The following is a 288,358-nucleotide window of genomic DNA, read 5'->3' as shown; positions in this document are numbered from 1 at the left end:
TTAGCGGCCTTCACTGCCATCTCATAGGTTTTCATAAAAACCCTATAAGATGTTCTTGAAGCTCCGTCACGGGCACCCCGCCATACTCGCTCTAGCCGTCTGAGGTCCCGCTTCATTTTCCGGAGCTCCTCGGTAAACCAGGGAGCCCGGTTTCTGCGGGGTCGCAGAGGGCGCTTAGGTGCGATCTCATTGATGGCTGCCATGAGCTGGGTATTCCAGCCCTCAACAAGCTCAGTCAATGAGTCGCCAGGGGGAGCAAGGTCTCGCAAGGCTTGACGGAATCTATCAGGGTCCATCAGCCTCCGTGGGCGAGCCCAAATCGGCTCGCCACCTAAGCAGGGTGGGGGTGGAACGTCAATCCTGGCTTTCAGAGCGTAGTGATCAGACCATGGCACCTTCATCGAAGGAAACATGATCACATCTATACCGACGCCAAAGATCAAATCCAGCGTGTGGCCTGCTTGATGTGTGGGGCCCGAAACAAACTGGGAGAGCCCTAGTGTCGCCATGGAAGACACCAGGTCCAGAGCTTGTGAGGAGGGAGTGGCATCAGCATGGATGTTGAAGTCCCCCAATACCAATAGGTTAGGGAACTCCAAGGCCCAGCTGGCCACCGCCTCCAGCGGTGTCAGATAGAATGGAGATATGGTTCCTGATGAACTTCTACTGGCAGGGAGTTCCACAGGGCAGGGCGTGCCACACTAAAGGCTCAATCTCCAAGGCCAGCTGACCCTCAGGGTGTGAGGAACCACCAGAAGTGCCCCTTCTGAGAATTCCAGCAATTGAGGTGGTGCACCAGGAATCAGGGAGTCCCTGAGGTATTGGAGGCCCAATTTGTTTAGGTCCTTGCTCATTAACTCAACTACCTTTAACCTGGCCCAGTTGGTGGAGAACTGCTCCCATCATCCCTGACCATTGGCCAAGCTGGCTGAGGCTGATGGGAGTCTAACAACAGCTGGAGGGCCACAGGTAGCTACCTCTGCTTTAACCAATGCACCTCTGCTTCAACCAATGCACTTATGATTTCAGTCTTAAGTGTTCAGCTACCTAGCATTGTTTTCCTGCTATGGTGGAACCTACACAGAATTTTCTTCTCCAGGCCAGAGATGAGGGCTAAAGTGATTATTTGTTCCTGTATCTGAAGTTCCCAGTTCCTTCTTTGGTTTGAAGGTGATGATGCAATCTAAATATGGAATTGGGAGGATGAAGCCCTCAACTTACACAGGGGTTACGCTCCAGGGATTGTTCCTAAAGCCAAAATCACATAGAATCAAAACCCATTGGATTCAATGGCAGGTGGGATTGTGAAAGTCATTTCCCCTGGAATCTGCCCCCTCCTCCATATATTACCACACACCGAAATCTGAATGTGCATAAGTTAAATGCAGGCTTACTGTGTTCACCACCACCAAACCAGCTTTGTTCATGCACAGTCATGTGTTCAACACCACTGGAAGAGGATCTGGCCCAAGAGGTTGCTTGAGCACATCGTTATCAAGCAAAGTGGCCCCAGGAATCCCACTGATTTCTTTATATTTATATATACATTTCCAATAATAAAAGATTTGAATATGTCTCTGCTGCAAAATAAACTTTGGACGACCACAAGCCATATTTCCATATCACGTCACAACCAGGTCTGTAAGATGCTGTTAAACCACAAGCCCGCAACACTATCTAGCCACGCTTGACTGCTAAATCTTATCTTTATGGCAATTACACTGTGCCCTCCCCAGTAAGGAGGTGGAGAATAACTGTTATCAATGGAAGGAGTGATTCATACATCACCAGATCCACTGATCTGATGAAGTCTGATTAGTTGGATTCCACTTTTGAGATGCCTTGCTTACTCACTTGGTATATAATGCCTCGGCTCACTCACCCCCCCCACACCGCGAACTTGAGTGGGCTGAAACCATGAGCCCATCCCAATTATTGAGGGAGACCTGTTATACTGAAACTTCCCTGTGCTGTAGTTTTGAAGGGACTTATTTGCTTGGCTAACACAGGAAACTTGCATACAAAAACATAAGAAGAGCCTGTTGGATCAAGCCCAAAGCCCATCCAGTCCCGTATTGTGTGCTCACAGTTGTCAACTAGATGCCTGTGGGAAACCTGCAAGCAGGATTTGAACACAAGGGCACTCTCCCCTCTTGCAGATTCCAGCAGCTGGTATTCAGAAGCACCACTGCCCCTGAGCATGGAAGCAGAGCATAGGCATTGTGGCTAGTAGCTATTGATGGCCTTCCCCTCCATGAATTTGTCCAATCGTCTTTTAAAACCATCCAAGTTGGTGACCGCCACTGCCTCCTGTGTGCATGAGTTCCATAGATAAACTATGAACTGTGTAAAGGAGCACTCCTTTTTGTTTGTCCTGAATCTTCCAACATTCTGCTTCATCGAATGCCCATGAGCTGGCTTCACACACACACATTTTCAGGCTCAGGCTCTGTGTATGGGCTTTGACTTTGCAATTCCATGTTCTCAGACTGCTCCTGCCTGGAACCCGTTGTCCAAAGCAACACCTGTGCGTTCCACAGTTTAACTGCGTGAATAAGCACCGTATTTTTCGCTCTATAATGCGCACCAGACCATAAGACGCACCTAGTTTTTGGAGGAGGAAAACAATAAAATAATATTCTGAATCTCAGAAGCCCTCTTGCTGTTCTGGCTTCTGGGATAGATGCGCAGCCTGTATCCGCTCCATAAGACGCACACACATTTCCACTTACTTTTGGGGAGGGAAAAAGTGAGTCTTATTGAGCAAAAAATACGGTACAGTACTTTATTTTATCTGTCCTGAATTTTCAGATGGGTAGGAGTTGGTGTGTGTGTGAGAGAGGCAGGCACAAGGAAACAAACAGGGTAATGTGCATCAGTCAAAGATATTCCTCTCTGTGGTGTATACAGCAAGCTAAAAATGCAACTTAAAACACAGCAGAGGAAAACAACTTTACTGCCTCATCTTTTAAGCTGCATGTGGGAACTGGACATGCCGTGTGATGATACCAGGCCTGCTCTGAGCTTTTCTGAATATTTGCAAGAGCAAGAGACAGACTTGTGGTAGCTCCCCGCCCCCCAGAACTTAATTCTGCTTCCTTTTGCCCCATATGAAGCCTTCTATAGGCTAACAATAGCAATAGCATTGTGAAATAAGAACAAAGAGGAGGAAATGCAAAGGGTTTCCGTGGCTCAGCTCTGGGTTGCTGCCCGCAGAAAAGGACTCCAGTGTTTCCAGGAAATGCTCTTGCAAGAGTTTACTTGTTTCAAACCATGTTGCAAAATTGAACAACGGTGGCCAGGATCCAAAAAGCTACTTGAAAGCACTTGCTTTTGCAAGCCTGCTTTCAGAAGTCAGCCTCACTATTCAGGCTGTGATCCTACTTGAACTCTAGAACTCTCTTCTAAGAAGAAATGTCTAGGACTGGGTTGCATGTTAACTTTTTTTAATTGTTTCTTATCTCCCTTGCATAAGCACTTATCTCAGCAGAGCAAATCCTGCCATTCAAGCAGGCAATCAAAAGCTGTCGGGCAACATTCCTGGAACTGACATCAACATACCTTTGCTTACTTCTCGGGAACATCTGGGATGTTGCAAAGATACCAGAGTAATATGAAGATTGCTTGCTTCCTCACAATGTGTCCATGTGACTACAGCCGGTCCACCTGTGAGGCAAGTTGAGGCATCTGCTTCAGGATCCACAGGGGCAGCAGATCCTGATGTAGGTCTTTGTTACCTCCTTTGTTACTGATGCAGATCTTCACTCACCCCTTCTTGGGTTGGCCCTGTTTGTCTCAACAAGGACACCAAATGTTTAGAAGGTAAAAGATAAAGGACCACTGGACGATTAAGTCTAATCTAATTCTAATATGGGGTGTGGCGCTCATCTCCACTTTCAGGCCGAGGGAGCCAGCGTTTGTCCACAGACAGCTTTCCGGGTCATGTGGCCAGCATGGAAGCCAGAGTGATGGAAGCCAGAGTGCATGGAAACGCTGTTTACCTTCTTGCCGCAGCGGTACCTATTTATCTACTCCCACTGGTATGCTTTCGAACTGCTAGATTGGCAGGAGCTGGGACAGAGCAACAGGAGCTTACCGCATTGTGCAGATTCGAACTGCCGACACTGCGATTGGCAAGCCCAAGAGGCTCGGTGGTTGAGACCACAGCGCCACCCGCTGTGTTCAGAACACAATATTGGCTAAGGGTTTTTATGTGGTGCATGGTGAAAATGCCCCAGTTTATGCTGAAGAGAAAGCAATTTCATGTTCTTAAAAAAATCTGAGGACCACTCCACACACAATACCTTCCCCTCCCCAGGTATGTGTACCTGAGATAAGTGTGTATCTAAAAAGGTGAACGTGGGAAGCACACATTTCCAATCTAGCACAAGGTACATATATTGGCGACCAGGGTGGACTGGATCTTAGTATCATAGAATCATAGAACTGTAGGGTTGTAAGGGACCTAAACCCCCTTCAACACAGGGGTCATAACTAAAGAATCCCTGATAGATAGCCACTCCATCTCTGTTTACAAATCTCCAATGAAGGAGAGTCCACCACCTTCTGTCTGGAGGCACCCACAGTACTGCTCTGATTCAAGGTTATAATTTCACAGTTGCTGTAGGGTTCCCCCCCCCCCCCGAGATGTATTTGTCGTGGGCAAAAGTCTTCTGCGGCCTCCTCTTGCTGCTGCTGCTGCTGCTGCTGCTGCTGTTATATTGAGGTTGTCTTCCTCCCCCTTTCTTTGATCTGCTGCTTTTTGGCGTCTTGAGGAGGGGGAGACTTAACTATGCAGCTGTTTTTGTTTTTACTACTGTTTGCTTTTTATCCTGCGGTTTTGATGGGGACCAGAGCTTATTGCTGCAATATGATTTCATTTTGCTGCTCTAAGCTCCTCTGGTTTCTTCTTTTGAAGAAAGTAGGCTATTTGCATTTCTTACGATAAACAATTACTCGGAGCTACTAACAACCCAAGTCTGCACACATCCAAGGAATTCTGGGACGCTGCAGTCATATCCCCTTTCTGATGCTCACTTAATCGTTCCCAGATCACCAGTGTCTTTGTGAGCCGCACCCATGACCTTCAGTGCTGCTGTGTATTTATCTCATCCCACCTTTCCCCACACTCCCTTGTCCGTGTGAGCCAGAGATCATCATCTTGTGAGCCAGAGGGTGGCAGTGGGAAATTGGGTATTTTTCTGTAATAACTCCCAGATCCATGGAATGTTCTCTCCAGGGAGACCCTCCTGGTGCCAGCTTTGCCATTGTTTTGGTGCCAGGCAAAGCCCTTTTTGTTTTCCTGGGCATTTGGACATTATCAACTGGATGTTTTTAATTTATGTTTTTTTTAAAACATGCATTTTTAGTATTGCACATTTACTCAGGGGTCAGCAAGGCTTACTGGGCATGGGCTGGATCACTCCCCCAGAGATCCTCCATGGGCTGGACTGGCGCAGCATGACGCCAGAAATCGCATCTGCACATGCCCAGACGCCTTAGGTTGCCGACTCCTGCTCTAGCTGTAAATAACTTCAGAATTTCTTCATAGTAAAAATAATACAATAAACAATGGTGTACTGCTGTAACTCACTAGAAAAGCATTTGCTTAGCATGCAGAATGTCCTAGGTTCAGTCCCCAGCATCTGCAGAAAATTTAGAGAGCTGCTGCCAGTCAGTGCAGACACTGCTGAGCTAGATGGACCAGTGACCTGACTCAATATAAGGCAGCTTCCTATGTTACCTAGCCAATAATAGCCTAACCTAACCTAAGAGCATCTCCATCTCCATAGCCTAGACAATGAGATTCAACTCTGAGGGTCTTCTGGCAGTTCCCTCACTGCGAGAAGTGAAGTTACACGGAACCAGGCTTAGGGCCTGCTTGGCCAGTTGCTATTTCCCCTTCAATGAATTACTGTGTGTTGAGGTTATTTTCCCCCTATGTGCATTCTGTCCTTCCTTTAAGCAGCATGCAGGAAAGTTCCCAGTGGTCCGTCTCAGACAGGAACACAAAACCAGGTTAGCAGCTGTGATGGAGCCACATTGGACCAGCTCAGGCAATTCTGTGTGTTTACATTCTTGTTGGTTAGCTAAGTTTCAGCTGGAAAGCTGGCTGTTCTTCAAAATGGTGAGATGATCTTTCAGGTGATTATCAGGAGGAATCTTGAGGCTATCATAAGGTTGCCATATTTCAAAAAACTTGCCTAAGATCCAGGACATAACACCACCTTTCAGAAATTCCCCCCTGGACATCAATTCCGCCTTTGAAATCCCGGTAATGTCCGAGAAAACCTGGAGATATGGCAGCCCTAGGCTATCAAAACATAATAACAATATTTCCTCTTCAAGTCCTGGAGTTTGCTCTGGTGTTCAATAAAGACATTGTGTCAGGGGTTCAGGGAGAGAGGCACAGATGAGGGAGGAGACTGAGAGCGAGGGGGAAGAATCCCGGAACGAGGAGGAGGAGGATGACAATGACTTGAGGGTTTCCATGAGTCTTTCAAGTGAATCGGAGGATTCCCAAAAGGGGGCGCCCCTGGTCAGGCCAAGGGGAGTCACAGGGGGGACTCGTCAGGAGCAGGGGAGCAGCAGGGGAACCCCGAGTGGGAGTTGGAGATCGGGGCCGGCTTCCCCGCCGGAACGGAGTGAAGAGGGTGGAGTTCCCAGTGTGACAGACGAAGCAGAGCAGGAAGCAGAGAGGGGAAGGAGATCGGGGCAAGACGTCCTGCCGGAAGGGGCGGAGAGTAGTACAGAGAGTAGTGTAACTGTCAAGAGGAAGGTCAGAGGTAGCGAACGCGCGCCAAGTTCAAATGTGGAGGCGTGCGGAAATGCGGAGAGCCCGGAGGAGGAGCCTGGTCCCAAAGCACGGAGGAGGGGGGAGCAGGCGTCTGGGGACTCAGCGTCAGGGGAATCCAGGAGGGGAGGAACCCAGGGGGGCAGAAAGACCCTGCGGAAAAGGAAGGACAGGAAGAGGTGGACCAGCACAAGCCTCTTAAACTGGTGTAGAGGCGGGACTGATTCAGAGGGGACTTCAGCGGTCTAAGCGTAACAGACGTGGGGCTGCGCGCCTCGGCTGTGGAACAAACAATGTACTTCAATAAAGACTTTTGTAAATAAAGTGGACTTGGCGTTGGTCTCTTGTGAGCTGGGACCTGAGGCGGCCCTGACACATTGGCTCTTTTTAATAATAATAATAAAATGTCTGAGGATATGCTATGTACATATAAAGTGACATCTTCCCATAACAAATTTCCATTCTTATAAGTGAATGAGCCGGAAAAAAATGTGACTTGTGCAAGGACACTTGGGATGAGACAATGGATAAACCAAACTTTGAAGCTCAGTCAACCAAGCACACAACTGAGCATAAAACAGCTCCTAAAACAGTTTCATTGTCTACTTAGGTGTTTCAGAGTGCTGGTTATGACCTACTAAGTCCTGTGCAACTTGGATCCCAGCTGTCTGGAGGACTGTTTCTCCTGATATGAGCCTGCCAAGACTTTCAGATCTTTGTGGGAGATCTTCTCTTATTCCTGCCCGCCCCCCTTGCAGCATGTTTTGGGGGGGAGGGGACAAGGGAGAGGGCTTTCTCTGTGGCTTCTCCCAAACCCGCTTCCTAGTGAAGCTAGACTGGCTTTTTCTTCGTTGTCCTTCCACTGTTGCATTCCACCTTCATTTTATAGTAAGCTACTTTGTGTATTTATAATAGAAAATGTGGGGGTGATATGTTCCAGTATGGTGTAGTGTTAGAGCAGGCATCCCCAAACTCGGCCCTCCAGATGTTTTGAGACTACAATTCCCATCATCCCTGACCACTGGTCCTGTTAGCAAGGGATGATGGGAGTTGTAGCCCCAAAACATCTGGAGGGCCTACATAAAATGTCTACACCATACATTTTAAGGCACATCCAATGCTTATTTAAAGCAAATAACTTTCCTAAAGAATCATGGGAACTGTTGTTTGAGCAAACTCGTGTGCTTTTGATATGCACTGGACTGTGCTTTAAATGCACGTTGAGATAGAATTTCTCTGCCATCTTGTGGAGAGGAGAGTTGGTGCACTCAGCATCGCTAGAACATGAAGCAAAGGAAGAATTCTCAGTGATAGGCGCTGCTGACATTTGATACAGGGGAGCAGATTTGCTAGACAGGGGTCAGCAAACTTTTTCAGCAGGGGGCTGGTCCACTATCCTTCAGATCTTGTGGGGGGCCGGACTATATTTTGGTGAAAAAAATGAACGAATTCCTATGCCCCACAAATAACCCAGAAATGCATTTTAAATAAAAGGACACATTCTAGTAATGTAAAAACACACTGATTCCCAGACCATCTGTGGGCCAAATTTAGAAGGTGATTGGGCTGGATCTGGCCCCCGGGTCTTAAGTTTGCCTACCCATGTGCTAGAAGGTACACAGATTATATAAACCAGGAGACTCAAGCTTGATTTCTAAAGCTGGAGAAATAACTGCTGCTGCTTCGGCTTATGTGTTTTTTAAAGCTTCAGGAAAAATACAAAACTGGTTTAGGATGACATTGATGCTACATTTATTCCACTTTCATCCCACCCTCCTCTAAGGAGCTCATGATGCCTCAAACTTTTTTAACCTAATGACAGCCTCCTCACATGCCTGTGAGTCTGATCTTGAGGGCAGCAGCATTCCCAGGTAGGACCGTTTCCTCATCTTGCACACTGAGCCAGACTCTCTTAACTTTTCTGCCATTTGCTTAATGATAGTGAACCTGCCAATTGTTTAATTTTCAAAGGCCGGGATCATCAGCAACTGACAAAAGCATCTCCCTGTGGAAGGAGACCCACATTCTTGGGGCCATCACCAAGAAGACCCTCTCACAAGCCCTATCCCCCCCACCCCAAAATCAGGAAGAGCTTTGTATCCAAGTAAGAAGTCCTTAGGGACGTGGGTGGCGCTGTGGGTAAAAGCCTCAGCGCCTAGGGCTTGCCGATTGAAAGGTCGGCGGTTCGAATCCCCGCGGCGGGGTGCGCTCCCGTTGTTCGGTCCCAGCACCTGCCAACCTAGCAGTTCGAAAGCACCCCCGGGTGCAAGTAGATAAATAGGGACTGCTTACTAGCGGGAAGGTAAACGGTGTTCCGTGTGCGGCTCTGGCTCGCCAGAGCAGCGATGTCACGCTGGCCATGTGACCCGGAAGTGTCTCCGGACAGCACTGGCCCCCCGGCCTCTTGAGTGAGATGGGCGCACAACCCTAGAGTCTGTCAAGACTGGCCCGTACGGGCAGGGGTACCTTTACCTTTACCTTTACTAAGAAGTCCTTAAAAATAGATGGATTTACTGCTTTTCTGAGTGGCCAATTGCAGAGGTCCCTCATCATATGGTGCAGTCCTAATCCATCTTGGACCTTCTTGCATCTTCCACTTATCTTTTAAAAGAAGCAGCCCCATATTTGCAATTTTCAGGGATGGGTTCACCATCTAGTTTGTTCCAGAAGTTCTCTCTGAAACCAGGCAGGGAGAAATAAGCATAGGAACCCACTTTTTGTGTGAACAGAACAGTAGCAATTTCAAGTTCACATTTTAGGAGTGACCCTATTGGAGCAGTTGGAAGGCAGGGGAACTCAATGGGATAAAGGAAGGAACATCCAGTGGCGGTGCTGAGCCCCATCAACGGCATTAAGCATTCGTATCCATGGTGCTGGATGAATCTCCAGAGCCTGTGCCTCAGACGATCGACATGGGAAACATAAGGCCAGCCTGATAAAGGGCCTATTGTGAGCTCCAAATTCTTGCGCCCCCAAAGAAAAAAGAAAACAAGATGTTTTAGTCGTCCCCTGGGGAGAGCAACCGCCTGACGGGATGAAGGCCATACAGTCACTTCCCTAGGGGGTACCATGAAAGGCGTTTGTGCTCACACAATGGGGTAACTTCTATTGGGTTTCTCTAACTTTACTTGCAGTGGTTTTTATTTTACTGCACAGAGAGAACTAGATCCTTGAAGGGAAAACAAGCTCCAAATTTGGGTGCAATGCACCTGCTATTTTTTTGGGGGGGGGCATAAAACATTGATGTGCTGTTTTCCCAAAATGCTTTACACGGATTGGACAGAGGGAGGTGGGGGGAAGCCACCAAAGTATGAAAAATAACCTCCCAATGTTTTGCTGGTTTTCATCAGCTAGAAACACCAACAGCCCACCGAGATGACCCAAATGAGACAGGGAAGGCTTGCAGATCTTAACCAAAAAAGTGGTAAAGAGAGAATTTTCTAATGCAGGGGTTGGATGGGTCTATGGCTCTCTCCAGCTGTTGCTGAACTACAACTCCTATCATTGCTGACCATTGGCCATGGGGCTGATGGGAACTGGAGTCCAACCACATTCAAAAGGCACCAGGTTTTCCCTCCCCTGCTTTAGGGCATCAACAGGCCCACCAGCTGAACCAATCTGGCTTCCTCCAAAGAATCTTTGGAATAGGAGTTTGGTGACCATGCCGCGATTTCAGTCTTTTCATTCTCTAGCTTTTCTCACAGATTTGCAGACCTCTCTGGGGCTAATTAGCCCCTTCCCTCAATGCCCTCTTGTGAATTCATGATGATTTGTGCTTATGGTGAGGGCAGTAATACATGATCCCTCTTTTAATACTCTTTGCACCCACAAATGTCCTGTTTCCACCTGCTTCGTTTCCAATTGACGCATGCCTCAGGACTTCTTCCTGAAATCGTGTAACTTTTCATACCACAAAGGTTCCACGTTGTACTAGAGTACAAGAGAGCCCCTCCAGGTGGCAATGATGTGATAACACTGGAGAAGCATTTCAGAACAATTAATAAAGTTGAATGGTCCTGTATAAATCCACCACTAATGCACTATTATTGTGCTAATGACAGATTGCACTCCAGAAATGTATGTATCCCCAGTTGTATATCCTAATCTGATTTCCACCAGTGGCTCCTGAGGTCAATGGTCTGAGACAAATGGAAGATATAAGGAAAGTCCAGCAAGGTTACTTGGCCAGAGAAGAGACTGGCAACTCATTTGGGAACTCCAAGAGCCAGGCCAAAATGCAATGGGAGAACATTTGTTTTGTATGCAGAAGGTCCCTGGTGCAGTCTCTGGCATCTCCACGTAGGACTGGAGAAGACCTTGCCTGGAGAAGACATTGGAGCTCTGCTGCCAGTCTATGTAGACAATACTAAGCAAGATGGACCAATGGTCTATGTACTGAAGCTCATACCACTAACTTCTTGTGGTTTGGGAAGAGGAAGAGGCATCAGTGGGGTATAGCTCACCTTACTAGCTCACACAGCTAGTAAGGTAATGTGGGAACCTGTTTATGGTGATGTCCCAGATGGAAAAGTTTGTTGAAGTTAAAAGTTTAACATGCATTAAATGTAATGTTTGCATGCACTGAAGTCAAAACTTACGTAGAAGTTTGCATTTGCAGAGCTGATAGGTTTACATTAAGGGTGGATCTACACAGATAAAAAAAATTATAAATAAACTAGGAATTAAATCATTGTAACGAAAGAAAAAAGCTATGGAAAACAGCAAAGATTTTTTTTGCTCTCCATCGCCATCTGGTGTCGCATGTTTGTAACGCATTCGAAACACTGTTTTTTTTACTAACGTAGCTGAGAGGTTCCACTGTAGGTGAAAGCGGAAGCCTGGTGTTTCTCCTTTTCATAGGGTTTAGGCTACCTGATGACTCACTGCTGGAAACCTGAGCTGCAGATCTCTTGCAGCAGGAAAGGAGAAGTCAGGGGTGGCTAGTTTTAAGTTAGTACACTTTGAAACTAAATTTTGGGGTGGATAGCGCATTTATTTCTACACAAGGTCCAAATGAGGGATTCCACTGAACAACTCTAACAAGGTAGCAGGTTTCCCTCTTGCCATTTTCAGGAGCAGCTGGCTCAGTGCACAGCTCCCCTTGGTGGTGAGCCTTTGAAGTGAAAGTGGTCCCTTCCCTGTGAAGTGCTTTCAAGTTTTGGACTGATTCTGCCCACCCAGGTTGGTCACTGGATCTTCCTGGGCAGTAAGGGGTATTAAAGCCTTCTTGTTTCAGTCGAATCTTGCTGGAGCAACATAGGTTTGGTGCGTTCCTGTATCACAGTCTGCCCTTCAGGCTTGACTTCTGCCTTGATCATAAGAAAACCTCTATGAAAATGATGGACTATGCAGAACTGGACAAATTAACTGGGAAGATTAGATATCTACGAGACCATAAGTTCATCGAGGACTGGGGAAAATTTGTTGAATATCTGAAAAGTACATGTGATGTGCAAACAACGCTAGTGGGATTTCAAGAAGCTCTGTGAAAGCTTGAGGAGTATTGTAAAAAAGGAAAAAGAAAAGAGAATGGGAGGGTTTACTAAAAGGCAATATTAAATTTAGGAAATGCGTAACTAAAAATTAATTATGGATGATTGGCAGAGAAGCTGAAGGAAGTCCAAAAAGGAAAATTTGTGATAAATTTTGATATGGGATTATATGTATATTTGTATTGGAAGCTAATAAAAAATATTATCAAAAAAAAAAAAAAAAAGGTCATAAGAAAACCTCTAAGCAGCTTACAAAAAATATAACATAAAGCAATGGAAGTACACTTAGAGAAAATATGTATAAAATGATGTACAGGTGGCATATCACACCTGTTAGATTAGGAAAAATGTACAGGAATGTAGACAAATCATGTTGGAAATGCAAAATTAAGGAGGGTAATTACTATCATATGTGGTGGTCCTGTGAGGTGATTAAAAAATTTTGGGAATCCATATACAATGAACTAAAAAAGATATTTAAATACACCTTTAAAAAGAGACCAGAGGCCTTCCTTTTGGGGATAGTTGGAGAAGAAATTAGAAAGGAAGACCAAACACTTTTCCAATATGCTACAGTAGCCGCTAGAACACTTATAGCACAAAACTGGAAAACATCGAAAATCCCAACTATAAGGGAGTGGCAATCTAAATTGTTTGATTATATAGAATTGGCAGAAATGACACAGAAAATAAGAAACCAAAAGACCACAAAGTTTAATGATGAATGGAATAAATTTATGTCATATATTGAACTAGACGTTAAAAACTTAAAAATCACAGTAGGCTAGAAATTAGGCCTGTGACGCAAAGAGATTTAAGAAAACGAAACTGCAGATTACAATATTTTGTATCATACTCCGAAACCAGAGATGAAGGGAAGTCATTTATTGTAAGTTTAATTTGTCGGTGTTTTTTGTTATGAAATTTCTTTTTTTTCCTGAGTTTGGTATGTTTTTCTTTTTTCTCTGTTGTTTGAATGTTTGTGTAATGAATTGAAATTAATAAAAAAAAAATTTAGGGAAAAAAAAAGGAAGTACAGTGGTACCTCTGGATGCGAACGGGATCCGTTGCGGAGCCCCGTTCACATCCAGAAGCGAACACAACCCGTGTCCGCGCATGTGCGGGTCACAATTCGCTGCTTCCAAGCATGCGCATGATGTCATTTTGACTGTCTGTGCATGCGCGAGCGGTGAAACCGGGAAGTAACGTGCTCCATTACTTCCAGGTCGCCGCAGCATGCAACCCGAAAATACTTATCCTGAAGCTACTTCAACCGAAGGTATGACTGTATAGATTTAAGAAGTAGTTAAATGCAGGCATTAAAAAAATATTGGAAAAATTATTAAAACCAACAGTAGCTAAAAAGAAACAAATGTCTGGATAGGCTTGCCTAAACAACAACAACAAAACCGTGAAAGCAGCTGCCTGGTGTCAATAGTCAGGGAGTTCCAACCTGTAGGTGGGGCAGCACTAAAAAAATGAGTATGAGAGTTATATGGCAACTGTAACAAAGCTAGTTCCACTGGTCTATCCAGCATATATGGGATAAAGTGATTCTGCAGGCAAACTGGTTCCAAGCTATTAAGGGTCTTATATACTAATAGCAGAGGGACGCAGGTGGCGCTGTGGGTTAAACCACAAACCTAGGACTTACCAATCAGAAGGTTGGCAGTTCGAATCCCCGCAACGGGGTGAGCTCCCGTTGCTTGGTCCCTGCTCCTAGCAGTTCGAAAGCACGTCAAAGTGCAAGTAGGTACCGCTCCGGCGGGAAGGTAAACGGCGTTTCCGTGTGCTGCTCTGGTTTGCCAGAAGCAGCTTAGTCATGCTGGCCACATGACCCGGAAGCTGTACGCTGGCTCCCTTGGCCTGTAAAGCGAGATGAGCGTCGCAACCCCAGAGTCGGTCATGACTGGACCTAATGGTCAGGAGTCCCTTTACCTTTATACTAATAGCAACACCTGGAAACCAGTGTAGATCTGTGAGCAGGCGTGTTATATGCTGACAGGGCTTCACTCCTCTTAGCAACCATGCTGCAGCATTCTGCACCCCCTGCAGCTTCCGGATCAAGTGCAAGGGATGCCCCACAAACAGTGCATTGCAGTAATCCAGCCTTGACCGATTTGCCCCTCCCTAGCCTTGTGAGCAAGAAAGAAGCAAGACACCTCCCAGCCAGTGCTTCAGTCAAGAGACAGGTGGAGGTGCATGCCTGATCTGTCACAGCACTCTTTCTGCTCCCTCCCTCATCACCTTCTCTTCCTTTTTTCCTGCTTGCAAAGAAACAAACAAAGAGGAAGTGTTTGACATGGTATTTAAAAACAAGGCCTGCCTCCTGGGCGTTGCTGACAGCTGCGGTAGGAATATGGGAGAGAAATTATGATTCCTTAATTATAGTGCACTGTATTTCTTTATTTCTTAGCTGTCTTTCAGCCCTTTTCCATCACTAATGCCTGTGTTTTGGTGGCTGTGCATTGATGCTTACTTTGGTGGTCCGAGCATCACCGGCATTAAGATTTTAGCCAGTGGCGATGAGATGCAAAGCAGACTTCTCACTGGCCAGTCAAATTGGAGGCTTTACATGCCCCAGGTTTGATGCAGCAACCATTGAGACGCCAAGTGCATGATTATTCTTTGCGACAATTTGCAGTGCAATCCTAACCATGTCTACTCAGAAGTAAATCCTAGTGAATTTAATGGACTTTACTCCCGGCTAAGTGAGGTTAGGTTTGCAGCCTAAGAGCTGCTTGCAAATTAAAGGAGAAATTCAGGATGTAGGCTAAGCTGCTCTTTCGAAACCCACTGCGTTTTCAATGAATCTACGCATGTGACCTGACACACATGCGCTCAGATCACTGGATTGAACACACATGTCCATAACTCAGTGCCTCCAGCATGAAATAGCCTTGCAGTCTATCACCTCTGCTTATTCTTCATAGGTCCTTTGGATCTCTTCAACCTTACAATCATTTTAATATCTTCTCTGTTGAGCTCCATAGGCTTGGGGGATTTCCCCACCATCAAGTGGATCGTGCTGTAGTCCTGCTTGTGGGTTTCCCACAGGAACATGGTTGGCGGTGCTGGATCTCCAAATAGGCAAAGTAGGCACTGGTCTATGGGTCCCATGCCTTTTAGGGGCTCCATGCCTTTTAGGGGCCCTGCAACAATGGATCAAAATAATATTGATTTGATCTTGAAAGAAAATTACTGACTTCTGTAGAATGAAAGTACAGTGGATGCTCGGGTTGCGAACGTGATCCATGCGGGAAGCACGTTCACAACCCACAGTGTCCGCAACCCACAGTGCTGCGTCTGCAGACGCGTGGGTTGCGATCTGGCGCTTCTGCGCATGTGGAAAGCACGATTTAGTGTTTCTGTGCATGTGCAAGCACCGAAACCTGGAAGTAACCCATTCTGGAACTTCCAGGTTTCGGTGCTTCCATATCCCGAAAACGTGCAACCTGAAGCATCTGTAACCCAAGGTATGACTGTATTAATTTTACTGAATGCAGTGCACTTAAAGCAAATGTGATGAAAATGATGTAAAGGTGGTATTTAACACCAACTAAACTTGCTAAAATGTATAGGACAAGAACTAAGGAATGCTGGAAATGTAAAGGAAAAGAAGGGAGTTTTTCTCACATGTGGTGGACTTGTAAAGAGGCAAAAGCTTACTGGGAAATGATACATAATGAGTTTTAAAAATGTATAAAAATACTTTTGTCAAAAAAATGGAAGCATTTTTACTGGGCATAGTTGGGGAAGGGATACCAAAGGGAGATAAAACCCCCCCACCTATTTATGTCTGCAACAACTGCAGTAAGAATTCTTTCAGCTCAAAAATGGAAACAAGAAGAAATACCAATGAAAGAAGAGTGGCAGATGAAGATGATGGAGTTTGTGGAACTGGGGAAGCTGACGGAGAAAATCCGAAACCAGTGATCAAGCATTCCAAAAAGACTGGAGTAAATTTATAAAATATTTGAAGGACCATTGTAAGCAATTAACAACCCTAGCAGGGTTGTAAGAAGACTTGTAATGATAACTGTTCTTACCTTTTTACATTTACTTAAAAACGGTGATATTTTGAATGAGTGAAACGTAAATTGGAAAAATGTATAAATGCTATGATATAAAGATTAACTCTGGAAACCAGGAGGCAGGAGGGAGGGAAGTCAATAAGCTCGTAAGAGCAAAAGCAGTTAAATGGATAACAAGAATGTGTATAAATACTGTAAAATGGAAACGCAATAAAAATTATTATAAAAAAAGAAAATTTTACTAAATGTATTAAGAGATCATTTGCGAGGGCCCCACCCTGAGAATTTGACTGCCTAGGGGCCTCCACAGGCTTTAATCTGGCACTGCTGGTTGGCCACTGTGAGAACAGGATGCTGGACTAGATGGGCCACTGGCCTGATCCAGCAGGGCTCTTATGTTCTAATGACTCCTCTGCTTTTTTGTTGCCCTTTTCCATCGTGGTCCTTCTACTCTCCCCCCCCTCATGATCTTTATTGAAACTTAACATACAGTGGTACCTTGGGTTACAGACGCTTCAGGTTACAGACTCCGCTAACCCAGAAATAGTACCTCAGGTTAAGAACTTTGCTTCAGGATGAGAACAGAAATCGTGCTCTGGTGGCGCGGCGGCAGCAGGAGGCCCCATTAGCTAAAGTGGTGCTTCAGGTTAAGAATAGTTTCACGTTAAGAATGGACCTCCAGAACGAATTAAGGTCTTAACCCAAGGTACCACTGCATATACATAATAACCAAAATTCCCAGTGATTCCCTCACATAATATATAATATCTAAATTACAACAGCTGCACAATTATACACTTAATTATAAAACCCACCCCCCACCCTCTACTTCCCTCCACAGCAATTCAATTATATTTCTTTCTACCTTTCCCCCCTGGCATTCTATAATAAATTATTTTTGTTAAATTCTGATTTTTCCTTCTTTATTGGTTTTGTTATTGCTTACATTTTTTTTATTCTAAGCCTATTAGCACGTCATTTTTAGAACAATATTTTGACATATAATCTTCGAAACACCCCCCCCCCCTACTTTCTGTGGTGTCTATTCACATCTTCAGCTGCCTCAGTCCTGTAAAGTATAACATCTATGTAGCAACAGTAAGGGACCTTGGGGAAAGTTTGTAGATCAGTGACAGGCTTTGCATGCAGAAGGTCCCAGGCTCAATCCCTGGCATTTCCAGGTGTGGCTGGGAAGGACTCACATTCAAAACCCAGGAGAACCTTTATTAGTCAGTGCAGACAGTACTGGCAGCTGGATGGACCAAGTGCTTTGATGCAACAGAAGGCACCTACCTGGGACGCGGGTGGCGCTGTGGGTTAAACCACAGAGCCTAGGGCTTGCCGATCAGAAGGTCAGTGGTTCGAATCCCCGCAACGGGGTGAGCTCCCGTTGCTCGGTCCCTGCTGCTGCCAACCTAGCAGTTCGAAAGCACGTCAAAGTGCAAGTAGATAAATAGGTACCGCTTCAGCGGGAAGGTAAACGGCGTTTCCGTGTGCTGCTCTGGTTCGCCAGAAGCAGCTTAGTCATGCTGGCCACATGACCCGGAAGCTGTACGCCGGCTCCCTTGGCCAATAAAGCGAGATGAGCACCACAACCCCAGAGTCAGCCACGACTGGACCTAATGGTCAGGGGTCCCTTTACCTTTACCTTTACCTTACCTGTGTACCTAAGACCATTTAGTTGCTATAAATAGCAAAGTTGCTGGGGGAACTTTATCACTTCAGATCCCTGGTGTGCAATTCCGGGAACTATAGTTTGCTACAGGTGCTGAGAGCTGCTAGAAGACCCCTCCCCCCCCAAAGAAAACTAAAATCCCCAGAGTTTCCTCAGAAGAGGGATTGCTTGTCAAACCACTCTGTAAATTGTAGTTCAGTGTGGGGAACAATGGCCTGCAAACAATTCATTCTCAGAAGCATTTATAAACTACAGCTCCCAGGATTCTGTGGAGGAAGCCATTGCTGTTTTAAGTGGTATGATTCTGGATAGGGAAAACAAAAAGAATTGAAGCTCCAATTTCATCCTCTGGGCTGCTGTCTTAGAACTCTGGCCACTAGGTGCCACTATTGCATTGCACTTGTGGGTTGTGTGGCACAGGATTTCCACATTAGAACATTTCCAAGGCTTCGGAAGGATGTGAAGGGCTCCTAACTCTGCAAACAGGTAAACAAGCAAACAAATCTACAGCTGTTCAGAGTTTTTGTTGACGCTTGTTAGGGGTCTTTCTCTCTTTTCTTCACTGCATGGTCCCAGCCAATCAGGGATCACAGACTGAAAGTGATGATGTCATGGCATGATGCAGCCAAGCAAATTTTGGTTTTCTGTTGACATGAAGGCAAATAAAGCCTTCTGAATGTGAAGAAGATGGAAGACATTGCCACTGCCAAGGCTATCGGGCCAAGGCTTTTTGTCCTGTATACCTGAAGCTGCGTCTCTACTCCCATCGTTCAACCTGGACAATGAGGTTCAGTGCCGAGGGCCTTCTGGCTGTTCCCTCGCTGTGAGAAGTGAGGTTACAAGGAACCAGGCAGAGAGCCTTCTCGGCAGTGGCGCCTGCCCTGTGGAACGCCCTCACAGCAGATGTCAAGACAATAAACAACTATTTTACTTTTAAAAACAACTGAAGGCGGCCCTGTTTAGGGAAGTTTTTAATGTCTAACGCTGTATTGTTTTTAATATTCGCTTGGAAGCTGCCCAGAGTGGCTGGGGAAACCCAGCCAGATGGGCGGGGTATAAACAAACAAACAAACAATTATAATTATTTATTATTATTATTATTATTATTATTATTATTATTATTATTATTATTGCTGCAATGTGCTGGTGGTGGCTCCCAGCACAATGACCAGCAAAACACCGGCCCTGTAGCAAGTAGGTATGCATGAATAGATGTGGTGGCCCATTTTTGCTCCACCAGTTTCCATGAAATTCACATGCAATCAGGTGCCTTTGCCTACTCCAACTTGCCTGTTCTGCGCAAGCGGATTAGGGCAAGAGAGTGTTGCCCAGTTGTGTTGGCAATGGGGCCACATTCCCTCTTTCTCCCCAGCTAGTTGGCACCTTGTGAACACTTCCATATCATTCTGTAACAGGACAAGAAACAATGCCCACAATGGGAGTTGCTTCTTGAAGGGCTGGAGGGAGACTGTCCATGACAGGAGACCTGTTGCGTAGAATCCCTCTTTGGTTCAGGACTTCTTCTCACATTTAATTCACTATTATCCCACTTGGACAAGCATAGCTTCCTCCAAAGGATCATGAGAACTGTAGTTTGTCAAGGGTGCTGGGAACAGTAGCACTATGAGGAGTCTTCTAACTACTCCAAGCACTCTTAACAAGCCACAGTTCCCAGAATTCTTTAAGGGAAAGTCATGACTGTTATATCATAGTGCTTCAGATGTGTGGTGTGGATGCTACCAAAGTTTTTTTTTACCTTGCAGTGAGAACAAGGAGTTACCCTAATTTTAATACAGGACTATACAGTGGTACCTCAGGTTACAGACGCTTCAGGTTACAGCCTCCACTAACCCAGAAATAGTACCTCAGGTTAAGAACTGAAGAAACCCCAACTAAAGAATCATGGCAAGAAAAACTGATGGACTATGTAGAACTGGCAAAACTGACATATAAGCTACAGGACAAGGATAACTGTGACTTTAAAGCATAGCTGTCAAGTGTCCCTTATTTGAAGGGACAGTCCCTTATTCCAGCGCCATGTCCCGCTGCTGTCCCTTATTGATGGATGTCCCTTAAATGTCCTTTAAATAATGTCCCTGAGATTTCAAAGGAAGCAGCTCCTCTCCCTCCCTCCCTGCCGGCCAGGGAGGAGGGAGGCTCCAACTGTGTTGCTTGACTGTGTTGCTCACCGAATAAGAAGTCTAAGAACGACTGGGGGGTGGAGCTTGCATGCCTTGTGTGTGGCTAGTTAATGCAAGCTGAGGGCTTTTTTGAATACTGGACGCCATTTTGTTGCACGTGCTGCTGCAAACTTTGCAGTGCAAAGCCAGGTCAGGGAGCCATCTTAAATGGAGGCTGCATAGGGCTTGTGGTGCATGTGATTCAGATTCTATTCAGTTGAACCTCTGGTTACAAAGTTGGTTGGACAGTGTTCTCGAAGCTACCAGCATGAGTTTGACCAGACTGCAGGAGGACAGGAAGACTGGAGTGCCTGGAACAGGTGAGGCTGCAGGTCCCTTATTTTGGCTGCTGGTCCCTTATTTTCAAGGCTGCTAGTCCCTTACTTTCAAATCTGTAAGTTGACAGCTATGCTTTAAAGATGAATGGGAACCCTTTACAAAGTATTTGAAGACACAACAAAGCAAACTGGACTCCTTGGCTGGCTTTGAATAAACATTCACAAACTTTTTATTGCTAATAATCAGCTAAATAGTTTGAGGATCTATACAACTGTGTAACATGCAGAAAACTGCATTCTCAGAGAAATCAAAGACTGGAACTGAGGGAAGCCGGGGGGTGGGGGTGGGTGGGTTTTGTGTGGGAGGGTGGGGGGAGGGAGGAAAAATGGGGGGGGGGAATAAGGATGATATGTTTCTGGATAATATGTTTTGTTTTAATTTTGAATAAAAAAAAGTTTAAAAAAAAAACACTTTGCTTCAGGATGAGAACAGAAATCACATGGCGGCAGTGGGAGGCCCCATTAGCTAAAGTGATACCTCAAGTTAAGAACAGTTTCAGGTTAAGAACGGAACTCCAGAACGAATTAAGTTCTTAACCGGAGGTACCACTGTATATGCTATTTTCCTGGAGAGAGATGCTAAGGGCAGTATCTAAAATGCTCTTGTTCCATTATCACTAGCAGGGCTTTGTTTTCAGCTGGAACTCACCAGAACTCAGTTCTGGTGCCTCTTTTTCTAGAAAAACAGCACTGATCACTAGGTTTCATGCTTGCAAAGCATCCTTCCCCAAATCTACTCCAGAAGGTTGAAGGAACCCCCAGAGCAGATTTAGGGAGGGGAAAGTTCTGTTGTGCAAGCAGGAATCCTTGGAGTAATGGAATGAGTTGTTGTTGTTGTTTAGTCGTTTAGTCGTGTCTGACTCTTTGTGACCCCATGGACCAGAGAACGCCAGGCACTTCTGTCTTCCACTGCCTCCCGCAGTTTGGTCAAACTCATGCTGGTAGCTTCGAGAACACTATCGAACCATGTCGTCAAAATGGAATGAGTTACTTGAGCACAAATCTCTAGTTTTCTTTTTAAAGCTTTAAACATTAATATAATAATATGGTGAAATGCAAAGAGAGGAATAGACTCAACGGAGCTCAGTGTCGCCAGAGATGCTAACAGAGAACTTCCTTACTTATTTCTGAAAGTGAGATTATAGCTATGAGGTGGCATTAAGTCTGAAAATGTGAATACAAACTAGATTTCACCAACAAGCTGGTTAAGAATGCAAGAGGGGCACTGCTTGATCTGAGGGCCCATCTAGTCCAGCACCTTGCTCTCACTGGGCCCAAAGAGATTTCCTACAGGAAGTCCACAAGGAGTACATGAGGGCAGCAGCAACACTCTCCCCACATGTGCTCTCCGGCAACCAGTATTCAGAGACTTACCTTCTCCGTCAGTGGAGGTAGAACATAGCCCCCATGACAAGTAGCTACTGATAACATGATCCTTCATAAAATTGTCTACTCCTCTGAAGCCACCCAAGTTGGTGGCCATCACTGCTTCCTTTGGGAGCAGGGTCCATAGCTTGGTATGTGATGCATGAAGAATTCCTTCCTTTGGTCCTACCTGAATCTTCCTACACTAAGCTTTGTTGGGTGTCCCTGAGTATTATGAGAGAAGGTGAGAAACACCTCTCTTTCCACTTTCTCCACACTACATATATTTTATACACATCAATCACGTCTTTTTGTAAAGTTGCCATCCCCCCCCCCCCCCAAAAAATGAAAAAGCCCCTAATGTAGCCAGTCCTCGTCGGGGAGTTGCTCCAGCCCCTTGATCATTTGGGCTGCCCTTTGCAGCACCTTTTCGGTATGGTTTCCATACTGGATGTCTTGGGGAGAAATGAGCTCTTCCTCTCAGTTCCGGCTTTGTCTGGTTGTACTTCAGACAGAGTTAATTTGTACCAGCGGGCAGCCCCCGGCATCTGTTTCCAATGCCAGGACCGGGGATTGGAATGTATGACATAAGACTAGCTGAATGCTCCTAAGCAGGTGCAGGGTGGGCTTCCCCTCACCTCTGAGGAACAACAGAAAACCCCCACATATCTGAGTTCATAGGGAAGAGCTCTTTCATTAGAGCATGGCTTTCTCTTCTTCTAGAAACACACCTTCTGTCCCAAGAGCTGTGCATTAGTATTTTATTTATTATCTCTATCCCACAATTCCTCCAAGGAACTCAAGGTGGTACACATGGTTCTCCCACTCCCCATTTTACCTTCACAACAACCCTGCAAGGTAGGTTAGGCAGAGAGATGATGACTGGCCCAAGGTAGCCCAGTGAGTGTATCTCCTTCTCCCCACCAGACCTGCTCCCTCCTCCTATGCAACCCAGATAACTCCAGGTGGTATAGGAGCCAACTCCTAGGGGCCGAGGTCCCTTCAGGCCCCCCAAAGTTCATAGGCATTGCCATTCAACTGGTGTGTATGCACTGCATCTTGTGATCGATTATGCGGGGTGAGGTTTACCTGTCCTCCCCCCAAATTTCATTCAAGTTGGCACCCCTGCTGAGTGGACCCTGTCCAATCCAGGGTGTTCTGGAGCTGCCTCAGTCCAATCCAGCCCAATTCCAGGTTCACCCAAGCTGGCCCAGTTTGGTTTGGGCTCTGGCCAGGTCCTGCGCACAGCCCTTCTTTAAGCTGCTTAGAGAATTCTTTGATGAAACAGTATACAATTTACGATACTTACATCAATAAATAAATGGGCAATGTTACTGCCTTCAGGATTTATACGGGTGCATCTCAGGCAGCATCTGAAATTCCAAAGGGAATGTGATATTTGATGAAATTCTGAAGCAGGGAGTCTTGACATAAGAAGTTAGTGTACTTGGTATACAGTCGTACCTAGGAAGTCGAACGGAATCCATTCCGGAAGTCCGTATGACTTCCAAAACATTCAGAAACCTAGGTGCGGGTTTTGATTGGCTACAGGAAGCTCCTGCAGCCAATCAGAAGCTGCGTCGGACGTTCAGGTTCCAAACCCAACGCTCACTTCCAGCGTTCGGGAACCAAAACATTCGACTCGCAAGGCATTTGGGATCCAAGGTACAACTGTACTTGAACCGATTGCAACATGTTAGACAGTCTTCAGACTTGAGGGTGTCTCTGCATTTCTCCTCATTTTATCCCACGGTGAATCACAGGTGCATTTGGCCTCTAGGTACGTGGACCTCCAGACTTTAGAAAGACCTTTCTTGAAATGGAGGCGCAACTGACATGCTGACCCTTTCTGGATCACCCGGGGCATGTGCCGTGATTAGTAAGAGTGTGGGAGTTTAAAAATAACCTGTGGAGGAGGCGCTTTAATGAGCAATTATCATTCCTTTCCATTGACTTCTGTGGCATGGATCTCTGTGTGCCTTGTCTTCCTCAAAAGAGAGAAAGAGAAACCTCACCAGATGTTAGACTAAGCGACTCGTTAGGTTCCGGAATATTCTTCCTACTGGTGCACTGAACCATTGTCGACTATTAAAATAATTGGGCTCTGAATATTCTGACCTGATAATGTGCGAGAATCTTGGCAGGCTTTGCTGCGGACTGCGATTGTGGAAGAGGAGGAGGGGCCGGGAGCCTTTGCGGGAACAAAGAAACACAACATTCTGTATGCAAAAGCTCACCTCCAACTTAATCCTAAGGGGGGGCGGATCATGTGGCCTGAGAAATTGGGCCTCAAAGGAAGGAGAGGAGGGGGAGAGAACCCCTGACTTTTGTATTTCAACATCCTGAACTGTTCCTCTTTAAGGAAGCTTTCCCCACCCCCTTCACACACAGGCAATGTTCTTCTCCCAAAAGAAGTAGCATTTTAGAAATCATTGGCAATGAGGCTGAAGGTGACCACCACACCAAGAGATGAGAAGTGTAAGGAGTTCTGGAAATGGGGGTGGGGCACTCTCCCCTCCTGCTCAGCCCAGGATGAAGTGGATTGAAGAAGAAAACCCCCCACAAAGCACTACACTGGGAAATTAGGTGGCAAGGATACTCTCCTTGTGGGTGGCTCTCCCCCGTTTTGTCACATTGATCAAACTCAATGAATTGCATCGCCTCTGTTTTCCTTTCGTCTTTTGGTGTCCCTCGGTTGGAGCTCATTAAGCTCCGAGGGGCTGCACTGGGGGACTAGCACGTCTAGGAGTTTTGACTTTGATCTGAAGAAGCCGGAGAAGAAAAGGACGGAAATTGTAGCGGACTGTGTGGAGTGGCTTGATTAGAAGGCCCAAACTGATATGTATATATAATTCCACCTGGTTTGCAGGGAACGGGCCCTTTGGAAGAAGCCCTGTAACAAAACAGCTTTGTAGCTGTGTGTTCCCATTGCCCCCCATTATTGTCTTGCTCTCGGATGGCTGAAATGAACCTTGAACTCCAAGGGTCCTTTGAGGGGGAGATACATGGGCTCCAAGAAGTCAACAAATAATTTCCCAGGCAGTCCATTTCTCCATGCCATCTCTAATACGATCCTTTTAAGCTGATGTGTTTCAGTGTAAGCTTTTGGTGTTTTGCTGCTGGCTGTGGGGGAACATTGAAAAGAATCCACTCAATACGCCTCTGGGGCAACCCTATGGCAAAATCTGTCAGGATCAGCACCTTAGGAGGCAGCAGATCTCCAGCTCAGCTTGCTGATTCCTGGGCTGAACCAAAGATGCCCTGGCATAACTTGCTTTTCCTGGCTCAGCTCGAGTGCAGCCGGCTGAACCTAAGCTTGGCTGAGCCAAGGCCTGTGTAGGTCTGTAAAGGGGTATTCTGGGTGTATGGCAGGGCCAAAACCAAAGGGGGCGGGGCTGAGATGGGATCCTAAGCCCAGACAACTTGGTCATGTGCCCGGCATAGAACACTACAGTGATACCTCGGGTTACAGATGCTTCAGGTTACATACTACTGTATTCAGGTTACAGACTCCGCTAACCCAGAAATAGTACTTTGGGTTAAGAATTTTGCTTCAGGATGAGAACAGAAATTGTGCTCCGGCGGTGCGGCGGCAGCAGGAGGCCCCATTAGCTAAAGTGGTGCTTCAGGTTAAGAAGAGTTTCAGGTTAAGAACAGACCTCTGGAACAAATTACGTAAGTACTTAATCCGAGGTACCACTGTATTTAAAAAACTTGATTTCCCTCTGCCAGGCTTATGCTGTGCAACAAGAGCAACTGAATATGGTTTGGATCTGGGGTAACTTTATACTGTCTCAACGCACACCAGCTTACTCAATGCCAGCTTCTTGTGCATAGGATCGCTCACTAAACCTAACACATCCTAAAACTCTGCAGCTGAAAACATGAAAACTTCATTGAACACAGCAAGGGGGGGGGGGGAGAGAGAGAGGCAGGACTTGGTATGAAAACTAAAGCAACCAATAGATTGTAATTAAGAGGTTTCTGAAGAACAGGAAGGCATTCACTTGGTGCCCAAAAAATCATGGCGTAAGTGCCAGGTGAGCCTTTTTTCTTTTGGTAAGTCGCTTTGTTTAGGGTTTTAAACACCAATATAAATGCCTAGGTACTGTAGGTGACTGCCTGGGAGTCACGTGTTGCTGCCTTAGGCTTTATGATGGAAGGAAGGCAGGATATAAATATAAGCGAATAAATGAATTGGATGGCTTTAGATAGGCTGAAAAAAGAGGGGCACCCCACCCCTAATCTGGCATTTATGAACCACTGTAACAAATTGGCTCTGGGTCATTTGTCCCGCCTGTGAGTCTGAACACACAAAAACAATCACAATAGGGTTTTTCCCCTTTTCAATGAAGTCACTTCATCAAATTCTTCCAACTCTTCTCATTTCTCTCTCTCTCCCTGTCTCTCTCCTGCACCAATATTCTTTCTCTGGTAAACTCCTTTGCTAGAGTATCACACATTGTTGTTGGAGTTGCGGGGGTTTCTTGTGATAGGGAGTGATTATTATTATTATTATTTTTTGCAATAAGAAACACATGACATGGTCCCAAATCAAAGGTGCTGCGCACATTTGCTTTTCAGGAAGTCGCCTGTATTATGTTTTGATGAAGCAGACCCCCTGGAAGGGAGAGGGGAATCTTTGAAAAGGAGTGAATGTGCACAAAGCATATTCACTGTTTGTCAGATGCAGTTGTTAAAACAAGGTTACTTCTGCAACTTGAACAGGAAGGTTGCAATTGGGATTGCACAGGAAATTCCCAGGATTTAGGGGAAGCTGTAGGGGAAGATTGTGTATTTTCAAGAGATATAGTTTCATTTTCATTGTGATGTGGTTACTTGTATGCTGCTTAGAAGCAATTGTAATTCAGTGGTATATAAGTTGTTGAAACAAATACTAAATCTACTATCCGTTTTGGAAAGTGGTCTGTTTTTCTGCCTTGTATGGGTTCGGCTTCTTGAGATATCATTAGGCAGAGGTGAGTGCAGCAGTTTTCACTGATGTTGGGACACCAGTCGCCATTTTGAATCAAGATGGCGAATGAAAACGCCACTGCCCCAAAGTCACCCCAGTGAGCTCCATGGTGGCAAGAGGATTTGAACTCTGGTCTCCCAGGCCTTGGTCCAACACCCTAACTCCTATACCACACTGAGAAATAGGGAGCTGCCTCACAAACTCCAGTGTGCCATCAGCCGGCCTCCATCTTCCTGCTTTCTCACTTACAACAAGTCCAAGGGGTGGCACTGCCTTACAGCTCCTTCCTCCTCCTTACTCTCAGTGTTGCCCTTGTAGAGGGCAAGGAGGAGGATGGAGAAGAAGACTAGTATTTGGTCTGCTCCCTCTGTTACTGGCTTGGGCTCCATTCACTGCGGGCCTCCCTGCTTTACACCCTACCAGCCTCAATGGGCACCAGCTGCTCCTGTAGAGTGGGTGTGCATATCCTAGATATCAAGGCAGAGATGAGCTTATTCCAAAAGGAACTGCCAGTTTTTTATTCACTGTGCTATGCCAGCAACAGTTCCTCCTACTCAAAAGCCCCTCTTCCTTTGCTGTTTTTCACTGCCCAATTTCCCAATTACTAGCTTTTTAATCTCCCCCCTCCTCCTCTTTCTTTCACACACACCTGTGTGTTTCCTTTACTCCTTTGCAATTAGATAAGTTTTAAACTCACTCTCCTCTCCCTTGCACAGATACACTGTGCTCTACAGCCATTGCAAAGAAAATGAATGGTCTTGCTGGCTTTTGGGAAATGCTTCGCGATTCCATCACACTCGGACACATGGGCATAGCCAGGATTTTTTTTCGGGGGGGGGGGTCAGGCTTTTTGTTGGGGGGCAGGCCTTTTGTTGGGAGGGGGCAGAAGCTCAGGTAGCTAGGTACAGTCATACCTCATGCTGCGTTAGGTTCATGTTGCGTCCTTTCGGCTTGCGAACGTGGAAGTGTATACTTTTGGGTTTCACTGTGCTGGTCCCAGGGGGAAGGTTACCGTTGATGTAGTCGAAGTCCGGTCCTGGGTCACTTGCCTGGAAACAGTCCGAAGCAGGAAGCCGAGCGGGGACAGGAACACTGGAGGGTTAGGTCTGGGTCCGGACAGGAGCAGGTACTCAACGACGATGACGACGTTGCTCCCGCAACCTGAGACCGGGCTGACTGGCCTTTATCTTCTCTGAGGCCAGGGGCGGTCCCGGCCCCCAGGAGACCCGCCTCTCCTGGCCTTAAGGCAAGCACTCCTCCTGGGAGAAACCAGTTCCCTTCGCCTCTCTGCCCTAAGCCTCTGCAGTTCAGGAGAGGCTGAAGGGTTACTGGGCCCAGGGGGAGACTCACCTGTAGGCACTGAGTCCTCAACCACCTCTGGAGCCAGAATGGATTCACCTGGTGCCTGCTCCTGAGGATCCGTCACGGGTGCAGGCGCCTCAGAATCAAGGCCCTGCCCCAGTTCAGCCGGCCCTGGAGGTGGGGACTCCTGTGCAGGCTGGGATTCCTCCGGTTCACTCTCTGAATCGGATTCCCAGGCCATCACATTCACTGTGCATGTGTGCGCAGAAGCGTTCTGTGCACTTTGCGCATGCTCAGAAGCTCTCTATTGTGCCACACACATGCATAGAAGCAGTGCTCTAGGTACAGACTTTTTGGGGTGCGAACGGCATCCCGGAACGGATCGAGTTCGTAACTAGAGGTACCACTGTATTTTTATTTGGGGGGGGCAGCTGCTCCTCCTTGCCCCCCCCCCCCGGCTATGCCCATGCCTGGACAATGCCCAGACCCTTCTGAAAAGAGATGCCCAGGTGTACAGCTCTAAAACAGACCCTCCCTTGCCACCACGAGGACAGGGTATGGCGTGCCAATCTCCCTTATCTCCATCACCGCGCTCCAGACCAAAAAGCTTTGTTGAACCAGATTTTGTCCCACTTCTTGTGAAATTGAATGATCCAGGCAGCTATATATAGTGAGTGGGGGGGGGGGGAAACCAGGGCATTGTGGAACTGTGAAAGTAGGCCAGTGGGTGTCAGGAAACAAGGACGATAAAAACAGGAGCATGTCATGATGCAGGGGCTCCACAAGGAGGATATCCAAGCCCAGGAATACTCTTCTCGCAGAACAACAGTGGATCAGAATGAATAGGGTCGGGCATGAGTTCAGTCTTCCCTGTAGAGCAATGCCACACGAAAGGCTGGCTGGTAACATGCTCCCATGGGTTTAGGGTTCTGGGGAAAAGGCTGTAGTGCAGTGGAAGGACTTTTGCTTTCAGGCAAGGTGGTCTTTCCCAGCCCTACCTGGAGATGCCAGGGATCAAACCTGAGACTTTTCACATGCAAAGCCAATGCTCTTCCATTGAGCGACAGTCCCACTTTATTTAAGAGAGGCGATAAAGCAGAGTGGATGGCAGAGTATTAGACCTGAATCTGAAAACCTGGATTCAAATCCCACTCCGGAAGAAAGCTTGAGTTCCTTTGGCAGGAGGGCGGGGCAGAGAGCACTGGCAAAGGAAAGGGGGAGCGGTGGGTGCGGTCTGTCTCAGGTGTCATCCCTGAGGGGGGTGACATCACCTTGTTGCCCCCCTGGGAGGCTCGATGTGGGTGACGGCCCCCCTGGGATGCTCACCCTGCCCAACAGGCAGCTCGCCCTGCCCCTGGGTGTACAGGATGTGCACCGCTCTGGGTGCCAGAGCAGCTAGCTCTGCCTCTGCCAGAGGACAGTAAAGGTAAAGGTAAAGGGACCCCTGACCGTTAGGTCCAGTCATGGCTGACTCTGGGGTTGTGGCGCTCATCTCGCTTTATTGGCCGAGGGAGCCGACGTACAGCTTCCGGGTCATGTGGCCAGCATGACTAAGCCGCTTCTGGCGAACCAGAGCAGCGCACGGAAACGCCATTTACCTTCCCGCCAGAGCGGTACCTATTTATCTACTTGCACTTTGGCGTGCTTTCGAACTGCTAGGTTAGCAGGAGCAGGGACCGAGCAACGGGAGCTCACCCCGTTGCGGGGAGTCGAACCGCCGATCTTCTGATCTGCAAGTCCTAGACTCTGTGGTTTAACCCAGAGCGCCACCCGCGTATGTAACTTTATTTGCATGAGGTTTCGAATCAGTTTTCCTTCTCCTAGGTTGACAAGCTCCATCTGCCCCGCACTTCCCTCTACAGCACACACAGAAATCACCTTCTTAACGGTAGGACCAACTATTGGTCTCATCCGCTCAATCTGCCAGAGCCTGTCTTCGAATGCAGGGCATGTTCCTAACTCACCAAGAGTCTGAGACCCATTGGCTGCCCTCACCTGCTTTAGCTGGCTGGTCAAAGGCTGCTATCACATGCCGACTGCTTCTACAAGCCACAGGTGAGAGCTGAGTGCAGCAGAGGGGGATCAATGGTGGATTAACTACCCAGAAGGAACATGATGTGTCCTCTATCAGTGGTAGTGCCCTCCCCTAACACTCCGTAACAAAATTAGTCATAAAAATATATATAAAAAACATTAAAAAATACACAGCCAAACAGAACAATTCCCACATAAATCACAAGAAGATCTGAAATAAAGATACCAATCATCCTCTTCCTCATCAGCAACAACTTCCCCTGCTAACAAAACACACCAGCCCCAAAGTCTGATCAGCAGCCTCAGCTTTTGTAGATTAATTCAATCGGGGTTCCCACCCTCTCAGGCCAGGTGCAAAACACTTGCAAAGCAGGGAGTGGTTCTTCCAGGACTCACAGCCAAGATGGTCAATAAGGTAGGAAATAATTTTTTAAAAATAAAAATAGCACTAAGTGGCCTTGGATCAGTTGCCACCTCTCAGGGGTTAACTTTGTGTGTGTGTGTGTGTTTAATTCAGCTGTAGCCAAATCCTGTTAGAACCATTGTGTTTATGTGGTGGGAAGGGGGGGGGGTATAGTTTTGTAGATCTGTCTTTGTGTTTCGTTTGTTCCGCAAGCATAATCTACCTCACAGGGTGGTTGTGAAAATAAAATGAGATATATTCCTGGTACCCCACACATAATAAATAACACCAAGAAACTAACTGGGTTCAGACAATTGTCTACAAGTGCATAAATATTAGAAGATCAAGCCTGCTTAATTACTTAATTTCTATTTTGTTTGGCTGTAAATCTTAATTTTTTTAGGTGAGTTCATTCTCTCCATTAAACAAGATACTATGAGCAGAAGGGAAAGTTTAAATAAATGTGTTGTTTTCCTCTTTTTTATGTTTTCTGTCCCCCCCCCCTTTTTTTTTGTTGAGCTTTAGGTGCAAGTTACGCAACATGAGAGTTTATGTTGAGTTAACTTTGCTAATAGAATCTATGAAAAAAATACTGCATATCCCAGCTAGACATTTAATAAAGAGTTTTTTACTATAGTACCAGGGAAACTTTTGCTATTCCAGCAATGCTAACACTTTGTGACTATATTGCAGATATTATGATCTAGAACAGGGTTGACAAATGTGTGGTTCTGGACTTCAACACTCACAGGTAACCTGTGACAGGTTCCCCACTTCTGATCTACACCAGTCTTTCCCAACCTGATTCTTTCTAATTCGTTTGGACTTCAGCTCCCTTTAGCCCTTTCTGGCATGTGCAATGTTAAGGGATGATGGGAACTGTAGTTCAACAACACCTGGAGGGCACCAGGTTGAAGGAAGGCTGATCTGGACTCTGCCTGAGTTAACAGATGTTCTAGGTAGGCTTGACATATTATCATTATCATTAATTTTATTTATATCCCACCCACTCTGGGTGGCTTACATCATATCTAAAAACATAATGAAAACATTAAGCATTAAAAACCTCCCGATACAGGGGTGCTTTCAAATGTCTTCTAAATGTTGTGTAATTCTTTATCTCCTTGACATCTGAAGGGAGGGCGTTCCATAGGGAGGGCACCACTACAAAGAAGGTCCTCTGCCTGGTTTGCTGTAACTTCGCTTCTCACAGTGAGGGAACCAGCAGAAGACCCTCCGAGGAGGACCTCAGTGTCCAGGCTGAACGATGGGGGTGAAGACGCTTCTTCAGGTATACCGAGCCAAGGCTGTTTAGGACTTTAAAGGCCAGCACCAACACTTTGAATTGTGCTCAGAAATGTACTGGGAGCCAGTGAAGATCCTTTAGGACCAGTGTTATATAGTCCCGGTGGCCACTCCCAATCACCAGTCTAGCTGCTGCATTCTGGATTAGTTGCAGTTTCTGAGTCATCTTCACAGGTAGTCCCACGTAGAACACATTGCTATAGTCCGTGCAGGAGATAACCAGGGCATGCACCACTCTGTTGAGACAGTCTGCGGGCAGGTAGGGTCTCAGCCTGCATAGCAAATGGAGCTGGTAGACATCTGTGAGTCCAAAATGACTCCCAGGCTGTGCACCTGGTCTTTCAGGGGCACGGTTAACCCGTTCAGGACCGGTGAGTCCCCCATACCCACCCGCCCCCTGCCCCCCAAGAAAAGTACTTCTGTCTTGTCAGGATTCAGCCTCAATCTGTTAGCCACCATCGATCTGCCAACCGCCTTTAGATGCTCAAACAGGACCTTGACTGCTCTCACTAGTTCTGATTTGGAGGAGAGGTGGAGCTGGGCATCATCTGCATACTGGTGGACACCCAGTCCAAACTCCCTGATGATCTCTCCCAGTGGTTTCATGTAGATGTTAAAAAGCATGGGGGAGAGGATGGAGCCATGAGGCACCCCACAAGTGAGAGCCCAACACAACTTTCTGGACATGGCCCAGGAGGAAGGAGCGGATCCACTGCATAATAGTGCCCCCAGCTCCCATGAAAATAACTGTTTCATTCTGTAATGTAAATCAATAACAAGAGCAGGTTTTAAAAAATCAAGACAGTTGCTCAATGTTGAATTAACAGCCAGTCTAAATAAATGTTCTTGGTTTTTTATTATAGTTTCACTGACTACAATAGGCTTCCACTAGCTTGCTTTTTCTAACTTTCCTATATCAATATTGGGACGTGGCTCTGAATTAGCTAGGTTCCATGACCTCGTGATTTTGGTGTCTAAAACCAGGCGTAGACAAACTCCGGTCCTCCAGATGTTTGGGACTACAATTCCCATCATCCTTGGCCAGTGGCGTAGCGTGGGGGGTGCAGGGGGGGCCGGCCGCACCGGGCGCAACATCTGGGGTTAGGGCAAATCCACAGGTTAGGGGGCGCAAATTACTTGCCTTGCCCCGGGTGCTGACAACCCACGCTACGCCGCTGTCCTTGACCACTGGTCCTGTTAGCTAGGGGTGATGGGAATTGTAGTGCCAAACAAGCCGGAGTTTGCCTCTGCCTGTCTAAAACAGTCTCCCTCTCCTGTGCTTAATGCTGTGCTGCTGTAGCCTGCACAATCAGCATCTCACCTGCACTTTTAAATCACAGTTCCTGCATCCAACAAGAGCTCATCATTCTCCCTAGAGCTCTCATTGGCTATTGGAGTAGCTGAGGGTATGGGAGCAGAAGAAGTTTACAGACAGCTGATTGGCTTACAGAAACCCTGTCTGGAGGGCTAGGCTTACTGTAGATCTGAAAGAATGGCAAGCAGGTAATTTTAACAAGCCCCTCTCTGCTTAATAATAATAATAATAATAATAATAATAATAATAATAATAATAAATTATTTATACTGCACCCATCTGGCTGGGTTTCCTAAGCCACTCTGGGCGGCTTCCAACAAAATATTAAAATACAACACACTATTCAACGTTAATAGCTTCCCTTAACAGGGCTGCCTTCAGATGTCTTCTAAAAGTCTGGTAGTTGTTTTTCTCGTTGACCTCTGGTGGGAGGGCGTTCCACAGAGTGGGTGCCACTACTGAGAAGGCCCTCTGCCTGGTTCCCTGTAACTTGGCTTCTCACAGTGAGGGAACCGCCAGAAGGCCCTTGGCACTGGACTGCAGTGTCCGGGCAGAACGATGGGGGTGGAGACACTCCTTCAGATATACTGGACCGAGGCCATTTAGGGCTTTAAAGGTCAGCACCAACACTTTGAATTGTGCTCGGAAATGTACTGGGAGCCAATGTAGGTCTTTCAAGTCCGTTGCTATGTGGTCTCAGCTGCTGCTCCCCGTTACCAGTCTAGCTGCCGCATTCTGGATTAGTTGTAGTTTCCAGGTCACTTTCAAAGGTAGCCCCACATAGAGCGCATTGCAGTAGTCCAAGCAAGATATAACTAGAGCATGCACCACTCTAGCGAAACAGTCTGCGGGCAGGTAGGGTCTCAGCCTGCGTACCAGACAAAATAGCGCGCGCTCTCTCTCTCTCTCTCTCTCTGCTGCTAACAAAGAAAACTGAGACTCACTCATAATCTCTTATGAAACAGATTTGAATGGCAACATTAGGTCTGAGCACACACATAAGGGTCAGACAAAGAGGGGAGGCTTTTGCTTCAAGAATCTGAGGCATAACTTTGCTTGCTAGGATAAGTATCCCCCAAATGGTTTAGTATGCAGCCCTTTCTCATAGAATCATGTTTACACATAAGGAAACAAGCACATCTGAAAGCATTCAGAGGTTCAGAAATTGGAAGATTGTATCTAGGGTCCAACTGATATTTTATTTGAGGACTGGGCTGGATATGAAGAAGTGGCTTAGGAAGCTCACTTATTTTGGATGGGTATTGGATTTCTGAATTAATTCACTGACAAAATCCAGGCCCCAAAGAACTGTGCAGCTAGGTCATTGTGGCCTTCCAGATGTTGGAGGGCCTTCAGTTTTCTCGTCCCTGACCTAGGTCCAACATGAGGCTTTGTGGCTGACTTTGGGCATATCTAATATAAGGTTACCAGATCTTTTTCAAGGAATCAGGGGACACTTTTCAACTTCCTACAAAATAGATGGATTTTTTCAGGGGACTGATTTGTAAATCCTGGGACTGTCCCCGGAAAACGGGGACGTCTGGTAACCTTAATCTAATAGTCCTTCAGATTCTGTTCAACATCTCTACCCCTTCTCAGTTGCAACATTGTCCTCTCTCCCATGGAATAATGACAACACTTTGAGGGAGGTTGTCTACATGACTTCAGTTTGGGCAATAGAGGCAGTCCAAAAGTGACTTTCCTACAAGCACTGGAGTGGGTCTCACAGTGTGCTTGAATTATAGAGGGGAAACTGGGTGGGCATGCTAAAAGAAATATGTGAACTCAGTGCATTCCCCTCAGTGTCAACCGAATCACACCCACCCACAGCCTTCTAAAGAAGAGCAGCTAAAAGGGCCATCACAAAACACAAGGCAGGTGTGTCTAACCTGCAAGGCCACAGCTTAGCCACTATTTACATAAAATGTTGGGCCCAGTAGCATAGTGGCAAAGTACAGGGGGCCTTCATGAAAATTACAGCCACACCACTTCTAAGATTATATAATAATCTTATATTTCTTTAATAGTAGTAATAGTAGTAGTAACAACAACAACAACAACAACAACAACAACAATAATAATGGATGCATTGCAATTATCAATGCTGATCTCCATGTGTTGACTTTCAGCTAGATCTACTGTTTTCTGTGCACGTACATAGGCCTATGATTTGGAGTGCTCCAGTCTCTTAAGCTGTGCTTTCCTTGAAGTTTCATTGTGTGTAACAGAACTTGCACACCATTCTCTTGAAAAGGAAGCACCTTCTGTTTTCAGTGTTCCTCAGTGCTTAGCTCTGGAGCATAAAGAACAGCTCCTCAGTGAAAAGGATCTAGGAGTCTTGGTTGACCACAAACTTGACATGAGCCAACAGTGTGACATGGCAGCTAAAAAAGCCAATGCAATTCTGGGCTGCATCAATAGGAGTTTAGCATCTAGATCAAGGGAAGTAATAGTGCCACTGTATTCTGCTCTGGTCAGACCTCACCTGGAGTACTGTGTCCAGTTCTGGGCACCACAGTTCAAGAAGGACACTGACAAACTGGAACGTGTCCAGAGGAGGGCAACCAAAATGGTCAAAGGCCTGGAAATGATGCCTTATGAGGAACGGCTAAGGGAGCTGGGCATGTTTAGCCTGGAGAAGAGGAGGTTAAGGGGTGATATGATAGCCATGTTCAAATATATAAAAGGATGTCATATAGAGGAGGGAGAAAGGTTGTTTTCTGCTGCTCCAGAGAAGCGGACACGGAGCAATGGATCCAAACTACAAGAAAGAAGATTCCACCTAAACATTAGGAAGAACTTCCTGACAGTAAGAGCTGTTCGACAGTGGAATTTGCTGCCAAGGAGTGTGGTGGTCTCCTTCTTTGGAGGTCTTTAAGCAGAGGCTTGACAACCATATGTCAGGAGTGCTCTGATGGTGTTTCCTGCTTGGCAGGGGGTTGGACTCGATGGCCCTTGTGGTCTATTCCAACTCTGTGATTCTATGATTCTATGATTCTACGATTCTACCCATGTTTCTTCTTCAGAGTGACCCTAGGAGCCAGTCCTCAGTGGCTGACTCACCTCCTTTCATTCTGATTGGCTCTGATCAGCACAATGGATGAGAAGACTTTTCAGTGACTGATCATTTGGCTCTAGGATGCAGGAGACAGGGACCCTGCAGCAGAAATAGAAACGACTCTTCAACCCTCCCCATGACTCTGGACCATTCTGCCTTTAGTTAGGCCTTCAGCAATTTCCACGCTGGACCTATGACAGGGCAGGGATTTCAATTCATTCCATGCTTGATATACAATTCCTTGACTGCACATGGTCCTGGGTTAGTTTGCTTATTGCTAGATTTCTACTCTGCCTTTATAGCCCTAAATGTTCTCTGTGCCCTTTGGATTGACAGTAAAGGAGGACATTAAAAAGCTAGACACTATCCACTTGTAAAAGGTACATTTAAACACTGTCTAGTTTTATTGATCATTAGGACTGGATGAGGAACTTTAGGACCTCCAGATAATGTAGGACTCCAACTCCCATCAGCCCTTGCCAGCATGGCCAATGTTCAAGAAATATGGGAGTTGTAGAGTAGCAATATCTGGCAGACCACAGGTAGTCTCCATCCCTGCTTTTTGATGAGTCTAGAACCGAGGATGTAGCAGTTAGTTGCTCTGGAATAATGAGGCATCAATCTTGTATTTGTGTGTCTGTGTGGACACCCTGACGTCCTGCTAGCAGGGGTTTCTTTGCCCGATGAACTTCATCCAACAGTGTGGGGCTCACACACACACCCCAACTGAGGTTCACACTGCAGCAAGCTGGGGGCAGGAAAAGGAGAACCTCACAAAGGGCTTCACAATGCAGAAGAGTGAAGGACCTCCCTCAAGGAACCTTCTGCTCCCATTGACAGTTTCATAGCAGCCGTGCCTGGTTTATACTGCCTCGTCTACCAGAATAAGGAGGGGAGGCGGGTGGAAGGAAGGAAAAGCACCAATTGCTTGTCCTACAAAAATGATTTGTTAGAGAAGTACAGCGAGAGCTGTGGTGAGGGTTGGAGATGGTGTGTGTGTGTGTGTGTGTGTGTGTGTGTGTGTGTGTGTGGAGAAGCGAGCCTTGGAACGGATTCAAGAATGACTGATGAGCCTGGCTGGACATTTCACCCGCCTGGAGGAGGAGAGTGGGAGGTTAGCTTCTGCAGTGCCATTTATGCTTTTTTAAAAAATTCCGTCCTTGAATGCAAAATCGATTGCCAATAGATAACGCGATAAAACGAATGGAGCGTGCATATCTTTCTCTCTGTCTCTCTCTATCCTTTCCTCTTTTTTTTTCTTTTCTTTTTTTGCACCCCAAACAAAGGATAGTGAGATTTATACAGGAAACAATGAATGGGCTTTACTCCCTCCCCACCCCCCCTCTCATGCATTCATCCTTTATTAGAGGACTTAAGAAAGAAAGAAAGAAAAATCTGGGCAAAGGAGATGAATTAAAACGGTGACCTTGAACAGCGATAGCTGCCTCCCTTGAGTTGAGACGGATTCAAGTTCAGGCTCTCAGTCTGTGGGGGGAACGGGGAACAGACAGACAGACAGACACCGGGATCCCAGAATTGTTCCTGCCTCCTTGCAAATAACATTGTGCATAATCCCGGGCGATGTCCTCCCTTCATCTCTTCTTTCTTCACCTTCATCCTTCTCCTTCACTACTTCTCTCCACATGACCCCCCCAATCCTCCTCCTCCTTCTTTTCTGCAGCTCAAGCTCCCTCCCCCCCCCACATACTTTAGCCTTTCCTTTCATCTCTGGAATGACCTGGAATGACCTTTTGCCTGGCTTTAGACGTGACTCAACTGATAATAGTGAATACTTTGGGGCCCCCAAGTGATGGAAAGTCTGAGCACGTAGTGGAAGGGTGAGGAGGAGAAGGAGGAGGAGACAATCTTCTCCTTTTTTTTAAATGCACTTCTAAAGTTTTAAAAAAGAAAACACAAACTCAAACGTACACCACTAACCACTGACTGTTTCCTCCAAGGCTGCTATGAATGACACCTCGTGTTACCTGGAGAAATGCTTCTGAAAGAATGCTCAGCTATTTGGTTTGTTTAGCTGTAGGAAGATACTTATTTCCAACAAAAGTGTGTGTGTGTTGGGAAGAAAATTCTACATGGCCTGTACATCAGGACTCTGCTCAAGCATTTTATTTTGCAAAACTATCAGATGCACTTTGAACATTGGATTCATTTAAATAAATCTGCATGTCACCCATTCCTTGGTTGAAGGGCCACTCTTCTTTTCCTGGAGATCATTTTTGTTTATAAAATTGGAAGGTGAGATCTATTTCTGGAAGGAGAGACTGTACCTGATACTGTTCTTCTTCCATCTCCTATTCTGGTACAGTGGTACCTCGGGTTACATATGCTTTAGGTTACATACGTTTCAGGTTACAGACTCCGCTAACCCAGAAATAGTACCTCGGGTTAAGAATTTTGCTTCAGGATGAGAACAGAAATCGTCCGGCGGCAGTGCAGCGGGAGGCCCCATTAGCTAAAGTGGTGCTTCAGGTTAAGAACAGTTTCAGGTTAAGAATGGACCTCCGGAACGAATTAAGTACTTTACCCGAGGTACCACTGTAATGCCCTGGCAACAAGGATGCCCTAATTTTAAAGCCCTATAAATAATAATTCACCTCTGCTGTTAATAAATGACAGGGTTAGGCTGTGATCCTATACACACTTAGATGGGGGTAAGTGCCACTGAACGTAACAGGCGATCATTCATTCATTCATTCATTCATTCATTCATTAAATTTCACCTTTTCCACCAAGGGGCTCAAGGTGCTGTATATGGCTCACCCCTCCTCATTGAATCCCAACAACAACCCTTCAAGGTAGGTTAGGTTGAGAAGGAGTGACTGGCCTAAGGTCACCCAGTGAGCTTCATGGCTGAGTGGGGATTTGAACCCTGGCCTCCCAGCTTCTACTCTGGTACGCTAACCACTACACCACACTGCCTCTCTGAGTAAGACCCATGTAGGACTGATTCAATTTGTTAATTCAGACTATATGTTCAACCTACACTCAGGGTTTGCAACGTCGCCTTAGGTCCAATTCAAATGTCATTGTGATGGGATGATGGCTGCTTAAAAACTTTCCTACGTGGCTGAGGTTCTAGAGCAGAGCTGTGATGTAACTGGGTGGCAGAGCACTTGCCTGGCATGCACAAGGTGCCAGGTTCAATCCTGGGCACCTCCAGGAAGGGTTGGGAGAAACCCCCTGTCAGAAACCCTGGAAAGAGGCTGCCAATAAGGAAATGGTGCAGTCACTACTGAGTTAGATGGACAATGGTTGGCTTCCGTATAAGCAGTGGCAGACGTTGAGCTCTCAAGTTTCAGTGGCACAATGTGTGATGCTAAAAACATGCGCCCCTTGACTCTCATGCTCCGTTCCACAGCACTGTTGTGCTGTAGCCGCACTAGTCTCACTACCCTAAGACCGCCTCCAGTATAAGACAGCTTCCTGTGTCCTGGAAATGGTTTCCTGCTCAGCTCAGCAGAATCTCCTGAAGTGTCTCCACACACAAAGGTCTCAGGGAGGGAGGAGACCACCATGGGAATATCACACGGAGCGACAAGATTATCCGAAGCTTTTCAGATGGAAAGTAGATAGGGGTGGAAACCACCTCAGCAGCTAATGTAAAATGGTTAGACTGCACCTGCTATTGTGATCTTCATCATATGCAAAGAATCATAGAGCTGGAGAGGGGCTCGGAAGCCACTGAATCAGTGGTGGCTGATGCCCAAACCACAGGATGGGAGAGTGCTCTTATATTTGGGTCCTCCTTGAGGGTTTCCTTCAGGTATCTGGGTGGTTACTGTGAGAACAGGATGCTGGACTAGATGGGCCATTGGCCTGATTCAGCAGGCTCATCTTATGTTAACATACATACATACATACATACATACATACATACATACATATAAATACATGATGCCTTTGTAATGTTTATCTTTTCCTCCTTATGATCTTTCAATCAACATGGTTAAATTTTCATTTGCCTTGCCATTTCTGTTGTTAATAATGCAAAAACTGCCGCCTAACCCTTTGATGCACGAGCACAGGCTACCATCCTACCATAAATAGTGTGTTATGTCCAGTACCTTGAGAGAGAAACTGCCAGTCAAAGGGGACCAGGCATTGGAAATCTGTGGCCCTCTAAATGTTGCTGAACTAGTACAGTACTCCCACCATGAAACTAGGCTTCACTTCACCTGGGTCAAAGACCCAATTTGGCACACACCCCACACACATTTGTGTATACTGTATGGGAGCCTAATGGTGCCTCACCTGGGGCAAAACACTTGGCTAGCGCCCCCCCCCCCCCAGCTACAGTCCTGCCCCTGACCAATGGTCGTGTTGGCTAGGGCTGATGGGAGTTGGAGTCCCACAGGATCTGGAGGTCCTCTAACACTGAAGTACACCAGGGCAGAACGTAAGACATCTTCATATGTTCAATCTAGTGGTTGTCCATGGCCACAACTCAGCTATTACCCAGTGAATGTTTGACACTGACCATAGGTGACCCTTCACATTCACTGGTCAATCTCCATTTTCTTTTTAACATTCTTTGGATGCATGCGGCATTTTCAGTGTTTCCAAAAGATGGCATAACATTTATTAAGGGCATTCAGTAAATAAATGGTGCATTCTGCCATCATTTCTGGAATAACTTAAAATGCTTTCTTCCAAAGCCTTTGTAACACAGAGACATCTTGGATACATTTTTTTTTTTAATCTTTTGAATAACAGTGTGCTAATACTCATGGAGCATTTCACCCCTGAAAAGAGGTTCAAGCTCTGCTCTTATTAATTACCTGGGTTTCCATCTCTTCTTTCTAGAAGACACTCACTAAACCGACTCAAGTGGATTAAAATTGCCGCAGTGGGTGAAGGACAAGGCACATCAGGGTTTATTGCCTGAAAGGCTGAAGTGATGATTGTATATTCCCAAGCTCGTTAAATTGTTCGCTGTCTGTATGCCTGCCACTAAATGGAAAGCGCTAGCTGGCGAGTCTTATTGAATATAGGACACCCACATATTTAGGCCTGCATACATGGTGCTGAATGCAGCTCACCATCCTTGCAGTGTGCCTTGCCCACTTCTCAGTGACCTCCCCTCCCCCCCAGTGCTTCAAGAGCGGCAAATATAAGCATTTTCTCAATCCCTTGACGGGCCACCACATGCCCCTTATTGTGCAGTATTTGGCTGGGAATGTGGCTCTCAGATGTGGCTCCTGTACACCTGATGGTGGACCTGATGGTGGTGGAGAGAGGTGAAGTAGCCTGCAAGAGCATTCTTCCCAGTTGCTCCAACCTTGGAGCAAGCTAGACTCAGGAGCTTGGATATGGGGTCACCTGCCAACTCTGCCCAAAGGAGAAAAGCAGTCACACAAATTGGGAGGCCAGTTTACACAAACCAGAGAACTCACATCATGCTTGGGGTGGAGGGTGGGGTGGGAGAATCCCAGAACAGCGCTTCTGCTGATGGAACAATCATATTAGTGCCATGTTGAACCCCACGCCCCAAAATTTATCCAAGCCCTACTGAGAGTAGGCCCATTGAAATTAAAACGTCTAAGTTAGTCATGTCCATTTATTTTCAATGTGCCTGTTCTGACCCATTAGTTGGATACAACCTTAAATTCTGGCTTTTTCTGACAAGGCTTATTCTGATCTATGGCAGACCAGTAGAATTTTCTGGGTCCAGCGAATTGGGGTCTCCATCCCACCTGCAATGTATTGACAAGAACAGCAGATTAGGTGCATGGTAAAACTAAGACAAGTCTTTGGCAGTGTCTAACATTACTTCTCCCCCGCCTCCACCTCACTACAGAAGGACAAATCTGTCAGTGTTGGTTTCTCATTTGTCCATTCTTAAGTTCACATTTCCATATTGGTGTGTGTGTGTTAAAAAAAATAAAAATCCAATTCATTTTTATTGCTATACATATCTTGGTATTCAACTTTCCCATAGCAAGCAATTTCTCCATATCTAATGCATATTGTGCATTATATATATTACACACACACACACACACACACACACACACACACACACACACACTTGTATGCACACATTTCCCCAATCCACGAGCACATTTTCTTTGTTGGAGAACTGCATTGTGAAATTTGCATCGAGTGAATTTTGAAGGGTAGTTGCGCTGCAGTTCAGTTTTGGTAGGGAAAGTGCAAAATTAGAGAGGTTCACATCGTTCAAATGTGAACAGAACTGAATGTCTCTCCCATCGCTAATCCACATACCACCCTTTCCCTCTCCACCCTGCTATTGCATGTTGCAAATTGCAATGGCTGGACCCTGGGGTCTTACCAGGAAGGTGCACTGCAGTAATCCAAGGCCCCCCATAATCAGAGTTTTAAGAACAATTTAATTTTCAAAACGTGGGGAGAGGTGGGTGGATGTAAAGACAGGCAAATATGACAATTATGGTTTCTCTTCCCTCAATCTTAAGCTCAGTTCTCTACATTTCCATACCAATTTGCGACTTTAAAAAAAAAAAAATGTTCCCATGAAAATTCCCCAGCATTTTGGGCTGAATTTCTTTCCATCCCTAGGCAGATATTATGGGGGCCCAGCATGACAGACCTGGGGCTAGGACCCTCTAGGCACCCCCTAACCAAGCCCTGCAAAAGAGAATTTTTGGGTGCTGCTATGAAACAGCACCTTCCCTTGAAGATTTGCCCAGCTCTGAGCATGAACGGACCTTAGAATTTGCCCAGCTCTGAGCATGAACGGGCCTTAGAAAGCATCGCTAATAACAAGGCCAGTGGAAGTGATGATATTCCAGCTGAATTATTTAAAATTTTAAAAGATGATGCTGTTAAGGTGCTACACTCAATATGCCAGCAAATTTGGAAAACTCAGCAGTGGCCAGAAGATTGGAGAAGATCAGTCTACATCCCAATCCCAAAGAAGGGAAGTGCCAAAGAATGCTCCAACTACCGCACAATTGCACTTATTTCACACGCTAGCAAGGTTATGCTTAAAATTCTACAAGGCAGGCTTAAGCAGTATGTGGACCGAGAACTCCCAGAAGTGCAAGCTGGATTTAGAAGAGGCAGAGGAACCAGAGACCAAATTGCAAACATGCGCTGGATTATGGAGAAAGCTAGAGAGTTCCAGAAAGACATCTACTTCTGCTTCATTGACTATGCAAAAGCCTTTGACTGTGTTGACCACAGCAAACTATGGCAAGTTCTTAAAGAAATGGGAGTGCCTGATCACCTCATCTGTCTCCTGAGAAATCTCTATGTGGGACAAGAAGCTACAGTTAGAACTGGATATGGAACAACTGATTGGTTCAAAATTGGGAAAGGAGTACGACAAGGCTGTATATTGTCCCCCTGCTTATTTAACTTATATGCAGAATTCATCATGCGAAAGGCTGGACTGGATGAATCCCAAGCCGGAATTAAGATCGCCGGAAGAAATATCAACAACCTCAGATATGCAGATGACACAACCTTGATGGCAGAAAGTGAGGAGGAATTAAAGAACCTTTTAATGAGGGTGAAAGAGGAGAGCGCAAAATATGGTCTGAAGCTCAACATCAAAAAAACGAAGATCATGGCCACTGGTCCCATCACCTCCTGGCAAATAGAAGGGGAAGAAATGGAGGCAGTGAGAGATTTTATTTTCTTGGGGTCCATGATCACTGCAGATGGTGACAGCAGTCACGAAATTAAAAGACGTCTGCTCCTTGGGAGAAAGGCGATGGCAAATCTAGACAACATCTTAAAAAGTAGAGACATCACCTTACCAACAAAGGTCCGTATAGTTAAAGCCATGGTTTTCCCAGTAGTGATGTATGGAGGTGAGAGCTGGACCATAAAGAGGGCTGATCGCCGAAGAATTGATGCTTTTGAATTATGGTGCTGGAGGAGACTCTTGAGAGTCCCATGGACTGCAGGAAGATCAAACGCATCCATTCTTAAGGAAATCAGACCTGAGTGCTCACTGGAAGGACAGATCCTGAAGTTGAGGCTCCAATACTTTGGCCACCTCATGAGAAGAGAAGACTCCCTGGAAAAGACCTTGATGTTGGGAAAGATGGAGGGCACAAGGAGAAGGGGACGACAGAGGATGAGATGGTTGGATAGTGTTCTCGAAGCTACAAACATGAGCCTGACCAAACTGCGGGAGGCAATGGAAGACAGGAGTGCCTGGCGTGCTCTGGTCCATGGGGTCACGAAGAGTCGGACACGACTAAACGACTAAACAACAACAACAACAACAACGAGCATGAACGGTTGAGGGAAGTGGGTATGTTTAGCCTGGAAAAGAAGAGACTGAGAGGAGATATGATAGCCACCTTCAAATATCTCAAGGGCTGTCTCATGTTTTCTCCTGCTCCAGAGGGTAGGATCCACATCAATAGCTTCAAGTTACAAGAAAGGAGATTCCGACTGAACATCAGGAAGAACTTTCGGACAGTAAGAGCTGTTAGACAAGGGAATGGACTCCCTCAGGAGGTGGTGGACTTCCCTTCATTGGAGGTTTTTAAGCAGTTGTTAAGTGGCCGTCTGTCGTGTAAGATTCCTGGATTGCAGGGGTTTGGGCCGGATGACCCTCTGGGCTGCTTCCAACTCTACAAGTCTATGCTTCTATAATTCTATGACTTCCCAGACTCACTTGCTTATAAGCAGACATTGGCCATCTGTCGTGTGTGATCTAGTTGAGATTCCGGCATTTCAGTGTGGTCAGCTCAGTGACCCTTGGGATCCCTTCCAACTCTACAATTCTATCTTTTCTAGAAGTGTCAAACAATGTTTTCATTTGGGCTGGGATTTTAATGCTGGGGGTAACATGAGTTGGTTTGACTTCAGATTCTGTATTATTGGTTTTAAATAGGCATCTTGTGGTTTGTTTGCTTGTTTAATTAAGCCTTTAAAAGTCACCCTCTTGTGATGGGTCAGGTGGTCTATTTCCCCAGTCTCCTGGTGTGGTGAAGGGTCACACTGCGTAAGGAATGCTTCCTCAGACAGAAAACCCCATTCAACACCCTCACTTTTAATAATCTCTGGAGCATTTATTTGTTTGTTTGTTATGTATTTATTAGTTTTCTCGCTCACTTTCCCTCCAAGGATCTCAAGGTGGCTGCACACATGGTTTCCCCCCTTCCTATTTTATCCCTACAACAACACTGTGAGGTAGGTTAGGCTAAGGGACAGTGATCGGCTTGAGCTTTATGACTGAGTGTGGATTTCAACTCTGGTGTCTCACGCCTCCTAGACCTTCTAAGTGTCCCTATTTTCGAGGAACAGTGCCAGATTTGCAGAAACCATCCCAGTTTCTGATTTGATCTTGGAATGTTCCGCTTTTCCTTAGGACATCCTTATTTCCATCGGATAAATGTTGGAGGGTATGGCCTCCTAGTCCTACACTCTAACCCAGGCTTCCTCAACCTCGGCCCTCCAGATGTTTTTGGCCTACAACTCCCATGATCCCTAGCTAGCAGGACCAGTGGTCAGGGATGATGGGAATTGTAGTCTCAAAACATCTGGAGGGCCGAGGTTGAGGAAGCCTGCTCTAACCCTTATACCACATGGCACATATTACTGTCAGGCTTTGGTGACTCGGCTCCCCCCCTTGACTGTAGATAAGCAGGACAAAGCGAAAAGAGTCATTTACTATTTAAAGAGTCTTTAATGATCACAGCAAAAGAACAAAGCAGCCATTCTCAAAATGATGGTGTTCCCAATTAAGGTTTCCACCCACTTCCCCCCTAGTCACTTGCGCCTCTTGCAACCTGATCTCGCAACCACTGTGCTTTTTGTGTAGCCACCTTATCTGCTCTACGTGACCCTGGACTGATAGGCTGGACACTTTCTAGCAAGAGAGAGTCTGTTAGCCCTCTCTCTTCCAGTTCTTCTTCACTTTGCTGTTCACCCCCCCAGTTCGCCCCAACTTTTGTCTTCAGAACTATGCCCCTCTGTAAACCACTGTTCCAAATCTATACCACTCAACTACTCCTGGGCAGCTTCAGGATCCTGGTCAGGAGCAAGGGGGAAGGAGGCTCCCACCATTCCTCATCAGAGCAGTACTCCCTCAGCCTGGTCTCTGACATCTATGTAGGATGTGCACATAAACTGAAGTCAAAAGAATGGTGATGTTTAGCTTCACTTGTAGGAATCTCTTTGAAAGGAGAAAAGGTGAAGCATGGTTGCTGCCTGAATCATCACCCTTGTATCCTTGAGGGCCCCCAGATCTGAAACTGCATCATCACAAGGGGGCAGTGGCCTGTTGTGAAAAACAGTTAGAATTAGAGTGCCAGTTCTGACTTCCCAGTGCTTTGAGGCCATGTGATGGCACCATATGGCAAGACTGGCATGTTTGATGGTGCCCTGCTGCTTGTCTGCGATGAGCAAAAAACACAAGGAAGACAGGTTTTATCTCGTCTGGGGGAAAACGATCCTGTCAAGGCTTTGGCAAAATCTCTGGGCAAAACAGTTCATTTCTACTGGGATCTGTTTAATTCACAAACTGAGCAAAGGGGTGGGGAGTCTAAGGAACGGATGTGGCGTTTGGGGCTTATAAGTTTAGAGAAAAGGTGAATAAGAGGGGAAGTGATAGAAGCAGATAAAATTATGCATGGCATGAAGAAAATGGATCAAGAAACATTTTCTCCATTTCTCCTAAGACTAGATCTTGTGGCCATCCAATGAAGCTGAATGCTGGGAGACAGATAAAAGAAAGTCCTTCACACAGCTCATAGTTAAACGATGGGACTCACTCCCACAGGAGGCAATGACGATGAGTGACTTGGATACCTTTAAAATAAAGACAGACAAATTCATAGAGGAGAAGGCTCTCAGTGGATACCAGTCAGGACGGCTATGCTGTGCATCCATGCTTGGAGACAAGAATGCTTCTGAATGTCCATTGCTAGAAACCACAAGAGAAAAGAGTGTTCTTGTATTTGGGTCCTACTTGAGGGTTTCCCACAGGCATTTGGCTGGCCACGGTGAGAACAGGATGCTGGACCAGATGGGCCATTGGCCACAACCATCAGGCTGTTATGGATTGGAGAGACACATGGAAAGCAGAGAAAGAGAGTTTAGCACTCCTTCCTCACCACATACCATCACCTTGGTCTTATTAGAAAACTCCTGGCTTTCTGTACCATATTTTTCCATGTATAAGACGATGCTTTTTTGCTAAAAAAAAAAAAAAAAAATAGACAAAAATTGGGTGTTGTCTTATACACGGATAGTGAATGCAGAGGGGGGACGTGTGATTAATGGCAGCAGCAAGCAGGAGATTGGCAACCGCAATTGGGCGGCTGATTGGTGGCACTGGCAAGGCCTGCTGGCGATTGGCTGCGGCAATTGGGCAGGTGATTGGCAGCTGTAGCGAGGTGGGCAGGTGATTGGAGGCTGCGGCAAGTGGGCGGGTGGGCTGTTGGTGGCGGCAAGCGGGCAGACAATTGGCGGCTGCAGTGAGGTGTGTGATGGGCAGTGGCTGTGGAAAGCGATCGGCAGCGGCGGGCAGGCGGGTGAGCAATTGGTGGAAGTGACATCCCCCACCCCCCAAAAGCTAAACAACTTAATTTCTTAATTTTGGGTTTAAAAAAATAGGGGTCGTCTTATACATGGGGGCATCTTATACACGGAAAAATACAGTATGTTGGGGAAAACTGGATTGGATCTACTTCCTTCGGGTCTAGTTTTTCACCTTCAGGCTGTCCACAAGGTAGGCCAATGCATGCTTTTGTTTTAATTGCTTATTGCGCATGAAGGCAAGCCTGACAGGGACTCAAGGCAGCTTACAGCTATAATTCTATTTCATTCCATTTATCTGCTGAAAGTGTTGTACACGATCCCTTCCCTCACACATTTTTTTCTTCACAACAATCCTGTGAGGTAGGTTAGGCTGAGAGGTTGTAATTGGCTCAAGGTCACAAATGTACATCAAATGCGGGAGAAGCTTCCTGTTGTGGAATAAAATGTCCCTATTTTCATCTGAGAAATGTTGGCTGGGAGCTGCAGTTTGTCAAGGGCGCTGAAAGTTGTTAAATGACACTCCCCTCACAGTGCTACATTTCTACCAATTGTGGGACCCACAGAAATTCAACAGGTACAGCTTCACCCAGCATGAAGGTGCAGCGATAGGGGCTCTTTCACCTACAGTGGTGCCTCGCAAGACGAAATTAATTTGTTCCGCGAGTTTTGTCGTCTTGCGATTTTTTTTGTCTTGCGAAGCACGGTGTCGGGAAAGTTTTGGAAAAGCTTCAAAAATCACCAAAGTTTTCAAAAACCTCAAAAAAGGCTACCACACCGCGTGCTATGAGTTGCTCCTTGAAGTCAAGTCGCAACTGTATTAACGGTGTTAAGAAAAAGGAAACAAACTTGCAAGACGTTTCCGTCTTGCGAAGCAAGCCCATAGGGAAAATCGTCTTGCGAAGCAGCTCAAAAAACAAAAAACCCTTTCATCTAGCGAGTTTTTTGTCTTGCGAGGCATTCGTCTTGCGAGGTACCACTGTATTTAATTCCTGTCTTTCATACAGCTATTGAAGGTGGCTCATATCCTTTTGCTACTTCCTGACAGCATCCATTCCCTCAGGCACACAAACTCACTTGCTGCTTTCATCTGGGGACCACAATTCCCATGATTCTCCTGGGTGGTCACAATCTCCCTTGGGCGCGATTTAAAATAACAATAAATCATAGAGCAAAGTTCCCTTTCCCACTCAATATCTTAAAGATATCAAAGTACCTTTTGGCTTGTTATAGCTTATATAGTGAAGCCGTTTTAAAAAATTATTATTATAGACTTATTTATCAATGCATTACACAGCTTAGGTCATTTTTTAAAGTGTTTTAATGTGAGAAACGATAACCTGGGTGAAGCTTTTAAAAACGATCCTTCTGAAACAGTTTTGAATTAATTAACATAATTCATGCAAATGTTTTCTATTGCTTTTTGCTTTGGAACTTGCCTCCCCTAATACATAAAAAGGGCCCCCCAAGCTCTTCCTTTCTTAACACGCAGAATAAAAAGTGGCGACACACATCCCAATCCTCTGGCTGTTCACGTAATGTTTATAGAGAAAATAAAAACTGAGGATCCCAAATGTGCTGGCCAGCTTGAACTGTTTCCCTTGTCCCCCACCCCCCTAAACACACACACATTGTAAGGCAGAAGCACTATTATATCCGAGAGAAACTTTCCTCCAGATATTGTTAGGGAATGGAGTCATTCCTTGGAGCACAATACACACTACTATGCTCTCCTGGCAGATGACTGCAAAGCAGAAAGGAAACTTTGCCAAGTGCAGTATGGAAGGGGGAAAGTATATTAAAAAAACACACCCGTGTCCTTTTTGACAAACGGACTTGGAAGTTGCAATTTGCATTCCTTGACCCGGGAGTGTGTATGTGTGTGTGTGCATGCCGGGGGGGGCGTGTCTAGCTATTGATGGAGGGTTTTTCTGGACTTTGGTTTCATCTGCATTCCTGGCTTCTGGAGGAGATGTGGAGGTGTAACTTCCCCTAGGAGTAACCACTGGGAAGGAGGCGATGCTCATTAAGTGTGTGATATGCAACCGGTTCAGAACTCTGCCTGTCCACTGAGAGAGCCTTTCACCGCTGCCTGGCAAGCCCGACATTTGAACTCGCTTAGGGGGGAAAAAAAGAGTGGATTTTACTTTTCAAAGTGGAAAGAATACCTTCGTCGGGGGCAGCTTTCCTTTCCGTAGCATCTAGGAGAAGTTGGGAACTGTACATAGCTAAGAAGAAGACGATTTGCTGATTTCTTTTGTGCTGTTCTGATTGAACACAAATGCGTGTCTTTTGGGAGGGAGGGAGAAAAGGAGAAGAGTTTGCTACTGGTGGAATGCATACAATTCAGGTCAGTATTATTAACACCATCGAACCAGGAGCGTTTTGCAAGTTTTTATTTATTGATGTGGCGGACCCAAGCCTTTAACCACTTCCCTTTCAAACTTGATAAGAGACTAGGAGCAAACTCTTTAGCCATTTGCTGACCTAACCAAAACAGCTGCTTGCTTCTCCAGGTTATAATATTTTAAAGTGAGGGGGGAGGGAACATTGGGAAAATGTTTCTTCTACTCTTTTTTTTTTTTTTAATGGCATAAAAAGATTTACTCTGCAAATGAGAGGGATTGCTGAGCTGGAAGAATTTCTTGTGGTTTCTGAGGAGTTTGTAAAGAAGGGTATTTATCTTTCGTGTTTTTAAAAAGAATCTTTCCCCCTTTCTCACAGCGAAGTATTGGGATCTTCATTGATTGATAAACCCTGGAAAAGTTGCTGAACAAATTTAAATCTACTATAGTTTCTTGATAGGAATGCTGATGTTAGTGGACATTGGGGCTTTTCTGCTGTGCTTTTCATATTGCTTATTGTATTAACGGGAAGAAAGAGATCTCTTTATTCTCTCACCCCACCCACAAGGAACACTTTAGATGTAATTTTCACTTTGATGCCACCAAAGTGCCTCGACATCCCATGTTCATATTTTAAAGTACATTTTGAAATTGGAAGAAAAGGAGTGTAGAGTTCATGTTGGGGGTGGGGACAGAGACTTTTCTTCTGAAATGGAGTTGTCCAAAAAGAGATTATTTGAGGAGAATTAAAGCCAAGGGGTTTCAGTTTGCAAAGGTCTGTCTAATTGTATTTCATGTCTCCTTTTTAAGAAGGAGAAACTTGGGACAATATATTCCAATGACAAAAATAGCCTTATTTGTAACCAGATTGTGTCTATAGTTCATGTCAAATACTTGTGATGAGAAACAAATGGATCCTGTGTGTGTGTGTGTGAGAGAGAATGTGTATCTACCTTCAGTTTTAGATAGTGAAGTCATCTATAGGAATTCTCTATGTTTTGAAGGCCTTCACTGGATTTTTGTTTTTGTTTGTTTTTTGCATTTGCTCCCCTGTTTGTGAGTCTCTAGAGTAGGGATGAGGTTCCTCCAGATGTGTTTGGACTCAACTCCCAACTTCTCTTACCATTGGCCATATTGGCTGGGGCTGATGGGAGTTGGAGTCCAACAACATCTGGGCATCTCTGAAGCCTAGGGACATCAGACTGGACACTGAGTGAAATGCTGGTTGAGAGATGGGTCCTTGGGTCCTTTTTACAAGGTGCTTTGTAGAAATCCAATAGGTGCAGCTGTTCTTTGCAGTGTGCAGAGTGATCAGGAGAGGCCAGCTGGTGCTGGGCCCTGCATTCTCTGTTGCAGCACTAGGCCTGGTGTATCTCTAGCATGTGCAATTGATCGTATTCCTTTCATTAAGATGGGTCTTATTCTTTTATGTGACTAGTTAGCTGGGAGTCCTTTGCTTGCAGTTTTTTCCCCTGGGGGTACTCAAGGATACGCAGTACTGGCACCCCAAGTGTTAAAAGTGTGGTACTTACCAACTTCATGGTGAATGTTGGAACCCCCTTTTCTAAAACAAAAAAAGGACTGTTTGCTTGCATCCTTCCTCCCCCAAACCCTGGCATGTAATCAAAAGCTAAAACATGAAAGTAGGGATGGCATTCTGATACAAAGGGCATTCGAAAGCAAGCACCACCTTCTTCTTCTTCTTCTTCTTCTTCTTCTTCTTCTTCTTCTTCTTCTTCCTCTTCCTCTTCCTCTTCCTCTTCCTCTTCCTCTTCGTCTTCTTCTTTGGCGATCACTCGTAGCCAGGTAAGATTGTCTTCCATAAACATGGTTTTAACAGTGAGTCCATAAGTGACTGTGGAGGCCAATTCTGGATCCACACGTCCTTCCACAGTGGAGTTGTGGGCGGGAGTTGATCACGGTGTGGATTTGCCAAGCGTGCCTTCCTCTTAGCACGTTTCTCCCTTGTGTCCTGAGTTCGAGTGTCTTCAAAACCCATGACGCCTTTGGTAAAGGACCAAGTGGGGACCTACAACAAAACGTTGCAGCACAAAGCGCTGCAAGTGTGCCAGATTTACAAAGGACACACCTCCTCTGCTTTAAAGGCTTGGGCCACTGCTTCCAATGGTGTCTTCTCTCCATTTCCTCCCAAGTAGACACTAGTGAGCAAGCAGTCTGGCAGTCCGACTGGTGTCCTTCCACCAGGGCACTGCTGCCTTCACTCCTGAGGACCAGGGAGCACAGGGTGGGGATGCGGGAGAATTGGGAGTGCTCAGGATGGGGTCAAAGGGGTTCTTTGGAGACCCAGGGAAAACGTCCCTGAGATGAGGCTCATCTTCTGGTCACCCTTGGACATTCTTTCTGGTTGAAGCAGGATTGTCCACAGACTCTCTACAATCTGGGATGGATATAAGCTTTTGTCCCAAGACGTTCCACCTGCAAGGGTGGAGGTCTCCACTCTCGTTGCCTGCATTCCTGTATGGCTCTCAAAAGCCTCACTTGTTCACCGCCCCGCCCCTCCTGGACCCTTGGACCACAAGAGCAAAGGTGATGGTGAACCAGGCAGAAGCCTCGGGGCCACAGATGAAGTGCCTGGTCAGCTACTTGGGATGAGGTAGAAAACTCATTGAAGCATCAGTGTGACTCAGCAAGGGGTGGAGCCTCCCTATATCATCTCTTTTGCTGACTCACTATTGAATCAGCAGCTCCCAAATTTTCTGGAGCTGGGGGAATGGACAGAAACCCACTAGGAGGAGTGTTGGTAAGGTTAACCCCCCCCCTCGGCTCCAATCCAGCCCCCCCAAATTTGAAAGAAGGGCAGGCTTTCTTCCTCTTTTGTTCCCAAATCCTCCCTCCAGTTTGGCTGAGAGTTCTCTTTGGATGAGAGTTTTCTCACAGCATTACTTGAAAGCTGCTCAACAATAATAAGGTCTAGAAGCTTGGTGGCAGTGGTGATTTTTTTAAACGAAGGCTGAGATTCTTAGGAAGTTGTATTCTGTGCTCAAGTCTGGTGCTGTGCAGAATCAAAGCATGTGCCCAGCCTTGAAGAGGGTATGGGATTAAAAGCCATGTGCAGGGTTCAATTCTAGTCCTACTCAGAGTAGACCTATTGAAGTTAGCTACTAGTAGAACTTAAACTGAATGCATTTTCATTTGTGACTCATTAGGAAAATGAGTTGAAGGCAAGGAATCTTTACGTTTGTACTGGAATTTTTTTAGTACTGTACTGTATTATATAATTGGAAGATGAATGTACAGTGATACCTCGGGTTAAGAACTTAATTCATTCTGGAGGTCTGTTCTTAACCTGAAACTGTTCTTAACCTGAAGCACCGCTTTAGCTAATGGGGCCTCCCACTGCCACCACGTGATTTCTGTTCTCATCCTGATGCAAAGTTCTTAACCCGAGGTACTATTTCTGGGTTAGTGGAGTCTGTAACCTGAAGCGTCTGTAACCCGTGGTACCACTCTAATCGTCACTGAGCCTTGTCCACAACTAGCAGGAGGTTTATCTCTTTTTCCAAACTGATCTTAAACACTAAGGGACATGTGCGTGGAAAAGTTACAGAACAGCAAGTTTCAGATCATGAGTCAATATGGCATGGTGCTTCACATGCCCAACAAGGACCAGTAAGACCCGTGTTCAAATCTGCACTTACAAAGCTCAGTGGGTATCCCTAGGTCAGCATAGCCTAACTTGCAGGGTTGTTCAGGAGACCCTTAAATTTTTTGGCCACCTTGAAAGCATTTGTGCTGAAGGATGGGGTAAGAATTCCTAAAATAACGCAGATGAATGTTTCCCATTGCTGTCAGCCAAGGGCCGGCTTCAAACATCCTCATTTTGTGACCATGGAAAAGGTGAGGTTCTGAAAGACTGTTGGCCCTTGTTGACTGATAATAGATCTGTCAGTGCTACAGTGTGCAAATCTCTTTCTCTTACCATTACTGAACTATTGCTGTGATGCGCAGAGGTGAGGAAGTTGTGCAAGAAAGTGACACCAACTTGATGAGCACTCCAAAGTTTGTGGCTCTTTCAAGCAGCTCTTCAGTAGGAATGGGGGAGAAATTTGATTCAGTTCCCTTGAAAGGTGAACCTTCCTGATTGGCCCCTCTCAAAAAAGTGCACAAACTGAAATGCAACCATCCTTCAAAATTCACATTCCTCTGAATTTAGGAAGTAAGGTGTATAAAGATGCATGTGCTATAATAAATTCTGCATAAAAATTCACGTATTAGTGAAACTAACATACAAAAATCCATTGCAAGGATGTGTATATTAGAGGAGATTGCATACAAGAACACACATATATGGATAAATTTGCTTTAGACTGTTGGAGAATTTTAAAAGGGTTGGCAGTCGATGTCTGGGCTGCACCACAGTAGGAAATCAAATCATTGAATGCTCCTCCATCCCTGTCCCCAGATCTCCCCCATAGAAAACTAGCTTGTCAGGGAGTAAGGTTATCCTTCTTGACTTGCTACTTGTCTAAGTGAAGGATTTTTTAATTTTTAATTTTGTAACGGCATAGAAGAACATGTTTTCATGTGATGTGCGCGCAGCCTCCTACAATATGAAGCAGTAAAGTAGTCCTCCAGGAACAATTCTGCCATGCGACAATCATTTTTATCTCTAGAGTCTGTTATATTATGCCAACAATTATTTTGTCTGGGCTTGCATCAAGTCATCAGGGCAGCCACATTCCTCCTCCTTTCTCCAGGTTTCTGTTTTGTCTGTTGGTTCTGCACTGAGCGCTTACTGCCCTCAAAGGTGTGACCTGTAGCTCTGGCTAATTTATTTCTGTCATGGTGGTACAGCTTGCAGCGGATGGTGGCGGTGAAGAAGGGGAGGAGAGGGCAACAAGTTCAAGATGTCGAGAATAATTCTGAGTGCTCAAGTAGAGATGGGGAAGACATTTACTTCAGTTTAAAGCCAAACCTACCCAATTTGCCCTTTTTGAAACAATAAGCAAACACAGCCATCTTTCAAAATTTGCATTTCTCTGAATTTTGCAATGAGCACGTGGTGGGGTAAAGTGTGCATAGAAATGCATATAATAAGTGGGAAATTATTTTATTTACTAAAATACTTATATACTGCTATTCATAAAAAATAGCAAAGCTGTTTACAACAATTACTAAAACCGTAATATAAAAAGTTAATATCAGTGAATTGTTATGGAAAGATGTGTTCTGAATTGCTTGCATAAACCTGACAGAATAGAAAACATTCCAGCAGGCATTTAAAAGATGAATCAGAACACGCCTGCTGAATTTGTATTGGCAGATACTGGGCTGATGATGGGCTCAGTTTTTTGTTGTCAAATGAAGCTTGCCAGCTTGGGAAATGACCAATGGCACTTCTGCAAATGAAATCAGTGACCAAGCTGGAATGTGAGGGTACTGTGGATCTAAGTTATTCAGCGCTTTATAATTTAATACAAGGACCTCTAACCTGGCTCGGAAGTAAGTGGGAAGCCAGTGCAGATGTTTTAACAATGGTGTCACATGTTCTCGGCCAAATGCCCCCATCAATAGTCACCACATTCTGTATCAGGTGGGCCTTCCGAACCAGACCCAAGGGATGCCCTACACAGAGCACATTTTAGTACAGTGGTACCTCGGGTTACATATGCTTCAGGTTACATACTCTTCAGGTTACAGACTCCGCTAACCCATAAATAGTACTTTGGGTTAAGAATTTTGCTTCAGGATAAGAACAGAAATCGTGCTCCAGTGGCGCAGCAGCAGCAGGAGGCCCCATTAGCTAAAGTGGTGCTTCAGGTTAAGAACAGTTTCAGGTTAAGAACGGACCTCCACAACGAATTAAGTACTTAACCCGAGGTACCACTGTAATTTAACGACACACCAAAAATGCATTATATAAAGGAAGAGCGCTTTGCAAAAACGTGTGGATTAGGCAAAATTATATACAAAAATGTGCATCTAGGGAGAAATCTGCACAGAATGCTAGTGAATTTTCATGAGGACGTAAAAAAAACCCACCACCTTGCAAATTTAAAATGTAAAGAAGTTAAGATTGGAATGACCAGGTTTGCCCTCTTTATGCCCAAATTTTACTAGACTTTTCAAAACATTGGTCTTTGGGCAAGCGCATGTAGCAGTGCTATAAATAATATGCCAATGCAGCTAATTTTGGGGGGCAAATGTTGACTCAAAACGAGTTTGGATTCCAAACACTTCAAAAAAAATCCAACCTAATTTGCTGCCTGCTACCAAATGTTTAGTTCTGAACAACTCAAATTTAATCTCTTATCCAGCAATATTTTCTTGAGTCAGAAGAACAGTAGCCAAAAGATAAACCCAGGTAATCTGACATTTTGAAATAATGATGCTTTGGTGGGTGGGTAAGAGGCCCAAATGGGTGGAACAATGGATACAATTCTTACCTTGATCCTGTGGGCCACAGGTCTTCAGCCAGTGGCTTGGGACAAACAGGTGACTGACTGACAAGGCAACACCAGGTGGGTCTCACCAAAGCTGTTGCCACCATGCTGGATTCCAGCTTGGACTGACCCGGCCAAAGGAGCACTGCATGCATATCTGAACTAGGACACATTATTTTGATGAACTGCTTGTTTCATCAACTTCCAGGAGTGCTGCAATGTGGCCGATGAAAAGCACGAGCCATTGAAAAAACAAAACAACCCAATATGCGTATTTCCAGCTCATCAAATGCTCACGTCTTCCTCCTGCCATGCCGCAGGACAGGTCTTAGTTTAGTAGGAATGCTGAGCTAACACTATGCGTATTGCTCCATGAAGTGCCACTTTGGGTTTAAATCAAAAGGCAAAGTAGGTCCCATGTTGTCAGAGTAGTGTGGACCAGGTAAAGGGACCCCTGACCATTAGGTCCAGTCATGGCCGACTCTGGGGTTGCGGCGCTCATCTCGCTTTACTGGCTGAGGGAGCCGGCATACAGCTTCCGGGTCATGTGGCCAGCATGACTAAGCCGCTTCTGGCGAACCAGAGCAGCGCACAGAAACGCCGTTTACCTTCCCGCCAGAGCTGTACCTATTGATCTACTTGCCCTGTGATGTGCTTTCAAACTGCTAGGTTGGCAGGAGCAGGGACCGAGCAATGGGAGCTCACCCCATTGCAGGGAGTCGAACTGCCGACCTTCTGATCTGCAAGTCCTAGGCTCTGTGGTTTAACCCACAGCGCCACCCACGTCCCTGTAGACCAGGTAGTGTAGACAATACTGAGCTAGATGGACCCAATGGTCTGGTTTGGCATAGGGCAGCTTCCTGTGTCCCCCCCACCTTCATTCCAGACAATCAAAGGGCATTATCACAGTCCAAGGTCACATTCCAGCCATTAAAAAGTGCTTGAGGTAGGGATGGGGCAGGACTGGTGAGGGGTGTGGCTTGGAGGGGCATGCATGTGGGGGCTCCAAAGAGTTGGACAGAGAGGTTTGGAGGGCCACCCCGGGCCCCTAGGCCTGAGGTTACTCACTCCTGGCTTATTGCACCATCCAGTCCTACACATGGGGCAGCAGCAATGTAGATGTGATTCTGGGTTCAGCCTCTGGATGGTTTATGAGCTCCACTCTCCAACATGGCCTTGCTTCTTTTCAAGCGTTCTCTGAGTGGGTATGAATATGCAGTGCCTCCGATCCCGGGAACAATTGCTGCGATAAGTGCTTCGAAGGAGGAAGCCTGGTGATGAAAGGCACTCTTGGAAATGCAAATGCCAATTATTTAATATTTTATAAACCCTGAAATTTTAATTTCAGCAGATTTATTTGTCTAGAGCACTTTGATGGAAGTCTCTCTCTCTGTGTGTCTCTCTCTTGCGCAGTCCTCAGACTCAGTCTGGGAAATGCTGTGTGACAATATATCTCTTATATGAGAAAATCCTCCTCATATGCTTCACAGATGTATAAATCCCTTATGCCTGTACTGAGAGGTTGTGTAGGGAAAGCATGGATTTACGACTCAGAGCATTGTGGTGGTGCCGGGGTGGGGGGTGGGGAATTGCCCCGGCCTCTAAATAGAAAGGGGGAGGAGATCCCTGTGGTTGGTGCACTCTTTCTTTGTTAATGCCATAAAGTTAATAATAATAATAAATTTGCAATTGGTACATAGAATTCAAGGCCTCCTTGGTTCCAGCTGCTGTCACCCAATGCCCATTACTCATGATCTTCTCCATTCCCAAGAGCTGGCAGGAAATTGTCAGCATCTCTCGTTTCCAAAACGTGCTTGGCCAGAATCAGAGAGCCAAAGGTAGGGATGGGATTTGGGGAAGTGACATCTGTTTGGCATTCAGAAAGTACCAGGTTTGATCCCTGATAGCTCCAGAGAGAGCTGAGAAAGACTAGACCCTCTTTTCCAGAGACAGTCCTGGATTTACAGAAACCATCCCAGTTTCATGAATTGACCCTGGAGTGTCCTGCTTTTAGTTAGGACGTCCCTGTTTTCATCGGCAAAATATTGGAGGGCATGGAGCCATGCAACCCTCGAGTCAAGGAGATAAGTAACTGTACAACCTTAAGAAGGCAACTGAGGGCAGCCCTTTATGGGGAAGTTTTTTTTAATGTTTAATGTGTCATTATGTTTTTATATCTATTGGAAGCAGCCCAAAGTGGTTGAGGCAAGCCAGTCAGATGGGCGGAGTACAAATAATAAAATTCTTGTTGTTGTTACTGTTATTGAATGGGATGTCCCTATTTTAATTGTATAATTGTTGGAGGGTATGAAAGACGATGTCCCTGAAGCCCTGGAGAGCCACTGCCAGTTAGTGTAGACACTACCAAGCTAAATGGAGAAGAGTCTGACTCAGTAGAAGGCAGCATGAATAACTTGCCTAGGGTCAAGCAAGCATGATTTACAAGTCTACTCCTGGGAGTCTCCCACCAAATGCATTGCTTTGATGCCAAACATTTCTTCATTTGCCCTCCATATTTCTTTTAGACACTCAATCAAAGGCTACTAATTTTCCTGGCAGGAAGACCCAGTGAAGTGGAATACTCCACTGGTGAATGCAGTCCAAACACTGAGGGTTGCCAATTACACTGATATTTCAAAGCATCCTGTAAAACTTAACTTTGCTCTCATTCAGAGTAAGAGGGAAGCGGGTGCTGAGAAGGAGCTGGCTAGGCTCTTGCCAACTTCATTTCTGATGGCAAAAGAGCTTTATGCAACGGGCTAGTGTAGTGTGTTGGGTAAACTTAAGTTCTTGGGCCAAGCTAGATGATGTTGCTGTTGTTTTGTCATTTAGTCGTGTCTGACTCTTTGTGACCCCATGGACCAGAGCACACCAGGTACTTCTGTCTTCCACTGCCACCTGCAGCTTGGTCAAACTCATGCTGGTAGCTTCGAGAACACTGTCCAACCATCTCATCCTCTGTCGTCCCTTTCTCCTTGTGCCCTCAATCTTTCCCAACATCAGGGTCTTTTCCAGGGAGTCTTCTCTTCTCATGAGGTGGCCAAAGTATTGGAGTCTCAGCTTCAGGATCTGTCCTTCCAGTGAGCACTCAGGGCTGATTTCCTTCAGAATGGATCGGTTTGATCTTCTTGCAGTCCATGGGACTCTCAAGAGTCTCCTCCAGCACCATAATTCAAAAGCATCAACTCTTCAGCGATCAGCCTTCTTTATGGCCCAGCTCTCGCTTCCATACATCACTACTGGGAAAACCATAGTTTTAACTATACAGACCTTTGTCGGCAAGGTGATGTCTCTGCTTTTTACGATACTGTCTAGGTTTGTCATTGCTTTTCTCCCAAGAAGCAGGCATCTTTTAATTTCATGACTGCTGTCACCATCTGCCGTGATCATGGAGCCCAAGAAAGTAAAATCTCCCACTGCCTTCATGTCTTCCCCTTGTATTTGCCAGGAGGTGATGGGACTAGTGGCCATGACCTTAGTTTTTTTGATGTTGAGCTTCAGACCATATTTTGTGCTCTCCTCTTTCACCCTCATTAAAATGTTCTTTAATTCCTCCTCACTTTCTGCCATCAAGGTTGTGTCATCTGCATAACTGAGGTTGTTGATATTTCTTCCGGCAATCTTAATTCCGGCTTGGGATTCATCCAGCCCAGCCTTTCACATGATGAATTCTGCATATAAGTTAAATAAGTAGGGAGACAATATACAGCCTTGTTGTACTCCTTTCCCATTTTTGAACCAATCAGTTTATGTAACGGGCTAGTGCAGTGTGTTGGGTAAACTTCATCTTTCCCTAGAAAGATGTTAAGCTAGATGTTAAGTGTGTTAATACATCTGATGGTGGCTTTTAAATGATAACTACAGTGGGGCCCCATATAGGACTGGGATTGCAATGAACGGGAGTGGGAGTTTGCTTCTTTCTCCTCATTATGATTCTGAACCCTGCCTGCCCCCCGTATTGGTGCAAATAGGACCTTTCTTTTCAATGCAAACATGGGGAGTAGGGTACTTTTTTAAAAAAGTTACATTTTATGAAATTTCAAAGCAACAACAACAACACATGCATATACATTCAAATACATAATAATTTGTTCTTTTGTTTTGTCGACTTTCCACCTCATTTTTCATGGTGTTTTGTATTTCTCCCATTTTCTGCAACCTATCTTCTCTCTCTCTCATACCATATCAATAATACAATAACCTCTCATTCCTTCTGCTGCTCATGGTTCGAATTCTGCTCACAATTTCATCATGCTGCAATATTTCTTTAGATAGCCCCCCCCAAAGTCTTCCATTCTTCCACAAAACAATCCCCATTAGGTTCTCTTATTTTAGCTGATAGCTTTGCCAATTCCTCAAAGTCAATCACTTTCCTCATCCATTCTTCTTTGGTGGGAAATACTTCTTCCTTTCATTTTTGTGCGTAAAGAATCCTAGCTGCTTTCTTTATACACATAAGTGGGCTATCATTTTTATCAGCAGCATGGGAGAGTGAAGGTTTAAATCCCCACCACATAGGTCCTTTTTGCTGCCCCCACCACCAATATGGCTGCTTACATTTCTGAAAAGTGCTCATTAAATCTAATAACACCTTTAACATCCTGTCTGCTTTGACCCTCACTGTCCCATACTGTTAATGATGCTTCCGAGATTCCTACACAGCTTTGGGGAATCCCAGCAAAAACACTTCATTCCTCCTCTGTTCTGACATCTCTACCCATATATGGACCATGGGCCTTTCTGCCCCTCAATTTAATTTTTTTTTTAAAGAATGGGGATAGTCACGTGATACACTTTGGGCACATGCCCTACTGCAGAGCTTCATACGTTTGCTTTTAGGCAGAGATTATGGCTCCTTATAATTGAGTCCACATTTTACTGGGAAAAGAAAATGTGGTCAGTAAGGTTCCCATTAGCTTTAAAGGCAGGTTACATGCTGTAGTTGTTACTCCTTTGTTCACTGAATTAACCACACACCATCTGTTTCAGTAGATCAGCCCCATTCTGACTCACAAGTGGATTTTGGCTACTTCTTGCATGCTGCAAAAACAGGCTGCATTGGCACAATCCACATTGATCACCACTCCACTCCCTCCCCAAAAGAACCTTTCTTTTTATTCATTTACTCTGGAGACTTGGCAACAGTGCAGTCGGTAAGGACTCGTGAACATGGGCCTAGGGCCAACCCAGTTTCATTACCAGCTATCAAAAACTCTTTTGGCTTGCCCTGAAATTTCTCAGTATGTTCTGCCTAAGAAGGAATCTCCAGATTTTGTGGTTATTTATTAAATTTTTATACCACCCTTTTCCCAAAGCTCTCAAGGTGGTTTCTTAGTGTTTTCTTTTCCTTTGTGGGAAATCTGTCATGACATTTAACAGGCCTGAAGTTTGCTGTGAGCATCTTTTGTTTATTATTTATCCACCTTACAGGATCTTCTGTGACAATGTACCCTGTGGCAGGCCCTTTTGCCCATCCTGCAGGAATCTTACACGACAGATGGTCTAACATCTCCTTAAAATATGCTCTTAACATCTCCTTAAAAACCTCCAAGGAAGGACAGTGCACCACCTTTCATGGGAGTCTGTTTCACTGTCAAACAACTCTTGCTGTCAGAAAGTTCTTCCTGATGTTTAGTCAAAATCTCCTTTCTTGTGACTATCAGGCATTGATTTGGATCCTAGTCTCTGGAGCAGGAGAAAACAAGCCTTCATCTTCCATGTGACAGCACTTCAGATGGCTATCGTATCTCCTCTCGATTTCCTCTTTACCAGGCCAAACATACCCAATTCCTTCAACTGTTCCTCATAAGGCTTGGTTTCCAGACCTTTGATCATCTTGGTCACCCCACTCTGCACACATTCCAGCTTGTCAATATCCTTCTTAAATTGTGGTGCTCAGAATTGGACACAGTACTCCAGGTGTGGTCTGGCCAAGGCAGAACAGAGTGGGACTATTATTTCCCTTGATCAAGACTATTATGCTTCTGTTGGTGTAGCCTTGAACAGCAATAGCTTTTTTGCTGCTGCATCACATTGTTGACTCATGTTAAGCTTGTGGTTTACTAAGACCCCTAGATCCTTTTCACACGTATTACTGGCAATCCAAGTGTCCCCCATCTTATATTTCTGCAGCTGATTCTTTCTGCCTAAGTGTAAAACCTTATATTTTTTCCTATTGAAATTAATTTTGTTAGTTTTGGCCCAGTTCTCCAATCTGTTCAGGTCACATTGAATTCCGATTTTGTATTTAGTGGCATTGGCTACTCCTCCAAGGTTGGTGTCAAACTGGATGAGCATCCCCTCAGTACCTTCATCCAAATCATTTATAAATATGTTGAACAACAACGGGCCCAGGACAGAACCCTGGGCATCTCACTTGTCACTTTTTTCGGGATGATGAGGAACTGTTAGTGAGCACTCTTTGGGTTCACTCTGTCAACCATTTACAAATCTAGTTTTCTTGTCTAGTCCACATTTTCCCAGCTTCTCTGCAAGAAGATCAGGGGGGACTTTGTCAAAAGCCTTAACTGAAACCAAGATACCCTACATCCACAGCATTCCCCTTATCTACCAAACTTGTATCTCTAGCAGAAAAAGAAATGAGATTCGTCTGGCATTACGTATTTTTGAGAAACTATTTTCTAATAATGCCATTGAGTTGACAATATTGCCGCATTCAAACCATTCATTTAAAGCACTATGATACCACCTTAAACCGTCATGGCTTCTGCAAAGTATTCTGGGGGCTGTGGATTTGTAAAGGACACTGAGAATAGTTAAGAGGGCTCCATTCCATTCACAGACCTACAGTTCCCAGAGTTCCCCGTGAAGAAGGTTTAAACCACTCTGAGGATCTCTGTGAAGGGAACAGGGGATCTCCTAATGACTCAGCACTCTTAATAAACTACAGCTCCCAGAATGCTTTGGGGTAAGTCACAACCGTTGAAAGCAGTATCATAGTGCCTTAAATGCATGGCGTGAATGTTGCCGATATATCTGCCATTCTATGAAGAATCAAAATTGTCACTTCCCAGCTGTTGCCACCAGACAAGTCTGCAGCTGGGAGCCAGGAAGGCAGATGTGAGCCCTGCCAGGTTTTTTGGATCCTGGCAGCTACATCAAGAGGCAAGAACTAGCCATGATGGCTATGTATTGCCTGCACTGTGGGTGGCAATATTCCTCTGAATATGAATGAGCTGCTGGGAATCACAAGTGGGGAGAGTACTGCTCATGAGCTTCCCATAGGCATCTGGCTGGTCTCTGAGAACAGGAGAACAGACTAGATCAGGCATAGGCAAACTCGGCCCTCCAGATGTTTTGGGACTACAACTCCCATCATCCCTAGCTAACACAACCAGTGGTCAGGGATGATGGGAATTGTAGTCTCAAAAACATCTGGAGGCCCGAGTTTGCCTATGCCTGGACTAGATGGCCAATGGCCTGATCCAGCAGGGCTCTTTTGAAGGTGCTGCTGTCAACTCTTCTCTTTGCATACTGTCCTTTGCTGGTCATATCGATTTGGTAGGATACGAACCTCTCAAGTACCATTTGACCAGATACTATACTGGCACTGGGCACAGCAGGAACATGCATATCATATGATGTGTGTATCACAGCATCTTTCAGTCTCTGCAAGTGTGCATGGGGAGTATTCCTTCTCTCTCTCCTTTTAGCCACTCTTAGTTCTAAAGAGGATGCTGAAGAGTAATATCTAGGAAATGCATTGTGATAACTTGAAACCTGATTTGTGTCTTTCAGCTTTTGGAAGCTGAAGTTCACATCTTGAGGGAATTTGTTAAACCATTTGAAGTCTTCCTTATATAATGTGCCCAACAGCAGGAAGACTGTATACATCAAGTAAGCAGTAAGCTGATTTATTCAGTGAAAACGTGTTCAAATTATCCAGATAGATGAGGCATACATATTTAACCCATGGCCTTGTGTGCTCCTCTAAAATGTTCCTGAGGAAATGAAGGTGTCAAATCTTAAAAAATGAAGGTTTCTGCTCCCAAATTCTATTCTATTCTATTCTATTTGTTTGTTTGTTTGTTTGTTTGTTTGTTTTGATGCATATTCTGGAGTGTTGGAGGGAATTCTGCTTTAAAAAGCCACCAAACTAATTTAGGAGGATGGAGCAGCTGAATGGCACAAAAAGATTAAGAATCCTACAAATCTGGGGCTTGCTGAAATGACAACTTACTTTAAATCAGTGAAAGGTTTGCCTAAATAGGGAAATTAATGTTTGCATCCAGTCTGTACTCAAAAAGTTCTAAGGAGCTGCTGTTGTAGATCTTCTTATGCTCCAAATATTTATCAGGAGCAATCCTTTTATTCTTTTACATCTGTCCTTGCTAAATTACTGGGCCAATTGAAGCCCTCGTTTTGCATTTTGCGGCTGTCTTGATTAATTCTTTTACTACTGGGAGAGTTGTAATTTGTTGTGGTTCAGCTCTTTTCCTGAGGAGTCCAGTACTGAATGGTCTGTGTATGTAGATGTTTCTTGTCTCTAGTCTACACATATGTACATGTGTCTGCATTAATCCCAACAGCACAATCCTATACATGCCCATTTCACAGAAGAAAAGCTGGTGGTGCTGAACTAGGGATGTAAGAAGGTGTCGCTTCCAGTTCTTCCCAATATCGGGCACATGCAGTTTCTATTCCACCGCTAGGGCTGAGCAATGTCTGGTTTTCAACGTTGTGATATATCACCAGCTAAACATTGTGATATACCAGTGTTTCCCAACCGGGGGCCATACACCCACTTGGGGGGGGGCAGGATATTCCAAGGGGGCCACAGGTGAAATCGCATAAATGGGGGGGGCACAGCACAAGACTAGGGAGGCACTGAGGGAAGTGAGAAAGGAGGGAAAAACCCCATTTTTTAAAAAAAATAATAATCCAATTGGCTGGCTATCCACTTGCCAAGGTGAGGGGGCAGCCCACAAGGGCCTAGTGCTCCTTTTTGCCTCCTGGGTTTTCTTGAAGCAGTCCTGGTTTGTTTCTGGTGGGAGAGCTGAGGCTCCCATATTGACCATTAGAGCCCATGGTCAGGTTAGGTAAATGCGGTGCTGGGGTGGCAATGGGTAGGCGAGCCGGAGATGCTTGTTGCTTTTGCCAGTGCCAGGCCAAGTGGCAGCCTGGGCCTGACTCTGCAAGGCGCAGGGTGCAACCCACCCCAGCGCCTAGTGGATCAGGGCCTTCGGATGTTGCAGAGGGGTGCAGGGCCCATTGGCAGTGTCAGCCCAGCTCTGCAAGGCGTGGGGTGAAATTGGAGTCGTCTGGTGCTGCTGACTTGCATCTAATAAATAACTGTCTACACAGAAGAAAACTGCACTGAGTTCAATGGGCATTACTTCCAGGTAAGGGTGTGTGGGGCTATAGTGTTTTCTCTACACAGCCAGGGCTCCTCCGGATGACAAGATCCTTTTGCACCCAGTCAGTGAGGACCACCTGCTTTTGAAAATGCTCCCATATATACAGAACTCCCTGTGCATCTTTTGGACTGTTTTTGTAGGTTTCCCCCCTCTGTGTCAAATAACTGGGGTCAAATAAGTGTTATTTACTTTTTATAATACATGGAAGATGGGACCTCTCCCTTGGGAGGTTCTGGACTCTCCTTCCTTGGAGGTTTCTAAGCAGATGATACTTTAGCTGACTTTCCTACACCGCAGGGGGGTTCCACCTCTATGATTATATGTTTTTCTGCTTCAACAATACTTCATTATGTTCCTATCATTTTTTTGTAATTGTACAAGTTATAAAAACTGTAAATAAATCATGTTCTATTTCCAAACAAAACATTTAAATCGTTACCTTTCTACTGTTAGGATTGGGGGGGGGCATGGGCATAGCATTTCGTTAGGGGTGCAGAACCTCAGATTTGTATTGATTTTTATTTATGGGGGGGCAGTTGCTCTTCTGTCTTTTCTTGGCTACACCCATGGGGGGGCACAGGAAGGAAACAAAGTTAGAAGTGGGCCACAGTCAGAAAAAGGTTGGGAAACACTGGTGATATACCGCTGTAGCACGATGTCAGAAATGATGGAACTATGTACAGTGGTACATACAGACGCTTCAGGTTATAGACGCTTCAGGTTACAGACTCCGCTAACCCAGAAATAGTACTAGTTACAGGTAGGTAGCCGTGTTGGTCTTCCGTAGTCAAAAAAAAAATAATAAAAAAATTCCTTCCAGTAGCACCTTAGAGACCAACTAAGTTTGTTATTGGTATGAGCTTTCGTGTGCATGCATACTTCTTCAGAATAGTACCTTGGGTTAGGAATTTTGCTTCAGGATGAGAACAGAAATTGTGTGGCAGTGGCACAGCAGCAGTGGGAGACCCCATTAGCTAAAGTGGTACCTCAGGTTAAGAACAGTTTCAGGTTAAGAATGGACCTCCAGAACGAATTAAGTTCTTAACCAGAGGTAACACTGTAGAAGCAAATAGGGTAATGTCCTGGCAACTGCTGCTACTTAGGGGTCTAAAACTGATACACCTTTACTTACCTGTAACATATTGTTGCAACTGTTATTTTATAGTACAGAGCTTGAATCACAAGAGAAGCGATGACCAGCTTTATGATTCTTTTCCTGCATAATGATTTTTTTTACATAGCCAACACACATCGTGATTCACGATATACCACTGTGTTGAATAATATGAAACCATTACCACAATGTGGGCCTCAAAGCAATTTTGGACGGTGTATCAATACATTGCTCAGCCCGATCCTCCACAGTTTACTTTCTGCCAAAAACCACATTATTCATCTTTCTGCCTGCTGTTGTCAAAATTACATAACTTACACAGCTTACATAATTATTTGTTTAAATTATGTTAGTAATGCAAATTACGATGCAAATGGGGGGGCATTATCAATATGTATGTATGTATGTATGTATGGCCGCGGGTGGTGCTGTGGGTTAAACCACAGAGCCTAGGACTTGCCAATCAGAAGGTCGGCGGTTTGAATCCCTGTGACGGGGTGAGCTCCCGTTGCTCGGTCCCTGCTCCTGCCAACCTAGCAGTTCGAAAGCACATCAAAGTGCAAGTAGATAAATAGGTACTGCTCTGGCGGGAAGGTAAACGGCGTCTCCGTGCACTGCTTTGATTCGCCAGAAGCAGCTTAGTCATGCTGGCCACATGACCCGGAAGCCGTATGCCGGCTCCCTCAGCCAATAAAGCGAGATGAGCGCCACAACCCCAGAGTTGGCCACGACTGGACCTAATGGTCAGGGCTCCCTTTACCTATGTATGTATGTTACATTTCTATCCCAACTTTTCTCTAAGGAGCTCAAGGTGACATAAATACTTCTCCTTCTCCACCACCTCCTCCCAATTTATCCCTACACCAATCCTGTGAGGAAGGTTAGGCTGAGAGTGAGAGTGAAGCCCAAGGTCACCCAGTGAGCTTCATAGCTCAGTGGGGATTTGAACCCTTGTCTCCTGGGGCCTAGTCCAGCACTGTAACCCCTGCATCACACTGACTCTCAAGAAAGATATAGCTAGATATTATGTGTTGTTTGCAGGCAAAAACAACAAAAGCGAATCCTGATCATATTCACTGGATAGATTTTCCTTCTGGACACGGAACAAATAAGTGGAGGCCAGAAATATGTGCTCCTGTTTTCATTTTTGTCAGAATCCTTTGGATGGTTCTAGATTTGAGTCAGTTAATGTATCTGATAAATACTCTTTACTTCAGTTGTTGCTTATCTCAGGAGGTTGGGACCTTGGGACCAAACTGCCCCAGTTCCAGGAACAGACATATGCCTTGAGTCTCCAAACACCGTCAGTCTGACACCTTTCTTTTCCCCTAATTAATGATTATTAATTAAATACGCTGACTCTGAATGTAAAACGCAAACCTTCCAGAATGCACATGAAGCAAGGTTTTGAGAGCGGGGTGTTTTGTCTACGAATGTGTGTATCATTTGCGAGAAGCAAACGGAGTGTAAGACCGGAATACTGAATGTGTGTTGAGGGTGTCGAGGGAATGGTTTCCATAGGAACAAAAATATGGAGGATTTTGGGCCTCTCCTAAATCAGTTCAAAAAACTCGTATCGTTCTCTGAAATGGCGAATGTGGTGGGTGGGGAGGGAAGGAGAAAGCCAGAGGAGGAAAAGGGGTGAGCAGCTGGCCTAATTTTAGAAGCCTGTCTGCGTTTCTTTTTATTGCCTATGCATTTTAGAATTTGTATCCCTGCCTATTCATACTCTCAGTCAATAAAAACAAAAACAAATTTGACACAGCCACACGGCTGAAATGGCAGAGGCAAGGAAAGAGAGCAATGAAAGAAGATGAGCAACACAAAAGTGGAGTAAAGCCGATTTGCCTTGCAAGTCTATTTTGGCCAAACAATGTCTACCTGGCCTACACCTGACCTGATATATGACATTGGGCAGGTGAAGACCCGTTTTCAGGTGGTTTTCAGGCACTGCCAGCCAGCTGATGGACCACACTTGTGGAGCCCCCATGCATTAGCTGCTCCTGAAGGCTCACATCACACTGTGCAAAATATGGGTTGCCTGACACCTGCATGCCAACAAGGCTTAATCACATGTGGGGAAGAGGCATTTTGGCCTAACTCTACGATAAATACATCCCCTTGCACTTAGTGTTTTGCTGCAGGTCCTGCTTGATTTTACGGGATTTGTTGGGATTACAGGCAATGGATTTAGCATAGCAGGGGAAGAAATAAAGTGGTATTAGAGTCTTCTCATATATCATGAGAGTACATACTACATAATCCTTGTGGAAGTAAGTGAGCCAATTAAAGCTTTCTGGCCAAGGCTGAAAACACAGCTTGTTTTGGCATCGCCTGTAGATTGTTTGACCCGAATCCCATTTTGCACACTTCTCAATGCCAAGCATATCCCAAACCATTCCACCCAGTTGAGACCCCGGGCAGAAATGGATGCCCTAGCTGTGCCGCAGAGGACACTTGCTCTTCCAGTGTGGCACCCATTGTTTGGCTTATTGGTAGATTGCAGTTCCTTTTGTCTCTTAACCCCATCCCAATGCGTGGGACCAGTTGACTTGAGAGATTGCCCTAGAGTGAGCATGCCCACTCTACCTCTTCATTCTGCAAAAATGGCATTGTCACAGGTGCCACACAATACTCCTCCTGCATTTGTCAGTAATCCATCTTTCCGTGTGGCAGCACCCACTCTGTGGAACTCCCTGCCTATTGACATCAGGCAGGAGCTTTTGCTGCAATATTTTCAGTGCCTGCTAAAACATTTTTGTTTAGGGAAGCCTATCCAAGTGTATAAAGGGATGCGGGTGGCGCTGTGGGTTAAACCACAGAGCCTAGAACTTGCCGATCGGCGATTCAAATCCCTGTAACAGGGTGAGCTCCCGTTGCTCGGTCCCTGCTCCTGCCAACCTAGCAGTTTGAAAGCACGTCAAAGTGCAAGTAGATAAATAGGTACCACTCCGGTGGGAAGGTAAATGGCATTTCTGTGCGCTGCTCTGGTTCGCCAGAAGCGGCTTAGTCCTGTTGGCCACATGACTCGGAAGCTGTACGCCGGCTCCCTCGGCCAATAAAGCGAGATGAGCGCCGCAACCCCAGAGTTGGTCACGACTGGACCTAATGGTCAGGGGTCCATTTACCTTTATCCAGGTGTATGGAATGCAGAAAGGTGTTTCAGTCTGGTTTTTAGCTTATCTTGGATTTTAATTATGCTTGAAGGTTTATAATGTATTTAGAGGGAGGGGTTTAACCAATAACGTCAGTGTTTTATTCTTGTTGTAATGCACTTTGAGGTTTGTTTGAGTTTTTGTTTTGTTTTGCTTTTTTTAAAAATACTATCAAGCATAATAGAGATTTAATATACAGTGGTACCTCGGGTTACAGACGCTTCAGGTTACGGACTCTGCTAACCCAGAAATAGTACCTCAGGTTAAGACTTTGCTTCAGGATGAGAACAGAAATCGTGCTCTGGTGGTGCGGCGGCAGCGGAGGCCCCATTAGCTAAAGTGGTACCTCAGGTTAAGAATAGTTTCAAGTTAAGAACGGACCTCCGGAACGAATTAAATTCTTAACCCGAGGTACTACTGTATTAATATTAATAAAAGCGCTACTGGCTCTACTCATCATACCTGGTTTTTGGAATGAGGCCAGGTCTACACATGGAACGGGGTATGGCAGAATTGACTGTACCACTTCAGATTAGGAACCTAGGCAGATGTCTTACACCAGGTAGGACCATTGGTCTACAAAGCTCAATAATATCTATACTGACAGGCAGCAGCTCTCCAGGATTTCAGACTTACCTGCCCTACCTGAAGAGACGCCAGGAATTGAATCTGGGTCCTTTTGCAGGCACCACGGTGCTACAGCCCTTTCCTAACAAATAGGAAGATACCACAGAAAGCTCTCCTACAATAGAGAACTTTCGCAAACAGCAGTGCTGGCCTTAATTATCTTACAGCCCCTTCCTAGATGGGAAAGCAGGGCTGGCTCCATGTTTTTGTGGACTCTCTTTGGTCCTGTTTCTTCTGCAACCACCCCAACAACAACTTGGCTTTGTTGGCCCTGATTTAGAGGGTGCTGACCGGACACCTGCTCAAAGTCCTCCCCTGATAGCACCACTAAAGCAGGCTTCTCTTCCAGCCATTTACACACTGAGGTGGTTTTCTATTTGCAATGCGGCTTTTAACACAGGGGAGCATTCGGCAATGTGGCTGCTCATCTGCAGCTGGAAATGGTGCAGTCCATGTTATCTCCTCATTCTGCTGATTTTTTGTGCCAGGCCTTCACTCCTCTGCTATTCATCTGCAAGATGCAGGGCTCCTACCCTTTTGTAAAACTGATCTAGCTTTTACATTTCATTTTAATGCACTAGATGCTCCACTTTCCTGATAAAAAAATATATAATTAATAACGTTTGCCGTACAAAAGAGGATACATTGCTCGTTGTTTTGTATTTTGTGAAAATCATATATATATATATGCTTGCCATGCTCACCTGTCTCCGTTTAATGCCAGCAATCCTAACTGATCATCCACTCCTACTTTTATGACTAATTTCCAAAACTGTTTCATTTGATTGTGTTGATGTTCTCTGTTGTATTAGTTTTAATTATGACTAGACTTCTCTCGCTCTCTCAAATCCATTGATAATGGTTTATTTAAACTCTTTCTCTGCTCTCTGATGGTTTTAATTCCAGACAGTACATCTGTGAAATTTTAAAGTGTGCGCTAGATGTGACACTGATGGATCAGCCGAGCGAGGAATATCTGACAATTCATGTATTCCTTTGCTTTGACCTGTGATATTTGAAATATAAGCCACTTGCAAGACATTTAACAGCCGATGCATCTATAAACATTTCTCGCCATGTTTAAATGATGCCTTGGGATCATTTAAATATGTGCAAACAACACACACACACACACACACACACCCCTCAGTTGGTGACAAACTCATTCTCCGAATTAGCTCTGAGATATTCTGCTTCAAATTGCTCTAAACTTGTGCCGGAGCAGTTTATACAGCCTGGGTGGGACAGGGACAACCTGTATATTCAACTCTTCAGCTAAACCCTCCGGAAAAGGATGAGCTGCATTTTGATGTGGTCCACTTAAAAAAACCACAAAATTGGGCCATAGCTCAGTGGTAGAGCATCTACTTTGCATGCAGAAGGCCCCAGATTAAATCTCCATCATCTTTGGAGAGAAACCCTGGAGTGCTGCTGCCAGTCTGTGTAGACACTACTGAGCTAGATGTGCCCAATGGTCTGACTCAGTATATAGCAGCTTATCACAGTCCAAGGCCATATTCCAGCCAAGCAAAATCACTGGAGGTTCAGATGTAGCAGGGCTAGTGAGGGGTGTGGCTTGGAGTCCACATGGGGAGTCCAAGGGGTTGGATAGAGAGGTTTGGAGGGCCACATTGGCAAACCCCTCAACTGCCCAGGGAAATCTGGAACATCCTGTTTTGGGTCTGCATTCTTGCTCCAAAAGGTGCTTTTTTTCAGGGCCACAATCTCACACGAGTCACGTGATCAGCCCAGGAGTGCAGCCCGGAAGAAACGCATCCCGGTTTTGGGTCTGAACATGTTGGAGGGTAATAATAATAATAATAATTTATTATTTGTACCCCGCCCATCTGGCTGGGTTTCCCCAGCCACTCTGGGCGGCTTCCACAGAGACCAAAAATACACTGAAATATCACACATTAAAAACTTCCCTGAATGTCAGGTAGTTGTTTATCGCTTTGACATCTGATGGGAGGGCGTTCCACAGGGCTGGCGCCACTACCAAGAAGGCCCTCTGCCTGGTTCCCTGTAGCTTTGCTTCTCGCAATGAGGGAACCGCCAGAAGGCCCTCGGCGCTGGACCTCAGCGTCCGGGCAGAACGATGGGGGTGGAGACACTCTTTCAGGTATGCATTCGGGGCCCCAGGCCTGAGATTCACATTCCCAGTCCTCCCTGGAGATGCTATGGATTGAAGCTGGGAGCATTTGTGAAGCAAGGGCTTATCCACAACTTCCTTTTCCCCCACTGCTTTCCCCTGGGGAATACCACTCTCTGGCTCTTAATTGGTGCAAATGACAATTCGGTTTCCCTCCAGATTGCTGTTTGCTCCGATTTAGCACTGAAGAGCAGGCTTTCCCTGGGAAAGGAGCAGGGCAAGGGGAAAATGACTCAGACCTGTGTTTCTAGGTACAGGACAAGTGGGAGTTTGTGCTCTGCCCTTAGTGTGGGCTCTGCCATTGAGCTACAACTCTTCCCTTCCACTCTTTTTAATAGTACTACTAAAAAAAAAAATGTATACTGAGATGATGGCATTCCATAATTTGCTTTCTTATTCACGTGCATTACAAAATCAAGCCCTCAAAATCAAGCCACAAAAGTATCCCTCTTTTTAGTAACTGTTCCTAACTCAGTGATGGCTAGGCTACCTGGGAGAATACGGTTTTCCTGGTTAGACCAGTAGAACATTGGCTGGTTGACGCCTTTATGACGTCAACTTCTGGGTCACTTCTGGGTTTGGTGTGACGTGTGTATATATGGTCACACACATATTGAAGGCACATAAATGGGGGGGGGGCTGCCTGTATACCTCCTTTGGTTCCTTAGAGGAAATGTGGAAGTGTAAATGTAATCATAAACTAATTAAATAATAGCCACTGGTAGAGATCTCCTCAATAAACCTGCCTAATTCTGCCTTTAACGCTACCTAAACCTGTGTCCATCACCACATCTCGTGATCATTTCCATACATTAATTACAGAGTTAATTTAGGGGCTTGACTCATCAGTTTGTGGGTGTTTCTGTCTTCAAGGTTGTAATGATTCATCACTTTGATTTTGAGTAAAATTTGGCTGATGGGATGGATGGATGGAGTGCATATGCATGCATTTTCTTCCTAATGTATATCTTTCTTATTCTTAAAGAGCAAGTTTGAATGATGAATAGGGATATCGAGCTAATTCAGCTATGCTGCCATGTCCATTTCAAGAGCTCACATGCCATTTCATGCCTGGCACTAGGCCTTCATGAGACACCTGATGCTGCGTGATGCCATTTTGTATTTGCAGGAGCAAATCTCTGAAAGCTCCCTCACATTGCACACTTCCTTGATACACATTAAAAAAGTGGATTCAGAAGGCTTTAGCCCTCCCATGAACTACAATGGAGCCTAGAGATACGATGAAGCAATGGAATGCTCTTCACATAGTCTTTTATTATTTTAGGTTGTAGCCAACTAAGTTCTCTTCAGAGTAGAGCCATTAAAATGAATAAACCTAAATTAGTTGGGTTCGTTGATTTCAGTATGACTGCATCCCCATCTGCAGTATATAGTGGATGCTTGGGTTGCGAACGTGATCCATATGGGATGCACATTCGCAACCCGCATCTGCGCGTCTGCACACACGTGGGTTGCAATTTGGCGCTTCTGCACATGCACAAAGTGCGATTTAGCACTTCTGTGCATGTGCGACTGCCAAAACCCGGAAGTAACCAGTTCCAGTACTTCTGGGTTTCGGTGGTCTGCAACCCGAAAAAATGCAACCTGAAGCGTCTGTAACCCGAGGTATGACTGTACTTTTAAAACATCCTCATATCACTTTAAACAGTCATGACTTTCCCTCCAAAGAACCCTGGGAGCTGTAGTTTGTTATGGGCGCTGGGAGCTGCTAGGAGACTCCAATTTCTTCTGCAGAACTACAGTCCCCAGTGTGGATTAACAGTGATCCCCTCTTCCCAGGGGACTCTTTTTAGTGGCACTTGTAGCAGCATCTGTATCACACTACAGTTCCCAGGATTCCAGACCTTCCAAGTGTCCCTATTTTCCAGGGATGTCCCTGATTTAGAGAAGCCATCCCAGTTTCTGATTTGATCCTGGAATGTCCCACTTTTCCTTAAGAAAAAAGTTGCAGAAATGTTGGAGGGTATGGTAGGATGTCCCTATTTTCCTTGGAGAAATGTTGGAGGGTATAGAGTTATCCAACCCCCGAGCTCTCTGAACGAAATCCTGTATAGGGTTGGTTTTTAATTTTTTAAAATGTTTTATTATGTTTTTATATATGTTGGAAGCTGCCCAGAGTGGCTGGGGCAACCCAGTAAGATGTGTGGGGTGTGAATAGTAAAATTATATTTATGGAATGGGACATCCCTATTTTCATCAGATAAATGTGGGAGGGTGTGGGATTCTTGGGGAGAAGCCATGGCTATAAATATATAATAAATATTGAGGGGGGGGTGCAGGTATTGTTTTTGTTTGTTATTATGGTACGTATTTTGTGTTTTTATGTTGTAAGCATAAATACATCTTCAGATGAATGGCAGCATAGAAGTGTAACATGATACTGTTTTTATGTTATAGACCAGATGGTGCCTAACTTAGAATACAACCCTTAATTTTCTTCCAAAGCTTTTTCTTTTTTTGGGGGGGGGAGTAGAGTATTAGAGAAACAAACTCTCATATTTCCCAGTCATTGATGGTGATGTTAAGACAAATTTAAGTTATAAAGGGGTGAGTTAACAGGCATTAATTCCTAACTAGGATGCTACATTTGTGAAATATTTATTACACTGCAATATATTGCATGTTTACTCAAAAAGTAAGTTGCAGTGATTAGAGCAGGATTTACTCCCTAGGAAATGTGCACATGTGTATAGCCTTAGCTGTAATCTACAGATTCTAGGAGGTGTCTATAATGGCTTAAAGGAAGGTAATGTTAAGTGCTTAAGCGACAGAACCTTTTGGATTCTCTCTCCAAACTAAAAGCCTGTCCTAAAACACCCTCTCCTTTTTTGGCCTCTATTTTCCCAGAAGATTCTCCTCCTCCTCCTTTTGAGTTCTGAATTTTATCAGCGATTCTTATGCTAACAGGGGTCAGGAGATGAGAAGTTTCTCACGTTACAGATGAAGCTTCTCATGAATAATGGGCCATATCACCTCCATTGTCTGCCCCCAAACATAAGCAGCTAGACATAAGGCCAGAGGAGAATTTTAAAAGCAGTGAATGCACCAGAAAGGTTCGAGCCAAAGCCGAGTGAGTCCGGCAGGGAAACAAATGCAAGGTGGAGCAGATGGTTATTTGGGGAAGAAAAGGGCGATGAGTTGAGCAGATTAAACTGTTGAGCAGCTAGAGAATGAGACACATTCTCAGATTTAAAAGTACCTTGAAGTCTTCAGAACAGGATTAAAATAATTGCAAAGGGAGATCACTGTAGCCAGTATAAACTACAGATAGTTATTCCCCAGTGTTTTGTTTTTTTTAATACAAAACCTAATTAAGTAGATAGCACTGGGCTTTTCATAGAAGTTTGATGGGAACAGGTGCATGCATGAGATGGACAATGCTTTGTGATGTTAGCTGTCGTGGTACAAACCACTCTGTGGGTTTGGAGCAAGGAAGATTCAAAAGCACTTGCTGTTATGGGGATGCAGTGTTGAAAAATACTCTCCTCTTTAAGCAATTTTTGTGGCAATGCATGCCAAAAAAAGTCTACCTGTTCTCTTAAATTGCCTTCTATTGTCTCTGAATTTACTTTGGTTGCTTTCGTTGTCATGTAGCCAAATCTGATTGGCTATGCAATGTTATGATCTAATTTTCTTCAGTATGTGATTCCTAGTTGGTTGAGATTGCCCAACCCAGGAGAGAGAAAAGTAGCAGTCTTTCTAATGGCATGAAAGCCACAACCGTGTTGCCAAACAGAATTGAAAACAGGTGAATCTTCTTAGAATCAAAATGTTCCTCAAGAAACATTATTAATTTCTCCCCTGAAATCATTGCTGGTCCAGAAAGGAAAAATATTCCCCATGGCCTTAATTGCAAAGACCCTCTCTTTTATTGCATCATTTCATCACAGCAGTTTTATGGATGTCCTTGCAGAAAATTCCACCTTATTCACAGGTGATATAGATATAAGTGAAAGGCATGATTTTATCATTTTTGCTGGATGGGCAGAGCTATTCAAATGGTTTCGGGTGGTGAGGCAAGCAATAGTGATGGTTCCCAATTTCCATCTATTTCCTTTCATGGGAAGAAATCTAGTTTTCCTGTTGTCTGTGGTTGTGGGTCAGTCCTTCTAGAAGTGATCAACTTACTCTTCTTCTGACACCCTTTTTAAGTTAAGACCATCCACATTGTATGCTTCTGCAGATCTGCAATATTTGACATTTCTGCTTCTTAATGCAAGGCTACAGCTGTCAACTGGGGCCATATTCTAGATTCTCAGTGCCATCTGATATTTGACTCTTTGGGGACATGGTGATGCTGCTGCTACCTCCAATTGCATAATAGTGGTACCATTATTTGATCATGGTCTTGCCACTAATGTTCATAGCATATGAACACTTTAGGCTGTGCTAACACTAGTGGTATGCACAAGCCATAGTGGTATGTCAAAGCCCAATTCAGCACTTCAGGGGACTTTAAAAATGACAATATATATTTTTCCTTTTTAAAGAAGTGGATAAAATTTGCAGAAATTGTAACCTCTCTAGTGTGAATGAAACTTGATAAATAAAAGACACAGATCCTAGGTTTTTGTGCTGGACAACTTTTAAAGTTGATTGATGGAGGAGGGAGACCTTACAGGGATTCACTTTCCAAGTAATACAATTCCCTCTCATTCCAAGCTTGATGTTTTAGTCAAAACAGAGATCTTCCAATCCAGCTTCTGGTTAAACACCTCTGGTGAAAAAGAGCCCACCACCTCCCAAGGCAGTCTGTTATACTAACAAGCAGTTCTTACTCTTAGGACGCTTCCCCAATCCCTTGCTCAAACGTGCATCCCTGAAATATCCACCCATTGATTCTCACCCTGCCCTCTGGAGTCACAGAGAGCAAGTCTCATTCATCTGGATCTGCAACCCAACAACTATCCACCCCAGGTGTGAAGCTCCTGGCCGAGAAAGGAGTACGTATATTGGGAAACCACTTAGTCTTGCTCTTTACATTCCTTGGATACTCAGCAGACCTGACCCACTAGTAAAGTTCTGTCCATTGTTGGGAGCAACCAGCTACTCACCCTAGGAGCTTTCCAAGGTCCTGTAGACTTTAGTCTTGTTATCTGCTTGGGGTCAAATTAGACATGTTGAGGAGTAGCTATCTTTGTTTAGTCATGCACCTGCTCTTTTATGGTGTGTGTGTGTGTGTGTGTGTGTGTGTGTGTGTGTTTGTGTGTGTGTGTTGGGGGGAGATTTTACTTTTTGCAACTAAAGGAGGACCTGGATCTTCCCCTTCTTTTCTCACTGCACTTTGTAACTTCATACACTTTCCCTTCCAAATTTAGCTCAATTCAGGTATTGGAGCGAGGTTAGGAGTAGAGATGGCTGGAGGAACAATCCTGTGAGCTAAGTGGGTTTTGGAGCAGGAAATATCAGCTCTGCATATATTTCATTGCAAAATGTAGGCATGACCACATCCCAGCAGAAGTGAGCAATATAGCCTGGGGCAGCCATGAATTAAGTTCTGAGGGCCCAGAAATTGCATTCAGATTTCCCAAGGCTCAGGTTCAGATTCTAAAAGATAGAAAAGTCAAGGCAATAGCAGTCTGGGCAGCAACTACTGTAGGTGATAATCTCTATAAACATAGGAAGCTGCCTTATACTTAGTCAGTCCATTGGCCCATCTAGCTCAATATTGTCTACACTGGCCTGCAGCAACTCTTCAGGGTTTCAGGCAGGGGACTGTTCCAGGCCTTCCTGGACATGCCAGGGATTAAACCTGGGACATGCAAAATGCAAAGCAGGGTCTCTGTTCAATGAGCTATGGCCTTTCCCTATAGCTCAGACTTCAGAGCCATGCCTGAGACACTAAGGACATTACTCAAGACCCATTCTTCCTTTGCATTAAAAATCCAGTGCTTTCGAATTTTGTGCCTTTTTGCTGTTGCTGCCATGCAGGGTGAAACAAACATATGCTCAGTTGAAAGTGTTCCAACTTTCTTATTCAAAGGAAGACGTGCTTCCAATTTTCCTTCATTTTAACTGCGGCTCGAAGATGTCTGCTATGGATATCATATATGTTATGATGTCAGGCACAGGAAAGGTAGGCGTAGCTCACCCAAAATGGCCCGGTGGGCCAACTTCTAAGGCTCAGCAGAAGGCTATCAGTGGCTACTAACCCTGATGGCTATATCCTGCCTCCACTGTTGGAGGCAGTAGGCCTCTGAATGCCAGTTGCTGGCAAGCACAAGTAGGAAGAAGGTGGTGTTGCGGCCATGTCCTGCTTGTGGGCTTTCCACAGGCATCTTTTTGACTATGGTGAGATCAGAATGCTGGAGCTGACCTGATCTGAAGGAACCTCTCCAACTCCATCATTCTACCTGGACACCGAGGTCCAGTGCCGAGGGCCTTCTGGCTGTTCCCTCACTGCGAGAAGCCAAGTTACAGGGAACCAGGCAGAGGGCCTTTTTGATAGTGACACCCGCCCTGTGGAACGCCCTCCCACAAGATGTCAAAGAGAACAACAACTACCAGACTTTTAGAAGACATCTGAAGGCAGCCCTCTTTAGGGAAGCTTTTAATGTTTGATGCATTACTGTATTTTAATATTTTGTTGGAAGCCGCCCAGAGTGGCTGGGGAAGCCACTGGGGAAGTGGCTGGGGTATAAATAAAATTATTATTATTATTATTATTATTATTATTATTATTATTATTATTATCCAGCAGGGCTCTTCTTATGTTCTTATGAAATCAGAGATGCACACTGGGAGTTCCTCACCCCTGCTATAATTCTGTGCCTCTCAGTTCTGATGATGTGAGTGAAACCCATGTTAAAATTTCCCATGAGTCCTAACTCGTGATGTCAACCCATTTGGAGGTCGCCTGCACTTCCACCCTGGTGGGTGCCTGCATGAGTAGGTGTCTTCTCACTCACAACATGTCCTTGATGCTACATGGTTTACAATGCCGCGGCATTTTCTGTGATCTAGAAATGCTCAGAGGCCAGTTACGTGCCGTTCCCCCCGCCCCTCGCCGCCAGCCCTGCGCAAACGCTTACACTCCACCAGGCCTAGAGAAAGGGGTCTGGAGAGTCCTGCTTGCTCGGCCACAGTTCAGATGGCAGAATGATTCTGGCTAGCTGTGTAGCTAATGGGGGGTGACTGGTCCAAGTCAGGAAGAAAAATGGATTTCCCTCTGTCAACTTGCATGCACCTTAAACACACATTAAGCACTCCCAAGATAAATAGCTTGCCGTGTGTGTGTGTGTGTGTGTGTGTGTGTGTGTGTATGTGTGTCAGGGTGTCTAGTCAGGGTTGTGTTCTTCTTCCTCTGTTTTTAACCGTTTTTGCCCAGGAAATTTAAATGCTGCACCAAGAAACGCTGCGTTCTGCAACCTGTACGCATAATGCACGTCAGGCAGATTTCCACAATTTGTTCTGGTTTTGCTAGCCGTTAGGAAGAGGTAAAAGACCCCAGTGGGGTGCTCAAAAAATTCCTTGCCCCCTAAGCTACTAGGAATCTTATTTGGCATCCCTTTTCTTATGACTTTCAGGTTTTATACTGGTGTTGCCCATACAGCTCGAAGCATACCTCTGTGATCATTAGGACTAAGAATTTACTTTAATATATATATATATATATATATATATATAGAGAGAGAGAGAGAGAGAGAGAGAGAGAGAGAGAAAGCTGTTGTTCAGGCTTTCTCTTGTGCTTCAGCAGAATCCCAGCATGTGCAAGGCAGTTAGTAAGACTGACTCCCTCCCAGCCCCTGCAAGCTGAAGATTTGGATAGAGATGAGCTGCGGAGATGGCGGGGGTGTGTGTGTGTGTTAGAGGGAGTCATTGAAGTAATACTGGACCAAATCTCATGCTCCCCTCTCCCCGATTAAGGGGATATTTTGTCATTATCCCCCTTTCTGGTCACGTTTTAGCATTGGAGCCACTCAGCAAATTAATAGGTACAGAAATGCAATGCTCTGTTCTTATTACACGCTATCGATCTGATTGCAGTGTCATTAATTGAAAGACTCGGGAAAGGTGATGGATGATGCAGATCTGGATTCCACATTTTCGCCTTGGTGGAGCCCTGCAGGAGACTAGCTGCAAGGAGCTGATTGAAGCCCCCACCCCACCCCCGTCTCCCCCACCCCCTTTTTGGGACTGACATGAATTATTCCTCCATTGTCAGACCTTGTAACTGCATTCAGACATTGGGAGATTTACAATGTGAAATTCTAAATGTCAGTCTGCTTTAAATGTGTGTGTGTGCTTTTTAAAAAATACAATTTTGAAATGCTGAAGAAAGCTGTTGTAAAAGCATGCACCCTAATCTTATGTACAAATCTATCATCAGTCTGTCTGTCTGTCTGTCTATCTATCTATCTAATCTCCATGAACTGATCTTTTCCCTCTTACTTGACTCCACATAATTTCAGCAGAGGCCTGACTTGAAAACTGGTTTGCCTAATCAAGGAGCATTTGTTACCGTTTCCCTTACGCCTGAATTGCAGACAGATTTATAAATTGGAAAGAGCTGTGTTCATCATTTTAATCTCCCAGAAATCTTTCGTTGCTATTTCTCCGATGTGCGCACGTGGATATACAGATTTTTGCTGTTGCTGCGTGAACGGAACAAGATTAAATCAAGTTGGCTGGAAGGCAGATTTTTTCAAAAGCTCCCCCTTTCCCCCAAATGGCTTAATTTTATTGGAATAATACACCCATCCTGCTTTGAGAACACGTCCAAAGGTAAAATAAAAAATAAAAAATAAAAAATGCAATGCGGTTTATTTTATTTTTAAAACCAAAACTCATCTTGAATAATTGAGACATTAAAGTTGGAACAGAATTTCGTTTCCTGAGTCTGCATAGCATCTCTCCGCGTATGCCCCAAATAAAATATAATTATACAAGATTCTAAGGTCAAGGTTGTCTTGCTTTGCTGAAATTTGGATAGACAGTGAAGTCAGTGCACATTTAGAGCTCTTTTGCTGAATGGAACAATACGCACTGTGAGCCAGGCTTTGGCTTCTGCCTTGCTTCAACTTATCGTTTGTAGTGGCAAGGAGTTCCACTAAAATTTCCAGGCAACGAGTCGCTGTTGAAAAGCTTCGAAGCAAAAGTGCTGTGTGTGTGTAAGTCATTTGAATAACAAATGTTCCAGATATGCCCAGACAACATGGAATATTGAATTGTGCAAAACTGGCAAAATTAGCAGTGCAATCTTGTGTGTACATTCATACCTGGAACTCCCAGGTATGTGTGTACAAGGTTACACCCTTAAGATATTCAGAGGTGTTACTGAAGTACGTGAGATGGGGCTGCTTCCTTGCCATAGACTATTTCGTCTTCTAAAAATGAAAGGGACAATTTATATTGCTGTGTTCTGGAAGGAAAATGTTTTAATCTATATATATATATAAAGAAGACAAGCACTCAGGAGAAGGAGAAGAAGCACATAGTTATGAACCCACTATGTCCTTGCCTCTCCTGTTCTGGTAACCGCAACATGCTCATCCCAGAGACTTAGCCCTTGTACAACGATCTCATTCTGTTCCCTCCTCAAATAAGGCACAAAGCGCTGATTCTAAAGCAGGTAATCAAAAAGCATAATTTTGGATCCCATCCAAACTTAATATCTAGCTATCTAGCTATTTGCTGAGAGAATAGAGCCACCTTTTAACACCTTCCTTGCGTGATGTGGGTTTGCAGATGGCTAACTCAGAAAGCGCATGGATTCATTTTTGCAGCAGAGCTCCACTCACGGTTGGGGGTTTGCAAGTCCCTTCCTCCCCCCTCCTCCCCATTCCGCACACAGTGAGCCCCCCTTCCTCCACATGCATATATTTTAACATTTCTTTGTTCGGTGAAGAAGCAGATGATTTTGTAGTTCTATGCTTGTCACTGGTCAGAGGTTTTGTGCAAAATAGATCTGAGCAGAACTAGAGGGTTGCTCTTCCATGAGGCCACAAAGCTCAGAAATCATACAAGGTCTTCCCTTTGCTTCTTAACACAATCCTGTCTTTTTTTGGGGGGGGGGGGAGCCAGATGACGAAAGTTTAAAAATGCAGTGCTTTCCATATTGTCGCGATCGCCAGTGCACATTGCAAGCGCTGGGGCTGTAATCCGAAGCCCTTGGCGAGGGGCGTGCTGGCAATGGCTGAAATAAATAAACAAATAAATAAATGCACAGGGACCGTCTCATTGAGCTCAGTGGGCTCCCTTCTGAACAGACCTGTAGGAGATTGTGCTGCAAGGATCTCAGAGTGGTTTGGATTCTGGCACACCCATTTAATAGCATTGCTAAACAACAGCAGTGCCCTTTCATATACAATGACTGGATGTATTTTTTTTTTTTTGCATTTTTAAAAGTCTCACATTGCATCTCAGATTAAGCAATTTCCTCATTACACACACACACACACACACATGGTTCTTTTTGGGTAGCCCTGCCTTTTCCCTCTGTTTCTCAGGAATCCCAGCCCCTCTGAGAACGAGCGAATCTAAGGGGTATCAGGGTTGCTGAGGGTGAGAGTGAAAAAAGCTCCCTTTGGTATCGTTGCTCAGGCTTCCAGCCACTGAGCTGGCTGGCTGCCAGCATGCAACCTTATGCCACCGCAAGGAGCTCTGTCTGCACATTAAATACCTACACAAATGTTGCTGTTTAGCAGAAATGAAATTATTTGCATCCAAGGACCGCAAAGCGCATTGAATGCGGCCAAAATGCTTCGAAGGGTGGGCAAGGATTAGGTGCAAGGCAGAAAAATAACACTCTGTCCTTTTCCGACATTGTTTTCAGTGTCTAGATTATGATCTACCCCTCCCCCTGCCTTTAGTTCTTGTTATGGGGTTTTACTGAGGTTAATAATTTGGGAAGGTTGGTTTCCAGTTTGCTTGCACCCTCTGGGAGCTAAATTTACAAGCACATTGCAAAGGAGAGATTTGTATGTGTATGTATATATGTGTGTATGTGTATAAATATATTCCTTGTGGTTAAAGCTGATAAGAACATAACAAGCAAAACATAAAACTGACGGTGGTCAGGTTCTTAAAAAAAGAAAAACCTATTTAAAATTATCTTAATGTGAACAATGCCTTTAAAAGAAAAGCAAACATGCTCTACATTTTTAAGATTCCCCCCAAAAAGAGAGGTTCGTTGAATAATCCCCACACACTACACCGTCCCATTTTCTTTGTTTTGGATTTTTAAAAAATATTTAATCTCTTCCCACTGCCCCTTTTCCCAACTTCAAACTAGATCTGTGTTGGAAATAGTAAGAAAGTCATATGCATTTCATATCTGTCTTCCACTCTCTGGAAACTGACTGCTCTCAGAAACAGCCATGGATTACCCCTAGAAGATTTGAAAAGCAATATTTTAATTTCCTCCTAGTTTTAACTGCCACAAAAATAAAGCATAACACCCAAGGGGGGGGGGGGAATTGCAAAATCGAATACTAATATTATTGTGAATAACCTTATAGTACTGAAAACAGAAAGGGAAGATCTTTTGTTTTTGTTTTTAAAAAAGGCAGGAAATGAGAAGCATTTATGTTGCAAGCAAAGTTACTGTACGTGACCCAGGTGTTAGAGCTTATTTGCATATTTCCCACCTTTTGTACACCCCGACGCATGGGGATCTCATGCTATTGCTGACTAATTGATAGTTGTAGTAACTGCTATAGGCTATCCTTCACTTAACAAATGCATGCAGATGTGTTATCTCGATTCAAACATTTAAGGAACACACACTCTCACTTACTTACATGGACAGAAAGTCTTCATACTAATAGAGGTGTGTGATGCAGATAGCAGGACATAAAACAGGAGACACACATACACACACTCATGCACACACACACACACACACACACAGATGGCATCCAGTGAATATGCCCCTACAAACAGTTCTAAAATTGCATTTGCAAATGCTGAAGTCTTCAGAACTGCCCAAAGGTTCCGAACATCCTCTTAGGCTCCTCTTGGTGGGACGTCTCCATCCAGAATGTCCAGAAAAAAAGTGGAGAAGGTGAGAACTCTGCCATCTTAGCGCTGTATTCATCTGATTTTTCTCTCCCTCTCTCTCCCTCTCTCTCTCTTTCCTCCACCCCCACTCCCCCCATATTCCTCATGCCATTGTCCATTCTTATGATGGCAGCCTCTCTTGCTCTTGAATGGAAGTGTCACAGCAGGAGCCCAAAAAGGGGTCCAGGCAGCATTGTCAATGCCACGGTTGCCTATTGTTTCTTCGTCTTTCACTTTGCCGCTTTTCTGAACCTCTTTCTCTACCAGTGGCCCCTGTCAAGGGGAGGTGGTAGCGAAGGAAGGAGAAGATATCTACCAGAGAGTTATTCATCACATAGCTATCTATCTATAGTGCACCGGGTGTCTGATAAACAGCTCCGCAATGCATCCTGCGAAATTAGGAATTATAACGCGGCAGCCGATTCTTTTGCCTTTCTCATTTTTGTCGCTCGCTGCCCGTATGTCAAATGCCGTGGTATCTTGAGAGACTTTTTTTGTGTTGGCGATTTGGGAGGGGAGGGTATATATGCATATACGACTTGCTTTTTTATTTTCCGACCAGCGGTAAGAAATCAGATGCAGCTGCAAAGTGAAAACAGTGATCTGTTCTATAGCAGGCTTAAGAAAACTCTACTGTTGCTCTCTGGTCTCAAAGTCTTGGGAAAGGCAAAACGGAAGGCATTTTCTGCCCGTCCTTCTGCTTATCTCTTTTTCAGCAGTGATTTCTGAAAGAGGCCAAAGATAGTTTTTCAACTTACGCTTTGCTCGAACGGGAGCTGCGTGTAAAGATGGGCTTTTGTGTCTCAGAGCATTAGGTTTTGCACCGGCAAGTTCAGGGGAGAAGTCTTTCTTTCTTTCCTCTCACAAGAATCCTGGATGGTTGGGGTCATCTGCAAGTAAAATCCGTCTCATTACGCTTGTTTCTGTTTGCAAAGAATAATGTTAGATCTTCAGTTGTCTTCTTATGCATGAGTCTCAGGCATCTACGTCTCATTTAGAAACAGGCCGATATCCAGAACTTTGCAGGGCTTAAATTCCTGGCCTTAGAACTTTTGTTTTAACAGAACTCGGATATTCTTAATACTGTCTCTAAAATGCAGCTTGCTTAAATGCTTTGAAAATTCCAGAACGTTCTACATCCAGTGCTTCTGATTCTGTTTATTTAAATACAACAACCAGTAAATCCGAAGAATGAAAGCTTGGAGGAATCATCTCTGCACTGCTTTAAATTGGATTGTTTTAAAAAAAAATCAGCATTGTTCCAGCCTCCTCTCACTTAAAAGCATGCGCTTTGGATTAAAAATACACCCTTTGTGGGGTCCTATTTTTAGAAGGATCCCTTTTTACGTTACCATTGACAAAAGTATTTTGAGCTCTGTAATTATCTAGAGAAACATTTAAAACCCGTCGAGTGTTTACGCCTTAAATCTTAAGGGTCTTAGTTGCTCTGACTGAGTGCTTAGCATCGTTTTAAAACATGCCTAATTTTAGTGGCCTAATGCTTTCATTTTAATAAATGTCATTTAATTCTTAAAGGGTTGGCAGGGGGATCTGCCCACCTCAAGAAAAACCTTCATTCCGGAAATGAATAATTATATACCATGTAATTGATTTGATTGTCCTAGAAAGGGAGGGGGGGGAAAGATTTTTCAAATAAATGTTTGGGAATTTATGGAGGAAACCTGGTTTGTTCCCATTGCCTTTTTATCGCCATCAGTCTGTCTGAAAATTGCAAATTTGTCCTTTTGTGCACCGAACAGATTACTTTAAATAATCTGGTAGTTAAATACCTTATCTTGGTTGCTGTTTACATATTAAGTCTTTTAAAAAGTATGCACTGTTTTTCTCCCCTTGCGAATTGTTGGGTGGTTGTTGGATTGTGCTTTAAATGAAATTTTATGAAGCAACCATGAAAGATTCTGGCCTTCTCTCAAAACAAACTGGCTGCAGTCAAAGTCAGTCTGGGATTACAGTGAGCCATTCCTGTTTCACATCTGCTTTATCAATAGAAGTTGAAATAAGTAAAAGGCAGATATGTACTAGAAAGTGCTAAAGTTTGCTGCTTCTTTGGGGGGAAGGGGGAAAAGGGGAGGCATTCCCCACCCCCCAAAATTTTTTTTTAAAAATACTTCTGCAGTTGGAATTGGCGAGACAACTCTTGATTCTTGCATCAATCTGCAGATAATATTGCAAAGCAGGATTTTCATGTCTGAAAATTTGGCTTCCTCATAGGGACTGGTGATGGTGGAATTCGGTCACTCAGTTTCACACTTCTCAAATTGTTATATGAACCAAAGTACAGCTATACTTCAAATTTCAATGATCTCCAAATTTCTCTATGCATTCCTCTCAGGCATAAAATGTGAACAGCATTGCATATGCATGGCTGGGGGTGTGGGGAGAGAATGTAAGGGGAAATACATTTATTTCAAGGAGAAATTTGCACAAAAATGTTACGAATTTTCATGCAGTCATAAAATTATCAAACTGATGTGGAATGGAGGCAAACTGAATTTAAGACTGGAGCAATTGGAAATGGTGAGAAACTGAAAATGGACAGATTTGTCCATTCACACCCCCCCCCCCCGCTTCCTAGAATTTGGGGGTAAAGTCAGATACCTGTGTAAACATTGAGTCATCTCATTAATGACCACGATGTTTTGCAGAGGTGAAATAAGAAAGAAATGATGCATCTGAATAAAGTTCTTTTTATTTTTGTTGCTGTTCTTGCCATGAAAGCTATTATGCCAAACATTGCTCTTATTTGTCAAATTCTTCAGTTTTACATTCATAAAAAGTGATAGTGTGGGGGCTGGTTCAGGCACTCTTGTTGACAAGAGTGCAAGGCCACAGTTTTTGTAGAGTTGTTCCACTTGCATAGCTGTTAAAACAGGAAGAGAAAGTCTCCAGCTTCCTGTTTCCATGGATAAGCATTTGAAAGTCTGGGCATGTTTTGTCGAGTCAATTATAGCTAGGGGAAAATATATATATCTTTTTAGACTTGGAAAACAAGGGTGAGGTTTTTACGAGTTCTCACCATTGGCCTGACTTTGCTGTTACTAAGCCCCTTTGGGAATTCTCCCATTGACTTGAAACTTGGCCAATATCAAGACATGTTTGATTTTTGCTCTAGGAGTGTATATACAGGAACGTTGCCAGAATGTTGTCTATGTACTTGGATCCAATGTCTGGAGTGTTCTTTGGTAAAGAAAAGTGTATGGGGACCTGATCCAAAGCCAGAGGCGTACTGGCACTGCAGATGGGGCTACTGGCTTAGGTAAAGAGATTTTCCTTATTCAAGTAACTTACGATTCATTAAAAGCCAGAGCTGGCTCTACCATTAGGCTGGCTGAGACTGTCTACTTTCAGCAGCAAATATTTGTGTACCATTGAAGCAGGGCTAAGAAACCTCAGACCCAGGGGCCACATGCCTTCCTATCTGGCCCTAAGGTCACACCCTCATTGGCCCTGCTTCACATTGTGCTTTTTTGCCTAATGTGAATTAACAACAACAACAACAATAAACAAAGTGTATATCCTGCCCTTTTTTCCAAAGGAGCCCAGGGCAGCAAACAACAAGGGATTAAACAATAAAAACCATCTTAAAAATGATCCAATAAAGATGAAGACTCGGAAAGATCTCAGCTTAAAAGCCTTGCCAAATGTAACCTTCAACTCTGATAATGTCTTGCTTGTCTGGATGAAGGATGGAGAAGGATGTGTCCGAGTGGGTGTAGAAACTAGCCTAATGTACAGAGGTAAGAATTGCATTCTTCGCTCCACCTGCTTTTACCTCTAGCCCAAGTAGGGTTGCCGCCTTCGGTCGAAAAAAGTGATGGACAGGTCAGGCAAAATACAGGACAGGTCAGGTGGGGCATGGGGAGGGGGCTAAAATTACTTTATCCGGTGCAGAAATGACTTCAAAGCAATCCACTGGATGAACAGACTAGGCCTGTGCAAGACCACCCCTTGCTCTCTGTCTCCGAAGTCTCCATCTCTGTCTCCAAACCACCCACTTCTGCTTGTCCAAAAAACTCTCCCTGCTCTCCACCAGGGTTGTGCAAACCTCCTCTCTCATTTTCCGAGTCTGACCCACCTCACCCCCTCTGCCCACACAAAAACTCACTTTCCCGCACTGAACCAGCCCCCTGCAAAACCCCTCCCTCACTCTCTGACTCCCCCCCCTTGCCACTGTAGCAGGCCCGTGCACTGCAACCCCCCTCTTTTGCTCTCTGTGACCCACCCTCTGCCTACGCAAAAACTATCTCTCAAACTCCTCCTCCCGGCCCACCCCACTCTCTGCCTGCTTCCCATGGGAGCCAGTGTGGTGTAGTGGTTAAGAGCAGTGTACTTGTAATCTGGTGAACCGGGTTCGCTTCCCTGCTCCTCCACATGCAGCTGCTGGGTGACCTTGGGCCATTCACACTTCTCTGAAGTCTCTCAGCCCCACTCACCTCACAGAGTGTTTGTTGTGGGAGAGGAAGGGAAAGGAGACTGTTAGCCGCTTTGAGACTCCTTTGGGTAGTGAAAGGCAAGATATCAAGTCCAAACCCTTCTTCTACTTCTCTAAAACTCTTGCACATGAACCCACCCTCTTATCCTCATGGACCCACCCTCTGCTCTCAAAAACTCCTGCTCTGGCTCTCACTATCCTACTCCAATAGTTCCAATACCAATAGTTCTGTGGTATTGCTGTCAATCATGAAAGAGGTCTTTCTCTCCAGTAGTTGTTTGCCCGGCTTCAGAAAGTGGAGGTGCCTGGAGGTGAACATCTGAAGAACATTGTAACTGGTGGGCAGGTTTATAGAGAGACCATGGGCCTTCTCTTTAGGTGGTCTCTCTTTAAAAAAACCAAAAACATTTGGATAAAGGTTTGGGGGAAATGAGGTAGCTCTTTTCAAGAGATTCCAATAACTCAAAGAAACATAGTCAATTCAGCTAAAAGAACTGAATCATTACCACCATCATCAATAACAGTATTATCATTAGTAGTAGTAGTAGTATTTACTGCATGGAGCCAAAGGCAAGATCTTAAGATTGTAAGAATCTTAAGAAGAACCCTGCTGGATGTGGCTGAAGGCACATCTACTGTAGTTCAGCATCTTATTATTACAGTAGCCTTCCAGATGCCGGTGGGAATCCTGCAAGCAAGACCCAAGCACAAGAGCCCTCTCCCCTCTTGCCATTTCTGACAACTGGTGTTCAGAGACATACAGCCTTTGAGAGTGAAACACACACACACACCCATCCACCATCTAAGGAGGCAAGTGGCATTATCAGAGTTCAAAAGCTTCTGGGTTTGTAAGTGCCACCGGAATTAATGCATTTACTTGTTTAGAAAATTCTCTTCATCGTTCTGCGTTGAAAAGTATCCCAAAGCCATGTATGAAATGGAAATCAATACAATGTATTGTCAGATTAAAATCTCCTAAAATACACAGTTCCAAGATCAACAGTGGCACAGCCAGGATTACCCTTCTAAGAAAGCCTGGCGCATGAAAAATGCCATCAACAGATGGCCAAAAAAGTCCTCAATAGACTCCAAGTCTTTCCCAATCTGCATTTGTATTAGAATTGTTTTTAAAGGTGCTGTTATTGTTTCATCCTTTGTTGTTGGCCAACCTGGGCTCCTTCAGAGGGTGGGATATAAATTTAATAAATATGTAAAATTTAAATAAATTCCCTGAAGGGTTGACACCTGACTGATGTCTACTGTAAGGGAGTTTTATAACACTGGGGCAACTGTACTAAGAGCCCTACTCTGTGTCACCTCAGAGCAGACTACAGGGGCCTCCCTGCATAGGTATATTAAGGGGGGAGGACAATGTCTCAGATACCCTGGTCCCAATTTGTTAAGGGATTTGTAGGCCAATACTAAAACCTGGCCTGGTGTTGTATTGGCAGTCAGTGCCAATCCCTCAGCACTAATGTGATAAGCTGGTGCGAGGTTATTCCAGTTTGCAGTCTAGCTGCTGTGTTCTACACCAACAGCAGTTTGTGGACCAAATCTAAGAGTAGCCCCATGCAGAGCGTGTTACAGCAATTGAGCCTTGAAGAAACATTCCAGCCAGGCATAGACACACAAGAAAGATGTCAAACAAGGTCAGTGAGGGATGTTTCCCATAGAAAGAGAATGGGGGAAGAGTGTGCAGCCTAGGAAGTGTCCCAAGGACCAGATGGAGAGGTCTAGAGGGCATTCATGTGGATGACTTTGGACCATGTTTCTAGCTCAAGGCTGCAGGCGTGAGCCCCATCAGTCTAACCTTGGACGGATGCTAATCTTTGAATGCAGGCAGGACTTTTCATTCTCTTGGATGGATGAATCCTGGATGGGAAAGTTAGAGGCTATAAAGGAAGTATTCTAGCACTCTCCAAGTTACAATTCTATAGGACAACAGCATGTTGGCTTGGGGCCAAAAAAACAACCATTGTAGGTAAAGATACCTGTGCAGAAAATTTGGAGTAGATTCTGATGAAGCTTATTTTGTCCTCTCTCCCCAAGAGAACAAAAAGTCCTGCAGCATTCAGAGATTAGCAACTTGATTGTAGCCAGTGTGGTGTTGTGGTTAGAATGTAAGACTAAGACCTGTGAGAGATGGGTTTGAATCCCCACTGAAGCTTACTGAGTGTGACCTTGGGCCATTATCACCCTTTGTGGCAGCACATCATATATGAATGATATGTTGTGTGAAGAAGTTCTTCCTAATATCTGGCCCAGGTCTTCTGCTGGTTAGATTCATTGGATGACCCAAAATTCTGCAGCACCATAAAGGCAACATTTGTTGGATAAAACTAGGTTCTTTATACCATTCCCAATGCACTCTGCAGCTTGTACTTCGGGGGCAGCCTTCCCAAGTATTGCTTTTAGTGGGAAGCTCTGGACAAATTGATTCCATTTTATTCCCAATGTATGACAAGCTGCAAAGGTCGGTACACCTTGCTGGTAGTGGGGAAGACCCCTATCTGTCTGAGTTTGCCCTTTGTAACTTGGAAAATGTTATGGGTACTCAACTAGAATTATCTTCTGTAGGTCAGGAGCTGACTGCCTTCAGTCCTGCAGATCTCTCCCCCTCCCCTCCAGATCTTGTGGTCAGCATAGCATAGCAGATTTGTCTTAAATTATTCTTCGTTTGTGCTTGCGATTTAAGAACCTTAAAACTACCTTTCTGGATAAAGCCAAGGTCTAGCATTGCTTGCAAAAAATGCCACCTGCCACAGATGCTTTGGTGGTCTACCGGAAACTGACCCAGGTACACCAATGGACTGCAATCTACTTTCTAGCTGCCCTAGATTAGTAGCCTAGAGGAATCGTATTGAACTCTCAGGGTTATAGACAAGACAAGACTTTGAGAATATGAGGGTTTTTTTGTTTTGTTTTTTAAGAAAACTGCTCTGAGTAAGTACAATTCATACTGCTGTTTTTCAGATGAATTCCAATTTGTCCTAATGAGGAAAGGATAAATGATTCCTATGCAGTTCCTTGTAGTGTACCCTCAGTCAATATGACATTCAGACAGGTAATGGAGGTGGAATGATAGAGCTCTGTACACTAGTTGGCTTGTATTTCCATTTTTCGCCAAAGCGTGCCTCCGCTTCCAAGGCTAGGCGGGTTGTCAATTGCTCCTCTGGTTGCCTTCCTTTTATAAGAGCCAATTTGAAAACCAAACATTTGCAAAATGGGCCATCTGGTTCTTGCTTGTTTGAAAAACGTCATTGAGCTGAGTGGATCTGCTGAGCCTGCCTGCCACAGGCCCTCCTTGTGCCAATGTTTAGAATAAACCGGTGTGGCTGAACACCCCCCGCCCCCAGCAGTGTTGGTTTTCCATAATGTTGTTGTCAGCCGAGTGCACTGTACTCCTACAGGCTGTGATTAGCTGTGGCAGCAACAGAGCAGTGGTGAGTTTGGATGAGATGAACTGGTAAGGCTTCTGGGCAGCTCCTGGGCATGAAATGCGTAGATGAAATAAGTCTCTACCAGGGCCCAGATTTCTATATTTCCTATCGACCACAGATCTAACAAAATACTTTAACCATGAGAAGTCATACAAAGTCTCCATAGTTAGTGGCAGCATACCTCCAGTTGTGGTGTAGAGGGAGGTTCAAATGGCAAGACAAAGTTATTGCAATGTGCCATGCATGTGAGATTCTCATGCTGCCTGGCTGGTTATTTTTTCAGAGCAGAGAAATGGACTAGAATCAATGGCTATGTTCTGCCACCGCTGCCAGAGGCAGAAATGTTTCTGAATACCTGGAAACCTCAGGAGAGAAGAGTGCCTGTGGATTTCCTAGAGGTACCAAGTTAGCCATTATGAGAACAGGATGTTGCACCCATAGATTACATAATGACTTCCTGAATTTACAATTTGGGTCACAACTGTTTGAAACATGAATTCTTATAATAAATCATATTTTTGCTCAGAATGCAGGAGTCTGGCTGGCAACAGGTATCTTACCTGTGCAGAACCCATAATGCCAGTATTACACAAGTGCTGCCAGCTTCCAGTCAAAATGTTTATTCGGCTTTACGCCCATCATAAAACACAACACAACAAAACAAATCATATAAAACAGCGGACTCGTACAAACCACAAGTAGTATAACACAGTTCACAACTCACAAGGACAGATATTAGCCATTCATAAGAAAAGTTTATAATTAAGATTAAAAAATTTTGGCACTACACTAAAATCAATATCTGATGTCATTATAGAAAATTCTTATAACTATCAATAATCAGCTAACATTCCATTCCGTCTCTTGCATGAGAGGACGGCTGTTAGGAATTTAGCAACCTGTAGGGTAATATAAGGATTCACATCTTGAAGAACCCAGGCAAGCTGTAGGTCTACTGGTTTGTCAGCCATAGGCTGGATTATGGAGTTTAGTATACTAGCACGGGCTGAACTATACAAAGGGCAGATAAACATAACATGATGTAGAGATTCAGATGTTTTCATTTCACACGCACACATTGAAAGGACTTACCAGCTTCCAGTTTGCTTCTAGGAGAAATTCAAGAGAATCGTTTTTATCTTGCAAGTCCCTATGCAAAAGGGAAATTCCATTGAAGGAGCATTAAAAGAAAGGAAGTGAAAATAGCACTGCCAATATCATAGCATTGTTATACAGATTTATGTTGCACGTTTGGAATACTGTGTACAGTTTGGGTCTCCTCACCTCAAAAAGGATATTGTAGGATTGGAAAAGTTTCAGAAAAGGGCCACCAAGATGACCAAGGGGATGAAGTGACTCCCTTAAAAAAGGAAGTTTGCAGCATTTGGGGCATTTTAGTTTTCTTGGGAGAAAAGCAATGACAAACCTAGACAGCATCTTACAAAGCAGAGACATCACCTTGCCAACAAAGGTCCGTATAGTTAAAGCGATGGTTTTCCCAGTAGTGATGTATGGAAGTGAGAACTGGGCCATAAAGAAGGCTGATCGCCGAAGAATTGATGCTTTTGAATTATGGTGCTGGAGGAGACTCTTGAGAGTCCCATGGACTGCAAGAAGATCAAACCTGTCCATTCTGAAGGAAATCAGCCCTGAGTGCTCACTGGAAGGACAGATCGTGAAGCTGAGGCACCAATACTTTGGCCACCTCATGAGAAGAGAAGACTCCCTGGAAAAGACCCTGATGTTGGGAAAGATGGAGGGCACAAGGAGAAGGGGACGAGAGAGGACGAGATGGTTGGACAGTGTTCTCGAAGCTACCAGCATGAATTTGACCAAACTGCGGGAGGCAGTGGAAGACAGGAGTGCCTGGTGTGCTCTGGTCCATGGAGTCATGAAGGGTCGGACACAACTAAATGACTAAACAACAACAACAAGTTCAGGGGAAATGTGAATAAGAGGTGACATGCTAGAGGTGTAACCAATTATGGGTGGCATGGAAAAAGTGGGTAGAGAAAGTTTTTTCTCATTCTCTCATAACAGTAGAACTCATGGATGTCCAATTAAGCTGATTAGATTCCAGGCCCAATTCAAAGTGCTGGTTTTGACCTATAAAGCCTTACATGGCTCAGGACCGCAATACCTTAGGGACCGCCTCTTTCCATATGAACCTACTTGGAACCTGAGATCATCTTCTGAGGCCCTCCTTCGTGTGCCCCCTCCTCGAGAGGTCCGGAGGGTGGCAACATGAGAATGGGCCTTCTCTGCAGTGGCTCCCCATCTGTGGAATGCTCTCCCCAGGGAAGTTCGCCTGGCGCCTTCATTATACACCTTTAGGCACCAGGCAAAAACGTCCCTTTTTAATCAGGCCTTTCGTTGACCTTATCAACATCCAATACCCTTTTAAAATGTGGCTCTTTTGGGAGGGCTGTTACTGGGTTTTTGTTTTTGTTTTATATATTGTGATCTTTTCTGTGAACCGCCCTGAGACCTCTGGGTATAGGGCATAATATAAATTCAATAAGTAATAAAATAATAAATAATATTGGACAAATCAGGACGGATGCAAGAAAGCGCTTCTTCGTGCATCACATAGTTAGACTACGGAACTCAGTGCCACAGGAAACAGTGATGGCCACCAACCTGGATGACTTTAAAAGAGGAGTGGACACGCTCATGGAAATAAAAGACTATCAATGGCTGCTAGCCTTGATGGCTTTGTTTGGCCTCCACAGTTGGAGGCCATAATGCTTCTGAATACCAGTAGCTGGAAATCACAGCAGGGAGGGATGGGGCTCTTGTGCTCGAATCCTGCATACAGCTTTCCCACAGGCACCTGGGTGGCCACCCTGAAAGCACAATGCCAGACCACTGGCCTGATCCAGCAGGCTTTCCCTGTGTTCTTATGTTCCTAACTGCTGCAGCTGGTGCCAGCTGTTGATGTGACTGTGGTATATCCCCTATTAGAAACCCTGACCCTCGTTGGGGGATTGGACCAAGGCAGATGAAAGGGAAAGAGCCATCAATCCATCCATTTTGGTGTCTCTCTCGTATGAGATTATGGTGCATTACGCTGTGTTGGCGAAATGGGACTTCAATATTATGGAATGAAAGTGGTGATGGGGAGGCGCACCTTACAACAAGTATTATAGCATAATGGGATAAGTGCGTAGGAGCGGGAAAAACAGCTGACTGTAATAGATACTTAGTCTCTCCTCCGCCAATAAATATATAGATGCACGCACATAAACCACTATAGCAGGTGGAGGGAGCCGGAGAACAAGAGCAAAGCAGAGATAATCATAATTTGAGAGCTTGTGAACAAAGATTCAGATACAGAGGATTTCTCTATAGGGTGATAGACGGTAATGGACCTTGGATGTTTGGCGGACTTCAAAGAAGATCTGTGTGCTCCTTGTCCTTTTTCAATTCCAATCCAACTACAGTGGACATACCAGTCCTATTATTATCATGGGGTTAAGGAACCTGTGGCCCTGCAGATGTTGTTGGAATCTGACTTTCATCAACCTCAGGATGCATGGGCAATGCTTAGGGATGATGAGAGATGTTGGCCCATCAGCATCCGGTGGCTGGTCCACATTATCCTCAGTCCTGGACTTACGTTCTTCTGTTGGTGTTGTTTTTAGCCATTTATTAAATTTATACCCCATCCCTCCTCCCAAAGAAGCCCAGGGTGGCAAATGCCCACATGTTAAAAGAATACAATTAAAAATGAAATAAAAACCTATTTAAGGCATAAGAGAAAAAATATACAGCTTCACAGCCAATAGTTTCATGCTTGCCAGGAGCAGTATATTTCAGCCATCAAATACTGTATTAGAGTACACAAGAAAATTGAAAGTTCCTTCTGAATGCTGGAGAGATGTATGGACCTCATGAATGAAGGTGGTCCAGAAACAGGGACCATCATCAAAAGCTCACTGACACTGGTCAGTGACGACTGGGCAGGGGCCAATGATGACACCACCAGTATGGTCTCCCCTGACAATTGTAGGAGCTTGAACCATGCACTTTTAAAGCTCTTGCATGTGCTGGATCTGGTGAGGATGTAAAGGTAAAGGGACCCCTGACCATTAGGTCCAGTCATGACCAACTCTGGGGTTGTGGCAGTCATCTCGCTTTACTGGCCAAGGGAGCCGGCATAGAGCTTCTGGGTCATGTGGCCAGCATGACTAAGCCTCTTCTGCCGAACCAGAGCAGCGCACAGAAATGCCGTTTACCTTCCCTATTTATCTACTTGCATTTTTATGTGCTTTGGAACTGCTAGGTTGACAGGAGCAGGGACCGAGCAACAGGAGCTCACCCCGTCGCAGGGATTTGAATCACCACCTTCTGATTGGCAAGCCCTAGGCTCTGTGGTTTAACCCACAGTGCCACCCGCGTCCCGATCAGGATGTAGGGGCAGGCAAATTAGACAACTTCCTGGGATGCTGGACTTTAGGGACCACTGTCTACAGGGGGTACCTGTAACAGGATCTCTATCAAAGGTCAAAGTACATATGATGTTAATCATGTCTTTTGGCCTGGTGTGTATGGTTTTTCTTGCAAAAACAGCCAGTGAAAGGACTGGATTGGGATCCCTGTAGTGGGGGGAAGACTTCATCACCCTCTGCTGCATCCCAGACCAGAATGAGCCACCCACAACTGCAATTTGGATGAGGAAAGAAGACCCCATTCTTTATATTTATCTTTCCTATGGTGACCTATCTAAACTAGAAATGGAGCTAAGTTTGTTGCTACTCACAAGTCCATTGATTTCACTGGGTCTACTCTGGCTGTGACTCTGTACATTTAAAGCAGTATCATGCCACTTACAACTGTCCAACTGAAAGCCCTTGGCTAACAAATAAAGACTTCCCCAACAGAATCCTGGGAACTATAATTTGCCAAGGGTGCTCAGAGTTGTTAGGAGACCCCTATTCCCTTCAGAGAGCTACAGTTCCCAGAGTGGCATAGCAATCATTCCATCTTCCCAGGGAACTCTGGGAATTGTAGCTCTGTGCACCAAGAAAGGACTGCACCCAAGCTGAGGAGGGGGTTGTTTCCAGGCATATTAAACACTACAATTTCTGCCTCTTGGTTGCTATTCATGCAGATAGGTTTGAGGTGAGAGTAGGGACTGGTGGAATGGTTGCTGATAATCTATAAATCTCCAAGGGAAAGAACTCAGTTGGGGAATTTTCTCTTTCAAGGACTGAAGTTCCACAAACATAATTTCAGTGCCCCCTTCCTCTGAGCTTTCCAAAAGTCCCTTCCTTACTGCCCACACTAAGAAACTGGTCAAGGAGGTGAAGGCAGATGGACAGAGAAACTTGCAGACATGATGGAGAATATTGCAAAATATCACTGTGTTGGCGTGGGGAATTGATCACTAGTTCATTGTTGGAAATGCTCTGACCATCATGCCTGGCAGAGAAAATGTAGTTCTCTTTTTACTGGGCAACCTGTGTTTTTAAAGGGGATTGAGGTTTGTCCCCTGTGCTGACTTTGATCAAGAAAGTAACGGTTCATCCAATTTTCCTGAAGTTGATGAGTCATGCATTCCTCTGTCCCCATACAATGACTCACTTATCCTTCTCTTCAGGGGTACTTTGGGAAAAGACTGAGTGAAACAACTCAAGTGAGTCAGCTGGGCAGGGCGGGCAGTTTCCATGGCGATATCTAATAAGCTGCTTCCTCATTTTTCAAAGTGGCGACAGGATGCTTGTCTATGTCCAGCCCATAGATGTTTGGCCTGCCTGGTTGGCAACTAGCGGAAGGCATGTTGGTCCATTTTGGTTTTGCTCAGTTTCTCATTTTCCAATCTTCAGTTCAGTTCTCCACATCTCCACATCAGTTTGTGTGTGTGAGAGAGAGATAGTCCTCATGAAAATTTATCAGGACTTTAGTGTGAATTTCTTCAAACATAGAAATTTTTGTATGCAATTTCCCTAACTACAGTGGTACCTCGGGTTACAGACGCTTCAGGTTACAGACTCTGCTAACCCAGAAATAGTATCTCGGGTTAAGAACTTTGATTCAGGATGAGAACAGAAATCGTGTGGCGGCAGCGGGAGGCCCCATTAGCTAAAGTGGTGCCTCAGGTTAAGAACAGTTTCAGGTTAAGAACAGACCTCCGGAATGAATTAAGTTCTTAACCTGAGGTACCACTGTATATTCATTTTTGTATGTTATTTTTTACTAATAAATTAAGTTTTGCACACACTTCACCACATTATACAACTTGGCTGGAGAACTGCATTGCAAATTTCAGAGGGGGGAGAGAGTCTGAGAAGGGTGAATTTTGCAGGACTGTGGTGTTTTAGTTCGCATCTTGTTCCAGATAGTGCAGATTAGGTAGGTTTGCCTTTAAATGCAAACTGAACTGAATTCCTCCCCCATTCCTAGGACTGAGAAAGACCCTCTGTCTGAAACCCCAGAGAATCACTGCTGGTCATTCTTGACAATACTGTGCTATATGGACAAACAACCTGACGATATAAGGTCTTATATTCAGCCAGCAGTAAAGTCTTACGTATGCTTACTAAGAACTCCCATGGTGTTCAGTGGGGCTTACTCACCAGAAAGTGACCTTAGGCTTCCAGCCTGAAAGGATTTTGTTGGGTTGGAGAGATCTACTGAAGAACCCCTTTATGTCAAAATGTGGGGAAGCAGGTTCTTCTCACCCACCCACCTTAAGAAACAGGTGACTGTCTTTTTTCATTTTGAAGCCTGCTATGCTGACTCATAGCAAAGATAAAGAAAAAGCCCTCCAGCAGCCTGTTGGAAGTAGAAGAGAAATTTTAGGCAGCCAGACTGTAATTCTATTCAGCCAGGAAATCTGGCTTATGATAAACCTCAATTTGCATGGGGGAAAGAAAAATGGAGCATACTCTTTATAACCATTGTTGGTCCAGGTTTTACACCCACATGTGCGGTGCGCATGAACACACAAGCAGAGTGAGAAAAACACAGAGCCCGGGGAAATATACAGGAGGACCTGCGTTTGTCAAAGTCAGTGCATCACCTGCCAGACTTCAATAAGGATTTATAGCCGCAGAGCATCCAGAAGGTTTTTAACTGCATTTGAACTGATTTGCTTCCCAGAGACGTGGGCTGTTTTGCATTATCGATTCCTCTTGACTTATCCGCTCCAGTCGGTGCTGTTGACCCTGGGCGTGCTGTTGGAGCAGCCGGGTTCTCCCCCAATGTCCTTGTGTTCGGTCGATTCTCATTTGTTCCCCCCCCTTCCTCCATAGACGCCTTTTGTTCTGCCTGGCGAATGCTCTTCCAGGGCCTGGGAGAATTGACCGGGTGTGTCCCAGTCTGGCTTGTCTTCCAGGGTCCTATGGTCTTCATTAAGGGCAGATGATTTCCTGCTCCCCACCCAAGCCTAAAACCAGACAGATGCAGACCTTTGCCCCCTCTTCCTCATTTTTTTTGACACCCCCCCCCCCCCAGGGTTTGCCCTAAGTGTTTCTGTAGCAGACATAGCACTGGTCGGAAACTGAAGCTGGAAAATAGCAGGATTGTGTGTGGGGTGGGGTTCCCTTAAGTGGAGTAGAAAGAGGCATTTTTCTAATGGTGCAAGAGATTTGGGGCTGTTTGGTAGACCGCAGTGCACTACTGTAAATGGTTGTGGCTAAAACGGTCAAGTAGGCAGTAGTCAGTCTTTTGGGTTTGTTTTTCATTTGCAGAAAATATGGGAAATTGTGTGCCCTTCACATGGGGTTTTACAAGAAAAGCCCATTTGCCACCTAACTCTGAACAGGAAGATATGCATCATGGCTTGTGTAGCTTTGAATTTAGCACATAAGAGGTGCCCTGCCATATGAGGGTGGTGGCTCATTCAGTCCAGCAGTCTGTCCTCACAGAGACCAACTTGATGCCTGTGAGTTGCCTGCAAGTAGCACCTGGGTGCAACAGCACTGTGCCCACTTGCAATTCCCACTAACTGGTATCCGCAGGGAGTAGGACAGTTTCCCACTTTCTGCGGTTTTGGCAATGGGAAAGCACACTTGTGAATGGTCCAAAGTGTGACAACTTATCAACTTGCCATGCCTTGGGTGAAAACAGCTGAAAGTTTGCAGAACTTTTCTTTCTGAGTGATTCAAGCAGTCGCAAGAACTGCGCAAGGAAGAGCTGGAAGGGAGCAGAGATGATGCTTCTCTAGCAGCCAGCCTGTTAGGGTTTCCAGATCTCAGACTTTATACCTGAGAATCAGGTTTTCATTTCCCATTATTTTTCTTCCGGTGGCTCCCTGTGTCCACTTCCCTGTGAGTATGCATGTGTGATTCCCTGCGAATCCGCTATTTATTTATTTTTGCATTATCAGTTTCTCCTTTTTACAATTTAAGTTAAATTCTCCATATTTCTACATTAGTGTTTTTTTTTAAAGCCATCGTGGAAATTCAACAGCATTTTAGTGATAATTTCTCCTAATGGACGCATGTTTGTATGCAGTTGTTCATAGTTTTGCAGAGCAATTTCCCCAAGTATAATGCATTTCTGTTTAATAGTTTCATGCATGTGTGCATTTTTATGCACACTTTAACTTTGTACATGCTTTTTGGTGCACATTATTAACCTAAAGTACTGCTTTGCAAAATTCAGAGAAGTGTGAATTTCCAGTGATGGCAAATGTCCCATTGATTTATTTTCCACTTTCCCCTATGGTTAAAGTATTAAAGACTTAATGATAATTTAAATGGATTAGGGACCCAACCAAAGTTTATTGAGTTTTTAAAACTCATAGTCACAAGAATCCATGAAACCTACACTGGGGGAAATGCCTTTAACCCACCTTGAACTGTGCATTGCAAAATTCAGAGAAGCATGAATTTTGGAGGGTAGCTGTGTTCCAGCTCACATATTGGTTCAGAAAGTGTGAATTAGTTTGGTCTGCCTTTAAAGGCAAACTGAACTTAATTTCTCCTACCCCTACTTGGAAATAAACCCTACTGAATTAAGTGGAACCTCCTTCTGAATAGACATGTATAGGATTACACTGGGTGCCCAAACTACTCTTCCTTCCTCTAATGATTCCACCCAGTTCCCCTGTCTTCTACTTAGGCCTGGAGCTCCCTCCTGGCTGAGCTTTTAGCCGGAAATAGTTGAAGTGATGCTTGGAGAGGGAGTGAAGATGGAAGAGAAAAATGAGTTATTTTCAGTGAACAGGAAGATCTGAGCAATTAGTTGAGGGGGGTCAGGCAGGGAACATACTGGAAAAGGTGTGGCAGCTTTGCCCATTTTTTTCCCACTCACTTTAATGGAAGTTTCCCATCATATACAAAATAAATGGAGACCCTGAAACCTGTGTCCAGGTGGGCTGCCATGCTGCCACAAGCCTCTCAGTGTTTCAGAGGCTTCATTGGGAAATGGTGCCGATTCCAGCAGCTTCCTGGTGGAATCCATTCATGTAAAGCAAAGGGGGAAGGTATGGGGGACAGTAGTGGCTAATGGGGTGGCGCAGGAAGGGTTGCGTTGCTAACTTGCCTTCCCCATTGTGTGCACCACTGCCGTTTACCAAGTAGGGAGAGTTGGGAGCGAAAGGGGAGTGGTGAGCTTGGTGCAGGCACAGCAATAGGACTGTTGAATTGGTTCTGCTGCTGAGGTTGCACCGCACTGGGCTTCTCCCTCTTCTTGGTAACTGGCAGTGATGTGCAGAATTGGGAATTTGTATCAGCACCGCAGCACTGCATTGCCAACTGCTGCCGTTCATGTACCAAGAGTCAGGTTCTTCTTCTGGTAAAGGAGTCGAGAAATCCAAATAAGAGATGGAAGCCCACCCAGGGCATGCTCCAGCAGCCTCACTCCCCAATATGCCTTGGGGAAAGGGCAGTGTCTTTCTGGCCAGAGGAGGTGGCACTGATGCCCTCAGCCTCAACAGAAACAATGCTTATGCATAAACAAAGGAAATTGCCCGACCTTCATCTCCATCAGAGGTTACCAACAGGGAGTCCAAGGGCACACATAAACCCACAGGACTGTCCCTGTTCCCCCCTGAAATTTGGCTTGAAAGAAGAATTCTCTTGTAGCCAATAGGATAGATTATGGCGTGTTCTTGGCTGCCGGTGTGTGTGTGTTGATGGTGGTGATTTTCCTCAGTTTGCATTTTAACATGAAACCACCCATTTTGGTCCAACCCTGATGATAGCACAAAATCCTTCACTGCACCTATTGATGGCTAGCTTGCTTTACAGGTTCAGCACAGGCCCTATGGTTTGTACACGCATCCAGCTCCATCCTCTGATGACTCACCATCACTCCTGTCCTACAGCATCTGCTGCCTGAGGCATCCATCTCATTTCCCCTAATGGTAGGGCCGGCTCCGATTAATTGTGTGTGTGTATGCTGCTTAATTGTAATAAAACTGCAAAGCGGTTTGTAGAAAGAAGAAAATAATAATATTACCAAGTATTTAATAAAGTCACAAATAATTCAATCCAACCACAAGCTAAAACCATATCAATGCACATGTCAATGTTCTACATACCGGGATAGGCTTGCCTCAGCCAAAAACGTTTTAAGTGGGTGCCAACAAGAGTATAGTGAAGGCACCTGCACAATGTCAATAGGCAGGGAGTTCCAAAGTGTGGGTGCTCCTGCATGAATAGATTGATTTCTTGCAAATGCATAACGTGCATTAAAAGCTCAAGAGCCCTGCATTCCTCTTCCATTGCTTTTAACCTCTCGTTTCACATTGTCTGCATTTTTAAATAATTAGAAGGGAAAGCAGGGAGTAGGAAGCAATAGTCTAACACCAAAAACACCAGGGTCATTTTCAGCTTCCCACTTTTTCCTGCCCTATCATTGCTTTTATCCAGTAACATAGTTTCCTTTAATCTCATTTAAGCCAATAATGATGAATCTATCCTATGAAATGGGAAACGTTAGCAAGAGTTTGTTATTTCAAGTGGGGGTTAGCGGGAGAGAAAATTTATGGGACAGAGAGAGAGAGAGAGAGAGAGAGAGAGAGAGCGCACTGTGTAGAGGGGACATACTTGTCACAAATATATGCACGCTCCCCCTGCTGGTGTCATATGGAAACAATTGCAATTAGAAATCTTTTATTTCGGTGCTTCTATGAGCTGAGCGATGCAGCCGGAACACCCGCCCCATTTGTAAGTATATTGAAATGATTACAATTGGAATATCTTCATTGGTACTCCTATGAGACAACAATGGCTTGTCAGGTGAACTCTGCCTCTCTGGACTGTAGGGTGGTAACAGCGAGTGATGAAAGGCACACCACCCCATAAGAAAAAAAGCAAATGAGATCAGGGATGGGGAGCCTGTGCACACCCAGATGTTGCTGAACTACAACTCCCAGCATCCCCAGCTATCAGTCATGCTGGCTGACTGGGGCTGATGGGAGTTGGAGTCCTGCAACATCTGGAGGGCCAGAGGTTACACATTCCTACCTTCGATGAAAAGAGGAGGGCAGGGGTCTCAAAAGAGACATGAGAAGGGCTTACAGAATTATTCATGGTCTAGAGAAAGTGGATACAGAGAGCTTCTCTCTCCCTCTCTCTCCCTCTCCAAGAACTTGGGCTCATCCAAGTTTCATCCACTGGAGGAAAGTGGAGAGGGAATACCTCCTCACAAGCTTTGCAATGGATCTGTGGAACTCAGGGCCACAAGATGTGAGCTCAAGTGGCCTTGAAAAGGGATTAAGCAGATGAACGGAGGGTCCATTTGTACATTCTGACTTCTCTCAAGCAATTACTCCTGGCTTTTCTTTTAATAAGAAAGAAATGGAAAAGGTAGGTCGCTCAGACCACTTCCTAAATTTGTAAACTGCACGGGGGCGGGGGTGGTGGAATTGAGAGATATTCACTGGGTTTTTAAAAATCCTGACAGCTGAGAAGCTGCTGCTTGCTGAGAGGGGGAGAAGCAAGGTGGCAGGGCAGTCGGTGTGGTTCAAATGTGCTGGTTGAGCCAATGTGGTACTGCAGTGAGTGCGTTCACACTGAGCAGGCCTCTTTGCCACCTCCCCTTCCTGGAAGGGAGCAGTGAGTCAACTGTCCGGAGGTCAGGTGAGCCCCAGCATGCTGTGTGCGACTCATGATATTATTGTTGTTGTTTTGCTATTGTTGGTTTTTTTTTTAAAAAAAAAAAACTCCATCAAATATCTACAGTATTTCATTGCACTCCCTCTCCCCACACATAGCTATTAACAATGAGTGCCAAGCATCAATACGCAGAGGTTTTGTTTTCTGTAAAAAGCAGGGTGCTTTTCCACTGCATTTAGTGACTGTTGTATCTAAGGTGAGGTTCAGAAAAGCTGCAGGGTTCTTGGGTGGGCAGGATTCCTTGAAAGGCAGAGGAGTGGCGGGGCAGCATCCCTCCCTATTGTTATGTCCCATCGAAAGGATTCTGTCTGAGCTCCTAGTCAAGGATTTCAAAGGCCCGGAACCGGCTCGGGTCCCTGAAGGATCAATCGACCTAAACACATCCTTTTTAATGCCCGCCTCTCCTCCCAAGGAGAGACAATCCTGGCCTCTTGCGTAATGCAAAGGGAGAATAAAGCCTTCCGTCAGGAGAAATCGAGGAGGACCATGCCTGGTCACTGAAAGGAAAAGACCACCGTCTGGTACCATGGCAATGGAGCAGGGATTACATTGCGGCAGAAAATAGGTTCCTTTTGATTATTATTCCAGTGCGTCCTTCTCAAGCAGCAGCTAAGCGATGTTGTCACTGAGCCTGATGAGAGGCCCGTTGTAAGGGGGGAAAGGAGGCTCCGAGAGGAGCAGACTGCGTTGCGGTGGAAAAAGAAAATGTTTGGGAGGAGGAGGAGAAGGAGGAGGCTGTTCTGTTTCTAATAGATACTAATGTGCAAGGGTAAAAGACACAACAGCAGATGCCTTTGGGGAAATTGGGAACAGGGGGTTTATCCTGTAGGGAGCTCAGATTCCACAATGAAAGGCGCAAATGAGTGTGTCTGCTGGAGAAAGCCTTGCAGTTGCTGGGTGGTGTTGGAAAGGTTCTCTGTGCATGCTCGGATGAACCCTTTTATTTTAACAGTGCAATGGTAAGTCACTTTTGAGGGGCTGCGTAGATTTGACTGTCAAAGGCAGGCACTCTTCCATCCTGCCCTTGCCCCCTTCCAGCCCTTTCCTTCTGCCTCGCTCATCTTCACACCGATTTCTCTCATCCTACCCCATTTTCGACCCCGATCAGAAGCCCTTAGGGTGCCTGAGTAATCATCCGTTGTCTTACAAATGGGCAGGGTTGAATGGACATTCAGGAGAAAGACTGCAGTGTTTGGGACGTTTTTGTTCAGTGAAAAGACGACTCAGAGGTGGCATGATGGAGGCTTATAAAAATTATGCATGGCATGGAGAAAGTGGATAGAGGAAAGTTTCTCTCCCACTCTCATGACACAAAAACTCTCGTGGACATCCGATTAAGATGAATGTTGGAACACATTCAGGGCAGATAAAAGGAAGTATTTCTCCACACAATGCATAGTTAAACTCACTCCCACAGGAGGCAGTGATGGCCAATGACATGGGTGGCTTTAACAGAGGATTGGGCAAATTCATGAAAGGGAGGGCAATTAATGGCTACAAGGCGTTGTGGCTTCTGAAGACCAGTTGTTGGAAACTACAGAAGGGGAAAGTGGTCCCATGCTCATGTCCTGCTTACAGGTTTCCCACAGGCATCTGGTTGGCAACTGTGAGGGCAGGATGCCATCCTCATGCACACCCCATAGATTCAGACAAAGCTCATTTTAGACTCTTGGAACAGCCCAAAGTGCCCTTTGTTGACCCACTGTTGAACCAGTGGGCCACAGCAACAGCTATGGGGAGATAAACTTTGCACAGCATTCCTGCACATCTTGAGACAAATTCTGTATGCATGCAAAACTATCAACATTTTCAGTGAAGTTATTAAGAACTAGGCCAGGCAGGCAATTGATCTTGCCACTGAAGAATTCTTGCTGTTTTTATAAGAATGGTGACAGCATTGGTTCGGGTCAGGGATGCACAACTTTGTGTTAGCAAGCAGTCTAGATTCTTGAATTTTGACTGCTCCATCAGCTTCTGATGAGTGATGTCGGTGAACTGGTTTAATCTTCTTAACCCCTGTCTTTGAGGCAGGGGAAACTGTTCCGCATAATCTGTCATACTTTTGGAGTGCTGTTGGCTGATCCTGGCAAGATCTCAGTAACCCTATGATGGGTCACAAAGCAATGAAGACAACCAGGGTTTGAGAGGATGAAATAGCTGCACAGGCTGTGTCCCCCGTCATCCCCCCCCCCAAATTTTGGGATATGACATGGGTTCCAGCAATTTGGAATTAGAATGCTGGATTAAATGGAGGGTCTGGATTAATGGTGCAGTTCTCCAGATGATGTTGATCTACAAGTCCCATCTTCCCTGATCATTCGAAGTTGAAGTGCAACTCTGAAGGGTCACAACTTGCTAGATGGGCCTTTTGCTCTGTTCCAGTAAGACAATCCATACATTCTTATGGGTTGTGTCTTTGCCTTTCTCTATAGCAGGGGTGAAGAAACTCAGACTCGGCCCACACCCCTCACTGGGTTATGTTTCACACTCAAGTGTTTTTGCCTGACTGAAATGTATCCTTCAGCTTTGATCATGCCTCTTCCTTGTCTGGCTAGAGCAGGGCTTTCCAAACTTGGGTCTCCAGCTGTTTTGGGACTACAACTCCCATCATCCCTAGCTAGCAGGACCAGTGGTCAGGGATGGTGGGAACTGTAGTCTGAGAACAGCTGGAGGCCCAAGTTTAGGGAACACTGGGCTAGAGGATAGAGAGGGATGAGTGAGTGTGTACAGAAACTAGCCTCTGGTACCAAGGTCAAATATAATGGGCTTTTCTTTGTTGTTTTGACCAATATATACATTTTATGTACACTTTTTCTTAGTAAACACTGCTTATCATTATAAAAGTGCATTGAAAAAAGTTCAGAGAAGTGTGACGTTTGAAGAATGGGTGTTTCTTTGTGGGTTTCTCACAGGCATCTGGATGCTGTCATTGGTCTGATCCAGCAAGCTCTTCTTAAGTTATTATTTTCATTTGGGCTTGTGTCTTGTTTCTGGAAGTGCAGCATAGCTGTCAAGTGTCCCTTATTTGAAGGGACAGTCCCTTATTCCAGTGCCATGTCCCGCTGCTGTTCCTTATTGATGGATGTCCCTTAAATGATGTCCCTTAAATTTCAAAGGAAGCAGCTCCTCTCCCTCCCTACCTGCCAGCCAGGGAGGAGGTAGGCTCCAACTGTGTTGCTTGGCTAAGTCTAAGAAGGACTGGGGGGTGGAGCTTGCATGCCTTGTGTGTGGCTAGTTAATGCAAGCTGAGGGGTTTTTTGAATGCTGGACGCCATTTTGTTGCATGTGCTGCTGCAAACTTTGCAGTGCAAAGCCAGGCCGGGGAGCCATCTTAAGCTGAGGCTGCATAGGCCTTGTGGTGCATGTGATTCGGATTCCATTCAGTTGAACCTCTGGTTACAAAGTTGGTTGGACAGTGTTCTCGAAGCTACCAGCATGAATTTGACCAGACTGCAGGAGGACAGGAAGACTGGAGTGTCTGGAACAGGTGAGGCTGCAGGTCCCTTATTTTGGCTGCTGGTCCCTTATTTTCAAGGCTGCTGGTCCCTTATTTTCAAATCTGTAAGTTGACAGCTATGAAGTGCAGATGTTGTTGGTTTGTGCTGAAGTGTGAACGGTGTCAAATTTCTCCTTCATCCCTACCTGCTAATGGGCTTCTCACAGGTATTCATTTAGCCACAACAGGACACCGATGCTGCCATAGATAGCTTGTCAAATCCAACAGAGTTGCTCTTATGTTCTTAACAAATCCATCCCTAAAAGAGAGGGACTAGATTTTCAGGGGATTTGTGTCGCTTGTTTTATAACCCAAAAGGTGCTGCTTCAGGAGCGGTGATGGTTGAAATTTCCATCCCCCTTCTCCAGAAGCCACACTCTTTTAAGGGAAAGGATATATTTCACTTCCTATTCACAATCCAACCCTTCCCCATGGCAGAACATGTGCCAGGAAGGGGATGGTGCATGCTGGACATTGCCTTGTGGATGGTCTTCTTAAAAGTTGACACCTTGAGGCTGTGAGTTCCATAGATTAATTGCACAATGTGCAAAGTATTCCCTTTTGCACTCTGCAAAAACTGTAGGCGTGTCAGAGAATTCCAACAGAAATGGGAACAGGAGCAGAAATCACCAATCTTCGTTCCACTGAATCCTAGCGGTATTTACTCTTGTTGCTTTATTTCATCTGCAAAATAATATGTCATTGACTACATTCCCCACCCCCATTTGCACAGTGTTTCCTTTGCATTGAAATCAACGGGGTGGGATGATGTAACGACAATTTATGTAATTTACTTAATTAATTATGTACGTTATGTATGGTATGTAGTTTTGCCAGAGCAGATGGTGAGATGAGCAACATAGTTTTGGGTGCAAGATGAGGTGCAGTGGAACGGAAGCGGTGCTGCTTGTGATGAATACGGGGCTGAATGGAACAAAGATCCCAACAAATCATGACTGGCCTTTCCATTAGGCCGAATGTGGCAGTCGCCCAAGGTGGCGGATGCTGAGGGGCAGGGAATGTTGGTGGGATGTTGGGAGGACAGAGTTGTGTGGTGGAGGGCTCTGAAACATTGAAGATCTTCAAGTAAAATTTGGCTGCCATTTCAGTATGCTTCTATGTGGGGTATTAAGGAGGGCAGGAGCTTGTTCTTCACCTCAGGCAACAACATGCCTTAGGCTTGACCTGCCCTGAACTATCGCTATGAGAGGTATGGGCATCCCCAGGAATGCGTATGTGTGATGCAAATGCCCCAAATAAATAAATACAGGTTTGTTGTTTTTTTAAAGGAAATAGGAATTGAGGTTGCACATATTGTCTCATATTTCATGTTCTCCAAATGGAACAAACACACTTCTTTTTTTCTTCTTTTTTAAAGAAAGCTGAGAATCAGGGTATTTTGGCTTATCTGGGGAAGGGACACCTGCCCTTTTACACACACACACACACACACAAACAAACACACACACACACACACACACTTCATCTAGAGGAACATCCTTTGTTGCCATAGCAACCGTAAGGAGGCCACGTAATTTTGGATTTCCATTTTGACTGACTTTTAACACGTTTTTATGATCAATTTGCAAAAGGCAGGAAGTCAATGAATTCCGATTAGGGCAACAAATCAGTGCTGAATTCATTTGAAGTCGCAGGCGAAAAAGAAGAGCAGTATGGCAGCTTTGCCACCTGACACCGTCCTGCAAATACAGAACGTGACAGGAAAGGAGCTGGGTTTAAGCCCAGGGCATAGAACCCATCTTCCAGCACAGAGGTGAAGATTAAGTGGCAGAGGTTTTGATGAGGAGTAGCTTGGAGGAGGTTTGGGGGGGGCATGTGTGCTGTTGTTGGATCCCCCCCCATTGTGATTGACTCAATAGACTTTTTTTTTAAGCTGCACAATATTATTTTTTTAAAAAAAGATCCTCACAGTGAAGCATGTTCCACAATGACATCCATAAATGAGATCATGTGATGCACACATATCTTATGTGTGGCATATGATGGGGTTGTATGTGGAATTGCTCTGTGCATCTCTGTGCTTGAGATTTAATACCTGCATATTTCGATTTACTGATAAATTGTTTGCATTAAAAAAAAATCCTGCTGTTCCTTCAAGGAGCTCAGGATGGTGTACTGTACACCAAGGATAACCAGCATGGTCCACTCCTAATATTGTCAGACAACAGCTCCCATAGGACCCAGAATGGTTGGTGTGGTGATGGGAGTGGTAGCCCAGCATAATCTGACAGTCTCCCCACCTGCTGCAATAAAATTGCTTTCAGGCAAGTGCTATCAGAACTGCTGTCTCTCAGCCTAACCTGCTTCACAGGATTGTGGTGGTGTTGGGGAAAATGCATGTATGGCACCTGATGGTTCTTGAAGAAAAAGGTGGGCTACAAATGCATCCATCAAACCAACCAACCAACCAACCAACCAACCAACCAACCCTTCAGTTGGATGGGAAGACAAGGATCATCTAGTCCCAACCCCCTGCAATGCAGGAACTTTTAGCCCAACGTGGGGCTCAAACCCACAACCCTGAGATTAAGAGTCTCATGCTCTACCAACTGTGCTATCCCTCAGGGCAAGAAAACTATATAGCTTCAGCATGCTTCAGAGGCCATCTCTAGGCTGACCAGGCCAGTCTAGCTTTTGGAGGAGCCGCTCTGTGCCCTTGAAGGGCTGCTGCCTTGTTCTGCAGTCATTGGCTCCCAGCATGGTGGCAATTTGGTCTTCTGAATCCAGATAGTCTTCTGAGATAGTAAGGTGGAAATGGAGATTCCTTGTCCAGTTCATCGCCTGAACTTGAGGGAAGGTCAGACATATAACAGGGTGTCCCAAAGCTGTCTTGGTTTGTGCTTGTTTATTTGTTGTTAAGCCACACACTTTTCTGTCACTGGCAATGCAGTGGTGCTGCGGTCTAAACCACTGAGCCCCTTGCCGATCAGGTGGTCAGCGGTTCGAATCCCTGCGACAGGGTGAGCTCCCGTTGCTCGGTCCCAGCTCCTGCCAACCTAGCAGTTCCAAAGCACGCCAAAAGTGCATCCGGCGGGATGGTATATGGCGTTTCCGTGTGCTGCTCTAGTTTCAGTGTTCCATTGTGCCAGAAGTGGCTTAGTAATGCTGGCCACATGGCCTGGAAGAACTGTCTGCGGACAAACGTCGGCTCCCTCGGCCTTTAAAGCGAGATGAGCGCCACAACCCCAGAATCGTCTGTGACTGGATTTAACTGTCAGGGGTCCTTTACCTTTTTTTTTTTTTAACCACACACCTTTCTATCACTGGGAAGAAGGGATTGTATCTTTAAGGCCAACCACTAAAGGTAAAGGTAAAGGGACCCCTGACCATTAGGTCCAGTTGTGGCCAACTCTGGGGTTGCGCCGCTCATCTCACTTTATTGGCTGAGGGAGAAGGCCTACAGCTTCCGGGTCATGTGGCCAGTATGACTAAGCCGCTTCTGGCGAACCAGAGCAGCTCATGGAAACGCCGTTTACCTTCCTGCTGGAGCGGTATCTATTTATCTCCTTGCACTTTGACGTACCAACCACTAGGGAAGAAGAAATCTAGACACACAACCAGTTCTGGCTGAATTTTACTCCTAATCATCATCATCCAAAGGAGAAGACAAAAAGGGAGAACCAGCCTCAAGATGCAAACATGGGGACCCTCTAGCTCATAGGCCCTAAGTTGACCCCTCCAAGCCCATTTCTCACTAAACAAACCCGCCTGCCCACACACCTGTTGTCATATGTGACATCGGGTGCTGGGCAGATAAGGACCCGACTGCAAAGGAGCAACTAGGAACTTAAAGGGAGCTCCCAAATGCTCCTTTGCGAGCAGGGTGTGCTGCCAGTGCTGATCAGCTCATTGGCACCAACAGAGAGCCTGTTGCGATCAGCTGTACTCAGGAGTTCCCTGTTGAGAACTCCCTTGTGCAGCCCTGGGAGTTTGTTATCAGTATCACCTGATTGGCACTGAAGGTAAGCCCTCTGAAGGCACACTTTCAATGCCAATCAGCCATGAGTCCCGCTTTCTCCATTTGCAGACACAGTTTGTATCCAAACTGCCCATGCAAATAGCCATCCCCCACCCCACGCCCTGCATTGGCTAGTCTGTATAGGACCAGAATAAAAATGTCCATTTGCAAGCACAGTTTGAATTCAAACCACATCTGCAAACAGACAAATTGGGGCACGCTGTCAGTGACAATCAGCTGACACAGTACTAGCAGTGACACTCCTTGTAGCTGCTGGTGGGCAGCATGATGGCAATAGATGATTGACAGGTGATTGGCCCTCCCAACTTTCACAATGGCCTGCAGGGAGGGGGAAAGGCCGGGTCTGGCCCACAGGCCAGCAAAGCCCCTGGAAATGCCACTCCTTCTCTTGGTTATCATCATTGTTGGCATAATGGCAGACAACCAAATGGTGGTGAGGAAGAGAAGGAGGAACAGAAAGATCAAGAGAGTGGTAATGTTAAAGAGAGTTAAAGACTGCTTGGAAACTTCAAGCAATTGTGACCGTGCAGCTCCTGACTTGGGATGCAGGTGGCACTGTGGGATGCAGGTGGCGCTGTGGGTTAAACCACAGAGCCTAGGATTTGCTGATCAGAAGGTTGGCGGTTTGAATCCCCGCAATGGGGTGAGCTCCTGTTGTTCGGTCCCTGCTCCTGCCAACCTAGCAGTTCAAAAGCACATCAAAGTGCAAGTGGATAAATAGGTACCGCTATTGGGTGAGTGAAATTGGGTGAGTGGAGCATATTGTACCCATTGCCCTGATTGCTGGTGTTTCCAGCCCAATTTAAAGTGCTGGTGGCAAAGCCGTGCCTGGGCTGGTTGTGTATGTCATCATGTGAGATTGTTCTGCAGCTATTTCCATTTAGGGGGCCCCTGCCTTACTAGAAGTCAGCCTACTGGGCTAAGCAAGGTTTGAATTTACTTCTAGGTTGTACCGTTGGAAATATCAACTTAAAATCAATCAATCAAGGGCCTTTTTAATGACGGATACCACAAGACAACTCTTCTAACCTTCAGCAGCCATAGAATTCCAGCTTTAATCGTGGAAAAGAAAGCTCTTTTAGCCCAGAAAGGGGTCCTTCCTTATCGGCATTTTGTAGACACGTCACTTAAGCCACTGTTTGCATTCAAAAGGGCAAACAGGAGGAACAATGCCACCTCATCTAATACAGTGGTACCTCAGGTTACAGACGCTTCAGGTTACAGACTCCGCTAACCCAGAAATAGTACCTCGGGTTAAGAACTTTGCTTCAGGATAAGAACAGAAATCGTGCTCCGGAGGCACAGCAGCCCCAGGAGGCCCCATTAGCTAAAGTGGTATCTCAGGTTAAGAACAGTTTCAGGTTAAGAACGGACCTCCAGAATGAATTAAGTTCTTAACCCGAGGTACCACTGTACTGACATTTGCCTTATAGCCGAAGAAGAACCCAGTCAGTGGTGTTCTCCAGGTGAAAAAAAGCCCTGCTGGCTGGGATGGGTCCTTGAATTCTGAACATGCCTCTTGCTTGTCTGAATGGAGAATAGATAGGGGTGCGGGAGAGCGTGTCTAGGAACAGGCCTACTGTACAAAGGTAAAATTGACATCCATTGCTCCTCCCACTTTTGCCTCTGGCCCCACCCACCACATGCATGAGGCCCTCGGAAGGTTGCTCAGAAGGGAATGTGGTCCTCAAGATGAAGAAGGCCTCCCCCTCTATATTTCTTCTGGTGCCAGATAGCTGCCTGAGAAATCCTCGGCTCCTCTGTCACAGTGATGGGAGCATCTCACCAGCCTGCAAATGAAGTTTTAAGTGCTTGCTCTGCATCTAGAGCCATAGCCACAACCTGGTTGTGGTTGTGTGAACAAAGCCGCACCTAGTTGGTGGAAGTACAGGATTCGACTGCCAGTGTGTATCCATCGCAAACGTGCACTAACAAAACGAAAGGATGCCGACACGCGTCAGTAGAGAGTGTCATGGAGGAGCAGGTGACAAATTAGTGGCAGGTGTGCTACTGCCCTCTGTTGGACACAAGTGATGTTGGCTGTGAAATTAAATGCAAAGCTCGCTTTTTCATTGATGAATGAGCAGTCGCTATTACACCGCGATAGCTCACTTGGTAGAGCATGAGATTCTTAACCTCAGGGACATGGGTTTGAGCCCCACATTGGGCAAAGCATTTCTGCATTGCAGGGGGTTAGACTAGATGACTCTCGTGGTCCCTTCCAACTCTCAAGTTAGAAGAGAGGAGTTTCCGACTAAACATCAGGAAGAAATTTCTGACAGTAAAATCTCTAAGACAGTAGAACAGCCTCAGGAAGTTGTGGGCTCTCCTTCCTTGGAGGTTCTTAGTTGGGGGTGGCATGGCCACCTGTCATGGTTGTTTTAGCTGAGATTGCTGTATTGCAGGAGGTTGAAGTAGATGAACCTTGGGCTGCCTTCCATCTCTACGATTCTACAATTCTATGATTCTAAGTTGCTCCAGTTCGAAAGCACGTCAAAGTGCAAGTAGATAAATAGGCACCGCTCCGGCGGGAAGGTAAACGGCGTTTCCGTGCGCTGCTCTGGTTCGCCAGAAGCGGCTTGGTCATGCTGGCCACATGACCTGGAAGCTGTACGCCGGCTCCCTCGGCCTATAAAGCGAGATGAGCGCCACAACCCCAGAGTCGGCCACAACTGGACCTAATGGTCAGGGGTCCCTTTACCTTTAGGTTGCTCCTGGGACCAAAACTGATGAGATGATTCAATTTCGATTGCATATACAGTGGACGCTCGGGTTGCGAATGTGATCCGTGCGGGATGCACATTCACAACCCGCAGCGTCTGCAACCCGCAGTGGCGCATCTGCACACACACGGGTTGTGATTCAGCAAGGCTGTGCATGCACAAAGCATGATTTAGCACTTCTGCGCATGCACGACTGCCAAAACCCGGAAGTAACACGATTCATTACTTCCAGGTTTCTGCGGTCCGCAACTTGGAAAAACGCAACCTGAAGTGTCTGTAACTTGAGGTATGACTGTGTGTGTGTGTGTGTGTGTGTGTGTGTGTGTGTGTGTGTGTGTATATATAATTGGAAGTGTAACTCACCTTTTTATTTCAATGCAGAGGTTAAAAACAATGCCAAATGAAAGTGTCCCTCATGGGGAACCAGGGCTCACCAGCAACCTTGCCCTTTAAGTAGGGAAGCTTTGACACAACAGACTTGAAACAAAGTGATCCTTGCCGCAGAGCAAGCAGGAGTCAGTGCTTCCTTTGACCCCTTAGTCTGGCAGGCGACTATGGAAGATACATAACACCCTTCTTTTGATGTGCCCCTTCCCTCAGGGTACAGCACACCACCATGCAAAAATAACTTCGGCTGCAATCCTAACTCACAAACTGGGAGCTGAGTTCAGCAACATCTGGAGGGCCACAGATTCCCCATCCCTGCTCCTGAGAATCATAGTTTGGTGAAGTGTACAATCTAACTTGATGCCCTCGGAAGTTGCGTGGCTGCAGGTCCTATGAGCTCTAGCCACCATGTCCAATGCAATGGGAAATGGGAGGTGTAGTCCGGCAACTAATTGATCTGCCAAGTTGGGTGTTCCAGTCTAGAGCCTTTCTTTCCAAGGGGAGGGGATTTCTCCTAGAGGAGTCATACAGTGGTGCATTCTGTAGTTCATTGGGAACTGGGTCTGAGTTGTGAGCCTTTCTCCAAACAATTCTGGCCAGATTCCAAGCTCCTCCCACCGCAAGCATCTGGCCCCTACAAGCTCACCCCAAAGGAAAGCCAGCCCTTACACTGAAAAATGGTCTGGCATGCTGTACAAGTGCTTTTAAACACATGCACATGCAAAAGAAGAAAAACTGCAGGAGCCACACACTCTAATAGATAATTACACTTTGTAGTTGTGATGTTGCCTCAACAGCTTGCATTGTAGTGATGGGGGTGGAGGAGGGTGGAATCAATTGGCTTAATTTTAAGACTGCACTCCTTAATCTTTTAATTGTATAATCTTTATCCTGCAGTCTGTAATATGCACAGTGTACACCCCAAGACCGAAAGCCTGATCTTAGAAACCTAGGCCTGGCGCACTCCAGTGACATCACTGCTGTGTGCCAGGGAGTGTTTGCAGCAATGCTGAACATTAAAATGGCACCTGATTTAAATGGAATCTGGAACAAATTAAAGGCAAACTAAATATAGTTTTCTTCAAGGAGACTTTTTTTGTCACTTGTAGGGTTTTGCATTTTCAACAGGATTGCCAACCAATTCTGTTAATCGCAGAATTTGGCTCAAAATGTATAGTTCAATTAACATTGAATAGTGTTTCAGAACAAGGGCAACCTTATCCAAATCCACTTTTCCATAAAGCAGTGAGCATTGCACTATTGTCCTGATACTTTGAACCTTTTTGCCCATTTGCAGCTTGCAGCACGCCCTTAAGACTACAAAAACTCACAATGCAGTGCAACTGTTATGAAACATATTGGAGGACGATAATTTGAAGAGAGATTATATCCTTCGTGAATGGAACCACACAGAATGTGGCTGTGCAGACATATTTTTCCATAGATATTTACAGCCCAGGGGCAGAAAACCAGAGAATAATAGCATATACATTGTCTACATTGTCTCCTTGGCTTCTACCTCTGTGGTTTTTTTTTATTCAAACAGCACTTGACCACCTAGGGTTACTGTCTTTTGGATGTCCGCCATCTTTCTTTCTGAGCGAGTGAGCAACCAATGTCATCCTTTACAGTTCATTAAATTCCATGAGGCTGGCCAGATGAGAAGTCTACATATTTGCAAGTAATATCCATATTTCCTATCATTAATGCTCTTTGGGGATTGACAAGAGGCCCGCTGCCATACTATAACATTTTGGCAGCCTCGAGGACTGGCATGTCCCAATCACACACCCTTTGATTTGGAGAGTTTCCTCTTCCCCTTTTGGCACGCTCGCCGGTGTCACCAAGAGCGGAAGCAAGAGGCTGTGCCAAGGTTTTGTGCAGAGCAGTGGATAACATTACTGTTCGTTACCCACTTTATCCTGACATGGCATTAGCATGCCCCTGGGCAAGCCGGTTCAGGCATGGTGCCATCGGAAGGGCTGAGCATATTCAAGACACAGTATGTGTGTTGGGAACATGAGTGTTGAAGTAGCAAGGCCTCTCGGATCCAAATGGAATTGTTTCCAGCATTTAAGTGCTGAGTCGGAGGCCGACACTCTACAGCAGGGTTGCGTTTCATCTTGGACTGGTGTCTCAGGCCCTACATGAGAGTAATCGGGAACAAATGTCATCATACGTGCCAAATCAGCCATTGCAATGGGCAGCAGTGGTCTCTGCATGCAGGCACACAGACATTGAATGTATCCTGCTGTATAGGATGAAAAACGAGCCATTTTAGATGTTTGTTTGTTTATTATTTGTTTATTAAATTTGTATACCGCCCAATACCCACAGGTCTCAGGGCAGTTACAACATAAAAACTGCAATATAAAAACACAAAATGTATAATAAAAACAAAAACAAAACAACCCAATAACCTAAAACATTTTAAAAGGTTCAGGTAGGTAGCCGTGCTGGTCTGACGGAGTTGAAATATATAAAATATATTAAAAATAAATTAAAAAGTAGCACCTTAGAGACACACTTCTTCAGATATGCTGAAACAGAAGTCACCAGACCCTTATATATAGTGGGAGGGTGGGGTGGGGTTTTTCTCAGAAGGGTATTAAGGTAAAGGTAAAGGTACCCCTGCCCGTACGGTCCAGTCTTGACAGACTCTAGGGTTGTGCGCTCATCTCACTCAAGAGGCCGGGGGCCAGCGCTGTCCGGAGACACTTCTGGGTCACATGGCCAGCGTGACATCGCTGCTCTGGTGAGCCAGAGCCGCACACGGAAACGCTGTTTACCTTCCCGCAAGTAAGCGGTCCCTATTTATCTACTTGCACCCGGGAGTGCTTTCGAACTGCTAGGTTGGCAGGCGCTGGGACCAAGCAACGGGAGCACACCCTGCCGCGGGGATTTGAACCGCCGACCTTTCGATCGGCAAGCCCTAGGCACTGAGGCTTTTACCCACCCGCGTCCCCTCAGAAGGGTAGTAGGAGGTCTCTAAAGTGCTACTGGGCAATTTTTTTTATTTTTTTATATATTTCAACATTTTAAAAGGGCCTTGGATGTTGGCCTTCCATATGCAGAGACTGGCCAAGCGTGTTGCATGTCAGAAATGAGTCAGGAGATCCACTGTGCCCATGCACACATAAGATAAGATAAAACTTTATTCACATTAGCCAATGGCCATAGCAACAGTAAAACATTACAGTATACGCAGAAAGGGAAATTTGATATAAGAGCGCAATTTAAAGTCCTGAATCAGCAGTCAGTTAGTGGCCCTTATTCTGATTGCCCCTGCTATGAACCTAGCAACCTTTGCTGTTATCTGCTCATTTTGATCTGATAGAAGAAAGGACATTGTGGCAGTGGTTGAGCGCCCTGGGATGGTTAGTACGAGTGGGGTGATGATCTCATTCCTCAGGTCTTTGTAGAGAGTACAGGACAGGAGGACGTGTGCCGCTGTTTCGATGCTGCCATCTCCACAGGGGCAAAGACGTTTCTCAGGCGGGATCTTTTGGAATCGACCCTCAAGTACCGCAGATGGCAAAATATCTAGTCTTGCAAGTGTAAAAGCATGTCTGTATTTTGGGATAATAGGTTGGGGAGATATGGGGCCAGAGAATCAAAATGGAGAGGTGGAAAATGAACATACCAAGGACAGAATTTCCTTATAGTGTTCTGATGCTCGATATCTTTTAGACGTTGACCAATGAGTTTGCTTTAGTAGGGCCCATAGTGAGTAGGTGTTGTGGGGATAGGCCACAAGAGTGAAGTTTTTGATAGATGGTTTTAAGCCAGGTACTTTTAACCCATGCACACAGAGTCGTCCTGATCAGGTTGTGTGCATTTGTTTCTGAAGCAAATGAGCAGCTGAGCCCAAATTAGGGATGCTGCAAGAAATTAAGCAAAGGAGTGTACAAATGATAACCTCCATCCTTGACTGGTTATTCATGAGGAGGAATGGGTTGAACACAGTCCAAGTCATGCAGCAAGCAGCTGAATCAGGGCTGGATTCAGCTTGATCCTCCAGCCACCCTACCTCTGCTGCCTCCTAGATGTCCCCCTAGAAGTTGGAGTCCCACAACAACTGGAGGGACAGTGCCCCCCCCCCCCAGTGCACTAAGATGAGACAGATTCACAGAGAAAAGGCTATTAAGGTCTAGTAGCCACAACGGCTATGTCCAACCTTCTCTGCCAGAGGCAATAATGCTTCTGAATTCCAGTTGCTGAGTGAAAACTTGAACCTTGGCCTCCCAGATCTTGGTCCAACACTCTTAACCATTACACAGCACTGCCCTCTTATAGGTGCCTGATGTACCTCTGTGGGGAGGGAATTCCACATCTTAGGGGTTGTCTCAAATCATGCCTTCCCCCCGGCCATCACTTCCCCTGGACTTCTGTGGGTGGCAGAGCTACCAAGAGGGCTTCCTCTGCAGATCTTAACATCCAAGAAGGTCTGTGAGGAGACGGGAGGCCTTTCAGGCTGTTGTTGATGATGATTAATGCTTTTTTTCTATATATAAAAAAGTGCCAGTACTCACATAATCCTTTTCCTTTTTTTTAAATGTATTTTTATTAAAGATTTTCTTAGTTTACAAAAGTATGTGTAATCTCTCTCTCTTTTCTCTAAGTAACATTTTTTACAGATCAGTTTCATTTGTTGAGACATTAGGAAGAAGAAGGGGAGATGGATGGGGTGGGGTCGGGTGGCGGTGTTTCTATTATACTTAGTATATGTGGGGTTTTGTGTCAGCGTCGCTTGTGCAGGTTCACCACAGCCAATCACAACCTCTCTAGGCCAACCCCAACCTCTCTCACCACCAAAGGAACACAAGTGAATAGCACAGAACCTCACATAATCCTTTTCCTCCTTTCTCTCTCTCTCTCACTCTCTCTCACACAGCATCCTGCCCTCCCCTTTCTCCTTCTTCTCCTTCTCCCTCTCCAGAGCCAGTGTGGTGTAGTGGTTAAGAGCAATAGACTCGTAATTTGGTGAACCGGGTTCGCGTCTCCACTCCCCCACATGCAGCTGCTGGGTGACCTTGGGCTAAGTCACACTTCTCTGAAGTCTCTCAGCCCCACTCACCTCACAGAGTGTTTGTTGTGGGGGAGGAAGGGAAAGGAGAATGTTAGCCGCTTTGAGACTCCTTCGGGTAGTCATAAAGTGGGATATCAAATCCAAACTCTTCAAACTCTTCTAAATTCTCCTTCCAACTTCCACAGCATTTTAGACGGCAACAGGAAGTTCCTCCCTCCTTCTGACTCCTTCCTCCTCCTCCTCCTCCTCCTCCTCCTCCTCCTTCTTCCTTTTCTTCCTCCCTTCCTCTCCTCCTAGTAACCAGCCGGACCATCTCCGCTCGCCTTTATGGCTTGCCCCAGCCACAGAATGGAGGACAGTGGTCCAAGCAGCAGAGGTTGCTTTCTCTTCCCATTTCTCTCTCTCTTTCCCTCCTCCCCTCATCTTCCCCCTTCCCCTCCCTGCAGGCATGGAAAGAGCAAGCAGAGGTGAAGGAGAAGCAGCACTCACTCACACCTGGCCACTTGTGGCGTAGTGAGGCAGCGGCACGGCAGCGCACCCAAGGGGGGAGAGCGCGCATTGCGAGGCAGCTGAGGGGGAACAGTGCAGCCTGTGGACTGAGAGCAGCAACTACAGCCCTGAACAAGGGCCTCCTTTCCCTCGCTGCCGCCACCTCAGCTCTTTGCAACCCCCCTTTCCACCACAGTTGCTTCCTTGCACTCCCCACCCTCTACTGTATTTCCCTTACTGCAAGATTGGGAAGAGGGGGGAAAGTGCTGGTACTGTGTACTGCCAGGGGGGGAAAGCACCATTGAATTAATTTCCTTTTTTTAAAAAAAATAATCAACCCAAATAATGACTGCTTCAGGGACGGAGGTGGTGCTGCGGGTTAAACCACAGAGCCTAGGACCTGCCGATCAGAAGGTCGGCGGTTTGAATCCCCACGACGGGGTGAGCTCCAATTGCTCCTGCCAACCTAGCAGTTCAAAAGCACACCAAAGTGCAAGTAGGTAAATAGGTACCGCTCCAGCGGGAAGGTAAACGGCATTTCCGTGCGCTGCTCTGGTTCACCAGAAGCGGCTTAGTCATGCTGGCCACATGACCCGGAAGCTGTACGCCGGCTCCCTCAACCAATAAAGCAAGATGAGCGCCGCAACCCCAGAGTCTGCCACGACTGGACCTAATGGTCAGGGGTCCCTTTACCCTTTACCTTTAATGACTGCTTCTGTTTTCTAAGTGCACTGTGGGCCCTATAGCCAGTGCGTAGTTAAACTATGGAACTCACTACCACAGTAGGCAGTGTGGGCCACTAACTTGAATGGCTTTAAAAGAGGATTAGACAAATTCATGAAGGAAGAGAGGGCTTTTGGTGGCTAATAGCCACAGTAGTTATGCTCTGCCTCTAGAGTTGATGGAAACAATGCTCTTGGAAACCATGGGAGGGAAGAGAGCTCTGGTGCTCAAATCCCGCTTGCTGGTTTCCCACAGGCTACTGTGAGAACAGGATGCTGGACTAGTTGGGCCATTGGCCTAATGCAGCAGGCTCTTCTTATGTTTTTATGTCCAGTTTCTCCCCACCCGGAGAACGTCTGTGGAAAGGCCTGAAACGATCCCATCCAGCGCTCCCACAAAACGCCTTGGTGAGGCCTATATAGAGCTGCGATTGTTTAGCATGGCACTGCAGCTGGGTCAATGGCTTATTTTGGTTTGAGAGTTATAAAAAGCCTATGTTTTGTCAATCTGTCATCCCGAAGGAACAAGCCTAGAGACTTGTTAGCCAGGCTTATTTTTGTTTGGTTTCGTTTAAGAGCCCACATTCATCAGGGGGCCTGGCATCGCTGCCTTAGTCATAAAGTCATTGTGCCCCAGTTTATTTAGACATGTCTGGCCTGTTAATTGCAAAAGGGAAGGGTGGGGGGGAAGCCTTCAGGATTGTGGAAGAGACATCAATCAGTGTCTATGAGAGATTCTCTCTTTTTTTAAAAAAAGTAAGGCTAAACTTCAGGGAAACAGGCTGCAGGAGGAAAACATGCAGCTCTATGAGCAGGTACATGGCCTGCTCTGGCATGGGGCTGTTTGGATGAAGGATGTGAGGAAAAGGTGGGCATTTGTAGCCTAATAGTCCTTAACACTAGGGGTGTACTAAGTGCTTTTACTTTTTTTTTTTTTAAGAAACAAAAGTGCCTGTACTCACCATGAAGTTGTTATAGTAAGTGCCACCCTTTTAACATTTGGGGGTAAAAAGTGCCGTTACTACATACCTTTGAGTACCCCATAAAAAAAGAACTGGGTGTACTATCAGTTGACTAATCTGATCCTTCTTCACTTCAAAAGTAGTGCATTCCATGCACCTGCAAAGTTGACAAAATATATTGTGGCTTGCACCACAATATCTGAGGGGTGAGAGACTCCAGGTGTTCCTGTGCTTATTCAGGGTTCCATTTTCTTTCTTCTTCTTTTTTAAAAAAATATTTATTAAGTTTTCCATTTTAACAATCCAATAAAAACCACATCAAAACATTCCAAAGTATAATAGAATCAAAAAAGCCAAATAATCATACCAAATTATATATCTTTGGGTGACTTCCCAAGCTCTGAAGTTTGGGGAGTAATGATCTAATATTGTACTGCATTCCTTAATTAGTCCAAATAGTCCCAATAAAACATTTCCAGTGTTGTTCCTTCCTTTATTTTTAACAGCCTCTGAATTCATTTAGCAAGCTGGTTAGTCTTTTGTAGTTCTGTGCGAAAAAATTTAATTTTCGTCTTCTTTATTTTCCTGTTGTAATCCAAAGTTCTTATCAATGCCACTTTCACTTTCTGTGAAGGTGTTCTGTTTTCTTGGAATGACAGTGAATGGAGATTGCAGTGTGTTTAGGATGTATGGTTTTATTGACTCAAATATCCAACCTGAGCACAAGATGGAGGGGCTCACAGCATCAACACTCCAACAGAACTTGCGTCCCCATGGACTCCTACTGAGATCCCCAAACCATAGCTCTTGGCTCCAGCACACAGGCCTCTGTGTCTCCTGCTTCTAGAATCAGCCCCAAACTCACCCACAAACAAAAAATCATTGGCCTGTTGTTCCCCATCTTCAAGTGATGTGGCATCCAGCTAACTGATGAGGCATCCAGAAAAGGCCCGCCCATTTGTCCTTATAGCAATCTGTTAGGACATGTAAAGGACAGTACTTAACTGGCCAGCCAAGGCCATTACCTTAGCAAAGGAACTGGTTTGACTGGTTTCCTCTTACATCAGAGATACAGGATTGCAGGTTCAAAAGGAGCCGCAGGCACCATTCAGACTGACCCCTCCAACCTATAACAATATATACTCTGATCTCACCAAGTGTTTGCATTGCTTTAATACTGTTCAGTGCCTGTTTTTATTTTATTAGATCCTTCCCTGCTTCCCCCTTCCTTACGAAGCTGCCTTATCCCAAGCCAGAGCATTGCTCCATGCAGCTCAGTATTGTTTGCACTGATTGGCAGCAGCTCTGTAGGATTTCACAATGGGAGCTGGAGATGCCAGAGGTTGAACCTGGTGCTTACTGTGTGTAAAGCATTTATTCAGGAGCTGCTCAAGGTATCTGATAAGACCCAACATTCTTTAATCCCACTTTCCCCCTCTATTTGGAGTGTTCAAAATGACTGGCTGTTTCACCACTAACATGATTCAGCAGGTACAGAATGAAAAAAATCTACCTTATTAAAATAGAATAAAAACTGCAACATATCATATCCCTGCAAACAACTTGTGGATTTCCCCCAGGCATCTGGCTGGTCACTGTGAGAAGCAGATACAGGCATTAGATGACCCAGCAATCTATTTTTATTTTCTCGTATTTTGGAGTATTATAGCTTTACTTAGTGCTGCTGTGAAAAATCCCTTTTAGTACTTTGTTAGAAGGGACCCCGGTCCTCTCTCCTAGTGTCGTGCGATGAAGTGTATGGTGACATCTACTGGCTGGATAAATATACTGCATGGAGCCTGTAGCACTGCAGGTACCAGGCTAGTAGGAACCGGAGGAAGTAACCTGTGACTCTCGTTTCCTCTTAACATTTCCTTGGATGGGGCGGGGGGAGAGAAAATGTGCTCAGTCTTCTTTGCTTTGTCTGCTGAAACCCACGTTTGTGGAGTAAGTGATTCAAGCGTTGTTCCCTTTTGGGAACTGGTGCAGTCCTCTGCTGCATGTCCAAAGGTGGGGTCAAAATGCTGATATTTGATTCTGTTCTTATCCACACAGGAAGAAGTGTGTTCACACAACTAGGAAGAAGCATGAACTGTTGAATGCATCTGGAGAATGGCTGCTGTGTGCTTCTCTTCGACCCCAGCGGCTACAGGTATGAAATGAGCACACACACACACCCTGCTCCCTGCAGTTTCAGCAGTAACAGTGCTTGAATGATGCATGGCATTGAGAAAGTGGAGAGAGAACTCATGGACATTCAATGAAGCTCAAGGTGGGAAGATTAAGGGCTGGCAAAAGGAAAGTACAGTGGTACCTCGGGTTACAGACACTTCAGTTTACAGATGCTTCAGGTTACAGACTCTGCTAACCTAGAAATAATACCTCAGGTTAAGAACTTTGCTTCAGGATGAGAACAGAAATTGTGCTCCGGCGGCGTGGTGGCAGCAGGAGGCCCCATTAGCTAAAGTGGTGCTTCAGGTTAAGAACAGTTTCAGGTTCAGAACGGACCTCCAGAATGAATTAAGTACCGTATTTTTCGCCCCATAGGGCGCACGGGTCCATAGGGCGTACCTAGTTTTTTTTTGGGGGGGGGAATAATGGGAAAAATTTATTTCCCCCCCCCCAGGCGCGGGGCTGGGGCGGGGGAAGCCTGAGCTTCCCCCGACCCCAGCCCCCAGAACAGGCTGCTATCCGCAAGCCTAGGGAACCCGGCGGGAAGTCGCGCCAGTCTCCCACGGTTTGCAGATATCTGCCTGAAGCCGGGGGCGTGCTGAGAAGCTCAGCGCGCCCCAGGCTTCGGGATGCAGGCAGCTCTCCGCAAGCCTTGGGAGACCGGCGGGAACTCCCGCGGCCTCCCAAGGCTTGTGGAAAGCTTCCTGAAGCCTGGAGAGCGAGAGGGGTCGGTGCCCACGACTGCTCTCCAAAAAAACATTGTCATCAGCTCCTCCTCTATGTGAGAGGCTTCAGTGTGGCCCTTTTGAATGCTCCTTTGTTCCCCATTGGATGGCCCTGCCATTAGGCAGAGTGAGGTGGCTGCTTCTGACAGCAAATTGCGCATCGTTAAATATAGTATTGATATATTTCAATTACAGGCAGGAGGGGAGGAAGTGCTTTTGATGCCAAAATATTGGCCTTGGGTATTTATGCACCTCAACTGAAGGGAGTGGGTGTCATTTGCTGCTCTGCCCCAGAAATCAAAATGCATTGGGCCTGTAATGGCATCACCAGAGTTTGCAATTGCTTCTTTCCCTCTGCGACTGAACAGCGTTATAGGATGGTGGCGCTCCATCTTGTCGTAGGCTAAGGCGATGCTTATCTTGAGTGCAGAAGCCCAGACAGCGAGAGTGTTGATGCAAATGGCTAGCCTCTCGCAGCCTTTGCCAACTATTGATTAGGTATCTGATTTGCTTCCCCTTGACAATAGGCCACAAGACTAAGCCAATAAAGCGAGGGGAATGAAAACCTGTCACGATCATTCGATGCAACCGGGAGGCCAATGGGAAGGAGGAACTGACGGTTGGATGAGGGGAAGGTGGGAGGGAGGCAGAAATCTGTCTTAGCAACAGAAGAAAACAACCTTCTCTCCTCCCTGCCCTCGTCACCTCCCAGTGTCCCAGCTCAGTACATGGGGAAGATTCCTGCTTATGTTTCTTAATAATATTTTGAACTGGCCTGCTTCTCAGATGGAATGTGGCTTAAAATAAATGAGGACTAGCTTACCTGGGCAACTCCCCATTAGCTTTATAAAGGTTATGTGTGTGAGAGATAATTTCCCCTCCTTCTCCAGTCATCTGATCTTCGGGCAGAAATAGATGGCTATTGTCTCGTTTGGTTCTTAATCTCTCCCTGTAGGTAACCCTGACTGCAAATTAAGATCAGCTTCATTTATTTCTGCCTTTAATAAGTTCCCAGTACAGATGAAAGCATCATTTGAAACCCACTCTAGTTTTATCGGACAGGATGGTATTTATTTACCACTAGGACGATGCTCATGAAAGGGTAGGAATGTGTATGGCAATGTGGTCCCTGGCAGACACATTCTTTCCCAGAAGGCCTTGGGCACATGCCCCTCTGTCTTCTGACTTATTGCAGAAACTGGGGGCCTTTGGCCTTCCAGGTGTTGCTGAACAATGACTCCCGTCTGCTTACTGACAACCTTGCCAAACCCACTTCAATGGCTACTAGCCATGATAGCTGTATTCTACCTCCACCATCAGAGTCAATAGTCCTCTGAGTACTAGGTACTCAGGGAATTATAAGTGGTTTAACAATCAATCCCTCCCTGCAGCGAACTCTGGGAATTGTAGCTCTTGGAGTGGAATAAGGATCTCCTCAGCACTCTCAGCACCCCTAAACTACCGTTAGCAGGATTCTTTGGGGGGAAGCCATGGCTGTTTAAAGCGATATGATGGCACTTTAAATGTATGGTGCAGATGGGGCCCTAGTGTGGTATTTCCCTCCTCTGAAAGAAAGACGTAGAACTGAACGTAAGCCAGTTGCTTTCAGTATGTTTTAACACATGGAAGTGGTTAGACACATGCTGCAAGAGACTGAAATATGCTACTTCTTGGTTCAGTCCAACTTTCAAAGTCCAAGCTGGAGCCTTTGTAAGATCAATTAACAGTGTTGAGATCTACTGGATATAGCCAATCTGTGTCCAACTTTAGCCCATAAAAATGATTTCGGAATTTGGTGCTAAGGGAATTGATGATGGAGTGTGTGTGTGTGTGTGTGTGTGTGTGTGTGTGTGTAAACGCTATATAAAGCCATCCGTTTGTTTCCAAAGGATTTGTATCATTTTTTTCTGGGAAAGACCTTGGGACTGGTCTTTGACCATAATAAATTATCCATCTATCTAAGACCTTGGGCCCCCATCAAAGTTCAAGTCACTCTCAGCTAGCCATGGGCCAGAAGTAGGTGCCTTGAAGGGACTGCCCTTCTCCACCTTCACCTAAAGACTCATCCAGCAAACTCAGCAGAGCCTATGCTCTGAGCTCTGCAATCTGGATGAGTTTTCAACCTTCTTACCACAACACTACACCCAGGGGAGCCAGCATGGCATTCTCCAAGCAATGTTGTGCTGGAGCACTCACCATTCTTGACCTTTGTGCATGCTGGTTGGAGATAGACTTTTGTATCCCACTTTTCCTCCGAAGGAGCTTAGGGTGACAGGCAACAAAACAGCCAAAGAGTACATTAAAACAGTTCAAAAACATCTGAAAACATTCAAGTCATTGCTTTTTCTCTTTCAATGGAGATTTGTTCTGCCTGTGCTCCAAGACAGTGAAGTTTGTGTCTACGGGAAGCAAAAGACTCGTGTTGAAATCCACTCTCGGAAGCTATTAGCATGTTGTCAAGGGCCATAGACAGCTCTGAGAGGTTGACTCTCTCCTCCTTGTTGACATCCACACTCTTAAGGAATCTCCGTGCAATTTTCAATCCTTTCCTGGGCTGAGCGGGAGACAACTTGCTCAGGACTTGCAAAGACCGACAACGTCGAGAGGGGCACCACGTTAGCTAGAGCTTTTGTGCTGGCAGCTGGTGACATGGTGGGCTGTGTTGCTCACCTGACTTCCATCCAGCTGAGCCACAGATGCAAAGCAGGATGGAGAGAGAAAGGGAGTGTGGACAGGGTGGGAGTGGTGAATGTGTTTTAAATATCTGGTGTGTACACAATCCCAGTGTGTATCAAATCACAGCTTTCTGTGTGATGCAGACACACCTTTTAGGATTCTCTTTGCTTACTGTTCCAAGGGAAAGATGTTTTCTAGTTTGCATTTTCAGGGTTTTCTAGTAAACAAGGAAGCCCTGGGATATGTAAAGGCTCAGTTTTTTAGTTAGTGTGGGTGTACATGTTGCTAACCCTGTGTGTCAATCAGTCAGCGACTCCCAAGTGTTCTTACGTATACCTGCTTTCCTTTACCACCCCCACCCCACCTCCACTTTCTTCCTTTCTCCCCAGGGGTGATTGGGGTTGTTTATTGGTGAAGAGAGGACAGATGACAAATAGGCTTAGCCACAGCAATGGAATGCAAGTGAGTCCCTGCTATTTTTAATTAAGAAGTGATGACAGCTGACTTAATTCCCTGAGTCTGCAGTTAAGAGTTTCCTGACCTAGACGTTATTGGACATGGTCCTCAGACTGATATATATTGTTCCCAGTGGTCCTGCTGTTGTGCCCTTTGTCTAGACGCATGCAGGGTGGACAAAATCTATGCTTCTTATCAGCATACACATAATGAGGCAGTGAAATGAGAATGCTTATGAGTTTGAGACAAAGCAGCAGGTGAGATGGAATTTCCAGGGGAAAACCATAATGCCAACATTTTCTACCCTTTTGCAGTATTGATCTGGCTTTTATAGTCACTTGGATTTATTGCCTACATATTTTTAAATGTATAGTATATCCTGCCTTAGTATCTCAGATCAGGGAAGATTAGACCTCCAAATAATAACCATCAACGTCAGTGAAAAAACAGCACACGTGACTATTTTTCATCTTGGTAGGATTTTGATCGGGGTCCAAATGTTATAAGAATGCTGCATGACTAGCCTCAAAAGGGATGTGGTTGTCTGGAACACTGAACAGAAACAATTCACGCTGCAAAATTTTATTGCAGGTCTCATGTGTACAAAATAATCACCTAAGAAGGGATCATTATGCTTGGTATAGAACCCAACTCCTAGGAGCCAGGATCCCTTCAGTCCCCCACCCCAATAAAATATTAAAGGGGCCCAGGTACCCACCCACCCCTGTTAATGGGCGTTGCCATTCAAATGGTGTGTGTGTGCCGTGTCATGTAATCAATTATGTAGGGGCAGGGCTTACCTGCCCTCCAATATTTTTTTTCAGGTTGGCACCCCTGATTCTTGGTAGTGACCTAGCCGCTCCCAATCTCAGTTGAATCCAAGTCTGTATTTGCAGGTATTGCTACTTTCATAAACTATATATATTTTTTGTGCATGCTTCAATTGTACCGCAACATCCAGAGAAGTGCTCTGCTTCATTTCACTTGGGAACTACAAATCAGGTAAAGGTAAAGGGACCCCTGACCATTAGGTCGAGTCGCAGACGACTCTGGGGCTGTGGCGCTCATCTGGCTTTATTGGCCGAGGGAGCTGGCGTACAGCTTCCGGGTCATGTGGCCAGCATGACTAAGCCGCTTCTGGCGAACCAGAGCAGTGCATGGAAACGCCGTTTACCTTCCCGCCAGAGCAGTACCTATTTATCTGCTTGCACTTTGACATGCTTTCGAACTGCTAGGTTGGCAGGAGCAGGGACTGAGCAACGGGAGCTCACCCCGTCACAGGGATTTGAACCGCCGACCTTCTGATCGGCAAGTCCTAGGCTCTGTGGTTTAACCCACAGCGCCACCCGCGTCCCTGCCTACAAATCAGGTAGGCCTACATAAAAATGAAAACTGAACAGGTTTCTCTCCCGTGTCCTTGCTTGTGTCCCCTGTGAAGTTGGCCACATGGTAAAGAGTAATGGCTGTATCCAACATTCTCCTTTCGCTAGTGCCGTGGGCTCTTGAGCTGCCAGATAGGCCAGTTTTAATGTTGTGCAGCTGGGGAATCAAGTGCAACTGTTGCAGTGGGGGAGACTTTCTGTGCAACAAATTGCACCCTCCGTTGTGCAACAAAGTTACTAGCAACCTGCTTGTGCATTCTCTTGTGCAACAATGTTCCACTGCAGCAAAACATTTCTCCAGCAAAGCAATGGTATTGCTACATGGTTTTAACTTGGTGGTACATTGGATACAACCCTAAGAACAAAAGAAAAGCCTGCTGAATCAGGCCAATGGCCCATCTAGTCCAGCATCCTGTTCTCACAGTGGCCAACCAGATGCCTCTTCTGGAAGCCCTTAAAAGGACCCGAGCACAAGAGCCCTCTCCCCTCCTATGGTTTTGAGCAACTGGCATTCAGAAGCAGTACAATGGTGCCTTGGGTTAAGTACTTAATTCATTCTGGAGGTCCGTTCTTAACCTGAAACTGTTCTTAACCTGGAGCATCAGGCCACGTGATTCTGTTCTCATCCTGAAGCAAAGTTCTTAACCCGAGGTACTCTTTCTGGGTTAGCGGAGTCTGTAACCTGAAGCGTCTGTAACCTGAAGCATCTGCAACCCAAGGCACCACTGTACTGCTTTTGACCATGTAGGCAGAGCATAGCCACCATGCCTAGTATCCATTGATGGCCTTCTCCTCCGTGAATTTGTCTAACCCTCTTTCAAACTCATCCAAGCTGGCGACCACCACTGGCTCCTGTGGGAGTGAGTTTCATAGTTTAACTATTCACTGCATGAAGAACCGCTTTCTTTTATCTGTCTTGAGTCTTCTTCCATTGTTCAGCTTTGTCGCATGTCCACGAGTTTTCATATACGTTGGTTTCTCCTGGCAGTAAATGCTTCCGAGAGAGACTATGCTTCTGGTTGGGCAGCACTGAATCCCTCCTTGTACTGTGTTCCATAGCTTAGTGATGCGCTGTGGGAAGAGTAGGTGCACAGGAACAAAGAAAGAGACTCCGCAAGGCGCTTCATATGCAAAGTGAGCAGTCATGCACTCTGCTTGGAGCAGGGAGGGGGCTTCTAAACCGACTGCAGCTGCTCTCCCATCCCAAAGTGGCATTAAAACCCACCTTTGAAATGAAAGGAAGCAGGAGAGAGGAGGGAGATGACGGGTTCTTTCCCCCTTCGGCCATGCACAACCAGTTATTTTTATTTTTATTCTTTTAAAAAAGCACCTCCTCTTTCCCCTGCTTTGAACATTTTGCCCCCACTCCAGAGTCAAAACAGGCTGCAGGCTCCTCACCTCACTGTCATTGGAGAGCCTTCCAGATTGGAGGAAACTTTGTTTTCCAGCCTAATTAAGCTCTGATGACTTCAGCTATCTTTCCCACCCCTGATTAAGGCCACAATACTAATTAAACTCTTGGATAATTAAAAATGCAAATTGTCAGGATCCACAGCAAGCCTCTGTTTTCATGCTTCGGGACAAGAGAGGGAAGAGTTGGTAGACCCGCAAGTGGGGCGTAGCAGTAAATTGTGCTCAGTCCCTCTCTGATGTGTATCAGGGACACTGACTGCTGGGAGTAGGTTTTTTTTTCTCATACCCTGCAGTGAGAACATTACATTTGATTAAACCAAGTATGTGCGTAGGTATGTTCAGTTGGGTGTGAGCTGTATTGCTTCAGGAATCAACACGAACATCCGTCTAGACAGGACTCCAAATCACATATGTTGCATAAGGGGGAGAAAGTTTTAAAGGGAAATATGTAGAGTGCAGGTGAGAGGTAGAACACATGCTTTGCATGAAGAATGTCCCAAGTTCAGTCTCTGGCATCTCCCCAAGCAATGGGAAGACTGGTCCCAAAGCCTTGGAGGGTTTACTAAATCTGCTCTGTCCCATTAAAAATTCTTAGGCTCCACCAGAGAAAGGGGACAATGGCTTCTGCCCATTCCACACAAACACACAGGGGGTGGAGGTGAGGAAAGAAATTTGGTTCAGATTTTAATGTGCTGCTGTCTAATTCACACTTTCTGTAGCACTCTGTGAGCTGAAACACAGCCATCTTTGAAAATGGCACTTCTCAGAATTTTGTAACGCAATTCTTCAACCCTATTCTCAGACTCCGTTCCCCACCTGCTCTGCCACACACCTGCAGTCCTGCTCATTATGGCATCTGGAGGGATGTGTGGATGGCAGGACCAGGGAAGAGTCCATTACATTGGAAGAGTGTGTGTTTAGTAAGCAGAAAGCTGCAGGTTTGTTCCCTGGAGTCTCCTGGTAGGAAGATGAGGTACAAGGCTTACCAGGTGGGACAGAGTGGCTGTACTAGCTCCCCAGAAGGTGGGTTACCAGGAGGGTGAGATGATGGGGAGGTCAGCATGGTACAAACGCAGCAGCAGGCACGTCGGATGGTCTCTACTGGTGCTGGCCTCCCCACTGCCTCTCCCTCCGGGTAAGCAACAGTGACCCACTTTCCAGAAAGTTGGGTAGCAGCTTCACCCCAACTGGTGAACCACTCCTGAGTGAATCCCCCCACCATTGTTAATAGTTCCTCTTCCTCCCCTCTACCACCACCAAAGAACCAATGAGGAAGCAGGCAGTGGTCCCTGCTGCTCCGCCTTCTCACACCATTGGCTGGGCCAGATCAAGAGGCAAATTTACAAGTAGGTTACTGTAATGACGAGCAGGAGCAGGTCCACAGAGGGAGGCGTTCGCAACCCACAGCACCATGTCTGTGCATGCACAAAGCACAATTTAGCTAAACTAGACCTCTAGTCCAGGATTGCCCACTCTGACTGGTAGCAGCTCTGCAGGACCACAGGCAGAGGGTCGTACCCATCACCTGCTACCTGATGGTTTTAACTGAAGATCCCATGGATTGAACCTGGGACCTTCTGCAAAAAATGCATGCACACTGACACTGATCTTTTACTAAAGCTTGCTTCGATTCCATGCCATAAGGTTCCACAGAAATTCACCACAATTAACTTACTAACTTCCTAACTCCTGATTTTCACTTGGGTCTCCACTCTCAAACATCTCCCCATCAGTCACCTGGGGAGGTAAAGATTGCCAGTCCTTCTTCAAGCTCCATGTACCCTCACAGTTCAGCAACCACAACTGTGTAGAGTCAGTCTCTTTCTTATACAGTGGATGCTCAGGTGTGGGCCCCTGGCAAATGCCCTGCCTTACCAATCCATGGTGCCACCCCTCTTTCTGATAGGCTATCCAATAACTCCATTGGGTGAAAAAGCTGTAAAAATTAAAAGGATTTAAAAGAAACCGCACAAAGAATAGGGTTGTTTTAGCACTTTCCCAGTTGGGACCAGCTACTTGGAAACAGCCATATAATCATGGCAGCTCATCGTGGAGTTTTGCCAGATTTGACTCACTGTGTGTCTCTTGTCTGATAGCCCTGATTGGCCGACAGTTATGGCAAACTGTGCTCCATTGTCCTGTCTATGTGTTTAAAATGTAACAAAAGAATAAACAGGGAGTCATTGTCTCAACCCGTGGTGGATTTCCCCTCCCCTCCCCTCTCTTTCTCCTTCTCGCACACAAAGAGCTGCAGGTGTTTTCCTGGAGACACAAAAGTTAACAAGGATAGAGGTGTTGGCCAACAGCCAGAAGGATAAAATTGCCCAGAAGAGAAAGATGAGGAACTACAAGAGTCGTCCCATGCTGAGTTTTTGTACCTTTGTGGCTCTCGAAGCAAACACATAGGTCAGTAATCAAAGGTTTAGAAAGTCATTTGGCTCCTGCGGCTTGGCCTCCGAATCAGAATGCAGAGACCATCTGCTGGGCTGAAGTTTGTCTTTTGAGGGCTATCGACCATGTCCCAATCTCAGTTACGCCACTGTAAGCCCAAAACTCTGCCCTGGAGAAAGTCAAAACGAGTCACTTTTGGCGATACATCAATGCAATTGACGATAATCTGATTCCCCTCCCAACCCCCACCCACCCTTAGTAATTCTCTCTCTCTCTCTCTCTCTCTCTCTCTCTCTCTCTCTCTCTCTCTCTCTCTGCCAGGGTAATATTTGTGCCCTGGCCCCCTTTTTAACTGTGTTGTCATGGCGATGGGCTTCTCTTCTCTGGAAAGGGTGAGGAATCTCTGAATTATTGTCCCCAAACGTTTATCTACCCACCTCAATCAAAGTATGAGTTCAATGAAAGTGCAAAACACAAAGGAATAGCAGCCTTGGCTGTTGTTCCAACGTCTCCTGGTCTCCCCTCTTTCGGAGGCCAAAGGCTTCACTGCCAAGCTCATCCCCAGATGCCCCAATAAAGCCCATGCTTTGTCTAATGGTGGCAATGTTGATGGCAATCGGTGGGAAGAAGGGATTGCCAAGTGGGCACTGGAATGGTGTGCCTATGTTTTAGTGCTTTGCAAATGGGGCCTTTTGTGGGGGGCAGTCTGTGTCATTGAACAATAAATGGAGTGTATGCACACAAGAGAAGTTTTAGGGGGCTTTTTTGAGGGGGGAAGGGAGGAATCCTGGCTACAGAAACATCAGTAGTGCAGCAGCAAAGTCAGAAGTTCAGGCTGTCTTCATGCTCACAAACCTGGCACCTCACAGACAGGCCCCTTACAGGTTTATGCAGCCTTCTAAGATTATACAATTTATAATCATTCAATTTATGAATGCTATCCTACTCTGCGCAATACCCTTTTTGAGATGCGGCTGCAACGCTGGTTGGAAATGAATCAGAGTAGGCAAAATATTCAGGACTGGGAATGCCTTGGAGTTAGAAATAGCTTGTTCCAGCGCTGCTTAAGGGATTCCATCTTTGCAAATGCCTCTATGATAGAGCATGAATCACGTCTTTTAGACCAGGGATGGGAAACCAGTGTCCTGGAAGCCAGATGTGGCCCCCCAGACCTCTCTATCTGGCCATCATGGCTCTTCCCAGGCCACGCCCCAGGTCACACACCCTCTCCCCAAGATGCACCCCTCATTTGCCCTGCTCTGCACCTCCCCCCCAAGTGCTATTGCCTGGCTGGGGTGAGTTCTGGAACCAAGATGATGCTCTCGATCATGGATGTCTGCGAAACCTTTGGCATTTTGGTGACTGTATAAAAGAATCACTTCCATGGCTCCAGCCACTTTTTGCCTCTGGTACTTCCTCTTTCTTGCCTCTCACCAAACCCAGTTTCTCATGTGGCCCCTGCTGCCACTCGCATGTGCCCCCAGAAGTGACAGAAAGCAAAGCCTTGATAGGAAAAGAAACTCCCGCTGTCTTAGTGCCAAAGGTGTCCATTGGATTTTTTCACTCCTCTGAACATTGCAAGACAGCAGTTTAAATGTATCAAACTGCACATTTAAATGAGTATTTTGAAGAGGAAAAAATATACACACATATTTTGAGAGAGAGAAAGCATATATTTAAATACTTATTTTGGGATGTTTTCTTTAAAAAAAATAAAAATCACAGAATAATGTGGGCAGAATTATGGGTAAAAACATGGAGAAGTGACACAGTCTCTCAAGAGTCAGATCCGCTAGTTACTAGCTTGCATTCTTATTGAGGTGCTGCTATTGTCAAAGTCCTCCTGTAGATGCAAAGAAGAGAGAACCTATCAATAATGACTGATGATTTCTGATTACATTTCTTTACCGCAGATCTCCCCTTGGCAGATGGACTGATCCCATTTCTACCCTTTCACATCCAGGTACTGGGTTTGGGGTGGGGTAGTTTGAAGCATTTATAACACTAGTACTATGACATTGGATTTGCAGAGTAGCTTAACATTCCACTTCCCTTCACAAGGAATTCTGTGGATTGCAGTTCTGGGAGGGGAATATGTGCTCATAACCCTTAACAAACTCCAGCTCCCAGAATTCTTTGGGAAAATCCATGACTGTTGAAAGTGGTGTCATAGAGTGGCCTCAGTATAAGGAACACGTAAGACTGCATATGAAAATGCACATAGATTTCTTACAGGGGAAAAAATGCACCATGCCGGCATAAACAACCAAAGTTACATATAATTCCTTATGTTAACAATACTCCAGTGTTCATTTTCATAAGCTGCTGGATATTGGCATTGCTTGTATCACTTTTCAAGAACCCTCACCATGTTCTGCATTGTATCAGTATGAGAAAGCCAAAATAAATAATGTAGCACTGAGAAACATATGTATCACTTTAACGAAATGGCAAAATGCTCGGTGTGTTTTAATGGAAGCCTTCCTCGGGAGCACATTAATTTAGTTTACTGATATTTCCAAGAAGGCTACACCACCAGGAGTGGTGAAGACTGCAGTTCATCACAGGCCACTCCATGGCTGAAATGAGATTTGAACTCAGGTCTAGTGTCTGTCTGAAACGCTTCCTCTCACCCCCAGTGTCCCAGCCCTATAGAGGGTGTACATGGATTTCCAGGTGCTGCTCCTGGTGAAAACCATCATTTCCTCAACACTGAGACCACATGATGAGATATAAGCATCGTTTGAAACTTGAGTATCTGGTCATTTTATCATGCAATTTGTCAACTCAGCTTTTGGAGGAAGGGCTCTTGGGACGGATAAATCTGCCAATTTCAGTTCCTTTTATTGTCTCATTTTTCCAACTTCAGTTTTCCACATTTCCACATGTGAGTTTTTCCTTCTTAAAAGGTAAAGGTACCCCTGCCCGTACGGGCCAGTCTTGACAGACTCTAGGGTTGTGCGCCCATCTCACTCTAGAGGCCGGGGGCCAGCGCTGTCTGGAGACACTTCCGGGTCACATGGCCAGCGTGACGAAGCTGCATCTGGCGAGCCAGAGCTGCACACGGAAACGCCGTTTACCTTCCTGCTTGTAAGCAGTCCCTATTTATCTACTTGCACCCGGGGGTGCTTTCGAACTGCTAGGTTGGCAGGCGCTGGGACCGAGCAGCAGGAGCGCACCCCGCCGCGGGGATTCGAACCGCCGACCTTTCGATCGGCAAGCCCTAGGCGCTGAGGCTTTTACCCACAGCGCCACCCGCGTCTTTTCCTTCTTAGTCCTCATAAAAAATCACCAGCTTTTTTAGTGTGAATTTATCCCAATATACACATTTTGGCAAAGCTATTACGAAATTTTGGCATGCTTCATTCAATAATATATGCATTTTTATGCACACTTTGCCCTAGTATATGCCTTTGTGCACACCACACTGGGCATAGAGAACAGCATTGCAAAATCTGGGGAAAGGTGAATGTCAAAAGATGGTCATGTTTTGGTTCACATATTGTTCTGGGAAATACAGATTCTCTGAGTTCACCTTTGAATGTGAACTGAATTGAGTTTCTTCTCCATCTGTAGGAGGGGCGTTGGCCAATCCACAAGATGTATTCCTCCTTAAAAACAAGAAAAGTCCTCTCTCTGTTCTATGTCTGTATGTGTGTATGTGTGTGAGAGAGGCCTCCCGCTTCTTTCCAGCAAGGGAATGTAAGCAGATCTTGGCCCAAAAGCACTTTGCTCAGCAGTTTTTGGCTTGTTTTAATTGGCCAGCCCTGCAAGCATTCTGGACACTGTACCTCTGCCAACAAAAATTCTCCACTTAGGTTCAGCAAGTCCTGATTCTGAGAACAGGAGAGGGACATGGACTTAAAATAAGGAATGAGAAAAGCCAGGCTCATGTGTTGTTAAAGCAATTCCTTGGAAAGGTGGTGGTGTGAGGAGAACATATATAGCGTATAGAAAATATCAGCTACACCCATTTGCTGATTGTCCTCAGGAGCCTATTTGACTTTTCCTGGCGTAAAGATTACTGTGGCTGTTCTTGAGCTACCTTTATTTGGGGGGGGGGGGTGAGCGTGTAAGATGCATGTTTCATATCAAAACAGTAGCAGGTTGATTCCTCTGAGAAAAGCCAAAGGAAGCCAACTGACCATGCATTGTGGTTTGCCAAAGGCCTGACCATCTGAGTCTCTTGATGGTCTGGGGAACCCAAGAAGGCTTTTTTAGCTCCCAGTGGGAAGCCAAACAGGTCACGCTGGTGAGATGTATTTGGCTTCCTAGGTCCCAAGTTGGACAGACCTGCAATTCAGATTGTCGGACTCATTTACTGGAGATCTGTCTGATGGCAAGGGGCCCGTCTTCCCACCCCAGCCAGAAATGTTATCTAGTGTTCTCAGTTCACAACCCTGAAATCCACGCTCTACCTTCTAAAAATCCCCCAGATGCCTCAGCAGCAGAGATGTGTAAATCTGTCAGTTTTGGTTTCTCTCCGTTTTTCATTTTTCCAATCATAAATTTGGTTCTCCGCATTTGTATGATTTTTTTAAAAAGTATTTTTTGCATTTATATCCCACCCTTTTCTCCAAGGAGATCAAAGTGGCATATGCAGCTTTCACCCTCTTCATCTAATCCCCGCAACAATCCTGTGGTGTAAATTAGGCTAAGTGGCAGTGACTGACCCAAAGGTGACCCAGTTTGCTTCATGGCTGAGTAGAGATTTGAACCCTGTTCTCCCAGGTCCTGGTCTGGAATCCAACCACTACACCATGCTGGTGTCTTCCTGAAAATTTACAAGCATTTTGGTGCAAATATTCCCCCAATAAGGCCCTGTTTCTGTGCAATTTTGCCTAACACATACACCTTTGCAAAGCAAAAAAGTTTGTACGCTTGTTTTGACAACCCTCCGTGGCTGAGCCACCTCCTTTGTCAAAACCAAGATTTTGATGGCTTTGCAGTGGCTAAAAAGCTCTCCTTTTGTGTTGATTCCATAGCTCTAGGATGCTGGAGACAGGGAACCCGCTGGGACTCTGCTGCAGAAATTGCAACGGGTCTTCAGCCCCCCTGCAACTCCTAAACCACTACTTCTCTTGCCTTTGCTGAAGAGGTACTGCCAGGGTAGAGAGCACTGGGAAAGCTGGTCATACAAGCTAGCCATCTAAAGAAGCCTGGGGACTGTAGGTTATCCCTAACAAAGCGACAATTCCCAGCACCCTTAACAAACTACAGCTCCCAGGATCCTCTAAGGGAAGCCATGCTCTTTAAAGGTATGGTAGCAGTTTGAAGGGATGTGGGTGGCGCTGTGGGTTAAACCACTGAGCCTAGGACTTGCCGATCAGAAGGTTGGTGGTTCGAATCCCCACGACAGGGTGAGCTCCCGTTACTCGGTCCCTGCTCCTGCCAACCTAGCAGTTCGAAAGCACGTCAAAGTGCAAGTAGATAAATAGGTACCGCTCTGGCGGGAAGGTAAACGGTGTTTCCGTGCGCTGCTCTGGTTCACCAGAAGCGGCTTAGTCATGCTGGCCACATGACCCTGAAGCTGTACGTCGGCTCCCTCGGCTAGTAAAGCGAGATGAGCGCCACAACCCCAGAGTCGGTCACGACTGGACCTAATGGTCAGGGGTCCCTTTACGTTTTATAGCAGTGTGACTATAGTCTGCCCTGGAATAAGGCAGTTTCCTGTGTTACTAGTTCCTGATCGGATAACGCTGCAGTCAACTTCTTTTCCACTACGTTGGGCAACTTTCGTGTCGTTTTTTAAACGTGTGGCATCTGTTCAGAGGTTCTTCTAATCCTGTGGTTTTCCCACCAGCCTGTAGATCAGCATCATTCCTATTTTCCAGTTGGAGATGGAACCGAGGTGGAGATTGCAGTTTACGAAAGGCTATTCTATCACTGAGCAAAAATGTGGATGCAGGAATCACAGCTCTGAACAAGTACCATGCCCACTGGTGAGAAATGATGGATGTGTTCAAAGCATTCTGTTGAATTCATGTGTGGTGGACATGCAGTCTCTCTCTCTCTCTCTCTCTCTCTCTCTCTCTCTCTCTCTCTCTCTCACTTTTACATTCTATACATTTTTCTTGGACATACATGCATTGCCATAATTATACCCATATATTTAGAACGTTGATGCAAGTTTTAATCTGTTTTTAGTTTATTTGTTATTTTAACTTTTTGAAAATTTAAAGTTATTGTTGTTAATTCTGCTTATTTATAATTTTATTGTTTTATCTTTTTTGCAAACTCTTTGGTATTATTATTATTATTAATCAAAATTCAAAAGAGTTTTAAACAACTTACAATTGCAGAAATAAGGTGGATTATAAAAATATACACCTTACGTCTCAAAAGCTCCAGGCAAGAGATGCACCTTCAGGATTCTTCAGAATCTCTACAGTGGTACTTCGGGTTAAGGACTTAATTCTTTCCGGATGTCTGTTCTTAACCTGAAACTGTTCTTAACCTGAAGCATCACTTTAGCTAATGGGGCCTCCTGCCGCCACCGCACAATTTCTGTTCTCATCCTGAAGCAAAGTTCTTAACCCTAGGTGCTATTTCTAGGTTAGCAGAGTCTGTAAACTGAAGCATCTGTAACCTGAAGCGTCTGTAACCCGAGGTACCACTATAATAATGAAGGTTCCAGACACAACTCTGTTAGGAGTTCCACAGTTTAGGAGCCACCACAATTCCTCCTCCTGGGCCACCACCACCCTGAGCTTCTGAGGGTGGTGGAACGACTGAGAGGGCCTCCTCTGCCAATCTTAGCACCCAGAAGGGTTTGTAGGGGAGGAGACGATCTTTCAGATATTTGGGGCCTGAGTCGTTTAGCGCTTTAAACACTAATATGACCCCATTGAATTGAGCCCAGAAATGAACAGGCAACCAGTGCAACTGTTTAAAAAGGGGATTATATGAGATCTAGATGAAACCTCAGCCAGTAACCTGGCTGCTTCATTTTGGATCAATTGAGTCATCTTCAAAAGGCAGCCCCATGTATGCATGTGTGTATATATTTGTACCTTGCATTTTAGCCAACAAGGCTGCCAAAGTTGCCTATATAAATCAGAAAACATGACCAACAAAAATTAAAAACAGTATGCCAGAACACATAGCCTTGCAATAGTGTGAGATGAAATACTCCCTTTCATGCTGGCTCCACTTTTGCCCTGCTTTAACTCCTATGGCCCCTTATTGTTAATGTATCCTGTTACTGAAGTAAATCTCAGTAATGACTTTGGTAAAGAAAACAATAATAAAAAGTTCATTTATAATACATTCCTGATAAGCTTTTCTGTCTTTTGAACCGTCCACACAGTAATGAACATAAATGCTGTGCATTTTCTAAATATATCTTCAGGATTTCCCAGGGCATTTAAAATTAGATTTGAGTACGATCTTTTGGAGAAACATAATGATTCCTGAGCCTCATCTGAGGCAATTAAAAGAGGAACTTTGACATTTAAGATATCATTCTCCCCCTTCATTAAACAATTATAAATAATAGCAATAATTAACAAATTTGCGCCATTCATTATCTGCCTAAGTAAACCTTTCAGGTTAATAATTGGAGCCGTTAACTCTCACCTTTTAATCAAAGGATCGCCTGCTTGAAAGAAAATGAAAGAAACATTTTTGCCTAAGGATGGTTGATAATTGCTAAAGTCTGGTCCGACCCAAAGACAAATGGACAGTCAAGGGGACTCAGGGGTTAGGCTGAATGAGCGTTTTCCCATAGCCTGGTGTGTTAGTCTTCTGACAGCCTATCCAGATGCACAGATTCCACATGGAATTTGATTTGTGGCGCAAAATGAATTTTCAAGCTCCAGACTTTGACTCCTATCCATAGAAAGTTCATAGAATTATAGAATTGTAGAGTTGTACAGGACCACGAGGCTTATCTAGTTGAACCCTCTGCAGTGCGGAAATCTTTCGCCCAATGTTGGACTCGAACCTGCAACCGTGACATTAAGAGCCTCATGCTCTACCAACTGAGCTGTTTAAACCAACCAGAAGTAAGCAAACTGTGATCAACTTGCCCTGCTTACCTCTTCCTCAGCTTTGTTCTAAGCTAACAAGTTCCAAATGCTGCAACCGTTTCTCAGGGGGAGTTTCTCCGTCTCCTTTAAGTTGCCCTTTTCTGAATCTTTTCTGTTGAAATTGCGCCACTTTGAGATTTGCAAAAGTGACCCCACTATTTTGGGGGCATGTGGAGACGGGGATTGGATCACCTGCCTCCCTCCACTTCCCCTCCTTTCATTCTCTTTTTACTCCTGCTTTGTTTGCCCGCTGCTGCGAGACATGAAATTGTGCAACATTTTGCACTGAGCATAAAAGTTCTCAAGGTCAAACAGCACAGGCAGCTTTCCGATGGCAGCACTACTGTGTTTCAGACCAACCTGGGATTCCCCTGGGAACAAATTTTCTCAGGAAATGTTGCTATTTCCGGCCTCGGTTGAAAGTCAGGAAAGGAGGGGGGCATTAGCAAAAATGTAAGAGCTCACCAGATCATTCTTTTTTCTTCTTTTTCTCCCTGCACTGCTTCCTTGTGACATTCGCAGCCATTTGTTGCTTCCCCCAGAGCAGCTTGCTGAAGCCTATGACCTTTGGCCCAATGGTTGGGTGGGAATAAGTTTTACATTTAGGATTTCCCCACCCCCGGCTAGACGGCAAGTGTGTGCTTTGTCAGGTCGGAAGGAATCTATCTGGGTGAGGTTAGGGCTACCTGCCCTTCTGGCTGACCTTATGGGGGCCGTGTGCTTCTGCTGGCAAAAGTGGGCAGTGAAACAAATGCGAATTTTACCTTTGTACAGGAGGTTAGTTTCTGCAAACACTCGCTTGCCCCTCGTTATTGTCCAGACAGACAATTCCCAGAGTAGTTTAACAATCAATCCTTCTTTGCAGGGAACTCTGGGAAAGGGAGTTCTGTGAGGGGGACTAGGCAACTCTCAGCACCCTTAAAAGACTACTGCTCCCAGAATCCCCCCAAAAAGAACTGGAAATGCTCTGGATACTTTCTGGATATTTCATATAAAGACTACATTTCTAGCGCCTTTTGAGAAGCCGCTCTCTTTAGTTCAGACGTTCTGGATTCTGAGCCCGAGGGCAAACCTGGTGAAATATCAATACAGCTGTAATAAAGATAAGTTTTGTGTAGCTGTATTTCTGGAGCAGAGGATATTCTTTGCATACAGAAGGTCCCTGGCATCTGAGAATGTCCCCTGCCTGAAACCTTAGAGAACTACATCGCAAAGACAGAGGTGATGAAGGAAAAGCCTTGCTGGTAGGCTGCTAACAGTTAACCAAGGCCACATTGCCATAATACACGTAAAGCACTATGATGCCACTTTTTTTAAAAAAGTCACGGCTTCCCCAAATAATTTTGGGAGCTGTAGTTTGTTAAGGGTACTGAGAGTTGTTAGTAGACTCCTATTCCTCTCACAGAGCTACAATTCTCAGAGTAGCCTGTAGAGAGCAATTGCCTGTTAAACCACCCTGAGAATTGGAGCTCTGTGAGGAGAATAAGGGTCTCCTAAGAGCTCTCAGCCCCCTTAAGCTACAGCTCCGAGAATTCATTGAGGGAAGTCATTACTGTTTATAGCAGCAGGACACTGCTTTAAATATAAGGTGTCAGTGTTGCCCAAGGCTGCCACTGACACCAAGATATCCAGGATGTTAAGAGCAAAGAAGAAATGGAGTCTTGCTCTTGTGCTTTTAACCGCAGCCTGTGCCAAAATCAGCAAGTGGAACTTCCCCCAGTAAGGACACCGACCTCACCACTGTGGTGCAGTGGTTAGATGGTTGGGCTAGGACCTGGGAAACCAGGATTCAAAACCCCACTGGGCCGTGAAACTCACTGGGTGCGACCTGTGAGGTAGGCCTAACCTACCTCACTGGGTTGTTGTGGGGATTAAATGAGGAGGGTGAAAACCATGTATGCCACCTTGAGCTCTTTGGAGAAAAAGGTGTGCTATAAATGCAATATATAATACTAATAATGCCTGGAGGTCAAGGCACTGGTATTGTCACAGAGGCTAGTTGTGTCAACCCTATCCTTCTTCAGTATTCTTATGCCATTACTTCTAGCCAGATATATTTTTAAAGGATGTTATTGACAACAAATGCTCCTTTTTTCCCTGACATGTTATTTTCTCCCAGTCTTAATGCTGAAGGCAATTCTAGCTGGTCATCCATCTTCATTTAGATACTTCCCCCTCCCTTTTCTCACTCTCACCACTAGGTGGCAGTGTAATGGCACTGACTCACACCTACTGTGGCAATGGAAGGATACACAACCACACCTTTGTGTAGAAACTTGGGATATAAAATGTTACCCATTTTGGATTCAATTGACTTTCTCTGTTTTCTCCCATTCTACCCCCTCCATCTAAAACGTCTCGTTTGGTCACATGACAGGTTATCACCATGCCTGTTTCAAATGATAAGCCAAAGATAAATTTATGGAGCAGAAATTTTCAAAGTTCCAGATTTTGGATACTCAAGATATGGACAATGCTTCGAAATGCTATACGCTTAAAAAAAAAATGCTTTAGCATCACAAGTGCAAGTTCTGAATTTAGTAAATATGACAGGGGATGTCCGGCTTTAGAACAAAAACTGGAAAGGGCCTCTATAAAGATTTTTATTTAATGTGAGGTGTTAGGCCAAAATCCAGAAGCATTCTGCCATTTAAGTACATGTTTCAGAAGGTTGGCAGGGCAAAGTTGTTGTTTCTTCTTCCTATCAGTTTTAGAATTCTCCAGTAAGAACTGAAAATGCTCTGGATACTTTTTGAACTGGATATTTCGTATTAAGACAACTTTTCTAGCACATTTTGACAAGGGCCTCTCTTTTTTCCCCTTCAGGTGCTCTGGATTTTGAGCCCCAGTGCAAATATCAAAACAGCTGCAGTAAAGATAAGTTTTGTGTAGTCGTAGCTCAGGAGTAGAGGAACTGCTTTGCATGCACAAGGTCCAAGGGTCAATCCAGGTATGGCTGGGAATGTCCCTTGCCTGAGACCTTGGAGAGCTGCATAGCAAAGATGACAAAGGACAAGTCTCCTTGGTAGCCTGGTCACAGTAGACCAAGGTCACATACACTCAAAACATTTAAAGCGTCATGGTACCACTTTAAACAATCATGGCTTCCCTAAATAATTTTGGGAGCTGTAGTTTGCTAAGGGTGCTGACGGTTGTCAGGAGACCCTCACAGAGCTACAGTGCCCAGGCTGTTTTAACAATTAATCCCTCTTCACCAGGAACTCTAGGAATTGTAGCTTTGTGAGGGAAATAGGGAAATCATACTCTGGTGAGAGACGCGGGTGGCGCTGTGGGTTAAACCTAGGGCTTGCCGATCAGAAGGTCGGTGGTTTGAATCCCCGCAACGGGGTTAGCTCCCGTTGCTCAGTCCCTGTTCCTGCCAACCTAGCAGTTCAAAAGCACGTCAAAGTGCAAGTAGATAAATAGGTACCACTCCGGCGGGAAGGTAAACGGCATTTCCATGCACTGCTCTGGTTCGTCAGAAGTGCCTTAGTCATGCTGGCCACATGACCCGGAAGCTGTATGCCGGCTCCCTCGGCCAATAAAACGAGATGAGTGCCGTAACTCCAGAGTCGGCCACGACTGGACCTAATGGTCAGGGGTCCCTTTACTATTACTATACTCTGGGGAAAGACAACTCTAGCAACCCACACAATTTCAGTGGTCTCCCATAATGCAAAAACGGGCTGTGGCTGGCCAAGAACTATAGACTACTGCTAGTAAATATAGACATATATGCATCGTGGCTGAAAAGGCACTTGAATATGAGACCACATACTCACCTTACAGCATCAGTCAAATACATATGAGTAGGAGGCTCAATAGCCTAAGAAATTTTATGCACATTCTGCTTTAATTATTTGGTAACTTATTTCTTCTTCTTCTTCTTCTTCTTCTTCTTCTTCTTCTTCTTCTTCTTCTTCTTCTTCTTCTTCTTCTATCTCAGAGCCGTTTCTTTGTAGCTCCCAAATGCCCCCCTCACCCAGACATTGTCCAGACTGAGACCTCCTTCGCTTGAAGAGTGAAGTGCATCATGGACCCTCAAGATTATTCCCCGGGCCTTGCGAGTTTCTAAATTGCATCTTAGGAAGTCCTTTATTCAGGGTGAGATTCGGGGTCTGTGTCAAGGGTCTGTGGTGGTGGCCTATGGAACACTTGAGTGGTAGTATTTTGCAATGTGAAGTGGGGGATTTAGGTTGTGCCAAGAGACCTTCCGCTGACCCCCTCTATAGGGCAAGGAATTACCAGAAATGCATGGAAATACATGTCTGGCCATGTGTGTATAGGGTGGATTAGCCGCCATTATTTGCAAAGAAGATTATAATGAGGAGAGGAAATGTCACAATGCAAATGAATGGACGTGTCAATATTTGGTAGAAAGAATGGAAAGAGTAGAAAAGCCAGTCCCCATGTCCTCAGATAAAACAGAGCCCCAAATGCAGCTGCTGGCGGACAGAGATCTGAGGAGAGAATGTGGTTACTAAGACATCCTCTGGTAGGGGGATTTTGCCTTTCATTTTTAAACCAATAAGGATATCCCCACTTATGGTCCCCTTTAAGCTCTCGTAAGCAAAAGAAGGTCAGTCAGAGTGACGTGGCTTCAGCTGAAGACCCTCAAGAAACACTTAAGATGCATATAGCAAATGCCATTGGGTCAATGGTAGTAGTGTTCTTCCATCTGAATCAACTAGTGGTGTTCCATTCAGTCAACCTGATCCTAATTTAGCGCTGGCTTTTAGATAGGTTATTAAAGTTTCACTCATTTCCATTTATTTAAAACAACTCAGAACCGTTATGTGTGTCTCTACGGTGGGGAATGTTAAGCCACCTTTATCTGAACCCCCTTAGCACCACTTGATTCAACGTTAGGTTTGCAGATTTGCACCGCGGGTGGCGCAGGGACACGGGTGGCACTGTGGGTAAAAGCCTCAGCGCCTAGGGCTTGCCGATCGAAAGGTCGGCGGTCCGAATCCCCGCAGCGGGGTGCGCTCCCGTTGTTCGGTCCCAGTGCCTGCCAACCTAGCAGTTCGAAAGCAAGTAGATAAATAGGGACTGCTTACTGGCGGGAAGGTAAACAGTGTTTCTGTGTGCGGCTCTGGCTCGCCAGGGCAGCGATGTCACGCTGGCCACGTGACCCGGAAGTGTCTCCGGACAGCGCTGGCCCCTGGCCTCTTGTGTGAGATGGGCGCACAACCCTAGAGTCTGTCAAGACTGGTCTGTACGGGCAGGGGTACCTTTACCTTTACCTTTACCACTAGTAAAGCAATGCCAACTTGATCCCTCTGGGTTAGATCTTGAGATCCGGCAAAGTTTTTTTGTGCCAGCAAGTACTTGGCTTGGCCAACTGTTTAAAATATATATTTTTTCTTATTGTATTTGTTTTCATAGCACATTTTTGTATACACTTATAGTCTCATTTCTCCTCGTAAAAACTCTGCGAAGGAAGCTGTGCCAAAAACAGTGCTTGCCCGTTGGCTAACCAGGAAGCTGAGCCAGAATTTGAATCTGAGTTTTCCACAGACTCATATCTCCTCTGGTCTTGTGGTTTTTCAATAGGACACTGCACTGGCCTTCCTGCTGAATGTCCATAGCAAGAAGGGAAGAACTGAATTTTCATGGGCAAACATTTTCACTATATAAGAAGGAGTTTTAGCTGCCTAAATGTCCTTATCAAAAATAGGCACCATTTTGCTCCTGTTTGCTGCTCATTTCAGCAGCTGCTTTGGCAATAATAGATAAACAAATAGAAAAAAAATCCTTCTTGGCTATGTTATCCAGCCAGTCAGGGATCCTGTAACTAGTGTGATGATGTCACCACACTATATAACCTATTAGATTTGGCTATGCAATAATGACATAACCAAGCTGAATTAGAATTTATCCACGCTTAGCTTTCCTTTGCACTTTCTAGACATAGTCCACACTTTAAAGCTTCATGTCTGAGTGCTCTTTGTGGTGGGGGTTTTTTGCCCCAGAGCTTTCCCAATGAAAACCCACTCTTTACCACCGAATTGGAGAAAATTGTAATCCATGGAAAACCAGAATTGCAGTTGAGTCTTACAGAGTGGCTTTTTGCGTGGAAAACTCTGGGGCACTTGGACACAGAGCTTTAAAGTGCAGACCTGTGTCTGGAAAGCACAAGGCAAAAGGTAAGTGTGGATAAGCCCTTGGGATGAGGATGATACTTCCTGCTCTCTTTATGAATGAGACAGTTATTTTACTCTGTTTCACCCATGTGATTTAAAAAATAATAATATTACTTTTCCAATATTTACCCAATATTACCACAGCTTTGCCAATTATACAGATTCCAATTAATATCAGAGTAATTCCAATTATTTCCAAATTTGTACAGTTTAATCAAAGCGTTCCACCCATTTGAATTGTTCCTGAAGTTTCTTCTCCAATAACGTTGCTTGCAGCAGAGCATTTTCTTCAGGAGTTGCCAGGCTTCACGTAAGCTTCACGTTCTGATTCTACTGAAGTCTGTCGTAAATCTAGCACACGCTCAGGATTCCTTTGCACCTTATCGTTTCAGCAGAGCAAGCAGGAGAGAAGAGAGAGAGACATGGGCAAGAGGTTCTCCAGAAAGAAAACCACCCCTGCTCCTTACCTGGGCTATCAGGAGAATCCCAGTTGACTTCTCTAACTTCCTGTCCTGCAAGTTTCTGCCGGGTCAGAGGAACACAGAAAGAAAGGTACATGCCTAGGCCCAAGGGGCTACACAACCAATGCATAAAATCCTCATTGCATGCCATGCACTAGGTGCAGGGGCCAAATGTGTCTTCCATACATCTCTATCTGGCCCTTGGGAATCTCCTCAGGCCACATACCTCCCTCAGACATGCTGCTTCCTTGGCCACACTCTCTCTCCCCAGCCCTACTTCATTCGTCCTTGAATCTTTTTCTTTTTTCCCTGGTAGGAATGTGTCTTTGAACTCTGATATTATTTATTTATAGAAGTATTTCTGTACTGCCATATGGCAAGCTGTCAAGGCAGTGTACACCACTAAAAAAACAACAACATCATTTTTATATGGTACGGTATATTTTATATTGTAATTTTATCCCGTAAACTGCCCTGAGACCTGCGAGTATAGGGCGGTATATAAATTTAATAAGTAAATAATAATAATAATCATTAGATAAATAAATACATAAATTGAATGTGAAAGTACAGGTAATCATGAAGTCAACTGACTGCAAAGAAGAGTTTGGATTTGATATCCCGCTTTATCACTACCCAAAGGAGTCTCAAACTGGCTAACCTTCTCCTTTCCTTTCCTCCCCCACAACAAACACTCTGTGAGGTGAGTGGGGCTGAGAGACTTCAAAGAAGCGTGACTAGCCCAAGGTCACCCAGCAGCTGCATGTGAAGGAGTGGAGACGCGAACCCGGTTCACCAGATTATGAGTCCACCGCTCTTAACCACTACACCACACTGCAAAGGTCTGTTGGCACAAAGAAGCCTTCAAGAGACTCCTGCAAGTCAAAAGTGAGGGTGCCTCCAGAGTCTCTGCAGGAAGAGTGCAACATTTAACTCCTGATGTCTAGCTGAGTCCAGACAGGTCTCTGGAAAACAGGGGACAATGAAGAGCCCTCCTCCAGGTGACTGAGGGTGCGGTCCTCTAGACCAGTGTTTCCCAACCTTGGGCCTCCAGCTGTTTTTGGACTACAACTCCCATCATCCCTAGCTAGCAAGACCAGTGGTCAGGGATGATGGGAATTGTAGTTCAAAAACAGCTGGAGGCCCAAGGTTGGGAAACACTGCTCTAGACACTTACCTAAAGATAACTCCCACTGAAATCAGGAGCTGATTTCTGAGTAGACCTGTTCGGTATACCAATGTGAACGTCCTTCCATAGCAAAACATTCCATGCAGAAAACTTGATAAGGGCTACACAGGAAGCCCATTTTGGATGATCTAGCTCGGCACTCCCTACATTGGCTGGTGGTGACTGTCCATGGTTTTCAAATAGTGATCTTCCCTAGCTCTTTCTCTGGAGACGCTGGGGATTGAACTTGGGACATTCTGCACTCAAAGCCACATGTCGTACCACTGAGCTACAGCCCTTCCCAAATTTAGAGCATCGTGCCACTTGACTCATCTAGGCCAGTGTTCCCCAAACCTGGGTCTCCAGCTGTTTTTGGACTACAATTTCCATCATCCCTGACCACTGGTCCTGCTAGCTAAGGATAATGGGAGTTGTACTCCAACAACAGCTGGTGACCCAAGTTTGGGGAACACTGATCTAGGTCATTCTCATATGCACTGACTGGCAGTGACTGTCCACAGTTTTAGGCAATCATCTTTCCCAGAAACACTTGGAGATCCCAAGGAATGAACCTGGGATCTCCTCCATCCAAAGCAGGTATTCTACCATGGAGATAATGGTCCTTCTCCTGTGATCCTTCTGGACCACTTTTCTCCATGCCATGCTCCTTTTCCATGTGTGGGGATTGCTGTTATTACTTTTGAATGGAGGAGCTTTCATTCATAGTGGTACCCCCCCCCCCGCAGACACAAGTCTGTCTCCTCAGTGAGATGTTGGCTACTGTGAAAGGAAGCCAACCAAAAGCCCTGCCACGAGACCCACTTTTGCCTTAATACCACTGTAAGAACTGATACAGCCCTCTGGATATCTTTCCCCCCAAGGAGTTATCTCAAAGCCAGGCATTCTCTCAAAGTCATTGAGCTGGCAAACTAAACAGAGGTCATTTTACCTGGGCTAAACAATAGCGTTGCTGTCATCCATGCCAGAGATGGAGCAGTTAGAAAATGCACTTGAAAGCTGGCTTTGAGACTGGTTGCTAGGCTGAGACAGACCAGGTGCCCTGTCTCAGTTTGGGGGCAGACAGTGGAATGAGGCACATCAGCGGCCTGGCTGGATCAACCTTCCTGGGCAAATTCCAGTTCTACCGAGTAAGCAAAGAGATGGGGAGATGGAGACCAAATTCTACATAACGCTGAAGCGCGACTGACTTTAGCACGGCACTTTCGGTAATTTCTAATGCAGCCCTTTGGTTTTGCACTCCTTCTGAATGCTGTTGCACACAGAGGAGAAATTCCATTCCATTCACACTGAAAGACAAACGTAACTAAGTCACACTTTTCAAAACGAAGCCATTGAAATCCACACCTCTCTGAATTCTGCAATGTGGTTCTCCAGTCAAGGACTGTGTGCAAAAATGAACAGGCTAGGGGCAAAATGTGCATAAAAATGCATAGATCAGTGAAAATGACACACAAAAATGCATTATATATTTGGGGAAATTGCTTTTCAAATATGTGCATATTAGGCAAAATTACATAAAACATGTGTATATTCGGATAAATTCACACTGAAATGCTCAGAAGGACTTTCCGTTTGAAAAAAATAAAAATCTTGAATTGATGTGGAAATGTGGAGAACTGAATTTAAAATTTAACCCTTTATAGATTTTGTTGAAATTGATCAGTGTTATATTATTGCAAAATTAATAAAATGTTCTAAGAACATTAAAGCAAGAGAAACTGAAAAAGACTGAAATGCATAGATTTGTGCATCCTTGCTTTTGCACTATCAGATCAACTCTCGCTCTTGAGAGCTCTCTTTCAGTCCTGGAGCCAAATCAAAACCACTTGGGCCATTTTGTGCCATGCTAGAAAATTAATCCTCCCTGCCCCATGATTATTGTAGTGTTCCTTGTATACTCTACCACCCCAACACTACTTGACACAATACCATTCTTCCATTCCACCCCATTCCCTTCCTTCCTGTTCATTTCCTCTTCATTTTTCATGGCTTTTAAAATCATTTCCCTCTCTTCCTATGTTGTTTCATAAAAATGTGAAGGGACTATGTGTGCCACACTGAAGTCAGAAAGAAATTACTTTCACTTGCTTTCCTAAACAGTAGCTGCATTGGTCTGTTGTACTTTAATGTAAAGGGTCGTTTCATGATTGCTGCACAGGCATTCTCCCTCACAGCTACGCACTTTAAGATTATGCAATAATCTTATAATTATATGATTATATGCTAATAATAATAATTAAGAGTGTATTGCAACAATGAATGCAGATCTCCACGTGCTGCCTTTCAGCTAGATCTACTATTTTCCATGGGCAAAGGATTGGGAATGCTCCAATATCTTCTTTTGGAATGATTTTTGTTTTTGTTTAAGTTCTATTGCACGTAACAGAACGTGCACAGCATCCTCTTTCTTAACTTCTTAACTTTATTCATCTTTTTCTCAAAATACATACACAATCCCTATATACCATCATCCCCAATAAACTCTCCACTTTCTTGAACCTGAAGCACCTTGTGTTCTCTGTTGTTCCCAAAAGCTTAGCTTTGGAGCATACAGAACAACAACTCATCAGTGTTCTTCCCGTACACATTCTCCAGAGTGACCCTAGGAGCCAATCCTCTGTAGCTGACTCACCTCCGTTCACTCTGATTGGCTTCAACCAGAACAAATGGTGAGGACTTCTCAGTGGCCCAAAAGCTCTCCTCTCCTGCAGATTGGATGGCTTTAGGGACAGGGACTCTACAATGACTCTGCTGCAGAAATAGTACTAGTTCCTTGATCCTCCATGACCCTAGATTACACTCTGTGTCAATTCCTAGAGAGATTTCTTTCCCGGCTCTACTCTGTGAGATCCCTTTTTACTGGAGATGCCTGGTAGTGAGTCTGGTACTGTATGCAGGTGTGCTGAAAGGGAGCTTTTGCTCTTATCTCCCAGAAAGCTACTGGACTTAATACTTTCCCTCCAATTTGCTTTTTGCTAGATTTTTATCACTATCCAGGGGGCATTGGAGACCCCAAAATGCCCTGGGTTTCACAGTGTTCATTCTCTGTGCCAGCCTATACCATCGAAACACTTTGAAAACAGCATTTAAGAATATGTGTTGGGTTCCTGATGCATTCCAGTGAATCCAAGGGGAGATTTATTTTCTCTCCTTTAGCAATTGCTGGCTCAGGACCTTTTTAATAATTATCTTTGATTTGCTTCTTAATCTACTGCTGTCTTTAATCCTCCCTCCAGCTCATAAAGAGAGAGAGAGAGAGAGACTCTATTGGCTTAAAAAACAACCTCCACCTTTTTTGGCAACAGGTTATTTTTCTAAGTGGCTAATTGCGTGCCAGATTTCACTCGCATCGCTCTTCCAGTATGTGTCAGGCATAGATTCGGCATTAATCACTCGTTTGCTCTGTATGGCATTTATTTCTTCAGGAAATGAATCAGACAAGAGGGACCTGCGCCTCCTCACCCTCCCGTCACTCTGCCCATTTTGCCAGGGAAGAAGGCAAGGGGTTTTTGTGTGTGTGTGTGTGTGTGTCTTTCTCTCTCCCCTCCCTCCCCCACCCCCATATAACACACCCCCTTGCCTGTCTCTCCACCAATGAGTTTGGCTTTGCAAATGCGTCTTCTGCGCCTTGAGTCATCGGCCACGATCACTTCACAGCAATGAAACCACAGAATCCCCTTCCAAAAGCGAGCGGTGAGTGCCAGCCAGAAGCAAATAGAGAAATGAATGTTCATGCCCGTCAGGGTAACGAGAATGGAAACAGTGTGTATCACTTCTTAGTCTCAGCTCTGCCTGCCAACGCCTGAATTCCTGCAGTTAAAAAGGGGGAACTGAAGTGAGGAGTTCATTGCCTCTTCTCCTCTACTAGCCAGAGTTCCTACTGGAACTCGTCCTTACTGTACTACTGGCCGTGTTGCATGTGGTGGACTGTGATTAGGAGAGCCCTGGGATGTCTGCGGATGCAGAAGACTGGTGTCTGTGTGTGCATTCAGAGCCCAACTCATAAAAATAAAGGTGCTCAGAATTAAGACAGCAGGAACCATGTTTTGGGATCAGGGATGGGGGAGAAATTTGATTCAGTTCACATTAAAAGCTTTGGAAAGAATAAGCAGACTGAAACACAGCCATCCTTTGAAACTTCGCACTCCTCTGAATTTTGCAATGCAGTTCTCCAGTCATGAAATGTGTACAGAAATGCACAATAATGGGTAACGATGCATATAAACGTATAGATCAGTAAAAAGAACATATGTAACTGTATTAAATTAGGGGAAATTGCTTTGCAGGTATGTCTATGATGCAAGACCACAATTTCTTTTGTTGTCTGTTGGGCAAAATTACATGCAAACGTGTATATAAGACCTTAAAATGAGGGCTAGGCAATAAGACCCCTACTCCTCTCCCAGAGCTAAAATTCCCAGAATGGTTTAACAATCAAAGCATAGAGAACTTGGGGAACTGGGAGGGGAATGTGGTGTGTGGGTGTCTCCAAACAAGTCTCAGCATCCTTAACAAACTGCAGCTCCCATAATTCTTTTGGGGAAGCCATGACTGTTTAAAGTTGTTTCGTTGTGCTTTAAATGTATGGTGTGAATATGGTCTTAGTCATGATAACCAGGACTTTTTCTCTTTTTTCCCCCCAGCTGGAACTCAACAAAACTCAGTTCTGGCGCTTCTCATGTGGGTGCTATTGGCATTCTAAGAGAATGAGGGAAGTGTTTTCATGGTGAGTTCTGGCACCTCTTTTTCTGGAAAAATAGCACCGATGATAACTAAAAATGCAGGAAATTGATGTCCAGGGATGGTGGGAGTTTTTGGGGGGAGACAGCAAGATCAGACGTTGATGTCCAAAGATGGTGGGAGATTTTGGGGGACAGCAAGATCTGCAGGGCCATGCCTGGCTAAATGGGACCTTCTTGTTCAAAGGCAATGTAGCCCTGGATACCATTTTCAATAGGGGAGAGCTATTGCTTTTTGTCCTTCCTGGGGGCATTGGATTGGTCCCTGTCGGAATTAGGATGTTGGACTCAATGATGGGACTCCTGGGCCAATCCTGCAAAGCTCTCCTTACATTCTTACGGCTAGGGAAGGAGTGTGTTGTCATGCCAAGGTTGACATATGAGCCAGGGATCAGCCCCTAAACTGTTATTTATTTTTATTTAATGTATGTACCAGCCTTCCATCAAGGATTCTAGGGAGGTTTACGGCAAAGCTATAACAAATGAAACATCAAAAGATGAAAGCGACCAAAAACAAGACTGAAAAAGTGCTAAAACAGCAGCAGGCAAATCCACAAAAACTCTATAAACAACCAATTAAAAAACTTGGAGAGATACTTAAGGATGCCTTAAAAACCAACTGAAAGTTCTTCTCTTGGCACCTAAAGAAAAATGGAGGTGCCAAGCAAGCTCACCTAGGGAGGATGCTGAACACCACCACTGGCAGAAGGAGGGGGCAAAAACACCTTTCTTTGATGGCCACCCACCTCTGCAATGACAACTGGGCACTGGCAGATGACTGCTGGAGTTGGGCAGATCACTGTGGCATCCCATTGCCTGAATGCCAAGGCCCATAAAACAAAATGAGACAGGCTCTGAACTGGTTTAAAGTCAAGTTGGCTCCAGGCAGTCTGTGAGCAATCCAGTTTGCCGCACAGAATGGCCAATTGCTTAGTGAGGAACAAACAAGCAACAAACAAAACAACCAAGAAAGTCAGTAGCTGTCAAAAGGGTAGATGGATCCCTATTGGCTGCTCGGGTCACCTGGTCCCTGCCAGGCTGCAAGTTGCACTACCACTGCTGGACTGCTGCAGCGGTGGCGCTATAGTGCTGCATAGTTGTGGCCCATGGTTCTCAAAGCTTCTAAGTTGCTTTAGTGGGATGGGGAGTAGAGCAAGGCAGTTTTGCTGACAGAGTCTCCTGGTTGACCCCCACCATTAGCTGTGCCAGCCTTTTTTAAAATCTCTAAAATCAATATTATTTTGATCCATTATCGTGGGGCCCCTAAAAGGCATGGGGCCCATAGGCTGGAGCCTACTCTGCGTATTTGGTGATCTGGCACTGACCATTAGCTGCTGGAAGGCCTACGTAGCCAGTTCATATGGGCCACAAAGGGATCAGGAAGTCCTTTGTGCATGAAATATTGTGTATTTTCGGTGCACCCCTCTGTATAAAGGATATCCTGGATAAGAGCTGCTGATAGAGAATGCAGTTCTGATTCCTTGGTAGAACAGTCTCTTCCTTATTAAGGCCGAAGGCAGGGAATCAAATCAAGGTAACATGGTATAAAGGTAACTTGCATCACTAGTGGCCAAAACTGAACAGACCCCGGGGACTTTCCATCTACTTCAGAACCACACAGTTTTTGCAATCCATTGGTAGTTTTCTCTTCCATGAATTTGTCCAATCCTCTTTCAAGCCCTTCCTGCAGAAGTGAGTTCCATAGTTTATCTATGCACTTTTTCCAAAGTCGCACTTTCATTTGTTTGTCCTGAAACTTTCCACGTTCAGCTTCGTGGGGTGAAACGGCTCCATGGCCCCTTCTTAAACCTCGTCAGCCCTTTCCTAACAAACCTTCCAGGCAGATTCCACCCCTGTCTTTCCGCAGAGCAACGCTTTTCAGCTACACCTCTGATCTCCGTGCTTCACGGCGAGCGCTGCGCTGCGGTAGCTTTGCTTTGACAGGTCTCTGGAGGATTTCAAGGAAGTTACACACCCACTTCATTCACGCTAATCGGCTGTTTAACGCAGGAGAGTTCAGTGTTATGAATGAACGCGAGCGTGTTTTGGCTTGCCGATCAGCTTGCAAATATAATGCTCGCTTGTCAAATGAGCAGAGATTCAAAAAAAGAAAAAAGAAAAAGGGGAGGGGGAGAATCCCAGCAACCTTTATGGAAACGGAAATTGATTGAAACCATATTCTCTGAAAGTGAAAGTTCTTTGGGGTAGGGGGTGGGGGACTGCATCCACTCTTCCTTTTAAGTCCCAGCAAAAGTTGCTCCCTGCCCTTGCTGTGGATCTCTGAGTCACCACTCCTGGTGAATGTGGGAGGAAGTGAAACCACAGCCTGTTCTGGAACAAATTTCATGCAGCTGAAGTGAGGTCTTGCTGGGTTTTCAGCATGCTGAACGCTTGGATTTCATTCATATCTTTGGGGAAAGGTTATGATGCCTTATGTTGAGAATGGACAGGAGTTAGTGAGATGTACAGCACACTGATCATGCGCTGCCCTGAGTTTGTATTAGAGCTCATCTTTAAAAACCCTGAGGATAGATTTCATTTCACTTTTGAATAGCATACCACCTTTCTACATTACTGTACTCAAGGTGTTTTACAACTCAAATAAACAACCGAAGTTGCACTGCCACCCTATAATTGAATAATTCTTCATTCAGTCTGACCCCCAACTCCCAAATCATTGTTTAGATGTGCTTTTGAAAGGTCTTAAAGTTCCTAGACCTCATGATGGTCAAGGTGCATGCATGCATAGGAAGTTTCCTTACAACAAATCAAAGCATCGGTCTATTGAGCTCAGTGTTGTCTACTCTGACTGGCAGTGACTTTCACGGGTTTCAAACAGGGATTTTGCCAATCCCTACCTGGAGATGATGGGATTCCACCTGGGACCTTTGGCATGTGCAGTCAATCACAGAGCCACAGGAGCTTCAACATGTGGAAAATAAATATTAATTTAGGTTTCAGCAAAAGCAAGAGCTAGCAAGATCCTGGGGGAAATGATGCCCGCCACATCTACATCTCCCATCAGCCCTAGCCATCATGGCCAATAGCCAGGCATGATGGGAGTTGTAGTTCAGAAACATCAGGAGGGCTAGATGGTCTAGTCCTGTGGAGATGGTCTGGCTTGACCATCATAAACAAGAGTCACCAAAATCAAAAAGGAAAGGCACATCCCTATATGATTCTCAATACCCTATGAGCGAGCAAAAGCCGATTTTGGTCATTGCTGCCTCCAGCCCAAGCTGAAATTTTGGAAAGACTAGAAACACTAAGAAACAGATTGGCTGGGAAGGATGCTCACAATGAGGAGGGCTAGATGCTTTCCATTCCTTGTGCAGAAAGTTTATGATGAATCAGTAAGCTACAGCCTGACATAAGTCTATCACTCAATTAAACTGCAGTTCCTTCATCCTACAGGTTCTGATGAATTCTACACAAATGTGCAGTGGATATGAAATAAGAACATATGACAAGCCTGCTGGATCAGGCCAATGGCCCATTGAGTCCAGCATCCTGTTCTCACAGTAGCCAACCAGATGGCTGTGGGAAATCCGCAAGCAGGACCTGAGCACAATAGTTTTCTCCCCTCCTGTAGTTTGTAGCAGCTTGTATTCAGGATCATCGCTGCGTCCAGCTGTAGATGCAGAGCACTGCCACCATGGCTAGCACTGCAGTCACTGATAGCTTTCTCCTCCAAGAATTCAGCTAATCCACCTTTACTTCTGTAGAAGAACTGTGATTTGTTCTTAGATGCAAATATGTATTGCCACCAGCATCGTTTTAGGAAAAGCATTCTATCCTGTATTTGAGAAAAGTAGGGGAGCTTGTTCAAAGATGCTTGTGGTTTTTATAATATTTTTCTAACCACTGTCATCGGGGGTGACATTCTAAATCATTCATTAAAAAGAAAATCCAAGAGGCTGTGAATCAAATGTTGTTGGACGGCAACTCCCATTGTATGACCTTGGGCCATGCTGGCTGGGAATGTCGGAAGTTGTTGTCCAACAAGGAGAGTGTCTCACACTGATAGCGTGTTTTCTCAAAAGAGTGAGTCAAATAACTGGACGTTGGTCTTAGTCACCAAACTGTCCAAGATGTGGGAACAATCCTCCATATCTCATCTCGTCAGGCCCTTATCCAAGTCCATGGAAATCTGACGCAGAGTAGATCATCAATGCAAAGAAAGATCTCAATCAATTCAACTAAATGCTACTCAGAGTAGACACATTGAAATTAATGAACATGATCCGGACTATACATTTAAAGCTGTATCATACCAGAGCCAGGACTGTTTCCAAAGAACCTTGGGAGGTGTCATTTGTTCAGGGTGCTGAGAATTGTTCAGAGGCTCCCGTTCTTCTTACAGAACTACAGTTCCCAGAGTTCCCTGGAAAGAGGGATTGATTGTTAAATCATGCTGGGAACTGTAGCTCTGGAAGGTGAATGGGGGGGGGTGGTCTCCCAGCCATAGGAGCCAACTCCTAGGGGTTGTGGGGAATTCAGCCCCCTCAATAAAATATTTGAGGGAGCTGGGCCCCACAAAATTGATGGGCATTGCCATTCAAATGGTGTGTGTGCACTGTGTCATGTGATTGGTTGTGTGGAGTGGGCCCCAAAATATTCAAGTGGGCACCCCTGCTCCCTACAATTCTCAGCACCTGTAACAAACTGCATTTCTAGATCACTGAGTATGTAGTCATAAGGGATAGATGCATGTGTGTGTCTGCGTGTGTGTCTTTTTAAAAGTAAGAAATTTCTTACTAATTTCTTCAGATTTACTGCTCTTAGGTGGAATCAGAGAATGCACACAGAGTGCTGATTAAGCCCCGCCGCCCATTGGCCTTTGCTTCTGGCAACCAACAAAGAAATCAATACCCCTTCCTTCTGATTGCAAACTCAAAGTCTATTCTCCATGGAGCAATTCCCTGATTGCCAATAATGGATGATCTGTTCCTTTCTTCCTGCTCCATCTGCAGGGAGAAGCATGAGCTACCTTGCCAAAAGCGCACAGCCACCTCCCTCCCCACACCACACACACACACACACACACACACAGACTGTGTCAGCCCAGCCCCAGACTATGCGCTTGATCAAGGCTATTTCTGAGTCATTCCCCAACTCAGCGCTGGTGCATGAGACGCCAACGGGAGGTATCATTTAAGAAATGCAGGCAGGCAAACATTCAGGTGACCTAGATTTTGCAAGCTGAGCTGAGGCTCTGTCTGCTGCAGAGAGACATGAAGCCAAAAGCTACACTGCGGTGGGGCTGTCGCTGTCTCTCTCGAGCAGCGGCTGAAAGGAGGGGAGAGCTAGATGAGCCTTGTCTTGTGCCGGCTTCTTAACTTGATTTCTGCTGTCCCTGCTGGACTCACTGACGTTGCTCTTTCGTCTGGGGAAAGGGAAGGGGGAGAGTCACCCGTATTGCCCATCTGCATATTCTAAATCCCTTTAAAACATGTGCACCTCTAGGCTGCTCCCAATTAACACAAGCCAAACAGCCATGCTGGTCTCCAGCTGAACTTGTCCTTACAGCTTCTCGATTATGTCCCAGATCTAAATACATTTGCTTGGAAGTGAGATTGATTTGTTTTGATGGCAAGTGTGCTTTGAATAGCAGCAGAAGAATAATGTCAGGACAATGGGTGGGATACAGAGCTCTGCAAGTAGAGCCCCATGCATGCAATGGGGTGCTCTTGGACCCAACATTTCTCTTCTGGCAGCAGCCCTCGGGGCTTATTGGCAAAGTGCAGGAAGTGTTGGGGTTGCAAGAGGAATGGGGGAACCTGTCTGAAACTGCCTTCTCCCCACCCCACCCCGCTTCCATTTAGGGCCTGGATAGCACAGTTAGTTTAAATGTGGTGCTAATAATGCCATGGTTGCAGGTTTGATCCCCGTATGGGAGAGCTACATATTCCTGCATTGCAGGAGGTTGGACTAGGTGTTACTCATGATCTCTTCCAAATCTATGATTCTATGGCTCTCCTTGGGACCCACACTGAAAGGCATTCATACAAGGACACCTTTGTGCACCTTGTGACCTTCCAAGTCAAATATAACCCAATAGCCATGCATGGTTGCCCAGTAGGGGATCAATGAGCCTCCTGCTCCTGACCCTGGAAGTACAGAATAGAAGGGATCTTTTCCCCCCAAGAGCCCCATAACCACATATAGAGTGATGGATTATGACTCTGCATTCTCATGATTTCCTGCCTCATGATCTGCCTCAAACTTGTATGTTGCAATTTTCCAGCCACTGTGGAAGTAAGACACTGTATAAGATAAGTTGTGCTGCATCAGGCCAAATATCCCCCCAGTGCAACAGTGCAATATCTGGCCATTTCCTACAGTGACCAGCCAGGTGCCCTTATGAAGCTCATAGGCAGGGCATCAGAGCAAAGTCAGCAGCCCTTCAATAAAATTCACCATGATTTCTATGCTAAAGCTAGTTGGACAGGACAATCTGCGCCAAAGTCCACCGGTCAGAATTGTATTTCCTTCTGCATGTGTTTTTGGGGAAAGCTGGTGCATTTTGAATGGGCTCTTTTCTTGCCTAAAATCCTATTGAAGACTAGCTGTTTCTCATGAATTCATGGTTGCTGTTTTAAATTCCCAGGTGCATGGATTCAGAAAGCAGATGTTGCCAGAATGGGTAAGTCAAACACCTTTTGATATCTGGTAAATCTACCTTAGGGGCAGGAAACCCTCTGGGTCTTGAAATCTGGGTATTGGGTACTGAACATGCCTGATCTTAAACCTGGGTCAAGTGTTCTGCATGTTCCCTCCATGATAAAGAAAGCAGTGTAAGGTGAACTGAGAACTCAGACTTGAGTTGCAGGAACCTTGCTGAAGCTCAGGATGTCTGGGCCTGGGCGATGAAAAGCAGGATATTCAAATGATGATGATGAATAACAACAACACTAAATAATGATTTCCATAAGGTCCCACTGAAATTGCACCTGAAATCATGTGGAACTCCCTGCTCCCAAGAGATCAACTTAGCTTTCTCTATCTTTGTGTTCTGATGGCAATTGAAAAGTTTCACCAGAAGACAGGAATGAAGCCTTATACTGAGTCAGACCAATGGTCAATCTAACCCTACACTGACTGGCAGCAGCCATCCAGGGTTCCAGGTGGAGGTTGTTCACAGTCCTACCTGAAGATGCCATTGGAGGTTGAACCTTTCTGCATGCAGAGCAGATGCTTAGACACTCAGCTTTCTCAAACAAGCTTAAACTTCTGCTACTGATGACTGTTAATGTTACCCTTGATGCTTTTACTGCTGTTTTTTTTTTAAATAGTTGCGTTATTTTGTGTGTTGGTGATTGAATTATTGGTGATTTTATGTTTGCTTTTTGTTCTCAAGCTGCTCTGAGCAAGTCAGGGGGAGAGGGGGAGGGGTTGTACATTTTTTGAATAAATAAATTGAAATGCAAATCCAGAGATTCCTCCTTTGGTGATGTGTATTAAGGAGAGCTGACAGGGCTGGCCTAATATGCATTTCTGCCTGAGGTGGAGCAGGAAATGATTCCTTCTTCCCACACCAAGTCAAGGTGCAGAACGCCCAAGGCCAGCCCAAGCTAAGTTGGCACCTAAGGAGGACAATCCCACAAGCACATCACTCCTTCCCTGAGGCAAATGCCTCACCCTGCCTAATGGCAGAGCTGGCCCTGGGACCCAGATGAGTTCTGGAAGACTCATTGCATTTCTAAAGAAGTGTGTGTGCCTTTTCCCCACACATGCCTTAACTATTATCAGGTTTTGCGTAACATGGAAGTTTGAAGTGAATTCAAGGAATATCAGGAAAAACATCAACGAAATTTCAGAGAGGAAATAAGACAGCCAGCAAAATTTATTCTCACATCCTTTAACTGCAGGTCAGGCACATCAATATCTGCATTTTGCCTCTCCTCCTATCCTTAGAAGCTGCAAGACTGTCCATCCAAGTTGCAGATACAGAAAGATCCCCAAACTGAGCAGGCCCAGACAATCTTGTAGACTTCAGAGCACCTTCAATGTTGCCCTTTTCAATATTGTTTGTGGAGTGGACAGCACAAGTCTGTGGGGTGTGTGTGTGTGTGTGTGTGTGTGTGTGTGTGTGTGTGTTTTAACAGACAGAAGTCAGTTTTTGATCTTCATTACATGTGGACAGTCTTGGTGTGTGGACCAAAACAGTCACTCCAATTCACCATCCTATTTGCAGGAGATGAACTGGGACAGCCATCTGGCATCGGGGGGGGGGGGGGGGCGGAGATTCAAACCCACAACATGCTTTTGGAGGGGAGGGAGCTTAGCATGTAAGAAAATCCCTGCTGGATCTGACCAAAGACCTCCTAGCATCCTGTTCTCCTAGTGCCTAACCAGATGCCTATGGAAAGCCCAAAACCAGGACCTGGGTGCAACAGCACTCTCCCTTTTTGTGATCCCCAGCGACCTAATATAGGTAACAAAGCATAATTATTCTTCAGTTATTCTTCTAAACCTCGGCATAAAATACATTCAGAATTGTCTATATTTAGATAAAATATTATGTGATAAAGTGCATTTTAAGCAGTATTTAGATATTAATTTTAGGATGGATTTTGTTTTTTGTTTTTATAAAACACAGAGACAAATGTGAAAATGCATGTGAAATTAACATAGACTCAAAATAGACTCATTAGCCCTTTCCTAATTATACTCCTGCCCCCCTAAATCTGTTCTGATAGAGTAGATTTGGGGAGGGCACAAGGTGTGTCTGGGTTGTTGTGCGAGTGGAAATCCTTGTGGGTACTGCCCATGATGAATAAATATTTCCTTGGTGGTCTGGCAGTCAGAATTGCACCTGCAACGTGATTTGCTGCTTGTAGGGGGCCCACAAGGATATTCACTGGTGGTAGGAATATATTGGCTTACGCTTCCTCCAAAGTGCTCAGAGCAGCTTCCATCTGGTTCCCAGGTGGTCCCCCAGCCAAGCAGGGTACATGGCCAGGCTTGCTTAGCTTCAACAATAGAACTGTTTCATGAGCCTTCAGACCATCATCTGGTCATATCCTACATCTCACATTCAAACTTTATGAGCTCATATGTGTAGGTGCTTTGGAGGATGTATCAGACATCTTTTGGACCACTTCCTGATCCTGTTAGCGCGTGTGGTGTTAGAAGTAGGAGGAGCTCAATTACAATTCTGAAACCCCAGGAGGTTCAATAGGGTGAAGCTTGCGGCTGTTTCCCTTCCACGTGCACACATTTTCCAGCTGCTTCCAGCTAGCTTTCCTTCTCCCACCTAGACAGGGATGTCCTCTGCTTGGTAGAGAAGGCAGTCTTACCTGTGGTGCTTCACTGACTCCTGTTCAAGGCTCAGAATTGTGTGGGGCTGCCATTCAGTGGAAAGACTGGGCAGCGTAACGCTCATCTTGCAGTTGGGCACCACTGCATCCAATAAAGATGCAGTGGAATTTTCCGTACTTAGAGAAGATCTGATAAACGCAAGGTCATCAGGACAGGTAGATAAGGCAGCGGGATGAAGGACAGATCACAAGGCATCTGGGCTCCAAGTGAAGGCAACTCTGAATGATGCTCCAAGGTCAATCAGTAGAATATTGACCTTGGACCTCCATCAGTAGATGGAGACATTGTGGGAGGGAGGTGGGTGAACTTGACTTCAGATCCCTGGAGAAGTCAGCCCACACTTAAGGAGCAGGCCTGGATCAGGATCCAGTGGATGCAGGACTAATTCAGCTCCCTGCCGCTCCCTCCCTGCCCAATGCTGTGGCTTTCTGTGGACCACCATTACAGCATTTCCACCTGCTCATTCAGTGGGTGGAATGAGGGATGCCTCTGCCCTTCAGCCCAGTGCAAAGAGGAGCTGGATTGAAGCCTGGGTCGCATTCTTCAGCTGTGTCTCTTCCATGGTAGTGAAGCTGGGATGTCAGGAGCTGAGGGATCCTCTGGACACTGGAAGAGAGACATTTTCAGGGGTCAGTGGAAAAGGTCTCATGGCCCCAGGAGATGCTTCTTTGTGATCTATGGAGATCTTACAGGAGAGCTCACTCCTGGGGCAGAGGATTGCCGCAACTCTTGGGGCCATCTTGAGATGAAGAGATATTTGACTCTAGATCCTGGGCCATTTGTCACATTCCACTTCCCCCTGTGCTGAGAATATTTCTGTCAAGTGAAATTGCAGCATATTGTGTAGCCTTTGGCTATAGCTGTTAGTGGAAGCCCACCATAGCAGAGCACATTTTTTTTGCATGCAGAAGGCTCCTCCTTTCATTCTTCTGCTAAAAAGCATTTCTGGTAGAAAGGGTGATACCCACTTTAGGGAGATCTGGCTCAGTATAAAGCAGCTTCAGAGATTCAGAAAGCCACTTGATGCCTATTCAATTCCAGAAGGGAGAGGAATGGAGACTATCTACCTGGACCACAGTGCTTTGGTGAGAGGAGGGCAGACTTCTGTGCCCCTCCTTCTCTTCAAGGAGCTTTTCAAATGCTACACAATTCCTACCTGAGAAAGTCTCTCCATGAACAAAATAGACAGGCAACTAACACCCTTGTGTAGACCATCTTGTGCAGGCACGTTGTGTGCTGCAAGGTCATGCACCAAGAACCTTCCATTAAGTGTTCTGCTTTAGGGTTATTCTTGTTGAACCTCGTTTATCTTAGAGTATTATGGATGCAGCTGGGTGAAAGTTCAGCAATGATAATAAAGCAAAGCCTGCAATGGTGGCGGCAGGAAGATGCATGTATGGCAGGGGCAAGGAACCGCTGGACCTCTCTCTTTCTCTCTCTCTCTGGTTCTTGGAACTGTTTCCAGGACACCAAAACTTTCCCCAGCCCCACCCCCCAAGCAGCATTGCTTCACACCCTCCTTCAGTGTTTTTGCTTGGCTGTAAATGTGTCCTTGAACTCTGATAATGGCTCTCTCTCGCCTGGATGAAGGACACAGAGGAGGATGTGTAGAAACCAGCCTACTGCTCAGGGGTAAAATTTACGTTTGTTGCTCGGCCCACTTTCACTTCTGCTCCTCCCACCACTGCCATGTGGTCCCCAGAAAGCTTCTCAGAAGTGAACATGTCTCACGGGCATAAAAATGATTCCCACCCCTAATATATGGCCATTAGCCATGAACAACCAAGGGACAAACACTGAAATGACACAAAATATGCAGAGCGATGTTCTGTCCTGTATACACCTGAATACTCCTTTAATCTCCACCCCCCCCCAAAAAAAAATCCCTCAATTATAATCAGGGTTCTGTTTTTTGTTTTTGCCTTGGGGCAATCTCGGGAGTCCCGCTAAACTAAACATAACAAAATTATGCTTGAAAGAGGCTATGGTGGAGTGAGTTGGAAGCCCTGATATTTTTTGAAAGAAAGCAGAATGGCCAGAGAGATGATGATGACGAAGGGCGAACAGGGTGTGCTTTCTTAAGAAAGCAAAACCTTAGCGATGTAGTTCCCCCAGGAGCATGTACAGTGCCATTCCTCAACTCGGCCACCACTGAAAAGGGGAAATTAAGAATTCCCGACACACAACGTGGTTAAGAAAAAAGGGAGGGGGAGAGAGAGAGAAAAGCTGAAAGAAAGAAAAGAGAAGCTGGCTGTGACTGTGTATTGAAAGAAAATGTTAATTTCAGCCCTGGACATACGTATTTAAAAAAAGGAAAGAAAGAAATCCAACTGTTCATCCTTTTCCTGGCATTGATATTCCTGTTTGCTGGAGGTGTTTGACATGGGAAGGAATGGTTTGTTGGACAAGGCATTCAACACCCTCCCTCCAGAAATGTCCCTAGTTTGGGGTGGTGGTGGTGGGCTTGTTAGACACTGATTTTTTTTTACAGTTAATGTTCCCCCTTCCCTGTCTCCAAGGGCCAAAGTATGACCATATATATATATATATATATATATATATATATATATATATTCTCACAACATACACATCCAGCCTCACTATGCCGAGAGAAGGAGTTTCATTTTGTGACCGAGAAAATGCTAGCGGTATAGGCTGAGTTCTACATTGTTAGATTTGGCAGTGATTCAGCTGCTTTCAACATCTGCCAGGGAATGTGGGATCTTGTTATAAGCAGAGAGAGAGAGAGAGAATGAGAATTAGGGATGCATTCAGCATATGCCTGAGCACCACTTCCTCTTTATTCCCTTATTTTGCTCAGCTCCTTATTTTTTTCTACTCATACCTCTATATATTCAAAACTGAGGGATTCTCCTCCACCCTTTCCCCACCTCCTTTACCTTCTCCTCCCTGTCTCTGCTTCTTCCTTTTTCTGTACATCTCTCTCTCTCCCTCTCTCTCCCTTAACTTGTTAAGTTTGAAAGATGATATATACACACAGTTTGCGATGCCAGTCAGCACCGTTAAAGGCCAAGATTAATGCAATGGATTGGTGCGGCTGTGTCGCAGTGGAGCGTGATCAGAATACGAGATGGAAGATAGGGGGAAAGGGCAAGAAAGTGCTGGTGCTCAGAGTTTGTACAAGTCTCCTTAGCAACTTGTCTGACATCTTTTTTTAAAAAAAGAAAATGTTGGTGGGGAGGTGTGCAGAGGCTCATGTATGTACACAGATCTCCCCCAAACCACCCGTTTAATAAAACATTCCTTTCATTTTGAAGCAGTGCTGTTTTCCAGCTACTCTCATGTTCTTTGGTTCAATTACTGGATTAAATTAGTTGTCTGAGAGACGGTTATTGGGGGGGGGGACGTGCTGTGCGCGCAGGGAAATGGGAGGGGGCGCTCAGTACTTTTTTCATTCAAAGAAACCGCTACAGAGTTGGATTCTTCCCAGTTATTCCAATTTGGAACAGTGATTCCTTGCCTCCCCACCCCCTCCGGCCCCCTGGCCTATTCCACAAGCTACAGAATCATCAGCACCCTGCCATTTGTACAGTAATTTGGGACACATTTGAATTATTATTTTTAGAACCGAACTTGTAATACAAAAGATAATATTTTGGGGCAAGATTTTTCTCTCTCTTTCTCTCTCTCTCTCTCTCTTCCTCCCAAACCCCTCCCATTTCTCCCCCTCCCACTTTTTTCCCCCTTCCCTAAACTTGACAGCTGAAGAATAAACCCCTATAGGAGGGAGTGGCTTGATAGTGATGAAGGTATGTGACTCCTTTTTTTTTTTTTTTTGGAAAAAAGTTGCGTATTACTATGTTAATACTGTGGGGGCTAAATTTGAATTTGGTGTAAGAAAGCAGTCTTCTAGAGATATGCTATATCTCGGAATTGACTCTTGGGAAACAGCGACTGCTTCACTGGAGAGGTTTTCCAAACTTGCATTGCATTTTCTTTTTTAAAAAGGGGGGGGGGATAAAAAGAAGAGAGAGAGAGAGAGAGAGAGAGAGAGAGAGAGAGCGCGAGCACGAGGTTGGAAAATATAAAGAAACCAAGCCTCTTTCCCCCCTCTTTTTTCTTTTTTCTTTTTTTTTTTTGGACGACTCGATGTTGGCTTCCATACAAACAGATGTTACTTGTCATTCTGTAGTTAAGCAGGGGCTCCACATTGGAACAAGGAGCAGTTTAAAGAGAACTGCAGCGGAGTTTAGAAAGGTGGGTGAGGAAGGCAATAGGCAGAAAGATCCATATATATATATATATATATATATATATATATATATATATATATATAGTGTGTTACATACATAGAGATTCTGAAGCTGGAGGAATCCATCTTCTGTGAAAAGCGTGCCTTATTCTTATATTACCTTTTAAAAATGATAATTATAACGGGGGAAATGTCTACTATGCCGCTGTTTTTAATTTGTTTTGTTTTGTTTGTGCTTCCTTTGTGAAAGAAAGTTGGTGAAAATATTTAGCTAAAAGGAACAAGAAAGGGGGGAGAAGGGTGCTCTGTTTGCCGCAAGACATTTTCTCGGTAAGTGGAGGTTTTGCAATGAACTAGATGAGGGAGATATGTCACCTTATTTCTTTCTTTCTTCTTCTTCTTCTTCTTCTTCTTCTTCTGTTGCTATTTCATTTTCTGCGGAAAATCTGTTTTTGATGGTTTTGCCAGAGAGCTCCCTTTCTTGTGGGCAGGATTTGCGGAGGCTGAAGGCCCTTTGGCCGCCCTTCCCGGTTCTTTGCGGCATTGTAAGAGAGAGAATCGTGTTCTTTTATACAGTAGAAGTTGAAATGAAAAGTGGACAGTCCCTATTTCCTTGCTCTTTTGTCTATCGCATGTGTTCGCTGGATTAATCCTCTCCATCCCTCCCAGGCTTTGTAAATTTTATTTTAAATCCTCTATAAAAAAAACCACCCCAAAAACATATCAATATAGTTTAGTCTGCTCTAGCGTTTATTCTGCAGACCTAACCACCAATTATTTTGGAGAGTACATCTCCAAAATAAAAGCAGAAGGGCTTTCCCCGCCTCTCCGGGCCCGCAAGCGTTAAACTTTTTTTGGCACACAAACTGCAGTGTAGCAGCGGATCGATTCATTTCTATGAAGGGAATCGCAGATCCTGCCATCTGATTTTCCGATTTTACATTTCATGCTTCTACTCTGCCTTCCGTTTTCCTCCTCTCTCCTTAATTCACACACCGTACACACGCACACACACACAAAACTCTTATTGGTTCAATTTGAAATACTTATGCTGTTAGTCGTTCTGGATTACTGTTTTTCCCAGCTTCTGTTTTTCTTTCTTTCTTTAAATTAAAAAATCGCTTTCCACTGAAGCATAAGACCTGTGCTAGTTAATTTCCTGAAACTGAAGAGGGTTTGATGATTATTTTCATTACAACCAAATAACTTTATTCTTTGTTATAATTCTATTCCTGAATCCAGTGAATCATAGAGACTTAAATTTAGATAGTATAAACATTCCTGACACTGATTTAGTATGTTATATTTAGGGACGCCTACCTCTAATTATCTACATATAAACAATATGATTTGCTCTAAATTTGCCTATCTATGTGGTTTGTGCTTTTCTTAAAAAAATAAAAAGACCATCACATACATTTCTTTATTCCGCCATACCAATACATCTGGTGCAAAATTTTTGATGGGTCTGTATAGTGTACTACAAATTTGTGGTCCAAAAATGTAGAATTATCTTCATGCATCACCATAATTTTGCCATGACTGTCCGTTATACTGTCACATGCGGAAAAAATAAAATTATTTCCTTGATCATTCCCCACAAAATTTACAAAATTTACCTTTTCCACCCTTTTAAACCAAAAACCAGAAAAAGCCAACCTCAGAACACCGTAGTTTCACTTACAGTCACCAATTGCATTGAACAATTGTCCTTTTCCAATTAGAATTGAATTCTGAGAATGACTCCTGTGCTATTGTTTATTTGGGTGCAGTACCATTGCAAAGGCAAATACAGTGAGCTTAAGAATGCCGGACCTCCTAAAAACTACATTATAAAAGGAATAAGAGGGAAACCTTCCTCTCTCCCTTTGTTTTGTTTTTGAGCTTTGTCCTTCATGGGAGATGGAATGGAAGAGGAAATGGGCAAACCCAAGCTGCCTCGCCCAACAGCAGCCTTTAGATAACTATGGTGGCTAACAAATTCAGACAATTTAGTTTCGCCTGTTCTTTGAGTGGCATCCCTGGTCATTTCATAAAAAGAAATAAAAAAATCCAAGTTCTGCCTCAAGTATGAGAAACCCTTCTCCAAAAAAAAACAAAAAACACATATTTGTAGGTATCACTCCATTTCCATCCCAGGGGTGGTCTTCAAAGCAAAACTGAAATACTTCTTCTTCTTCTTCTTCTTCTTCTTCTTCTTCTTCTTCTTCTTCTTCTTCTTCTTCTTCTTCTTCCCCCTCCTGTTAGCAGCTGCGTGGTTTTAAGTGGTTGCGAAAGGAACAATAAAATGAAAGGCAAAACCGGCATTTTGAAAACTTGGCACGAGAAAGAGGTTTGGACTAGCAGCCAAGAATCCTGCTGGGGCATAGAGAGAATAGCATTTGCAAAAGCACCAAGAATAAGCATTTCTGCCGCTCTCCTTCCCCCCCGTGATTTTTCTATTTTTCTATTTTCTCTCTCTCTCTCTCTTTTTGGGTAACAATCTCGGCAGCCGGAGCAATTATTCCTCCATCCATGTTAAAAGTTACAGTGGAGAATTGATGAGCCTTTGTGGAAACAGGTAACGCTTCTCTAAATCTTATTACTTTTGCTCAAATGCATCTACATTGTGTTATCCACTGTCCCTAGTACTGTACAATGTTGGTAGCTACCCAATACAGTATGTGATATGTTTACTGCAGACATGCCTTTCCCCTTGCTTATTTGGGCAGTATTCAAATTAGCACCATCCCCCTGCCGCACCCATTGTCTTCAAGCATGCAGGAAAGCAATGCTATTTTGTATTTTCTTAAAGTTAGCACCTTATCCTGGAGGTGAGTCCAGGTGAGATATGTGTATGTGTGTGATGATATAAACAACTGGCTTCTGTTTTAAGTTGTCACCTGTTTCTAGGGGGATTCCTCTTGCTTCACATCACAAACACTGCTCATCATCATCATCAACAACAACAACAACAACAATAATAATTTATTATTTATACCCCACCCATCTGGCTGAGTTTCCCCAGCCACTCTGGGCAGCTCCCAATCAAGTGTTAAAAACAACTTTTTCAAAAACCCAGCATATTGGTTAATATGAACCCAATATATAAGGATATATTTTTAAAAATCAAGGGATCTTCACCCTGACCCCCTGAATTCATTTGTCAAAGATTTGGGCCCAACAAGATGGGGCCATCTATTCACTAAGAGTTTCCCCAATATGTTGATGAATCGTTAACATATTTTTGTTCCAGTTCTGGGTCTCCCCCAGCAAGAGTTCTATATTTTTTCTTGTTCCCATTCTGCCCTCTCCACAATAAGTTCTGCGAAATATAAGTTCTGGAAGAATAAATTTATGGCCGCTGACATAAGTGTTTCATAAAGCCCTGAATGTCTTCACGACATTGGTCTGGTTGAAACACAAAATGGTTGCAAACTGCTTTTATATTGCATGCAAACTATATCACCAGTACACCAGCAGAAATGCCCACCCTATCTTACATTCCACCATTCCAGAAAAGGAGGGGGAAACGACACTCCTCTAAAAAGCACAGAATGGGGCCCTCCACCTACCAGCCACACCCTGTGTGGTGATGTCATGGAGCCTGTTGGATCAGGCCAATGGCCCATCTAGTCCAGCATCCTGTTCTCACAGTGACCAACCACATGCCTGTGGGAAACCCTCAAGCAGAATCTGAGCACAATAGCACTAGCTCCTCCTGTGGCTTCCAACAACTGGTACTCAGAAGCATCGCTGCTTCCAACCTCAGGGGCAGAGCATCACCATCAGGACTAGTAGCCATTGATAGACTTCTCCTCCATGACTTCGTTCAATCCTTTTTTTAAAAAGCCATTCGGTTTGGTGGCCATCACTGCCTCCTGTGGGAGCAAGTTCCATAGTTTAATCTATGGAATGATGAAGTTGTGAAGATGCCGAGGAGATTATGTGAAGTTGATGTGGGGATGTTGCAGAGGGGTCATGGAAATGCCCCCCACCCCACAGCAGCTGGACACAGGAGGAATCAATTCACTAACTGGCACCACCAACCAGTATTATTATTATTTATTTGGAAATATAGTCCATTGTTTTATTTTTTAAAAACAAGCAAGCAAAGCAGTTTATAACAAAAGTTCATAAAACCACTCAGTAAAAACATATAGAATGGTTCCACAGCTCTCTTTGCTGCAAGAGCCACTGTGGTCCACATAGTAAGACACCAGCAATCGAGAATCAGAGGTGTTCCTGCAGACAAAGCTTCACTTCCCCTGATTCCCCCCCCCACACACACACTGCTCACAAGTATTGGTTTTTTGGGGGAGAGGCCATGTAAGGCTGCATCCAGACAAGACCATTGGGAGAAGGCACAGCCCCCATTGGGAGAAAGGTTCAAGGGTCACTGAGCGTGGAAGCATCTCTCTCTTTCCTGTAGAGCAGGGACGGGAAAGACAGGGTGTTTGGTGCAAAACACTTCCTTTTTCTTTTTTTTTAAATACAATTTATTAATTTTCTGATAAGAAAAACATCACAAACAAAAATTCAAACCATAATTCTTAACTCAACTATACAGTGGTACCTCGGTTTAAGAACAGCCCTGTTTACAAACTATTCAGTTTACAAACTCTGCAAAACTGGAAGTAGTGTCCTGGTTTGCGAACTTTACCTTGGTCCAAGAACGGAAGCCGAACAGTGGAAGGGCATCGGCGGCTGGAGGCCTCATTAGGGAAAGTGCGCCTCGGTTTAAGAATGGTTTCAATTTAGGAACAGACTTCCGGAATGGATTAAGTTTGTAAACCGAGGTACCACTGTATATACAAATCATAACATCAGCATACCCTGGGATTTCAAAAATCCCTTGACTTCTCTCCACTCCCCCTCTTGGTTTCATTGTTTCGTGCTTATTCATGCGAGTCTATAACACCTTATATTCTTAACAATCCATTTTTAAAACCTTATTCATGTTATTACAAGTGACTTTTAAAAGTTCTACTAATGTAAAGATCTATACACAAAGCTTGAAAAATATGCATTAAACATTTTCCCTTTTTTTGAAATCAATGTCCTCTTTCTTTCATGAATTTCAAATTATCTGAATTGCCCTGCATATTTTGCCCATCTTCTTTATCCTCTTTGGTGGTGGCTTCTTCCTTCTGTAGGGGTAGGCTGGTCGTGGCCTGGTAACCACCCTCAAGTGCAGGGACAGAGTCTTTAGCTAAAGCACTTCCTTTTCCCATTCTCCCTCTTTCCCATCATCAGAGTTATCCCTCGTAGTGTTCTAGGCATGCACAGCATGAGGTCAGACAGATATAGCCCCATGCTATATTTGCATTGTCTGAATCAGAGTCTCCCTTGGCTGGGTTTATTTACTGATGGTGGCATGCCGTGATTGGGTGCTGATTAATGCTAAGTCCTGTACTCTGTCATATTAGAGCAAGAGGCAGTGGGGAGCAGTGGTTTGCTTTTCCCTCCAAGTCTTGTTGAACTGGGTTGGCCAGTGTAGAGTTCTCCCCATCATTTAGGGATGCATTAATCTTCTGATGGGTTAGAGGATTTGTGACATCAGTTTGCTCCTCCCTTGTTCCACACACATCTCTGCCATACTAGCAGAGTCGTGTGAGCACAGCAGGTCCATTGGTGTAGCGCTGCAGTGGCATAACTGCATGGTTGCAGTGGCATATTCTGTGTGCTGGTGGCGTTTCTCACATTTTGCCAGAGAAGGGGGCTTCTGCCATATCTCATTGCTGGACAGTCCTCATCCTAGTGTAGGATAGTGGCAAATTAAGAAGTGCAGGGACCCTTCATGATAGTCACACAGCCAGATCCTTTCGCAGACAGGCCCCTTCTAAGATTATACAACAATAATGACGACAATAATAAGGGATGCATTGCAACCATCAGTGCAGATCTCCATGTGTTGCTTTTCTGCTAGATCTATTTTCTGTGGACGTACATGGGCCAACGATTTGGAGTGCACCAGCCACTTCTTTCAGAGTAATTTATGCTGTGTTTTCTGTGGAGTCCTATTTTATGTAACTTTTATATGCCTGTTGTCTTTGTCCATGGAGTTTTCTTGGCAAGGATACTGGAGTGGCTTGCCGGTTCCTCCTCCAGGTGGATCACGTTTGGTCAAAACTCTCCACTATGACCTGTTCATCTTGTGTGCCCTGCTCGGCGTAGTTCATAGCTTCTCTGAGTTCTTCAAGCCCCTTCGCCACGGCAAGGCAGTGATCCATGAAGGGGGCGACAGAGGACGAGATGGTTGGATAGTGTTTTTGAGGTTACCAGCATGAGTTTGACCAAACTGCGGGAGGTAGTGGAGGACAGAGGTGCCTGGCGTGCTCTGGTCCATGGGGTCACGAAGAGTCGGACACGACTAAACGACTAAACAACAACAATTTTATGTAACATAACATGTCCCCTTTCTCTGGAAACTGGCATGCCTTGTGTTTTCAGTGTGCCGAAATGCTTATCTTTGGAGCATTCAGTGTCTAAAAAGCTCCCATTACATGCTGACTGAGCAATTCTAGGATACTCTAGATGGGGGACCATGCCAGGATCCTGCTGGAGAAACAGCAGCAGGTCTTTGAACACCCCCACGACCCCTAACCCCTACTTCTGGGTGTTTCAGACTCCAACTCCCATCAGTTCCACCCAGCATGGCAAGTGGTCAGGGATGATGGGAGTTGGAGTCTGACAACATGTGGAAGGTCCATGGGTCAGGAAAGTTGCTGTAGCCCTTCTGCTACTGTAACTGTAGTATGTATAGGATCGCACTCGCAGTCTGCCATATCTGGATCAAAGGTTACTTCATTAATGAAGGCTACCTTCAAAAGTATTACGAACTCTGCTTGCTCCACTTCATTTCTAGCCATCCTTCCTTTGTTCTCAAGATATTTCAAAGCTAATTGCCATGTGTGTATGTTTAATTTCATCATTGGACATTACAGTTGCAGTGAGGAAGGGTTTCATACCACCACGACCCCCTGGTTGTTGTTGTTGTTGTTTTTACACCCAGCACCTGACATGGATGCAAAGTATACACAGCCCATCTCCACCCATTTCTAACTAAATTGCTCATGCTTAAGCCGTTTCACTGAGCATTTTGGAGCAGCCTTCAGCAGCATCGTCTATCTTTGGTGAATAGGGTTTGCTGCTGTGTTTTGCCCCTCGATATGCTTGTCTTTCCTACAAGTAGAGGATTTTACGAGCTGTAGACATTCCCCCCCCCCCTCTAAAAAAATGGTTTGTGGCTCTGTGATAAAAGACAAAGGGAAGATTAATTTGGTTTATGATTGGCTGGGCGAAAGGGTCACATGATCTTCTTAACTAATGTGGCTTCCCAGCCGTTTCTCTCCAGCATCTCGATGCCTCCCTCCTTCCGTATCGACCCATTACATCAGTTCTTCCAAAGCCATCCCCCTGCTGCCTATTTATAAAATGCTCAGGATCTATTGCTTAGGAGCATAGCTTGGCCTCCCCATCCCCCCCCCCCAAAAGCCACAAAATAACAGGTAGCGTTGATGCTATCTTTGCAATGCAAGCCTTCCTCCAGTATTTGCAGATGGCTCTGTGGTTTTGCTTTCAAGCAAAATAAATGCAAAATAAATTCCTGCAAAAAAAGCCTCCTCAAATAAAAATTCTCCTCTTTTTTTGGGTGGGGGGCAAACTGTAAACAGAGAATGACCTTCCCAAGTGAGAAAAAGGCCAACTCAAAAATGAATTTTATGAAGGGTCATCTGAGTAGTGGGGCTTGGGAGACCCTCATGCAATGTTTTGTGAGGAAGGCTCATGAACAAGATCGCCTCCCCCCTTGAGAGCCAGCGTGGTGTAGTGGTTAAGAGTCACGTAATCTGGGGAACCGGGTTCGCGTCTCCGCTCCTCCACATGCAGCTGCTGGGGGACCTTGGGCCAGTCACACTTCTTTGAAGTCTCTCAGCCCCACTCACCTCACAGAGTGTTTGTTGTGGGGGAGGAAGGGAAAGGAGAATGTTAGCCGCTTTGAGACTCCTGAAAGGGAGTGAAAGGCGGGATATCAAATCAAAACTCTTCTTCTTCTTCTTGGTGCTTTTAAAGTGCCATAGGTAGTATAAAGGTCGGAATTGATTCAGATCAGGACAACAATGCTGAGGGAACACCCCACCCCTTGAAATCTCTTCCCTCCCCTCATTTGCCTCTGCCCATGGCTCTTGCACATAGGGCTGCTGTCCTGTGCCACATCACGTGGTGCGGGATTGCCACACTCGTCATCTCTAACCACTGGTCATGCTGGCTGGGGCTGATGGGAGCTGGGAGCCCAACCACATCTGGAAAGCCCCGTGCTAGCCACCTGAACTCTCCTGTAGGCATGGACAAATCCTGGCCGAGCTGTTTGCTAAGTGTGTTGGAGCAAACTGCAGTTCCCAGGACCTTTTGAGGGGGAGCCATGTGTCAAATGCACTTTAAATCTAGGACGTGGGTGTGGCCTCAGTGTATATAGCAAGGGTAGGAACCTCAGGCCTCCAGCGCTTTCCTTTCCCGCCTCAGGCCTTTCATGAGGCCATGCCCCCTTGAGAGACCTCAGGTGTCACCAGCCCTGCTCCCCCTCCACCCTCCTCGAGTGCTTTTGCTGAGCTGGAATATATACACTTGAACTGTGATAAGGCTTCACATTTGCCTGGATAGAAAGGTGGAGGCAGCACATAGAAATACCTGGTTTTTTTCTTTTAATATTTTTATTAAAATTCCAATAAATATTTTTTAAAAATCTTTTGTATTATCGACTTCCCATCCCATTTTCTGTGATGTATTTCTTATCCCCCCCCCCTTTGCTGCATCCTCTCATCTGTATTTTTTAACACAATAATCTTTAATTCCTCTGTTGCTTCTAGTTCAACATGTGTTCACGGATTCTTCATGTTGTAGTATTTCTTCAAATAATCCAAAAAAGGCTTCCATTTTTTCTTTCTTTTTTTAAAAAAGTCATCATTAGATTCTCTTATTTTACCTGTTAGCTTTGCTGTTTCAACACAGTCCATTTGTCTATGAGTTTTGTATGGCTGGAATGTAGCCTCCTGAGCACAGGGAGGAGTCACAGGCATTGCTCCACCCACTGCTTGCCTCCAGCCCCTCCCACCACTGGCACACGGCCCCTGGAAGGTTGCCCATGAGAGAATGTGGCCCTCAGGCTGAAAACAATCCTCTACCCCAGGTGTCTAGGCTGGCAGACTAAATTTTGGCAATTGCCTCTGTCTAATTCACTAGCTTGCTTTCTCATGCAGTTTGATGGGGTTGCCTTAATTGTGTTGATGCCTTAATTGTGCAAACTGTCTTGGAACCAATGGCATTGATGGGCAGTATAAAAAATGTTTCAAACAAGCAAATAAAGAAATGTGATGTATTGTTGATATTTAAAGTGGCAAGGGTAACAACAAAGAGGGGCAACAGAAAATAAATGGGAAGGAAGCGCAGAAGCTGTCAGAAAGCTGGAAGCCAAAACTGTTGATTGGCTGCTCATCTGCATGTGCTCCTGGGGGGTTGTCGTATTGGTCCCTGGCCACAGATCACCAAAGAGGAGAAGGATTGGTGAAGCCTCCTTCCTAGGCAGATGAAAGTTGAGCTGCGTAGGGCAGCCCAGAAGGGAGCTGGCCTCCAGGACGTGTGTAAAAACATGAGAAAAACACTGTTGGATCAGGCTGATGGTAATCCAAATATTCTGCTTCCCACTGTGACCAACCAAAGGCCTCTAGGGAAGCCCACAAGCAGGAGAAGGAGGTGCCCTAACCTTCTCCCACTGTTGCCTCTCACCAGGGCCAGCCTAAGACATCTTGGCACCTGAGGCAAAACACAAAATGGCATCCCCCCCCCCCCCCAGCCAGGGAACAAGGGGTGAGTGAAGATCTACATCAGAAGCAAGGGGGGGCATAAAGATCTGTGTTGGGAAGAATGTGCGGAGGACACCAGCAGTGCCTTCTATTCATCAAGGGGCTACTGTAGAGGCAGCATAGACTGAGAGGAGCTGCCAAAGAGGCAGCATAGCCAACCACCAAGGAACAGGGCTGTCTTTAACATATGCGCCTCACCTTGCCTCATGGGTGGGCCAGTCCTGCCTCTCCATAGCTGGTATTCATTCAGTGGCACCCTTCCTCTAAACATGGCCAACACTCCCTTCTAACAGTGAACTCAATGTGCCTGGAGAAGCCTCAGCATTACAAAAGTACAAGTGCTTTAGGCCTCAAACCCCTTCGTCCTACCCCCAAAACCCAATTAGGAGGATTGAACCTGCTGAGTGCTTCCAGGAGCCCTGGAAAGTTGAGTGTCAGATGGGAAAGAAAATAGCTAGAGGTGGTAGTGGATGGAATGGAGTAGTCTAAAGGAGGGCATGCCTGGCTGCAACCCTGATCAGGAGAACATTTGCTCTGCTGTACTGGAGGCCCTATTTTTCATGCCTAGCAGCCACTGATAGACTTAGCAGTGTGACCTCAACTTGGACACTGCAGGAAGTAACCAAGGAGGGCTGGGTTCATGTACGCATATTCATCCCTTGATGTGCTTCATCAAGTGAATATGTGAAAAGGCCATTGCAAATGTAATTCCACAGACCCAGCTTTCCAAGACCTCAAATGTTTTCCATTTCTGCCCCCATGGCATCATGTCTTCAGTTCATGCATTCAGCTCCCAGCCATTGAGCAGGGATAAACTGAATATAATCTAGGCATGGATAAAGGTACTAGGAAAGGAGCAAACAATCTGCCTGTTTTTTATTCTTATTTTTGGTGGGAATTGTTTCAGTTACTAGAATACATTTTGGATATTTGCCACATCTTTGAAACCTGTTTTGGGGTGTAGATCAACAATCCTTTTCTGGTGTAGATTCCAGTATTTGAAAATCAGCTGGGTTTTTTGTTTTGTTTTTATTTTCTTAAGTGCCTTTGTGAAAATGTTGAGAGTGAACTTTTCCCATTTCTAACAGCCTTGTGTTTTCACTTCCAGAAATGGCTTATTTCTCTTTAATATTATAAGAAGACCTTCCTGCCAGTTGCCACAAACCCGTAGATCCGAACTTGTGCTCCTATCCTACACAAGCTTGTATCTATAGGTATGTGTCTGCTTGGCCAATGCACAAAACGTGGATTTTAAAAATAACAATAAATGTTTAATGCTTTCAATACGGCAATAACTAGATTGGCCTAACTGCCTCACTTGTCTTCCCCCTTCCCTTCTGTGCAGGAGCACTGAAATTAGCCATACAAATCTTGCTGCACAATTAAAATGACATCCTGGTTATGTTTCATATAGTGCCCCAAATGTGGCTTAAACGACTTTATTCAAAGGAAGTAAATGACAAAGTGTGCAATGTAATGAATTCAGGAGGGCTGGCTTATTGGTCCATCTAGCTCTGCATTGTCTGTTCTGATTGGCAGAGGCGCTTCTGATGCCCCAGTTGTCCCAGTGGACCATTTCCCACTGGGATGCACCAAAAAAATGCATGCTGGTTTCATACCAGTTTCAAACCGTCCTGGCTCCCCTGCAAAAGATCTTGGGAGCTATAATTTGAGGGCCTCACCCAGCTTACAAAAGAGCAACCAGGAGCTCACGTCAAGCTCCCAATTGTTCCTTTGTAGCTACATTTCTACCTGCGCCATACCTGATATCACATACGGCATGGGGCAGGTGAGAGTAGTTTGGGGGAGAAACAGCTTTGTGGGCCAAATTGGGGACCTATCTTCACACAAGAATGAAGGACAGAACCTTGCCATGTTTCTTTTAATTGGAAGCTAGTGAAGTTCTCAGGATGCTGCCACTATCTGCTTATTTGGCTTGCACAGAGTCGTGGAACGCATGTGGTTCTTGATCTCACTGTCTATGGCATGTGTATGTTTGTTCTTCTCTACCTGTGGGAGTTGACTTGGATTATGATAGAAGACTTCAAAGAGCCTAAGTCTCCCCCTGCCCCACTTTGAGCTGTTATTTAGCTACCGTCATGTGGTAGATTTATCTTGCGATATTATTTTTGCTTGTAACGTTCAAATCCACAGGTGTTTCTCAGGACTGGAACAAAGCAGGTGACTGCTTTTGCCTTCCTTGATCCTTGCTTTCCAAGCAAATTTCACAGGTTGACTCCCCGCCCCCCCCCCCATTCCCAATTTTATTTATAATGCTGATGTACTGTAATGCTAATAGGCTTCACTATTTCATTGCAGTCTGCTTGCAATTGGACAGGAAGTTCTATTCTATTCCTTTCTTAGCAAAGGATTTGCTATGGATGAAGAGCTTAGAAGGGTTTCTCAATTAATGTCTTCAGTCAGCTTCTGAACCAAACTTTTGCAGTGCTTTCATGCTTGATTTCTGTGTTGATGCTTGCTTGCCTTGAACGATGTCAGTGGTGTTTGACAACTCCTGTACTAATTAGGGATAACACCTTGGAATGCAAAGCTGATGGAGAACTAGGTCGACCATAACATCCTTCTGGACCGTCTAGAGGGGTTGGGAGCTGGGGGCACTGTTATACAGTGGTTCCGCTCCTTCCTCCTGGGCCGTGTTCAGAAAGTGGTGGTGGGGGATGAGTGTTCAGACCCTTGGGCCCTCACTTGTGGGGTACCTCAGGGTTCCGTCCTCTCCCCCATGCTTTTTAACATCTATATGAAGCCGCTGGGAGAGATCATCAGGGGGTTTGGACTGGGTGTCCATCAATATGCAGATGATACCCAGCTCTACCTCTCTTTCAAATCAGAGCCAGTGAAGGCGGTGAAGGTCCTGTGTGAGTGCCTGGAGGCGGTTGGAGGATGGATGGCGGCTAATGGGTTGAAGTTGAATCCTGACAAGACAGAAGTACTGTTTTTGGGGGACAGGGGGCGGGCTGGTGTGGAGGACTCCCTGGTCCTGAATGGGGTAACTGTGCCCCTGAAGGACCAGGTGCGTAGCCTGGGAGTCATTTTGGACTCACAGCTGTCCATGGAGGCGCAGGTCAATTCTGTATCCAGGGCAGCTGTCTACCAAATCCACCTGGTACGCAGGCTGAGACCCTACCTGCCCGCGAACTGTCTCGCCAGAGTGGTGCATGCTCTAGTTATCTCCCGCTTGGACTACTGCAATGCGCTCTACGTGGGGCTACCTTTGAAGGTGACTCGGAAACTACAGCTAATCCAGAATGCGGCAGCTAGACTGGTGACTGGGGGCGGCCGCCGAGACCACATAACACCGGTCTTGAAAGACCTACATTGGCTCCCAGTACGTTTCCGAGCACAATTCAAAGTGCTGGTGTTGACCTTTAAAGCCCTAAATGGCCTCGGCCCAGTATACCTGAAGGAGCGTCTCCACCCCCATTGTTCTGCCCGGACGCTGAGGTCCAGCGCCGAGGGCCTTCTGGCGGTTCCCTCATTGCGAGAAGCAAAGCTACAGGGAACCAGGCAGAGGGCCTTTTCGGTAGTGGCGCCTGCCCTGTGGAATGCCCTCCCATCAGATGTCAAAACGATAAACAACTACCTGACATTCAGAAGACATCTTAAGGCAGCCCTGTTCAGGGAAGTTTTTAATGTATGATATTTTAGTGGGGTTTTTGGTTTCTATGGAAGCCGCCCAGAGTGGCTGGGGAAACCCAGCCAGATGGGCGGGGTACAAATAATAAATTATTATTATTATTATTATTATAGGTAGAAGGAAGAGGTATTTTTGGATTATTTGGATTATTTTTTAAAAGTAGTAAGGCTTGGTTCCTACAAGAAGGATATATGGACATGACATGAGCAAAAACTGCTTTTGAAAAACGAGACGCATGAGCAGGAGAATGAAATAAGCTGCCTTATCCAGAATCACCCCAAAAGAGCATATGTCTCAAGGTGCTGAAAAAGTATAAAATCAGTTGCAAAACAGTTCAACACACTTGAACCTTCTTCAGGGGCTAAACTGAAAAGTGACCTGCAGAGATCTCTGTTAGATATAGCCCCCAATATATTTATCTCTGCTGGACCTTTTTCCAGTTTAACCCCTGAAGAAAGCCTTTTAGACAATGATTGTCCAAAGTGTGTTAAGCTGCTTTGGAAATAAATCCCAAATTATTTTTACAGCATCTTGAGACACATGTTCCTTTGTTTTGGGGTTTATTTTGGATGCTTTCTGGGATCCAGAATCACACTGTTAGTCTGTCTAGTCAATTTGGGCTACTCTGACCAAGCTAGGAATGGATGAATCTGCCAAGTTTGGTTTCTCTCTGTTTTTCATTTTTACAATATTAAGCTCAGTTCTCCAGTGCATGACAATGTGCATGCCTTTCACCAAACATACACCTTTCTGTATGCAACCTTGCATAATATGCAATTTTTTTGAAAGCATTTTCTCCTAACGTGCTACATTTTGAACACATTCATAATATAAGCATTTTTGTGTGCATGCGTCCTTAATGCACACATTTTCATGCACATTTTTTGATGGAGAACTGCATTACAAAATTTGGAGAAGTGCAAATTTAGAAGGATAGCTGTGTTTCAATTTGCATACTGTTCGGGGCAGAATTGCAAACCAGGATGTGAACTGGATGAATTTGTCCCTGTCCTTACTCCCAGCCTTAATATTTTATAGCCTTTTAACTGGAAATAGTGAGAAGCAAATCTAAGACCAAAGGCATGCAAAACATGCGGTTTAGCACTAAGCTATGATCTTTCCCCAGAAAACTCATGACCTCCTGTTCCCAAGACTCACACCACTTTTGCTCCCTCTTCTACCATCCTGGAGCTCTGCTTCAGCCACACACATGTAAGCAGCAGGTGGGCCACACATCACCTGAATCCACTGTCAGCTGGATGAAGCCAAGCTTTTCATGTGTTGTGTGAATTTTGGTCATTGTTGACCATGATTTTATGAAACTCACAGAGGCTGCAGGAGGAACCCTAGCCAGGTAGAGCTACTTCTGTGTTACACATGGGATTGATTTGAATCCAGCATGCAACCATACTCGAGGAAAGGTGGGGTCAGGACACCAGACACGGAGGCATAGCTGAGCCAAACAAAAGGAGCACTGCTTCAGATTCTTCCTGCATGGTTGTGACTGTGAGCGCACTTCCTCCTTGAGCACTGCAGTGAAGCACTGGGTATGAACAGTGTTTGCTTGGTCTGCTATATGTATCCAGGCTGCAATTTTGTAAGGCGAGAGTGTGCATGAGTGTTTGGCCATGGTTGGCGTGGAGTGCCTGGCTATTCTCAGCAGGTGAGCTTACCTAGAATCATAGAATCATAGAATCATAGAATCATAGAGTTGGAAGAGACCACAAGGGCCATCGAGTCCAACCCCCTGCCAAGCAGGAAACACCATCAGAGCACTCCTGACATATGGTTGTCAAGCCTCTGCTTAAAGACCTCCAAAGAAGGAGACTCCACCACACTCCTTGGCAGCAAATTCCACTGTCGAACAGCTCTTACTGTCAGGAAGTTCTTCCTAATGTTTAGGTGGAATCTTCTTTCTTGTAGTTTGGATCCATTGCTCCGTGTCCGCTTCTCTGGAGCAGCAGAAAACAGCCTTTCTCCCTCCTCTATGTGACATCCTTTTATATATTTGAACATGGCTATCATATCACCCCTTAACCTCCTCTTCTCCAGGCTAAACATGCCCAGCTCCCTTAGCCGTTCCTCATAAGGCATCATTTCCAGGCCTTTGACCATTTTGGTTGCCCTCCTCTGGACACGTTCCAGTTTGTCAGTGTCCTTCTTGAACTGTGGTGCCCAGAACTGGACACAGTACTCCAGGTGAGGTCTGACCAGAGCAGAATACAGTGGCACTATTACTTCCCTTGATCTAGATGCTATACTCCTATTGATGAGGCCCAGAATTGCATTGGCTTTTTTAGCTGCCGCGTCACACTGTTGGCTCATGTCAAGTTTGTGGTCAACCAAGACTCCTAGATCCTTTTCACATGTACTGCTCTCAAGCCAGGTGTCACCCATCTTGTATTTGTGCCTCTCATTTTTTTTGCCCAAGTGCAATACTTTACATTTCTCCCTGTTAAAATTCATCTTGTTTGTTTTGGCCCAGTTCTCTAATCTGTCAAGGTCGTTTTGAAGTGTGATCCTGTCCTCTGGGGTGTTAGCCACCCCTCCCAGTTTGGTGTCATCTGCAAATTTGATCAGGATGCCCTTGAGTCCATCATCCAAGTCGTTGATAAAGATGTTGAATAAGACCGGGCCCAAGACAGAACCCTGTGGCACCCCACTAGTCACTCTTCTCCAGGATGAAGAGGAACCATTGATGAGCACCCTTTGGGTTCGGTCAGTCAGCCAGTTACAAATCCACTGAGTGGTAGCATAGTCAAGACCGCATTTTACCAGCTTCTTTACAAGAATATCATGGGGCACCTTGTCAAATGCCTTGCTGAAATCAAGGTAGACTACATCCACTGCGTTCCCTTCATCTACCAGGCTTGTAATTCTGTCAAAAAACGAGATCAGGTTAGTCTGACATGACTTATTTTTCAGAAATCCATGCTGACTATTGGTGATCACAGCATTCCTTTCTAGGTGCTCACAGACTGTTTGCTTAATGATCTGCTCCAGAATCTTCCCTGGTATTGATGTCAGACTGACTGGGTGGTAATTATTTGGGTCCTCTCTTTTCCCCTTTTTGAAAATAGGGACAACATTTGCCCTCCTCCAGTCTGCCGGGACTTCGCCTGTTCTCCAGGAATTCTCAAAGATGACTGCCAGTGGTTCTGAAATCACATCTGCCAGTTCTTTTAATACTCTTGGATGCAGTTCATCTGGCCCTGGAGACTTGAATACATCTAGACTAGCCAAGTATTCTTGTACTATCTCCTTAGTTATTCTGGGCTGTGTTTCCTCTGCTGAATCATTTGCTCCAAATTCTTCAGGTCGGGCATTGTTTTCTTTATCGGAGAAGACTGAGGCAAAGAAGGCATTGAGGAGTTCAGCCCTTTCTGTGTCCCCTGTTTGCATTTCACCATCTTCTCCTCTGAGTGACCCCACGGTTTCTTTGTTCTTCCTTTTGCTACGAACATACCCATAAAAGCCTTTTTTGTTGCTTTTAACCTCTCTAGCAAGCCTGAGTTCATTTTGTGCTTTAGCTTTTCTGACTTTGTGTCTACATGTGCTGGCTATTTGTTTGAATTCCTCTTTGGTGGTTTCCCCCCTTTTCCATTTTTTGTACACATCCTTTTTTAATCTTAACTCAGTTAAAAGTTCTTTAGATAGCCACCCTGGCTTCTTTAGGCACCTTCCATGTTTCCGTCTCATTGGTATTGCCTGAAGTTGTGCTTTTACTATCTCCCTCTTAACAAACTCCCAGCCATCTTGAACTCCCTTTCCTTTTAGTATTACTGTCCATGCACTTCCCTAAGCTTTATGAAGTCGGCTTTCTTAAAGTCGAGAAATTGAGTCCTAGTATGCTTGGCTGCTCCTTTCCGCTGTATAGTAAACTTCAGAAGAGCATGATCACTCGCGCCTAATGATCCTTCCACTTCTACCCCACTAACCAGGTCATCAACATTGGTTAGGACCAGATCTAAAATGGCTGTTCCTCTTGTTGCTTCTCCCACTTTCTGGACAATGAAGTTGTCTGCAAGGGCAGTGAGGAATCTGTTTGACCTTATGCTCTTAGCTGAGTTTGACATCCAACAAATATCCGGGTAATTGAAGCCCCCATTACTACTATCTCCCTTCCTTTTGCATGCTTGGCCATCTGTTCCAGGAAGGCATCATCTATGTCCTCCGTTTGGCTTGGGGATCTATAGTAAACCTGAGAATGAGCACTGCACTTGTGTCTGCAGGACACTGCTCCCTGCTGTTAGGAAGTGAAGAGTGCTAGAGCAGTCCAGCTCAGACATATATCAAAGAGTTTGGGAAAGATGGTGGTGACAGCAGCCGTCATACATTACAGCATGTGTTCTCCCCACCCCCTTGCTTAAGTTTGTGGGGTGCCCTGGCCTCTCTAGTTGTTGGAGTGAAGTTGGATTGAGGGTTTGCCTCTGAAGTCCAAAGGTAAGGGACCTGTTAAAGTTCTGAACAGTGAAGTGTTAGCAAAATGTCTAAGTTCCTCCATATGTTCTAGTCTTGGGGTGTTCTGTGCAAAGTGTTTTCTCTGTGTGTGCAGAGAACCCTTTCTCCCTTTTTCCCATCACAAAAGTTTTCTCCTGGTGAGTTGTACGTAGGGATGCAGGAGAAATTCAATTCAGTCCAATATTTAGAGTTGAGCTTGCTGAATTTGCACTTCCTGAAACAACCCAGGTCTAACCCAGGACTTCCCAAACCTGGGTCTCTAACTGTTTTTGGATTATAAATCCCATCATCCCTGACCTGCTAGCTAGAGATGATGGGAGTTGTTGTCCAAAAAACAAACAAACAGCTAGAGACCCAAGTTTGGGAAACCCTGGTTAACCAAACTGCAGCAGTCATTCAAAATTCACACTTCTCTGAATTTTTCAATACAGATCTCCAGCTAAGTAATGTGTACAAAAATGCATTTACTAGAGTAAAAATGCACGTGTTGGTAAAAAAAGGTATAGAAAAAAGCAATCTTATTAGGTGAAATTGCTTGCAAAAATGTGTATATGTCAAAATTGCATTTAAAAGTTGCATGTTAAGAAAATAAGAATGTAAGAAGAACCTACTGGATCAAGTCTGTGGCCCATCTAGTGCAGCATCATATTTTCAGTTTCCAATCAGATGCCTGTGGGAAATCCACAAGCAAGACCCAAGCACCCTGTCCTACTGTGGTTTCTAGCAACTGATATTCAGCAGCAGAGAATATTCATCCAATATTAGTAAAAAGAAAGAAAGAAAGAAAGAAAGAAAGAAAGAAAGAAAGAAAGAAAGAAAGAAAGAAAGAAAGAAATATCCCCAGGAAAATGCTGGTAAATTTTATGAGAACCCAACAAAAGAAATTTGGAGAAATGATCCTAAGACTTGGAAAACGGAAAAAAAAAAAAAAAAACCTGAAATTTGGGATTTGCCCATGTATAATTCTGTGCTCAACACAAGGCTGGAGAGATACAGTCAAACCTTGGAACTCAAATGTATTCCATCCCAGAAGACCGTTTGACTTCCGAAACGTTTGACTTCTGATGCGTGGCTTCTGATTGGTTGCAAGAGCTTCTTGCACTCAAGCGGAAGTCTCACCGGACGTTCGAGTTCTGATGAACATTAGAAAACCGGAACACTTACTTCTGGGTTTTCAGTGTTCGGGAACTGAAATATTCGGCAACGGAGCTGTTCAAGTTCCAAGGTTTGACTGTATAGGGTTAGAGTGAGGGTGCCCAATTGTCATCTGAGCCCCCCCTCCCCAGTGTAATGTGGGTATAGGATTGCATGTTAGATTCTTTGGTCCCATATCTTTTTGAAACAATAATTTATGGGAATTTGGATTTGTATATTGAAAGAAAGAGAGAAAACAAAAGTAAAGCATGCCAAACAGATAAACTTAATTGCAGCTTTTGGTTGCTACTTTTATATGCCATACTTTCACCATTGTGGTATATTTACTCACTAATGCTTCATGACATTACTACATATTGTAATGTCACATTGTTGTTACATGACTGCACATATTCACCCTAATTGCATAATTATCTATAATTGCACTAATTCGGTAAAGACATAATTGTCTAAAATCAACAAGGAAATACTGCCAATAGGAAAAAGGACATTAGAGGAAGCAGGGCTTGTTTCTCCCCTCTCAAATTAACTCTCTGAAAGCATTCAGGTGTCCTTTAAATGTGCTCCCATCCACCTGGGGACTGCTTATCGGTGAGTAGATCCCATTTGGTGGGAGAAAGTCAGGATCAACCCAGTGTGCATGCAGGAGATTCAAATGGAATCAGCACCCAAATGAGTTGAGGATACAGGGCACAAACATGGGCGCTCATGTGTGGAAAGGCTATACTTTGGCCATGGGTGGAAATGAAGCTAAATGGTAAATAACAAAGAACTGGATTTGACTGGTTAGCTGGATCCTTCCTTTGCCCCACCTGCCGCGGGCCAACTTTGACAGGTTGGTGCGACTGCCCACCTGCCAATCATCTGATGCCAGGTGACAACTTGAAAGGGGCTTGCTGAGTCTGCTTGAAGACTGTCTGTCAGCACTGATCATCTGATGGGTGCCAACAGTCATCCCCTTTGAAGTCCACTGGTAGGCAGTTTGTATTCATCTGATGGGTGCTGAGAGCCATCCCCTTTGAAGTCCGTTTGCAAGCAGTTTGAATACTAGCTGCTGCAGACTTCCCCATGGCCATCAGTTGATCAGCACCGAAAGCCCTATCTTCTATCAGGGAGTTCCAGATGAGCTGGGAGATCCATTCTGGGGGAGGATCAGATCCACCTGCATCATCATCATCACATCCCTGGGTGGTGTCTGAGCTAAAGGCCATTAGCTAATTCTGATTGGATGGTGATACTGTGATGTGGCTGGGCCACACGATGCTATAACATGCTTGCTTTTCTTCGCCAAAACATTTGCAGTCTATCAATACCCTCCTTGAGATGTGCTGGCCAGATGTACCGTAGTTCTTTTAAATAAGGTGTATGCTCCCCACCCCACTCCATTCTAGGCTAAGAATGATGTTGACCTTTTTGTGCCACAGCATCCCACACAGGACTTTTGTTGTTGCTTCTGATGCTGCAACTTCTAATTCACCCCCCCCCCCCTTTTTGCCAAACTAATGCACAATCAGTTTGATCCTAGCTTGTGCCTGTGTGTGTGGTCACCTCTTCCTATGTGGGATTGCCAACTTCTTTTACTGGTCTTCTTCGTCTTGGTTGTCTCTTCTGGCACCATATTTCCTGCTTGCTCTTTGTTTATCTGGTAGGTGGTGGTGCTCCCGCCGTGAACTTGTTTATTTCATTTATCCAGCACGTTCCCAACTTCTGCTGCTGTGCTGGTCACTCACGTTATTGGCCTACCCTGGCAAGTACGCGCTGGGACATTATTGGGGCAGGGATTTTGACCCTCCCAACATATTTGACTTCTTGCATGTATCCGGGTTGAGGTAGTAGGTTGTATGGTTTAGAATTACACCAAGGGAGATAACTGTACAACCTCCTAGCTTTCCCTGGGTCTTGCACAAAACAGCGAGCATGGTGAAAAGGCTATAAACCTTCGAGAATGTTTTGCTGTCCACGGTCAAATTGAGAAACAACAGGTAAGGTGTGTTTTGTGAATCTCTTTTTAAGTCAATGAAGTCTCCCTTCCCTGGCATGCACCACACCCCAAAGACAAATCAGCTTTGTGGTTGGGCTACAAAGTTGCAGGCTGTTTATGGAATGGGGTGGTGATGTCTGGACATCACCTTTGGGTCCCCTCCACACCTATGGATGGGATTCTTTAGGATGGGATTCTGTAGTAGAAGGGACGGCCAAAGTGGTCAAACCTTGTGACGTTAATGCTCCTAGCCCTGTCTGTAAAGCATCTCTCTGCATGACTAAAGAGTTGGCCAAGAACTGGTGTGTTGCCATAGAAACTACAAGTGAATGATGCTTCCAGAGGAAAAGGACAGGACTTTCCTCCCCACCTGACTGAAGGTGATGTTATCCTGGGCATAGGAGAACAATAGACACAGGGTCAGTTTTGGGCTGATGTTTGGAGACAGATGGTCATAGCCAACTAAGCTCTATTCAGTGTATGCCCATTTAAGTTAATTGATCTAACTTAGGTTTATTAATGGGTCTATGCCCCCAAGTGGCCTGATTGGCCCCCTAACAACCTGACATGGCCAGGGTCTCTCCCAGCGTAACACAGGATGCTGTCCTGCTCCCACACTAAGGTGGGCAGCTAGGCGGCCCAACCGCAACCCTGTCCCACCAGGAAATGGACCCAATTTCTTAGACTCTGGCCAGCTTAAAAGCTGCACATTCAAGAAAGCACCTTGGTCACATAATTGACTTCTTCGGTTGTGGCTGCAGCCTGGAATTTGCTTAGGAGCTTTGGTGTCTTGAATTACTGCATCAGGTTCTGTTTTGTGAGCATATATTTTGCTTGCTTCTCTGCCCACCCCTTTAATTTCTCACAACCAAAGGACTCTAAGGACAATTTGGTGAATATCTTATGCAGTTATGAGGCACTGAGAGGGGATAATGTGCTTACCCTTTTTGTATTGAATGCATCACGGTATATATACATATATCTCCCTATTCCCATTTCCAGTAGAAAACAAGATACCCAAGGGCAAGCTTGGTTAAAACTTCTCTCAGCTTTGTTAGCTTTCTACATGCAGGGCATTTTTGATGTGAATCAGTCATGGCGAATCTGAATTCACCTGAATCATAAAACTGAAAAACCCTGGGGGCTGTACTGCATGCTTAGTCCTAATATGGGATGATCTGACCTGATTAGCTCTATGCCAGGGCTGTACGAAACTGACAGTCCCAGACCATTCCTCAGCCATCTCTTTTGAACTACAGCTCCCATCAGCCCAATCCAGCACAGCCAAAGGTTAGGAATTATGGTCACTGTGGTCCAAACCATTCAGAGGGAAGCAAGTTGGAAAAAGACTGGACTAAGTCTACACAAGAGTGGGTGTACCATGCAGGGTTCAGTGGTGCTTGTTCTGGTTTCAGCCATGTCATCTGAATTCTTGAGTTCAAGGGAGAATTCCAGTACTTCTCATTTACGCAGTTCAATTGTACCCAGTGCCTCAATTTCATTGGCTCAGCCCACCCTCCTGTCAGTGGGACTGACATAGAACTGCATCAGATGACCATGAGTTGTTTGCACTGCATCATCTGGTAGGGAGCATATTGGTTTCCCTCTGGGTGCATCCTCTGATCAAGGGCTGGAGAATCTGTGCCCCTCCAGATATTCTTATTGGACTCCCATTAGCCCCAGCAAGCATGACCAATAACCATGAATGAGTAGACTCGGAGTCCAACAACATCTGGAGGACCAGTTTCCCCCTCCTTTCTATAATTGTGTCAGGTTTTTTTTAAGAATGTGGTGAGAGACTGTCCTTATGTTTCATTGAAATCTGTTGCCAACAGCAAAGTGCTTTGTCTCATTTATGCCTTCAAAAGGAATCTAGATATAAGGACTGCAAAATCACTTGGCCTTGGGAATTCATACTCCTATTAAAGATGGCGCTGGGGAACCCATTTTGATTGGGTCTAAAATATTTGTGGCCAGTTCACAGTAACTGGCACTGGACTTAAAACATGGTAAGAGGCTCTTCCCCATTTCAAACTTTTACCGGTAATTATGATTGAAGGCAGAAGGGAAATTACCCAGGATCCACTAAACTACACCCACCTGAAAGTTCTGTTATCTCTGTGTTGTCCTTTTCTATCCTTGGAACAGTAAAAAATAAATAAATCATTTTTTTGCAGATATATTGCCGTACAGGTTAGTGGAAAACAACCAGCCCCCCCCCCCTTTGTTCATCTCTGGGAAATGTCCCTTAACTTTGTAAACTTGATCAAATCATAGGAAACGCAGAACAGGATGGTAAACCAGGTCCCCTCTGGGTGCTGTTGTCCTTCAGCTCCCATCTGCCCCAGCCAGCATGGCCAATGGCCAGGGATGGCGAGAGCTTTGACTGAACAGCAGTGCTTTGAGTTCCCCATCCATTGTATAGAATGCTGCCTGCTTCAGAGAGAACCTCCCACTTACTAACTGGAACCCATGAGCATTCCAGGACTGAAATTAACATGAAAGGTAGCTGTTTGGCAATTCTGGAAAAGAGCATTCATAATAAGAATATTGGACTGTTGATTAATTATGGCATTCCTAATATGTCCTTGAGTGCCCTTCTGTCATATGTCCTCCATATATCCTTCTGTCGTATGTTTTCCATATGTCTTGTCACTAATTAGTTTTCCATCATATGGCTTCCATCACATTAATTAGACTTCCTGGAGAATGTGGCAGTTTTGCAAGCAAACGTGGACCTTTTGCAGTGGGCACAGGAACAGCTATTTTGTACCTTTCAGCCCTTGAGCGATGGAGCAAAAGGAGAAAGGAACAGGTGGAAAGGTAATGTGTCAAGATATGGACAGATTTCTCACTTTGTCTCACACCTTGGATAGTGCTGGGTCTAAATAATGCCTGTTTGAGATTTCTCCGTTTTCCTTTTACTTGCCTATTACTACAGTGCATTGCAAGATACCTTCGACTTTTCCTTGTTAATTTGCTTTAATGTTTTTAATGTTTGTTTTTAATGAAAACGAAGGGAAAGTCCATCAGTCCTAGATTCTTAGTTTATTTTGCAAAGCCAAAATGAGCATTGCTCTGGAATGAGTGGCAGAAGAAAATAAAATTCAGAAAGTTCAGAAATGCATCGCTCTAAAAAGCAAGGTTTCTGGTCTGCTGTAAAGGGTGGAAGGTAGATAGGATCAGAGAAACGAGGTATGTAACTGTGATGCAGCAACTGCATGCCCTGGTGTTCCAACAGCATGTTAATACACCAATGATGCAGAGGTTCATGATATTTCAATAAAACCCGTTTGCAGCTGTGAAAATCTGAACAAGAGAACTCCAGTTCATTCCATAGTAGCTGAAATGTAATATTAAATTAAATGCAATGGATGAGTTGTGGCTGACATTTTCTTCTTCTTCAGGGGATGTTTTTAAAAAGACAAGGTGTGCTAAGCCAAAAGGGGTTTTGCATCCAAGGCCTATGAGGCAGGAGGCTTCCCAGCATCGCCCACTGACACTGGTAAGTTGCATTATAATACACTGGTAAGTGTATTATGGGATACCAGAAGGGGAGGGACTCCAGAGTATGCTATCAGGGAAGTTGGAATCTTGCCCTCCATCCTTGCATTGATTGACGAGTGGGTAACTTTGAAGTACATCTATGAACAATATTCCTGGTCGATTGTGCTTGTTTATTTTGGGATCAATCAAAGGAGAGTAATGTAATTATAATTATTATTATAATAATAATTTATTATTTATTCGCTGCCCATCTGGCTGAGTTTCCCTAGCCACTGTGGGTGGCTTCCATCAAAAGATTTGGTGTTTGTTTGTTTGTTTGTTTGTTTGTTTGTTTGTTGTTGTTTAGTCATTTAGCCGTGTCCAACTCTTTGTGACTCCATGGACCAGAGCACACCAGGAACACCTGTCTTCCGCTGCCTCCCGCAGTTTGGTCAAACTCATGTTGGTAGGTTCGAGAACACTGTCCAACCATCTCGTCCTCTGTCGTCCCCTTCTCCTTGTGCCCTCCATCTTTCCCAACATCAGGGTCTTTTCCAGGGAGTCTTCTCTTCTCCTGAGGTGGCCAAAGTATTGGAGCCTCAGCTTCAGGATCTAGCAAAAGATTAAAAATACATTAAAACACCAGTCATTAAAAACTTCCGTAAACAGGGCTGCCTTCAGATGTCTTCTAAACATCAGATAGTTGTTTATCTCTTTGACATATGATGGGAGGGCATTCCACATGGCGGGTGCCACTACCAAGAAAGCCCTCTGCCTGGTTCCCTGTAACTTCACTTCTTTCAGTGATGGAACTGCCAGAAGGCCTTTGGCGCTGGACCTCAGTGTCCGGGCAGAATGATGGGGGTGGAGACACTCCTTCAGGTATACTGGGCTGAGGCCATTTAGGGCTCTAAAGGTCATCACCAACACTTTGAACTCAGAAATGTACTGGAAGCAAATGTAGGTCTTTCAAGACTGGTGCTATATGGTCTCTGCAGATGTTCCCAGTCTCCAGTCTGGCTGCTGCATTCTGGATTAGTTGTAGTTTCAGGGTCACCTTCAAAGGTAGACCCACGTTGAGCGCGTTGCAGTAGTCCAAGCGGGAGATAACTAGAGCATGCACCACTCTGGCGAGACAGTCCGCAGGCAGGTAGGGTCTCAGCCTGTGTACAGATGGAGCTGGTAGAGAGTGGAATCCATGAATTCAGGGCCTGAATTCCTACTCCAGTTTGGGCATTCACCACATTGTTATTGACAAAAGAAGTAGATTTGCTGACATGGGCTATCATAGGTGGTGTTGGTACATTAGCACTCCCTGCCGCAGTGAGCAATTAAGGGAGTCCTGGGTTTAAGAATTAGGCCCAGAATTTTTCTTGGATTTGGGGGTGTGAGGTGAAAATACCCCCAAAAAATTGATTTAAGCTTCAGGATATGAGTGGTTCCCCCCCCCAATTTTAATATCTTTGCAGAGAAAGGAAAGTGGTCAGTAACGCTGCCGCCCACTCTCCTAAGCTGCGGCACTCATGCCTGGCCACAGCTCCATTCCTGGGGCGGGTCTGACCCAAGGGTGAAGAGCAGGAGGAGAGTCAGCGACAGCTTCCCCACCCTTCTCCTTGCTCATGAGTATGCCCCCATGCCACTTTGTGAGTTGAGCTGCAGTGGGCTCCCTCTGTGCCCTGCCTGCCTTGGGTTGTTGGCTTACACTCCTCAACTGGGCTCTACCCTTTGGCCTTCTCCCTCAGATCTTTAGCCACACTCACGCTCTGTCTTCATCCTTGTCTTCGCCTCTCTCCTCCAGTAGTAAAAAGGCCCATTTAATGTTCTAGCTAGCCTATCCTCCAACCCACCAGAATTGAGTAGAAGAAAATTCTTCCTCTCATCAGACCACTTCCCTGTCCAATGAGTGACCAAGAATTTCTACCTAATGAGCCAACCAGAAGTGCAATTTTATCTTAGAACACGCAAGTTTCACTTTCTGAATGCAATGCATTCCCAGGAAATCATTTGTTAAGTGAGCGTTCACATAACGAGCTGATGGTTTCCATCATTTCCTATGGGAACATTTCTAATCCATGCTTTCTCCCTCCCTGAAATTGCTGCAGCTAATTAGCAAAAGCCAAACAAAGTGGGGCGGGGACTGTTTTGTCCCATCTCTCCTGCTCCCTGGTTTGTCTAATAGATTTTTCTCCTTCCATGGTTTCTGCCCCAAAAGGCTGCTGTAAATCAGTGAAACACAAACAGTTAAGGAAGTGGGCAAACTCCAGCTGTTTGGATATCTGAACCAGTCATTTGTGTAGTGAGGTTTGGGTATAAGGTTTGTGTAGTGAGGTTTTTTTTTGGGGGGGGGTTATTGGGTTGTTGTTTTTATTCTGATTATGTATTTTGTGGTTTTATATTTTGATTTTATTCTGTGAACCACCCTGAGACCTCCAGGTATAGGGCGATAGATAAATTCAAATAATAATAATAATAATAATAATAATAATAATAATAATAATAATATAATTCATTGTGTTCAGAAAAGTGAGATTTCAGATAACGAGCATTTAAAAGAACTCAGTTTTTCCCATGTCAGCCTTATTAAAGGAAGTAATCAGTCACCAATGGATACTTCGTATTTCAAATCTAACCTTTTACATTACCCCACATTGTACATTGTATCTAAATACATTGTATCTTAGATACATTGTATCTAAACCAAGTCCTGCTCTAGTAAACACATTTGAAAAGGTGATTTCTCCATATCCACTTACTAGAGAGTAAGCCCCATTTAGCTCCATGGGGCTTATTCCTGATTTCGACATGCATAGGATTGCATTCTAAGTCTCCCTACTAACCTGCCTATTAAACCCAGTAAGATTTGCGTCTTTGCAGATTACAAATAAATGTTCCTCTGAGTCTGTTGCAAATGTCATATTATTTTCCCCAGGCACACATCTCGCAGGAAATGCTAACTTTGGTCCCGCTCCTCCAGCATTGATTTGTGCTTTTGTTTCTCTCCTTGAATGTCAAGGATTCCAACTTCTAGAATTGGTTTCCTAGTATACAGTGAGGCCCGTAAGCTGAATAATGGATTTACTTCTATCAAAGGTATAAAAAGCATTTGGAGTGTTTCCACTGAAGTTCTAGGAAATTTTCTCATACATGTGTTTTTAAAAAGCTACTTCAAAAACAAAGGGTGCCACTTAAACTTGCTCATGGTGGGTTAAGAGAAATGCATATTTCTGTTATAGTTCAGTAGAAGGGAGGATGAACCTGTCTTCCTTCAGTTGTTGTTAAACTACAGCTCCCATAACACTTGGTCATTGGCCATGCTGGCTGGGACTCATGGGAGCTGGAGTCCAGCAATATTTAGAAGGCCACAGGTTGCCCATTCCTTGTGTCCACCATCCTCTATAAGATATGGCAAGAGATATTTGGTTTTGGCATCATAAGTTGAAAGCTAAACAACAAAAAGACATGCAGAAAAGGCTGTGGTTGACTGTGAGCAAAGAAAGGGAACAATTAAATTGGCAGCAGTTCTCACACTTTTCCACAGACTGATTGGAAATTGTTAGGAGTCTTGCTGGACCACATAAGCATCAACATTGTCAAAACCACCACCAAAATCACAGGCCAGGCTGTGAAGAAGGTCCCATTTCACTGGTAATGGGGGGGGGGGGTGGAATTAGTAGACTGCACCAGCTCCATCTTATGAAAACCACAAAGCCTTAGCCAGGCCCTTGTTAGCTTATTAAGTCAATCTAGTTCTGGTCAAAGTGGCCTCAAAAACAATAACTCAGTGCCGAGCCAATTGCAGATGTTCTCATTAGTTCCACAACCTTTTTGCAACCACTGGAATGGAGCTCATAGGCCCACAGTTGGAGAAATAAACCAAAAGCTTTATTTCTTGCATTTTCATACTATATTTCCTCCATCATGGAGCAAGGAGCATTCATGGGGTTCCCAGACCATTTCCATTTCGGGCACTGAAGAGACCCAAAGTAGCTTAGCTTCAACAAGGTGGCTGCATCACAAGCTATAGGCATTGGTGGCTTGGTAGAGGAACTCAAAGGTCATCCCATGATAGACGGTGTGTAGTAGTGATTGGAATATTCAAGTAGATGACAGGGAACTGGTGGCCTTCCAGATGTTGTTGGACTCCAGCTCCCATCAGCACCAACCAGCATGACCCAGAGTCAGGAATGATTGTAGCTGTAGTCCAACATAATCAGGAGGGACACAGATTTCCCCATCCATAGACTAGGGGCAGGGAGATCCAGCTTCAAATCTCATGAAACTCACTGGGTTAGCCATGGATATCTCTCATCCTAAACCTATCTCACAGGTTTGTTGTGGGGATAAACCAATGAAGGTATGCATCTGAACCTGTTTTTGTATCCTAGTCTGTAAACAGTACTTCTAGCCAGTTTCCCAGTTTGAAATCCAGGCCAGGATATTAGCAGCAAAGCTGAGTATGCAAGGAGAGAAGCAAAAGGTAGCATGCAGGCTCAAGACTCATTCTTGGTCTGATTAACCGTGTATCTGTCTTATTCTTAGGCTGATACACCATTGTTTCTGGACTAAACTTGTTATATCTGAACAGCCTCACTGTATGGGGAACTACTTGAACACCACTACTATGTCATTTAGACTACCACCCTGGTGCTCTCCGGACTCTGTTGGATCATAGGCAGACCTTGGTAATATGCCACCCTGTGTGAGGCTATTTGACACACACACACACACACACACACACACACACACCGCCAGCCAGCATAGCCAATGACCAGGAATGATGGGAGTTAATAACAAGAAATATCTGGAGAGTCCAAGTTTGGAGGACGACTGGTTGAAATCTGGGATTTGCAAAGGTTTTGTCATAACAGGTGCCCCATAAAGAAAGGGTGGGAAATAAATTTTCAAATGACAGGAAAGCTTTAATTTTTAGTTAATTTTTAAAGAAGTTGTTTAAAATACATGTTTATATGTTTGACCTGCTAGCAAAGAGTGGACGAGTTGATGGCAAGGTGGTATCAGTGTGCCTCCATAGCCAGTCTTTTCCCAGAGAGGAAACAAGACCACTGTGCTGTATCTGAGCCTTTGTTCATCACATCTTGATGAAGGCTTCAGAACTTGTTTTTGCTCCAGTTAGAGAACACCTGAAGCTCATAGGGTTTCATTACGTCTTTTGAGCTGAGAGCCACAATGGAGCAGTTTATAATTAACAGTGGTGCCTAGGTGTCAGGTCTAACAATGAGTATCATAGTCATTGGGAGACAATGGACCATTTCTTTTAAAAAACTGTCATGGAACCTGAATCTGGTTCCCATCGGCAAAATTGGCTGGCTAAAGAGATTCTTGACTGGTGCTATTTGGGTCCCACCAACTAACAGAACAAAAGCTGCTAAAAATGACTGGGTGATATGATGAGGCGCCAAATCATTGTCATACAGCCTTTGGATGATGGACAACTGAGCATTTTTTTTTTTTAAGGGTCAAATAGTCTTGTTAAAATAGAGAGTTTCACTTGGAAAAGTTTAAGCTTTTCCCTTGGAGTATGATGAAGGAAATACCAAAATGTTAACCATTCTCTCTCGAGACAGATGCCAACAACAAACCCATTATGGACCAGTGTATCTGTATCTCTCTATTTCTGCAAGGGGTGGTTTTCATAGACCCGAGGTTCTAGAGCAAGGGTGGAGATCCTCAGTTTCCCCATTGTTCACTACATTCTGCAAGTCCTCAAGAAAATTTGTCAGCATTTTAGTACAAATGCCGTCCATTATACACATTTGTATATGCAGGTTTATCTAATACATGAGTTTTTTCATGCAGTTTCCCCAATGTACTGCATTTTTGTGTATTATTTTCCTTAATACATAACGTTTTAGCACAGCTTCCCCTGAACTATGCATTTTTGTAAACTTTAATTGGTTTGAGAACTCTACTGCAAAATTCTATGAATTTTAAAGGTCAGCTGTGCTTTAGTTTATGTATTGTTTCAAGAAGTCAAGTTGCATTAAAATGTGAGCAACCAAAACAAATTTCAGCCCTATCTTAATTTCTGATCTTCATCCTTCTCTCCAGGATTGATTAAAAAAGAAAATAAAGGTAAAAGGTAAAGGTACCCCTGCCCGTACGGGCCAGTCATATCCGACTCTGGGGTTGCGTGCTCATCTCGCTCTAAAGGCCATGAGCCAGTGCCGTCCGAAGACACTTCCGGGTCACGTGGCCAGCGTGACGAAGCTGCAGCTGGCGAGCCAGCACCAGCGCAGCACACGGAAACGCCATTTACCTTCCCGCTATAAAGCGGTCCCTATTTATTTACTTGCACTTAAGAGTGCTTTCGAACTGCTAGGTGGGCAGGAGCTGGGACTGAACGACGGGAGCTCACCCCGCCGCGGGGATTCGAACCACCGACCATACAATCGGCAAGTCCTAGGCGCTGAGGTTTTACCCACAGCGCCACCCGCATCCCCAAAAAAAAGAAAAGAGAAAGAAAATAAACTGATCCAAAAGTTCAGAACAGCATTCTGAAAGCTAAGAGTGATTGCATTAGCAGGAAACATTTGGGGTTAGCACTTGTTTGTCTCACTACCCTTTAGAGCTGTCCTTCCCCCTTTGAATAAAAAAGCACATGTGTGCATCAATTTCAAAACACCCACCCACCATAAAAAGCAATCTTGTATAAAAAGTTTTATTAGTTTTCAATTACAGTCCAATAATAGCCTCATTATAACAATACCAATTTATAATACAATTATTAATACCAATAATTCAAATACCGAATTATATAATTTAGTTAAAGTGGCTAGATTTGATGATTTTCTTTATCCCTAAATTCCAAAAACCTTAGTTTCAATTACATTCCAGTCATCATCATAATCCCTTATACAACAACTGCAATAACTTCTATCCGTGTTGACGTATTAAGTGATTTATAAAAACTTCAAGTGAGGAGCTCAAACTATATCCTTGTTCTTTCTGTGTGTGGCAATTATTCTGTCCATGGTGCTTCTTCCTGACCTTGTAAAATGTTATGTCTTTCTTTCCCCCAATTGTTGCTGTTATCTGTCATGCCTTGGGTGGAGCCGATATCCCATTGTTGTTTTAGAAATTTCTCCATCGTAAAAAGCAATCTTGGTTTGAGCAAACGAATCTGGATGCAATTGCATGTGCAATCAAACCAAGATTGCTTTTTATGGCTCCCCTTTATCACATACACAGCCCAACAAGACAGCAAACCGAACCCACCAACAGCATACAATTCAATATGGCTGTTGTTGTTGTTGTTGTTTAGTCGTTTAGTCGTGTCCGACTCTTTGTGACCCCATGGACCAGAGCACGCCAGGCACTTCTGTCTTCCACTGCCTCCCGCAGTTTGGTCAAACTCATGCTGGTAGCTTCGAGAACACTATCCAACCATCTCGTCCTCTGCCGTCCCCTTCTCCTTGTACCCTCTATCTTTCCCAACATCAGGGTCTTTTCCAGGGAGTCTTCTCTTCTCGTGAGGTGGCCAAAGTACTGGAGCCTCAGCTTCAGGATCTGTCCTTCCAGTGAGCACTCAGGTCTGATTTCCTTCAGAATGGAGAGGTTTCATCTTCTTGCAGTCCATGGGACTCTCAAGAGTCTCCTCCAGCACCATCAATATGGCTAACTTAACCTAACAATACACCCCCCCAACCAACCAAACAAATCCCACTTCAGCCAGCCAAAGACAATCAACCACACCCTAGACCACATCAACCTCTCTCACCACCAAGGATACATAACAAGCAAATAGAAAGGGAACCTACTCAAGTGATGCTGACACAAAACCCCCACACATATGCTGAGTAAAACAACATAACCTTTACCACCCACCCCCTCTCTCCCACCCCCTCTTTTCTTCCCAATCCTATACTGCATATAACACCAATGTCTCACAACAAGTGTAGCTGATCTGTAGAAAACACAACCTGAAGAAAGAGGCAATTGGTTTTTTACATCTACAGAGGGCGGCCAGAATTCAAAGAAAGCAGAATTCAGAGCAAATTCATGGCATAATAAAGGATCAGAAGGAGGGGGCAGGATTGCTGATAAGGGTGGCCCACCATTGCATCACCCCAAGAAAGGTCAGAAGAGGACACAGGTTTGCATAATATTTGCATGTGCTGATTTATGTGTGTTGATGTAGATTTAGAAATATTACTATAACTTACATAGAAATGTAATACATCTTGCCATAGTGGAGAAGACTGTGACCAGGTGAGCTGTGTTCTGTCTGGGTGCTTCTAATAGGGATGGAGGAAAAAATCATTTGATCCACATCTCACACAGCAGACCACCTGGCCCAACATTCCTGAAGCAGGATGCAACTCCCTGTCAAATTGCACTCATCATCCTGGGTTTTGCAATGAGGAAACATGTATGTACACAAAAATACATCTCTTACTTTTTAAAATGCCTACAAATGCACACATATGAGAATAATGCATTGGGGAAAAATGTGTATTTTACATAATGACTGTGTACAAAATGTGTACAAATTAGACACAGACTTTTTGCATGTTCTTTCAAAAAGACCTAACAGACCTATGATTAGGTACCAGTGAAATGGGATGGAAGTCAACTACTCAGTTCATCCCTACAAACTGTGGATGGGAGTCTACAATGTCCCTGCTGCTCTCTCTCCTTATGATTCATTATTTTTAAACCCAGCTGGTACAAGACAACCACTCAAACTGAGGACTGTACTTGACAGCTGTTCAAATAGAGGATCATCCTCTGTAAAATAGGACACATGGCTACCCATACCCACATCCCAAGCAGAACTGGAGTATTGGCTCCCTCAAAACTTAGAACCCTTTCAAATCCTTTCTTTGCTTCTGTCTATTTCTCCTTTCCTATTCCTCATTCAACTTACTTCCCTTTCCCTTTCTTCCTTATCTCTATAAGCACCTTGACCTTGGCTGAGTGGCTTGTTTTGAACAGGACAATAGCGGGCATTTTTTCCCCCTCCCTGCAATGCTGCCAGACCATCCTTTCCTCCATTTAACTTAGGGGCTCAGTTTCCAGTTTGCATTGAAATGTTAAGGTGGGGTCTCTCCTTTCTGGTTTCAGTCTCTGTCCGCGATTTTCTCTGTAGTCTTCATCCATGAAATAACCAACCACACAGTCCACTCTAATCAACTGGAGTCTTTTTATAGACTTTGTGAATCTTTTGGGGGGCCCTTGAGACAATTTGGGGAGTTGCAATCATTTCAGAAATGATAAACACAAAAGAATGGTGGGAGAAAAAGAAGGCTATGATTCCACAAACATGCTCTTTTTGGTTCTTTTTTATGGCTTTAACCAAAATCTATCCACGTCAACAAAAGAATTTCCATTCAGTGGCTTTAAGACATTTTATATAATTTCATTGACTCTGGAGGAATTGCCCCAAAGCTGTTTCTTTATATGTTGTGTGTATACGCACACAAATATTTAAAGATTTTGGTTGGATTAAATTGTCCCGTCTCTTTCATGACTCTGACAGGAATAACAGCTGTGGCATTGGAGGGCACACACATTTTTCAATAAATGGTCTGTGTGGGTTTTCAAGCACCACAGCTTCCCTTTTCAGATTTCACTTTCCTCCAGTGGAAAGAACTAGGTTTCTTAGGGCCAAAGTTTTCCAAGTCCTTGACAGATCTTCTACTGCTTGGGTAGATTGAGATCCTGATTCCATATTGATGGGAAATGGGAGAGGTAGGGGATGTCTCCCAAAACCTTTGCCCTGAGATTTTCCACTTTTGATATAACTGGTGCTTGGATGACTAGAAATGCTTAGTAAATTATCTGTGCCTTGAAATCAGAGCTGAAGGGGATCTCAAATGCCATCTACTTCATTCCACTTTAACCATATTTCCCACTATCTTCCAGCAACTCTATACCCACCCACCCCTGGACTCCCTGCAAGTATCTTACCTCCCTTAAATGGTCCCACACATCCTCTATCACTGCCTCCCAAGTCAGGAAATCCCTACTGGGACACCTGTGTAGGACCACAGCATCAAGTTCCTCTTCAAAAACCACTTTCTAAACCTCTCAGTCTGCATAGTTTTCCTGTTTGGTCCCAAGGAAGAGGCCATAGGGCACAGTGGGGCAAGGCATATTGGTTGTCCCAGCACCAAGGAGAGCTCCAAGTAAGCAGCTTGCTCCAACAACAGCTTGAGGTGAATTGAAGCCTTTTGAGCCTCTGCCTCCCTGTTCACCTCTCCTAGGCTCCACCTGCTTTGTTGGAGAACTACTTACCTTAAAGGGCAAACACTGTAGCATGAAGAGCAGGCACTTCTTTGATCCATGGCCTCTCACTTGGTGTGCTCCCTGCCCTGAAGGAAGGGTGAAGCTCTTGATTCCTCAGGCACAAGCGAAAGCGTCCATGAGGGTCCCAGCTCTACTTATACAGACTCTGGTGTTCTGAGATCCAGTTCAGTGACCTCCTACCTGCAAGACTCACATGTAGTGGGGTCCTGGTCCACAGCAACAGCCTCAGTGCCAGGAATCTGCTCCAGCTCCAAACAGATGTATGTGTGTGCATTATTCTCCCTGTTACCCTGGGCTGTTGCCTTCCTTACATTGTAACCATCATAATCATTTAGGCTGAAAGTTCATGGGTGCCCAGCCTGGTCCATTAAGCATCTCTGTGTCATGTATAGTGATGATACTATTTGATGATCTTGACTCCAAACATAGTTGCACATAGTTCTTATGGAAACCAATGGGATTTAGATTAGTCCCATTTATTAAATGGCTATGTTCTACTTCCACTGTTGAAGACAGTAGAGCTCTGAATACCAGTTGCTGCAACCTACAAGTGGGAAGAGTGCTGTTGCGCTCAGCTCATGCTTGCTGACTTCCCACTGGGGCATTTGGTTGGTCACTGTGAGAACAGGATGCTGAACTGAATGAGCCACCAACCTGATCCAGCAGGTTCTCCTTATGTTCTTATGAAGAAAGCTAGGGAAAAGCCGAAAGGCTGGATTGTCATTAGGGAGCAATGCACAGTTAATTCCCTGTGCCTGGCTACAATACAAAAATTGCAGAATATAAAATCTTTTAATTATTCTTCTTATAGAATAATTAATGTCTTACAACCTACATTTCATTCCAACACAAGAATACTTGGTCCTCTGTCACTTTTTAAACTGCCTAACTATTTACCAGATTTTGTTGTTGTTGTTGTTCTCTTCTCAATAGGAAATTTGAGGCTGGCTACTTCATTCATTCCGAGTGGAAGAGGCCTTGTTGCCTCTAAGATGTCTCTGTGGCACACAAAACATTTGCAAACTTGTCGCATTGCAGAAACGCTTCAAGGCTGGGTTTCGTTACTTCCCCATTTCTTAATGGGGTGATGTGTATCTGAAAGCACCACAGGTAACTTGTGCGATCCTCCAGTGAGAGCTGCTTGAATGTTATGGTCAGGGATGGTGGTGGGCATTTTTGGATGGTCCATAGCTCAGCAAGGGCCTCCTGACAAAAGGTTCCTGAACCTGCTGCATTATGGAGGTAGACTCACTGAGAGTGTGGTTCGTGGAGGATATCTTCTCCAGGAGCCCTCAAAAACTGAGTGACACTGTCCCCAGCACAAAACTCAGCTGAGCTATGAAACTCCTGTATAACCATTGGAAAGCCATCATCTTTCTTCTACAACCCCCTCCCTGTTAGCTGGCTTGGGCTACTCCAGATGCTTGGGCTACTCCAGATGTTGTAGAACTCCAAGTTCCAACATCTCCAGGTAGGGCTTGGAAAGACTCTTGTCTGAAACTCTGGAAAACTGTTGCCCATCAGTGCCCTGAGCTAGTTGGACCTAAGGATAGGAGAGAAAGTGGACTCAGTTTGGACTTGAAGGCAACATACCTAAATTTGCACTTCCCAAAATAATATGCGAACCAAAACACAGATGTCCTCTGAAATCTTCACTTCTCCAAATTTTGTGTTGCCGTTCCCTGACCGATTAATGTGCATATACTGGGAGATAGTGTGCATAAATGCATATATTAGTGAAAAATAACTTTTAAAAAATGAATTCTGTTGAGGGGAATTGCATGTGAAAATAGGTAAAATTGCATTAAATATGTGCATATGAGGAGAAATTTGCACTGAACTCGGGCAGGAGCATGATTATATAATTTATAAAAGGGCAGTTTAAGTCATTCTATCCCAGCACACTCCAGTGTTGTCATATAATAGCTGCCTTAGCTGCCTGCAAGCCAATTAAGAAGTTCAAATAATCACTGCCACAAATTCATACTCCGGCTGCAATCCTATATACACTAAGTCCAATTGAGCTCATTGGGGCTTAATTCTGAATAGACATGCATAAGACTGTACTTTAAGTTGTCTTATACCATGATGCAAGTATCATTACCCTCATCTTACAGACTGAAGGAGGCTTGGAGAACAGCCACTTGTCTATTGAGTTTAGATGGTGGAGAAATTTTGTTTTCTGTTGCTCCAGAGAATAGAACCCAACAGGTTCAAATTATAATAAAGGGATTTCAGTTGAACATGAGAAAGACCTTTCTGATGGCGTGAAGCCAGTCAGCCTCCAATGTGAATGACTTTAAATGAAGATTAAACAAATTCGTACAGGGCAAGTCTCTCAGTGGCAGCTGGCCATGGTGGCTGTGTAATGAAAACGGTGGAGGAGAAATTCAATTCAGTTCATATTTGGAGCCAAATCTATCAAGTTTGTACTTTCAAAGCTAATATGATAACTGAAGTACATCCTTCAAAATCTGCACTCACATGAATTTTGTGGTGCAACCCTCCAGCTAAACATTCCCCCAGAAAATGCGTATGTAGGGGATAAAAGGTAAAGGTAAAGGGACCCCTGACCATTAGGTCCAGTCGTGACCGACTCTTGGGTTGCGGCGCTCATCTCACTTTATTGGCCGAGGGAGCTGGCGTACAGCTTCCGGGTCATGTGGCCAGCATGACTAAGCTGCTTCTGGTGAACCAGAGCAGTGCACGGAAATGCCGTTTACCTTCCTGCCGGAGCGGTACCTATTTATCTACTTGCACTTTGACATGCTTTCAAACTGCTAGGTTGACAGGAGCAGGGACCGAGCAACAGGAGCTCACCCCGCTGTGGGGATTCGAACCACCGAGCTTCTGATCAGCAAGCCCTAGGCTCTGTGGTTTAACCCACAGCGCCACCCGCATCCCTCTATGTAGGGGCATTAAAAAGAAGATAGCATAACATACAAAAACACATTATATGAGAAGAAATTGCTTGCAAAAAAGTGTGTGCTAGTCCAAAATGCATGTGAAAATCTGTTTAGGAAAGAAGTACACTATAATTTTGACGAATTTTCATGAGGATTTTTTTTTTTAATGAAGTGAAATTTGCAAATGACTGCAGTAATGTGGAGAACTGAATTTCAGATTGGAATGCCTGGGATCACGGGTGAGGGGAGTGCTGTGCTGCTCATGTTATGCTTCTGGGCTTTCCATAGATGTCTGGTTGACCAGGGTGAGAACAGGATGCTAGACTGATAAGACCTTTAATCTGATCCAACAGGGCTCTCCTTATATCCTTATGACAGTGGAGCAGACTCCAGCAGTAGGTGGTAGACATTCCCTCCTTACACTTTTAAAAGCAGGGGCTACCAAGGATGTGCTAGGTCAAACCAAGGACCTATCAGGTCTTGCTTGCAGGCTTCCCACAGCCACTGTGAGAAAAGGATGGGCCATTTGCTTGATCCAGCAAACTCTTCTTGCGTTCTCACATTGCAGTAGTCAATTTCCTGTACTGAATAGGAGGCCAATGACTTTTGAGGTCCCTTCAAACCCTATTATTCTAATAATATAACATACAGGAATACACACAGAGAGAGCAAAAGTTACCAGGGAATAGAACAAAAGAAAACGAATCAACTCAGATACAAATAGTTACAGAAAACTCCTCATGCAATCTGTGGGCATTTTAACAGTGAAGGAGAGACCTGCTCATACGTACCACCAGTGCTATTTTTCAGGGGGGGGGGAGGAATGCCGGAAATCATCATGAATGCCCCACTTGTTCTCTTATTGTGGCAATGGCGCCCACCTGAGAGGTGCCGGAACTGAATTCCAGCTGGAGGAAAAAGCCTTGCTTACCACAAACTGCTTTTGATAATTTCCTCTGATTTAAAAGGGAGTTTGCTCTTTGTCAGAAGGAAGAGGAGCTGATGATAGTAAGTTTAAAGTGCACTTTGGCTAGTAGAGCCAGACACGTGGTTCCGTGGATCCTGGCTAATGTAAAGGACCAGTAATGAAGGAGCCCCTTTTGCATACAAGATAATGTGATCTTTTCTGGATCCACCATTCTGTCTTAAAATAAATGTGACCTAAGATTTTCCCCCCCTCCAACCTTCAAAAGGATAAAAAGTTTTATTTATAATCCTGTGTGCATTTAAAGGGAAAACTTCAAGAGCTTAGTTTTGAGGGGCTATTGCGACTGGAATCACTGGGAGGCCCCCTTGAAAGAGTCTCTGAATATTCCATATTTTCCTGGAACTGTCAAGGAAGGTCTGCCAAATGGTCTTGGCAGCATTCCCAGGTGCCCAGCCAACTTTGAGGCAACTGTGGGGACTCGGTGGGTTTATGTAACCTCCGTTTCCAATCCTGTTCGTACATACAAAGCATATAGATTTACTTAAGTGATCTTGCCACACGGAGGAGCAAACTGCTCTTCTTATTTTGCCTCTGTATCGTCAAGTCAGAAAGAATTCATTCAGAAGTCTACAAAAAAAGGTGGGAGAGAGGCTTCCATTATGTTAAATGCCGGCTTAGAGGCCATTTCCAGTGCATTGTGGGGTGGGGGAGATGATGTTTTGGAACATGAGCAATAGTCAATGTACCCAAGAAACTCCCATCCATCTAACTGCTGCTTTCCAGGCAATGTTTGGTTGTAAACTGGCTGGCTGTGGAGTGGGGAGAGGTTGTGGGGTCACCAGTGACATCCTTATGATGCACCCTTGAACCTGGCTGCAGAGCAGGACTCATTTCATTAGGGGGAAGGGAATAAAACCTTCCTTTTGGGGCACTAAGCAGGTTATATGTGAGGTTTCCAGAAATTCTGTTGCTAAATGTGGTTATAAGACGTGGTAGAGGTTTAATTAGTATGCAGCCGATAAGCAGGTGGGAAGTATAAAAGGGCTGGAATCAAAAGGGTACTGTGCTACTTATCTGTAATGAAATCTCTCGCTGATATGCAGAGAGAGAGAGAGAGAGAGAGAGAGAGAGAGAGAGAGAGAGAGAGAGAGAAAGAGAAAGAGAAAGACAGACAGACCTGGTTACAAAGGATTATATTGCATCCACCCCAAATATGAGATATCCCAAATAAACAATTATGTGTTTTGCTTATTCGTTATGTATCCCAGTCCTTGGCTTATCGAGTTGCAGGAGCTGGATTCCTCCCCTGCTCTTGTAAAAGAGCGATGTTGTTACATTTTGCAATTTGAAATTGTTTAGCTTAATCTCTGTGCATGATCCGGCCTGGACTATAATATCATCATGATTCAGAAACATAGACAGGCACCAGGAGACTGGCTGCAGCATTCCGCCTGCCCTGCTGCTATTTGTGGCATTGCTGGGGAAGGGAGAGGAGGGTGCTTCGAGGGAAGCATGTGGCAGGTCATATGCACACCCTGTCTGTTTGCAGCTTTGATCTTTATGCCCTGCACTTCATCCTGCCTTTTTGTCTGATTTTTGTACTTTTGGGGAATAGAACAAGCAGCCAAAGGACAGGTATGTATTGGGAGGTGCAGAGGAGGGAGGAAAAGAAATTCAGGTCGTCTTTGCTTATTTAATGCAGCCCTTAAACTGTCCTTCATCAGTTAATATCTAAGGAAGGTTTGCACTAGATAAAACAATCAGATCTGGTATAAGATGTCACAATCATTAGAGGACTATGCATTTATCAAAACCTCCAGCATTGTTGTTGTTGTTGTTGTTTAGTCGTTTAGTCGTGTCCGACTCTTCGTGACCCCATGGACCAGAGCACGCCAGGCACCTCTGTCCTCCACTACTTCCCGCAGTTTGGTCAAACTCATGCTGGTAACCTCGAAAACACTATCCAACCATCTCGTCCTCTGTCGCCCCCTTCTCCTTGTGCCCTCCATCTTTCCCAGCATCAGTGTCTTCTCCAGGGAGTCTTCTCGTCTCATGAGATGGCCAAAGTACTGGAGCCTCAGATTCACGATCTGTCCTTCCAGTGAGCACTCAGGGCTGATTTCCTTAAGAATGGATGCGTTTGATCTTCTTGCCGTCCATGGGACTCTCAAGAGTCTCCTCCAGCACCATAATTCAAAAGCATCAATTCTTCGGCGATCAGCCTTCTTGATGGTCCAGCTCTCACTTCCATACATCACTACTGGGAAAACCATGGCTTTAACTATACAGACCTTTGTTGGCAAGGTGACGTCTCTACTTCTCAAGATGCTGTCTAGGCCTGTCATTGCCCTTCTCCCAAGAAGCAGGCGCCTTTTAAACCTCCAGCATACAACTCCTCAAATCAGTATAGCAGCAGACAAAAGAAGTAGCTCTGACAGTGTCCAGTGGACGCTCAGGTTGCGAACGTGATCAGCGCAGGATGCACTTCCACAACCCGCAGCATCCGCAACCTGCAGCGGTGCGTCTGCGCACACACGGGTCGTGATTCGGCGCTTCTGCACATGCGCAACCGCCAAAACCCAGAAGTAACCCATTCCAGTACTTCCAGGTTTCAGCAGTCCGTAACCCAAAAAAACCCAACCTGAAGCATCTGTAACCCGAGGTATGACTGTATAGTGGTTAGACTGTCCTACTAGGACCTGGGAAACCAGGGTTCAAATCCCCACTCAGCCGTGAAACTCACTGGGTGAACTTAAGCTGAAATCACTGCCTCTCAGACTAAACTGCGTAACAGGGTTATTTGGAGAATTAAATGATATGGGGACGGGCGGACTGTGTAACCCACCTTGAACTCCTTGGAGGAAAAGGTGTAATATAAATGCAATAAGATAAATAACTAAACAAATAAATGACAACAAAATTATTAAAACCCTACATGTCTATTAAAATCCACAGCATCCAACTCTTTAGGTCAATACAGCAGCACACATAGGTACCTACAGCCATGGGTGTATATGGGGGGGGCAGTTGTTGTTGTTGTCCCCGACCCGACATGAGGAACCATAATCTCTAGATTCCAAGCTTTCATTTGAAACAAGAGTAAGTTTCTAGCATTTGTAGAAGCTGAGATATGAGGCAAAATGTGCAGGCATTATTCTTCTCGCTGGTTTGTGAGAAACCAGCCTGTCCCCACTTTTCACAATTTTACTTTACCTGCAGCCTGAAATAAAATCCCACAAGCACACATGTCTCTGGCCTTGAACACAACAATGCCCCCCCCCAAGTTTGGGCGAAAAGGTACATCTTAAGTAGATGCCGAAATGTGAGGGGTGAGGGAGCTGCACCTCCAAGGAAGGTCTGCCAATGGGGTGGAACGATGCAGAAGGACTGAACCACAAGGGAGTACAGTGGTACCTCAGGTAAGGTACTTAATTCATTCCGGAGGTCTGTTCTTAACCTGAAACTGTTCTTAACCTGAAGTACCACTTTAGCTAATGGGGCCTCCCACTGTTGCTGCGCCGCTGGAACATGATTTCTGTTCTCATCCTGAAGCAAAGTTCTTAACCCAAGGTACTATTTCTGGGTTGGCGGAGTCTGTAACCTGAAGCGTATGTAACCCGAGGTACCCCTGCACCTAGTTAGAATGGACAATGAGAAACTGAATGGCAGTTGGGGTCAGCTGAGCCCATGGAGGGGCCTTTTTGTCTCATTTTTCTCCTTGATTCATCCAGGTGGGATAACCAGGTAGTCAGGTTAAATAGATGACCTCCCCACACACCCCATTCAATCCCTGTAGGTCGATCTATGTAACCCAGACCACAAATCATGAGCTTGTTTGGGACTTTACTCATTTGCATACAACTTTTTTAAAGTGTGCAACCTTCCAAAGTGGTTTATAGAAATTTGAGCATTGCCACCTCTGTAAGCATACACCAAAAGAACCTCATAACAGAAGAGCATTTAAAAAGAAAGATAGATGATTGGATGGATGGACAGGCTATATCAGTCACATGATGCTGGAAAAAACAACAGGTGGCACTCTGAATTTTTCTGGGGAGCAAGTTCCAAATGCAGGATATCCCCACAGAAAAGTCCCTATTCCACCACCACCCCAGTCTCACTTCAGGCAAGAACCAATGGAAAGACCTCTAATGAGGTTCTTGGGACCGAAGCATGCTGATATGAAAACTGAGCATGCAACACTGTTGCAAGCTGAAAGTCACTAAACATCAAGAGATGCTTACTGAGTGATAGCTACAGAAGGATGTTGCTAGTGTAGGTTTTTGTGCCTCATTCACTTCTGTGGTCTAAACCCATCCTTTGCACTGGTCTCCCAAAGAATGGAAGAGCAGCACATAGGGCAGATTTGTGTTTGCATGCTGGATCTGAGTGTCAGCTCCATGAGCCCTTAAATGTTGCATGGGTTGAACAACTGCCTGATCTTCCTGGATGCTGGTACCAGCCATGGTGTTTCTGGGTCCCTGTGGACTTGCCACACTGGCTAATGTAAAAAAAAGAAGAAGCAAAAACTGTTTCCCAAACCTACCAGTCCATTGAATAAGTAGGCTTAAAAGCATAGAATTGTAGAGTTAGAAGTGACCTTGAGGATCATTTAGTCCAACGCCCTGCAATGCAGGAATATGCAACTGACCCATACAGGGATCAAACCTGCAACTTTGGTGTTATCAGCACTATGCTCTAACCAGCTGAGCTATCCAGGAACTAGTGCACAAAGCAAGGAAACATAGAAGGTTCTTTCCATCATATTAGTGTGCATTCAACAAAGGCGTAAACTGCTACGGCTCAATATACTCAAAAACACTGCAAGGAGGTTGGAGTCTTTCAGCCCCATGATGGATGGACACGTCATAGGGGAGCTGCAACTCTTAATTATTCTGGGAGTGCCACCATGAAAGCCTTCATACAATTATTCATGTGCTTTGTGTTAAAGATCATTTGGATGGAATGGCTAGTGATGTGATTTGCCATGATAAGACGTGTTGAGATTATGTTAAGACATACCTATAAAACAAGAGACCAAATATAATATGTTTGCTTCTTCGTTTCCTTCATACCCTCTCTTCCACTTATGGTGAAAACAGAGGAGCTGAAAGAACAACAGCATTGCTGGGGAAATATTATATTGATTAATGGTTTATACACGAGCCGGTGATATGATGCTGTGGCATAAAATGCCAATGCCATTCTAAGTCATATGGTATCCCAGACCATGGAAAAATGGAAAGTACTGTATAGTTGATGTTGAACTTTGCCAAGAGTGAAGTGTTGAGGTCAACTTGAAATATAGAGGCACTTATTTTTGATACTAACTCAATTTCTCATGAGCATTTGGTAATGGTCTGTCTATAACAGTGGGCAGGTTGACAATTTCTGCATGCATTTGAAGGGATCAGACTAGGAGTGAGTTGTGTGTGTTTGCATGAGAGAACAAGATCACACACTTGTGCAAAGCTATTTTCCTGTACCATATTTATATTAAGTGATAATAAAAATATTTTTTAAAAATGGGGGGGGGGAGGGGAATGGTCCCTATCAAGAGCACAACTTATTACTCTCAGAGGTACCTGTGTTTGGATGAAGGCCTACAGAAATGATGCCTCCACCACTTGGCGTTATCCAAATGAGTTCTTGCAGCAAGGACCTTTGCATGTTTGTGCCCTCCATATGGAATTCCCAACTTTAGGAAAGCCCCCTTGAGTAGCTTGCTAACAGTACCAGGCACCCTAGAGCAGTTGCTGGGGCTCCAAATATCCTAGGTAGAGGTAAAGGGACCCCTGACCATTAGGTCCAGTCGTGACCGACTCTGGAGTTGTGGCACTCATCTCGCTTTACTGGCCGAGGGAGCCGGCGTACAGCTTCCGGGTCATGTGGCCAGCAGGATTAAGCCACTTCTGGTGAACCAGAGCAGCGCATGGAAACACCGTTTACCTTCCCGCCAGAGCAGTACCTATTTATCTACTTGCACTTTGACTTGCTTTCAAACTGCTAGGTTGGCAGGAGCAGGGACCGAGCAACGGGAGCTCACCCCGTTGCGGGGATTCGAACCGCCGACCTTCTGATCGGCAAGGCCTAGGCTCTGTGGTTTAACCCACCGTGCCAAGTACCCTAGCATGGCCCAATGGCACTCACACTTGCTTTGGTCCTACCACCTGCCTGTGTCTGTAGCCACAGGCTTATTGGTAACAGTGTCTAGGTCTGGGAAGCCACATTCTTTTTTAAATTAAAATGATGGGTGGCTTCTCAGACATAGCTGTTGCCACAAATAAAGTCTGTGGAAACTGGGTCTTTCTGACCAGGAGGTACCAGATAGCACTTTTCTGGACACCACCTAGTGTTGGCCATGGTGATAGTTTTCTGGAAGCTGATGACACATTTCCTGTTGATCTTCATTTTTGTGGCTGTGTTTCTACTCCAGTTTCTGCCGGATGCTTGCTTTTTGTTTTGTTTGTTCCTTATTTTTAAATTGTCTCACTGATCGTGATTTTGTTGCCTATTAGATCATGTCTTTGAATAATTTGTAAACTGCCATGATGAGTAATTTGTAAATCGCTCATTCACAAACTGGGAGGCAGGGTAGAAATGTTAGAATAAATAAATATTATGTTTCCCTGCCCTATGAATCACCTCCTAGATCCAAATTGGTCCTTGGCAAGCAGACCTAAGAAATAACCACTGATCTAGTGCAATGATAAAAGAGCCACAAACTCAGCCGTGATACCTCAAACATCCAACGTGGAGGGTCTGCAGCTAGCATGCCTTGGCCTGCTTTGAGCTATCACATTGACACCATAGCCCCGTCGACCACAGTAAGGTCAACAACATCATGTGTGTGAGGATTAATATCATTCTGCCAACACCTTTTCATCCTCTTCATACATTTGATAGTACTGCTGCTTTGCTAAGGAGGACACAGGCAGCATACTCTTTTCTGTTCCTGGTAACCAAGCAGAAAAGGGAGATTTGGGTAACCTCAGTGGCTAAACAAGGGACACGGGTGGCACTGTGGGTTAAACCACAGAGCCTAGGACTTGTCGATCAGAAGGTCAGTGGTTTGAATCCCCACGACGGGGTGAGCTCCCGTTGCTTGGTCCCTGCTCCTGGCAACCTAGCAGTTCGAAAGCACGTCAAAGTGCAAGTAGATAAATAGGTACTGCTCCGATGGGAAGGTAAACGCCATTTCCGTGCGCTGCTCTGGTTCACCAGAAGCGGCTTAGTCATGCTGGCCACATGACCTGGAAGCTGTACACTGGCTCCCTCGGCCAATAAAGCGAGATGAGCGCCACAACCCCAGAGTCGGTCATGACTGGACCTAATGGTCAAGGGTCCCTTTACCTTTACCTAGTGACTAAACAAGTTTGTTCAGCACCAGAAGTTCTAGACCAGGGGTGAGATACCTGTGCCCCCACTCCAAATGTTGGTGTCCTACAGCTCCCTGACATTGGCCATGCTGCCTGGGAGTGATGGAAGTCATAGCCCAACAACATTGGGCAGGGCACAGGTATCTCACACCTGTTCCATATATGCATCATCCAGTTCAGCTCTCCCTAACTGGCTGCCTTTCAGATGCCGTTGGACAGCTACTATCATCACCATCACCCCTGACCCTTCACTGTGCTGCCTGGGGCTGATGGGAGCCCAAAATACAGGGAGGGCACCAGATTTTCCAATTTACAATCCAGGAAAGAGTGTGCTCAATCTCCATTCACCTGTAGGATGGTTAACTTGCACACTTCAATGTTTTGAGCACTCTGTCAGACCAGGGGAATCAGGGCTGAATCAGTTTTCTCATACAGAGGGCATGGTGTTTATAGAGTTTAAGGATCAGGTTGGTACCGTACTCTCTTATCTTCAAGGATGGTAAAAAAAAAGAAATGATAGTTCAAGTGTTGCTCAGACTCTCTGTCATATACACACACACTTTTTCCAATTTACAAATAGAAATGTGGTGGTTAACTTCAAATGGATTCATAAAGAAATATCTTCCTTTTTTGGTGGAATGTCAAGAGTGTCCTCATTCACTTCACAGTTTTTAGACATACACCAGAGATTGCTTTTCAGATTCCTCTTAAAAATGGAATGAGACAATTGTATCTGGATACTCATTAGCATTGCCCAGCCAAATGTATATTTAGCTACAAGAACAGGTTTACTACTACTTAAGAAATAGAGTAGCTCTGACTGCCAGGTTTTTGTTGTTGTTGTTGAAATGTCCAATGTTGCTTTTATGCAATGCAAACCAGCAATCAGCAGCTGAGTTACCTGGGCTCTCCTCCTAGAGATATTACCTCTTAAGATACGATCAAATGGTGGGTGTGGGATTTCTTAGGGCAGATAAATGATAACATTGTGGCTTCCTTCTTTGATCCCATTTATCTTGTCCTTGGGAAGTCCCTGCTATTCCAGCCCTCCTGCATCCTTAAAACAGCAAGTGCTTGGTTCTGAGAAAGATAAATCACACTAAAGTCTCACTGAAATCAATGGGAATTTAGCAAGGTCGATTCATCCACAGGGTATAGTGAGGTGGATATCTTGAGTGGCAGATATAGGGCATCATGAAAGGACAGCAATTTCTCACTGTATGTATGGATTCATGCATGTTGTTATTGTTATTGTTATTAATGCATTTATGTCTGCTATGAGGCTGAGGGATCACTGAGAGCCCCCATCTCTCACACTAAAATACCTTTGGGTGAACCAGGTTTCATTTGCTAAAGCTGCACTCTGATATTTTGTTGGGGGTTGAGTGCATTAGTGAAAGTGAGAGAAGTTCAGTTGCACTTTCTGAAATAGTATAAGAACTGAAACACAGGCATACTTCAAAATTCACATTTTGCTGAATTTTGCAATGCATTTTTGCAACCAAGTAATGTATACAAGTAAGCATATACTGGGGTAAAGTGTGCGGGAAAGTGCACATATTAGGGAAGCTAATGTACAAAAATGCATTATATTAGGGGAAACTGCAGTGGGGGGTTGTATATAGGAGAAATTCGCACTAAAATTCTGGTGAATTTTTGTGAGGACTATAATAATAATAATAATAATAATAATAATAATAATAATAATAATAATAATAATAATGGCGGCAAACCAATATGGAAATGTGGAGAACAGAACTTAAGATTTAAAGAAAGAGAGCAATTGAGAGAAACCAGATTTGCTCATCCCTAGCACCCCTCTCCTTTTGCTTGTCCCAAGATTCCCCCTTTCCTGTTTGCACAATATGGAAGCAAAGCCACACCTGCCATCAGCATCAAGGAGCATTTCCCAAACCCGAGTGGCTCTGGAAGGTAAGTGCATTTCACTCCCTTTTGCCATCCGGCCTGCCGTTTGATTAGATCATGTGTACGTGCAACGGGAACCCAAGGAGTTTGCTGATTTATCACGAATCATTAGGGAAGAGCGACTGTATTTTTAAAACATGGCCAGCGCAAATATACAATAATTAGAGATGTGCTTTTGTTAACATTGCCAGCCACTACCCACTTGTACTGTACCCTTGGGTACTAAATAATTACCCACTTTGTGTGGTTATCTAGTTCACTAATTACCCACAGAAATTGGGGTCAGGTGTTAACTGCTTGAAATAAGTATCCTCCAAAGAGTTGCCTAAGCTGTATAAAGAAATGGTGTGTTTTTAGAAAAGGAAGGGGAAGGAGGAGAGAGATGTCAAATACATATCAATTTTCCATTTCTCTGGAGCATATGTGTGTAGTCACAAGGGGGTATGTTTGTGCACTCACAACATTGCCGGTTGTGTCTGTCCCTGCACTAAGTAGAGAGCACCCTCTGGAATCCTCTCTGCAACAGACACCAGCTTTCCTGCAAAAGGATTTTTGATGTATGAAGCTCGGTCGAACCTTTAAGTTGTATATGCTATGGATTTCCTTGCCATCTCTCCATCAGTTTGCCCAGCTTCCTAGTAGATCTCCCTACCCATTGGTTCCTTTTTATAATTAGCATCTGGTCCTATATTTGCAATACCATTCTAGATTGTTACCACACTGATGGCTTGTGAATCTGAGTCATGGGAATTCCTGCACTTGGTGGATTGTGCAGTGATTCAGAAGACATCCAGCAAAGTCTCTAGGATTTGGGGAAAGGAGACTTGAGCAAGTTGGACTTGCGGGGGCCTTAATTATGGGTGGGTAGACAGAGGCAGCACTGGCATTGGTCAGAGAGGGAAAGCGTGCATTTTCCAATGGGCCTGACTAGATTGAAGGTAAAGGTAAAGTGACCCCTGACCATTAGGTCCAGTCATGGCCGACTCTGGGTTTGCGGCGCTCATCTTGCTTTATTGGCCAAGGGAGCCAGCATTTGTCCGCAGACAGCTTCCAGGTCATGTGGCCAGCATGACTAAGTTGCTTCTGACGAACCAGAGCAGCACACGGAAACGCCATTTACCTTCCCGCCGGAGTGGTACCTATTTATCTACTTGCACTTTGACATGCTTTCGAACTGCTAGGTTGGCAGGAGCAGGGACCGAGCAACAGGAGCTCACCCCGTCCCGGGGATTGAAGGTAGCACAGGCTAAAAACAGAACAGGATTTAGGACATCATGGTTAGGAAGCTTTGTTCTGCTTCCACCTTAGCAAGCCAAATCAAAGTAGAAAGGATACAGGTTGAATCCCCAGCATCTCCAGGTAGGACAGGGAGAGATTCCTGCCTGAAATGATGCAGCCATAAAAGCAATATTAGGTTAAATGAACTGATGGTCTGACTCTGTGTAAAGCACCAGTCTCTTCAAACCAGAATGAGTCCCAGCATCTGACAAACTTGCCAACTTTTGTTGCCCGCCATGTGCCCAACTAGCAACTCAATAGTTCGGCATGTATTGCATCTTTCTTCAGTTTCTTCAAGTTCAACTTCAAAATGACAATTTTTCTACAATAATATTCAAGTCTGTCTAGTTGTCGTTTGGCTTATGCCTTCATAATGCCATTGTTTTATTGCAGCAACTGCCTAAGGATGTGATGCAATGCGACCGTGATCAGCAGATCTAGCTATGATGCGTAAGAGTGAGGAAATGAACTGGTTGCTTTTAATCCAGAATCATCACCTAGTTCACTTTTGCAAGTTATATATGGTTGGTACTGAGAGGATGCAGCAGATAAGGCTATTAGGTTGGACTGTAGTACATCAGATTGAAAGAAGGGGGATTGAATGCTTGATTGCCCCCCTCCCCATGAAAGCACACTCGCCCACACCTTCAAAACAAGCATGTCAGGTAGGATGCTCTGGCCTAGATTGACATCTGCATTTGTTTTTGGTTTTTAAAAGATGGTGATGCTGATACAGCATTCCACCAGTTGATTGCGTATCTCCAGTCTTAGCAGTACGGTCCCAGCAACAGGTTCATCCCATGAGCGCTGAGGGCCATGCAGCTCAGTTCCAAAATGTATTTCTGAATAGACTTTTGGAAGCTATTTATAGCCAAAGGATCAGGAGCGGCTGCCCTGGTCTAACCCTGGTTTCATAAAAACCACAGACATCCACCAGGAATGTTAATATTTCACACTAGATCCTTAGTTACATTTTCTATAGCAGCACTTAACTCTCCCTCTATTTTACCTTTTCATTGCCTTAATTGCCTTGACATTTTTGGAGACAGGCTGCAGGCCATATATTCCAAGCTGGAGCTTGTAATGCTCTTTGAGTAATCACCAATTCCTGTGTCCAAGGGAGGCACCCCAGTGACTCAAAGGCTCTTGAGGGCCCCACCCTCCCTAACCTTTCCTGCGCAGCCTTTGGCTTAACCCCTTCACCTCATCCCTAACTCAGCTGGAGCCTCTGCACTTGCAACTGACCCCTTCCCTCTCCCCATCCACCCCTTTCTGAGACACTCTAGCTTCACCTCGGTATCTCCTCTTACGTTAACATGTAGATTGCAAGCTGACTTCATCGCTTAGGCTGCCTTGCACACAGTGTACAGTGATTGAACTATATACATTGTTGCTTTATTAATCATACCCTTTGGAATATCTGGTTCATTTCATCACAGCAGGAGCCTCTTGAGACTGGTGGGCCAGAAGCCAGGGAGCCCAAACAGCAGGAGGGACCAGAGCCAATGATAGGTACAGACAACTCCTTCTACTTTTGTCTTCCTCCTTGCTGAGTTCTAGAAAGGCAACACTGAGACAGGAAACTGACAGCCAGGGCTACCTTCTAGATGGGTTGTAAGAAAGAAGGCTGGCAAGTGGGAAGCTGGCTGAGGGTAGGCTGAGCTTGGTGGGGGAGGACTCAGTTTGCCTAGCCAGGTGCCCTTCCACTTGTTCTTTCTATATCCATGTTAGTCCATTGCTGCAGAAACAGCAGAAGACAACATTTATTATGGCATAAGCTTTCATGGGGGACGCGGGTGGCGCTGTGGGTTAAACCACAGAGCCTAGGACTTGCCAGTCAGAAGGTCAGTGGTTCAAATCCCCGGTGAGCTCCCGTTGCTCAGTCCCTGCTCCTGCCAACCTAGCAGTTCAAAAGCATGAAGTGCAAGTAGATAAATAGGTACCGCTCCAGCCAGAAGGTAAACGGCATTTCCGTGCACTGCCCTGGTTCGCCAGAAGCAGCTTAGTCATGCTGGCCACATGACCCGGAAGCTGTACGCCGGCTCCCTCGGCCAATAAAGCAAGATGAGCGCGGCAACCCCAGAGTCGGTCACGACTGGACCTAATGGTCAGGGGTTCCTTTACCTTTACCTTTAAGCTTTCATGGACCATAACAAATGGGTTTTGTCTTTAAGATACCACCAGATTCTGTGGGTGGTAATAATAATAATACCCCACCCATTTGGCTGGGTTTCCCCAGCCACTCTGGGCAGCTTCCAGCAGAATATAGAAACCAGTGGCGTAGCGTGGGTTGTCAGCACCCGGGGCAAGGCAAGTAATTTGCGCCCCCTAACCCATGGATTTGCGCCCCCTAATCCGTGGATTTGCCCTAACCCCAGATGTTGCGCCCGGTGCGGCCAGCCCCCCTGCACCCCCCACGCTACACCACTGATAGAAACATAATAAAATGTCAAACATTAAAAACTTCCCGATACAGCAGGGTGAATCACAGTAAAATCAAGAGAGAGACCTTTATAGGTTGGGGTCCAGATGGTTTAACTTGGGCTCACAAAAGTCTCTCTTGCAGGGAGAGTGCAAGATATGTCTGCCCCCCCCCCCTCCCTCGTTAACTATATCAATGGCATTATATTTGCTTATATTAACTCACCTGGAGCACCACCATAGGATGCAGGTTTTAGAATAAGATAGCCCCTGTGGTCTGCACCCATAATGTGTGAAAGTCATAAGCCCTACTACCAGGGCTGCTTGCTTGGATTTTTTTGTCTGATGTGTATGCACAACACACAATGCAACTGTCATCTTCCTGGAAAATATACATACACATGTGGGTGTTTTGTTTTGTTTTTGTTTTGTCTTTTTGGTGCTTGTTTGTTTTTTTAAAAAAACTTTATGTTTTTGGTTGCCTTTAGGTGCTTTTCACACCAATTTATCGAGATGTACAGTGGAAGCCTCATATTGTCTACTCAGAAGGGAGGCCCATTGAGCTCTATGAGGCTTACTCTCAGGGAAGTGAGTTTAGGATGGCAGCCTTTCCGATTACTAAAGGCTAAAATGCTTTGGACAGAGACATTGGGTGGTGGAAGAATGCTGTGTCTGTCTGTCTGTCTGTCTGTCCGTCTGCCTGTCTGCTTGCCTGCTAGCGACGGGAGAGCGCGCGCGTGAAAGCACCTCTTCCTAGAAGCGCTGCCTGACTGATGAGTTCATCAGTACAGCATATAGCTGGTGAATTACCAAATGTTGCAAATATAGTCTCTTCTCCCTGTGCGGGTGGGGGAGGGGGGAGCGCGCAACCCTGGTGGCGTGAAAGTGGTGTGGATGGACAATTTTGGAAGGGAGTGGGGTGGGGAAAGACAGAGCGCGTGTCCGCCAGCTTTGAAGTCACCTCCGCCACGAGACAGCGGGTCTGCTAGCTCTTAATGCCTGCTTCATGTTGCCGTTGCTAACAATATACCGCAATATAAAGGAGAGGTGCCGTGGGTGGGGTTGGAGGGAGAAAAAGCGAGGGAGGGGGGACCAGGAGAGCTGCGTGCCATCTCATTTATCGCAAGGAGAGGTGGGCTGTAGAGCACACCCCCACCACCATTCCTTAACGCAACCCCTCCCCCCCCCCTTCATTTTGGGTTTTTTCCGGGGAAGGGTAGTGTGGGATACCTGATCCGTGAATTTTTTTTGGGGGGGGGGATAGTGTCGACTGTGTTTTTCGGAAGGGTAATGTAGACTACATTTGGGGACACACACACGTAACGTCTGTAGCCTAACTCGTGCCCCGACCCCGCTGGTGTATTCTTGGCCTCATTAGTAGTCAGGGTGATGGTCTGGAAGTATCCGGTGCCGCGCCGCGAGTGAAAGAAGGGATGTCGTAGTGGCGAGGCTCGGGGAGAGAGAGAGGGAGAGCGAGGGAGACGGGGTCGGATGCAGAGTCAGAGGAAGGGCTCATTCCAGCCTCGCCGAGAGGAAGTCAGACGTGATGGGCAAAAATGATGGTGACACCCCGGGGTTTTCTTTTGGCGTGTGTGTGTGTGTGGGGGGGGGTGCCGTTGTTGGAGCGGTGTCAAGGGTGTGGGGTGGAGGGAAGGAAGGAAGGAGGCCCTTTTTTAGGAAAGAGGCGAGGGGGTGCGCGCGTATAGGTGTAGTCCCAATATTTTTGCGGGCTGGGGGCTCCTAAAGCGAGCATGCGAGCAAGCTCTAAGATGGATGGCACCACTCTCTCTCTCTCTCTCTCTCTCTCTCTCTCTCTCTGTGTGTGTGTGTGTGTGTGTGTGTGTGTGTGTGTGTGTTTGGATGTCTGTAACCAGACACTGAAGGATTTCGAGAGAGAAAGAAAGAGAGAGAGAGAGAGGGAGAGAGGAAGGAAAATGAAAGGAAGACAGACAGACAGACAGAAAGGGGGCACTGTGGTCTAGTACATTGCATCTGGTCGTTGATTTGAGCCTTTTGCAAGCTGCCCTTCAAGAACCTCCCTTGAGTTCTTTCTCTCTCTATCCATATATATATTTATATATCTATCTCTCCCCCCCCCCCATCACACACCTCGGCTTTCCTCCCCCTCTTTTTTTACTTCAACCACTTCATGTTGCTGTGTCTGCAACCATTCCCCCTCCCCTTCTTTTTTTTTTTAAAAAAAGAGAGAGAGAAAGTGGGGGGAGAGAGAGAGAGAGACTTGGCAAGAAGGCTTGCAGGAGAAGGAGACGAAGGAGGAGAGGACTTGTAGCTTAACGATGCCGGTAACTGGCTGATCCCGGAAGAAAGGTCGGGAGGGAAGGAGGGACGGAGTGGGGAGTGGAGAAAAGAGAGAGAGAGAGAGATGGAAACGGAGGTGGGGAGAGAAGGGAAGGGTCCCTGGTGGAGACCTGTAGAGGTGAGCAAAAGGATGGTTCCTTCCCGCCCCGCCCCTCTCCCCGCTCCCCTTTCACCACCAGCCCCCCCCCTCCCCGCTTTGTAGTGTATTTGGAACGTCCGCGGCTCGCGTTTAGAACGTTGACAGTGAAAGTGAGAGTGCGGGGGAGGCGGGGGCTGCGCGCGGCAGGGCGCGGAGCGGGGGGGGGGGCGCGCTGGAGAGGAGGGAGAGAGGCGAAGCGGGCGGAGAGAGAGCTCCGAAGGCAAAGTTGGACGCTCTCCTTCTCCTCCTCTTTGGCAGCGGCCGCCTTTGCTTGCTTGTAAAACGAAAAAGCGGGTGGGAGGGTAGAAAAGAAGAGGTTGGCGGAGATTTGCGGCGGGCGCGGGCGGGGGGGGGGGACGATTGGAGGGAGAGAGACTGCTGCCGAGGGGGGGGGGAAGAGGGGAAAAAACCCGCACAATGTCTCTCAGGCTGCGGGATTTATTTATTATTTTCTGCCCGTTTTAAAAAACCCTTCTAATCCCCCCCCCTAAGAAAAACACACAGCCCTGGATGCTTATTAATCTTTGCCCAATGCACACACTATTTTTTGAGGGTGGAGAGAGATTGTACAGGCAAAGGCCTCTCAATCGTGGGTCGGTGGGTGGGTCCGGGGTGCTGTATAGTTAGAAAAGTCGCGGTGGAGAAATATGAGACCTGAGTGATTTCTTGCGTGGGGGGGGGGGGGCGTTTGCAAGAAACCCTCCCTCTTTGGAAGAATTGTCCAAGGATCTATGATGGCGGGGGCGGGGGGCAGAGAGAGGGGAGGTCCGCTTTAAGAGTTAATGCGGTCTGCATTCGTATCAGTTAGGTGTGTGGTTTTGTCCGCGGGGGGGGGGGGGGAGTAGAGAGGGAGAGTCTCCCCGCACCCCACCCCACCCCGTCCCTACCAGCCTGTTGCCAGCTCTCTCTCGCTCGCAGACTGTTGCAAGGTGATTATGTCTTCAGGTCTTCCCCCCTCCTTCCTCTTCCTCCTAACCCCCCCCTTCCCGAAATGGAGGCTATCCGTGAGATGGGATGCGGGGTTTTCTGGAGGGGTGGGGGGTGGGCGGCTGCACCAGCTCCCTCGCTCCCTCCCGCCCCTCCGGTCTTCCACCAGACAAACCGGAGCTGGCTGTTGTTAAAACCGGCCTCGATTCTGACCCGCCACGGGCCTGATTTGGCGACGCTGCCGGGCGGGAGGAGGCTGAAATCCGGAAGATTTGGGAAATAAAATATATTGATTTTTTAAATATATATATATCTATATATTAAAAACAATTTTTTGAAGGAAAAAAATGATTCCCACTCTCACACAGTCACGGCTAGCCCTTCTGCCTTGTTTCAAAATATAGCGAAGAGCTCTTCAGAGGCGGGGTTGGTGCCTATTCTAGATTCCCTACCCAATCTAGGAAACCCCCAAATCCACTTATTTCTCCCTACCCAGGCACTTTCTCTTTTTCCCCTCCCCTTGCATCTTAAAATTTGCTCTGCTTTTGTTGAAGACTGGACCCTTCGCCACTTCCAAAGGGTGAGTTTCAAACGGCTTCCTCCCCCACTTCTGAGTATTTTATGGTGCTTTTAAAAATAATAATAATAATAAATAAATTCCCCAATATAATTTTCCAAAGGGGATCTATGCCTCTCCATCCTTGCATGCCTCTCTACCAGGTGAATAGTTTTGCTGTAGAATGTTACTGTTCTCATGAACAAAATGCCCAGCTTGTATCTAATATAACTTATCTCTAGATAAACTTTTAAACAATAAATATACATTGAATGTTGTTTATTGCTGGAAAAGGGTTTGGCTTTCTTTCTTCTTCTTTTGTACCAATTGTTTGAATGCATTCCGTCCCCCCCCCCCATTGAAACCTTGTCTTTCAACGTAGATATTCTGGTTTAGGATTTTTCTGTCCTTCTTAATTCCAGATCCCTCCCTACCCCACTTTCTTCCTAGATATTATTTGGTGATTTATTTTATTTTATTTTTACCCTTTCCCTCCTCCCCCCCAACTTCCCATTTTTGAATTGACTTTTATTTATGGTTTACTGTCCCCCCCCCCACCCAAAATAAACAATATTAATCTTTATGGTGTGCAGGAACCCTTGGATTGCGCCCCTCTCTGTCCCTGAGACCCTAACTTGTGACGTTTCGTTTTTAAGTCCACGGGTTAGGCTCTTGGGAGCTGTGAGTTGTGCCACTACATCTTTCTCGAGTCTTATGCATTAGTAAAACTTGAAAGAGGAAACTTCCTTTAAGTTCAAGTAGGTCTTTGCCATTGTATTAGGGTGGTTCCCTTCCTGCTCCCTCCAAAAACCAGGAGGTTTAAAACATTGACTTTGATTACTGCCCCTCCCCAAATAATATACAGTGGTAAATAATGACATTTAAATTTTGTGTATCTGTTTTCATATAAAGAGTTGACCTGGCTCGGTCTTTCTGTATGTCTGTGCCACAGTGCGGACACAGGCTGAAGGTTTCCATGTGCAAGTTTATGTGGGCAAGTTATAGGAACGGATGTGAATTTGCGAATCCAGGTGTGAGCATCTGTATGGATGTCAGTAACTGTAGAGATCAGGGACCTATGTTTTTCATATATATAATGTACCCAATGGAACTCTTGTATATCTAGCCTTCTTGTCCTTGGAACCTTCAAATATGATATATTTTGACATTTTTGACAAGGCTCTGGAATGCATTATGCCCCCAGCCTTTGCACTTCTGTACTTTCAGTTTTCAACATGATGTCCGGCTATCAGGATTTCCAATGCCTTTCTATGAATAAATACCTGTGATGAATCTAAATGTGCAGGGGTGATAACGGCTTGCTTATGGGCCTGTCAATAAAAGCATCTATTTCCCCCCTCCCCACTTTATTGAGAGCAGCACACAGTACCCTCAGAGCGTAACAGAAACAGCTCAGTACCTTGGTGCCTGACCTCAGTCTATCTCTCAGCTGAAATCCCAGAATCCCACCCACTTCTAAGTTTAAAACTGAACAATATCTCTCAAACAAATGTCCTCTGGAGAGAGATGCGTTGTAAAGAAAGGACTGTGCGTGGATATCTGTTAGTTGCTGTTTTTTAATCTACATGTCTGTCTTTTCCCCATTTCGACATTATATTCAAGATAAACAATATGACTTATGGTAGCAAACAGCTGTTCTTTCCTGGTTCCGATGTTCCCCATCCCCTGCCTTAACATCCAAATCCATCATGACTTATTTTCATTTTATTTTCTTGGTGAGAGGTTGAATTGACAAAGTGCTTTAAACAAGAAAGAAAGAAACTAATATGGGGTGTGTGTGTGAGAGAGAGACCAGTATTTATTATGCCTGTGGTTGCATTTTTTAAATGATTCCTCCGGTAGGCAATTTATAATTAGGTTACTACTGTCTGGTGATGGTCCTTTTTGAATTAGCTTAATGAACAATGCAGCAAATAGAGTCCCTGAAGGTGGGAGGATCTAACGCGAAAGATGTGATCCTATGAATAACTAGTCCCATTGAACTAAATTGGTGCTACACTTGAGACAACATGCAAGATTCTGATCCGATGCTTGGTTACTTGAACACAATTCCTACTGCACGCAGTGGGACTTGCTTCTGCGCAAAGGTGCATAGCATTGACTACTTGTCTGATACTTCAAGTGGTTAAATTATTTATAAAAGAACAATAATGCTTATTAATTCTACTTCTTTGTTGCCTCCCAAAAATTAAAGGCAAAAACCTTTTGCCGGCTAAATTCTGAATGACATCCTTCCTTCGCTGTGTAATGCAGCTAAGTATCTTTTCAGTAAAATCAGGATTCCTATGTTAACCTCACCTGATGTTGTTTTGTCATTACCATCCTGCTGTTTTTGGATTCAGCACAAAAATACCCTAAAGTCTTCCAAACCTTTCACTTCACACCTACGATTTATGAGGGAAAATATGTTATGTTTTTCTGGTCTACGATAATATGTTAAAGCAGATTTTAAACCATTCATGTCTTTAAAAAGAAAAACAGCGAAGAGACTGTTTTTTTTGTGATGTTTCAGCAATAAATTGTTTTAATGTCTGTGTGTCCAACATTTATCGTGAGTCATCTCGGCACAGGTAGTTTAATACAGTACTTGAATGGGAGCTTTAAAATGGAAATAAATAAAATGAGATTAGATATTTCTCTTTTTGTTCAGCGATGCCAACCTTCTGTTAGTCCCCACCCCTTCCCCCTGCTCCCAAATCAAATTGTGGAGAATAATATGGTCTAGCAACCTGATTGTGTGTATAGGTGCTATGGAAATAATCGCCTTCCCTACCTCCCATCCCTTAGGGATAATGGTAGATTTGTCAATGCACTCAGATGATTGCTGGGTAATAGATTCCATAGGGAAACAAGGTGTAAGGCACCAATGCATGAGAATGCAGTCTTCCTCTCTCTCTCCTCCTTCTGTAGCACAGACAGGTTCTCCCTCCCCTCTCCCCCCTCCCCCCCCCCCAAGCACATCACTGAAGTTCAGTGAAATGAATAACATAATTGGGAGTTGGTTCAATCACTACCAGTCTAGACTAGCCCAGACACATCAATTAGAGGGGGCTGTCTTTTTTTTTTTTAAGGGAAAGCGCACTCAAAACAAGAAGGCCCTTATGGATACTGATCTCCCTCTTTTTCTCAAAGTGCAAAATCTTAACTCGGGGGGAAAGCAAGAGAGATGTTTGGGGGTAATTTAGGAAAGCAGGAACTCAGAGAAAGGAGCTATAATAGCAGCAATCGAATGCACTTTTTCTCTCTCTTCTGCCCCCCCCCCTTTACATATATATTCCACATTTCTCCCCCCATCATGTGAGGAAACCTATAAGTTCAATGGGGTTTCTCAGTTAGCTTGGCATCTGTGTCATCTAAGAGGTAAAGGTGGTGCTTGGAATGGAATTGCATTATAAATGTATCCAGTTGGAAGAATTTCTGAGTAATCAAACAGGAATCCATGTGAATAATCAGAAGCAGGTTTCCTTTTGCTCCTTCTAACAAATCATTCTTCCTTTCCTCTAAACAGCCCTTCCCCCTTCTTTTCCTTTCCTCTCTCAGCCATGCATTATATTACTAAGTTCTGATAGGTAAATGTTTTATTTTAAGAGAATCGAGAACGACACTTGAACTATTCTCGAATTTCTCAGTATGTCATTAACAGGTCTGTGTGCTGTGCTAGGGAGAATCACTTAATCTGCAGGGAAACCACGGGGGAAAAGTCAATGGTCAAGTTTGACTGCATTTATTATTATTATTATTATTATTATTATTATTATTATTATTATTATGCTACAGTACATTCTTTTGTTAAAAAGGATGACAAACCAACAGCAGAAGTCCTTAGCTAGAATGAATTGCAGTATGCCTGATCTGAATTCAAGCTACTCTAAAATGTTCCTCTGCTAATCTGTTTGAAAATGAACACATCTTTCAGATCTAACGCTATTATGTTTCCACTTTTGCATATGCTATCTTTTTATATATAAAAAAACCCCAGAACCTTTTGCATGAGTTAAAATCTGAAGGATTCTTATTACAATTCATTATGATAATAATATTTGTGAGCAGTGAGTCTCTTTATAGTTCAGGAGTCCTTCCTTCTCCATGTCAGAATGTCCTGGCCTATTCTTTCAAAGTTCTTTGTTCCTCTTGCATTTCAAGAGCTTTTGAATGCAGGTGGTAGCTCAGCCCTTGGAAGCTAAAATGGAGTCCAGCCTCTCTACCTTTTCCCCCTTCCTAATTCCTTCCAGGGCCTTTTAAGTGTTTTCTTGGGCCCGTTACCAATTAGATGGCTGACATGCAATTAAAGGGCTGGTGCTGATGAGATGATTGATTTGTTCCTAATTGATTTCTAATTTCAAGCTCCTTTCACTTTATAAATCCTTTGCCAGCAACAGAAGAGAACAAAACCCCAGCTCTGATAGGGGTCCATTCGGGCTTGCTTGTTTGTATCACGGGGCCACATTAAATACAAATAAAAACCAGCCATTGCTGAGATTTTGAATTCACCATTTGAATGCAGTTCTTTGTCTCGCCTTTTAAGATTGTCCGCGTTCCGTTTTCCTAATAGCTCACATCTAGACACCCTTCTAGAACTATGCAGAGAGTCACATTCATATTGTCCCCCCCCCCAATAATTTTGTGTGTACGGAGTAGTGGAGGTAGGAGTTTTCCTTAAATTGTTGCTATCCCTTTGTGGTCCAGGAATTGAGCTTCTGGCCCCGTCTCACAAAGGCTACAAAATGCTAAAATGAGGCAGAGAGAGAGAGAGAGCACGCGCAACAAAGGACAGGACTTTTTGATACTATTCTCTTACACCTTTTCTAAATGACAGTGTCCACAAGGCTCGCAAGAGGAGCCCCGTGTTAACAGTTCAGCTTTTCTCAGTTGGGATTTCTCTTCCCTCCCACCCCATCCCCACCCAATAGCTCAGAAGGGGGGGGGGGGGCATCCTAGGTCCTTTACTCTAGAGAACACACACATTGTTTCAATAATCCAGGCAATAAATGCTAATTAGTAATGCTCAAGGACCCTATCAGTCAAAGTAATTATCATAATTTACCTCTTTCTTGTTAAATGCATTCCTTGCTAATTTACATTTTTAGAGAAACTAAAGGACTGTTGCATCTTCCTCACTAAGGGCTTGGTCAGTTATGGGGGTTCCCCACTTCCATTGTACTCGTAACAACCTTTATACCCAGATCTCTTAACTGTAGCAGTTTTCCTTTTCTCCATATGATATTTTATTTTATTATTTTTTTAAAAAATCTCCCTTTCCCCTCTCTGTGCTGCCCTCCTCCCCTCCAAAAGAAACTCTTGCTGGGAAGAACAAAGGAGGACACTCACTCTAAAGGCATCATTAAGACTGAGCAGCAACATCAGATGAAGTGTGTGATATGACAACATATCTCACTCCACAAAAGTAGAGATAATTATATAATTCATTTGTATTCAGGGCTAATTAGCACAATGGTCTTTTATACATATATCTATAGGGCCCCCTCCTTCCTTCAGAAGCAATGAGAAAAATAATGGAGCCCATAAAACCGAAAGCTATAAGCTGTGGTTTCTCAAATGAACACACACACACACACACACACACACACACACACATACATCTCCCCATGCGTTCATTTCCAGCTGAGATCAACCCATTTGTTATGAGGCTCTGTGTGGTTATCAATTAGGCCTCCTTCGCGATGGGCTTGCCTTCCTCCACAAAGTGATAACCTATTTGCAAACATATACATTTATGCACCTGATACACACCCTGCAGACAGGAAGTTCCCAAATCAAATCAGCTGTGGTGATAGACAAAACATGGATTAAGAAAATCAGGTCTGCAACAATAGAGCTTCTTTCTCCTTTCACTTTTTTTTTTTTAAGGATTCATTATTAGGCATGGATTTGTTAATGTGCAGATGATTCGAAAACTGAATTGCTCTGATTTAGAGTTTGTGCACGTACCCCGGAGTTTTGCTTCAGATCTTTGGACATGGTTCATCTCTCCCTCATTCCTTCCCTCCCCCTGCCCCTCCCCACACTCATTTTTTGGATTTAAAAAAATAAATGTCTGCCAACTTCTTGGAACAGCCTGGGACACCCCAAGCCCCTTCCTTCTTGCGTATTTTAATTTGGGGATCCAATTATAGTGCCAGATTATCTCCTCATTGTCATGGATGTAATTCAGGAGAAGCTGTCCTCTGCAACATCCCTTGAAGTTGCTGGTGATCTTCAAGGGGAGTAAACAGGGTCAGAGCAGGACTTGCTGTTATAAGGGGGAAGTTCTCTTTCTCCTCCAAGGACATGGGTCTTTAAGCAGGCGCCACGGTCTATGCATCACAGACGGGGAGACAATGGGGGCAGTCTGTCTTTCGTTTGCCAAGTGAGCAGACACCATCACAAAGATGCACCTGCAAGGCGAGGATGCTGTTGTTTCAAAGCGCCTTTCCTTTTCAGCAGCGACTAACAATGTCGGCACACATGGCTTGAGATATATGCAATTATACAGCAAGGCCCATCAAGTACATTCACGTACAGATATATGTATTACCTATGCTGACTCATCGCTGATGATATGCCACTGGTGACTCACTCAGACATTGAATTCGGCAATCTGGGGAATGGGGACACCTAGTAATTTTCCTGCACTTGTGGATATTTTGCCTTATTAGAAAGTCCTCTCATGTTATCCAGAGGTTGGTAACCCAAATTTGCAGTGTCTCACCCAGGCAATGTGCAGCACTTCCGGATAGGCTTGGCTGCAGATTATCCAAACAATTTGACACATCCCTCTTGGCTATTGGGAGAAATGATACTGTATTTCTCTCTCAGTGGCCATTGACTAACCAGTTTTTTTCCTTCATGTGGGCTCATGAGGCACCTAAGGATTCGGAACCTGGCTAGGTTAGGGGCTGTGCAAATAGCCTTTAATAATCTTTGAAGCAGAAAGTTTCAAGAATTGGTGTGCAGGAAAATGGTTGTGGAGAACTTTCCAGAAAAACAGAGGTGATGCCAGCTGATTTGTTACAGCTTATAGCTCACAGCCTATGGTAGGACAGAGAATCAAAGTACAGGGTGCAGGGGCTCATCTGAAAAATAAAAAAAGATGCTTGCATGACCCAGATGATCAATATGAATGGCTTGTATATACCTCTTTGTTTCTGTGAACTGGTGGCTGGCCAATCACCCTCAGTCTGTCCTCTGCAATTGTGTGCATACAGAGATATGGCTGGTGTTTTTCGGAAAGACCTGGGGGAAACAAGCAAAATATGTGAATGGATAGAATGTCTACGTATTTACATAGAATTCCATTGACTTGGAGCTAGTTGTGCATGAGAAACAAAGATAGGAAGGAGCTCCAGGTGTGCAGGAAAATGGGTGGACAGAAAACTTGTTTTCTCCTGTTCTGGAGGCTCGGACTTGAACCAATGGATTCAAGCTACAAGAAAGGAGATTCTGACTAAACATCAAGAAGAACTTTATGGCAGTAAGAGCTATTTGATTGTGCTACAGCGTCCCATGAGAGGTGGTGGACTCTCCTTCCATGGAGGTTTTTAAGCAGAGGTTGGATGGCCATCTGTCATGGGTGATCTTGTTGAGATTCCAGCTTTGTAGGGGGTTAGACTAGATGACCCCCAGGACCCCTTCCGACTGTACAATTCCATGATTCTACGAAACCATCAAGAGCACCGTCGTCCAGAAAGGCTGACTTCAAAACTCGTTGGTCAACATGATGTTCGGCTAATAAATTCCAGAGGATTATCATTAGTTGTTGAACAAAGGGTTTTGGCCATTCATAAATGTGGGAAGGAATGTCCATTAAATGCAGATTACACAAAAGGAGAGGAAAAGAGAATGTGGCTCACACTTGATGGCCTTGCAAGGTGTTGCAGAGAAAATGCAGGTGCTTATATGAATATGCCGAAGGAGAGATACCAATTCTCTCTCTTTCTGAATTAAATAGTGGTCAAGGATAGGGGAGTCTTTATATAGAAAACCAAGCAATGATGCATTGCTTTTTTACATCTTAAAAATAGTCTTTGTGATGCTCATGGTGAGACACCTGTTACTTGCTATAGTCTGGTGCATTTGACTATATGGCCCTTTGTTCTCCAGAAACATCCGCCCAGGGTGACTTGTATTCTGTACAAAGAACTCCAGCATATGAAACCTACACCTCCCCCTTCCCCCACTTTGACAAAATGAACAATTGTTACACATGATTTCAATTGGCGAGTTATTTTTCCTTTCCTTTCCTTTTTTTCTTTTCCTTTTAATGGTGGTTGGGGATTGTGGTAGACACTATTATGCATTTGGATGTTTCCAATTATGTTCTGCAACCAAAGGTAGCTTCTAGATTATGATGATGATATCCCCCCCTCCCTTCCTGGATGAAGAATTTCTTGTTGTTGTAGTAAAGGCCCATCAGAACAAGCAGTGCATTTGGACTCTCTAGAGTTCAACATCTTAGATAGTGTTCTCTTGAAGTATTAGTCCCAAAGGTAAACCCCAACATAACAGCCAAATCAGTGGCTGCTGTCTGCGTTACCAACTTATCAAGCGAAACTGATCGGAAGCTAGATGGCCGTAAGGGGTGCGGCCATTTCCATACTTGCAAAGAGGTTTGTCTGTAATGAATACATAGTGAAATGAAAGGTTCTACCAGACCCCTGTTTATGGGAGGGCAGTCAGGGGGTGCTTTAAGAAAGCTGGAATTTGGAAGCTACCAGAGAATGCTCTGCCAAATTTCCCGGTTTTCCTTTTGCATTCTTTTGTTTTGCAGGGGGTGCCAAGCTCCTTTCAAGAGACAAACCACCCCTTGAGGAAAATATAGAATTTTGCACCAGACAGTACTCGGTGCCATCGCTTCCCCAGCCTTGGTGTGCGTTTTTGCCAAAAGAAGGAATTGGAGAGGGGGGAAGGAGAGCGGTAGATTACATTGTGCATTGGCTCCTTTAAAAGTGGCAACTCTCATTCTGAAGGAGGCAATCTGTGCTTTCCTTTCTTTTGGCAAGCCGCTTGCCAAGAGAGGAGAGACTGTGCCAGGCATTTCCTCTTTTTGAAGGGGCAGCTGCCACATTAAAATGAGGTGGACATTGATGCCACCATCCCTGTGTACTCCCAAAAGATTCCCCAAAGGGGGCTCCCCATTTTGTAACCTCTGTTTCTTCTCTGCACTCACTGAGATGTTGCCTGTGGTTTAACTCTCATTAAAAATGCACACCAGTCAAAACCTTTATTTCATCTTTACCTGTAGCCAAAGTTTGTTGAAAGAGAAAGATCTGCAAATTTCATTCATCACTGACAATTCAGTGATGTGCAAAAGCATCCCACTTGTGACGAATTCTCTAGTTTTATTGCTTCTCTTCAAAATTTTCAGTTGTTTGGCCTCAGGATCTTCAAAATCTACTTCCTAGATCACTTTCAGCCAAATTGCCATAGCTACTTTTGCTTGGTTATTCTGGCAAGGTATTCAAAGGATGGAAGCAGCTAATTGCCAAGAAACTGACTTCTTGGAGTCCTAAAAATATATTTTACATTTTGCTTTAGGTGGAACTGGGGTGGGGACCCTGAACTGCACGCCACCAAAGCATGTAAAAGCCATTAAAAGGGGGTTGGATTATTGGGGTGTGTGCTGTGTGGAGCTCGCCCTCTGCCATTTTGGACAGCCTTCTTAGGGACTGCTTTGAGGAGGATACAGAGGAGAATGACTTAGGTTAATGATAGGAGGTTAATGGTAGGACTTATGGGTTTCATTCCTATATCTAGGAATGGACAAAACTGTTCTTGTTTCTCTCACTTTCCCCTTTTCCAGTATTAAGTTCAGTTTGTCCCATTTCAGCATCAGCTTTAGAATTATTATTTTCTTAACAAAACAAAACTCTGCAGGAATATTGGTCAGCCTTTTTATTTGCATTCCTCTTAATAGGTTCGGGACGTGGGTGGCGCTGTGGGTAAAAGCCTCAGCGCCTAGGGCTTGCTGATCGAAAGGTCGGTGGTTCGAATCCCCGCGGCGGGGGGCGCTCCTGTTGTTTGGTCCCAGCGCCTGCCAACCTAGCAGTTCGAAAGCACCCCCGGGTGCAAGTAGATAAATAGGGACCGCTTACTAGTGGGAAGGTAAACGGCGTTTCCGTGTGCAGCTCTGGCTCGCCAGAGCAGCGATGTCACGCTGGCCACGTGACCCAGAAGTGTCTCCGGACAGCGCTGGCCCCCGGCCTCTTGAGTGAGATGGGCGCACAACCCTAGAGTCGGACACGACTGGCCCGTACAGGCAGGGGTACCTTTACCTTTACCTTTAATAGGTTCATTTTTGCAAGCACATATTGCAGAAATGTGCTTTTGTACATTATGTTGACTAATATACACAATTTTGTGTGCACTTTCCTGAAATAAATTCTTCTTCTAATACTGCCTAGGACATAGCTTTTGCCTAGAGTACTGCAAAATTTGGAAGAGTCAAGATTTCAAAAGATAACTGCATTTGGGTTTGTGTATTGATCTGGGAAATGCCAGCTAGATAGGTTTGCTTTAAAATATGAACTGAACTATTTTCTTCCCCACTCTGCCTGTTCCCCATCATTCAAGTACCAACACTGATATAACACTCCTAATAGTTGTTTTCTGAACCCCATTCAACCATGCTTACTTTGTCATTGAAAACCCTAAGTGGTCTGGGACCCAAATAGTAGCTTTAAGATCAGCAGTGGAGGCAAAGTAGGTTGTCCTCATGCAATATGACATACATGGAGTGGAGGTACAGAGAAGGGCCTTTTCAGTGGTGGCTCCTCACATGTGGAACTCCTTCTTATTGAAGTAAAATTGATCCCATCTCTTGACAGCTTTATGCAGCTGGGTCAGATGCACTTTTTAGGGGCAGACCTCTGGAGGAGGAGAGACTTGATTTTTTTTAAAAAAAAGATTAGCTGTTATTGCTGCTGCTTCTAAGTGACTGTTTAGTGAATAGCTATGAGTTGTTGTGTTCTGTGTTTTATGGATTTTAGAGGTTCCTTTTATCTTATTTGATTCTACTGCAAACCATGCCATGGCTTGTGCAAAGAGGGAATATAAATAATCTTTAAAAACTATCACCACCATCATTTTCCTCCTGTTCTTAGAACACCCATTTTTCTTGATTTGCTCCCAAAGTCACATCCCTACAGGTAGTTCAGTTTTCTGATGCTTTTATCCATTCTTCCCTGAGGAACTCTGACCCTAACCCAGGCAGACAGTCTCCCATCCAGGGCCATCCAGGGTCAAACCATCCTAGCTTTAGCAGTGGAATTGCATTGTATTCCATCCTTCTGGGCATCATCTGAATCAAGAGCCTTCTGGCAGACATTTGAGGCTAATATGATAATGTGAATTCTGGGCAGCATCAACTGACTGAAATGGATACAGCTATCTGGGCTTTCTATACAAGAAGCACCTGCAGGTTTAAGAGCAGAGCAGAAACCAACCCCTTCCCCAACAAACTCAGCATTAAATAAATATTCCCAGTTTAAAACAGTTGCAAAAGAAATGCCATTCAACAGCATTCGAATATGAGAGCCACTTGTCAGGGACTCTTTAGCTGTGATTCCTGCATTGCAGGGGGTTGAACTGGACGAGACTTGGAGTCCCTTCCAAAATCTGCAATTCACAATTCTATGAATTATTTGGGGTGCTGGTGTTCTGGTGGATTCAAGGCTGTTTCAAGGATAATCCACAGGGAATCTCTTCTGTGGAAGAGCCATTGAAATGAATGGAGCAGGATGACGCCGTGCTAGATTGTGCCCTTGGGTGTTAGTTCTCATTTTCATGTCAGAGGAAACTGAGTTGTGTACCTGCATTGCAAGCTCTGTATGTCACATGGCCTGGCTGTTCAGAAGTCCTTAAACAATGATCAGTGAGTGAAATCACCTGGGACAAATCTAGGAACACAGGAACATATGCAGCTGCCTTCTACAGAATCAGACTATTAGTCCACCTACCTCAGTAATGTCTACTTTGACTGACAGTGGCTCTCTTGAATTTCAGACATTGGTGTCTCCCAGCCTAATCTGGAGGTGCCAGGGATTGAACCTGCAACCTTCTACTACAGAGCTAGCAGTCTTCCTTGAAAGTTAGCTCTTTTTTGTTCTAGCTCTCTGAAAGTTTTTCCTTTGCCCCCACTCCCACCTCCCCCCCCATTACCAGCCTGATCCTTATCCCTAAGAATCCCAGACCCTCCTTCAACTCCTAGCCAGTTGATTCAACACCATCAATAGAATCAAGTGGTAAAGCTTGTGTGTCTGAAGGCTCCCTCTTAGGACAAAATCTCCTTAGATGTGTAGAGTGGGTATTGGTGCATTCTTTGCAAAGCTTAAAGTGGTGTATTCCAGGGAAAGGTTTTGCGATTTCATTTTGCTTGTTACTATGTGCATACAAATAACTTTGAGAGGCAGTGGGATGGTCTTTAAACCCTGACAGCTCTCTATCCTGGCCTTGGGCAGCCAAAGGAAAATGTGGGGTCAGCATACAGCTTGCTCTCTCTTCGCTTTTCCTATCTCTTTAAGTCCAGGAAAGGGGAAGAGGTGGTGAGCTGCTGCTTCTCCCCTATTTGCAATGGGGTGAAATAATCTCTGCCAATGGTGGCTGATACTCCTAAGGACTGGTAGGGTGGAAGGCAGGGAGGTCAACAGAAGGTGGCACCAGAGCCAATGACAAGAGGAACCAAAATTCTAGATTTATCCGCATCCTCTACCCCGTTGACACCTACAAGGGGGCAACACTGAGGCTAAAGAGGAGGCAGCTGACAGGTAGGAGCTAGTTGAGGGCAGGCTAAGGTTAATGGCACAGTGCCCCATTTGTCCTAATGGACCAATTTCCACTGACTCCCTGCCCATTTGTGTTAACTGATGGCAATGATGGCAAATGCAACCACCAATGATGTTATTTACATGCCATGTTTCCACCAAAAATCTGGGACCACGATAAGCGTAAACATTAGCAAAACATATAGCAATGTGAGGGAGATCAATTTGCTACAAAAAGCTATCAGTACCTTCCAGTATGACAAAATCAACAATTCAATCAGCGCAGGGTAAGTTGCAATAAAATAAGTCTAGACTTCATGCATTAGCAAGCACAGAGGTAAATCTGAACCAAAAAACGTATGAAAAGAGAGGTAATCCAGTCTACTAGGTCTAGCCACTTCTATCCTGGGTGTTTATACAAAGTTCAGAAGGGGGCAGGGCCTTCATGCCAGGCTAGGTAATTCACCACAGGCTCCTTTGTTTCTTCTCTAGAGAAGCTCAGCAACAACCAAAGCGGGAGTGGCAATATGTGGTGGTGATGGCATGTTTCATCCCATGGCCTTCCAGGCATTCCAGCTTCTGGTGCTGGTCCTACTATACTCTGAGCATAGATGCTATTCAGAGCAGTTGCTTCTCCCCAATATGCTTCATCACATGCCTGGGATACGAGTGAGCCAATTTGCTTTTGTGAGTGTCCCACAGTGCTTCTTAGGGCAAATGGGGTACTGTCCCACCAACCTCAGTCTGCCTTCTTAACAACAAGTCCATGGCATGGGATAGCCTGTCTGTTTCCTCTTCACTGAATTGTAGAGTTGGAAGGGACCCTGAAGGCCGTCTAGTCCAAACCCCTGCAAAGCAGGAATCTCAACTTAGATCATCCATGACAGATGGTCTTCCAACCTCTGCTCAAAAACTTCCAAGGAAGGCGAGTTCATCACCTCTTGTTGGAATCTCTTCCACTGTTGAACAGCTCTTACCATCAGAAAGTTATTCCTTCTGTTTAGTTGGAATCTCCTTTCTTGTAACTTGAAACCACTTGTTTGAGTCCTACCCTCTGGATCAGGAGAAAACAAGCTTGCTCCATCCTTCTTGTGACAGCCCTTTAGATATTGAAGATGGCTATCATATCTCGCCTCAGTCTCCTCTATTCCAGGCTTCTCCTTAGTCTCAGTGTTGCTCCGGGTAGAACTCAGCAAGGGAGGTGGATGGGACATTAACTTTGGCTCCAGTGACTATTTGGATGCCCTACTTTCCACTCAACCAGTCCCAAAGGGCATCAGCCACCATTGCCACAGGGATCAAGGCCTTGACTATTGGTTGGTAATGAAGGCCATTGTCAACTGCCAACAAGCACCAACACCTTTCTGGAAACACCTTCTTGCTCTTGGTTGGCTGGTTGGCTTGATATTTTTTTGCTGAAAGAATATGCATTTCATTTCCTCTTTTTTCTTTTGCACATATCTTCTTCTGGTGCTAGATTGCAGGCTCTGCTCCTGGTCTCAAGTGTGTCCCCCTCCAGTTTTCCATGTTTTCTGCCTTTCCTCAGACAGCCTTCTGCCTATCTTGCTGACCTGATCCTCTCTTCCTTTAATTCCCATTTCTTGGTCTTCCTGAATTCTTGGTTCTAGACCCACAAACCTGTTTCCCTGGTCATCACAAGAGACTTCACTGCCTTGCTGGAGTTCCAGCTTTGTCCTCTTCCAGTTCTCTGCATGCTTGTGTCTTCCAGCCTTGTTCTTAGGTCCGCTGTCTGTTTGGTGTTAACCCTGTCTGGTGACCATGAGTTAAGACTTCTGCAGATGTTCCCTGTCAGTTTCACGGTATTTCTAACACTGAGCGTGCAACTTAATTTTACCGAAAGTGGAGCCAGAGATGAAATTTGGTGCACCTCCAAGGTCATCGGAGCCAACTCCGAGGGCCAATGTCCCTTTGCCCCCCCCCCATAAAATATTTGAGGAGGCAAGGGCCCCCCAAAGTTGATGGGCATTGCCATTCAAATGGTTTGTGTGTGCCACATCTTGTGATTGATTATGCAGGGTGGGGCTTACCTGGCCCTCAATATTTCATTCAAGTTGGCACCCCTGTCCAATGAAGAATCATTGCTCTTTCTCATAGACATCTAGCTGACACTGAAGGAACAGAATGTTGGACTAGATAGGTTCTTGGTCTGGTTAAGCATGTCTCTTCTTATGTTCTTATTGTTGTTGTTGCTCATAAAAAAATCTGGATGATCTGATTAACATGGACTGATATGCTTCTTAACTTGAGTTGCGTTACCTTCTTTGCCCCAGCCAAAGGCTCAAATAAGGCTCTCATCATGTCTCAAGGTAACCTCACCCACCTGATGCTTTCCAGATGTTGTTGGATTACAACTCCCACCATCCCTGACCATGGCCACCCTGGCCATGCTGAAGGGAATTGGAAGTCAACAACATCTGGAGGGCTTCCAGGCTGAGGAAGGCTATCTAAAGCTTTCTTCCAAGACATTTAATGTACTTTTCAAATGTGTGTGTATATGTTGCTAGAGACACAATAAGAGCTTTGCAAGTCAGATTAAAACTCCACCTAGTCCAGCATCTGGTTTTCTACAGTGGTCAACTTGGTGCTCCTTGGAAATCCTCCCAGCAACTTCTATGCAGTGGCATCCAGTCTCTGAAGATGGACTGAGTCCTTGGCCTAAGGAAGATCCCAGGTAGCCATCATGGTCAATGGGTAGACCAAGCTATCTTTCATGGGTGTGTTGGATCCTGAATTTGTTCACCTGTCAGACAAATGTCATTTCTTCATAGTTCTTCCCATGGCTGTCTAGTGTTACAGGCAGAAAACACACAGAGAGAGTCTATGTGGACCTTTGTTCTGACACAGCACAATGATTGACATTCTATGTAACAGAACTGTGGCCAGCAAACCAAGTTGGAGCACCTGATGCAGTAGTGCCACGGAGGCTAAGCTGATGTGAGCTTATCCATGTTCACCTAGCAGAGGTTTCTGGTTGTCCCAGTTAAGCTGCTAAGGGGCTTCGTTTAGATGATCTAAAACCCTCCATCTGGAGTGGTCTCATAGATGCAGCCTGTGAGGAAAGGGGTTAGAGCAGAAATGGATGAAGCAATGGGGTGAGAAGGGGAAGTCACTCTGCAAGTAATCAGCTAAAACAGGGTCTCTCAAACTTGGGTCTCCATCGGTTGTTGGACTACAAATCCCATCATCCCCAGCTAGCAGGGCCAGTGGTCAGGGATGATGGGAATTGTAGTCCAAATTGTAGTTGGAGACCCAGGTTTGGGAAACCCAGAGTTAAAACCTATGACAAAAGTCATCTGACCCTTTCCTGGGAATCCCCTGGTTTGGATGGAAGAGAGAGAATGGTGTGGTAAGAAAAGAGGAAGAGGAAAGCAGGTTGCTGTTGATGCTGACCCTTTGGCCCTGCCAATCACCAGCGTAAGGCTCCCAACACAGTCTTGTTGCTCCTGCAACAGTGACGACTGGTACCCATTGTGCCTGGTAGGGTGGAAGGCAGGGAGGTCAACAGTAGGTGGAGCCAGAGTCAATGATAGGCAGAATGGGAATGCTGTCCTTGATAGCAAACAAAAGCTTTTCTCACCCCTTTTAGAGCATCTGCTCTAGCTCTGAGTCTTCTTAAAGAAGCATGGGATATAAATAGATCACATTTGAGAGGAATCATCTAATCAGTGGAGGAATTGCCTTCTCCTTTCTACTCTACAGTTCAACTTCCCACAAGCTAGCAGAACCTAGACTACATGCATTAGAAGCAGCCTGACTCAGAGTTGTCCCATTTAGCTTTGTACCGTCTACTTTGACTGACAGAAACTCTCCACATCTCAGGTGAAGGTTAATCCCAGACCTGAGATCCTATAGCAGGAGATGCAACAGATGAAGACTGTATGCTAAGCATGAGTTACAGCGCTGAGCTCTGCTTTCACCTCCCGCTACTTGGTTGGCCCCTGTGGGGCACATGATGCTGTGTTTCAGTGAGCCATTGGTCCATCCCAGCAGAGCTCTACTGATATTAGGGATGGGTTAAAACTTGGATTCAATTTGCATTTAATGGGGAACATACCTAATTCTCACTTTCTGAAACCACATACAAATGGAAACACAGCCATCCTTCACAATTCATGCTTCTCTGAATTTTGCATCTCTGCAACAAACGAATGTGTACACCAATGCATATACTACAGTAAAGTGTGCATATCCGTATACTGGTGAAATTACAAAAATGCATAGTATTGGGGGGAGAGGAAATGCTTTGCAAAAAAAAAGTGTGCATTAGGGGAAATTGCACACTTGTCGGTGTATAGCAGAAGAAATGCTGGTGAATATTCACGAGGACTTAATTTTGGGTGTTTCACCCAAAAGAACTTATGTGGAAATGTGGACTACTAAACTTAAGATTGGAATGAACAGAAACTGAGAGGAAATGAAATTGACCAATTCGCTCACCCCCAGCTGATTTCCCCCCGAAAGCACATCGCACTTGTGGCATGGGGAACCAATGTATGGACAATGTAGGCTTCCTCTTGTGTGCCTTTAGGAATCTGTGTAAGCTTCCCCACATGTCTCATGTCACAACCCTCCCCAAACTAGGAATGGTTCACAAGCTGCGCATGGAGGCGCATGCTGCCCCAGCACCCTCGATGACTAGAGTTTGCTACCAAAACACATTTCATGTTATGATAATATTAATTGCCTGTGTGCGCAGCTTAACTCTCCTTATCTGTAAATCCATCCCCATCCCTCTTTTACTCCAAGCCCCCCACCCTTCACCTTCCCCACCATCGCCACCCCTCCCCTTGCCTGTATGAGTTAATCTGCTGGCTACACTCTCAGCTTTTTCTTTCTTTCTCTCTTTCTTTCTTCTCTCTTTTCTCCCTCTTCTCTCCCCCCCCCCCCCCCGCACCCCAGCCTCCCTTTAGCTTCTGGTTTCATTTTCAGATGACAAAATTCAAGGCACACAGCTCTGCTGTCTGGTTGCTATGGTAACTGCAGCCCTATTATCGTACCTTGTCATTCATCAAGAGAGAATTGTGTTTGACAGAGAGAGACTAAAATGCCTGCAGTCTGGAGTGTGTGTGTGTGTGTGTGTGTGTGTGTGTGCGCGCTCATTCTTCAAAATATGTAAAAAGAGAGAGAGATTTTGATGCATGTTTTATTGCATGTTTAATGTTGCTAAGTTTGATCGCCAGGTCATCACCCTTTCACCTTGAACATGTAGGAATTGTTCATGCCTCTTTGCTTCACATGTTCTCAGTCTCTGCGCATACACACACACACACACACACACACCCCTCGTGAAATATATGATTCATAATCCAAAGGTAATGGTATAAACAATCAACTCCCACCCACCCACTCTTGGCTTAATTCGGCAAGCAGCACGGAGGAATGCTACCTTTGTTACTTATATCTAGCATTGCTACTTATATCCAGCAATGCCTTGGACAATAATTCCTGGGTAGATAGGTACTTAGTTAATTCACCGCTTTAAAGATTAATTTAATTCCTTCACACATCACATTGCACCTCTGGTCTGCCACCGCCAAAGCCGCTGGAAACGGATTGATAGAGGGGCGCTGCACGAAATGAACTGACATTTTTCAGCCAATCGCCTTCGCCCCTTTCCGAATTTGGACCTGGCCCAAATTTATTGTTCCTGAAAGGCAGAAGAGAGGTAATTGCTTGTCATTGTGCAGAGCCTTTTGTGCCTTGGTCCAAATTAATTCCTGAAGTGCACAGCCTTTTAGAAACACAACAACCCACATTTGCAACTCTGTGCAGTTATCTTTTGATCATAGCATTATCTCTAACCTCTGTCGGTTTCAGGGACATAAATGGGAGCATGGGAAGCTGCCTTAACACGGAGCCCATACCTTTGGGCCATCAAAGCTTATTCTTGTCTACACTGACTGGCAGTGGCTCTCCAGGGTTCCAGGCAGGAGACCTTTAGAGCCCTACTTGGTGATGCTGAGGAATGAACCTGGGACCTTCTGCATGCAAAGCAGATGCTCTGTGGTCCTTCCTCAAGAACTTCCTTATATCAAGTCAGATCACTTGTCCTTCTAGCACAGCATCTTCTGCTTTGACCTGCAGCTGCTCTCCAAGATCTTGAGCAGAGGTCATAGTCACCACTTGCTACTTGGTCCTCTTTTAATTGAACCTGAGACCTTCTGCATGAGACATGAACAGTGATGCTTTCTTACATGTTGATAGACGTATGAATGAGTTGAGTCCTCTTCAGGTCTGATGAAGAGGAGCAAGGAGGCAAAAGATGCTCCTCCTGTGTTAAGGCACAGCGTTGTATCCAACAGTCATTGGACTCAGAGCTGACCCATTGAGATTAATGGGCATGCCTCACTTTGTCAAATTCAACAAGACTGCCCTGATAACAACTCAGTTGGATGCAACCCATAATAATCTGAAGCTGGGAGCTGCTATGCTGTGCAAGTCTGCCACATTATCAAGAACCTGGATCACTCAGGGCACACAGAGAACCTCCACAAGTGGGACGTAATTCATGATCAAGAAATTATGCTCCAACATGGCAGGGGCTGTGCAGATTTGGGGGGCACAGCTAAAAGCTCCATCATCCATCCCTTTTCACCATGCAGCATAATTCACCAACATAAATATCTACAGACCAATTAATGTAAACAAATGAAGGAGAGAGAGGCCCCTAGTCAAGGAGTTTATGATATAATTCCCTGATGGATAACAGAAAGCAAATATTGATAATCACTTCTTTGCTTTCCCTATATTCAAAAGGGTTCTGAGCTAGAGCATTTCCCTGGCAGACTGTCCTGGCAGGGGCTGATGGGAGTGGTAGTCCAACAACATCTGGAGTCATCTTCCTCTGTTGCCACGTTCCATCACCATCCCTACCCCTGTGTTAAAACGTCTCAGCAAAAAATGCTCTGTGAAACTGATTCCCTGCCTATCCCTTCCTTTGTTTTCTCCTGAACCACTGAAATGTGCACAGGAAACTCTTTGAGGCAAGGACTGGCCTGTGTGTGTGTGTGTGTGTTGCATGTATTTCCATGCTATTCTGTGGACTGCCATACATTGTGATGGCACTAAATGTATTAAAAGCAATTTGCCAACTTGTTTCCAGCCCGTTTTGCAATTTGGCAGCAAGCAAAATGGTAAGGGAGGGCAGGCAGTGTTTCAACCATCATTAACATTCCCGTTCCTAGAGTCACTCTCCGAGTTTAATAATCCTGCAATAGCAGGGTTAATTTCCTGTTTAACTCCAGACCTACCTTTTGATTCCTCCTCGCGCCCCCTCCTTAAAAATTCCTCCAGGCTAGTGGTTTCAGTGGATGGAGAAACGAACAGGCAGAAACAATTAAACTAGCAGATACAGTGGAAACCAATACCTCTGGCCCTTCCACAGAAATTGTAGCACAGGAATGGATTCTGTAATGTATTTTATCTTTCAGCAGTCTGCTTTCCCCCCTTGCAATTCTTTCAGCCCCTCCTGTGGGCTACAAGAATTCTGTCCTCCCCAAGGACCTCATAAATACACACATGCACTGAAAATATTTTCTCTGTGTATTAATATTACATGATGATCATCTCAAGAAGAGCGAGTGGGCTCCACCCCTCCCTTCTCCTCCTCAGCCCGCTTTCAGACCTTGACTGCAAAATGGCTCCTTAACAACCCCCCCCTCCTCCCTCTCTCTTTTACTTCCAGCATTCACATCTGTCTAGGGCAAAATAAGAGTTTTGAAGGCATTCTGTGACCCAGCCTAGCTTGAATGTGTACTGGGGGTGGTGGGGTGGGAAGGCAGGGAGACGTACTGCAATCGCTGTGCGCATTGCAAGTTTTACACCGGGGGGGGCGGGGGGCGGAAGTGATTCAGAAGCATTTATTGTCACCAGTTAGGAGAGCAATTGGATTTTTATTTTTTTTTGGTTCGGTGTCATCGCCTGTCTGAGGCTCCATGCCATTAGACAGAATTGGCAGCCAGTATCCTGGTTATAAAAGCACTTTCACGAGGGATGGGTTTATTGAACATTGCAGAAATATTTAACTCCCTCGCTGCCGGATCTATGACCCAGTGAAGTCTGTGAATTGCGGCCTGTATTCTTTTGATTGGCTTTGAATGAAGACTGCAATGCTTCTAAACTACAGCGTTCGGGCTTAAGCCAGCAATGGCTCCTACTTAAAAATAGCCCGTGTTGGTCATGGCTTTATAAAAAGTAACTCATCTGAATATTGATGCTTCTCTTTGCCTAACAACTTCACTTGAAAGCATTTCATAACTCTGATTTTGGAAAAGATTGGACTCCTACTAGCATGCAAATAAGCCAGATTTCCAGAGTTTAGGCTTTACCAGTTGCCACAGGGTATTAGGGAAACTGAGAGCTAGTTCAGATACATTCATGTGTACCACTTGTGTTTTCTATGATTGATTACTGTATATAAGATAAATGGCCCATTTGTACAACCCAGTCATCACTTGATAATGCAGTCCTCAAATGATGAATGCACATGTGGCAACCAGATTTAAGAATCGGAAGGAGGAATTACGGTCAAAAAACTGAGCTGTCAAGATCAAAGTACTGCACTCTGCAAAATTCGCTATGAAGTATACTCTTCACAAAATCAGCTCAGGTCCTTCAGGAGCTAACTGGCAACGAGTTTTGCAAAGTGCAAAGGGCCTGAACCGTGCAGCAATGTGTTCTGCTTTGTTCTACCATTGTCTAGCCTTTAGCCTTAGCTGCTAATGTCCAATCCCTGGTAAGCAAATTACCAATAACATCATTCAGGGAACTATGAGTAAAGGTGGAAGTGACCTGAGTTAAGAGAAAGTCAGAGTCTAAGGTGGGAGATTTAAAACAAGGGAAGTTGGCAGATCAGAGTCATGCCACAAGCGATTTTTGTCTTTATTTGCAAAAACAATTACAGAGTGCTCCATTCAATTCTTCTTCTTATTATTCTTAAAAAGCCTTGCTTCAGTTTTAGGTCTGTGGAGATCCCCATCGGGGGAAAACAAACTTCCATCCATCTCCTAGGACCGAGAAATTTAACATGAAGACAGAGGGTGAATGAGAAGCAGTGCGGTGTGGGAGCCATGTGCCATGTTTATTGAATCCAGCCTGGAGTACTTTTGCACATTAAATCACCTCTTATAAAAACCCCAAATTTGTTTCAAGTGTGGCAGTGTGCTGGTTCCCCCTCCCAGTATTACACATATAATAATGCCAGGGCCACCTCTTTCCCGTCTTTTCCACCCTAACCCCCCACTGAAGTGAAAATTTGAAGACAGCTGCTAGTAAATGTAAAACACTGCCATCTAACAACTGAAAACATCTGAATGCGGATCCTGCGTGGAAGCCTGATGGACATTTTAAGAACTGAGCTCCACGTTTCCCCTGGGTGTGTCCCTGAGCTGATGTGAAGGGCCCCTAGCTCTGGGAAGAATGCTTTTTGTTCTCATGGCACACCCATGAACTCTCTTCCTTCAGCTCTGCCACCTGAAGATCTCCTCCTCTCTTTAAACAACCCAATCCATTTCCCCCTTGCTGAAGAGCTGTAGCTCAGTGGCAGATCATCTGCTTTGTATGCAGAAGGTCTCAGGTTCAACACCCAACAGCATCTCCAGGTAGGTCTGGGAAAGACTGAAACCTTGCCAGTCAAGAGCAGAGAATAATGAGTGCAATGAATCTATGGTCTGACTCAGTCCAAGGCTGCTTCCTATGTTCCTCTTAAGCTTGGTCCTCCCTCCTAGAATAACCTGCAACCCTCCAGATGTTGGACTTCAGCCTTCATTAGCCCCAGCTGGTGTGGCCAATGGTTAAGGATAAAGGGAGTAGGGATGGGAGAATCTGTCAATTTCAGTTTCTCATTTTTCCATATTTAGGTTTCATGCTCTGTATTTTCACATCAGTTTTCCACCATGTACAGTGGTACCTCGGGTTAAGTACTTAATTCGTTCCGGAGGTCCGTACTTAACCTGAAACTGTTCTTAACCTGAAGCACCACTTTAGCTAATGGGGCTTCCTGCTGCTGCCGCGCTGCTGGAGCACAATTTCTGTTCTCATCCTGAAGCAAAGTTCTTAACCTGAGGTACTATTTCTGGGTTAGCGGAGTCTGTAACCTGAAGTGTATGTAACCTGAAGCGTATGTAACCTGAGGTACCACTGTACTCCCACTGTAACTAACACAGCAGTGGGGCACAGCAGAAGCTGTGGTGGAACTAAGTTCCTCTACAGGTTCCTACAGCAGGAGATGCTTCCACATTTCCCTTCCACTTGGCAATTTAGAACTTTAAATTCAAAGCCAACACTTGAATCACCACCATAGGTGCTTCTATCGAACCATTGTACCCTGCAGAGAAGGAGAAGAAGCAGTAACGACATCTCCCAAACAAACAAATTGTCTTTTCCATTTTATTGTAGCTTTTTAAAAACAACAACAACAATGCTTATTGTTGTACTAATCTTGTGCAAACCACTTCATGAAATCCACCTGAAAAGTGGTATGTAAATAGCTTTTGGCTCAATGGAAATTCTTGGGCTGCTTTCAAGGGCATCCCCTTGTTGTCTCTCCCTCTGTCCTTTCTTCCCATCTCTCACATGATTTATCTTCTGGAATTTGTTTCTCTTATGTTACTCTGTGAAATGTATGGACACTGATGGTGCTATCCAGGGCTTTTTCTTCAAGTGGAGCTCAGTTCCAGCACCTCTCAGGTGGATGCCATTATATGAAAACAAAGGAGGTGTTTGTGCTGAGCACCTCTTTTTCTAGAAAAAAATAGCACTGGTGCTATCTAAATACAGAATGCTACTCGCACTCCTGTTCAACAGCCCTGTATTTCTCCAGTAAAAGGTTAATGTTTATGGAAAGCTGACAGGCTTCCAAAGGAGTGAGCCCTTGTTCCAAATAGGTTCTCCTGGCTCTCTGTGACTCAGTGCTCTTAGTTCTCCAGTTTTCTTGGATAGTATGGCCAAAGTGGAAAGTGTGCCTGTCTCTCTGTCACACAATGCGAAAAGATGCATCAATTGCAGTTTCTGCTTGGGTGTTCATCCCTAATCTGCAAATACAAGTGAATGATTGTCTAGAAATGTGCAAATGACACTCACACATCACTGAAATTTTGCTGGTCTTAGCAAAGATCTTTTCATATCCCTTGAAATTCTGCAGATGCTCTCCCCAAACTGACACCTTCAAATTCACCTTGGATTTTGCTTAGCAAGCCTTATCAGCAACTTCTAGAAATTCACAAATCTGAAGAAATTCACAAATCTGAGCAAAACTCCCTCAGGTTTCATTGAAATTCTTCATGCGTTTTTCCCAAACCTGAAATTTGGGATTTGGGTCATATTATGGCCTAGCTTGAAATTTGGTGATTAATCCACTGTGGGGGAAATGAGATAGAGAAGAAGTAAGGTACAAGAAGAAGCTACAGTTGCAGAACCATTTGCTGTTGCACAGCTGTTGATGAAATGTATACAACCACGCACACAATCTGATAATCCTTACAGAACTTAAATTAATTTCAGGGAACACAAACTTCTCCTACCTCAGTTTTTTCCCCTTGCTAAATGCATGAATAATACTGGCAATTTAAATTCAAAATTCTACTGATTCCTTAATCTGACCCAAGTTAATTGTTTCTGTGTTCCACTGAAACCGATGAACAAATGTAGTCACAAGGAACTTGAATCCTTCTGATTTTGTTGCAACTCAGGCCTGGTTTTACTGATGTGGTCAGTATTTGCCTTCATGCCCTACAAAGCTCTCTTGACATCACAGATCCAAATTCTGCAGACCACAGAGGTATTTATTAAGTGTAGAGAGGTCTCTAAAACACAACAGAAAGGCAGAAAAAAATTAACTGGGCAACAAGATTACTTTCTTAGGGGAGCCTTGTGTTGATTTTGAATATCAACCAACAAAACAAATGATGTATACAGTCTGTAGACCAGTTACACAAAATCTTCAGAAGTGAACAGAGTTAACACTTCCAATTATTCTGATCATTGGTTATTGACTTCAGAATTATTATATACTATCAACTTGTAAACTGTTTCTAATAGCAGCAGCCAAGAATTATGCATATCACCAGCCTAAGATATGGAGGAGGGGTGGAACCTAAAGCTTTGCTTAGGTGTACCCGGGACCTTTCAGTCCAGTCAAATGCCTTAGCACTTTGTTCAACGTGCTGTAAGGTATGGGTGTATTTTCCTAGAAAGATCCAATATGCTTCCAAAGAGAACATGTCTTCAGCAGGCATCTACTGTCAGGGTCCTAAAGGGAGAGAATGTGTATTGGAATGCTGTGGCTGATGACCCATATTCAGGCATTCTCCTCCATACATGATTGTGGGCAAGGTAGCAACCTCTACCTAGCTCCTCCCCCTTCGCTGGGTTCTTGCTGCCGCCACCCACCATGAGCAAATGGGAATTGTAAAGCTCTGTGAAGGATAAGCTACAGCTCCCATGATTCTTTTGGGGAAGTCATAACAAAGTGGTATAAAAGTGCTTTAAAGGCATGTGACTGAAATCAAACTGTGAGATTCTATGAGTACAGCAGGCTTCTCACTGCAGATGCTTGCTCTCCAGTGCATCAATGGCAGTGGGGCAGATTATGGGGATGCAACAGAGCTCACCTCTGTTATCTTCTCACATGATTTTAATTGCACAAGAAGATGAATGCCTGACTAGGACTATGGGCTTATTTCCAAAAGATATTGTGTTTTAAAGATTGTATGAAAGCCAGAAAGTGAAGGCTTCAGATCATGATCTCCAAAACATGGTGATATGGCACTGGAAAACCAGTTCATGCAACAACCTCCTTTCAATGCCTTGTGTGCACAGAAGCATCTATGGGTCTGTATATCTCAGACCAGACCTGCCCATGCAATAGACTGAGAGGTTGTGGAATGGAGAGTTTCATTGCAGACTGCAAGGAGGGAAGAATTCATATTTCGGAATCCTTCGCATTACGACAAAACTCCTTGCGAGTAGAAACCTAGCAGAGGCATGCAGGACTTGTTGCATACAAGTTGCTCAATACCAACTTTGGAGCATGGCCAACATCTTATGCACCCAATCTGGCCAAATTTAAGCATTAAAAATGTCATTTGCTTTCTCGCACACAGAGGTATGGAAACAACTTTCCCATAAGAATGTGTTAGGAATCCAACCTTTGCAAATCTCTGACCTCTAACCAGCTGAGATATCCACCTCCACAAGTTAGCCATCCACTGGCTTTCTCACTTTTCCAGATGTTGCAGCCCTATCCCTAGCAGTTTAAACCTATCTACCTATTTCAAGAGAAAATGCAAAGACATTTTATGTGTTGTTGTTTTAAAAAATAAAATAAATAAAAATATTTTGGAGTTGCAAATATAACAGAAGAAAGGGGAAACACCTTCAGCTACTATTAGCAATAAAAATATTCCATCAGTATCAATTTAAGCATAAAAATTAAATTAGCATATAAATTAGGCAGTGCGTATGTCCAAACATGCAGCCAAATGAGATTAATGATTATATGCTATAAGTTCAAATGTGGAAAGAGCAGTGAGATCTTCACACCACTGAGTAGTATTTATTTATTTTCTTTGCATTTATATCCCACCTTTTTTCTCTAAGGAGTTGAAGGTGGCGTACATAGTTCCCCTCAACTGTTTAATCTGCACAACAACCCAGTGTGGGAGGTTAGGCTGAGAGGCAGAGACTGGCCCTAGATCACCCAGCTGTCTTCATAGCTGAGTAGGGATTTGAACCCTAGGCTCCCAGGTCCTAGTCCAACACTCTAGCCACAACAACACTAGTTGTTTGTCCTTCTAGCCTGAATGGAAAAGAGAATCTGCATCTCTTGATTGCAAACCCCACACATACTTCTGCAACAGAACAGTGGTCTCTATGTCCATACCCTCCAACATTTCTCTGATGAAAATAAGGATTTTTTATTATTATTATTATTATTATTATTATTATTATTATTATTATTATTTTATATGCCACCCATCTGACTGGGTTGCCCCAGCCATTCTTGGTGGCTTCCAACATATATTAAAACATAATGAAACATGAAACATTAAAAAAACTTCCCTACACAGGGCTGCCTTTAGATGTCTTCTAAAGGTTGTATAGTTACTTATCTCCTTGGTTCAGGGGTCTCATAACTCCAAACCCTTATCCAAACGTTTATCCAATGAAATTAGGGACATCCTACTATACCCTCCGACGTTTCTCTGATGAAAATAGGGACGTCCTAAAGGGAAATGGGACATTCCGGGATCAAATTAGAAACTGGGGCGGCTTCTGTAAATCTGGGACTGTCCCTGGAAAATAGGGACACTTGGAGGGTCTGTATGAACCTGGGATCATGTGTACATCTGTGTAAAGAGCCTCGAAGCCTCAAGTCTCAGAAAATTAACCACATGGGAGTAAGCCCTACTTCAATCATGGGGATATGCTTCAAGTAAACATGTTAAGAACTGGCCTTCAAGTGTGCATAGGAGTGCCTTCATCACCAACCAATGCAATGTATTTCCAGTAATTTATTAAATTCAGAATTCCATCTCCGTTGTCCAAACGTAATTGCACAGCAGCACCGGCAGTTCTACGAGAGTTAAACCAATGCATCAATGGCAGAGGTTTCAACTATTCAAAGTTTTGTCCAACTGTTCACATCTGTGAATAGGCCTAAAATTGCACCTAATTATTGCAAGTTTCACAAGGGGGAAAAAATGTTTCAGTTCTTTTTCTTCTTCCCCCATCCCAGGATACTTATGTATATGTAAGACATTCAGCAGGACAATGTCCTTTCCTAGTTGAAAAGCCTCCTGGAAAACCCAATCAGACAAATTATTTGTTTCCTCCTTGGGTATGCTGTTATCTATTGACGTGTCTTGAGTTTCACATCCACACACACACATATTTTTATCTTGTAAAATTCTTTGCTTTTACAAAAATAAAAAATAAAAAAATTGCTAATTTTAGAATGTAAAGCACTGGAGAAGAGACCCAGTTCAGGAAATGCTCTTAAACAGAAGCATCAGAGATAATGAAAAAGCGGCTCGCGGGATAAGCATATATTTATCGGGTTTGTTATGTATCAAATGTAACAAAAGTAGAGCGTCTAAGGAACTCCATGTGTGGTTCTTTCACACTCTTTGATCACACAATTCCCCCTTTTAATTCAGATGCAGTAGAGCTTAAGTGGATTCATTGATGTGTTAAGTGTGGAATGATTTTTTGTATTAAATAAAAAAAGAGAGAGGGGGGAGAGAGAGTGAGAGACCCCATTATGCGCCCAGAGAAAGACTTGCCATACACTTGTTTATTGAGACAGGAAGTGGGTTTCCCACACTGAACAAATGATGCTGAGATGCCAGGGAATTGTGTGGGGAATAAAAGTAAAGGAAACTTAATTTTCTACCTGGCATAAAATCAGTCTCCGAAGGAAGAAGTAGACAATAAGTTTGGGCTTAGGCTGAATAATAGCATCTGATTGATTTTAAGGGAAGAAGGGAGGGGGGGAGCCCCTCTCCGCACACCATTTATATAGGGGAGGAGGGCCACAAATTGCTTTTGTTAGGAAAATGCAAAGCTTGGCAATAAGTCTCTTTGTCATTTTCTGTGGTGGTTTAATGCTCCATCTACTGTTACACATCCTAAAAGGAAAAAATAAATAAAAACTGGAGCCATATGAAACTGTTTCAGAATGAAATGCAAGAGATTATTTATAAAATAAGGTCTTTGCAATAGTGGTACCCAGAGATTATTTTTTTTAACAGCAGCAATAGGCCAAATCAGGCAATGGATTACTATGCCTACTATGACAAAACAACAACAACAACAACAACAACAACAACAACAACAACAACAACAGACTCATGGAACTCATGACCAAGAAATGTAAATTCATGAACCACCGTCCACTTAAACCAATGTAGCTCAGCTGAGCTACAGCAGCAAAATTAATACAGTGGTTACATACGCTTCAGGTTACATACGCTTCAGGTTACAGACTCCGCTAACCTAGAAATAGTACCTCGGGTTAGGAACTTTGCTTCAGGATGAGAACAGAAATCGTGCTCTGGCGACGCGGCGGCAGCAGGAGGCCCCATTAGCTAAAGTGGTGCTTCAGGTTTAGAACAGTTTCAGGTTAAGAACGGACCTCCAGAACGAATTAAGTTCTTAACCTGAGGTACCACTGTATATGGTTTGGAGAGTCATATCGCAAAAAGAACACTGACATTTAGAATATCACAAGTGTGTGTTAGGTTCTATAGCTATCAACATTATGGATTAGAACTGTGTGAAACCACTTTGAGAAATTCCACTCATTTGGTTGACACCTTTGGAGTTCAGATCAGCAAGCTCCAAAATTTGCCTTAAAATTTTGCTTTAGATCAAACAGCGGTAAATTAGAAAGATGTGGCCCGCACTTGCAAGAAATGTCCATTAGACTTACCAAAATCATTGCAATTCCTAAAGTGTTGTCCTTGAAGAGGAAGTTTTTGGGCAAATTTTTCTAGCAATTTGTTTTGGCTATGACATGAACATTTAGAATGAGGTTGGAGAGCCTGTAGCCCTCCAGACATTGTTGGACTACAACTCCCATCATCACTTGACCATTGGCCATGCAGCCGTTTTCTGACAGGATCTGGAGTCTAATAATATCTGAAGAGTCATGGGTTCCCTATTCCTCTTCTAGAACACAACAGCGTGTGGAAAATAACAGTCATTCTGGGTTATCAAAGCATATCCCAACAAATGAGCTGTCCAGATATGGTTCTCTTGCAGTGATGCTGCATTTTCCTATTGTTCAAATGGTGTTTTATTGTACTGCTATTCTTTCTCCCAGCTTCGCAGATCATTGTGCTTGATGGTGCTACTGGGAATATGGTTACATGAGAGGAGGGACACTATTTGATCGTGCCTGTGACATCATTTATACCCCATGAGTGTCTGGGGAGCTCTACAGAGGCCAATTTACACTTCCAAGTACAAGTGTGGAAAGTTGTCCCTTCCAAAAAGAAAAATTACAAAAAACATTGGGTTGCATACAACGAAGCTGCCCTTTTAACACAAAGAAAGGGGCTTCCTCTCCCTCCTTTCTCATGCCACCTTTACATGCTCTCAGAGGTGGATTTAGGGGGCTCCACAACTATTTGTAGAATGGAAGGCAAGAGGTGGAGGAGCCAAATTTTGGTGTCACACAGGGCACCCCTGAAATTTGAGACCCCAAGGTCCACCACTGCTCCTACAATCTTTTCAGAGGTTTTTCCCCCAAGCCCCTGGAGCAGAATGGGGGGCATGTTGGAAGAAGGAGGGGAAAGTCCCACTGAGCAGGCAGAAGTCCCTGAACTAATGTGATGACTTCATTGTATAAAACATTGTAACATTACCGAATTCACCCCCAAAAGAGATGAGTTTCACTTTTTGTGGGTTTTCTAGGTCAGTGGTAAAGAACATGTTTGCATCTGGAAGGTGTCAGATATGATCTCCAGTCGGTGGGGGAAGGGAAGATCTCCACCTGAGATCCTAGCACTGGGTGTGAGGGAACCTCAGGTCAAGGGCCGGCCCTCCAAGCCTCTCTACCTGGCCCTTGCAACTCTCCCTATGGTGTGCCCCCTCTACTCAGGCCATGTTCCTTCTCTGGCTCTGCATTGCACTCTCCATGAACTCTGATAATAACTTTTGCTTGCCTGAATGGAGTTGACAGAAAGGGGTATGCATAGAAGCTGCCCTACTGTACAAATATAAATATGGCCTCCCCTGCTCCACCCACTTTTGTCTGTGGTCCTTCCCAAGAACTGTAATGTGCCCCCCTCTCTGAAAGGTTGGCCAGATGGGACCGTGGCCTTTGGGGCGTAAAGGGTTCCCCACTCCTGTCTTTGAGAAGCACTGCCCCATCACTGAGCCTGATGACCCAATGGTCCAGCTTCGTATGTTTACCTCTTTGACCAAAATAAAGACAGGCAGTGTAAGTGAAAGTATTTGCTCCAGGGAGGAGGAGGGGAAATAATCTTTGCAAGCCAAGAAATGAGCTTCAGAGGAAACAGGCTCGCGGGGAGGACTTTGGAAGAAGTAGCCCATTGACGCTTGGCTCTGACTTGAAAAAGGAAAGGCAGGCGAATGGCTTCAGTGTCCCTTGGTTCTCATTCTAATGGATGTAGATCTGAAGTGTCAGTGAATATGACCAGATCTGGAGGCTGGGCATGAGTAATTCCATCTCACCTTGGCAAATCTTCAGAACGAGTTAGAGATTTGACGAACTTTGCCATGTGTTTTCAATTAGTTTTCAAGCAAGATGGAGGAGGGGGGGGGAGGAGGATTCCAAACAGCTGAGCAAAAGCGAAGCAAGTCCCAGTGTTCCTCCAGGCACAATTGGGCTTTTAGTTTCATTCAAGACAACATCTGCAAATCTGACAAAAATCTGAAATAGAAGGTGAAAGATACTGATGTCAATGTATGCATGACTATTTGATGCTAGAGTGGAGTAGCCCTGCAACATACTGGCAGCTTCCCATTGGTCCTTCATTTTTGTGTTGACTTAAAAAAATCTGTTTTGGAAAATGGAATCTAGCAACAAGAAGAGAGCTTCCAATAAAGGCATATAGCATCAGATCCAGAATTAATCAGTCAATTGAGATCCAAAGGTAAGGTGGCAGGGACACTGAATGTGCATGAGCCCAATTTGCTTTGCCATCTTATAGTCAAACCAGCAGGGTAGAAGATGGGATCACATTTTCTTTGTTTGTTTTGGGGGGAAACCTCCTTCCAATTGATTTCCAATGGCTTGGAAGTAAATTATACTAGCTCCAATACTGGGGTAGTTGGTTCCCTGTTCTAGGGGCATATGGAGGTAATAGGGAGGCAGATTCTCCCAGGACATTCCCAATACACCCCTGGAATGAATCTTTTTCTCCAGTGCTGGAGCTCTGATATCAGTGATGTATCATATGTGCACCTTTCTGCAGTCTCATAGAGGTGATATACAAGATCGGGTCCGTCTCCAAAGGTAGACATCTGTCCACCCTAGGTCTATTAATTCCAATGGTTTGACTCTACATAGTTGGACACACCTCACAGATTCCATCACTATAGGGTTAAATGAGAAACAGCATCATACACAAAGAGCTCTCTATGCTGGCCAGTTAGGACTGAACAAAATTTATAACACAAGTCTCCTGGTCTCTGCGCTGGTGTCCTTCATGATAAGCTGCTACTTTATCTAGTCTAAGCTGGACTATTGCAATTCTGCTCAGCTGAAACTAAATTTATTATGGCCACATTAGCTGAATCCTGCTTGTTTTCCAGATGTTGAGGATGATAAATTTTGCTACTTTCAATGACAATATATATATATATATATATTAAAAAAGCCAATTCCTTAATTAATGCACAGTGACTGGCTAGATGCATATGTCTTGAACAGCTTTCCCTCCTCTGTGGGTAACCTTAGCTTGTCGGTCTTTACAGCTGGAATAAAATACCAGTGCTTTTTGAAGATCAGAAAACAAAGCTTACATAAGACAAAGCTTGCTGGATCAAACTCAGGTCCTTCTAGTTCAGAGTTCTGTTTATAAAAATTGCCAACTAAGTGACTTTGGAGAAGTATGTGCAGGCTATAAAAGTGATAGTGAATAACCCTGTGCGACACCAACATCCTTTCCACAGAGGCACACTTTCTCAGAGAGTGGAAACTCCATTTCTGGCTTCCAAGGGGCTTTTAAAACCAACAAATTAACTTCAAATGTCTGTATCCCATCTTTTGGACCTATGCTCCCTCCACGTGGCAAACGACATTAAACAATACATGAAATGAATAAATTTCTTAAATTGTAACAATGAACTGGAAAGCACATGCAGACAGACACACAGACAACATAGCACTGTTGTGAAATAGGAGATAGCCAGGAAGTGACTTAAATCTGAGAGCCTCTGGGATAAATGTTGCCTGAAATCAGCACTGAAAAACCTCAAAAAGATACGGTAAAGGAGGAAGTTCCAAAGTCTTGGTGCCACAGTTGAAAAGTCCCTGTCTCAAGTTAATTCAATACAGGGGTATGCAGCAACCACGAGACTCACCTTGTAATTCTCTCTATGGTACTTAGAAGCAACCTGGATGGTTTTGTATGTGCTCTGTATTGTTCCATTTTGATCAGTTATTAGGATCTGAATCTCATTTGTTAAAACAAAAGCCCTGTTTGCCTCCCACTGACTTTATAGAAGATTCTAAACCTTTCCACATAAGGGAATGAAATTTGTAGGCTAAGGAACCTCTCCAGAGTGGATTAAGTCTACCAAATTTCAGGTAGCACCAAAGAGGAGCTTTTGCAGGGAACCTTTTTTAGAAAGCAAACGTCTCTTTTATTTTCTGCAAGAATCAGAAGCAAACTGCAGGCATTGCTCTCCTTCTGACTGTACTCAGGCTACAGATTTTTTAAATCTATACATTTCATAGATCTACATCTGCTACTCACCACTGGAGAGCATTCAGGGAGAGAGCAATATGTCCACCACCGTTGCTGTAATTCTCAATCCTAACCAAAACAAAGGAGACTCTTGACTGGCAATATAATTCAAAGTAGTTAGTTTGATTGCTGGTCCAAGCACTTAATAGTTACAGTGAGTTGGATGTTGACAAGGAGTGATTCTTTCTAAGCTGGTTGGGAAAGCAGAAAACACAGCTGGTAAAGGAAACGACCTTTTAAAATTGGTTTGTTGACCTTTCAGTTATGAACTACTACAGTTGGTATTGTTATGGCAGTAATAATGGGTGTGCATCTCACCATTTCAAGCCATCTGAAACACACACACAGAGGCCATGATCCAAAGCCAAGAGAAATCTCCTGCTCTTCTTTTGCAAGGAGATTTCTGGACTTGCATCTGTGGTACAAGTTTGCTTCAGTTACATACAGTGGTACCTCGGTTTTTGAACGTAATCCGTTCCAGAAGACCGTTAGAGTTCCAAAAAGCTTGAAAACCGAAAGCTCAATATGGAAGGCTCAATACGGAAAACTCAATATGGAAAACTCAATACAGAAGCTGTGTGGCATGTTCAACTTCCGAGAAGCGTTCAAAAACAGAAGCATTTACCGTATTTTTTGCTCTATAAGACTCACCTTTTCCCTTCTAAAAAGTAAGGGGAAATGTGTGTGCGTCTTATGGAGCGAATGCAGGCTGCGCAGCTATCCCACAGCTAGCCAGAACAGCAAGAGGGATTGCGGCTTTCACTGCGCAGTGATCCCTCTTGCTGTTCTGGCTTCTGAGATTCAGAATATTTTTTTTTCTTGTTTTCCTTCTCCAAAAACTAGGTGCGTCTTATGGTCTGGTGCATCTTATAGAGCAAAAAATACGGTGCTTCCAGGGTTGCGGCGTTCAAAAAACGAAATGTTCGTCAACCGAGACGTTCAAAAACTGAGGTACCACTGTATTGTCATGTAAGAATGTAAGAAGAGCCTGCTGGATCAGACCAATGGCCCATCTAGTCCAGCCACCTGTTCTCACAGCAGCCACCTAGAGGCTATGAGGAACTGAATGCAAGAGCACACTACTCTCCTGTGGTCTCAAGAAACTGGTATTGAGAAGCATAGCTGTCTCTCACTGTGTGGGAGAGCAGAGCCATCCTGTCTAGTAGCCCCTGTTCACATTATCCTCCCCCAATCTCCACATATTCCCCTGCGGTTTAATGTATTGAGGGTGCTGAGGAAGGCCCCTTTCACGTCTCACAGAGATACAGTTGAGAACAACGGAGGGAAATAACAACAGCAACAACATTTTCATGCCATTGATGTATTTACACCCAACAGTTGGTCATGCCAAAAGCAGCTGAACAGCAACATCAAATAAATATCCCAATACAGCATCACATTCGGAAACTATTACAAAACATGTTGCCAACTCAAATAAATTTAAATCAGCAATTCAACGAACGCATCACAGCTATAAATTCAACATTGCAGTGAAATGGTACCACAACATGATCCAATTCAAAAAATGAAGAGGATAAGGAGAGGTTGGCTGCTGGATCAGGCCAGTGGTCCATTTAATCCAGCATCCTGTTTTCACAGTCAGAGGTGTACCTAGGGTCCTTGCGCCCTTAGCAAGGAGCTGTATTGGAGGAGGCAACACCCCCTCCCCCCCCAAAAAAAACACTACTTTACTGCATGCCTTTACTAGTGTTGTCATATTTCAAAAATTGAAAATCTGGACACCAAAGTTGTTGAGGTTTTTTTTGGCAAAGTTGTTGAGCTTTTCAAAAATGTTAAATGTTTTCCAGCTATGCTATTTTTTTAGGAAATTCACCAAAAAGTCAACACTTTTGATATGGGCTGTCATACAACCATACATTTTAACCAATTTCTGAAAATTCCGCTTGGAAGCTATTTTCAGAGGACGAATCACAGATATGTCTGGGAAATTCCGGACGTATGGCAGCCCTATCTTTACCCTTTGCTGCAAGAAGTACAGGAAGTTTTCCTGCATTTGATTTCATGGCCACAAACCTATACGCATACCCATCAACTGCTCCCGGGACATCCTGTTTTTCCATGTGAGAGGACAGTGGCCAAAATGGCCACCATGATTTCGGGATGCACTTTTAGGGGGCCTGGAATTCAAAACACACATTTGGGGATTCTGTGCCCCCCCAAAAGCACTGGGGGGCATGATCTTGTAGGGGGTCACGTGATTTGCATGGGAGTGCGGACCTGGAAGGTGGCATCCTAGATTTGGGCCATGGTGTCTTGGAAGGTACACTATATGCCACACACTCCATAGTCTGATGGTTAATTTTTGCACATACCCCCAAGGCCTGCGTCCCCAGTGGGGGTTGGTTTTGCCAACTCCTAGGTACGCCTCTGCATGGGACGCGGGTGGCACTGTGGGTTAAACCACAGAGCCTAGAACTTGCCGATCAGAAGGTTGGCGGTTCGAATCCCCGAAACGGGGTGAGCTCCCGTTGCTCGGTCCCTGCTCCTGCCAACCTAGCAGTTTGAAAGCACGTCAAAGTGCAAGTAGATAAATAGGTACCACTCCAGTGGGAAGGTAAACGGCATTTCCGTGTGCTGCTCTGGTTCGCCAGAAGCGGCTTAATCATGCTGGCCACATGACCCGGAATCTGTACGCCGGCTCCCTCGGCCAATAAAGCGAGATGAGCGCCGCAACCCCACAGTCGGCCACGACTGGACCTAATGGTCAGGGGTCCCTTTACCTTTACCTTTAGGTACACCTCTGCTCACAGTGGCCAACCAGATGCCCATGAGAAGCTCACAAGCAGGACCTGAGAGCAACATCACTCTCCCCTCCTGCATTTTCCAGCAACTGGTATTCAAAAGCATGCCACCTATGACAATGGAAGTTGAACATAGTCATCAAAGTTCTCCATAAAAAAACCTTAGTATTGTGCTTCTCCTGCTTAACCATCAAGCTTAAACCCCTCAGTGAGAGGGTGAGAGGAAATGCATTAACTGTCTAGTTTTGCTAGTTGTGCCTCCCTGTTACTTTGCACCTGGGGTGAGGAATAAGTGGACACTGGGCATCCACACTGGAACCCAGTGTAGCATAATAGAAACGCTACCACAAACAGTTAGAACAGACCTTTCTGTCAACAGGGAGACTTGAATATTTTAAACACCCAGGAACTGGCTCACGTTGCCAGCTCCCACCTTTGGTGAGGGAGTCTGGCACAGGGGGCAAGATCTTCTCAGCAAGTTAGATGGAACCCCTGCTGCCCCTTGCCATCTCCTCTCTCAGGAGACACTGGCAGCAGCATAGGGGAAACACTGGCAGGGCAGGAGATTCTTTTCCTCACCCTTCCAGGGCCTCTGCCTGGTCTCACTGTTCTCCAAAGACCAGAGCAGCCTGGTCTAAAAATAGCTTGCAGTCTCTGCCATGGGAGCTTTCCACCAGCCTAGATGGTCTGCAATGGTTTGAAGTGTGTTGAAGGTTTCACGAGAGATCATTTTCTCTCTCAATATGTGTATGTGCTTTTGCACCACTGCCATGGAGAGGCCTTGGCTCAATGGCACAGCACATGCTTTGTGTTCAATCACTGACACCTCTGGGTAGGGCTGGGAAAGACTCCTGCCCAAAACTATATCACATTGGAGGCATCAATGGTCTCACTTGATGTAAAGTGGCTTCCTATGTTCACCTCTAAGTTAAGCAGCTTTTGAAGTGTTTCAGAGACCTGTACATTGAGAAATTATAATGAGCTGAGGACTGTACACCACAGGCAACCGCAGGTTATGGTGTGTCGTGGTTTTGCTTTGTTTTAGGCTGCATTCGTGCTGATTTCGATTTTATGGCTATTTTGTCCTTAAATAGTTTCCAAACTTATTGCAAGCTGCCAAGAGCACTTATGTTATGGGGTGGCCTGTAAATGTTGCTAAATAAATGCAATGGTGCCTTTTTCATTTTACCTTCAACTCTCATAAGTCTCCAGCCTAAGATAAAGCCACAGTTAGACCTCTTCAATTAACCAAGATGGTTCCCTCACATCACCACTACGGGAAGGCTGGTTTCTTCCATTTGCCCTCCGCCAGGTTTCTTGAATATACTTCTTAATGATGAAAGATGGTGATGCAGAAAGATGGATATAAACATATAACATACAATCTTTGAAGCTTCAAATCTGAACAAACATTCACATCTCTGTTATGTTAGTCACACACACAACTAACATAACAGTGATATTAAAATTGTGTGTGAGAGAGAGATACACAGGGAAAAAAGCTTAACTGGTTCAGCATCCTATCAGTCTCTACCGAGGGCAAATCAATGTATGCTAAAACAATCCAGGCTTTCTCTTCTATATCCTATCCCCAGCGGCATTGTTGATTGTATAGCATCAATGTCACCTATTTTAGATGGAAATGTTAGCAACTGTAATGCTGCTGTTGATGTTTCAAAATGATTCTAATCTCATTTCAATAATAGCTTCTGTCTCTTTTAGTGACACGCATGCCATAACATTCAGGGCTAAATTGACAGCACTAATAACACACTCTCTCCCTTTCTTCTTCTCTCTTTCTCTCTCTCTCTTTAAAAACATTATTCGGACCACTCTGCATTTTTTAAATGTTGCATTCCCATTTATTGCAAAAGTGAAGGGTTTTCATCTTTTTTAAAAGCATTAGATAATTGAATGCCACCAGCTTTCATTGACCTAAGCTGGAGCTCCGTACAACGCTTGAAAAGTGTGTGTGTGTGTGTGTGTGTGTGTGTGTGTGTGTACACGATTATTTAGTGGGCTGAAATTTTAGCCCTCAAGTATGAATGTTCCACTCACAGGCAGTTGCCTCAAGGACGTTTTCCTGAAGGAGATTTGGGCGCTCTTTTCTCTCCCTGTTCTCCCACCTCACCTCACCCCATCACCACACAGTGACAAGTGCAGTCATCAAGCAATGAAAACTGTGCTACCTTGTCAAGTGATGGTGTCCAACATATGACGAGTTTGAAGCCTTCTGAGTTGCACCATGCTAGGACTTTCTCAGTCATGGTCCAAAATGGTAACCCTGAAGATTATGTTGCAGGCTGAACATTGTGGCTTTCCCCTGAAGACTTCACCAAACCATTATTTGAGTCATGTGCAAAGGGGATTTGGGTCCCTCCAAGGAAGCATTTCTGTTTTGAGGATATTAGATAGTCCCAACATATTCTTTTTGGTCTCCTTCCTCAACTAGCAGGGCCATTTGAAATACGGTTGTGCTTATATCATGGGTACCTTTTAGATCATCCCCATATTTGTCATTGGATTTAACTGGTTGTTTTGGATTACTTGACTAACATTTTATCTGTGTCATTTTTATGTATTATTATTTGTATCTTTTATATACAGCCAATTAACATAGACCTCTTACAACATTATTACAAATACAACTTTTTGGTGGTCTACTTGCAGAGCGAATATTCACTTGTCAAATGGCACTACCCTTTCCCTTCTCCCTGCAGCTCTCTGCATACACTAGAAATCTGTTCTGGGGGGTTGAGGAAGAGATTGGGGTGCAGGGAGCGTTGCAGGAGGGGAAGGCGAATCCATTATGTCTACTGGTGTGATTTTGGATCTTGTCCATCTTTTAAATGCGCCCCTCGCAAAAAAGGCTGGTTGTAAGTGATGCACGTTGGCACATAATGCCATCTAATAGCCAGCACAAACCCAGCAGGGGGGAAAAATCAATTTAAAACCCACAGAAAACTAATAAGGGGTGGGGAATAATTTGGTGCAAGAAATTAAAAACAGCCAAAACATACATAATCTTACAAATTAAAAGACCTGTAGTAATAATAATGATGATGATGATGATGATAATGGTCTTCAATTGATGCCTGGAAGACTGTAGCATGAGACCATAATCTGGGCGTCAGGAGAGTCTCACTGGGGACCAAGCTTAAGAAGAACATAAGGATCTGATTTGCACTGAGTCCAAAAATGATTGATCCACATATTGTCCATATGGACTGGGAGCAGCTCTCCAGGGGTTCAGGTAGGAAACTCCAAAGCTGGCACCCAGTTTTAGAGACACCTTTTCCAGTATGGCCAGGAGATGATGGGGATTGAACCGGGGATCTTCTGCCTGCAAAGTGATGCTAAGATACCGATTAAGTTACCTTTAAAAGAAAATTAGACAAATTCATGGATGTGAAGGCTATCAGCCATGATGGCTAACTTCTGCCTCCACAGTTGGAGACAGAAATGCTTCTGAATACCAGTTGCCTGAAACCACAGAAGGGGAAGGTACTTTTGTGCTCAGATCCTAGTCTTGGGGTAAAGGTAAAGGTAAGGGGACCCCAGACCCTTAGGTCCAGTCGTGGCCAAATCTGGGGTTGCGGCGCTCATCTCGCTTTACTGGCCGAGCTTCCGGGTCATGTGGCCAGCAAGACAAAGCCATTCCTGGTGAACCAGAGCAGCACACGGAAACGCCGTTTACCTTCCCGTCGGAACGGTACTTGTTTATCTACTTGCATTTTTATGTGCTTTTGAACTGCTAGGTTGGCAGGAGCAGGGACTGAGCAATGGGAGCTCACCCCGTCGCGGGGATTTGAACCACCGACCTTCTGATCGGCAAGCCCTAGGCTCTGTGGTTTAACCCACAGCGCCACCCGCGTCCCAGTCTTGGGGTAGCCCTATGTAAAAGCACCCCCTACAGTAACCTGACAAACTTGATTCAGCTGTGGTTGGAAAGGGGCATGACCATTTCATCTAAGCATGAACAGTTCATCCCTAAAATATGCATCTTCTGGTGAAGAATAGAAAACTGGCAAGTGCAGAAGTGACCCAGTTGTCTGTAGCTAAACTCCAGGATCCCCACCTCTGTGTGACTCTCACGACTCCCAAGTGAGATTTTTCTCTTCCATCTCTCATGGACTAAATTTAAGCAAACTTTGACATATATATTCCTAATGTGTTAAACATGCAGCTAATTAAATACCCAATTTGAGGCTAACAATTACAGCTGTTTTATTAGGAAGACTCAGAGTGCTTCACATTTCGTAAGACAACCGGAATGGAGGCTGCAGCTTATTTGCTGCTACTTGAGCTCTCTCTCCCCCCCCCCCCCCCCAGAAACTAGTCACAACGTACTGAACTGAAGGTTTCACAGCTTCTGGAGCAAACGCTTGACCTAAAATGAAATCCTTCTGCATTGCGTATGGGACAGATGTAAAGGCAAGATGTAACCGAGAGTTAGGTTCCCCTACAAATTGGCAGAGTGTATGTGGCCTGCATGGGAATTCAGCTACCTTGAAAAGAAGCTTAAGAGCCCAGATGCACAGCTGACTACACATGTGGCAACTGCATTGGGCAACTTGCCCCTTCTGCCACATTGTAGAGCTGGCCAGTAGCAGCAGCACGTGTGGTGTTGTGAAGCTGCCACCCTGCCACCTCTGGCACTGCCAGGGGTGGGGAAGAATGGGGCAATGTCAGGCAACCCCAATTGCTCCAGTCTACCCTAGCACCAGTGGACGCGGGTGGTGCTGTGGGTTAAACCACTGAGCCTAGGGCTTGCCGATCAGAAGGTCGGTGATTCCAAACCCCGCGATGGGGTGAGCTCCCATTGCTCGGTCCCTGCTCCTGCCAACCTAGCAGTTCGAAAGCATGTCAAAGTGCAAGTAGATAAATAGGACCGCTCCGGCGGGAAGGTAAACGGCATTTCCGTGCGCTGCTCTGGTTTGCCAAAAGCAGCTTAGTCATGCTGGCCACATGACCCGGAAGCTGTATGCTGGCTCCCTCGGCCAATAAAGCGAGATGAGCACCTCAACCCCAGAGTCGGCCACAACTGGACCTAATGGTCAGGAGTCCCTTTACCTTTACCCTAGCACCAATCAGGTAAGCAGCAGGGATCCTGGTGTTGGGAGGGTGGCCCTGCTCCCCTGCCCCTTCACACTCACTGCCACTGTAGCAAATCCACAGAAGCATAGAATTGTAGAGTTGGAAGAAACCCCAACAGTCCTCTAATCCAATCCCCTGCAATGCCAGAATCGCACTGGGCACCTATTTCTGCTCATGCCTTTCCAGGCTGGTTGGTGCTCGTTTCATCCGAATTACCAGTTGGAGGGAACTAATAACTACCACAGAGGGAGTGTGTTAGTAGTTCAGCTGGAACAATGCTTACGTTGTCTCCGAATTGGCTGCACTTATGAAGGGGTGAGGTCTTTCCGAGAGCTCAGAGGCAGAGTACATACCTGGCAGGCAAAAGGTCCAAAGTTCAATCTGGAACATCTCCAGATAGGACCGGGGAAAATCTTCTGTTGGGAACCCTGTTGGGGAGCTGTCTGTCAGCCATTTTAGATAATTCTGAGGGACCAATGGCTTGGTTTGTTATAAAGCAGGGCAGGGTGTTTGGAAACCCAACATAGAGCCATTTTGCACATTACATATAGGATGGCAAATTCTGTTCAGGTCTAATCTGCACTATACATTTAAAGCAGTATCATACCACTGTAAACAGTCCCATATCCCTCCATCCCACCCTGCCCCCCCAAAAGAATCATGAGAACTATACAGTGGTACCTCGGGTTACAGATGCTTCAGGTTACAGACGCTTCAGGTTACAGATGCTTCAGGTTACAGACACTTCAGGTTACAGACTCTGCTAACCCAGAAATAGTACCTCGGGTTAAGAATTTTGCTTCAGGATGAGAACAGAAATCGCATGGCGGCGGCGTGGCGGCAGCAAGATGCCCCATTAGCTAAAGTGGTGCTTCAGGTTAAGAGCAGTTTCAGGTTAAGAATGAACCTCCAGAACGAATTAAGTTCTTAACCCGAGGTACCACTGTAGTTCGTTAAGGGCACTGGTAGTTGTTAGGAGACCCCTATTCCCCTCACAGAGCAACAATTCCCAGAGTGGCTTACCAGTCAAGGCCTCTTCCCAGGGAACTCTGAAAAACTATAGCTCTGTGAGGGGAATAGGGGGTCTCAGTGCCTTTAACAAACTACAGTTCTTTGTGGGATGTGATGGTGCTGAAAATCATATGACACTGGTTTCAATGTATGGAGCAGGTGGGACCTATGCTCAACGGAACACTGCAGCAAATCACAGCTCCCTGATGAGTGTGCCTCTGTTGTACATATTCGCCTTATTCACACATTACATTTTTAGATCTATGCTTAAAATATCAATAGCACTTTTTTAAAAAAATACCTTGAGTGTGACTCACCCAGTTACTATGTTTAGCAATGAACAGGGGTTAACTTGCTTCAGTCTCTTTGCCCCTGAAATGCCTCGCTCCTCTGAGCATCATCTCTATGTATGCATTTCTGTTATGCTTCTCCATTCACATAGTAAACTGGATCTGTGGCTAATCCTGTTATCAAATACAACCACTGCTCAGGGGGGAGACCATTAATAGCACCTGCCCCAGAGTCAATGCATCCCCATGCCTTCCATAAGTCTTCTAAGGAAGCCCCCGCCCCCACCCCACCCTTTGTCAGTTCCCAAGCTCCGTCAGAAAGAGCCTGGCCATCACAGCCCTCAGCTCCGCAGCGAAATGATCTTAACCACCTTGTAGGCGAAAGAAGGGTCTTTCAGAAACAGCCTCCATCAAAGAGCGTAACTGCAAAGTCCAAAAGCTCTTAGCTACATACCGCAATGGTAATATGTTCCACGCCGCAGGACCGATGGATAAAATGCACACTTGCGAGGCTTGGCTGGGGTGGGAGCAATCCGTGCATTGCACTTTCTCTCCGTTTCTCATTGTTCAGGTCTTAAGTTCAATTCTCCACATTTCCACATCCGTTTGGAAATTAAGAAAAACCAAGTTCTCATGAAAATTCATCAGCACCCATTGGGTGCAAATTTCTCCCAATGTACCCATTTTTGTATGCAATTCTGCCCCGATAGACACATTTTTGCAAAGCGATTTCCCGGAATATGTATTTTCATACGTTGCTTTCACTGAGGTATGCATTTATAGACACACTGTATACTAGCATGTGCTTCTTGCACAGATCACTCGGCTAGAGAAGTGCATTGCAAAATTTGGAGAAGTGTGAATTTTTGAAGGATGGCTGCATTTTCATTTGCGTGCTGCTGCAGAAAGCGTGAGTTGGGTAGATTCGACTTTAAATTTGTAATTTTAAAAAATCCATCTCTTCTGATTAAATCAACCAAAATATAGTGGTACCTCGGGTTAAGTACTTAATTTGTTCTAGAGGTCCGTACTTAACCTGAAATTGTTCTTAACCTGAAGCACCACTTTAGCTAATGGGGCCTCCCGCTGCCACTGTGCCGCTGGAGCACAATTTCTGTTCTCATCCTGAAGCAAAGTTCTGAACCTGAGGTACTAGTTCTGTGTTAGCGGGGTCTGTAACCTGAAGTGTATGTAACCTGAGGTACCACTGTAATGGTGCATTTTATGCCCTTCTCCCTCTCTCAGATCTAAATGTATCTCTTGCTCCTGGTGTGGCCGAAATCTGCCAGGTGCTAAGCATCTGCAAGTACACAATGCATCCGCTCTACCTCTGAGCTACATCCCTTCCCTAAAAATTGTTGAAATTATTAATGCATTGATCACGTCCATAAATAAATGAACAGTACTGGCAAAAGGCCTGTGGGAATGTACATGATTTGCGTAAAGAAGGTCCCAGATTCACTCCCCAACATCTCTCATGAAACATATCTCATGGCAGAGCTGTGAATCGATGCCTGTTTGAGTTCCTGAAAAGCTGCAGACGGTCTGACCAGACAGCAGCGGGTGAAAAGGACTGCGGCTCTGACTCAGTGGAAGGCAGCAAGATGCTGTCACAACAGGACACAGCAGCCAATCAGCTCTTGCTGTGTGCGATAAACTTGCAGAGGGCAAGCAAGGGCAGTTTAAATGGATGCAAAAAAATGTTATTTGTTTGTTTGCTTGCTTTCTGCAAAAAATGCCGCAATATTGTTGGGGAAAAGGACACGTTTCTTAGCGCTTTCAAAATAATAATAATAAAAATTCACGGAAAGGCATGAGTCATTTTGACTTCGCCTGACCTAGCCCTGAAATTATTATTCTTCCCCCCCACAAAGAGAATCTCAATTTGAAGTCTTCTTCCAGGTATTTAACAGCCTTCAGTGATGAAGAGATCTGATCTTTTTCTGTGGGAAGCCACCAGCTCGGGTCTTTGGGGAGGGGATCAGCGAAAGAGCAAGACTCACGTTCAGCATTGCAAGGGGTGAAAAGTCTGAAGGTGTGATTCTTATCTTCTAAAGAGCTTTTTGCCCATCAGTTCCTACAGCAGCTTTCTGAAATAGGTGACCTTAATAGATATAACTGTGTATGAGTTCATCGTACCATGAAATTAAAATTTTAATCTGAATTGATGAACAAAAATGCCAGAGTGATTTCCTCCACCTGCCCCTCCTCCTACTCAGGAGTTGAATGTTTCAGTTCCAGAAGAAATGGGCACCATGTGTCTCTATTTAGCACATGCAGTAGCCCTAAGTGTTCATGAAACAAAATGGGAGGGATGGTGATTTTCAAGAGTGTAACAAGGATGGGATGGTCAGAGTCTGTGCCTGGGTACAGCCAGGAGGGTAGCACAGAGCGGAATCAGCAGTGGGCTCTTCCAAGGGACCTCTTCATTGAGCATTCACCTTGATTTGCTTGTGCAAAGAGTTAAAGGATGTCCTGTATTTAGTAAACATTTGTTCCTGTTTGTGGGAGGTGGGAGGCAGTGAGTGTTATACAGCAATGAGCATTCAGCCTGATTTGCTAGAAGGGCGTTTAAACATCTTCCCATCCATTCATTTCACAATTTTCAGTTTCTTTTCTGCATCACTTTCCCAAACGCAAAACTCCAATTCTTTTTTTTTAAAAGGTGGATTTGTAGAACTAGGGGACAGAGCACCTTTAATCCACTTTAACTGTGCAAACCTAAAGTTCCAGTATGCAGCTGAATCTCTTCTGCAAAATAGTGCCAGTCAGGAGGCACCCAATTGTGTCACTAGCAGTTATTAAAAGTTATTAAATAACATTTCCTTTTTGGTTTTGGTATGGGATCATTGGACCTTTTCTTTCTTCCATTGAAGCACATTGAATACACATTTCAAGCTCATAACACCCCCAAAGAATTCTGGGAACTGCAGTTTTATCCTTAAAGGTAAAGGGACCCCTGACCATTGGGTTCAGTCTTGACCGACTCTGGGGTTGCGGCGCTCATCTCACTTTATTGGCTGAGGGCGTACAGCTTCTGGGTCATGTGGCCAGCATGACCAAGCCGCTACTGGCGAACCAGAGCAGCACACGGAAACACTGTTTACCTTCCCGCCGGAGTGGTACCTATTTATCTACTTGCACTTTGAGGTGCTTTAGAACTGCTAGGTTGGCAGGAGCAGGGACCGAGCAATGGGAGCTCACCCCATCGCGGGGATTTGAACCGCCGATCTTCTGATCGGCAAGTCCCAGGCTCTGTGGTTTAACCCACAGCACCACCCTTAGTTTTATCCTTACAGAGCTACAATTTCCCAATACCTCAATAAGTACAGTTCCCAGGACTTTTGGAAGGGAGAAGTCATACGCTTGCAATGCTCATTGAATGTGCTGGAAATGGGTTGTGTGCATCTGCCTTTCAGTTTTCTAGATGCAAGGCATTTTCTTTTCAGATGGTGGAACATTCAGGCTTGGAGTGGTACGAGCCTGCGAGAAGCACATCAAATGTGAGCTGTTAATTGTGTCGTTTGCTTGTTTACCACTTAGCGCTCCCTCTTCCAGCGAGTGAATGGACGAGCTCTGAAGAGCAGCCTAGTCTCTAAAAATATAAACAGCTTTTCAAAAATGGGCCCAGTTCTATTTATTCGTAGCCTCTGATTTCTAAAAATACCAAGAGGGCTTAGTTTCTCTCTTAAATATCTATAGAAACCTGGTGCTTAGAGCCCCCTCTTTTCTCATTCTCTCTCCTTCAGGCCTCATCTTTGTAAATCTATGACTCATTGTTGCAATTAAGCAGGATGGATTCCTGCAAGCCAAAGGACTCATTGCGCAGGAGGCAACCGAAATCCACTTGGGATCATTTTAGAACCCAGGGCACAGGTACAATGCAGGTGCAAAAGGTTCGGTGCAAATGCTCTTCTGCTTGCAATAGCTGTTGCATTCATATCCATGAAAAGAACTCTAGGTCTGCAAAGGGACGCACACTTGTGATGGGGGTTGGGTACCCGTTCCAACTCCTGGAGGTAAACAAAATACAGTCTCTTAAAGAATGTTGCTTTTGAATGGAGCTGGAATTTCTCAAATGACTCCCCCACCCTGGGTTCATTTCCTCCAGCATCCTCGCTTCCCACTATCCCGCTGCCTGCATCCGAGGTCAAATCCAGCTCTCCTGTAAGTAGCTCAGAAAATGTGCAGAAAGTTCCCCAAAGGTCCTAAGGGCAAAATGCCTCTGAGCATGCGTGCAAAGTGCCTTTCCCTGCAACAAAAAACCACAATGTAAGCTCATGTGTCTCTGAGCATGTACAGAACATCCCCCCCCCCCTTTTCATTTTAAATGCATCTTATATGACGGAAGGAAATCATGAAAACACTGGCCACAGAATCTGCCATTCCCACACCCCTTTTTTTGGAGGATTACATTCACCAGGTCAACATTTAATTCTGGATTCTTAGCAACTCTGAAAGTAAGGCCCAGGTGAATAAACTGCACCTGCACCTCCTCAGAGTCTCAGTGCCAGGGCTTGCTGAGATGGGAGGAGCACAACAGGTAGACATATGTCCAGTTTCCAGCAAACCTGAGATCCAAATGCTTCCTCTGTTTTCTGCCCGTGTGGTGTAGTGGTTAGAGTGTCAGACCAGGACCTAGGAGACCAGGGTTCAAATCCTCACCCAGCCATGTGAAACTCACTGGGCGTGACCTTGGGCCAGTCACTGCCTGTAAGTCTGACCTATCTCACAGGGTTGTTGTGGGGATTCAATGAGGAAGGGGAGAACCATGTACACCACCTTGAGCTCATTGGAGAGAAAAAAGGTGGGCTAGCGATGCAATAAAGAAATAAATCAAGCAACCCTGATGATGATGATGATGATGATGATGATGATGATGATGTAGAAGTCAGACATATCCAACTGGGGTTTTTTTAAGAGTAAAATCTGCAGTCATCACATTAATATGTTTAATTAAACAAATTAAGGCGTCGTACATAAGCACTCTGCAATTTAATAATTATATATAATTATATCATATGTAGATAGGAACACTTTGTTTCTTTTTAAAGTACAGACTGAGGTACTATCAAAGAAGCATAATATCATGTGATGTGTGTGTGTGTGATATCATAAATTAGCATAACATTATATAATTTGGTAGCTCTTTGCTATCCAGAGAGCTATTTAAACACAGCAAAGACTACATATGCTCCTGATTCACCAGGGACAGACTCCTTTTTCTCAGACCCTGGTTCCCTGGTAAATCACACCCCACCCATGGTGACATCATGTAATTGATAATTGGGTGCCCCCCGCCCACCTGTGCAATCACACCTGTGAGGCTAAGATCCAATGAGGAGCTGTCCTAAGGAACTGAAATGGTCCACCCCATCCCACTCCATCAATCCTCTTTTTTCTGTAGACAAAAAAGGAAAAAAGAGCAAGGAGCATGACCACAGAGGGACCAGGATGTTGTTGTTTAGTCGTGTCTGACTCTTCGTGACCCCATGGACCAGAGCACGCCAGGCACTCCTATCTTCCACTGCCTCCCGCTGCTTGGTCAAACTCATGCTGGTAGCTTCGAGAACAATGTCCAACCATCTCGTCCTCTGCCATCCCCTTCTCCTAGTGCCCACAATTTTTCCCAGCATCAGGGTCTTTTCCAGGGAGTCTTCTCTTCTCATGAGGTGGCCAAAGTATTGGAGCCTCAGCTTCACGATCTGTCCTTCCAGTGAGCACTCAGGGCTGGTTTCCTTCAGAATGGAGAGGTTTGATCTTCTTGCAGTCCATGGGACTCTCAAGAGTCTCCTCCAGCACCATAATTCAAAAGCATCAATTCCTCTGCGATCAACCTTCTTTATGGTCCAGCTCTCACTTCCATACATCACTACTGGGAAAACCATAGCTTTAACTATATGGACCTTTGTTGGCAAGGTGATGTCTCTGCTTTTTAAGATGCTGTCTAAGTTTGTCATTGCTTTTCTCCCAAGAAGCAGACATCTTTCAATTTCGTGACTGCTGTCACTATCTGCAGTTATCATGGAGCCCAAGAAAGTAAAATCTCTCACTGCCTCCATTTCTTCCCCTTCTATTTGCCAGGAGGTGATGGGACCAGTGGCCATGATCTTAGTTTTTTTCATGTTGACTAGGATAGATACCCATTTTCTATCTGCAGTAAGAGCAGGGTGTAGGTTCACATAATCAAAGACATCCCAGCACTGATGTTATCAATTCCCCCTGGCAGCGCCACCTTTCTTGAAGGATGGGCTTTCGGTCCAGCATCCTTGTGCTTCATTAGCATCTATTGTGGGAGTTGCAGAGAGAGAACAGTCAGATATTCTCCTCTGAGATCCATACCGGTAAAATTGGAGACACCGAACCCCACTGAACCCCATTAAATATGTATTGGTTGCTTTGGGGGTGGCTGGGGCTGAATCACTTGCAAAATCTTTTGCAGGGGTTTAGCAACAGAACATAAGCTGTAAACACAGCTGAAGCGATACCCTCAAGTGGTAGCTTACTACCACCTGCATGTAACCGATTAGTAAGCTCGGTGTCTCTGCATCCCCTCCAGCCTTCCAGAAATCGAAACACAGATGCTCTCATGTACTTGCAACCCCTGCTATCATATCCACCAAAGATTGTCTCTGCCCCACCTTATTTTCTACACAGCAGAAGATTCTTCTATTTTCACTTTGTCTCGTATTAAATTGACTGGGTAATGAGCAGGTGGTGGTGGTTTTGTTGTGACTATTCTAAGTACGTTATGTCCTGCTTTAGGGCTCTCTGGGAATTTTTATTTTATTTTATTTTTATTTTTTAGGAAGTACTTACTGTAGCCTGATCTGCTGCAACTCAAAATAACAATAATCAGAATTCAAAGTGGGTGGAGGGGCCTTCACACTCAGCTATGTGAGCATCCCTGCCTTAATTGCTGTCAGCAGAACCAAGGTAGACACCACTCTCTGTATCAATTCTGATCGCACCCCTAAGTCGGGGTATGTGCAGCCCCTAAGAAAACAGATGGCTATGATGTCTGCATTGGTTTGCAGAGAGGCTGCTTTGAAGGGCTGCTTATGGAAAAAATGATGTTGGTGGATGGCAAAAGAATTGAGGCAAGGCATTCAAAGCAGGGCAGGGGCTGTTTGAGTTCCCCCTCCCTGGAATTATATGATCCAGGGATGCTGGATGACCTCCTGAGGTACGGCCCAACTCAGTAATCCTTAACATGAATTTCCAGGATTGTCTGCAAAGAGAGATTGACTGTTAAACCCCTTGGGGAACTGTAGCTCTGCGAAGGAAATAGAGGCTTCCTAACAACTCTCAGAACATAGTACATAACTCCCTTAACACACTACAGCTCCCAAAATTCTTGAGAGGAAGACATGACTTTCAAAGTGGTATCACAGTGCTTTTAATGTTTGTTGTGAATGTGGCCAAATCTCCCCTTTGCCATCAAGCTGGCTGGATGACCTTGGGCCAATCACCACCTCTTAGCCTAACCTAATTGTTAGTTGGTGTGGCTGATGGGAGTTGGAGTCCCACAGCATCAGGAGGTCCAATGGAGCTAATTAGGAGCTAATTCCTAGGGGCTGAGGTCCCTTCGTCGTCCCCCCAATAAAATATTTGAGGGGGCCAGTCCCCCCAAAGTTGATGGGCATTGCCATTCAAATGGTGTGGGTGCATCCCATCATGTGATTATGTGGAGTGGGGCTTACCTGTTCCCCTCCACACACACACACATTTTTTATTCAAGTTGGCTCCACTGCCCATTTCTATGTAAGTTCAGCATAATAATAATAATAATAATAATAATAATAATAATAATAATAATAATAATAATAATAATAATACCCTACCCATCTGGCTGGGTTGCCCAGCACTTTCAGAAAACTGAGAAAGGATTTAAGCCCTTTCTAAATGTGATTCTTTGTATGATCAAACACTATGCAACAACAGTACAGTAAGGGTTATTGTATGCATATTCAGAATTATGGCAAGATCAGAACCATTTATTCCATTTGTTCAAGGGTGTATCAATAGACTAAGGTTTTTTTCTCATGCTCCAATGAAGCTCTGTGAAACTTTGCCCTGAAGGCCATTCTGCAGAGCTCATCGCAGGAACCATTGGTTGATATCGACGTTACCGTGTGAAACCAATTAACCAGCCCCTGAAATGCTTGTATAATGCGTTGAGAGTGACTTCTAATGAGGGATAATGATAACGAGCATGGAAGGTCTCTTGTTAACTTGGGCTAATGACGCAAATGTGGGAAAGGTCAATAAGTATTAGCAGATTTATTGATGGCCATTTCATGTCTGTCGTCTACTCTCCATTTTGGCTTTTTAAAATATTCTCTTCTGAGTTTGCTCTTCGGATGGATGCTCCTGTTTTCATGAGAAACTATCAGTTGACTCATGTCTGCTTCCCTCCTTATCTTTGGAAAACGAGGATCAAGCTTTAGAAATCTGGGTGTGTCCATTTCAGGTAAAGTTAAAGGCCATTGGGGGAGACTGAAAAGAGATAGATATGTGCCCCCCAACTCATCGTGTAGAACAGGACTTGGGAACCCGGGACTCTCCCCTACTACACTAATAGTTACAAGTTACAGGGAATCAGGCAGAGGGCCTTCTCAGTTGTGGCACCCACCCTGTGGAACGCCCTCCCACCAGATGTCAAAGAGAACAACAACTACCAGACTTTTAGAAGACATCTGAAGGCAGCCCTGCTTAGGGAAGCTTTTAATGTTTGATGGATTACTGTATTTTAATATTTTGTTGGAAGCCGCCCAGAGTGGCTGGGGAAACTCAGCCAAATGGGCGGAGTATAAATAATAAATTGTTATTATTATATTATCATTATAATCAGCGGTGGTGCATCCTGGATTGGCACTTGAGGCAAAACAGGAAGTGCCACCCTGTTCTGCCATGCTGCCTGCCTCCGCCAGAATCAGCATTGATTTCTTTTTGTGAGGACTCACGATATCTCACTGAAATCTCACAAGATCTTCTTGTGCTCCATGAGATCCAGTGAGATTTCGGTGACATCCCATCGAAAATCTGCGCCAATGCCATTGCTGCTTCTCCACTAAAAATGGAGGCTGTGGGGACCGTGGGACACCTTCAGGGGCACCTGCCTCAATGGTTTCACTCTGCCCTGCCCATCACCCCTGATCGATCATCATCATCATCATTTTATTTTTCTGCCACCTTTCCATAGTTGAAACTATGCTCAAGGCAGCTTACAACATGACAAGATTTACATAATTACAAACATAACAAAAGTGATAAACAATAAATAAAACACACCAAAAAGTACACAACCTAATGGAAACAATTTCCACATAAATCATGAGATCTAAAACTAAGGATACAACAATAATATCAATAACGGCAGCAGCTCTCTCAACAAGACTCCAGCCCAAGAATCTGTTCAACAGCCTCGGTTTTTGTAGCTGGAGTCAGTCAGCACTCCACTCTCCCAGGCCAGATGGGAAAGGGCCAGTAAGGCAGGGTGCAGGTCTTCCAGGGCTCACAGCCAAGATGGTCTCATTTAAAGCAACACAGATAAAAATTAAAAATAATTTAAAAGAGGAGCCCTGGGTGCTAAGCAGCAGCCGCAGTCCTTGTGAAGCCTGTCAAGCCCCACCCCAAGCCAGGTGGAAAGAGGCAAGGGTGGAGCCCTTCAAGCCCTCAGCAGGCAGTCCTCCTGGGTAGCAGCAGCAGCAGTCCTTAAGAACCTGATCATTGGCCATGCAGACTGAGGCTGGTGGAAGTTTATTAAATTTATATCCTGTCCTTCCTTCCAAGGAGGAAGACCCCTATTCCCCTCAAAGAACAACAATTCCAAGAGTTTCCTGGGAAGAGGGATTGCCTGTTAAACCACCCTGAAAATTATAGCTCTGTGAGGGGGATAGGAGTATCTAAGCAACTCTCAGCATCCTTAACAAACAGTTTACAGGATTTGCCCAGGAAAGTCATGACTGTATCAGCTGATATACTGTATAGTTTAGGTGGGGCCCAAAGCCTACCAGCAGGTTATGTGATCCTCTGTGATAAGCCTCCAGTGACTTTATCTCTTTGTGGTAGCAGATTCCATTCAGTTTGGTTGCAATAATGTTCATATTTTATTTTATTTTATTTTAGCCTGAAGGCCAGGATATTCATTTTCTCTTACATAGGGATGGAAAAGGATTTCAGTTCAATTCACTTTTAAAGGTGAATCTGCCTAATTCACACTTTCTGAACCAAAATGAGAACCAAAACACCAGTTCAAATTCGCACTTTGAATTTTCCAAGGCAGTTCTCCAGTCAAGGAATATGGACAAAAATGCATACGCTAACATAAGGTGCGTATAAATATGCATATGTTGGTGGCAATAACATACAGAAATGCATTATGTTAGGGAAAGTATGTGCTGCAAAATTGTGTACATTGTGCAAAATTGCACTAAAAATGTGAATATTGAGAAAAATTCACACTAAAATGCTGCTTAATTTTCATGAGGAGTAACAATAATAATTGCAAAGTGATATGGGAATGAGCAGAACAGAATCTGAGACTGGAAGAATGATAAACACCATAACTGCTTCATTTGCTTGTCTCTTCTCTTAAGCAGCATACAGTTATACCTCATGTTACGTCTGCTTCATGTTACGTTCTTTCAGGTTATGTCCCGCGGCGACCCGGAAGTACCGGAAAGGGTTACTTCCAGGTTTCACCACTCGCGCATGCGCAGACATGCAAAATAACATCACATGCATGCACAGAAGCGGCGAATCGCAACCTCCGCGTGTGCAGACGTGCCACTGCGGGTTGTGCTCTTTTCATGTTGTGAACGGGCCTCCAGAACAGATCCTGTTCGCAACCAGAGGTACCACTGTACAAACATAAGAAGAGACCAGCTGAAGATGCTGGATCCAGCTGAAGATCCATCTAGTGAGGCAACCTCTTTCCCACATAGGGTCGGCCCAATGCCAAAGGAAGCCCACAGGGAAGACCTGAGCACATGATCACCAGTAGGAAGTTGAAAGCCATTAGCAAGGAAGTAATGATGTTCACAAGGGATGCGGGTGGCGCTGTGGGTTAAACCACAGAGGCTAGGACTTGCCGATCAGAAGGTCAGCGGTTCGAATCCCCGCAACGGGGTTTGCTCCCGTTGTTTGGTCCCAGCTCCTGCCAACCTAGCAGTTCAAAAGCACATCAAAGTGCAAGTAGATAAAGAGGTACCACTCCGGCGGTAAGTTAAACGGCGTTTCCGTGCACTGTTCTGGTTCGCCATAAGCGGGTTAGCCATGCTGACCACATGACCCAGAAGCTGTACGCTGGCTCCCTCAGCCAATAAAACGAGATGAGCACCGCAACCCCAGAGTCGGTCACGACTGGACCTAATGGTCAGGGGTCCCTTTACCCTTTACCTTAATGATGTTCACAGATATAAAATCTCAGACACTCTCCGAGTTATGTCCTCTCCTGAAACAAAAACATCACATGGCACTCACATTTTCATACGGCCCATTTTTGTATGACACTTTGCCTAATCTGGCCCTTTTTGCACAGCAAGTTTCCCTAATATTGCCTGTTGTCTAATATAGTGCACTTTTATGCCTGTACTGCTCCAGTAGATGCATTTTTGCACACACTGCTTGGCACGAGAACCGCATTGCAAAAATTAGAAAGGTGCAGATTGGATGCCTGCACTTTGGTTTGCGTATTGTTTTGGGAAGTGTGAATTAGGTAGGTTTGCTTTTCAGTGCAAACTTAATCTAACGTCTCCTCTATCTCTACCTACCAGTGAGCCACCCCAGGCTATTTGTGCACCACAAGTGATTACCACAGCTATGGGTGGGCAGGCATCTGTTTTGTTTGGACTAGGTGCTTTCATGGGCTTATTTGAGATTGGTGACATACTTTTCTTATTTGGCCCTTATACTAACCTAACTGGAGAAAAGGACCCAGGTGTGAATCAGTCTAGGGCTGGTTTACAGGTCTGAACACTTTGCAATTGAAAGGAAGCAAAGAAAGAAAGAAAGAAAGAAAGAAAGAAAGAAAGAAAGAAAGAAAGAAAGAAAGAAAGAAAATGCTTCCCTTTTTCCTTTTTTAAAAACATACACACACACACTTGGATATTCTTTTTTGTTATTTTTCTTGTTTTTATCATTTATTTTGTCCTTTTATATTGTATTTTTATGTCGTGCACCACTCTGAGATTTATGGATGAAGGGCGGTATACAAATTTAATAAATAAAATAAAATAATCTCTTATTAAGTGGGTGGCGTTTATTTTCCTCTCCCTATTCCTATTTCCCCTCATGGGATTCCAAAGCAAAAACCACTTCCAAGCAGGACAATATGCTCACATGGCAGCTTGCGACAGAATACAAATCACAGAAAATAATAAAACAGCACAGCTGGAACATTTTACAAAACTGAAACAAATTACAAAAGACTGGTAAGGCAGCACTACTGATTCCTAGATTTGTTAGGTAGACTAAACTGAGAACTAAGAAAGGTGACCGATCCTCTCTTCTAGACAAACATTTTGCACTTTGAAAAATTTGCAAAGGGAAATATTTTTGCAATATTTGGCAAGCTGGGGTGGGAGGGTTGAGTTCGGTTTAACTTTCTCAGTTAGCACCCTCCCCTCCTAATAAATCCAAGCTGATTCGGGATTTTGGATATTAATCATTGCAGACTCCTTTACAGCCTTTTTAAAAAAGAAACCAACTGGTATATGCCCTTCAGTAAACTACCTTCTCTTTCCCCCCCCGACCCCCAGCCCAAACCTCCCCCGTGCTCCCTTTCCCCACCTCCCCTTTCTTAAGAAGACTTTCCCAGGTCTTTTTTTGGCTGCGGTTGAACGGTGTTGGCTCCTAGCCATGTTGCAACAAAGACCTGGCATTCCAGCTGTCTGCTTCTAATCTCCAATGTCAGCTCTTGTTAATGTTTCAGCGTGAAATCAGAGGGGGCAGAGCTGCATGGAATATTAAAAAAAAAAAAAAACCCACCGTGATCAGAATTCCACTGAAATGTTGATAGCCCCGTGAGGATGGGGCTCCCTCGCTCCCGCCCGCCTGCCCCCCGCAATCAAATAACACCATCTTGCATTGAATGAAAGGAGGAGGAAAAGGATTTCTACCACCAAAGGCCTATAGGAAGTGCAGCAGTGTGCATCGCTGAACAAAATTAGCATTTTATTTTTCAATTGGAGATCGAAGTCGATTTCTTTTTCGATGGGAACGGAGCGCTTCCGTTTAAGGCAATGCTAAATTTCTGGTGGAGTAAATCCTCGCCTCCTGTGCAAAGAAAGTTAGCAATTATATTTCACTGTTGCAAAATGACCTCCTGCCCCAAGTGATATGCATTGTCAGAAATGCCTTGGAGCTCTCTCCTGTCCTCTGCCCCTTTTCTTGAGCCTACCCCCCGCCCCCGACATGAAAATAATGGAATTCAGGTTGCAATCCTTGGCACACTTTCCTGTGAATAAGCCCCATGGATCACACTGGGACTAAATTCTGAGTAAACATCCATAGGATTGTGCTATCCATCCTTTTCCTGGAAACACAGGGTCTGCTTTTAATCATGCAGGTGAAAACCAGAACAATTCAGCAAAACACAATCTGGGGTGGCTGTATGACTCTACAAAGTTTTCTAGGTTCTTCCTGGTCTCTTTCGGAATGCACTGGACTATTTAATTAAACTATGAGAGTCAAAGTTACAATCCAGATAATCTGAGGTGAATATAGGAGTGCCTGGGACATGGGCTCCCCTCCAATTCAGCTCCAGTTTAATTTCTTCTATGGCTCAGATTCATTTATTCTGTCCATTGTAACGATAATCCTACAGCTATTTTGCTTTCTGCAGGACAGCAGGGATAGACAAACAATCAGTTTTGGGTTGTGAACCATTGTCATATTTTGTATGCGATTTTGCCATTTGTGCAAGCATTCCTCCCTAATATAGTGCATTTTCTGTATGTTGTTTTCACGAATACATACATTTTTGATTGTGCACTTTCCCCCTTGTATACACATTCTTTCGCACATGTTTTTGGCTGGAGAACTACATCGCCAAATCCAGAGAATTGCGAATTTTGAAAGGCAGCTTGCATTTTGGTTTTGCATGCTGTTTTGGGAAGTCCAAAAACTGGGGGGGGGGGGGGGATTCCCCGCGTGCCTACAGGACAGCATTGGAAGACAGGAAAAAAGTCATGCGGTTGCTAGGTGACAGTCAAAGAAGAAAGGTATGGATGGCTTCAGACAGTGCAGAGGATGAACATTGTGCACAAACGTCCCACCTGAAGCTGGGTCCAAATAAGAGAATGGGACCATTCATGTTTCCTTTCGACTTGGAAGCAAGTCCGAATCTGTCTCTGGTGTGAAGCTATGATGTCACTGATGCATGTCCAAACAAGGAGGCTCAAAATCATAGGAGACAACTCCTGAGGTCTCTTTGCCCCCCCCTAAAATATTTGAGGGGTCCAGGGCCCCCAAATTCAATGCACATTGCCATTCAAACAGTGTGCATACACTGTGCTTTATGATGTATAATGCAGGGTGGGGCTAACCTGGGGCCCACAATATTTTATTCACATTGGCACCCCTGCTGGAAATTGTGTTACAGGCTTCACACCAAAACTTTTGCCCTCCTTGCCTCTCCTCTTAACCCTATACAAATGCCTCATATATAGACCAGGAGCCGTAATGTAGTGGAAAATTCACGAGTGCAAGGCCATGCCTTCACACCCCACCCACTTCTAACAGTATTCAGCCTTCTGAGATTATGACATAATCTTTAATTATATACAATGATAATAATTAGGTATGCATTGCAACCATCAGTGCAGGTCACCATGTGGTGCTTTTCAGTTAGATCTTGAAAGTGCCTTGTGTTTTCAGTTTTCCTAAATGCTTAGCTTTGGGAACCTAGAGTGGCTAAAAAGTTCCCCTTTCATGGCGATCGAGGTGTCAGGGACCCTGAAACAGAAACAGCAATGGATCTTTGACTCACCATGACCCCAGACCACTGTGCTGCTGGCCAGGATTTTGAGTCCTTTTCAGGTGATGAAGCAGAGGACTCCAAAGCCCAAAGATGAGGGCACACCCTAGAAGCATTGCCACCCAAGGAGCCTGCAGTTCCAGTGTCCATCATCCCACCCCCCACCAACCAGAGGATGTGCCACTGCAATCTTCAGACACCATGCAAGCAGAACCTCCCCTGCTCCATTGCCGTAAGACACTAATGGAAAGAACTGGGGCAAAACACACAAACCTAAACACAGCCATCTGTTGAATTTAGCAATGCAGGTCTCCAGCCAGGTAATATGCACAAAAATACAGTCATACCTTGGTTTTCAAACAGCTTAGTTCTCAAACGTTTTGGCTCCCAAACGCCAGAAACCTGGAAGTGACTGTTCTGGTTTGTGAGCTATTTTTGGAAGCCAAACATCTGAGAGGGCTTCTGCGGCTTCCGATTGGCTGCAAGAGCTTCCTGCAGCCAATCAGAAACCGAGCTTGGGTTCCTGAACATTTTGAAAGTTGAACAGACTTCAGGAACAGATTCCGTTTGACTTCCGAGGTACGATTGTACATATATTGGTGAACATAACATACAAAAACTATATATTTATTTATATTTGATTGATTGATTGATTGATTGATTGATTGATTGCAGTAACATCCCATCTTCTTCTCCAAGGAGCTCAAGGTGACATACATGGTTCTTCTCCCACTTTGCTTAAACCCCACAACAGCCCTGTGAGGTAGTTTAGCCTTTTCCAACTCTGCAATACCATTTTTAGGTGAGGCATCCAGAACTTTATACAGCATTCCAAGTGTGGTCGCATTTGCTCTCGAACAAATTGGTTAGCTTATCCACTTCCTGCCCACTTATGGGAGCAAGCAAACATTAGAGAGAGAAAAGGCCCATCCTGTCATGTCCCCAGCAGGAAGTTCCCACCAGCCACCCCTTCTCTTTCCATCCTGCAGGAGAGCACAGATACTTCAGATCTCAACAACCCTACCAGGAACTTTGAAATTATCGAGAATCGATCCTGCATGCTGGTTCTTGCTTGTTCACACCACATGAATGACAAATACGAGCAGTTGGATCATTGTGACAAACATCATAGAACCTCAGGCTTCTTCGCACTTTTCAACCAAGTCGTGGTAAAGTCCTTCCTGCACAGATGTAGAGTTTCACCCAACATTTTTTTTGGGGGGGGGGGGAAGCTGACATCACATGTGTAATGTGCTTTGCATGCACGATGACTGCCACAGTGGGAGGGGTAAACCAGGCAACATCCTACCAGGCTGTACCATATCTCCTGATGCTGCACTGCCAGGCCTCCTCTGCCCCCTCAAAATTGAGGGGGGCTGAGACCCGTCCCAGCAGACCAGGGGGGGTTGTAGAGGCCTCAGTCCCATAGAGTTGATGCACCTGCCTTGCTGGATCATATATCCTTCTCCTTGAGGGTTTGGGGGTTTTGTTTTGTTTTTGCATGACTTGCCTCCCAATTTGGGAGGCCATTCAAATGCATGATTTCCCCCACCTAAAGTCCTAAGTGGTACCATCTGAGAATCCTGTGACGCATGGATTTTAAAGAAGGCTTCCTTTCCTTTTTAATAGGTAGGGTATAAGCAAAGGCCCTGCCAACTGTTGCAGCTTCGTAGCTCAACATCACAGCCTGGGAAAACCCTTGGACAATTTGACATTTTCCAACTGACAATGCCAGAACACCCAGAGCCTCCGAGTTGCCTACCAAGTAGAGATAATATACATTTCCAATTAGCCGCATTCATTCTAGTCATGTTCGCTTTTACCGCCTAACTATCTTTGTTTTGCTAAAAAGCTAGTCAGTCATTAATGAAATCCTGCCGTTTGGCTAATCCTGGGCACAATGAGGCTTTTCTCTCCCAAGCTATCCCCACCATAAAACTACAGTTACCCAAAGCTCACCAATGCCTTAAGATGCCTTGTCATTTCCTTTTCATTACATACCTGATCTAGCACAGTAGCGGTCAAAGGCAGCGCTTCATCACCAAAGGCAAGGGGTTGAATTACATCCATTTCCAGTTTGCTCATTCTTACCATTTCACCAGCTCTCCCGCCCCCATTAAAAAGAGTATCTCCAATATGACTGGCCTTCATCATAGTACTATTTCATTTGTTTTACTCGCTCTGCAGCCCTCACGTAACTGTCTCACACAGATAAGGACTGGAATATATGTCAATTTTGGATCCTTTCTGTTTCCCATTCTTCCTTTCAGTTTCCTCGTCTTTTTTTAAGGGGGGGGAATCAAGACTTTATTATGAAGTTGAAATAATAACCCAATAAGGAATGTGAAATAAAATAAGGGGGGGGGGGGAATTGTGCCAAGGAGAAAAAACAGGGTTCACAGCCATTACCTCATAAAATAAAATACATTTTCAAGAGACTACACATTACGGAAAGAATACAGAAAAAATATTATGAATACTAAATAAATCCATTTTTTTGTCAGGGCTTGCCATCCCCATGATTGGCCTGTCACTTATGTGGCCTGTCACTTATCTGTCACAAATGGCCCCTGAACAGAGGCAAAATCCATAGGTTTAGTTGCACTCCAAGATACCCTTAATTTATAAGTCAGTTCCTCAGAAATGGGAACAAACATTACATTACTGAACCAAATATGAAAAGTTAAGCTTGAGGAGCTGCTGTTAATAGAAAAATTATAAGTGGTTTACATATTAAGTCCATAGTTGACCCATTGGAAATTGATCAAAGACACAGCTTGGAATGGGCAAATCTGCTCATTATGGCTTCTCTCAGTTTCTCAACCCCCACTCCCAATCTTAAATTCAGTTCTCCACAGTTCTACTTCAGTTGGTGATCTCCCCATGAAAATTATTCAGCATTTTAGGTCCTCCTAATGTACACAATTTTTTGAACATGACAATGCCTCATGTGCACGTTTTCACAAAGCCATTTCTTCTGCTATAATACATTTTTTTCTATGTTGTCTTCACTGATGCACACATGTTATTTTGGCTGGAGAAAGGCACTGCAAATTTTGGAGATGTGCAAATTTCAAAAGACGGGTGTGTTTCATTTTGCGTGTTGTTTCTGAAAGTGCAAATGAGCTAAGTTTGCCCTTACATGAGAACTGAATCAAATTTCTCCCCCATCCCTAATCCTTTGCTGATTTAGCCACCTCACAAGAAGCCAACAAATTAGATTTGTGAGTTGCCTTCGATTCCTTTTATAAGTAAGGCAGGATATGCATTTTAAAAATAAGTAAGTACCTGTAGAAATATGGTATCTTAGAGTTGCAACGGCAACAAAACACATTTAGCAATCTTTGGCATGTGAACAACCAAGGTGCAAATCTGTGGGTCTAAGTGAGGGTTTGGTTTGAGTATTTTATCACAAGGATGTTCTCCTTCCATTATATCAAACTCAAGCAGGTTGGAGGACTGCAAGTCAGTGGTGGGTGACATTCTTTGCACGCATGAGGTCCCAAGTTCAATCCCTGGTGCTTCCAGGTAGGGCCTGGAGAAGACCTCCACCTGAAACCATGGACAGCCACCACGATTCAATGTCAATGATATGACTTGGTATATGGCAAATTCTTATGTTCCTGTGACCACACACATTCCCACCTGGTAGATATCTGTGGGCTGCCTCAAAATATTGACAGCCCCAAAATAAATCCCTTTTTAAATAAGGGACAGTCATAGTATCTTCTTTTTTCTTTCTTTTTTTAATAAATATTTATTACACATTTTTACACAGCAATTTCCCACATTACAATTTATGCACGTACACTACACGGAAAAAAGAAAAATACAACGAAAAATAGAGAAGAGGATAAAAAGAAAAAAGGAAATAAAGAATAAAGATAAGAAAGATAAAACAAACTTCCGATTGTTCTCAAAAAAATGAATCTCATTTGTTATTTTTTACACAGTGTCATGTTATTGTACTTTGTTTCCTTAATTTCCTTCAGAGAAAAATTATTTAGTTTATTATCTATACATTACAAGAATCATTCAAGGTCTGCCAAGAGATTTTTTGCTATCATAGTAGTTTTTCATAAATTCTTTCAATACTATCCATTCTTTATTCACCCTCTGCATTGAGTACCCTCTAACTCTCCCCGTCATTATTGCCAATTTGATGTATTCTGTCATTTTTACCTGCCATTCTGACTTTGTAGGTGTGATTTCACTCTTCCAATTCATTGTGACCAGAATCAGTCATAGTATCTATGGGGGTTTGTGGGAGGGGCTTTGCCATTCACCCACACCTTGACCTACCCACTTCACCCAAGCACCAGCACTGCAATTCCTGTTTCTCTCCCTCCCACATCTGGGCCTAAGCACCTCGTTGCAACCTCCAGCCCCACACCATCCCAACTCTCTCGCCCAAAATGCTTTCACACCCAAAATATGCACAACATAGCCCCAACCACAGGTTAGCTCAGTCGGTAGAGCATGAGACTTTTAATCTCGGGGTCGTGGGTTTGAGCCCCATGTTCGGCATGTTGGGCAGGGGGTTCAACTGGATGAGCCTTGTGGTCCCAACTCTACGGTTCTGTGATTCTATGAATCCTGCCTGCCAAAATGCCCACATCTCCTCTTCTGCGGTTATCCAATTGCCTTCTCTGCTGGTCACAAGTTATTCCCCCACCATCTTTAGCATCGCCTGCTTACCTAATGCTTTTAACTGGTGGGGACTGAACATGGGACCTTCTCATGTGTGTCCTCTGCCACTAAGATACTATGCTCATTCCTCCTCTGGGTGTCAGAAGACATGTGTCCCAGCAAAGTTGACTAGGAAGAGGGTTCCGTCGGCAGAGTTTGCTTCAGTTCCTCTTGCACTTAGCACTGCACAAAACCATCCACCACCCTCTTCAGGACAGTCTCATTGTTCCAGGAGAAGCTTGGTCTTTTTGAAAAGCATGAGGTTTGCAAATCCCAGAGCCTGAGCTTGTTGAGATCATATCCAGGAATTCCCGGTGCTGTCAGGATGACAGAGAGTCTCTAAAGGTAAAATGCGCCGCTTTCAAAGAATGAGAGAGATAACATAAATCAGCCTCCCCACAGTTAGGTAATTTTAGACTCAACGGCTTCATGTCCTTGACTTCCTAAAATAGTAAGCTGTATTACTTTACATAAAAATGTGCTGTACCTGCCCTGCTGTATTTGGGGACCTCCTGAGGCCCTGGACATGTGCCCCAATGTTCTGCCCTGATCCCACCACTGCCTTCACCAACCTGATGCCCTCAAGAAGTTTTGTACTACAGCCCCCACCATCCCCTAGCAGGACAACTATGCTGGATCTGCCTGATGGACATTGTCATTCCCAATACAGTGGTATCTCTGGTTGAGAATGGGATCCGTTCTGGAGGCCCGTTCGCAACATGAAAAGAGCACAACCCGCAGTGGCGCGTCTGCGCATGCGCGGGTTGAGATTTGCCGCTTCTGCGCATGCGCGTGACATCATTTTGTGCTTCTGCGCATGTGCGAGTGGCAAAACCCGGAAGTAACCCTTTCCGGTACTTCCAGGTTGCCACGGGACGTAACCTGAAAGAACGTAACATGAAGCGGATGTAACATGAGGTATGACTGTATTTGAAAGGCACCAGGTAGGCAAAGGTTAAGGCAGATGATCCTCAATTCCCCTCTTCCTAGTTCAGACACAAATGAGTTTGGCTGTGTAAGCACACACATACACACACAAACACACAAGAAAATACATGAAACCAGCTTGCTTTCCACTGTTCCAGAGGGCAGGACCCAAACCAACAGATTCAAATGACAAGAAAGGCAATTTCATCGAAACACTAGGAAGAACTTTCTGATGGAGCTGTTTGACAGTGGAACAGGCTCCCTCGGAAGATGGTGGACTCTCCTTCCTTGGAGGTTTTTAAGCAGAGGTTGGCCAGTCATCCACCAGGGATCCGTTAGCTGTGCTTCCTTCATAGCAGGAAGTTGGACTAGATGGCTCTTGGTGGTCCCTTCTATGAAAATAAACTATCAAGCCCCCCCCCCCCCATGCATCAGTCATGCAACAGCCATCCATTCCGGCTACGCCATTGCGGCATTGAACACGTACCCCTCCCTCATTTGTACCCATAGTCATTTGTCCTTGGGGGGGGGTGGACAGAAAAAGAAAAATAACATCTCTCCGTGCATTAACGTTTTAATTAATCCCTTTTAGTTATAAAATGTAACTTTACATTACCTAAAAAAAAGGGGGGAAATTACATGCAGGCTCTTAATCGTCTAATCCTTTCTCCAGACAAACTGGTTCTTTTTAAATCAACTGCCATTTTATCAGTCCAGTGGAGCAGAGATCCGGACTGAACTCCTCACAACAATGCATTCTTTTCACAAGAGGCTGGCTGGGCTAATATGACTCCACAAAAGGGCCGAGGAACTCCAAACACACCAGCTCTTTGGATTAAAAGCGTAATAATCCCATGCCGTTTTTTGTTCTGAACTGATAGAATGGTTGTCTAGGGAGTCACACTTGTTTGAACTTATCAAAGCAACAATATATCAAGGCAAGTCTTCGGACGACGGCGTTTCTTCTCTCGAGTCAATCTGGGTGTCTTTTAATTTTCTTTTCTCGTCTCAAAGTGTGCATTTCATATCACATTACCAAATAGCCAGGAAGTCAGCAAATTAACATGTCCAGCTAAATATCTGATTGCTTTAATGTGCGCTGCGGATTCCCCAGCACCACATCGGAAATGCACCCCCCTCCCCATTCCCAGGCTTAATGAAGGCAGCTTTGAAACTACACATTCCGACAGATACTTCTCCCCCTTGCCTTAAATTTTCACAGCTTTGTTACCCACCTCACCCCCACCGCTTAATGCATGACATAAGTATAAAGTTATAGATGCAAAATTCTGTGGCTGCACACATATCATTTTTGTGTCCATTTTCATTTCTCTCTCTCTCTCTCTCTCTCTCTCTCTCTCTCACACACACACACACACACACACACACACACACACATTCCTCCATTCACATTTCCACATGCAATGCCCTTATATACTTATATAAAAGGTAAAGGTAAAGGGACCCCTGACCATTAGATCCAGTCATGACTGACTCTGGGGTTGCGGCGCTCATCTCGCTTTATTGGCCGAGGGAGCCGGCGTACAGCTTCCGGGTCATGTGGCCAGCATGACTAAGCCGCTTCTGGCAAACCAGAGCATTGCACGGAAATGCCGTTTACCTTCCTGCTGGAGCGATACCTATTTATCTACTTGCACTTTGAGGTGCTTTCGAACTGCTAGGT

At 44.8% G+C, this 288,358-nt stretch overlaps 3 long non-coding RNA genes and 1 other non-coding gene across 5 annotated transcripts; all 4 read left to right on the top strand.

Annotated features, from left to right (window-relative positions):
• The first annotated feature begins 49,741 nt into the window (after positions 1–49,741).
• Positions 49,742–167,836, top strand: LOC114585351 (uncharacterized). Of its 2 annotated transcripts, none has more exons than XR_013390838.1 (8): positions 49,742–50,118; positions 124,791–124,887; positions 133,806–133,965; positions 135,864–135,913; positions 139,754–139,892; positions 148,522–148,678; positions 153,202–154,502; positions 161,126–167,836. It is a non-coding gene; the product is annotated as an uncharacterized LOC114585351 (long non-coding RNA). The 2 variants fall into 2 exon arrangements; XR_013390837.1 differs by having other exon boundaries at positions 148,519–148,678.
• Positions 167,837–186,245: 18,409 nt separating this feature from the next.
• LOC114585681 (uncharacterized) lies at positions 186,246–205,592 on the top strand. Its single transcript, XR_013390835.1, has 3 exons — positions 186,246–191,966; positions 192,551–192,648; positions 203,832–205,592. It is a non-coding gene; the product is annotated as an uncharacterized LOC114585681 (long non-coding RNA).
• A 25,479-nt stretch (positions 205,593–231,071) lies between these two features.
• Positions 231,072–238,394, top strand: LOC144325639 (uncharacterized). The gene is made up of 2 exons (XR_013390829.1): positions 231,072–233,611; positions 233,985–238,394. It is a non-coding gene; the product is annotated as an uncharacterized LOC144325639 (long non-coding RNA).
• Positions 238,395–285,504: 47,110 nt separating this feature from the next.
• Positions 285,505–285,585, top strand: TRNAK-UUU (transfer RNA lysine (anticodon UUU)). Its single transcript has one exon. It is a non-coding gene; the product is annotated as a tRNA-Lys (tRNA).
• Positions 285,586–288,358: the final 2,773 nt, after the last annotated feature.

Source organism: Podarcis muralis, chromosome 15, assembly GCF_964188315.1.
Source record: "Podarcis muralis chromosome 15, rPodMur119.hap1.1, whole genome shotgun sequence".
Taxonomy (NCBI): domain Eukaryota; kingdom Metazoa; phylum Chordata; class Lepidosauria; order Squamata; family Lacertidae; genus Podarcis; species Podarcis muralis.
This window is presented reverse-complemented; position numbering and strand designations above follow the sequence as displayed.